This window comes from Crocodylus siamensis, chromosome 10, assembly GCF_052110815.1.
Source record: "Crocodylus siamensis isolate JL-2025a chromosome 10, ASM5211081v1, whole genome shotgun sequence".
In the NCBI taxonomy this organism is placed as follows: Eukaryota; Metazoa; Chordata; order Crocodylia; family Crocodylidae; genus Crocodylus; species Crocodylus siamensis.
This window is the reverse complement of record NC_143404.1, coordinates 13,732,630-14,020,987: the sequence shown is the minus strand read 5'-3', so window position 1 is coordinate 14,020,987 and position 288,358 is coordinate 13,732,630. Positions and strand designations below refer to the sequence as shown.

The following is a 288,358-nucleotide window of genomic DNA, read 5'->3' as shown; positions in this document are numbered from 1 at the left end:
TTTGTTAAATAAACATTTAGGCTGCTTACAGATGTAGGGGAAAAACAAAACCCACTGCTTTAAGCTTGGCACACTCCTGTACCAAGCACGGCACATGCTTAGAAGGGGCATTGCATTAGTTTGACCCAGCTTGCCCAACATCTGTATAGATCATGCACTTCATCAGGGCTTTTTGGTGCTTTTGTCTAATAGCTGATTGAATCAGATTTAGATAAAAGTGCCAAAAGCCCCATTGAAGCATTCACTCTATACAGCCGTTGGGGAGCTGGGATGAATTAAGACAATGCCTTTTCCACCAAACCACTGTTTTGTTTCGGAGGGGTTCATTTCTGTCAGCAGCCTTAAATGATCCAAACTCCCCCTCAACCACAGTCTCGCCTCATAGCTCTCCGTTCCACAGTGCCACCCTGTTCACATCCTGCAAGCAAGCAGCAACCAAACAGCTAACAATAGACTCCATGCCATTGCATGGAGAAGCAGCTATACAGTTCAGCATTGTTTCTTTAGTATCATGGCAATTTAGCCCTTGTTTATCCAGGAGTAAGACGTACCAGATTACCTTCCACTTACTGGATGGGGTAAAAGCAGAAAGACGGAGCCTCAAGTGCTCTGAGACAGCTACTCTTGAAGTAAACCTTTTTCCCCTTCCATTCACCTGACTGACTTTGTCCATACCTTTGGCTGCTTGCAGATGTTAAAAAAACCAAACAAACACAAACAAAAACCGTGCTTTACCAGAAGAAGCAGCACATTACTTTGACCCAGCTCTGCAGCATCTGTAAAGATTGGGCACTTCAGCAGGGTTTTGCGGTGCTTTAATCTAAAGCTGAGTCAATCAGCTATTTGATAAAAGTGCCAAAGAAGCCCCACTAAAGTGCCTGATCTATACCAACACTGGATGAGCTGGGTCCAACTAAGGCTCTGCCTCCTCTGGGTGCACACAGGGCTCGGCACAGGAACGCGTGGAGTTTAAAGTGCCATTTTTCTTTAATCATCTACAGCAGCCTTTATGTATTACTGTCTCTTGTAAAACAATTTAGTGTTTAAACAATCTGTCTTTGTAGAAGAGAAAACAACAGGGAAAAGTAGCAGGATTAAGTTAGGAATTTCAGACCCCCTCTACATGTGCGGGTAAAGACAATGGGATCTAATGTGCCTTTCATACAATCATGCCTCCTGCCATGCCACATGTGCATGGCAGGAGGTACAGTTGTGGGATCATGCATTAGATCCCACCATGCATTACTGCTAGCCAGGGGGCCCTTGCAATAAGCAAGCTCCTGTGGCTGGGAGCCCCGCTCAGTTGAGGGGTTCCCAGTTATGGGAGTGCTCCATGTACCCCCAGGGCCACAAGATTGCCACTGCCGCTATCTCCCCACTCCTGGGGGTGCAGGGAAACCCTGGTGGCCGGGGGATGATCCCAGTGGCAATCCTCCAGCCCTGGGGGTTTCCCATACACTGGAGCCCTAGAGATTGCAGCAGCCGTGATTCCCTGGATCCAGGGATTTCACACACCCTGGGTATCATGGCTGCTGTGATCCGGGGGCTCAGGAGTATGCAATACCCCTGGCCCCTGGCGATCATAGCTGCCACCATCCCTAGGGTCAGATGTTTTTTACTGGACATGGTGTACCCCTGTGGCTGGGAGCCTCATCAGCTGATGGGTGTCCCAGCCGCAGGGCAGGCCTTGCTACATATGCAAATTAAAACCTGATAGCAACCAGCTATAAAGTTAGTACAATTCTTACTTTGTAGCTAGTTGGAGTTTTTTGTTGTGTGATAGTTACTTTGCAAATGTAGGTGGTTTCCAGCTCTCTCTCTCTCTCTTTCTAGGTACCATATCCAAACAAGATGTTGGTGACCATGGTCTTCCACAGATCTCTTCTCTTCGAGGCATACATAATTTTCAGTGTCAATACCTTCTTCCATTTAGAGAAACTCTTCACATAAGTCAACCTCTGTCTTCCACAATCTCTCCTTGCTTCAGTCTTTCCAGTTACAACCAGACTTTCAATTTCCTTTCTTTGTAACATCTGAGAAACTCCAACTGTTTCTTTCTAATGTTAATTAGCACCTTCCTCCTGCAGCCTACTCTGAACAAAATGTCTTCATCTGAAGTGTGACGTATCCAACATACCTTCAAGATGTGCCTCAAGAATTATATCTCAGTTGCTTCAATTCTCTTTTCCATACTTGGCAATATTGTCCAGCAGTCTGATGCATACATGAGGACTGATATAACATTGCAATCCACAGCTCTTAACTTCATCCCCATAGAAATGTTACTATTTGTCAATATTTTTTCCGTTTTCAGAAATATGTCTTTTATCATCCTTATTCTCCATTTTATTCCATGATCACATTCACCACCTGATGTTGTCCAACTTCCCAAATTGTTAAGTTTATTGACCTGCCTTATCTGTTCCTCTTGCACTTTGATGTTGCATACAGGAATGGTCTTCTTTGTAATAGCCACGCATTCTGCTTTCCTACAGTTAATACTTAGACCTTTCTTCTCGCTTTCACTAACAATTTTATCTAAAATTCCTTGCAGCTTCTCTTCTAAATCTGCTATTAAGACTGTGTCATCGGCGTAATACAAGTTGTTCAAATTCTGTCCACCAGTGATCAGCCCTGGTAAATCCTCGATCTCCCTCAGGATTTTTTCACTGTACGAATTGAACAAGTCAGGTGAAAAAATACAGTCTTGCCTCACACCTTTCTTAATTTGGATGCAATCACTTAGTTCATTTTCTATCTTCACTGCTGCAGTTTGGTGCCAACAGAGGTTTCTTAAATTCTCATCTTTACCATCAATATCCAGTTCTTCCAGAATTTTCATTAACTCCTCATGCTTGACTCTATCAAAAGCTTTGGTATAAGCAATGAAACACAAGAAAAGGTCTTTCCTCATATCTATTGCCCTCTTCAAAAGCATTCATAGCATGAAGATAGCATTTCTTGTACCCCAATCTTCAACAAAACCACATTGAACTTTTGCAATCTCCGGTCTTATTCTACTTCTAGCTCTTATCATCAGAACCTTTAATAGGATCTTTGTCACATGGCTGATTAAACTGATGGTTCAATGGAGTTCGCACTCAGTGGCTCCAGGACTTTTGGGGAGTGCAATACAGATCAATTTACTGAGATCCTCAGGTATTTCTCCACTTCCACAAATCTCATTGATAACAGTTGTTAACTTTTCTATACCAAGCTCTTCCAAACCTTTTATTTGTTCTACTGAAATCTCCTCTGGTCCTGTAGCTTTCTTGGTTTTCATTCAGTTGATAAATTTGCAGTTTTGACTTGCATAATTAACCAGTTAATTACACAATACCTGTCACATGTAGAGGGGTCCTACGATTCCTAACACTCATTTGCTTACCTGTGTCAAGACCATTTCTTGAATGGGTTTTTTTGAATTAGTCTGAATATTTTTGTTTTCATCTAAATGTATTAAATTATTCAGCTTTGCCCATTGATAAGTTTTTTAGACTATCAGTGATCTACCAAAATAAAATTTAGCTCCCCTTGAAGGAAGTGCCCTTGTTATCTGTAAATTGTTTAGAGATCCCTAAAACATATGAAAACTGAATTTACTGCTAATTTGAAGGAATAATATATTTTGGCTTTGTAGCCCCCCAAAAAAAGATAATAAGAAGCAAGAAGCAAAAATTTAATCTGTTTTTAAAACATCCATAGAAAGGCAAACAACAGAGAATGGTTACTTTGGTTGCCATTTTTTGTGTACGTGCCCCTCCTGACTCTCCCCACCTCCCCCACCCTTTTATAATTAGTCATAGTTAATAACTAGACACAAGCAAAATAATCGTAGTCATGGTGTCCCTTAAATCGTGGGAAAGTACCCTACAGAACTAAAATAGTAGGAATCTCATGAATGGTATTAGGTGAAACAGTTATTAAGACCCGATTCCTACTGTTCATTTTTCTATTGATGATAAATGTTTAGTTGTATTTAGGATAACATTATATTTTGTTTCACACAGGGGGATGGTTTTACTGTCCCAGTATAACATACATCTTTGCTGGTATATTTTTCTAGCAGTGTTCTGCTACTTTCCTTTGCCAGCTTTCCTGTCTTGGTAACACATTTCCAGTGTTGACAGCCTCAGTGTCAAAAGTTGACTTCTGAATGAGTACTGTAGTATGTGCAAAGATTTGCATTCTGTACAAAAGGGATAATGTTTCCCCTAGCACTCTGTGAAAACACTTCATAAATTATACAGTTACAATATAATTATGAGACATTCTGCCTTTATTTACTTGCCTGATTGAATGTGGGCTTTTGCTCCATTTCTATTTACAATGAGAGCCCACAAAATTTCGTGTGTTGTGCTGGCTTGTGAAATTTCTTTTGAGGGGATGGGTGGGAGGGAATATGTTATGCATACTATTGATGAAAATGTTAACTTAGTTATGTGTGTGATACTTCTGCAGCCTTTGGAAAGCAAAAGGATGCCAGGTCCAACAATCTGCTTTTTCTGGTAAAAGTAGCTGCTGTTAGAAAGTCTTGTTAATCCCCTGACTGTTAAATTTGGTGCCCTAAATTAGTTCCTGCAAGTAATCAATTCTTAAATTCAAATTAGCACAGAGTGTAAGAGATGGTTAAGAGGTTCTAGAAGAGCATACAGATGGGAAACCAAAATATCTGGCACACCAAATTCAGAATGGTTTGTTCTTAAAAACAAAACCCAGAGGGTGGTGGTTGATAGAAGTCAATCATCATGGTGCCCTGTGACCAGGGGGTCCCTCAAAGCTCTGTCCTTGGGCCAACACTATTCAACATCTTCATTAATGATGTGGACATTGATATCAGAAGCAAACTGGCCAAGCTCACCGATGACATCAAACTCTGGGGTGCAGCATCCACGCCTGAGGACAGGCGGGCAATCCAGGCTGACCTCGGCAGACTCAGGAAATGGGCTGATGAGAACCTGATGGTGTTTAATACCGAAAAATGCAAGGTTCTCATCCTTATAGGCTCGGCAGTGCTACGCTGGCTAGCACTACAGATGAAAAGGACTTGGGGGTCATGATTGACCACAAGATGAACATGAGCCTGCAATGTGATGCTGCAGTCAGTAAAGCAAGCAAAATGCTGGCTTGCATCCATAGATGCTTCTCCAGCAAATCCCAGGATGTCCTTCTCCCCTTGTACTCGGCCTTGGTGAGGCCGCAGCTGGAGTACTGCATCCAGTTTTGGGCTACACAGTTCAAAAAGGATGTGGAGAAGCTTGAGAGAGTCCAGAGAAGAGCCACGTGCATGATTAGAGGTCAGAAAAGCAGACCTTATGACAGGCTGAGAGCCATGGAGCTCTTTAGCCTGGAAAAGCCAGGCTCAGGGGTGATCTGGTGGCCACCTACAAGTTTATTGGGGTGACCACCAGGATCTGGGGGAAGACCTGTTCGCCAGAGCGCCCCAAGGGATGACAAGGTCGAACGGTTATAAATTCCTTCAGGACCGTTTCAGGCTGGACACAAGAAAGAATTTCTTTACTGTCCGAGCCCCCGAGGTCTGGAATAACCTGCCGCCGGAGGTGGTTCAAGCACCTACACTGAACGCCTCCAAGAGAAACCTGGATGTTTATCTTGCTGGGATCCTATGACCCCAGCTGACCTCCTGCCCCTGGGGCAGGGGGCTGGACTCGATGATCTTCTGAGGTCCCTTCCAGCCCTAATGTCTATGAAATCTATGAAAAAAGAAAGTAGTGCAGTTTCCTCACCTTTCCTGCAATTTTATAAAGGGGTCAACCTAGAGTGTCTCAAAAAAAAAAAAAAAAGGAATGAAAGTGCTGCTAGTATAAATGGTTTAAATAGGAAGAATCTTATCACGATTCCATAGGCTTGTACTTCTTTCTCCTTTTTCCCCAATGTTTGGTTTGATTAACTTATTTTAGATCTTCAACCAAAGCACACAAAACATGGATAAGGTTGAGGGTTGATTGAATGTTTTTGTAAGTGTTCATGATACTACTTTGTACTTGGAGTAGATAAGCATCCAGCTTTGCCTGGTGCTTTTATGAATTGACTTTAATCCTTTAAGAGGTTACCAATAACTCTTCACTTCTGTTCTCAGAGACAAGCAGTCACTTTTAGTTGAATCTGGTAGGGACAAGTTAAAGAGCACTGATTCAGCACTGGCCCAGAGGGTGCGGCTAAGGTATGTCTACCTGGCTCTACAGGGTCAGGTAAAGAGATGATGCTAACTGTGAGCAAGGTACTCACATAGAAAAAGTATGGCTATGTTAGTGTGGCACTCCCCTTGGGCTAATTATCCTGCTGAGGACCAGAGCTTAGTACGCACTACATCAACATAGCTAAGTGATTTTTAACATCCATGCTAACTCATTCAGAGCTAGTTCAGGAGTCTCTACAAGATACGCTGCTGTACCCTGTATCTGGGATTTGTATGCAAAACTCTGATCTTTAGTTTCCATCTTTCCATGTCACCTGCTTCATTCCCCTTTTCTTTGATAGTTTACATTTTTCCATTGGCATCTCCACCTCCGGGGACTGTACGTTCAGGTTCCTTTTTGTTGTCTTTAGCTGCCTGTATACTTCCAAATCTTCCCCACCACCCTGCCCCAACCTTAACTGCATTTGTTATAGTCCATTCCCTCTATTTTTACAATTTTGGAGGCCAGTGACAACCTGTTTTTTAAGCAAGGGGTTGCAGGATTGGGAAGGACATTGGCTCCCCTGCATGAGAGGCAGGGGAGGGGGTAGGCATGGGGTGAGGAGAGAGTAGGAAGAGGTTTTCTGTAATTACAAGTGAATGTGGGTTGTGAAGCACAGGATGGGCTGGAGGGTTGATTTTTCTGTGTGATAGGCAGGGAAGCAAGAACTGGGGGGAGGCTGGGGAGCTAAAGTTCTGGGGAATCATTTGGGGCATCCTTTGCTTCATATCTTCCAGGTTATTGTAAGGGTAGGGAAACATATAAATCTAATAAATTAGTAAATAAAGATGCTGCGATTGCAGCAGTGACTGTTGTGTGGGGACACCTTGCCAGTAGCAGTCTAATTACGGAGGATCACGGAGCCTGACACAGGCTAATCTGCACCGCTTCTACTCTTCCATGCTTCAGGACTCGAAGAAGAGATTTCACTTTCAGTAAATAAAACCCCAGGCTTTGTAACACATTTGCCAGTCTTCACACTGGTTTGTTTTTGTTTTGCTTGTATTAACCTTACTACAAAGTCCCCAAAACAAACAAAAAAAAAGATGCACATTGTCTTAACACTTAGTTGTCATTAAAAATATGCTGCATGCGCTGAATGTTTTGTCACCATAGATATGTAAATAGATATGGCACCAATATGGTGCACAAGAACACGTAGTTTTTGCCTCTGGATGAAGTTCAGTAAAACCTTTTGCAAATTACTTCCTTTGTCCAGCTTTTCCCATCAGCTCTTAAGGATGTGCTTGTAGTCAGTTTTTGAAAACCTTAGTCAAAGAATGTTAAAAGTACAAAACGTGGTATAATTGAATAGGAACTTGCTACTTAGCATCTCTGAAAATCTCTGCCACTTTATATTACAAGATGTAAGAGCAGGAAGCGGGGCAGTTACCCTATAGTTACCTTACAGAATAATTAATTCAGAGGGGCTTAAGCTTTCATAAGCAACAGCCACATGTAAGAGGATAGGGTGAGGCTAGCTGTCTAACTTTAGCCTTATTTATATAGATGCACATGTATATTTATCTGGGTAGGTTGCTTAAACCTTTTTCCCTGGTTTAGCAACCCTCCCAGCAGCTGAAACTATCAGACAAAAGTGATTCCCATGTTATATGCAGACTGAGACAACAGGGGAGACTGCTTACTGCTTCCTGCTTCCCTGGCTGCCTTCCTTCCTCTCACCCTCATCTATTTTTAACAAGCTTTATAGGAATGAAATTCCAATTGCACTTCAAAGATCCTATATGTCATGAGTCGAAACACATTACCACCAGAAGCAGAAGCAAAAGCAAAGTGCTCTCTGAACTAACATTTGCTGCTACTGCTTTGCCAATTCAGATGTCATAGAAAGGAAAGAGTGACGTTTTCATCCTGTTCCCTTGTTATTGCTCATCTCAATGGGAAAAAGTAAACCACGTTGCTATTTAACGTCAATGGCTAGAAATGTAGTGTAACAATTTGCAATAATTTGCAACTCATCACCCTTCAGATTCTACTAAGTGAACTTGTTTCATTTATCAGCTAAACCTGTTTCTGTGTATTTTTATTGGCCAATTTTAATTTTAGCTCTGTGGGTCCTTTGAGATGGACGAATAAGCTTCAGAAATGGGTTTGTGGCACTTTCAGTTCTCTGCTAGAGAGTTAAGGACTTGCTGCTAGCAAAGAGGGAGAGTGGTCCAGAGCTGTCTGAATTCTAGCCCGTTGGAGTAGGAGCTCTCTGCTATCATGTGTTGGTCAGCAAGGAGTAACAGCTAAATGGGCCAGGCATTTGTGCATCTGATGGACTGGAGAATTTTGGTCAAAATTAAATCAAGATTTAAGCTGGGAGAGTGTGTCATATAGCAGTATCATTCCAGCTTGGTAATGAAAGATCAAGGAACTGTACCAACATGTGTGCTGTGGCCATAATCTACCTTGAAGCTTTGGAGTAACAGTTCCTGGATTTAAAAAAACCCCAAGAAACAAAAGAAAACAAAAAAACCCCCATGACTTTCTTGTCTATCTCACATTGGGTATGATTCCTGGGAAAAAAAGATGCTGTTTCTCTCTGAAGAATTAGTGTAGAACTGAGACGGTGCTTGAGGCAGCTTTGAGATAAGGATGCAACTGAGATGGCTTGGGCTGGAGCCACAAAAAACAGCTGCCTACCTGAGGAGATTATAACAGCCCTCTTAGGCTGCATCCAGACAAGTGTGGCGATGTGGTATGTGGTGCCGCAAACACATCTGCGGCACCATGTACCTCACATTCAGCTGTTCTCCATGCTGCAAGGTAGCACTGCAGTGGGCAGGAGGGGGGCTTGACTCTGGGAGATACCAGGGTCAAAAAAAACCATGTAGTGTTGCAAGCAGGACAGCACACGCCACCTAAAATCAGAGCCTGGCCAACTGAAGCCAGGCTCTGGCTGCTTGTAGGCTCCAAATGGCAGGAGCACCACTGCTGCAGCTCCAGGAGGCCTCCAGGACCTCAGGTAAGCCTGCTGGGGCCAGCCCAGCCTGCCCCCACAATTCCCAGCTGACTCCGTGTGGTGCCGGCCCGGCTGGCTTCTGCTGTGTTCTGCAGTCCCGGCTGTGCAGCTGGATTGGCGGGCGGGAAAGGATTGGCAGCGAGCAGGAACGCAGGGAAGCAGCAGGAGAAGGGCAGTGGTGGCAGATGAGGGGGAGAGGAGAAAGTGGCAGTGACCAAGGGAGCGGGAGTGCAGGTGCCCTGGGCCAGGGGCGGCAGGAAGAGCTGGTAGGGATGGCCTGCTGCTGCCACTGCTGGCAGGGGCTGTGGGCACCCACACCCTCCATGAACACCTCACACGCTCACACACCCCAGGCACCCTCCCCCTCCACACATGCCACAACCCTCCCCAGCCACCCCCCACACACTCATAGCCCCCCACAAAGCCCACACCCACCTACACCTCACACACAAGCACATTCTTTCCCACCACACATACACACACACCCATACCCCCACACCTACCTACTCCCCACAATCCCCCCACACACATACCCACAATCCCCCACAAACCTGTAACCCCTACCCATACCCTCACCCCTCCTCCCCACAATATACAAGATTAAGACTTCATTTTAAGCTATTATACAATCACCTCTATGCACACTGTGCACACACAAGTAAATCAAGACAAAAATCTTTTTCAAAATCAAATTAATGAATGTTGTAGTAGTTTGATTTTTAGAATATAATTTGGTATTTTTCTGATTCTGAGATGGCAAAGTGCCCTGCCAAAGGGAGTGCTTCTGGGGGCAAGGGGAGGGGAGGGATTTCTGGTAAAAATGGTCAGGGGTAGGGGCGGAACTTCTGGGTCCAAGATGGCGACCGGGGGTGGGGCGCCTGTCAAGGGACTGGGCTACCCATGTGGCCCTTGACAGCTTGCCAAAACTCGGTAAGCAGCCCTCCAGACAAAATAATTGCCCACACATGCCTTAGAGGCTGATGGTGGACATGTTTGAATGGTGGGCTCAGAAACCCAGACCAGGTATTGTATAACTCATCTGTTTTTCTCAGCCTCTCTTAGCTCCATTGAAGACTTGTGCAAAATGAAATTGTCAAAAAGGTATTGGTTTGAGATTGTTCAGAATCTCCATTTTGCTTTAGGCTCATCTAGTTGCTAATTTGACCTTTAGGCCTGGAAGAAATAAAAGCCATTTATCATAGCTCCTTCCATGCAGCCTCTAGGTGAGATGAAAGGTGTTTGGAAAAAGCAGTTAAGGTGCTTGGTGCATGGTGCATGGTGCATTGTGCTCAGGGCATTTCCTGATGTAGTGCCCACTCAACTACAGTCAGCTAGAATAGCTTAGCAGTCTTCTAACTTGCACAGAGTCTAGAGGCTGAGGTAGAGGATCAATAAGGCACAGCTACTTCCCTGATAGGTTTCTGCTCAGCTATGCCTAGCAGAAAATCTGCCCTATTATCAAATTCCTTTTGTAGCCCAGGTATACATGGGTATATACTCCCCTTCTCCAGCTGAAGGGAATTGTTAGCTGGCAGGTGTGCTGTGGGGGAACTGCAGACCACTCAGTGTCCCTCCATCCCTATAGAACAAGGCCAGGTCAGTCAGGGGACTTAACTATATACAAATTTATTTACATTAACTTTTCACAAGGAAAAGAAACATGGATATAAACAATATTTTATATACGATATCTAAACAAATAGCATAAACAATACCCTCTGAGTAAATGCTATAAAACCTTATACCAGTGCTCCAGATACAGGTAAGTCACAAGAGAGTATCTGATCTGAAACAGATAAAACCCAAAATAAACATAGATAGCCAACAGATAAACTATAGATGAGTATAGGTGAACAATAAATAAGCCATAAATAAATACAAATAAACAACAGGTGAAATAACAGCAAAAGGGGGTCCCAGCAGAGCCCTAGGACTCGACTCATCTACTAATTTACAAACGTGAGAGTTCACAAAATATAAGGCATGACATCATACCACTTATAGTGCAAGAACCTCAAAGATAAAATTAATCCCAAGAGGAAACCCCAATGCCCTTGGACTTTTTCCCAAGTCCTTCAAGGAAGCAGTAACTTCAGGGGGGCCCTCCCAGTGGGACCTCCACTTTCAGGAGCCCTTAACTAACTAGGGTGAACTCCCCCTCCCCTCTGGGAATCCTTTTTTCCCTGCAACTCATGGCTCCCAGGCCTGGAGGATGGCCCTCATCCTCTGTGCTAAGCTGCTGTCTTGCCTGCAGTGGGCTTTGGGGGAAGGGGTCGCTGTCCCCTGGAACAGGGCTCCACTATGCAGGGCTTCTGGGGCCTCTGGCTCAGCCCTTTCTGCTTGCTCAGTAGCCCGATCACCGTCTGGCTCCCTGGACTCAACCTTTTGCTATGGGTTGGAGGCCTGGGCCGCCTCATGGAGCACCAGACTCGGTCCATTCCCGGACCCTCCTGCACCGAGTTCCCAGCCTCATGCTGGAGGTAGGGACGGGGCCCCCCCAGGTGCTCCACGCACTGGCCTGTGCATCGTGTCTCTGGCCACATGCCAGAGGTTGCAGACCCAAGCTGCCTCACACAGCTCCCAAGGTCTGGACACCATGCGCTGTGCTGCACACTGAGAGCCTGACCACTGGAGCCGACCGCCATTTCCTGAGGATAGAAGTCTTCAAGGGTGCTTCCAGGCTACTGCTGAGCAGCTCTCCTCAACTCTTCTAAGCCCTGCTCTTCTCTGTCCCAGATGTGTCTCCCTCGTGCTGGGCATGCAGCTCCTTTTATACTCTTCGGGGCTCTGCCCCTGAAGTCTTCCAGACCTGAGAGTGTTGCAGCCTACAATCAGGTCCAGGGGAGCTCCTTTCCTCCTCCCCTCAGGAAAGGGGTGTGACTTAACTCCTCTTGCTGCCTCCAGATTGATGGATGGGCTCCACCAATCAAAACAGCAAAATCTCAAGCCTAGGACTCAGCCCAAGCTCTGAAAGGCAAGCCTACTACACTTCCATGACCTATCAAAGACCTTATATTAAAGTGGTGTATGCTAAATGGGTTAGTGTGTCTTCATGCAGCTATCACCTCTCAGCAATAATTTTAGTTCATTTAAGTTGACAGACACTCATAAGACTTGTGATGCAGATGACAGGACACTTACATCAAGTAGCCAACAACTAGACTTTGGAGTAACCGCAAGTCTTCTCAGATTCAAGAGAAAATGGAAATGAAATGAACTTTGCAATGTTTTCCAGAGAGGACAAAAAGGCGTTACATGGCAAAGAGAGAACGATTGATCTTTCAAATGAGATTTTTGGAATTTGGCATAATCCTCGGACATCACCATGGTAACAAAAATGCAAAGGAGAAAATAAACACATTTACTCTGTGTTCACAACCTCTTGCACATGGGGCTCTGATCTTGGGTTGAGCTTCTAGAGCTAGCTTAGTAATAGTTGAAGCCAAAAGGCATCAAAAAGGGTGTTGTCAAATCGTCAGACAGACACTGATAATATTAATGACACCCTCAGGCCCCGACGGTTCTGTAATAACCAGAAGAACTAGATGAACAGCTATGGACTTGGCTGGCTTCAGTGTTTGCTGAAAAGCAAACTTCAGTGCAGAACACTGAAACATCTTGCAAACTTCCCTGTGCGGGCACTCGCGCACACACAAAACCAAACCACCCACAAATTTTGCTGCAGAAGTCAAGGACTCCAGCCCAAAGCATTGATGCATCACTGTAACAGAGAGGCTATGTGCTCTGCCGGTCAGTAGTATTGAGGGGGAAGCACAATTGCAATAGGTGGGAAGAGGGAGCCTATATTCTGTCTACACGTTTTTACATCTCTCCTCACTATCTTGTCTGACCCCATGGAGCATCAAACCACAAAATATAAAAGAAAAGCTTGTCTTAATTGTGAATTGTATAATCCTACTTTGTCTGGAGCAGAAATAAAGAGAAAAATAACAGGCATACTCAGTGCACAGATTTCTGAGTAATGCGGCCATACAAAACATTGCTGGGCTCAGCTGTGGCTAATCGTTCTCTAGCGAGAGGAACCATAAAACAGGAGTCCCAGAGACCATACTTGCCATAGGATGGGGAGTGAGTTTCGTCTAAGTGTTTTTGCATTTAATTATTACTCTCTGCAATGCTTTGTGGTGGTAGTTTGACTACAACAAACCCATTTCCCTTTTTCATTTCAAGCAAATGTCTGAACCCAGAACTTTTTGATTGGTTCTCTGCCTCTAGGCTCCAATTTACTTGAAGTGGGATGCAAGTAATGGGCTTTAAAAAAATTAAAAACACAGCATTTCATTAAAACATGTAAGTTGAAAGAGCATTTCATTGGACTCCAGCTAGTACTCACTAGCAAAAAAATTCTCTTTTAGGTAACTTAAAACACCATAACATTTGGGTTATGAAGAGATTTGAGATCCCACTTGTTCCTCATCACCATATCATCTCTAATGTGTATATATTGGATTAACTGCTAACCCTCCCCATTTTTTCTGTCCAATTTTACCTGAATTTTCAAAAATGCATGCAAAAGTCAAAATAACAAACCACTAGGAACCTACTTTCTTACCCAAAGGGTTTAACTGAGAGCAGAGGTCTGTTCCCCCCACCAAAAAAGTATAACTGGGATTTAAATGTCCAGGTTTTTTAAAAGGAATATCATATTTTGTTTTCTGTGTTTTCTTTAGCGCTTCCTCTGGCACAAATCCGTGTCTGCAACAGTGCTTGCCAACTCATTTTAATTTTGGATAATTGCATTTTTGCAAATTCTAGTTTCCTAATCTTTATTAGTTCTCTTGTGATTTTAGAAAGAGCGGGGTGCTGATTTGTGATCATGGGTCTCCTGTTATCCCAGCCATAATAAACTACAGATGGAAACCCCTAGATTGAGGCTTATACAGCTTGCCAAGTAGCATCTCTTGAGTTGGAACACAAAACATTTTATAGATTGCTGGCTGCTCTGAAATGATTGATTTGTAAGGCACTATCAGCTTGTTGCTAAGCAGTTAGAATGACGGCACCAGGAAAGTGCTCAAGGACAATACAGAAGAGCCAGCATGTTTTTCTCACTACCAAATCTGTTCCCTCACCAGCTCCCCTGAAGTCATTACACCAATTGCTCCCTTAATCAAAGTGTAAAAAATGTTGCCAAGGCAATGCTATATTTAACAGAGAAATTTGTTCTGGGAACTACAAATTTTGGAAGAACTTCCAGGGTATGCAGCAGATGTGTGGTGGGTTTTTTGTTGTTGTTTGCTTTTTTAAAATAATCTGCGTGTTTTGCAATCTTTCCATGTTTTTGTCTCACACCCACTTGAGTGAAGTTAGTTGAACAACCAGGACGAGCTTTGTTCTTGCCTAAACCCACAGCCGTCATTATCTTACTTTGCTAGCTATCACAAGCAATATTAAAAGAACCTTTCAAGCAATAGTCTGAGACCAGACAACAAATACGGTCTACAGAGAGATGCAGCATGCCAAAACACTGTAGAAGTAGGATGGGTGTAAGCTATGCTATGCTTGCACATCTGCAGCTGCCTTTCCAGTTGTATTTGTACCAAACAGCGGTTGCATTGACCACAAACTTGTGCTCCATACAATGCACATGCACCCCTGTGCAGATAGCTATAAACCTGAAGAAATATAGCTGAGGGTATTATGACCAAAGATCCCAACTGACCTTAGGGCCCCATTGCATTAGGGGCTGTGTAATCAGTGAAAAAAAAATCTGTTTGAAATTACTTGGAATCTCATTTTTTTTAAAGTGATTGCAACTAGATGACTAAGATGGAATTTGGGAGTGAGGCAAAGGAGAATGAAAATAAAAGCAAGTCATTACATATTCTGTACCCACACTCCGTTCCAAAGCATATGAAGGTGTGTTATGTTTCATTAATTTTTTTAATTAATCAAAAGAGCCAAGGTATTCCTGAGTGCCAGGCAACATAATCATCATTGGTTGGCTGACTTCTTCTAGGTACTACAGCAGAAGACAGTCCTGAATGAGTTTTAATTTAAATTCAAACTCTGTGGATAATCTAATGTCCCAGATTTGTGGGCACAATTTCCATATTATTTTTATGTGAGGTGGTAGCACTGGCCTGTCAAGGATGCCTGGCACTCTCTCAATAGAAGGCACTGCATTTAGATGTCAATAATGTTGCCACTGTTTGTATTTAAGTTAAATTTCTCCATGGGCTTGACCCAAGCTGATATTGTTTTGGCAAAATGCTTCAGCCCATGTTTTTAAAAAAATCTGCCAAACTGTTTTTTAAGAAGCTTCAACAGCTTCAGACATGAAATTCAGCAGAAGGGTGGTTTTGTATCAGTAGTGTGGACCCTGTGAAAACTCAGATTTAGCCTTTGAAACATCTCTATTCATGTGTTCTCAGTGGAGGTTTGCTAGAGCTGTACGCCAAGTTCGCCGAAGATTTTATCTACACTTGAGTCTGCTCCAGCTAGGATATGAACAGACTTTTCCCTGCGGCTAAAGCAGTGGGGTGCTGCAGGCTGAGTTGGTACCAGGTTCAAGAACTGAGAGCAGGGATCTTGTCTTCTCCTGAGCTCTTGTGAAGCCCACTGCTAGGCCCAGGGACCATGGAGGAGACCAGTGTCTGATTCAAATGCCAAAGGGGCAAGAGCTGGATGAAGGAGAACAGGACCTTTGGACCGCAGAATCAGCATGACACCTGGATTTAAACAAAATCGTGTGCATGAATGGGATTGAAAAAATTCTATTGCTGTGCTGTTCTCTTTTGCTGATTGATAGCTACAGGGAGCTGTATGGATGATCATATGAATCATCGGCTTGTAAATTTAGGGAGTCTGATAACTTAAAGTGATAAAGGTCCAGCATCCAAACAAATGTAGCTGCCATCACTGAAGTTGGTACAGCAATGTGAATCTCTACCGGGAAGAAATTTGGTCTAAAATACCCAGAAGGACTTCCTTTTTTGTAATAACAACTTGTACGTAGGCAGCATTGTTCATCCAGAAATGGATCCCAAACCCATTTTTTTTTAGAATCTTCAAGGCTTAATTCCCACTGAAAAAGCATTCACCCTTGCAGCAAAATGATATGGCTATGGAAAATAACATCAGAAAATAACAAAATTGCGTAGGAATTCGATGGAGAAAATATTGTATCCAGTTGAAACCTCCTAGGGGATTTCAGATGGTGGAATTTAATTATTCAAATTGCTCTGGCATCCGGATCCTGTGGCAATTGGAATAATAGAGATTTATCTTGACTGATAGAAGACACAATGGCTGTGCCTATTCATGACTTTCTGCATTTTAATGAGTCATTAATTCTCAGTCTAAGACAGACATTGAGCCTTTCTTTCCATCTTGCATATGAGGTCATCCTCACAAGAAGTCTTTGGATTTGCCTCTCATGCAAAATTATATGCCCTATTTTCAATAATAAAAGGAAAAAAGCTCTTTTTTTTTACAGCCAAGACACTTGGAAAAATAATTTTACAACAGAAATTTTAAATTTAGCCAAGAAACCTTCTAAAACACTGATCTGTTTTAAAACAGTCGTTTAAAAGAGCACTATTTCTTTTAGCACTACAAGGGCTAAGAGGCACACTTGTGGCAAAAAAAATCAATGGAGCCATTAATCTAGGTCCATTTCATTTCTGTAATGACACAAATTGAAAACCAATCATTAGAAAGACTGTATAAGCAGTTGGGTCTGAAAGGGTAGTGAATATAACCCTAGTCCTACTTCCAGGGATTGCTGTACTGTTTTGCAATGATATTTTCATAGAAAGGCACAGAAAAAAGTATCAACTGAACTCATGTATGTGACATTTTGATAACCTCGTAAATAATAGTTACTTCATTGCCTTTAAGCAGGTGTAGAATGTTCTCTATAATTTTGCTGCCTGATGGCTCTATTTCTGTCTTGTTGTATCCCTGTACAATGATGCTGATAAGTAATGGCGAAAAATTGATAGAAAGGCATGTTGCTTCTTACGTGACCATGGACCTATTTCTTCAACTATCACAAGACTTCAAGCTCTTATTTGATTGTAATTGGATGTAGGAAAGATAATCTTTCATTTTTCTGCCTTCAGTTTAGGGGTTTGCTCATAAATTTCCACTTGATTTAATTTGGGGGTGAGGGCGTGAGATCCTAAATTCTAATAAAAAATCCTTAATCTCAATTGATTTTTAAATGAGGGACTAAGTACATTGCTTTAGTCCCTGTGGCAAATGGCCACTATGGGTGCCTGTATACATGCAGGGAGCCTGTTCCAATGCACTGTAATTACAGCGCATCGGAGCACAGTCAATTAATTGAGTCTGCTGGATTCTGCTAATTAGCATGTCTCCAGCAGCCTCCGCATTTCATGTATCAGCAGGCCCACCCTTCAAAATAGTAGTGGGGGCACTAACTAAAGTTCATTCAATGCCCGTTTTGACATGGTGCTGCAGGAACTGGCTGCCCAGGCCTGGGTTGACATGGTGCTGCAGAAGCTGCTGACCCAGGCCCAGGTTGACCTGGTGCCCAGCCGGCCTGCCGGTGCAAGATGGGGTGGGAGGAGTGTTCTTTAATTGGAGCAGCTCCAAGAGCCACTCTAATTAAAAGTGCCCTTAGTGTCTTATATCAGCATCCCCATGCTTCAAAATGGCAGAGCATAAATAAAAATGTCCTAGATCAACTTCCTCATTCACCTTTGTATACCCTTGTCAACTGTGGTGGGCTTGCTGGTGGCAGCCTGGTGCACCAGCTTTGGAAAAGTTTGAAATGATTGGTGGCGTATTTCCCCTTCCCCCACCAATCAGGTAAAGGCAGGGGAGAGGCTTGCCGCACCCCTACTTCGGGGCAAGGCAAAGAGCCAGACCTGAGATGGGACTAATACCCCCCTCTCTCTGATTGGTCAGTTTCCAATCTGGGGGTGGAGCCCCTGGAAGGAATAAAAAGGCAGTGTGCCTGGCACCCAGGCAGGTGCGCTGAAGGATGGAGAAGGGGGCAAAGAAGAGCTGGCAGAGCTAGTGCCCCAGAAGAACCTGAAGCCTCTTCATTGGGTAGGGAGAGGCAAAGTGGCCGCGCCCACCCCAGCCCCACCACGTGGGAGCATGGTGAGTGGTGCACGGGCTGGTGCACGGAGGGTCTGAGGGATCGGTTCTCTTCATGGGCTATTCAAGCTGGGCTGTATCTTTGGGGTCCCACTAGTGTTCCCGGGTAACCCAGGTTATTTTTCTGGTTTTCTTGAGAATCTAAGTTTGTGCACCCACTGCCCTGCGTCTTATATTTTGTGAATCCTGTGCCTTATATTTTGTGAACTAGGGCCTCACGCTTCGTAGATTCATATTTCATTAGAGTATAAGATTGCATGACATTCACTAAAACCTTTGCTTGCCAGATCCCTCACCTGCATCCAGAGTATTTGTATAGAGTTGTGTATATATTGCATATAGCTCCCGTGTCTTTTATATATATGTTCCATTTTTAACTCTTCTTATATATTAATAAATTTGTATATAGTTAAGCGTTAAGACATGTCCCAGCTTTACTCTATAGGGGAAGGAGGGAACTGCGTGCAGTAGGCAGCTTCACCCCACAGCACACCTGCCTTGCTAATATTCCCTTCGACTGGAGAGGGGAGCACATAATTGAGTCCTACCCCAGCTACACAACCTAGATGTGAAGGGGGAAAGAGAGACAGTAGAGAAAGGGAGAGCCTGAGAGTTTAACCCACCCCTGTTACTTTCCTCAGCCAATGCAGAGAACGCCGCCAGAGTGCCAGGTCTGGGACACCATTTCAGGAACATTGGCCACGGCCGTCGTGCTGGTGCAGCGTGGCTCAGCAGGGCACTGCGCACTGTCCCAGAGCTGGGGCAGCTCCACCTGTCAGCCAGAGCTCCCAGTTCAATTCCCCAGCTCTCTGACCATTCCCCCAGCTCTTTCCAGGGGGCACAGCCCCTGGATCTGCATGTGGGGTTTCAGCAGGCGGCTGCTGGCTGGGGAAATAGCCTAGAGCCACCACCATCCCTAGCTGGCAGTGGCAGCCTGCTGTCATCCCACATCACTGGGGGCCTGTGCCCCCAGGAAGAGCTGGTGGAAGCAATCAGAGAGCTAAGGGAAAGATCAGGGAGCTAGGGAATCGAACCGGGAACTGGGGGAATTTTCAGAGACCTGATCCTTCCCCCAGCCCCTGGTTCAGTTCCCCAGCTCTTCCTGGGGCACACAGGCCCCCATTTCTGCATGCCGGATTTCAGCAGGCTGCTGCTGCAGGCTGGGGCCATGGCAGCACTGCAGTTATCCCGGCGCTTGGCGCAGGCTGTGCCAAGCAACTGCTGCTGGCCCCAGCCTGCAGCGGCAGTCTGCTGAAACCCTGCATGCAGATCAGGGGCCTGTGCCCACCGTGAAGAGCTGGGCGATTGGCCACGTGACCCTGCTCAGTGATTGGCCCTGCAATGAGGGGTGGCAAATGTAAGCATTGGCCCCCGGGCACCAGAGACCCACAGTACGCCACTTTGGGAGACAGTGATTTGACTTGAACAAGGAAGGGGTCCGGGTCTGGGTCTGGGTCTGGGTCTAGGACAGAAGTTTCATAAATCATTTGGACCCAAATCACTCTTTGAAACTGTTTTATGTGCACCGAGCTTTTAAAAGTGCCCAGCACTGTGGTGAATGAATTTGTATAAATAGTGAAATGCATGTGGAACACATCAAAGGTGTTTTAGTGCAAAAGTGCGCTGCTGCCATTTTCTGTATGCTGATCATATGCACTATTCTGTAGGCCCTTAGTTTGATTTGCAGAAGCGCTTACTAGCCACAGATTCACGGCAGTCAGAGAGGGCTGTGTTTTTAAATATATAAATTGCTGTAAAGCTAAGTACTCTAGAAAGGCAGGTCATCAGTGTCTCAAAGGAATCATTGAATATCTTTCTGTGCTTCAGTTCCCCACTTGTAAAACAGGGGTAATACGCACCTTCATTTCTCAAGGGTGTTGCAAAGGTAAATTCATTAGTATCTGTGAAGCGCTCATGTTAATTAACACTAGGGACATGCCATGAGGGAACTAATAATGCTATCCTCATAGCAAAGGGCCACACATGGAAGGAGGAGGAAAAACAAAATATTAAATAGCTGCTCATTAAGTGAGCTCTATTCATTCAAAGGCTGAATGAGGCAGGGTGCCTCTGGGGATGAATAGGATGTGCTCACATAATTAAAAACGGCAGGTCAATTTTCATGCACACACTTTTAGTCATGGCTTCTTAAATGTAATCGTTGTGTTTTCTGTTCACTTTATCAAAAACTGAAATTCTACGGGGAGGCAATATAGCCAACCCCACGTTGCTCATCAGTTGGGCTGAAGCCATTAGACCTACTGCATGAACATCTCATCCTTAACAGAAGCTGAACTATTTAGGGTGAAATTTAATAAATAAATAAACCATCGGGCAGAGACCCATGGAAAAAAATTGGCAACTGAAACCATAGCCTTATAATAGGAAGCATCAGGAAACCTTAATAATGGGAAGTTTGCCTAACATCGCCTATATTCTGAGCACATTTGAGAATGGTCGGTCAGTGATTAGAATTGGAGAAATACCATTAGCCACTGACTGCCCTGAATGTTGTCCATCAAAAAGGAATAACCCAATAACTTTCTATAAGGAATGATGGAGAAAACAATTCATGAGCAAAGGTTTCTGGCATTGAGACCTTCAGTAAGATTTCAGCTGCAAGGAGGTAAACAAATAAAACAACTGAATAGGATTGCTTCAGGTATAATGGATTCAAGTGTGAAAGAGGTTAGTGAAATGAGAGGGACATTCAGAGCCTAGAAGTGTTGTTGAGTTTAAAATAATGCTTCCATGTCACTCCACAAACACTAGGAGTAATTAAAAGCTGCAGTGGCATAAAAACAAAGATAATTAACCCTTCCACCATTAAAATGTGAATAGTCAGGTACAGCATAAAAATAAAACAGTTACCTCTAAGGAATTCTTAATGTGATAAAGTAACTTATGATTAAAATGTCTGAGGAAGAATAGTGTTAAAGGATAAAGCAGGAGACTGAACATCCTCTTTAATATCACCCGTTAAGGGTCAGAATCGCTGCCACTCTTTCACTACGCAGCACCTTTCTCCATTAATTTAATTGAGAGTATTCACTGAGTTACTAATCAAGAGTAGCAGAATCTGGCCTTAAATGCATTGCACAGGAACAAATAATAGGCAATTCATTATGCTGTTCCAAGATCAGGACTCAGATTTTCCATTTCTAGGGTACTTGTGAGACTTTTCAGTTCCAAATGGAATGGAAGCAAAAACGCATCAAAATTATTTGCAAAACATTTTTTTCCTCTATTTGAGTTATTTTGTACCCAAAAACTTATCCCTTATTTAATATGCCTCCCATCTATAAAGTAAGTCCAATTAAAGGGAGCATCAAACAAATCAAGCTTCTTCCATTTTTCCTAGACGGTCAACAACAACAACATATTTTGGGGGGGTCAAGCATTTTATTTTAGTAATATAAAATACCCACTACATACAACTTTGTCTCAAAATGACTGAAGTTTGACAAAGTTTTAAGCAACTGAAAAATAATTCTAACTTTTTTTGTACCTGCACGTAATTCAAAACCTGACCAAAAATTACTTCTAAATTCCTGTTTTAGTCTTACTGAATTTTTGGGGGAAGAAGTTTCACTGCAGTTACCACTTTTTGCAAAACGTCTTGCTTTGGACTAGTTGCCATGGTCAAACCAACCAGTAACAGCCTTGCAGGCCTGAAGAAAGCCTGATGCAAGATACTTGTTAAGATTCCCGACCTTACATTTTTTCCCACTGGGTTAAAGTATGGTATGGGTGCTAAACAATGGGCCTGAATTGTCTCTGACCTTTCAGTGACATCAACTGAGAGCACACATTACCTGCATAGCTCTGATGTAGGCGGCAAAATCTGGAACCTGTTTTGTGCACCATATTTTCCTTTCTATTATATGAAATAATGTAGATTTAAAAAAAATATTTGAAAAAACTTAAGAGCTCAAAACCCCCCCAGGAATTATAATAATGCAAGAGCTAGGAAGGAAAGGACTTTTCAATTGCATATTCCATGTCACTAATTAAGCAATCAGAGTATGTGATAAACAGTGGCACTGGAGTGTGACCCCCCAAAGAGAACATCTTGCAACTAGGTAATTATGTTTTCCTTTTCTACCATGTCTTATATAGTCACAAAATATCCCTTAATGACTCTCATAGAAATGTTAGGCTTTTCACTACCTTTATCTTTGATTCTCGAGCATGCCAGACTGCCTCTCACATAGTCTGGCTCATGTGGAGTCATAACAAACTGTTTTGAAGTCATTCCATAGGTAGGCGTTTGCATAGGAAAATAATGTACTAATTGTTTATTGTTGTAATGGGGATTTGAGGAAAGGACTATTAAGATGTGCTGTGGCTTTTAAGGAGGGTTTATTTATAACCAGCTGAGTCAGAAGCCTAATAGCACAGAATGTATAACATGCATTTTGCTGGTTTTCAGACATATACCACTGATTTTTTCTCCTCTGGATGCAGTGATTCTTACCTTTCACATGGCTTTGGTATAGTCAGCTTGTGGCTTATTTTGTTTAGCTGCATAGAAGCGGTGTTACTTTTGATGCACTGTAGCAAGGTTATAGGCCCAGATGCTTGGTTTTGGAGCTGTACATGTTGTTGTTTTTGAGAAAGACTGAACTCTAAGCCAAAAAGAGATCATGAAAATGATTTTATCTACCAACAAGAGAACTGGCAATTGTATGTTCTCTGGACCGCCTCTGAAACCATGAGCTAGTTTACAGTGCCCACATACAGCATTACAGAGGTGGCTGATGAGCCAGAATTGCTTTATAGACTTTTGCATCAGTGTCTGTCCACACACTTTCTATAGTGAGTTCAGCTTTCTCAGAAGGCAGGAAGCACTGAGACATGTTTAATGTCTGTCTGGAGATGAACTTGAACAGGTTTTTCAATTAAAAAGCATGCAAGATTCTTCTCACCAATGGAGAGTGGCAGGTACTTTGTTAACATAACGTGACAGGCCTTGTTAAACCAGTCAGCTGTCCACTATTAATGGCTATTTCTGTCAATTTTTTAAAAGAGAAGAGATGATATAAAAGGCAAACCATCAACTTTTATGGAAACTAAAACATCATATTAAGAAGAGGCTCCAGTTATACTGAAAGCAGGTAAATACATTCTAGTTCAACATATCTGCTTACCTCCCAAACAGGATTATTATACCCTTGTTAACAGGGTTGAAGCTTGTAAAGCCATGGATGAGACAACTGGTCTCCATTCCACCTAACACATCATCAACAAAATATATCTGCTAAATTCAAACACCATGCTATCTTTTTCCAGGAGATGCTAGTTGATTTTTCAGGGCGTACCTGGAATTCATGGTATTAGTGGTGAGGCAAACCATCAGAAGCCTTCAGCGAGTGCAATTATTTAGATAAAATTGTATTTGTGGGGAGAAAGAAGAAACTGTTCCTTCCTGGGTTGATTTAAAAATGTAAAGGCAGCTGAACAGGAGTGTCAAATGTTTGAATTGGATTATTGGGGCTTGTCAGGGTAATAAATTTACCTGCCTGTGCAACTTTTTGCATGCCTTCCCAATTCATTACGTGAATAGCATCTCAACACGTGTGGGAGGTGATAAATATAAGTGCCCCATCCTTGTCTCCAGCTGGGTGAGGAGCACACAACATAGCTTAGGATGCAGATGTAAATGGGATTTCAATCTTGCACGTTGTCTAATTGCACCTGAAGGCTGCTTAAAATCATACTGCAGAAGGAAAACTTGACAGCTCCAAGATAGATCCAAGAAATGAGTTAGGTCCCACAATACCAAACGTAGAGGCATCTGGCCCTCAGGATGCAATCCAGAACCTTGTGTTAGTAACTTTATCTTAGCAAACAGACCATTAAAAATTGACTTCATTGCTGTGTACAATGGAACCTGGATCATTTGCATCCCAGTAGTTTGCAATTTGCTTAGTTCACAACAGTCGCTGGATAAAAGACAAGCATCTCAGCTGTTTGCTGTAGCTTTTACTTCAAAGTGCCATGCTTCTCAAATCAGGGCCGAATTATGACAGGTTGAGGCCCTAAGCTAGGGGTTCCCAACCTTTCTTTGTCATCTTTTTAGATGCACAATCCTAAACATGCACTAATAAAAATTCAGTCTCCCACTGAGCAGGGGAGCATTTTCATCAACAGGAAAACAAGACATGCTGTGCTATCCCTGACTAAGGCTGATAGTATGACGATTACATCTATAATCATATATCTACTTTGTCTAAAACATATTTTGTATAGTTTTGTAGAACTGAGGACCAGAAGGGAGTTTTAGATCCTGCAGTCTGCCGTTGTCTCTATGCAGACTCTTACATTTCACCTAGGTATCCTGGTACTGAGTGCAGTCACTTGGGTTTGACTAAATATGGCTTCTAGAATGGCATCTAGACTTGATTTAAAAACATTAAGAAATAGGGAAGCCAGCATTGTACTTTAGTAATTTTGTCTGGGATTAATCATCATATTTTTAACCAGCAAATAGCTAACCTTAAAAAAAAAAAAAGATTATCAAAGGATGAGGCTTTCTAATGCGCCAATAGAAAGCTAACTGATGCTTAGGAAAAGAGAAATCGATTGCCAAAACCAGGCCTCAGACTTGCAGCATAAATAGATCTCTAGATATTTTATAGTTCGTGGATGCAATTAGAGACTGCATAGAACTTGAATAAAAGCCATGGTTTCAAATATTGTTTAAATTAAATCTTCCAACAGTTATAACAGAGGATTGTATCTGCATGGATAGAAATGATTGGTGGCTGGGAAGACATTTGGCTGATCAGGTTTCGTGCACACATGGGCTTTTTTTTCCTTTAATAACTGCCTTAATGAGCATTACTAAAATATGCATGAGGGGAAACTCTGGGAAATTAACTTCTCCAAGATTCTCAGTGATCTAACACTTGAATGGTGCACATTTAACATTTTGGAAGCAGTTTTCCTCATTTAACATTTTTTTACAAGGACTCTGAAGTCTGATTCGAGAAAAGATTGTAAAAGCTAAGAAATGTCTGCCCAGAGGAGCTTTCCATCTATTGACTCCTCTGTGAAATCCTATGAAATATGAACTTTCATTTCTACTCAGGAGAACTTTTACAATCTTTTCTCCAATGCCCGGTGAGGGCTGTTTGTGCCTGAAAGCTGGCAATTAAAGATTTTTTTTTGCAAAAATCTTGTTAGTTGAATAAAAGATATCACCTGTACCACGAGCCCTGATTGCTTCTTCCTCTAGACCAGTGGTCTCCAAAGTGGGGTGCGTGCAAAACGATCCATTGGGGTGTGGGAAGAAAATATTACAACTTCTATTTATATTTATTTTTATCTAAAAAAATATATGAAAGAAATTAAGCTTTACTAATATTTAATATACGGATTGACATTGGCGCCCTCACTTAGTCCGTATGTCAGACAGTCATGTGTCACATATGGTACATGACGTATCCTGAGGGAAGAGTGGGAGTTCCACAACGCGGAGGTACAGTAATACAGTGTGCAGTGGGCTCCAAACTTTGTACAGTGTTACACTGAGTAGTACATGTATATCATTTATAAATAAATAAATAATTAAACATATATTAGAGGTGCGTGCTCAAAAAATTTTTACTGATAGGGGTGCGCAATCAAAAATTTGTTACTGATAGGGGTATGCGATCAAAAAAGTTTGGAGACCACTGATCTAGACCAATACGGCTACAACCTGGATATCTGACACAGTTCAAACCTTGTCATTAATCTTCCAGCAAACAAAGAATATCTCTGAAAAGCACCTTTCAGCAGCATTTAAAATATGTCATTTACTACTGAATTAGTCAAATGTTGCATTCTTGATACTCTTCCTCCCCCCCCATATTATGGATGCTCAGTTGCTTGTGCAAAATGCATATACATGATTTATGTAACACTAGTAATTATATACATAGCTAACAAAGTAGACAAGGGCATTCTCTTCCACTTTATATATAAAGTAAATATGTGCATTTTAGGCATGGAAGATTTCAAAACCCAGAACTAAGGAGAAATCTTGCCTCGGACATCTGCGTGATCTGACTTGTTGGTCTACGCTCTCTGTAAAGAACATAATTTTCAATGAAAAAAAGTGTGCTACCTGCCACAGAGAATGAGGAATCTCTCTAAATGCTCCGGCATGCATAGTCTTTGAAGTGTTCCCATTGCTGTGGTACGATTATTTCAGCGTTGTCAAAGGTTCAGGAACTTGCAGCAGAGAAGTTTGGAAGAGGACCCCGAAAGTGCATCATTTTGGCCCAGTGGACAAAATTTCTTCCATCCATTTTAAAGGCTAGATTTGCCATCTGAACTCTTGTTCTGTAAAATGTACATGCATGCTGGGTGAAGACAATCGTCATTGGTAAGTAAGCTGTCTGAAACATTTTTCCAGGCTCTTGAATGGACCCATCTCAAGTGATGAAACTATAACTCCACATCTTCTTGCAATGGGATACTGCAATCCAATCACTTTCCAATCACAACTCTGGGTTATGCTCGTCTAGTTACCAGGCAGTCCAATGGGTTTGGTACTTGCAAGGGTTTCCTTCAGGAGCCTGTAGACCAAGGGTGGGTAAAATATGGCCTGCGGGCCAGATCCAGCCCACCAGACACTTTCATCTGGCCTGCAGCGCACCACCAGGCCTTCCACCTACAAGGGTAGGGGTGTATGTTGAGGGCAGATGTAGAGGCCTCTCTCACACTCATGGACAGAAGGACCCAGCCCTGCCCTGCTAGCACAGGGTGGGGCTGCTGCTGCAGGCTTCCCATGCATCCAGCTCCCTCCGGAGGGCAGGTAAGGAAGGGGAGGGTGGGGGCGGGGGCATGGTGGCACCTGGGCAGGAGCACAGAACGTAGGGCTGGGGCTGGCAGCAGCATGGAGCCCCCACCCAGGGGCCAGGGGCAGTGTGGGGCTTGGCTGGGCAGGGTGTGGGTGTAGGGGAAGGACCCCTCCCACACTCCCCCCATAGCATGCTGTCCTGGCAGGCAGTGGGGGCAGCATCACTGGTCCATGGCACTGATGCCTGGCTCTGGGCAGTCCTCCCCGGGCCAGTGCTCCCCACACTCATGCGGCATAGGAGGGAAGCTATCAAGGGACGGGGCTACCTATGTGGCCCTTGATAGTTCACCAAACTTGGTTAAGTGGCCCTCTGCCCAAAATAATTGTCCGCCTCTGCTGTAGACAATAAACATATGCAGCAATACTTGCAAGGAGGTACATGACAGCATTGGTGACACATAGAGAGTGTACGCGGGTGCACATGCACCCCCTGAGATTGACAGTGCACCCCCTGATACTGGCCACTGCTGATGGTGCCAATGGTGCCTGCAGGCGGTTGGCACTCGCCACCTTCTCCCCTCCCTCCACCACCATCGCCACCACCTCCGGGCCATCACTGTGCCCTCAGCCTCAGGAGGCATGAGGCATTGATGTGTGACAGTCACAAAAATCAGTTTAAAACAGTGGGGACCTGTGCCCCTATTTGCTTACCTACTCTTCTTCTTCCTTCCAATTCATGTCCAGGTGGACATATTTTAGATTTGACCCTATTCTCTTGGGAACCAAGTTAACATATGCTTGCTACATACTTCCTTGACTCTGCATGGAATCAGACTACAGGAGCTGATATTATTCCAAGGCAGGTTATGATCTCCAGGCTCTTAGCCCTGGTAAAACAGCTGTTACAGGAGCTGAGATTGAAGAGTGGTATTTCACATTTAGGAAGTGGGCTCTTTTGCTTGAGTGTTGGGATACTCCTTGTAGCAGTCAATGGGCAGATATTTCCCATCTTTCTACGAAGCCCGCATGCTTTTCTTCGTGTGTATTGCTAAACCTGGTAGCATACTATTTCTTGGATAATTTGTTGAAATTTACAATCTTTTCACATATAATATTTATATGATACACATGTTTTCTTGTTCATGCAGCTGTGTCTGTCATAGTGACTGCAGTAAGATGGCACAACCAGGCTCAAAGTCGCATTTATTTAGTGATTTGTGTCATCTTCAGCTTGAATTTTAGTAATTCAGATTCATTAACCTGATCCTTCTGAGATCCTTTCTCAGAAGACACTATTGTGGCAGGAGCCGCCTGAGCTAACAAGCTCCAAGCAGAAAGGCAGTGGAAATGGAAAGAATCGATCAAAGAAATAGATATGACCCACACTAGCAGAAAAGTATGGTTAACCACTTGCAAGCTGAGTAATGACCCGCAGAAAGTACAGCAACACCACAACTTCACAGCCAACCAGATGACTCACCAGCTCCTGCTCAATGATAAAGCTTTGAAAAAAACTGCCTAAAATATTGATTAGACAGAAAATTGATCTGATAGAAAATCATTTTAGCACACCATATACAATAGATTAACTTGATGCCAGAATAAGTCACTTAAAGAACAGCAAAACAGTGGACTCCATGATATATGCAAGTATATGCAAGGAGCAGATCAAACTAGCCCCACAACCAAGTTATTGGTATTACACCATTTTAATAATTACTCATCAGCCCTTAGAATACAGGCATACCTCATTTTATTGCGCTTTACTTTATTGTGCTTTGCAGATATTGCATTTTTTACAAATTGAAGATTTGTGGCAACCCTGCGTTGAGCAAGTCTATCGGCGCCATTTTTCCATCGGCGCCATTTTTCCAGCAGCATTTGCTCACTTTGTGTCTCTGTGTCACATTTTGGTAATTCTCGCAATATTTCAAACTTTTTCATTATTATTATATTTGTTATGGTGATCTGTGATCTTTGATGTTACTATTGTAATTGTTTTGGGGCGCCACAAACCGCGCCCATATAAGACGGCGAACTTAATCGATAAATGTTGTGTGTGTTCTGACTGCTCCACCGACCGGCTGTTCCCCCATCTCTCTCCCTCTCCTCGGGCCTCCCTATTCCCTGAGACACAACAATATTGAAATTAGGCCAATTAATAACCCTACAATGACCTCTAAGTGTTCAGGTGAAAGGAAGAGTCACACATCTCTCACTTTAAATCAAAAGCTAGAAATGATTAAGCTTAGTGAGGAAGGCATGTCGAAAGCCGAGATAGGCCGAAAGCAAGGCCTCTTGCGCCAAACAGTTAGCCAAGTTGTGAATGCAAAGGAAAAGTTCTTGAAGGAAATTAAAAGTGCTACTCCAGTGAACACACAAATGATAAGAAAGTGAAACAGCCTTATTGCTGATATGGAGAAAGTTTTAGTGGTCTGAATAGAAGATCAAACCAGCCACAACATTCCCTTAAGCCAAAGCCTAATCCAGAGCAAGACCCTAACTCTCTTCAATTCTATGAAGGCTGAGAGAGGTGAGAAAGCTTCAGAAGAAAAGTTTGAAGCTAGCAGAGGTTGGTTCATGAGGTTTAAGGAAAGAAGCCGTCTCCATAACATAAAAGTGCAAGGTGAAGCAGCAAGTGCTGATGTAGAAGCTGCAGCAAGTTATCCAGAAGATCTAGCTAAGATAATTGATGAAGGTGGCTACACTAAACAACAGATTTTCAAAGTAGACGAAAGATATATTGGAAGAAGATGCCATCTAGGACTTTCAAAGCTAGAGAGGAGAAGTCAATGCCTGGCTTCAAAGCTTCAAAGGACAGGCTGACTCTCTTGTTAGGGGCTAATGCAGCTGGTGACTTTAAGTTGAAGCCAATGCTCATTTACCTTTCTGAAAATCCTAGGGCCCTTAAGAATTATGCTAAATCTACTCTGCCTGTGATCTATAAATGGAACAACAAAGCCTGGATGACAGCACATCTGTTTACAACATGGTTTACTGAATATTTTAAGCCCAATGTTGAGACCTACTGCTCAGAAAAAAAGATTCCTTTCAAAATATTACTGCTCATTGACAATGCACCTGGTCACCCAAGAGCTCTGATGGAGCTGTACAATGAGATTAATGCTGTTTTCATGCCTGCTAACACAACATCCATTCTGCAGCCCATGGATCAAGGAGTAATTTCAACTTTCAAGTCTTATTATTTAAGAAATACATTTCTTAAGGCTATAGCTGCCATAGATAGTGATTCCTTTGATGGATCTGGGCAAAGTAAATTGAGAACCTTCTGGAAAGGATTCACCATTCTAGATGCCATTAAGAACATTAGTGATTCATGGGAGGAGGTCAAAATATCAACATTAACAGGAGTTTGGAAGAAGTTGATTCCAACTCTCATGGATGACTCTGAGGGGTTCAAGACTTCAGTGGAGGAAGTAACTGCAGATGTGGTGGAAATAGCAAGAGAACTAGAATTAGAAGTGGAGCCTGAAGATCTGACTGAATTGCTGCAATCTCATGATAAAACTTTAACAGATGAGGAGTTGCTTCTTATGGATGAGCAAAGAAAGTGGTTTCTTGAGATGGAATCTACTCCTGGTGAAGATGCTGTGAACATTGTTGAAATGACAACAAAGGATATAGAATATTACATAAACTTAGTTGATGAAGCAGCGGCAGGGTTTGAGAGGATTGACTCCAATTTTGAAAGAAGTTCTACTGTGGATAAAATGCTATCAAACAGCATTGCATGCTACAGAGAAATCTTTCGTGAAAGGAAGAGGCAATCGATGCGGCAAACTTCATTGTTGTCTTATTTTAAGAAATTGCCACAGCCGCGCCAACCTTCAGCAGCCACCACCCTGATCAGTCAGCAGCCATCAACATCAAGGCAAGACCCTCCACCAGCAAAAAGATTACGACTCGCTGAAGGCTCAGATGATGGTTAGCATTTTTTGGCAATAAAGTATTTTTTAATTAAGGTATGTACATTGTTTTTTTAGACATAATGCTATTGCACACTTAATAGACTACAGTATAGTGTAAACATAACTTTTATATGCACTGGGAAACCAAAAAATTTGTGTGACTCGCTTTATTACGATATTTGCTTTATTGCGGTGGTCTGGAACCGAACCCGCAATATGTCTGAGGTATGCCTGTACTTAAATTATGGTGTAATAGCTCTATTAAAGCCAGAGAAAGATGCCTCTGGCCCACAGAACTTTAAGCTAATGAGATTTCTGTGCCATCTTTTGAAGCTTTATGAACGCCTTATCATCAATCACATTTCACTTCATATTGAGCAACATCTAATACCAGAACAGGCCAGATATAGACCAAGCAAGTCTTGCACTAGCCAAATACTAAATATCACCCCACAAATAGAAGATGGATTTCAGAAACGGATGAGAACAAGTGCTATGTTTGTAGCAGCATACGACGCAGTCAAACACCAAACCTGCTTGCCAAAGTTTACAGTATGATGCATGAGTACCACCTAGTGCAGCTCATCTAATCTTTTTTGAAGAATAGACATTTTTAGGTAGAACTGTGCAAGAAACAGAGCCACCAGAGATGACAATGAAATGGCCTCCCACAGGGTAGCATGCTAGCACCAATCTTTTTTAACGTATGTACCAATGACCAACCCACACAGAGTAATACGAGGAGCTTCATATATTCTGATGATTTATGCATCACGTCACAAGAGAAGGACTTCACCACTGTCAAGAACAGACTGACGTGTGCACTGAGCACCCTCTAGGATTACCACAGTAAGAACTGACTTTGCACCAACCCAACCAAAATGCAGGGAAGCAAAGTGGAAATTAAACATCAACCTGAACTCTGTGTACTTCGGGGTTACACTGAAAGGAATACTTACCTTCCAAGCTCATATAAAGAAGATGAAGGGGAAAGTCAGCACTGGCAACACCATATTTCAAAAGCTGGTCACCACAAAGAGGAGAGCAAACCCAACTACATTACAAACCACTCCTGTTGCCTTGTTTTACTCCACTGCAAGGGTATGCATGTCCAGTATGAGAATTATCAATTCATGCCAAGAAATGGCAGCTGTCATGAAATAATGGGGATGTCTAAAGGCAATACCAAAGGTTAGCCTATACTTACTGGCTGTCATTTTACTACCTGATATCAGAAGTAAGGTAGCAAGCCAAAAAGAAAGATCATGGCAGATGGAAGACCTCAGGCATCACTTTGTGGTCACACAGACATAACTAAATGGCTTAAAACATGAAAGACTTTTGTGACCAGTGTTGCTCTGTTGGACATGATGGCTGACATGGCACAACTGAGGTTACGGAAGAAAAGATTATGTGCAATCAGGTGAAATGGACCTAAAACCCCAGGAGGACCTTCCAAAAGGAGAAGATGTACATTAGCCAGCGCGGTGATGCCTCAGTCACCTGTACATGCAAACTATAAAACCAAAAACAAACATGATCAAATGGGGCTACTCTAGAGACACAAATATATATGAGTATGGTGAGGTGCAGACTATGGAGCACCTGCTCATTTACTGACTCTTTGGTGAGCCCAATACAAAGGATAACCTTGCTGCAGCTATGGAAAGAGCCATCGCTTGCGCATGATTCTGGGAAAACATTTAGTTTATGACAAGGATACAAGAAGAAAAAGATTAACCTGAACATTGTTCTTGCTTTTTTCATTTCTCAGACCAATATTTAAGGTGTGCAAGCTGTTCCTATTTATTCATGGCTAACTGAAAGCAGCTGTCTTGTGAAAGGCATGGAACTAGAATAGAGAGAAGCTTTAAATAGTGCCTGTGTGGATATCAGCCTTCTTATTGTTAGAAGAAAGCATTTAAAATCTGAAACAAAGAAACTTCCTATGAGCTTTGGGCTGTTTAGCCTTTCTCATCTAATTGACCTTACCCTTGCATTAGTGTATTTCTGTTTGTCAAGGAAATTCTTAGTTTTTACACTGAGATGTGAATCTCTACCATCTGCAAACTCTAGTTATGTGTGTAAACTATCCACCACAGTACCATGGACTCAACAAAGGCAGTGGCTTTCCCACAGGGCAATGTTTCTTTGACTGGAAGAATTCAAGTTAAGTTCAGAGATTTCCAGTTAAGTTTTCTTTAAACCTTACTTGTCTCATTTTTGTTTCTTTACCCATAAGTTATCTTCATTATACACACCGCATTCATTGGTGTTCCTGCTACCACACACATCTGTTCTCTTTCTAAAATTAGATGCAGTGCAGACAGGTTTATTTTTTGGTTTTGTTTCCAACTTGCTGGAGTTAAGGCCCCGGTACTGCAGTGTGTTACTGGCAGCTTGGGTCAGTTGGGAACCCTAAACAGGATTTGCCTAACAGGCTGGCAGGATTTGTGAAATTAATTTTTCCCGTTGAGAGTTCTTTCTGGATGTGCTTTGATAACAAAAATTTGCCCCATGTTGGTGGTTTTAGCAAAGAGGCCAAGAATACACGCACTGTCCTTCCTTCGCTTCAAAAGGAGATTTCTCTTAGAAAAATGTTGTCAGAGCAGGACACTTTACCACAGCTGTTGTATTTGAAGTTCAGTTTCTAGCACTGTGTCTGGGGACTTTATTTGAGGAAATGTAAGTGCCTGTGTTATTGAGCAGTAGGTCTATGCAAAGCAGCTAGTATGCACTTCAGATTCAGAGTCGGCCAATTCAGGGGACAATGATTCGATTCGGTGATTTGAATCACTGTCCCAAAGTGATTTGGCAGAATCTGATTTGAAGATTCAGCCACTGCATAATCAGCTGAATCTCCAAATCAACAGACCTCAACCCCTGCCCGCTCTCCCAGCCCCGTCAATGGCTGCCCCGCCTAGCCCCAGCACCTCGGCTTTTTAAAAAAATTGGGCTTTTTTAATTAAAAAAAAAAAGTCCTGCACACAGACTGGCTCCTGCCAGGTGGGAGAGAGGGGGTGATCCCCCCTGCTCCCCACTGCCCTGCACTGCAGCATTGGGTGAGTGAAGGGCTTTTTTTTTTTTTTTTTAAAGAACCAAGAGCTGGGGCCGGGCAGGGCAGCCATGGGGGCGGGGTCTGGGAGAGCAGGTGGGGGATGGGGGCTCATGGCAGAGTCCCCAACACAGTGCAGGGCAGTGGGGAGGCAGCGTGGATCACCCCCTTGCCCAGCAGGAGCTGGTGAGTGTGGAGCTTTTTGTTTTTTAAAAAAAAGAGCTGGGAGCTGGGCCATGCAGGGCAGCCATCAACAGGGCTGGGAGAGTGGGCAGGGGTTGGGGGGTGCTCAGGGGGGCTGGGGGAGCAGGCAGGGGATGGGGCCTGGTGGGGTCCCCCCATAGTTCCCTCTCCCTTCCTCCAGCCCCCCCCCATCCCCCTACTCCCTACTTACCAGCACAGAGTCCAGGTCCAGCTTCCTGCAGCAGTGATTGGAGACTGCCTGAATCTCTGAAGCTCTCCAAATCAATTTGGAACTTTTTCTTGGTCTCCCGATTCGATTCAGATTCAGAGATTCAGCCACTGAATCAGGTCAAATCTCCCCCAAATCGAATCAGCACCCAAAGCTTCAAGCAGCCCTATTGAGTAGCACTTAAGTGAGTATTTGGATGTTGTCTAAATCTTTTTTGTCCATCTAGCTCAAGGAGCCTTTGCTTCTCATACTGCCAAATGGTTTTTGGAATGTCTTTAACAATACCACCGAGTACTCAGTGGTGAAAGAAGCATGATTCCAGCCACGCTAAAGATTAAGGCTAAATTGGCACCCTGGGTTTGTGCCAAGTCTTTGTTCATGCAAGCACGAATAAGAAGAAAATGAGGTTTAAGCAAGTACCGTTTAACCAAGATTAGAATAAGAGTCGAGCGTTCTGAAGATGACTCATTGTACAGGCTAACAGTGGGCAGTGCTTTGAGACGCTGTCTTGAAATCTGGCTTACTGGATACATGAATGAATCAACAAACAGCAGAACTGATGCAGGAATTAATGTTAATTTTGACCTTTAAAAATGCTAGCATCTTATAAACTTAACCTTTGTAGTTCGAAGGTTTTTTCTTTTAATTTAGAAATGGAAAAGTGTTAGTCATTGCTCTACATTTTATTCCCCAGACACATTGGAAGACAGATGAAGTTGTAACTTCTAATGATTGTAATGAACATTGTCATGACAAAAGCAAACCAGATACTGGAAGCTTTCAACTTCTTATCTTGTGCAGGACAAGTGCGCTTCACAATCTGTCATTCAAATCCTGTTTCTTTTCCTTCCAGTGACAAACAACATGATGCAGCCTAACAGACTGGAAGCAGCCTTAGGGTATGAACAAATGAGCAAATAATACCAAGTTAAAAGTGTTGGGGGAGAGAACTTGCCATGCATCAGGTGATCCATAGCAACTGTTTCATGTGTCTGTTCCATCCCGCACAAAGCGAAAGCCAAACCTGGTCGTTTACCTCAAAATGAAACAACTGCCAAATTACTGCAGTTTAGCTTCCACTTACCATGAGATACAGCAGAAATACAAAACAGTTGCTGTGATGCAGCTGATGCACAACAATCCCCCCCCCCCTTCCATTTTAACTTGGTACTATTTATCAGTCCATCCCCTTTGCATAACTTCATGCAACATCTAAAATTCAAACACAAGCACATTTGTTGTTTGCTTTATTTTATTTTCACCTTCTTAAAATATAGCTGTAAGTCCATTTGGAAAATTTTCCATCTGGTCCCCATCAATTATCATAGATAAAATTTGAAACACAAAAAATCCTGAAGTACATTCAGGACAAGTTTTCTTAACAAGTGTGTTTTTCTTCTCCTTATTACACTCATTTCTAATCTGGGACATGTACAAACTCCTTTAGTATGAAATTTTATTGTTCAAAAGAAAAATATGTTCACCCTGACAGTAAAGATAGCCAAAACAAATCTCCACTGCATACTTTGTTAGCCACCTGCCATTTTCTGAATGTTAGCCAATTACAAAAACAGGGCATTCTCATTTGTCCAACATAGAGCAGCTCTACTGGAAAGCTGCCCATTTGGCACATAATTGCTCATTAGCAATTTCCCTTTTTTGAAGAATAAAGCAGGTAGTCATGGAAGGGTTCCAGGTTGGAGGGACTGAAACCACAACTTGTCAAAGGCCAGACCCAGTGTATGTGTGAAGCCAGGATGTATCTTGCATGATTCCTTTAAAGACAACTCCAATGTTGTGGAAAAGGCTTGTGTGTTTAGTGAATATTTGGCATCTGGATTATGTGGAGGTGGTGATTTCAGTATCATGAACCATACATTCTTTCTGCCTTTTTCAAAAAAAAATCAGAGACAACTTCATACAGCAACATCATTCCAGATGTGTAAAACTAATAACAGGTACAAAGGGGCTAATGTTCCCTGATAGAGAGACACAAGTGTGAGAACTTTTTGAACCCCTGTGACATTGCCAATTTGGATTAAGTGTACCTCTTATGCAAAGCACACACACAGGCTTCACAATGTAAAAACCTGACTGATGTACCAAGTAAAACTCCCCAGTTTCATTTTGGAGCTATTCCAGGAAGAGGAACCTTTTTAGAAAATGAAATGCATTGACCTAAGACAGAGAACAAGGAAGAGCATTCAAAGGTTATGCCTATGTGATGGCTCAGAGAGCTATATTTATCCCCATGTAACCTCAGTCAATCCTATTAGGATGTCACAATTCTTTCTCTGACATGGTGATCATCTACCAAGGGTCATTGTAGAATAACTCAAAGCTCATTCCCCATTCAAAAGCTAATCTCACAATCCCCTTGAGAATTTGTAAACCGTTCCACTCCCTTAGTAGTAATTCAACATCTCTATCTGCAAAGCAGTTTGCCAGTACTAGTGAAGTAAATCGTGACAATCTTGTGAGGCATGTAAGTGACATCTGCTTTTGCCATAGAGGTAACGAGAACCGCTTTTCAAATGTGCTCCGTATCCCTGGGGTCAGATTTTCAAATATTCTCAGCATCAAGCAGCACGTTGTTTTCCCATACAGGAAATCAGGGGTCAGATTCCTACTATCTGCTCGTGCTCCATAAAATGGCTATCTCTGGAGAGTGTATATACAGAATGGCATGATTGACAAATTGGGAACATGACTGGAAAGCAGACAGACACACTTGGTCTTCTAATTGCACAAATGGCATGTACCTTATGAGCTAAAGGAGGCACTTATGGCCAGATTTGCAAAAAGGCTAAGGAGCAAAGCACCCAGCAGCTGCCAGTTGTTCTTAAATCATAGGAGTTTGTGTTCATGTGCACGTGTACACACCTCAGTAGCCAGCTCTATGTTCCTTACCATCCTGTGGAGGAGGAGCAGAAGGTGAGAATATGAACTCAGGTCTCCCACAGGGAATATCCTGCTCTGTCACCAAGCCAGTGAGTTTGCCCACCATGTCCATGAGAGAAAAACCAGTAACTTGTCCTGCATTATGTTAATTGTGTTTTTCTACCTTTATACTATTACAGGTGAAAGACTACTGAGAGTCATTTTGAAGAATTCATTTAGTGTACACAACTGTGCTGCCAAATTAGACTACTTGCAAAACTCACCCAGTTTTAGCTACTCTTTAATATTTTAGTCGGCCATTTTAAACAGCAAAATTTAAGCTTTTAGGGGTTTTTTTTATCCTTTTCCCTCTTCCCAGATGCCAAAATTAAACTTTCTATTCCCCTCCCCCAGCTTCATTACTTCCTCCTATGCTTAGTGTAGTCGCTGTTAATTATAAATACCTAGACCACAAGGCCTGCCCCAAGAAGGCAGTGCTTTAGCTTGGTAGCGATGTTTTGTTAGTGTTGTGCTGCTTGTGAGGTGGATATCCTGGTACTCTGGTACTACAGAAGAGCAAAACCCAGGAAGATATAATTAAAGAAATGGTACAACCAGATGAAAAGTTGATTAAAGGCATTTCTGCTGATTCCTATTTGTAAACATTTCTCCACCCTGGTATTTTATTGTTATATATTCCCATTTGGAACTCATTATTTTCTGTGTGTGATATCTCAGTTAGTAGCTGTGGAAATTAGTATGTGTCACTGAGGATTGTGACGTCAGGTGGGAAATAACCAGAATAAACAAAGGAAACATTAAGCCACAAGGATCCTGTTTTCATGCAGATTTTATTAGTACTGAGGAAAGGGTTGAGACCCTATGAAACAAAAGCTTTCTAAATAATTCCTTATCCATAACGACCTATAGTTGCTAGATGTTGTAGGCCTCACTGGACTATGGATAACTACAAGCATTGCTCAGTGCATATACAAATTCCACAAAGGCCCTGCTAACAGCAGCCATGTCTACACATGTATTTACACCTGCCTAAACTTAATGCGCCTTATGTGGGCGATTCAGGTGTACATCTACACGTGGACATGCTAATTCGCATTAAGGAATATTAAATTTAGGCACGAATGGCTAAGTCTCATTAGCACACATGCAGATGCACTAATGATCATTAATGTGGTGTCTGTCCATTGATGCACACTGTATTAATGCGCATTAGCGTGTCTACACATGCACTAATGCAATTTATCTATTCTCATCTAAATTTGATACCTGCTTTATTCAGGTATCAAATTCAGGCTCATGTAGCCTTAAACCACCATTTTTAAGGTGCATTAAAAGCATCCACATGTAAATTCATGTCCTTAATGTGCCTTTAAAATCATGAACTTAAGCAAAGCCTGCTTAAAAGAGGTATGTGTAGACTGGCCCAGTGTGAACTGAAGTAGGCCCCAATAAATACAAAACTGGGCATATCCATATATACTTTGAATGGAAGTGCTGGTATAGTAGCTCATTAGTTTTAGAGGTGCCTCTGAGATCAACAGATAGGGTGAATTGATAAGACCAGTACAGAACACCAAAACAAAGATCAGAGTGACCTGGCAATTGGAGATGGCTTTCTGATGTGAAGGGTACACTAATTGGCAAGAACCTGGGTGTGGATGATGTCAGTTAAAGACATTTTAGTAGCTGGAAAGAACTAGGATGTGTATGGTGTAAACATGAAGTTGTTTTGATCTTTGTATAAGAAAGGGCCTGGGAACTTTTAATACTTCATACTGGTATTACAGGTTCTGTTCATGCCCGAACCATGCTTGCAAATAACCTGGCTAGCACCATGGACTTGCTGGTTATGAATGCTAGTATAACTCTGCTTATATATATATATATATATGTATATGTTGGATCATGTAATCTAATAATAGAACTCTGTTCTCCTGTACATGTTCTAACATTCACATACCTTTTTTGGTACATGGTTCAGAAGGTTAGGAGTCTGTTTGTGCATATTTCCTGATCCGTATCCTAAAAAATTAAATGTAAGAGGTTTGAGAGGGAGTAGGGTAAATCTTTGTGTCAATGACTAGATCTTTGTGTCACCAGGCCTCCCCCCCCAGATATTTTGCAGCTGGAAGGAACACAGGGGCAGCAGGAAACATTTGTGCAGGGGCCCAGGAAGGCAGCACTCACTGCGACCTGAGCTAGGGCCAGCAGTGGAGTGGCATACAACTTTTTTCTGTTTGTTTTGAGTAGGGATTGCTCAGACAGATTCCAAGCCACAGTCTCCCTTTGGAGATATCTTTGCTGAGGCTTGTAAAAACTTCTTTTACAAGCTGAAGCTGTCTTCCTAATGAGAATAAGATCTGAAATCCCAGAAAAGGTGATCCTCAGCAGGTGGTGTGCCTCAGTGCTGACCCTCATGGCAGAGTGCTGGTGGCCACCCAGAGCTGCAGTCTGGTGGCAGCAATTCCAGATGGCAGTGAGCAGTTCATTTCAGTGCCAACTCCAAGTGGCAGTGACCACAAAGAGCAATCCCAAGAGGCCACAGAGACCTTGACTGGTAATAGGCAGCTTACCTAAGCACTGACCCCAGAATGGCAGAGACCTGAATAGTGCTCCCAGAGCAACACTGGTATCCCCAAAATGGCAATCATTGATGTGATCTCCACCAGTAATCTGGAGAGACTCCCTGCCCTCCCCTGGACTGGGTAAAGCAGCAGCTCCCCATGGTGGAGATTTTTCAGATGAAGACTGCAACTAAGAGACCCAGAGCGTTTGAAGTATTCGATAGTCAGAGGTATTTGATATTTTGGGGTGTTTAATAGTTGGGGTGTGGTATTTGATAAGATGTAGTTATTTTCATTCCCCTGTAATACACTTGTACTCTCTGTTTGATAACCAAATTGGGGGGAAGTGGGGAAGTTATTTTTTCAGAACCCCCAGTAAAGTTTATTTTTCCCAGGTTTCTGGGTGGGGGCTCATGCCCCAAATTCTCCCAATTTAAACCCAGCCCTTCCTTGAACTGCTATCCTGGGCCTGGCAGAAGAGTTACATTAGTATCTAGGCTTGATTGTACACAATAAACCTTGCCAAATTCTTTGTCACTAAGAACTAAAACCTGCAGTCTCTTTCTTGTAACAGTGAGGTTGTTAAAGGGACAGTATCACAGGTGGTATCCTGACAACACACACACATACACCGTGGAAACTGAGGGAGCCCAATGTGACCAGTAATACCCAGCCCTCAAACAACACCAATGCAGTTAGATAACAACACTGATGAAGTCCACCCTGACAACACTGGTGACTCTCTGGTGACCTACAGATGTAGCTTAGATATGGGAGAAACCATTGATGACACATAGAGTGTGCACGTGGGTGTGTATGCACCCCCTGAGATCGGCCGTGCACCGCGTGGAAGTGCCAGCCACGAAACTAAAAGTGCACTTCCAGTTTCACTGCTGGCTCAGAGATCAGCTGCTGGGGGACCACCCCCATCAGGGATCTGGTGCCCCTGCAGACTCAGGAGGCACCAGTCGCCCATGGGAGAAACATCCAGTGAACTAGCAAATGTGCTTGGATTAATGACTAAATCTAAAACTACAGGTGACAGCAATCTGGGGGGAAGTAGAGAAGTCACATAGTAGGTTCTCTTAGTATGTTTAGGCCTTTGTCAATACATACCTCTTCTTCAGGCCCTGCAGCAAAATAACTGCTCCTCCTATCCTTCCCATCACAGAGTAGAACTGACATGCCTTTCCCTTTGCTAATGCTAAGTTTGTTAATGGTGTCCCAAGATGGGTGAAAAGGAAGTATCTGGAAAGTGCTGAGTGATTTCTTTCTCTCCCCTCCCTTGCTCTCCCCTCCCTGCTGACCAGAAATTGAACTGTACAATTATGCAATAACTAGTTCACATGTACTCATAATTTGGATCAGTTTTGCAGAAAGCTTTTTGTCACTAGGCTGAGTCTTGGGTTAGGATGAGATCCAGAATCTGGTAAGTTTTGCCAGGTTTTTTTGTTTTGAAAATTGTGCATTGCTCCATTGACTGACTATGCTGCATTTCTGGCTGACACCTTCAAATTTGGAAGTTGCCTTCATTTTCCAGAGCAAACGATGTATATTAGCTGACATTTAGATGATGTGTATTTAACCTCCTTCAAGAAATGAAGCCATCTACTGCATGCCCTATTTTCAATGCCATTTTATTTCTCTTGGTGACAGCCACAAGGTGCAAGAATTCTTAACTTGTGTTTGTTTGGGTGATCTAAAGACATCTGACTGAAATGACACAATTATCCTAGCAGGAGGGCAATAACAAACCTCACCATCTATAGAAAGTGGCTTCCTTTTCATCTTGCATGAAGTGAACATTAGAACACAGTTCTCAAATAGTTTTCTAGTTCATTTGGAAGCTAAGATGAAGTGTCATTGTCTACTTGTTTTATGTTATGTTTAATTGCTGATGAAATACGAACTTTGTACCACACAAAGTGTATTTAGACTCTTGGCTCAAGTGAAAAATGAGTCCTTGTCTATGCTAGTATTACATGTGGCAGAAGGCCACCTCTGTTCTCCCTGAAAACTCTGCTCTGTGACAGTTTGGTTAAGATGGGCCCTGCAGAGGATGCACACCTTACCTTTAGGTAAGCAGAGCTGAATACATTCCTAAGAGAGGGGGGAAACCTGCTCCGTCTGCCTATGTGACTGGTATCACATACCTGGGTGAGGGGCTTGGGCACCCTGGTGAGCTAGAGACTGCCAGTCTGCCCAGCAACCAGTGATGCATTTCAAATTGGTTGGCTGACAGCCAACAGGTGCTGGCCTCCATTGAACCAGGTAAATGAGGTCATAAGGGCTATATAAATTAAGGACTGCCCAGGAGGAAGGGGCAGCAGCCATGAGGAAAATTCAGAGAGAGAGAAGAGCCGGACCATCTGAAACTTGCTCTCTCTCTCAAAACTCATGATCAAGGAACTGCCTGCCTCCAGAGGGAATCTCCCACTGCCTCTGGATGATACTTGTGAGTAAGCTATCTGAGATCTAACTAGATATATAGCTTGCAGTAACTCAGATGCATAATCAAAGGCTACTCCAGCCACCCTGTTTGCTCTATGGGATTTCTCTGATACTACTCAACTCTGTACCCTATTCCAGCCCTACTCCTTGTAACCAATAAAGCTCTCCTTTGTACCTAGCATGGGAGACTTATTGGGATTGGGTCTAGATTATGCTTTGGGGTCCCCTTGGTTCGGCTGACTAAGGGAGACCACTACTTGTGCTTTCAACTGAGGGAAGCACCCCAAGTTCTTGAAGTGAGTCAAGTACCCTCGAGGACTACTAGGCCTGTGTTTCTCAGGGGATGCAGAGCCAGAATCAAGCCCACCCCTGGGTGGTGGCTGCTCTATCCCCAGGCCAGCAGGTTGTGCTCCAGGAAGGGGGTCGGCCAGACATGAGGTGCCCTCTGTGAGGCACTCAGAGCCTAGAAGATGGTCGGGCGCAGTGAGTTGGGTGGCTCAATGCAGGATCACCTCCTGCTGGCCTGCCACATGTACAAATTTGGGACAATTGTTTAGGCTGGCAATGGAAATAACATGGAAGATTTTACTGCTTTTTTTTTTTAGTTGAAACTACATAAATGGCAAAAGTGAGGTAAAGAATATAGTGACCAGAGAAAAAGGTGAAACAGGTAGCCATGGGAACTGTTTAGCCTGTCTACAAACTGTCTGTTTATGTGTACCGCTGTAGATAGACAGTATCCAAGTTGTCTTGAAGCTTACAGAGATTGCTTGAAGCTTATAAAGATGATGTACATCGGTAACAACTACTGACATTATTCCTTTACATCAAGAAGCTATCCTTCCTCTTTGTGTCAGGGCACTACAAGAAGTTGAAGTGATGTAATGTCTAAGCACAACTCTGAATTTTTACGTGTCCCCAGATTTGTTAGACCCTGAATTGGACTGTACATGGAATAGATGTTGATGCTTTGATGCAGCAAGTGCAAGTAAGCAACACATGTAGAGGAATTACTTAGGCTAGGGACAGAAGTTACACATAAACTGGTTTAAGTGAACAGAAATTGGTTCAAACCTGTAACAGAACATAAGTTTACTGCACATAAACCAGTTTCAAAATGGCTAAAATTGGTCTAAGATAAACCTGGTTAAATATAGTATCAGACTTAACTGATTTGGGTCAAACCAGTTTCTGGAACTTCTGTCCCAGCCCCTTCCTGGTTTAAGTTAAATCAGAGTCCCCCAGCAACCCTTTTCAGCATGCTTTTCAGCCCTGGGTTGGGCTGGGCTGCCTTGTTCAGAGAACAGGGCTGGCCCCACCCATCTCCTGCCTAGCTGGAGCTCCAGCTGGCTGAGAAGGAGGTGGAGACTGCAGCCGGGAGACAGCAGCATCTGCCTGGTTTCCCCCTGCCCCACCCCCTTTTTGCCACTCACTGTTCAAGCAGGGTTCCCCCCTCCATCCCCACCCCCCCAGCACAGACCTCAGCAGCATGAACCTTAGCCAGCATCTGGTCACGGTCATGGCACCCCCATGACACCCAGTGCTGAGAGGTGTCTATGTTTGTGTGTCTGTAATTTCACTGAAACAAAGGCAGATAGAACAGTGTCCAAACAGGGCTTTTTGGAGCTAATCAACAGGCCAGCTGGTAATGTCCTTCTGTTCTTCCTTAAAAATGCTTTGTAAAAAGATGTTTAAGAAGAGCTTGAACTAATGAGAGAGAGACTTTTTTTTTTCTTGATGGGCTGATAAGCTTTGTGTTCTGATAAGCTCCCTGCTGACTTCTGGCTTACTTCAAAGCCCACAATCTGTCAGTGTTCAATAAGGGAGAGAGAAAGGTGTGAAAAATGGTTTGCAATTAATGCAGTGCCAGTGAGTTTGCTGCAGATAGTATGAAGAAGCAGGGAGAGGGAGATTGAAAAGATCAGTATCATTAATAGATGCATGCAGTCTGCACAAGCAGTTCTCCCCTCCCCCTCCCCCCTGCCCTTTGCCTCAGAGTGGTAGCCAGGAGATGGGGTCTGGCAACACCCCCCTCCCCTTGAGCAACAAGTGGAGGGAAAAGCTTGGTAAGGGCTGCTACCCCCTCCCCCTCCCCTTCCCCCTCCAGGCACACTGCAGCTGGGAACTGTATAAGACAGGGTGGCATTGTGAAACCCTCCCTAATCATAGCATCCTGCCCTGGCCTGGCCATGTCCCCCTCCCCCTTAGCTCACCATTGTGGAAGGGAAGGAAAGGCTGCTGTAGAGCCCCCTGGCTTCTCGCCTATGCCACTGTAAGCATGTGCCTGCATTTCCTAAATCAAAAGTGAACGTCTGTCTACTTGCAAATCAGTTCAATTTTTGCAGGTTAGTCTAACCTGCAAAAATTGAATCTATTCAGGCTCAGGCTTTTTGAACGTCTGCCCCTAGCTTTACTGTGCAGAATGCCACCCACTGTGGTATTCCAGGAGGGTATCTTTGATGACAATAGTGTTCACTGTTCTTGATACATGGCAGTGGGCTAAGATACTAAGTGAAGAGAACACCAGATCGGAAAAGCATTAGCTAAGTCAAAGTAAAACAATGAAGAGCTGAACTTATTTTAAATTTGAGTCTAAACTACAAGGTGATGAAAAATTAACTTGGGTCACGACACCAAGGAAAAAAATACTGGCTTTGTTATATTATAGAAACTGATGAACTGTTATTATTAATGAGGAGATTACTGGCTCATCAATGGATTAATGATGTTGGATCCAATACAATCTGGATCACTTACTCAAATACATGGCTAGCTCAAAGGTGGTTATTTCAGACCAAAAGCACAGAATACTGATAAAGATAGAAAGTGAAAGGTAGAGTTGTTTGGAAAAGGCAGAGATAATGTTGAGAGATATTTTTACATATTTTGTCAACATCTTGAGTTTTCAAGAAATGCCAAAAGCAGCAAAAAAGCCATCTCTCATATTTGTACCATCTCCATTTTCAGGCACACAACTGTTTGGCTACATATGCTTAATTTTCAGTACTTTCTATGCTGAAAATTCTCTTCCCCCTATATTGCATTTCGGTACCAAATTTAGTACCAAATACTCATTCATGGAAAGTTCACTGAGCAATATGATGATTACCTATTGCTTTTTTGTATAGCAACAAAACCCCCTTGAAACCTCTTTTTTGTATAGTCTTTTTTTTTTTAATGGTGTGGTTCCCCAGTCTAGAAAAAGACAACTGGGAAACTTGTTATGCTTCCTTTAAAACAGTTTCTTATTGAGACCTTTTAGTTTGTCTGAGAAGTCCAAGAGAAGACTATGACAGCAAAGCACTTTGCTTAATTAAGTGGTATAACACATAATTATTAAATGTGTAAACTTAGCTTCATTTGTAAAATGAATGCAAAGATTGGACTTGGAAGTGACACATCACCCTACTCCCCTTTTCCTCCAAACTAGAAACTTATTTCAAAGTAGAAACAATCGACTGCTTAGGAGATCTGGGATGTTGAAACCAGTTTAGAGTAAGTGGATAGGGAGCCCAGATCTGTACCATTCTCAATATAAGGAGAGGAGAGAGATTTTTTCCCTGAACTCGTTCATTATGCAAATATGCACACACACAGAAAAATATTTCCTATTGTTTAAAAATCCCCACGCCTGTTTAAAGAGAAGTCCCCAAATAAAAGAACACAGACATTTTACAGTCTGGTAGCTAACTACCTTTCTATGTGATGTATCTAAGTTTGTCCTGTGCAATAATGATAGCAGTTCTGTTATTAGAAACAGTTACCGGTGGGAAATTGTGCACTGTATATTCACTATGGTTACCCACAATATAAAAGCGGTAATGTGAGACACTTCAAGCTACAGGGAATATACTGTACATGAATAACACAGGAAATAGAAACCGTAAAAAATTAGCTATATCAAACTCCGTTCACCTGCCCTTGCCCTTTATATTGTATCTATCCATCTTCCCCTCGCTACTGTCTGTATGAATAATTTGCATCTCTTACATTTCAGTGTCTCTCTCATTCTACCCCATTCTTCATAAGTCATTTTCTCTTTCTGACTGAACAAGTCGGCTCTCTTAGGCAACTTCTCTCTTCCACTACACATTTCAGAGCTAGCTTGCCTTTCTGGGAAGGATAACAATGATGGACTATCAGAGCTCTTAGACATCTGAAGCTTCACATAAAATGAAGCAAATGACTTTCCTATTATATATTTGACCCTCATAATGTCAGAGCAGCTTCTTATTTTACTCATTTTAGCAAAATCTCATACTGTATAACGCTAATGAAATCAGTAGGATAACTTGGCTAGTAATTTATATGGTTGATGAGACCACACTTCTGTTATAACTTTTTTAAAAAACCTGCATTTTTCATAATAGGCTAACATCTTATTATTGTGATATGCATGTCACACCAGGATGATGAGAGGTGACTAATCCATTTTAAAAGGTGCTACAAAGGATAATTCCATCTAATCTCCCTTAGCAACTGAACATTTGATCTTGCTAATCTTTGAATTACAGAGCCTCATTTCCCATTTCTAAATGACTGATATGAATTGAATCCTTATTAATTAGTATAATTTATCAAGGACTGTAAGGCTGCAAGGCTGAATGGCTTGACCAAAAATTAATATTTTAACGGGATTTCTGAAGTGGATTGTTCATGTTCAATGCTCTGAAATGTTTTGAGCTTAACTTTGGGTCAGGAAGCATTTCTCTTCCCTGAGATCATACAGATGTATGTTGATACACTGACCCTTTGTTTACCAGGTTTCGATACCATTCATCAGGCTTTGCAGTAACAAAGAGAGAGAAGCAAGACAGAAAAGTGCTGTCTTGCCAAAGAATCATCCAAAAACTTCAGTGGAGTGAGATATTAAATGAGCTGAGGTTTTTTAACTCCCTTCCCTCCAAGAAATAAAGTACATGTTAATTTATGTGTGTGTTCTTGGAGCAAGCAAAGCAAGCCACGCCTTATACAGTATTATAAAATTGTATATGCAAGCTAGAGGACTATAAGACCTAGAGGAATGCTGCAGTCTGCTCCACTTAAGGGGAAAGGCCAGCTCTGTTTACATGAATTATAATGCTGTTTACCTATAATGCCGCTCAAGTGGCGGAGTTTAGATTGGAACTGGTTTGTTTAGATAAGTAAATGTGATAACAGATTATTATCACTGTTGTACTCATGAAAGAGCACTGAAAGTCTCCCAGGTGTGCTCCATGGTACACTAAGTGATTGACAGATTGTGTTTAGGTCAAATGCTTGACTTCTGCAAGTACATAGTAAAGGGCTTTACCATAGATGGAGAATACTATCCAAGAAGCAGGGACCCAGGAAGGGTTTTACATTGTCCCGGTTTCCTTTTTTGGAGGTATTTAGCCCTCTGCTACCCTGGAGTTTATTGCACCCTTGACCACGTAGGCTAATAGAAGCAAAGTTGAAATTGCCAAACTAGACAAAACAGGTGGACATTGGAACAGGACCCAAGAGAGCAGGTTTTCTAGACTGGAGCAAGCCAATGGATTAGAACCACCCAAAGGTGCCTTTGAGTATCACTGAAGGTAACTCAGTCTACAGATGGGGTTTTCAGTGAGTGGGGTTTGCAGTGAGACAATCTTCATAAACTGGACATTTATTATTTGGGACCAATGGGTTTGACCAAACTCCTGATGTATTGATTTCATATGCTACATGAGTATATGTGCTGTAGGTTTTCATATTTCAAGTTTCTTTTGCCTTTCTCCTTTTCCCCAAATAGAAAGGTATTTTCGTTTCATTTTCCCTAAAATCATAGAAAAGTATGGCTGGAAGGGTCATCTAGTACAGCCCCTTGCTCAACAGAGAATCATCCCTGACTAAACCATCCTAGCGAAGTGTCTGTCCAATCTGCTCTTGAAAATTTCCAGGGATAGAGATTCCACAACTTGTTTAGGTAACCTGTTCCAATGCTTGACTACTGCCAGAGTCAGAAAGGTGCTGCTAATCACCAATCTAAATTTCCTCTGCTTCAGTTTAAGCCTGTTATGTGCCTAGTCTCATCCCCTGCAGCCACAGACAATAGTCTATCCCCATCCTCTCTCTAATCAGCCTTGTGATATATGCAAATCCTCCCTCTCTTCTCTCTTCCACACTAAATAACCCTAGTTCTTTCAGCCTATCCTTGTGAGACCTGCTTCCCCAGCCTCTAATTGGGGTTTTTTGGGGGTTTTTTTGGTTTTGTTTTTTTTTGCAGCTCTTTGGTCTCTATTCAATCTGTCCAATCCTGCTTGAAGTATGCAGTACTCCAGGTGAGGCCTCACCAGTGCTGAATAGAGTAGAAGAATGACTTTCCTTGATTTGCAAGTGACACTCTGGTTAATACAGCTCAGTATGCTACTGGCATTTTTTTTTTTTTGGACCAGACTCCTCATAATAATCATTGAAAATATCTAGCATTGAACCAGACAGTCAAATGGAACAATGAGGTAGTAAGAACAATGAGGTAGTACTCTCCTATGGACAAGTACATATAGCCCTTTGTGTGTAAAACTGCATTTGTTGCACTGAAAGTGCCATAAAAAAATTTGGGTCTGTCTACACATGCACTTTAATGTGCATTAGCCTATTTTAATACACATTAAAGCATCACAAAAAAATGATGAACACTTTTACATGAGCTCTGGCGATCAGGGGGCAGCGCTTTAATTAGAGCTGCTCTCGGAGCTGCTCTAGTTAAAGTGCCACAGTGTCTCATGTATCAGTGTCCCCACTACATCTAGTATCTCACCTACAGTCCATGCCCCACCACCAACCCCATTGTTATAGAAAAAATAAAATAACATGAAGATAGACTTTAATTTCAGTGGTGCTAGCAAAAAACTCCTGAATTATATAGTCTGGTTCCTACACATTATTTTAAGGTGATAGTAAAGGTCTTATGATCTTATTCCCATTAATTAACCATGAATAAAAATCATCCAGAAGGCTTATACCAAACAAAACAAAAAACTGCCCAATATCTCTTCGAGTCATTCTGTTCTTTAGGGAGCTGCTGGAATTTACACAGAAAGGTCAAATAAATAGCATAAATATTTCCCAGTCTCTGGTTTCCCTTAATTAAAATGGGCCAGATACTAATTATATTAATTAGGCATATCAATCTCAAATGAGTCGACTGGAAACCATTAAAGTCAACTAGACTAAGAGGTCATGGATTTTTATTTCTTTCTAAAAAAACAGTGTGTTTCTCTGTATTTGCATATGCTGTTAGATGTCTGGGTGTCACATACCAGGAGAGCGAAAGACGCTTGTTCCCTCATAAGAATATTGCTATTTCTTTGGATTGTTCTCTTTTGGGGTCTGGCCCATATCCTTTTTAGGACTGTTCCCAGTGTGAGAGTCTCCTTCAGTCTGCTTATCCTTGCTTCTTCTGGAGATACTAGAAGCTACAGATCCTAACTAGCTATCTGAATATCATCAGTATATCACCCATTCAAGAATGGTCATTAACATATGTCTCATTCAGAAATCATGCTTGGCACCAAAATGTCTTAATGATTTACTGATTAATGGTTTTCTCTTTGTTATGTCTGGTTTGGACCTGTCAGATTTGCTTGTATTTGTTTATTGCAAATGTGGTTCAAAATTTTAGAAAATAAGGCCTTTTTTAAATCCTTTCCTCTCTTCTGGTTTACTGTGTTAGATATAGTCCCATTATTGCTGCTGTTCCACCCAGAAGTTATTCTAGAGGATTGGACTAAAGTATTCAGTGGCCTCAATATTTGCTAATATCTGCTTCAGAGAAAAAGAAAGAATCTCTGTACAGGGACAGGAAAGCGCTGTCCTAAATAGAAAGAGAGTTAAGCACACATTAAAGATATTTCTTTGACCTGATGCTCCTTTAGTTATTAACCCTTTAGTTATTAACCCTTGATGGTTACAAATATCCTTCTGAATAATCACCATAGACCACATGCCCCCCTCTCCATAAATTCTTTGTTCAAAATTAATATCCATTTGCTGATCCTATTTTGAAACAACTGGAAAATGGGTAACATATTCCCTTAGGAGACAAGGTTTGTTTCAAAACTTTTAGTGACACTTTTTAAATCTAACTTATACAATGCAAAGGACTGCAATAGTAGGTGCAGTAGGAATGTTATCCTTTCCTGCTACTTTGTCTTGCTCGGTAATTTTTTGGCACAATCAAATGGTATCAATGGGTATAGTTCTGCTGAAGTCAGCGGAGCTAAACTGATTTACACCACTGAGACTCCAGCCATCACTTTCAACGTAATTTCAGTGAAAGAAGTTCATCAGATAGTTTGGCTGAGGCAGTGTTATGAACAGCAGCCATAAAGAATAGGTTTCTAATTTAGTATTCATCAAAATGGCTTTGTATGCGCTAGGGAAATTTCCCACGAATTTCCCACTGTTGTTAGCAGCAGACAGCTATAGTGACGGCATTATACTCATGACTTAAAGCACAATTTGGCTCTGGGAAACAGTTCTCACATTGGCATTTATGATGTCTCAGCCTCCTATGTTTGAGCCCTTGTTTTCCTTTATTGTGTTTTTTGTCACAATTCCTCAAATTTCTCAGATGTTGCTAATAATGACTCCTTCCCCCTGGTTCTTTTGTCATGTTTGGTTGTGCATCTCTACAACTCTTTGAGTTTTTAAGGCAAGGCATTTCCGGGTATCACCTGCATGCTTCATAATCATGAGTCAGCCCTCCTCCTGTCCCTAAAATCAGGAGCTCCGTTTAAGGACATGGTAATTTTTTTAAACTGGGACACTGATTTATTCAGGTCCTGTGGCTTTTGAGTCTGCCATTTACAGTTTTAAGCTCATCTCTGTAACCAGCAGAGCTAAAGACTTTTTTTTTGTAAAAACTGAAAACTGAGATTCACTGAAGCAGAATTGAATTGTTTCTAGTGCCGGTGCTTTAAAGAATACTAAATAAATATCATGAAATAATCATTAAAAACATGTGAACTACCAACACTGGGTCCTTAATTTTTACCTCACCTTTCTTATTAAGCCTACCTATATTTTCCTGTCTGTTATCAAAGGATAAATTGAGACTGGGATTTAGACTGGGATTTACTGCCAGGGATTTTGTACTTCAGAGAATTAGTTTTAAGATTTCTTTCATTTGTTCCATTTTAGGTTTAGGTTTTGTTTCGTTTTATGAATCCACCTGCTTAGACTCATTTGCAGACAGGAAGGTGGGATCTACTTATTCCTGTCAATTGTACTATATGACTGTCAGTTGGACATGGTATCCAGCCAGTCACTGAAACACCAAGTGCTACTTCTAAAATATACTTTGCCATGGGGATAAAGAGACATAGAAGCATAGACCGCATAGGCCATAGCAGTTTTTAAAATTTCTTAGCCAACCTGGCTTTTTGGTGCCCCATTTAGTTTGTTATCAGCTCACTATTTCTACTAGCACTTGTTTTGGCAGCAGTTGTAATCAGCCTTGTCAATCAAGGCATCCTCACTGAAGCAAATCTCCCGACTCGGTGGCCAAACAGTGCAAGATTTAGCCTGTAGCTTATCTGCAGGCAGCCAGTATGCCAATGTGCACAGACATTTTAAAATGCAAGAAGCTATTAGCTACCTGCGCAGCACTTACATTCAGAATCCGATTAGATTGCTTCTCCCTCGAGCAGCACATTTACGTCACTTCCATCTACGGAGGCTCGCAGGAGTCTTAAATTTTTTCAAACGTTGCCTTTTTAACTGCACTGTCCATGCAGTTAGTGGCACCAAAAAAACCAAGGGCCAGATTCTGTCACTGTTACTCACATGGGATGGATCTTTATGCTATTCCTGTGAGACTGCCCAGGCGACTAAGGAATTACTTCATATGAAAAGGACAGAATCAGGGCATTAAAGGGAAATTCATTATTTTAAAAAAGCAGGCCTTCAGGGTGAACATTTAAGACACACCCCTGCTCTCTCCCAAGCATCACAGCTGCAGTTGTTAACAGTTGTTACCTTGGTGTGCAAAAGGGTGTGGTGCTTACTCCCACATAGAGCCCCGCACACTCATGTGATGGTACAGTATAACCCACTGTCCTAAGTCTTTGGAATTCCCCTGCAAAAAGAAAATCTCTATCCTGCGGAGTAGACTCCAGGATCGGAAAGATCATTAATGAAATGGAAGGCTATACTGCTGCTTCAGTAAGGATATTAAACTCTTAAAAGATTACGTAAGGAACCTAAATAATAAGACTATCGGATCTAATCTTGAGGATATTGGATTTCCAGCATGGTTGTATGCCACGTGTGCTTGTGAAAAATGAGCTATTGCCTCAACCAAGCATTCTGGGGTAGAGTGCACACAGAACAAGTGCATCATCTATCAGTGGGCTGCTGGTCCAGAGATACAGACATAACTTAAATAACCTGCAGACCATTAACTTCTAAAAAGCAAGGGAAATGATGACACTAGGGGCATCCCTGGCCTTATCCTTTAACTGTACAATTTAAATGTAGAACAGCTTTGAATTAAAAGAACAAGCAGACCTCAGTTGAGGCCCAAGTTAGATTAAACCAGTGGTGCTCAACTTCGTAGCACCATGAGCCAGAGGAGTTAAACAAGGTCGGTCCATGAGCTGGATCCAGCACAGGGTCAGTCTGTGAGCTGGATCCAACACAGGGTCAGTCCATGGGTAATTGTACCCCATAGGTGGTACAATCACCTACCCTGGAGATCTTCAAAAGACAACTGGACACACACCTTGCTGGGGTCATCTTATCCCAGCAGTTTTTTCTTTCCTGCCTAAGAGCAGGGGGGCTGGACCTGATGATCTGATGAGGTCCCTTCCAGCCCCTGACTTCTATGAATGCCAACCTAACCACATGTGCTTGGATCCATTCATGGAGCAAACCTGTTCACCAGCTGCACTGCACACTGGCATGACCTGGCATGCAGAACCACATTATCTGGCCTACAGGGCTCCCCATGGGTCCAGAACTTTAGCAGCAAAGGAGTGGCAATTAATGCTGCAACTGCTTCCCTGCTGCCGAATTTCCAGACTGGGGGAAGACCCACAGGCTGAATGACCTAACTCCTCCGGCCAGAGCTGGCCCGTGGGCTAGAGGTCAAGCACCATTGAATTAAACTGATTTTAAAAAGAGGTTGTTCATATATCTATTGTGCTACCAATAGAGGACAGGGTGAAAGCCTAATCTATACATTTTTTTTTTTGCCTTTTAGGGTTACTTCTGGTTTCAAGCTTAATCTTTTCTTTGAATTTCAAGTTGAAAATTGGGTTTCTAGTGCTTGTTTGGGAGATAATGACAAAATTCTTTCAACACCTCTTAGTTAAATTATTGATATGTTTTAAGATTCCTAGCTCCACCGTAACATAAGAGTTACCTTCCAACTTAGAATATATATTTGTATGTGTAAACATTTAGGCCAGGTGTACACCACAGCCTTATTCCAGCATAACTATTCTGGTCAGAGATGAGACCACTTGAGGACTGACATAGCTATGTCAGCAAAATAGTTTTGCTAATATGTAGCAAAGACATCTGAACATGGTTTTACTGGCAAAACTGCCCTTTTAGTAGAATAATTTACTGCGCTTGGTGGGACAGCTGGCTTAAAATGCACCAGCAACATGCAGTGTTGCCAAAGTACTGTAACAATTAGTAGCATTAGTACTACTAATAATTAAGAAAAAACCTGGTTCAGAAGCTGAACAAGCACTTCAATGGTAGCAAAGATTCTCCTTGTAGACCTGGCCACAGTGTGAAATTTTTCAAAATCACCAAAGGAGGAATTTGGAAATCTAGTCCAAATTGATTTTATTCCAAATCCCAATTGTGACTGACAATCATTGTCATCAATACATGACCAAATTATTCTATTTCAAATGGAAATAGAGTTTCAAGTGGGTATAGAAAAATCAATTCAAAGTTATCAGAAGTGGAGGGACATACATTAAATCTGAAGTCTTGTTAAATACTTAAGAATGGCACCATTCCACTAACATATGATAATATTCCTCTCCAAATAGTCTACTAGAGAAGCTTTCCCAGGCCAAATCTTCATCCACGTAGCTGCCATATAATATGCAGTGGAGCTTTATGTAGTTATTAGAAATCATTCTACTTTTGGAGATCAGTTTACTGTACAATATGTGATTATAGCAAAAGAAAACGGTAAATAAATATTTTGGCTAAAGGCAAAAACCCTTTTAGTGTTTTCTCTAGCATTCCCCATGTGGCATCCTGCCACAGTGTTTTTCTAGTTTCATGCTTGAATTTTCAGTTCAGATTTACAACTGAATGTTTTTAATGGATGATTGTTTCAAATTCTTGATCTCTCCACTCCCCCAAACTCTCAAGAGTCAGTTTCTTGCAAACTACAATTAAGTTTAAAACCAGATTCTGTTCCCAATTCATGTCCTTGTTTGTGTGAGGAGTAAGGCCATTGAAAATGTGGCGTTTACACTGGTGAAAAATGAGGGGAGAGGAGAATCCACTCCTTCAGTTTCCAGTTAAAGCACTAGAAATATAATCGTATATCCAGCGCACGGTGTTGTTGTTTCTATGTTTTGTAACAAATCCAGCAGGGAAGAAAGACATCATGCTGTCAGAATCTTTACATTGATTAAAAACATTCCAGATCTAGACACCAAGATCCACTTTCCATCATTGCTTTTAGACCTAGTCCTTATGAAAGCTGACCTTCCTATTCCCGATTGCCATTGCTCAGCAGTTCTGAGAGTGGACCCTGGAAAATAAAATCCAACAGATGCCACGGCCCACCTCTTTTCTCCATAGTGCCCCGTCCATAGCGTCCATGTCTCTTGGGCTTCTTGCTGCCTCTCTGCCATGTGCCACCACCTCTGCTATAGATAGGGGACAAAGAGAGAGAGCAGCAAGGAGGGCTGAAGAAAAAGGCACTGTGGAGAGGATCAGCAGCATAGCACAGAATGGAGAAGGAGGATGCACTGGGCTAAGCCATATGCCCCTAATCTCCTGTGTTTCCCCAATCCAGTCCATGGGCCACGTGTTGTCCCTAGTCTAGACAGCTTAAAATGGGATCCAGAGTGCTCGTGCCAAGGACCTGAACCCGATTCAACCACTCTTATTTAATCGGACAACCCAAGGACTAGTAAAGCATTCGTCCTGAGCTTAGAATTCTGCATTGCCTCTTCTCCTTGTTTCATAATCATATGTATGACCAAGTAAAACTGAAAAGTAAATCTTGCCAAATGATAGGATTTCTGCAAATGTTGACATGTTTTCACTGAATAATTAAATGTAAATATACCTTTTCATTATGTCATTATTATAGGTCAATGAATAGCCCTGCAAATATGCTAGGTCAATGTTTATGCTTTTTTCAGTACAACCCAGAATCATTTATCCATCATTCATTCTACTCAGTTCACTTTAAATTCTTTAAATACTTCATAGTGACTTTCTAACTATTAATATCCAATTCACAGTAAAAGGTAAATGACTGGTGGAAATATAACGTAAAGGAAATAACAGGAAACAAAAACTCTTAAGAATGTCCTTATTTGGACCCATGTATGCCTCTCATTTTTTAATTCTTTTTCTTCCGGTTTTAGTGAACATATCTATACATGCATTAAGGTGCTTTTTCTAATGAGCATTAAATTTGGTACCTCCAATGTGAGGTACTAATAAAATGCGCATTAGGACTACCTTAATGCACAATAACCAACGTGCACAATTTTTAAGTGACACTTACTGAGCAGTAGCTTATTTTACTGTGCATTAGCATAATCATATGTTTTTTACATGACACTTTAACACTCAGTAAAATAAGCTACTGAACATTAAAGTGCACATGTAGACATTTCCATATTTATATTCTGAATACTCAATTTTGGCACCAAACTTAAGAAAATGCAATTTTGCTGAATACACTAAGATTGTATAGTATATATTTTCTTTCTCGCTCACTTTTGAGCCACCATAGTTTGAGGGACAGGAATCCAAAATCGCAATTAGAACAGGTGTCCATAATACAGTCACATGAAGGGGCTGTGGAAAAACATGGAACACCTTGGAAAGGCCTACGGAAAATAATACTGCAACTATTTTTATTTGTGGGAAAATTAAGGTATTTGTATTTAATGCAAATGCACTGAACATTTTTCCAATCTCTATAATTGACTAAAGGATATGACCAAGGGCTTATATTAATGCACTTTAGTTTGATTCCTGATTTTATGGCTTAAACAAAACCAAAAAGTTTTGTTTTTAATCATTTTTCTTTATCAATAGTTGGCATCTGATTTTCGTGAATGAAAGAAGACTGGCTGTTCTCCCTTAGTTGATTTATCTAGGCCAAGTTGAGACATCTGGTCATTATTATGAGTCCTTATAGATATATTGGTTAGAGGCTGCCCAAGTAGTTGGAAGAGAGAATTTTAACATCCTCTTCATCAGGCACTTTCGGAGGAAAAAAATTACTTGTTTAGAAACTGAATCTAGGTCTTTCCATATTTTTACACGCAGACCATACGATTGTCTTGCTTGGCCCTGACTTTAATCCTAAACTGTTCCAGGCAATCATAAATTGACCACATATCTGTTTCAGTGATCACAACTATGTTGCATTTTGCATCAGCTGAATGCTCATACAATATGGGATTAGAACTGAAAAAAACAATTAGGCTTCCCATTACAACTGAGCTATGTTTGCTCTCTCTTGGATGCAAGCATTTGTTTCTCTTGTTCACTGTATAATAGTCCCCTCCATCCCCCCTCCATCCTGTGTTCTTGCCTCTTTTTCTTATTAAATTGTCCTTACGTATTGTAACTCATTGCAAATCAACTGGAAACATTTTGAAAGCTCTCCAGCCTTGTTTTATGAATGCTAAAAGCACAAAATGAAAAGAAGTGCCTATGAAAGGGATCAAAAAATAACCATGATTGCATATGTTATTGTTTCCTGACTTCTAAATATAAACTACTAGAAACTGGATTTGCCTATTTACCGCCTCTGCTCTGCCTTCTTTTGAGATTGTACAACCCTTTTACCATGGCTAGACTTATAATTCAAGTGGTTGTCAACTTTCGTGATCAGCTGTTTGATTTTCAAGGTGGTTACATCGAAACATTTTTAGCAAAATACATATTTAATCTACTCAGTTCATTTATACAAACATTCAGTGTGGACTCTGGATCTCCTTAAGCCCATAAAATATTTTTATTTAATCCCTTTATTGCATATATTTCTTGGTTAACCAAAGCAGGCTGACTGACTATATTTATTTGTATTTGTGTATTACAAAGTTGTAAGAAGTCTGTCTCTATTTCATGGCAACTATTGAATGTAAAAATAGACATTATTAAAAATATTCCATGCTATCAAAGCCTTTTTATCCTCCACCCTACTTTGTGTCTCAGCTATTGCCTCGACTGTAGTTTCATCCACCACAGTCTTTGCTTAGGATTGAGCATTTGGGGGCAAATTCTTAACCTGTTAAAGTCAACGGAACCAGGATTTAGTCCTTGATGGAAAAGTGCTAACTGAACTGCATATGGGCCTATTCTAGGGAGGTGCTCAGACAAGGACATACTGTGGAATTTGATAGGAGCTGAGGGTACTCAGCATTCCCTGGCATCAGACCCTGGGTTTCCATAATACATTTAAAAAATCTTATTCATTTGGGGATGAAGAGAACTTGGTTTCTTCAGTTACGGGGTTAGTATATTCTCCTTTATTTGTGTCATCTTCGAAAAGACTTTGTTGCCATCTCTGTGTAACACAGGAGATCACAGCCATAGCAATACCTTGTTTTAGTAACTGAAATTCTCTGCCCTCCTACTTTCCAACCACTTAGAGTTTTCCAATTTAGACCTTCAATGACAATTCTGGGTGTCACTTTAGGTGACGATTCTTGCGTCACAGTATGTGTCCCTCAACAGTGGAAAAAACCTAAAAGACTGTTAATGCCAAATTAAAAAGAATTTTGACTTAAAGTTGGGCTTGAACCATTAGTTTTGGATCCAAACCCTACCAAACTTCAAGTGAGTGCCTAGCAAGGATCAAAATCTGAACACAGAAAGCGGTAATACAGCCTTAGGTTTTTCTAATTACATAAGAATATGTAAGAACAGCCATTTACTGGATCAGACCCTAGGTCGATCTTACCCAGTCTCCTGTGTCACACAACTGCAAAAAGCAGATGCCGAAGGAGAGTGAACAGAGTATGGCCAGGTGTTTGTCCACTGTTCCTCTCTTGCTTGCAGCCTCCACCATTTTGGATCTAGTAAGTTGTGATTCAGAGGCTGCACCCTAACTCCCATGATCCCTTAGGGCAAGGGGCTGGACCCAATGATCTTCCAAGGTCCCTTCCAGCCCTACAATCTATGAATAGCTATGGATGCACCTTTCCCCCAATTGTTTTCCAATCCCTTTTTGAAGCTGGCTAAAATGTCAGCTTCTACAGCATCTGGTAGCAGAGTTGCTAATAAAATAAGTTGATAAAGCGGGGGTTTTCAATCTTCCAGAAGGCATAGCACCCTTTCATATCACTTCTTCAGCCACAGAGTCCCTACCCCTGGCCCATGGGCCACGTAACCCAGTGGTGCACTGTCTCCTGGTCTTCTCCACCATTACCCCCAGTTTCTGGGGTGGGTCATCAGGAGTTCCACAAAGAACCCCAGAGCTCCATGGAACACAGATTGAAAACTGCTGGAAGCCTTAATATCCTCACCATTCCTGATCCCCTTCCTTGCTATTCCTTTGTTAGAAAGAGCCCTCCAGGATCTGAAGAAGAGGGTGCAGAGGCACCCTCTAAGAAGAGGGAAACACTCGCCAAAGGGAACTCGTACAGCCAAACGACAATGCAACAAGTGAGCCCATGAGTCAGAAGTCACTGTCCATTCTCAAGCTGGGTCAAGAGAACCAGCCCTCAAGTGGCCAAGAGAAATCCAGTGTAAAAGTGAATTCATTCCGACCACTGCCCATCTCAGGGTAGACAGGTAGCAACCAGTCTGAATCTAATTCTTTGTCCAAATCCAAATCCTGAGTGAGGAAACAGATTTATTATCCACTAAAAATTAAGTAGCCTTGCTTTCCATTTTCAGTGAATGGCATTAAATACAGACGTTGAGTCTGAGCTGCATCATTCCCAGAATGGCTTCTCAGATTTAGCAACCCAGTTTACATTTAACTTCCAGCTTCTGGTTTGCCTCTCTCCCATCTCTCCACCACTGACAATAAACCCCACTGCCCAAAATCACTCTCCCTGCCCTGGAAAGAGATTTCCAGCCCCATGCTTGTATGGCCCGGGAAGCCATTTCCCATAGTAACATTAATAGGAAAAAGTCAAATTAAAGGCACTCCCTTGTGAAGTGCATTTTGAAGCGTGAGTGTGATCAGACTGAGTGATCACAGATTAGTTGCTGAGTGGTGGAAATGAGACTTGTTAACAATTCTGCTGTTCCTCACAGGAAGAAAAAAATGGCCCTAGGAAGATTCAGCCCAGCTGATCTTTCCTAAAGACAATTATAGGATGCAAATAATTATAAATCACTCATTTATTTTGCACTGTTCGGTGTTTTAAAAACAAATTCTGAGTTTCTAATAAAGTTCAAACAAATTTGCTCGTTAACTCCCTTACCCCAGCTGCTGCTGAGTAGGGAATCGAGCAGAAGCAGAGAAATGCTGTTTGTATTGAACTCCAATATGTTTCCTGAAATACCCGAGTTTTACATGTTGCTTCTAAAGTGAGAGCGCTTGGGGTAGGCAGTTCCCTACCACAAACCTGCCACCTGTCCAATTTAGCAGTGGTAATGTTCACCACCGCCTGCATCTTTCTCTTCTGCCACATGTAGGCAGGAAGTCTGCTCTTAGGATGCAGGAAGAAAAAAAGATCTTTTTATACTGAGTAAACCGAGCGCTTTGTTGCAAGAACAGTAATTATAATTGGCACTGAACAATCCCCCCAGGTCCATAAAGGATTATCAGGTGCCTCCAAACCAATGAGAAACAAACATAAAACCACTGGCCAACTTCCAGTCTGATTAATAGCGCTCTGCTTACCTCAAAGCCTCCCCCCAACAGTCCCTCGTGGAGTTTTTCTTTGCTTCCTGGCCTAAACCTATGTGTGGTGGTGCTGGGTGCTGGTGGAGAGCTGCTGCTTCGCTGCTTCTGCACGGCAGAAGGAAATCAAATTGGCTTGGTTATGAATAGAATCTGGAAAGTGATTTGTGAACCTGTGTGTGTTATGTAAGTGGAGGATTCATTAATCCCATTCCCTAAGACTCATGAACGCATTTCAGCTGGAAAAAAATGCACAGCCGGGTTTCAAAACAATGGTGCATTATTACAGACAACCAGTTCGGCTGCTTCACTGGAAATGTCAATTTATTTCCAGTCAGCCAGGAATGTCCTGAAGAGATCACCCATTTTCAGTATTACGGAACTGCACAAGGACAGCTTTCTTTGACTGACTGGTTTTATGTATTTGACTGACTGATCCTCTGCCTGAGCCTGCTGCTGCATTTTTAGGGGCCCCAAATTCACAGTGGTTTCTCTTTGTGGTGAGAAGTGCTGGATCAGACAAAGGAACAATGGAATAGTACAATTCAGACAGCTACACGAGTTGAATAATCTGCCCAGAACAAATGGCAGTGGTTAGCCAAGGTGACCTAGGAGCAAAAGTACTGTGGCTATGGCAGAATCTCCTTCCTTCTGGGGGTAGTTGGCTATAGCACAGTATCATAACGAATGAGAGCCATATTTCTCTCTTCCCTGCCCAAGTCCTGCAAGGTTTCTATTCCAAAAGTTTTATATAAAAATGTACCTAGTTCTTCCAAGGGGAGACAGTCCAGCACCCCACTGTCCAAAGGTTGTTCTAATTATGTCCTTGGTTTACAGCCAATAGTAAAAAGCTTCCAGAACGAGAGCAGCTGGGGTAATACAGAAACGAACATAAAACTGTCAAACCAGTGAGCTATGGGAGATTTGTCTAATGTCTAAGCAGCATTTAGATGCTACTGTAACCAGCAGGTAATACCTGGAGCAGATGACTTCACCCCTCAGCCCTTACTACCTTCCAGCTAGTTAACTGCAAAGGCAACATCTTCATGAGTAATAGGGAACCAGTGTCAAACTCACCTCGCTCCCTGGGCCAGATCCTGAATGCAGGGTTCCTTGTAAGCTGGATCCAGATGCCACAGCAGCAGGGCAAGGGTCAGTGGTCAGGGGCTAACACAGCCATCACTGCCCCCCTGCCACTGACATGCATTGCTAACAGGTCTCCATGTCCTGTCTAAGCGCTTGTCTGTAATGCTGAGCTCTCTCTTTTACTGCTACTGGCATGGCAACCTTTTGTTTATTGTTCATGTCATTAATTCAGGCATGGTTTAATAAATCCCATTGACCACGTTAACAGCCACTGAGTTTGGCAATCTGCTGGCATTATTACTGCATTAGCGTGGTTGGTATGCTAATGAAACCACCAGCAAAATTGTGACATTTTGATGGTTATAATTATTTCTAGCCACTGTCCACCACGTGCATCTCTTGTCATCTTGTCTCCTCAGAGGAGCGCTCATCTTCAGATCCCACTCCCAGGCACAGCTTCCTAGTACTCACCGTTATCATCAAAATATCAGCATTAGTTAATGTTTATCACACAGATAGCTAAGATTGCAAAGATTTTCAATGTACTTAGCCCAGGGATGAACTGACAGCTGCTGACAAATAGTGAAATTTTAATGGCCCATGAAGTAGAGGGCCAGGGACTACTTAAGAACAATTTCTCTTCTGCACGTATTTGGGGTCTGAGTTTGATACCAGTTTTTCCACTGGTATTTCATAGATTTCACAGACATTAGGGCTGGAAAGGACCTCAGAAGATCATCGAGTCCAGCCCCCCGACCAAAGGGCAGGAAGTCAGCTGGGGTCATAGGATCCCAGCAAGATAAGCATCCAATTTGCTCTTGAAGGTGTTCAATGTGGGTGCTTGAACCACCTCCGCTGGCAGGCTGTTCCAGACCTCGGGGGCTCGGACAGTAAAGAAATTCTTCCTTATGTCCAGCCTGAAACGGTCTTGCAGGAGTTTGTGACCGTTCGACCTCGTCATCCCATGGGGCGCTCTCGTGAACAGACGTTCCCCCAGATCCTGGTGGTCACCCCTGATAAACTTAGAGGTGGCCATCAGATCACCCCTGAGCTTGCACTTTTCCAGGCTAAAGAGTCCCATGGCTCTCAGCCTGTCATCGTAAGATCTGTTTTCCTGACCTCTGATCATGCGCGTGGCTCTCCTCTGGACTCTCTCAAGCTTCTCCACATCCTTTTTGAATTGTGGAGCCCAAAACTGGACGCAGTACTCCAGCTGCGGCCTCACCAAGGCCGAGTACAAGGGGAGAATGACGTCCCGGGATTTGCTCAAGAAGCATCTATGGATGCACGCCAGCATTTTGGTCGCTTTACTAGCCGCAGTATCACATTGGAGGCTCATGTTCATCTTGTGGTCAATGATGACCCCCAAGTCTCTTTCTTCTGTAGTGGTAGCCAGCGTAGCACTGCCGAGCTTATAAGCATGCTGCAGGTTTTTCTTCCCAAGGTGGAGAACCTTGCATTTTTCGGTGTTAAACACCATGAGGTTCTCGTCTGCCCATTTGCTGAGCATGTCCAGGTCAGCTTGGATCACCCTCCTGCCTTCTGGCGTGGATACTTTGCTCCAAAGTTTGGTGTCATCGGCGAACTCGGCCAGTCCGCTTCTGACTCCAATGTCCACATCATTAATGAAGATGTTGAACAATATGGGTCCAAGGTATAATTCATTCTGGTCATGATTTTCAGCGGCTTGGGTGTTATCAGAATCTAGTCCATCCTGCATTATAAAGAGTGACATTATGGGCCAGATCCCTGGGTTTGACTGAGTTGTGTTTGGTGCTGGATTCAGGCATAGAAAGTACCTTTCTGCCAGGAATACTTGAGCCACCTGATGGCCACAACGCTGTTCTAATTTACCCCAGCATGAAGAGCTTTCTATCAGTTGGGAAATCATTTGAGGACAATACATCCTAGCTAGCAAGAGGTGACATGCAGTGTGTTATATTAGCTTCAGGCCAGTTGCGCTTTCTCCGACAGCTTTCCATAGACCCGGTACTACTGAATAGGGGACTGCAGGTCTGACTTTCTAACTGGGCTATAAATCCAAGTCAAAACTATGCTAATGATATCCAAGGAGAGAGCGTTGTTTTGTTCCTTTTAAACCCTAGTCAATTATCATTGATTTTCTTTTTAGTTCAGAATTTGATTGACCCTTTAGTCTTTTAAATAAAAATCCTGGGTTGTTTTTTTTATTATTTCAAGGTGCTTCATAAATCACTGCTGTACTTTCAGACCATGGACATTTGATAAACACAGCTCTATTTTGTTTATCCATCCATCTTTTCTGTATTTTTATTACAGATGTGCCAGAGTACAAATGCACCCTGTTTGTAGGCACTGCCAAAATATCTACAGACTGAATCATTCAGTCTGCCCTGAACCTGAAAAGTATTTGGGTTTTTGAAAAGATTGCTGCTGGAATTAATAACCTAATTCCTCTGAGACTCACCATAAAATATTGAGGCTGCCAGACCATTTACTGTATGTACAGTACCTCCCACATGACACTGTTTGACCGGTCCAAAGACAATAGCAAACTGGGGCCTCATCTGGAACAAGAAGCAGAATTAGCATAGCAATCAATGGGTTGTGTCAGATTCATTTCTTGACTTCTTACTCCCTGGAGTTGAAAGATGTTACCATATACTTACCATGTTTGTTCTACTTGGTCAGTAAAAGGCTGGAGCGAATAACTCATTTCTGCTTATGTTGGAATTACCTTCCTGAGTTGTTATGGTTGAAAAGGGAAGTTGCTTCATATTTTTGTGGGAACCCCAATGATTCTTTTTTCCCTTTCTCTTTTATAGCTGCACCTGCTAGGCACATGGCAGTCACTGTCCTTCCCAATGAAGATATTCAGAAGGATGGCCATTGGAGTCTCTCAAGAGTTGCCTACTTAGTAGCCAGGGCACTGCTGAACAAAATAAAATGCCCCCTTCCAAGAAGTGCTGGGGATATCAGCAGCTGAGCATGATGCCTTCACATTATTCCTGCCAGCCAGGAAACAGATGACTATGCCCAGGGACAGAAATGCTGCTGCCTTTTCCTTTGATCTTTTGATGTTTTATTGAGTGTTGCTTAAGGTTTGAGGAGGATTGCTTAGATAAGGTCTGTGTTTATTCTGTGGACTTGTGTTGCAGAGGGTCTGCTCATGATCATTCTGTGCTGGAAATCTTTGGGTGAACCTCTATTGAATTAAATCCCTGCAACCACTGCAAATATTTTGGAACTGTTTTGTTGGATTGAGGCACTTCAGTGTATTTGCGACTTGGTTTATCATAAGTGCTTGTACATGTGTGCAAATGATCTCTTAAAGCTGACCGTGTTTATAATATATTTGTCTCACACTGTATCTAAGTGGATAATTAGCTGTCTCAGAGGCAGCCTTTGGATGTGCAGATCATAATGCTTTGTTTCACCGGACACAAAATGCACACGAAACATTGAGAAATGGGGTTATGGAGTCTTAAGAAAAATGAAAGGGTCATTCATCAGTGAGGCCCGCAGTGCCTGTGAGTGTGTCACGGAGAGGGAAAAAGGAATCTGAAGTCCAAAAATCAAAGAGCGGAGCTGAATAACCATAAACAAAGGAGTAAAGAGGCACTTTGAGCAGACTAGGAGGATGACAAAGCCTACAGTGAGCAGAGAGAGGTAGGTAGCTGTGTCAGGCACAAAGCAGGATAGATTTGCACCATATAGACTAATTAATCAGAGATGTAAAACCTACAATGACCAGACTTAAGAGCTTGCCCCATGGGAATCTTTACCACAGTAGGGACAACTCTGCATCCAACATGTATGTATCTGGGGTGAGAGAAGGAGGAAATGGGGCACCAGCATCATCTACCAGGGAACCTAGCCGTGAGGCTGTAGCTTACATTTGGACGGTAAGTCTTCCCTTCTCCTCACCTCCATCCCCGCACCTGGGGTTACAGTGCTTGGCGTGGCCCCCCACTCCTCCCTGCCCCAGGAGCCACACATCTGTCTAACCGGGGTTTTGTAATGAACTGAAACAACCCAAGTGATGGATTGCCAGCTGGGACACATCACATCAAAAATAGTCAGGCTGTTAATGAAAGAAGAGGCAGATGCCCAAGTAGTCAAAGACCAACACAGTCAGAATTAGTACTACAAACCCAGGGAAGTGAATACAAATCACTGGGGCTGGTCCGGGAGAGCAGTTTTGGAAACACCACTATCTTCCTATTTATTCTTTACTGGAAGGCATAAACTATTGTGACATCTACTTGGTTGCACAGGGGGTGTTTATGATGCCCCAGACAAAATATCTACAATGACTTTAGGTGGGTAAGAAATAACAAGAGATCTTGAACTCTCAAATCAGAAAAGTCTTATTTTTTTGCCAATATCCTCCTCAACAGAAAAGGAAAAGGAAAACTGTTCCAGAAAAACTCTGTTGTATAAGCCACAATTGTTTCTTAAATAAAGAGAACTGTCTTTAAAAAAAATCTATGATGTATCATCTGTTCCTTAGCAGCTCCTTGGAGAGAAGAAGGGTTATCAAGGGACTCAGGGGGAGCAAATATCTGACCCCAATCTTTAATAAAGAAACTGGAAGGGAGTCAGGAAATTATACACAAGTAGGGTTGATCTCAGTGGTAAGCAAAAGCCTACAAAGATTAATAAAGGATGAAGTCATACAACAGCTGGAGAAGTTTGAGCTCCAGACTAGTCTGGATGTTTTTTTTAAAAAGTGGGAAATATTACCTGACGGATTTGCGCAAACTTTTCCTTGAAGATCACTGAGCTGAAGCGTCAATCAATACAATAGCCTATTGTCCTCAAAGTGAATGAGTGAAAGGCAAAGTCCATAATCCTAGAATGGATAAAGAACCAGTACGATGACTAGCCTCAGATGTCATGCAGACTTCAGCACTGCCATTAAAATTAATCCACCCAGAAACAGAAGTTATTCACCTGCCCTGTTCGTGATTAAGAAGAAACTGGCAATGTTGTAAAAACATTAAAAATACTTGTCCAGATGACATGGATTAATATCATTTCAATGAATGGCAAAACTTTAGGGGGTAGAGTACGGCAATGACGACTCTGAATGGATCGTGCTTCTCGGTCTGTGCACAAACTGATGTAGAGCAGTGTCTCCAGCTGTGAGGCTGACCCTTCTAGAGAGGCCTGCGAGGTTCAGGTAAGGCCAGGGAAAATAGGATATATATTGAGGAGGAACTCCTGGCTTCTTTTCAGGAAGCACAATAGCAGAATTTCCTCTTGTGTTCTGAATATTTTATAAACTGTTATGCAAAGTTAAGCCCTTACAGAAACTGAGTTTGCATTAAGGACTGGGGCCAGCTGGTGTCTGTGGGGCTTCAGTAATAATGAAGTTTGGCTCCCAACTACATACATGGTTTAATCCGACAGATAAGCCTGGAGAAGGACTATCATTAGTACCAAGAGGTCCAAAGAGTTAACATTAGGGTAACCCCAGGTCAAATTTCTGAGTTGGTGCTGGGATTTGGGTTGGGGTCACAACAGATGTTTTTACACATGCTTTGGGAGTGAGGGTGCTTTAATTAGAGCAGCTCTTGTATTCAGTGTGCTGCAGTGTCTCATGTATTCAGTGTGCTGTGCTTCAAAATGGCAGCGGAGGTGCTTTAACTAAAGCTCATTCAACGAGCTTTAGTTAAAGTGGCCTCACCATCATTTTGCAACATGGGGAGACTGAATACATGAGACACCAAGGCTGCTGGAGCTTACTAGTTAGACTCAATTAATTAGCATGCTCTAGAAGGCTCATTTAATTTCTGCTTTGACATGCTGTGATTACATATGAAAACATGGCCCACTCCAAGATTAGGCTTCAGCTGAGGCATGTGCAGATGCACTTGGTAGGATTTTAGAGGGAATTGAATTGGACTTTTAAAGTCAAAATCTGGTCTATGAGGCACTGGTACAGTGAAGAAAAGAAGAGTTCAAGGAGCCCCTCTGTACCTGTATGGGATCAGAGCAGGACAAGGCAAGAAGTCAGCTTTTTGAAGTGTTAAACTGTAGCACCGCTAACAACATCTTATTGCCTTCAGTATCGGTGCTGCCAAGTCTACAATTTTATTACAAATCATGGAACACATTTCTAAAAGTGCCAGCTCCAAAAGTCAGATGGTAACAAAATAATCTGCTCCCTTCCCCTTTTTTCTTTTTTTTTAATGAACTGCACTGTTTTACCAGTGTGACTCTAGTTTAGTCCTTAACTTCCAATAAAATGTGTATGATACAATTGTGAAATTCTTCAAAAAGGGAAGTCTCAGAAAGCTCTCGGATAGAGCTGGGTTAACTATTTGTAGCACAAAATTTGTAGCCCATTTTAACTCGCTAATCCATGAAGAAACTGATTTGATAAATCCTTTCCACTGATTATAAAACGAAAGGTGCTTGGGCAGAGCGCTTTGTGAGCCCCAGTGAAGACAATGAGGTTCCACACAGACCATGGATACCTCTGATGCAGAATAAGGTTCAGGATTCAAGACTTTACTAATGTTGAAAGGTTAAAGGGTTTAAATGCGTGCACTGGGGGGTGTCCTTAAGCTATGTTGGTTAGCTATGATTGGACACCAGATCATATGGTATTACTTCTGTGCCATGAGTGGTAGAGAACAATTCTTAAAATCAAGTCTCTTCTACAGTATTTCCAGTGGTGAGTTGACTTTTTTTTGTCTGCCAGTCTCCTTTGCCACTTACCTACCATTTGCACTTGCTGCAGATATTCATGCCGGTGCACTCATTCACCAAGATGTTCGCAAAACACTGCCACCATGTACAGATACAGGTGAAGCAAAATCAGTTTTTCATTTAAGTGAATATTCATAACCCCATATTTCCAGCCTTGCTCATTTGTCACCTACACGAACAACATGCTTTGACAGGAGAGTAAATCAATCTTTTGACTTGTTCTATAATTATTGATATTATTGCAATTCACTGGTGAGTTTCAAATACTGAAATGCATTTAGTGGGCTTTGAAATTCAGTAGTGAACTGGTTCACTGGCACTATTCTTTTCCCTTAGCTAAAGGCAAACACAAGAACTGGTTTGCAAAAGTCTTCTCCACATGACATCTTCCTTATTGCCAAGCCAGTAGCAGTGAACACTATCTCAAATACTGTTCTGTTTTCTGCCTCTGGTTGTTACGTGTTTTAGTTGTTTTACTTTATGAAGCCCGTGGAATGAAACTAATTTAATTTGGGGGGTAATTTTTTTCAGACAGTTCAAATAGAGATTCCTGAGACACACTGTATTTCTTCCCTGAATCATTTTCTGTTTCCTGCTCCCTTTTCTCACTGCTTTGAAGTATGCTCATTGTCACTCTATTTTCCATCATCCTCACTGTAAATTATTTTTACATTTTTGCTCCCTCTCTTTTCTTCATTGAGCTACGACAGATGTAAAAGGCTTTCTAACCCATTACTAATTTCTTAAACCATGTTGGTGATTTCTTAAAGACGTGTGTGCACGCATGTGTATGTGTATATACATATACATGCGCACACGTGCATGCGCACACACATACACACTGCTACAAATCTAACTGAGAGAAGCAATGATCCCATTTAGTAAAATATAAAGGGTGGGTTTTCTAGTCTTGAGTGATTAGATTCATTTACTAGTCTTTGAAGTCCTGGAGCTGACTAGTTTATCAATGCTGGTCTTTCTTCCCTGTTGAAATGAACAACCACAAAGAGTGGCACAAAAAAGCCATTCTTCTCTCCCTAGGAAATTTTCTGTATTGCCAAATCAGTACGGTAAATATTGGCTCAGAAAAAGCTTTACTTCTCCTTCCAGTCATTGTGTGTTTTAGTTGTGAAATGGAATAGCTTTCAAGTGTGATTTCAATAAAGCTGGTTAAAAATAGAGAGAAAGGAGGAAAAGAGGATCAGCCAAGAGAAATGGTTACTACTATTTTCTTGTGGCTATAAGCGTGTGTTTCTCCATGCATCTCCAGAATATTCAGTAGCATGGGAAATATATTATAATAATGGCATGGTCACTGTGGGTAATATATCAATAAAATTACTTACTCTGGGGTCCCACCCCTGCACCCACCTGGCTCAGCAGTCGGCCGCAGGGGGGCCCCAGGTACTCCCCCAGACCCAGGAGGCATCAGTCTCTGAGCTGGGGGGTGCCCCTCGCGTGCTCCTTGGCAGACCCACAAGCGGACCAGACATGCTTCGGGTCCACATCTGGGTCTGCTGTCGAGCTTGCTGGGCCCCCTCCCTGCCCACACTCCCATGGGACACTGCATCTGCCCCACCATCGCAGCATTCATGAGCCTGGTACCTAGAGGTATGTAGAAAAAACATTTAAAGCTGTGTCTATGTTTGAATCGCTGCATCTGTCTGAATCTCTCTGAAATATTCGGAGGGTTCCAGTTCGATTCAGAGAGATTAAAGGGCCCTTTGATTTGATTTGATTTGATTTGATTTGATTTGGCTTTGGAGGTTCGGCCAGTGAACCAAGCCAAATCTCTGCCGAATCGAATCAGGGACTGAAGCTTTGCACAGCCCTAGTGTATAGTATGTGAGAAAATATGACGTATAAGACCAGAAGTTAGGACAAGAGCCAACTGAAACTCAGATTTCCTATTCCTTGGAGAATTCCAGCATTTCAAAGAACTTTTTGTACTAACTCAGAAGGAAATCTTGAGTTTGCTAAACTTCCTGTGGAAAATGACTTCCATTCATTTTTTTTCTGAAACAAAATGGGATACCAGCTGCTCCAAACTCCCAGGGACATCCCAGAGTCCAAAGCACAGCAAGGAAAACTCTCCCTCAGAACTGGGACAAGCCCAGAGAGTCCCTCTGAAATGAGGGGGAAGTCCCTTGCTTTGAATCGGCCAGCCCAGCGGCCCTGTAAACCTGCTCTGGGGGCTGTCAGAGCTGCTAGACTGGTGACAGCCAGCTAGGACAGCTGGGAGCCTGGCAGCTCCCAAAGCACTGATTTGAGCTAGTTCTCAGGGTTTCCGAAGGCCTAACGAGAGCTGGACATCTCAGGACTTCCAGGCTCCCGGTTTCAGGTTGGCCTGAAAACTCTGGCATCACTGATCCTGGAGCAGCCCACACAAGAGTAACTTGAAACGCCACGGCAGACCATGTAATAGGGGCGCCCTGGATCTGAACCCTGGAAGCTCAGGCTCCCAAGCAACCCAGCAAGTGAACTGGAAAGAGATTAGGCAGATTTCCAACAAACCCCACTGCAAGTCCGTCAGAAACCAAAATTTCTGCCAAACGTTTTGATTTGAGTGCATTAGCCTTGTCGGAAAATGTTTAATCAGAAAATTGCTGAGCAGCTGGAGTCATGGATCCTGAGGTCTAAGCCGAGGTCTAACCATGCCTCTAGGTTCTGGTTCACAGCCCCTTACTGTGGTAGCTGAGTACTTTCATTTCACCTCTAAAAATGCATCGCTCCGTCCCTAAAGTCCAGTTTATTCTTGTTTATCTCACCAAGCCGGCACAAGATTACCGTTTCCTTAGTATTTTAAATGACTAGATGCTGTCCATTATTAATGAGAAGCCTACTTACTAATAGTAAAATATATTCTGAACTGAACACATATAAATGGTAGGATCCACTGGCTTTATGCAGCATTTTCCTCTGCCATCCTTTTCTTTTTCTGAAGTGTGGCAAGATGCTATTGAAAATATATAATTCAGTTTGCTGGAGAGAATCTTGACTGTCGCAGTGGATAAAAACAAAACATGGAGCCTAAAGGACATGTGCTCTTTAATATTTATCCAGATATTAAAAAGCCAATGTGGTGGCTGAGATGAATGCTAAAAAGTTTAATTAAAAACAAAACAGCAATGCTGTCTTTCAGTTACCGTAGCAGCGGAGAAAATGGAGGTAAACAGCCTCATTTCTGAAAAATGATCTTGTGCCGAGCAAATCCTACACCCTCCCTTCCCCAGATAAATGTATCTTTTGGTTGAAGTTTGTTTTTTAAAGCCATGTTTCCTGTTGATGAGTCACTTAAGCAGTTGGCTGAAAAATAAATTATTGACATCTAGAGTGCTGCAAAATTAGGGATTGCAGATGTACCACTGACGTAAGCAAACTAATAATGATGGCTGAGAATTTAATAGGAACACAGGAATTTAATAGGTATGACTGTGTAACACTACAAACTGAGTTTCTGACAGATGCTTTGTTGCTCTGCTTCGTTATGGACAAACACCTGCTCTTCCAGCGTTCTTCAGTTGCCTGGCTAAAGAGAAGATGCTCTGCCACTACTTTATTAAACCTTCATACACATTTGATTGTGGTGAACTATAAAATGGCTTGATTCAAAATATATCAACATCACTGGAAGTCTTGCCATTGATTTTAATGGATTTTGGTTCAGGCTGTTATTGTAGGGAGGCAACATCATTTTATTTAATGAATTAGCAAGTGCACTGATGCATAAGCTTTTTATACTGGCTGCTCCTTTCTTGGCAAATATGTTTGAGTGTGATGGAGAGGCATGTACACCTTCATACAGGCATGGACACACACTCAAAATTGTAAAACTAGCAAACTTCTTGCAGTGACCTCTAGCTTTTGAGATTGTTGCCGTCATCAGGAAGGGGTCAATTTGTCATCCACTAGAAGCAACAATGAAAAAAATGGCAAAAACTAGCATGAAAATATCTGTGCAATACTTGTTTAAAAATCTCACTGTCCTATAACTAGCCAAAGGAAACATAACACAGTTAATTCTTCCTGTTTTACAATAACCACATTTCATCACATGAAAATACTATTTAATATTGATAATATATTATGATATAAAAGAACCACCAGGCACCATTTCTTTCTTTATGGATTCAGATTTCTGGATGCCCTACACACACACACACACACACACACACACACAGAGGTGTATAATATGCATGTGCTTTCTTACATGTTCTGAATGAAAGCCTGGCTCCACAGAAGTCAATGGCAAAAATCCCATTGGTTTCAGTACAGTCAAGATTTCACCATGTCACTCTAGAAAGTGATCAAGAGACATGAACACGGGCCAGAGAATTCTGAGCTTCCAACCATTAACACTGATTTTGATGCTAGGTCTGTGCGATATGTTCAGCCAGACTCACCTGGAGTAAAATGTTGGCTAAATCTTTTTGAACAGTCTGCTTGCTTACTGCTTTCTCCAACCTGAGCAGATGTCATCTGCATAATCCAAAATTCTTAGGCCCTCCTACACAGCTGCTGCCCATTTGTATGACAACAGCAGAGATGGTCATAATGAGGTTGGCTTTGTGCCTCACATGGGTGCCATTAGATATCAGGGAATGCTTCTGCCTCCCCTATCTCTGCCTATGTTGACTATGGACAAGCTCCCTCCTTTATGTCATCAACTACTGAACCCCACTTCAAATTCATGTCAGACCAACCTGATTGCCTTTTATGATCAGGTCACAAAAGCATTGGATGCAGGTGTCGCTGTTGACATAGTCTTTCTGGACTTCAGCAAGGCCTTTGACACCGTCTCCCACCCCATCCTCATTAAAAAACTAGGCGACTGTGGCATTGATGCCTACACAGTCAGATGGATTGCAGATTGGCTCAAGGGTCGTACTCAGAGGGTGGTGGTGGATGGGTCATATTCGACCTGGGGAGAAGTGGGCAGTGGAGTCCCCCAGGGCTCGGTCCTTGGGCCTGCACTGTTCAATTTCTTTATCAGAGATTTGGACGATGGGGTGAAAAGCAACCTGTTTAAATTTGCTGATGATACCAAAATTTGAGGTGAGGAGAGCACGCTAGTAGGAAGGGAAAGACTGCAGCAAGACCTGGATAGGTTACAGGGGTGGGCTAACAAAAACAGGATGTGTTTCAACACTGACAAGTGCAGGGTGCTGCACTTGGGCAGTAGTAACCAGCAGCACACTTATAAGATGGGAAACTCCCTTCTTGAAAGCACGGAGGCAGAAAGGGATCTTGGAGTCATTATTAACTCCAAGATGAACATGGGCTGACAACGCGAGGTCAGGGTTGGCAGGGCTAACTGGACCTTGTCGTGCATCTACAGGTGCATCTCAAGTAGGGCCAAGGAGGTGATCCTCCCCCTCTACATGACACTGGTCAGGCCACAGCTGAAGTACTGCATCCCATTCTGTGCACCCCACTTCAGAAGGGATGTGGACAACATTGAGAGGGTCCAGAGGAGGGCCACCCGCGCGATCTGGGGACAACAGGGCAGACCCTACAATGAAAGGCTGTGGGACCTGAACCTGTTCAGCCTTCACAAGAGAAGGCTGAGGGGGACCTGGTGACCCCTGGTAAACTCACTAGGGGGGACCAGAAGGATTTGGGAGAGATCTTGTTTCCCCTAGCACCCCCTGGCACAACAAGGAATAATGGTCACAAGTTGTTGGAGAGGAGGTTTAGATTAGACATCCCTAAGAACTACCTCACAGTCAGGGCGGCTAGGAGCTGGAACCAACTTTTCATCACATTAAAATACTATTAATATTGATAATATTGGTGGTGTCTCCTCATCTTCCTGCAGCCCCCTCCCCTGGCGAGGCTAGTTTAAAGCTCGCCATACAAGACCAGCCAACCTGGAAGAGAAGACACGCTTGCCTTTAGGAGAGAGGTGAAGCCCATCCCACCCCAGCAAGTCCCCCACCCAAAAACATCGGTCATTATCTAGGAACCCAAGGCCTGCCTGGTGGCACCAACTGCATAAGCACCGGTTGACCTTGCCAATGCCAATGCAGGCCTCATGTTGCTGTCCCTGCCTACTCACCGGAAGAACAGAGGAGAATACCACCTGCACCCCCGTCTCCTTAAGCTTGTCCCCCAGAGCCTTGAAATCTTTCATAATGCAGTCAGGGTTGCCCCTAGCCATCTCATTCATTCCTATGTGGATGACAGCCATGGGGTACTGGTCTGCAGGTCGGATGTAGGCCGGGATCCTCTCCATGATGTCCCTAACCCAAGCCCCAGGAATGAAGCAGACCTCTCACGTCATGGGGTCAGGCTGGCAGATGGGACCTTCCAGTCCTCATAGGACGGAGTCTCTGATGACAAGGACCCAGCATTTCTTCCTGCTGGTCTTCACACTCTGCCCATTCTTTGTCATGTGGGGAGTGGCAACGTCCCCGCCAGAGGCAATTTCTCTGTCTTTCTCCATCACAGCTGCCAGGGCATTGACCCTGTTCCCCAGTTGAACCTGGGGAGCTTCCACCACTCGAGGCCTAGCAGCTCTGGATTTGGACACCTTCTGCCACTCTTGTGTTGGATGCGTCTCCTGTGGGGGCTGTACAGTGGGCAACCAGGCCTGCAGAGAACATATGCTGTGATATAGTTTCATAGTTTCATAGTTTCTAGGGTCGGAAGGGACCTGAGCAAATCATCTAGTCCGACCCCCTGCCATGGCAGGAGAGAGTACTGGGGTCAAACGACCCCAGCAAGATGTGCATCTAACCTCCTCTTAAACACCCCCAGGGTAAGAGCCAGCACCACTTCTCTTGGAAGCAGGTTCCAGACCCTAGCCGCCCTGACCGTGAAGTAGCTCCTCCTGATATCTAACCTAAACCTACCCTCTGCCAGCTTGTGACCGTTATTCCTCGTCACTCCTGGCAGTGCTCGGGGGAACAGTGACTCCCCCAATGCCTGCTGATCCCCCCTGACTAGTTTATAACAGGCCACTAGATCCCCCTTCAGCCTTCTCTTTTGGAGGCTGAACAGGTTCAGGTCCTGTAGTCTCTCCTCATAGGGCCTTCCCTGTTGTCCCCTGATCATACGAGTGGCCCTCCTCTGGACCCTCTCCATGCTGTCGACATCCCTCTTGAAGTGTGGCACCCAGAACTGGACGCAATACTCCAGCTGCGGCCTGACCAGCGCCACATAGAGGGGGAGGATCACCTCCTTGGACCTGCTTGAGATGCATCTGTGGATGCATGCCAAGGTGCGGTTGGCCTTCCTTACTGCCTCTCCACACTGCTGGCCCATGTTCATCTTGGAGGCAATGATGACCCTCAGATCCCTTTCCGCCTCCGTGCTGACAAGAGGGGAGTTCCCTAACCTGTAGGTATGGTGCCGGTTGTTCCTCCCCAGGTGCATCACCTTGCACTTGTCTGTGTTGAAACCCATCCTATTCTCATCCGCCCACCCTTGTAACCTGTCTAGGTCTGATTGTAGCCTGTTGCATCCTTCCAGTGTGCCCACGTCCCCCCCCACATCTTAGTGTCATCAGCAAATTTGAACAGGGTGCTTTTTACCCCCTCATCCAAATCACTGATGAAGATGTTGAACAGCACGGGCCCAAGGACTGAGCCCTGTGGAACCCCACTGCCCACGTCCTTCCAGGTTGAGAAGGACCCATCCACCACCACCCTCTGGGTGCGGCCCTCCAGCCAGTTGGCGACCCATTTGACTGTGTGGGTGTCGACACCACAGCCCCCCAGTTTCTTAATGAGAATGGGGTGAGAGACAGTGTCGAAAGCCTTCCGGAAGTCCAGGAAGACTATAACCACTGCTACCCCTGCATCTAATGATCTGGTGATCTGATCATAAAAGGCCACCAGGTTGGTCTGACAGGACCTGCCACTGATGAACCCGTGTTGGTTGCCCCTAAGCATGCAGTCCCCTGCTGGTCCCTCCTGGATGTGTGCCAGCATAATTTTCTTGAACAGCTTGCCTGGGATCAAGGTAAGACTAACCGGTCTATAGTTTCCCGGGTCCTCCTTCCTGCCTTTTTTGAAGATGGGGACCACGTTGGCCCTCTTCCAGTCCTCCGGTACCTCACCAGAGCACCACGAGTGCTCGTAAAGCCGTGCCAGGGGACTTGCAATGACCTTGGCCAGTTCCTTTAGAACTCTAGGGTGGAGATCATCCGGGCCGGCTGACTTGAATACGTCCAACACCTCCAGAAGCTCCCTAACTAAATCCTCGCTAACCCGTGGCCCAGGTGTGCCTCCCCCGGGGTCCGAGGGGGGCCCAGCAGGGAGGTGGCTGTTCTGGTCCCTACTTAGGAAGATGGAGGCAAAGAAATCGTTAAACATGTTAGCTTTGCCGTCTGGTGTGACGACCAAGTTTCCCATGTCATCCTGCAAGGGCCCCACATTACCCAGGACCTTCTTTTTACCCCCTACATATTTAAAAAAGGACTTCTTATTGTCCTTAATCTGGGAAGCTTGTCCCAGTTCCATCTCTGCCTTGGCCTTCCTAACTACCCCCCTACATCCCCGAGCAACTGCAGAATAGTCCTCTCTGGTGATGACCACTTCTTTCCATTGGGTGTAAGCCTCCTTTTTAGCAAGGAGACATTCCCGGATGCTTTTGGTGCGCCACGGAGGCTTGTGTGCTCTCCTGCTCCCTTTGATCCTCGTTGGGATTACCTTCCTTTGGGCTTGGAGAATCGTCTCCTTAAGGAGCGACCACTCTCCTTGGACACCTGGCTCCCCTGCCCTCCGGGACCTCAGCGCTTCTCCAACTATCCTCCTTAGCTCGTTGAAGTCTGCCCTCCTAAAATCTAGGGCCGCTGCCTTACTGCTGGCCTTTGCCACCTTGCGCTGGATGGTGAATTCCAGCAGGCGATGATCGCTGTCGCCCAGGTGGTCGAGCACCCGCAGCCCCCTCACCAGGTCATCACCCATGGCCAGCACTAGGTCCAACAAGACATGCCCCCTGGTGGGGCTGTGCACCTCCTGGGTTAGATGGAGGTCCTGCACTCTGGCCAAGAACCTACGTGAGCAGTCAGACCTGGCTGACTGTTCTTCCCAGCAGATGTCCGGGAAATTCAGGTCCCCCATGACAACCACATCCTTAGCCTTCACTACCTCTGTGAGCTGACCCAGGAATTCCTGGTCAAGCTCTTCTCCCTGGTTGGGAGGTCTGTAGTAGACTCCCACCGTTAAGTCCCTTTCCCCTCAACTGCCTTGTACTCTAACCCAAAGCACTTCAGAGTGCCCCTCCCCTGACTCCTTGCTAATTAACGAGGATGTGTATTCCTCCTTAATATAGAGTGCCACGCCCCCACCTCTCTTTCCTATCCTGTCCCTCCTGTACAGCCTATAGCCCTTGACATTGACCGCCCAATCATGCGTTTCGTCCCACCACGTTTCCGTAATCCCCACTATGTCCGGGCTGGTGTCAGCCAGCAGGAGGGTGAGTTCCTCCTGCTTGTTGCCCATATTACGAGTGTTTGTGTAGAGGCATTTGAGGCCTCCTGTGGGTGTTAAACAGCACCTGGTAAAATGCTTCTCAACTTACTTTAGCCCCAAATAAGAAAGACTTATCTACATCTTCCAAATATTCCCACTTAATCATCCACAGGCAAGCTTCTTTGGGTAGATGTGATATCTTTTATTAGACCAAGTGGGTACTTGAAAAAAAGTTCTTTGCAAGCTTTTGGCACAAGCACCCTTGCAAGAAGGGCACAAGCACCCTTCTTCAGACATAGGGAGTCTTTGCTGTTCTGAGATCTCCAAGGAATGAAAGAAGCTAAAAATGTGACAGGATGTCAGCACTTAATCATCAGCACCATTTATTTCCTAATGCTCATTTCCTAAGTAATATATGCAATTTTCAACTCCATTTTATCACTCTGGATGTAATAATGCTATGGGACAAATTGAGCAGGTCCATGTTGAAAGTTATCCAGATTATTGCATTTACCATTGTATGATTTGATTAAGGATGAGTTTGCACTGACTTTGCCCATGTAGTAGAAACCTACCACATAGAGCAGGTGAATGGCCCATTAGCACTTAAGAACATAATCTATTCAACATGAAATGAGAAGCTTGGAGAGGTAGTGTGGTAATGATGTTTACAGGGAAACATCTTCCACAGTATTGAGCAAGCAGTGACCTTAGAGCAGGGGCGGGCAATTATTTTGGGTGGAGGGCTGCTTACTGAGTTTTGGCAAACCGTCAAGGGCCACATGACAGGCAGCCTAGGGCAGATAAATATTAATTTTCTATATTTTTTAGGGGCCCCATGGGCTGAATAGAATGGCCTGGCAGGCCGCATCTGTCCCCCCGGCCACATTTTCCCACCCCTGCCTTAGAGTCATCTGAATTGTTCTGGGTGATCCATGTAGAGAATAAGTATAGGATCTCGAGAGAATAAGCTTAGGATCATGGCCACAATGCTACAGTCCATGATTTTTATGGATAGCCATTTGGGATGGGAATTAGTGTTAGGCTTGCTTATCATGCTATTAATTCATTAACTCACCCAGTTTGAAGCCAGAAAAATCTAATTTGCAAATCTCTCCTGTGACAGGCATTGGAGAGTCGTGGAGGCCATTATTGTAAATATCTCTATGAGGGGCAGCAAAGAAATAGCTTCTCCCTCTTGATGCAAATCTCAACCCATTTCAAAGTCTTTCATTAGTAATATCATAACAAGTGTTTTCTTCTTCACCTTTTCCTTTGATTACTCCCTGCCCCTTCTCATACCTGCTTGGCCAGCTGAGGATCCTGTCTTTATAAACGATAGGTAAGTTGTAACACATCTCACCTCCGAGGGATAGGCTTAAGAGCAATTGTTTGGGACTAGTAGCATGACATGCTTTTAGCAGCATGCACTAAACCATCACGGAGAAATGTTGGGCAAAGCTATGGGAATGACAATCAGGAGCAATGGCAAAGAAGCTTTAATTCTCTCATTTCTTGGAAGCTTGACAAGGATGTAGATAGATGTCCACATTCAAAACAAAGGAGAGAATAATGTATGAGGTATATTTTCCCCTTGGCCTTGTCTGTTCAGATTCTGAAATGGTGTTAAAAAAGCTTTCATATCAAGTAGTTTCACTAAACTATTACGAAACACTTCATTTCAGTGTCTTTGGAACTGTTTGTACACAGCTTTCCACGGGGAGATGAAAACATTCAGAGCACATTCAAAAGGCAGCCCTTTGCTAAAGGACAATTATAAAGAAATTATTTGTGGCAGCAAGTGCCTACTGTTGACAGTCACTTACAGTCTTGTGGACAATGCTTTTTGATCTTATATTAATGGCGTTCATGCTTTTAAATGACCATAAGTATATGAGAAGTCTAGGATGCTGAATATCAGATTAAAACTAGCTAAAAAAACAGCCCCCTGAAATTATGCAAACAAATGATTGAGAAGTATGATAAAAGATGGAGTTTTTTCACTTGAATATACTGAATAAGTTATATTTGCAGAATTATAGGATCTCTTGGGGCTTTTCTAACATTGTGGTTTGTATGTACTACATATGCATAACTAGTTGTCTCTGTGTCGGGAACATTTTTTTTTCTTGATAAATGACAAGATTTTGATTTCACACCATGGTTGTGTTAATACTCCAGTCCTTGGAGAGCATTTTAATATGATAACAGCAGTTGTGGTACTAGCTTAGTCTGTTAATCCCATGGCTCCTACATTTTCTCTTCTCCTGTTCAATCTCATTAGAATTATATTTACAGTTGTGTTTATCTTAGTATTTATATCTAAATACCATTGATGAGCCTTTAGGAATGAAATTCAGGAAACCATCAACCTAAACTGGTCCTACCTTTTTGTTTGGTTTATCCTTGGGTGAGGAGTTGCAAAATTAGTGTGGTGTCACCGCTTTTATTCTTTTTCTGTGCTCATTTAATGGCTAACCATATTGGCGTTATCACAGGCATGAAGCCAATCTGTGTCCATTTCAGTGAAGGCTTTTCCAAATAAATGAAACCCTGTGTACTACCCCTTGGGGATTTTACTTCTATTAATGTTTGGATCTATTATTCTTATTTGTCTAAATTAAAAGTACATTCTGGCTGAAAGTGTCTCTTTTTTTTGGTTTTGGAAGAAAACTGATGAGGTTCTTGGCCTAGCAAGGGAACTGTTAACACTTCAGCCTATGAAGGGTCAGAGCGCCCTACAAAAAATGGTAGTGGAAATCAAATGGTCACATGACTGGTTAGGTCAGCTGATAAGAGGCCAAACAGCGTTCTCAGAAGGAAACAGACTACTGGAGAGGACTATGTCTTTCCTACCAGACAACCAGGTGGGTTACAGGAAGCATAGAAAAACTCTTTGCAGGGAGCTAGGCTGAGGGCCATAACAAAGAAGGACTGGGGAGAATAGACTAGGAAAGCCTGGAAGAGGCTAGGCTCTAGGAAGACCTGGGAGGAGAGAGGTTACACATTAGAAACATTGGACATACAGCTTGGAAGGAAAGGACCCTAGGAAGCTAGAGTCAGCCGTTTAAGGCCCAGGACATGAAGTTTGCAGTTTATTTATTTAATTAGATGTCAGATAACTTTAAGGTGCCTGTCCCAGGCTCTGGGCACTGTAACAAATCATTAGCCATACACGGGCAGTGAAACCCCATGCAGCATTAAAGCCATCATTTCAGCAGGATCCCAGACGGACATCTAGAGAAATCCTTCCTTACGTGGGAGAGTACCCTTTCCAAAAGGCTGTCAGATGTCTTGTGTCTGGTGTTTAGAGATTTGGTCTAATTCAGATTAAATCTGGGGGTGAAAGGAGACAGTGTCAGAGAGTGCCCTGCCCACCTAACCTATTGTTTGATGAGGGGAATGCAACACAGGAGTCCACAGCTAGAAGGTTCCCTATCTTTTGTTGCCACCAAAGAAAGCGATCTGAAAAGGCTCTGCCCTTACAGGTGGAAGGATCCCTGACAATGAAGTTGGACTGAAGAGCCAGCATAAAGCTATTCAAAGCCTGTGTTTTGCTGAACTTTTTGTTTCTCCTGGAAGAAGTGCAAACTTTCATTCAGCTAGAGGAGCAAATCATTTGTTAGCACTGGATTCTGCCTATCCCAAACCAGAAAACTGATGTACCTGGAGCTGAAAGAGGCACAGAACACCAGGTACCAAGAATTATTGGTTTATGTTCTGTTTTAAATTTCTTGGGGCTGTGATTTTTAGTATATCTTTTTTCATGATGCTTGTGTTTATTACAAAGGAAATCGGCATTGATGTCTAGCTGCATCCCACTTTTTCTTCTACCTGTCTCATCTAGCTGATTGACTTTTTTCACTAGTATTCCCAAAGCAGAGGATTCTTGCCTCTGGCAACTCTAGCATAGCTATTCTAGAAGCTAGGAAATTCTGCATGTTGAAACAGGCACAAAACTCTGTATCATTACAGACCAGCCTAAATCAGACTGACCTTTTTGTGCGTGAATGTATATATTTAAAGCAGCCAAAGGTATTGCCTTAAGAAAACAGAATGCCTTTTCTACTTGTATATATATTTCCTGAATGTCAGTCTTATAAACTGGCAAGATATGAATGTACTGGTGTCTTGTGTTAGCACTGTCAGTGTCATCTGCTCTACAGAGTATCTTTTCAAATGAGAAATTGAAGGTCAGGAAGCTTGTTCTTATTTCTTTACTGAAATGTGAGCAGTAGCATTGCAGATGAGAAGGAGGCAACTGCTTAGGATGGGGAAGGAAGACTTTCCCAAGCAAGAGACAATTGTCTTCAGATAATTTTGTCAGGTAATACAATTAAACCGTTCCTGGCTCATTATTATTATTTATCGAGGGACTCGCGTGCACATTGCATGTTAGAAAATACATTAAGAGCTTGGGTTCCTATTCTGAACAGCTTTCAGTCTAACTCAAATATAATTCATGGAACAGCTGTCCAAATACAAGAACAGCATTCAGATTGCATGGGTATACTGAGCCGTGACATACTCACATATTGTGGTTATTAACGCTGGCTTATATTAGCAAGTGAGAGGGAAAGCTGATGAGAGGGGATTTACCAATACTTTCTTTTCCTGTCTGTGGACTGTTGTGGAGGCAGCCTCAATGGAGAAGTTAATTTAGGAAATGGGTTTCAAAGAAGAGAGGTAGGCTCATTACCAAAGGCTGTTAAATGCTCTGTAAAGTGTTTAGGCCAAGTATACAAATTGCTCCTTGAAACTGTCAAATATGTCATTTAAATACTAAATCCCATCTGGTCTTTCCTCTAATGTTGATGTTTTGACTTTCAAACTCTTATGCCTTTTATCCAGGTATCTCAAATGGTATTACAAACAAAAAATAAATGTAAATCAAGATTCTCCCCTTTGTGATGAAGTAATTTCATTTCAGAACAACGTAACAGAGGCAAAGAAGTTATGTGATGCGTTCAAAGCAGGATCTTGTCTTTCAGCCCCTGATCTAACTACTAGATACATTTCCTCTGAGTTCCAAACTCTAATGGAAATTAAACCCAATTTGAACTTCACTTTAGAAAGGGTTAAGCAGTGTGTGGTGGGGTGTGGGTAGGGCATTAAGTAAACTCGAACCAATAATACAAACATCCAATAGGCTGAAAATTTTATGTCTCAAAAAAAAGACCTGAAGAATAGTCAACTGTGAGTTTCTATACTGGGCCAGTCTCCTTAAATGTCAACAGCTGAGCATTGCTATGATGTTACCTGGTAGAATAGCATGTGTGGAAGCTTCTTGAGCTCACCTTAAGAGAAGTGTCATGACCTTATGGTTTATGAAGTGTTTAAGATGCAGTGAGGAGCTGCATACTTATAGAAGGAGGCAGCAACAGGGCTAGGAAAGGAACCTAATAATCTGGATTCATAAGGCTTCAACTAATTCAGGGCACTTGCTGCACCCTGGGATGATTTGAGGTAGCTTGAACCCAGTTTGACATAACTAAAATCCTGTTTGCAGTATGTTGGGGGGTGAGACCTAATCAATTAAGTATGTTTTGTCCCACCGTAATTTACAAATGACTGGTCATCTCTACACTGGTCATGTCTCGATTTAATCCACAGCAGAATAGTGTGGGGTTCGCCTGTTGTCTTGCCCTATGCTGAAGCTCCCTTGTGCTCCAGCGAGACCTTCCTCAGCACATTGAGCCAGAAGGAGCAGGCCCAGGTTGGCAGGCTAACCCCTGGAGAACCCTACCATCCAGGACTCCTCCACCCTAGTTCCACATGCTGTGCATGAATAAACTGTGGACCGTATTGCTCCAGAGTTCATTGCTCCTGAGCACACGTTCAAATGGCACATCCAGGAGCAATGAACTGTGGAGCATATAAGCTCCACAGGTTATTCATGCACCATCATAGCATGTGTAAATGCACCCACCATCTCCTATTTCTGGCTGAGTGGGATGCTCTGGACTAGCACCTGGACTAGCACATGGATTTATATGTACAATTTCTACATCCTTTACATTTCTGCATTGATAAACAAAAGATGGGATTTGATTCTTTCTCTCAGAGGCAAGATTTATTTGAATAGCTTTAGACTCTTTTAGTTAATGATGCAACTTCTTCACCCTCTCACTTTTAGACCAAAAATATTATAGTTTCATTCAATAGAGGAAAGTTTTGCAAGTGAGCCCAGCTCCCAAGTTCTCTTTCACTTGGAGAATTTGTCTATTGCTATACCATCGTGAGTGCACAGTAAAAGCCTATGGGGTGTAGAAAAGCTGAAGAAATATTTGCAAAGCTCTTCAAACCCTCTCTTTTGTCAAAGAATTTAAACATTCAATCTCTGACCTGTAAATATTTCTGAAAATCTTTCCTGGGTAAATAAAATGCCTCCCAAAATGACCTCACCCTTTGGCAACTACACACGTGTATATGCTCTCCCTACTGTACGTCCTCCAGAGGATTCAGTTAGGGCTCAGTGCTAAGTGGTGCTATATCCCCCTTTGTTTTCTCAGCCCCTCTGTTGAGCCAATTGGAACACAGCACAATTACATCCTTGACAAAGGGCCTGGAAAATGTCAGCATTCTTAGAGTGAGTTAAAAATCTTGCTGTAAAAATTCTTCTCATATCTTAATCCCTTCCTTCTTCCAGGAATGCTTCTCTGCCCAACACCCAGTCCCAATCATGTTTAGTTAAGCATGAAGCCTCAAGAAATCAGGGCCAGGTTGAGACTAGTAAACTAGATGCCTAGAACAACTTAAATACCAAAGCTGCAAAAAGTTGAAGACAGGAAGGCCAAATCACAATTGGATTTGCAGCTAGCAAGGGACATGAAGGATAGCAAGAAGGGTTTCTACAAGTATGCTAGCAACAATTGGAAGGTCTACTAAATGGGGGAGGCAATCTAATGACGGACGATAAGGAAAAGGCTGAAGTATGCAATGCCTTTTAACCTCGGTCTTCACGAGCAAAGTCAGCTCCCAGACTGCTGCACCAGGCAGCACAGTGTGGTGAGGAGCCCTCAACAGCCCTCAGTGGTGAAAGAACAGGTTAGGAACTATTTAGAAAAGCTAGAAGTGGACATGGGGCCAGATGCAATGCATCCAAGGGTGCTGAGGGAGTTGGCTGATGTGATTGCAGAGCTCCTGGCCATTATCTTTGAAAACTCATGGTAATCAGGGGGACGTCCTGGATGATTGGAAAAGGGCAAATATAGTGCTCATCTTTAAGAAAGGGAAGAAGGAGATTCCAGGGAATGACAGTTCAGCCTCACTGCAGTCCCTCAAAGAATCCATCTCTAAGCACTTGGAGGAAAAGAAGGTGATAAGGAACAGTCAGCATGGATTCACCAGGGGCAAGTCATGCCTGACCAACCTGATTGCCTTTTATGATGAGATGACTGACTCTGTGGTTGCAGGGAAATCAGTGGAAGTGATATACCTTGACTTTAGCAAGGCTTTTGATTCCGTGTCCCATGGCATTCTTTCAGGCAAGGTGAGGAAGTATGGGTTGGATGAATGGACTGTAAGGTGGATAGAAAGCTGGCTGGATTTTCTGGTTCAGTGAGTAGTAATCAATGGCTCAGTGTCTAGCTGGCACCCAGTATCAAGTAGAGTGCCCCAGGGGTTGGTCCTGGGGCCAGTTTTGTTCAATATTTTCATTAATGATCTGGAAGACGGGATAGATTGTATCCTCAGCAAGTCTGCAGATGATGCCATGCTGTGGGGAGTAGAAGATACACTGTAGGGGAGGGCTAGGATTCAGAGCGACCTTGAAAAATTGGAGGATTGGGCCAAAAGAAATCTCATGAGGTTCAGCAAGGACAAGTGCTAAGTCCTGCACTTAGGACAGAAAGATCCCATGAACTGCTACAGCCTAGGGACTGACTGGCTAAGCAGCATCTCTGCAGAAAAGGACCTGTGGGTTACAGTGGACAATTAGATGGATACGAGTCAGCAGTGTGCCCTAGTTGCCAAGAAGGCTAACAGCATACCGGGCTGTATTAGTAGAAGCATTGCCAGCGGATCAAGGGAAGTAATTATTCTATTCTGATCTGCACTGGCGAGGTCACATCTGGAGTAATGTGTTCAGTTTTGGGTCCCCAACTCTAGAAATGATGTGGACAAGTTGGAGAGAGTCCAGCAGAGGGTGACAAAATGGTTTTCGGGGCTGGAGCACATGACTTGTGAAGAAAGGCTGAGGGAACTGGGCTTACTTAGTTTGGAGAAGAGAAGATTGAGGGGGGATTTAATAGCAGCCTTTAGCTATCTGAAAGGGGCTTCCAACGAGAATGAAGCTGGACTGTTCTCAGTGGGGGGCAGATGACAGAACAAGGAGCAAGAGACTCAAATTGCAGCAAGGGAGATTTAGGTTGGATATTAGGAAAAACTGTCTCACTAGGAAGGTGGTGAAGCTCTGGAACAAGTTACCTACAGAGAAGGTAGAATCCCCATCCTTGGAGGTTTTTAAGGCCCAGCTTGACAAAGCCTTGTCTGGGATGGTCTAGTTGGGGATGATCCTGCTTTGAGCAAGGGGGTTGGACTAGATGTCCTCCTGAGATCCCTTCCAACCCTCATTTTTCTGATTCTATACTGGAGCACAGCAATTGCCACGCTCCAGCAGGCTCAGTTAATCGAGTCTGCTCTGACACACTGCAATTCCAGCACATTGGAGCCGCCTCGGTGCTCATGTACCCAAAGTGTTTTGAAAGCAGTGGGCATCTAATGCCAGCCCCCCATCTGCTGTAATAATCCAGATACAAAGAAGTAGAGCAGACATCATATCAAGGGAGTTTGCCTCCAAGTGGTTCCAAAAATGTGGGTTCCCTCAACAACCCTTCGCTCTAGAAATTGTTTCCTAGGTCAGTGACCCCTCCCTACTCAGCACACTTTAAGCACTGCTGGGCACAAACTCTTGCTTCTAGCTGTGGTCCATTTTTCCAGGCACAGAGGCAACAGAAAACAGTAGCATAAAAGCTATTTTCCAGCTCTGTGCTGCTACAGATGGTTTTTTCCACTTGGCTATTTAAGCCAGCTTTAGGCCCAAACTGTGCTAGCTGTGAAAAATGAGGAAAACTGGTCCTTTAATTTCCCACTGATAATCTGCAGAAAGACTTTTGTAACAGGGACTTTTTTCTGGTATTAGCCTTTGTACCCTGAGACACGTGTACGTGTGTTAGCTGATGAAAAGCACTTCCACCTTCTCTAATATTTTTTTCATGAGAACATTAATGAATATTTCCTAATAAGCATCATGAAGTTCAGCTAAAAACTGTCTTCAATGTTTCCACAAAAGAGCTAGTTCTTTCTGTTAACCTAGTTATTAGTCTATTCCCGTTTGTTCAAGTTTGAGAACAACATTAATGATTTCAGAAAAGTGATACTATTTTAGCAGCTTCCTGAAATGTGTTATTTTAAAACCGATTTTATTTCCCAGCTAGTTTATCCATTGTTGAACTCCCCCCCCCCCCCCCCCCCCCCCCCCCCCGGACCTCACTGTGCTATCTAAGCAGCACAGGAACTGGCACAGTTGAGAACGGGGGAAAAGAAGATTTCTATTTTGTGAAAAAATGTTGAGGTTTGGAAATAGAATTACAAGTTTTCAATATTTTTTTATAAAAGCCTTGAGACAAAACATCCCACCTGAGAGCAGTCGGGGGATGTCCTGGATTCTGTGGAAGCCACAGCTGTCTTTCATTTTGAACCAGGACTTGAACATGGGTATCCCATATCCCATCCCCTGAGCTACAGTCTGTCTTTCTCTCCAAATATTCTGCTGGCTGTGTCCTACTTAGATTAAATTAATATTAATAAATTCAGTATAAATTAGATTTAAAAAAAAACCTGGTGCATATAGCTGTTACTGCAGATGTAGGAGGCTGAAGTTCAAGTCCCTTTGCTGGATCAGAGAGCAGGAATTTGAATGCCAATCAACAGGCTTTTGCTGGGGGTGGGAACAGCATCTCTTTTGTATAGCTCTATATTGGATTTAAAAAAACCTCCTGTATGAAATGTCCATCAAAACCAACACAGTCCTATGAAAATTTGGATTTAGCTAATTGGCATTTCCTGACAGAAAAAAAATCCCATCCAGTCATAGCACAGAGCGGTCCACAAGAGTTATTCTAGGAGTCTCCCTCCACTTCTGTTGTATGCGACTGGGTTAATGAGAGACTTCCTGTTTAAAAATAAGAACTTAGATTGTCAAGTTTACTTTTGCTACTAGTTACTTTCCCTTTCAGGGCCTTCGCACTGCACTGTCAGCCACTGCAGCCAGATACAGACTTTACACTTTCACTGCTATAAGTGATCAGAAATCAGACTATGCCCATAATAGAATATAAGGTTGGTGCATATCGGCTGGTTTAAAAGTGGTGGAACATGGTCTATGATTTGCCCCCCTCACCAAAGGGCAAATGTGTATCCTGTTCACTACCGATCTAAACTGCACTGCTTCCCGAAAACTGCGTAACTGAGATCAGTTCTGCCTCGGGCTTTTTCAATGTCTGTGCCTAGCCTGCATGGAAATGAGTTATTATAAATACGCGTAGTTACTGCTTGTTAATGTTCCTTTGTTAAAGGAACATTTTTTTTTCTGGTATTAAGAGAAACTTTTGTGAGAGAAGAGAAAATTTAAATTTGTCTAATTAAGACGTCATTGTCTATTAAATTCATTTCCATGCTGTTTATTCATGGCACCCTACCATACAAGGTTATCCAAAGGATTCTCTGGATCCTTCCCCTCCCCTGTGCCTTCCCACTAACTTCAGTAGACTGGTTCCTCTTTTGACTTCCACTTTAGTCAGCTGCATTATTTGAAAAACATTCCTGTGCTCCATAAGCCACTAATATTTGCACAATTAAAAAAATAAAAATAACAGCAAGCAGCTTATTGGCGAAAGATGCGTCCTTAACTCACCCAGTGTTGTCTACAGACTTAAGGTGGAATACTTAACATCACATGTTTGCATGTGAGTTGTGTAATATGGAGGTGTAAGTGGGCAATTTGCAGACAAGGTGACAGGCAGTTCGGAGTGAACACTCACCTTTTCTCAGTGAGTGCACTTCCTTTGGTTAGTGCCACGAACACAGCGTTTTCCTTGATAACTGTAGCTCTTTGTCTGTGAACAGGAATATTCAGGGGGTTGTAACTGTGTGCTATATTCTATTTTAATTGTTTGTGAGAACAATTTGTGCTCTGTAAACAAGAAGCATTACATAATAACCAGCAGGAAAGAAACAGCATGTAAATAGTCTCCTTCCCACTATGTGTCTGAAGCAATAGAGTGAACCATCTTGAATTGCTGCTCCGTTTTCCTTTCTGGCAACCTCACTAAGAATGGCTATTGTACTAGATGTAAAACCCTGGGACAACTCTTTGCCAGCTGTAAAAGGGACATAGATCTTAGTGGAGCCAACATGATCAATTCATCCGAAGGGAGCCACGGCTGAATATCAGTACATATAAAATCTGGCTGTAGTGTGATACCTCTAGAAAAAAGAAACACATCTTGAGGCAAGAAGGTGAAGACAGGGTGCTTATAGAGACAGAGGCTTCATTGTTTTATATGGCTTCATTCTGCCAACCAAAGCTGCTTTTTATCCTCTCTGGGGTTGAAGGAAAAGGGTAAAGATCATAATTTTTTTAATCAATTAGTGAATGTCCATGGTAGAATCCAACCGTAAGCAAACAAGACATAAACTATTGCAGCTAGAACATGAATCACCTGAATCAGTCTGTACATGAATTTGGCAAACTTGCCAGACATAAGTTTTTAAAAATCTGATCTCCAAAACCATGGAGAAGGGGTCCATATTGAGGTCTATTAAAGAAGAACTTACTTTCCATAAGCTCTGTTGCACTGCTCATCCTGCCTTTTGCCATCCTCTCTCAGGACCCTAGTCTGCTTCCCTTAACCCTTCTTTCTCAGTCCTAGTGTTGAGAATATTATCAAAAATTAAATGAATGCATGAATGAGTGAATGAATATGGTATCAAGCATACCCAGTCTACTGAGAAAGCAGCCTTGAGAAGAACAAACACACCATCTACAAGAAGATAAGGAGCAAGCAGACACCTTGTCTCCCCTGTCTCAGGAGGTTATAAATCAAAGTAACTCCTTACCATTTGTTGTAACATCTGCATGTCTAAGCCATGAGGTATGTGACTAAAGCCAGCTCAACAGCAACAAGGGGCACTGCAGCAAAGTCTGGCCAATCTACAGTGAAGACCAGGCCAATCTACAGTGAAGACCAGGCCCCGACGACATCGTATGCCATCCACATCAACTCAGGAGAAAATTACCAGAATCCCTCCCATAAGATCATCATGTCCAGAGGCACCACGACTGGCCATCGTGACTGAACCTGAGCAGTGTATGTGTGTGAGCATGAACGGGTTTAAATAAAGCATTGCTTTTCCCCACTTGATCTATGTGCGTCACTCAATACAGATCTTGGTTGCTGAACCCCTACGTTGGTCTTTCATCCAGCACTAGAGCAACATTCACACACACAAACATCCAATATTACACCTGTTAATCATTGGGGGGTTTTGACCAAGGTCATAGAGATATTAGGGCTGGAAGGGCCCTCTGTAGGTCATCCAGTCCAACCCCGTGTTTGAAGTAAGAAAACAGAAATGAGAGAGAAGTCAATACCTACCTACCTACCTACCTAGGTATAGCCAGTAGGAATTGTCTGTGCCGTTGCTCTAAAAAAGACATAGCACAAAGAAACTGTAAAGGGAAGAACAAACAATCGTGTTACAAGCTGATGCTACTGGGTGTCCCTGCCCTTCTGGTAGGTTTTATTGCAAGCAATGATTGGGCAGCATTGGCTTTGCCTAAGAAGACAGGGGCTTGAAAGTAGTCTTTCACTAAATTCTTTATAATTGGAAGAAGCCAAAATGTATGAATTATAAACCAAAAATGGAACAGCAAAAAGATGGACATAGGAACTTACGGTACAATTTGGACTGAGATTTCAGAGCCAGCAAAAGGCTTTCGATTTATTTGCATCTAATCTGATATCTGAGATAATGTGGAAGTTACTTCTCCATGTAGCTGCTTTCCTTCCACTTAATTCCTCTTTCCTCTCTTGTAGCAATGCTTATGAAGCTTTCTGACCAAGATGGCTTGCAAAGCTACCATTCAGAGTATTGGGAAAATTAGTTACTAGCGAACATGGAAGAGTATTTTTACACACATTCCCCGTGGAACTGAACATGAGGTTCAACTGGTATATCACTGCATCATGAGTGAAAGTCCCATTGCTGTCATGGGAACAAAGGCCAGATCTTAATTCCTAAGTAACAGTCTGATTTCTGCATTCTTAGATGCAAAAAAATCCTAGAATATCTCAAAATTCCACCTATGTTTTGTCACAGTCATTTTATTTAGAAATATGAAAGCCTTACTGTATACAAGATCATAATATTAGCTAAATTAATATTGTCAAATATAAATGGTTTCACGTTATTGGAAAAAAGACTGGAAATGCCTCTGTTTGCATAATTTTTACTAGCAGGGTGACGCTACTAATTCATCAGTAGTGCATTTCTTAAAGTACTTGTTCTGCTATTTGAATAAAACGGCATCTGAGAAAAATAGGAACGCAGTTCAGGACAATTATAAAGATTAAAAGTGGGTCTGGCCAGACTTTTCCTTCAGCTTATTTTTCTAATGTGAAGACAAATGTATACATGTTTCATCTGGAGACATTTTTCTCAATTTTTTTATTCATTAGAAAAGAAACCCACAAAAATGAGAATTTGGTTTGTCTAAAACCAACAAAACGTTTATTATTTGACAACATCCAAATTATTGATGGCAGAGTCATTTTCCACAACCTGTCTATAAATTTTGAATCCAGACCTAGTTATACACTTGAGCTTCCCTAAAGCCTACTTGTGTTTAGATCCAGGCTGCATACACACATTCAAATGATCTGGGAGAATTCACCCAGGTTTGTTCCCCTGGTAGCAAACCTTACCCAGAGGCTGCGTGTGCATAACCAAGTACTAAATGACTGTGCAGTAACACCAGTGTTACTGCGCAGTAGCATCCCTGCACGGTTTTCTTCTGACTGTACTGTGGAGTAGCAACGAGCTAATGCACAGTATTGTCTCATGTAGACATGGCCAGAGACACCTGAGCAAACATTTGATTGCTGAGCTCTTGAAGAGCAGAGATCTCGCAGTGCTGACACAGCATAGCCGGGGTGGGGGCTGTGCACATGTCTCAGCGTGCTCTGCGAGCCCCACCCTGGAAACCAAAAGATAGCAGTGCATATGGGGGTGGCGGATGGTTTACAGTACATGAACAAGGGTTAATGCAAGGGAGTTTTTTCATTTTTCAAATATTTTCTTACATAATCATGAGTACTATTTCCATGTTAGTAATATTTTAACTTTTACAAAATTAATCAATAAAATATATTTACAGGGAAATTTTATCTGCAATTAAAAAAACAAATCTACATAAAAATAGAATTTATTTGTCTTCACGAAATCCATGGATATTCTTAGCTGTATGCAACTTCATGTACAGAGCCCATATTTTCTTTAATATTTCTGTATGTTCTTTCAAATAATACGTAATACATTCCAGTGGAATAAACCATTCATTTCTTCAGAATTTCTTAGAACTTTCCAACAGTCATGGGATGGAGTTCTTTATCCAACTATTGTTCTTCTGTATTTTTTTTTTCTTCCCCTGCTTATTATTGCAATACTCTTAGCTCTGAAAAAAACAAAATGCATTTAATATTGATTTATATTACAATAATCTCTTATGCATGTCCCAGTTGGAAAGATTTTTCTGTGCTGACTTATATACTCTATGGAATCCTGTTGGAGGCAAATGGCATTTAAAAAAAAAAGTCAGTGAAATTACACTGTAAGTCATTTGAGCTTTAAGAAAGTTATTTTTTTTAATGCATCACTACTCCAAGCAACCCCACACAATTTTGGGATGAAGCAAAGAATTCTACGTCCTGATTCAGGGAAACAGGCCGGTTAAGGAATGCACTTCGCCTTTTTTTAAACACATGCTTGGATTAAGTATAGGCTTAGTGCCTTCTTGAATAGGGATGGAATTAGCATGTACTGAAGTGCTTTCCTGAATTTGGGCCTTTGTCTGACCCTGCTCTCTTAGTAACACAACTTCCATTTCCTGCAATGGGAATAGGAGCAAGGCCAAAGCCTAAAATAACTTTGGTCAATTAATTACAAGTCCAAAGGGAGGTAATCCCAACACGGATCAAAGGGAGCAGGTGGGCACAAAAGCCCCCATGGCTCACCAAAAGCATCTGGGAATGTCTTCTAGCTAAAAGGGAGGCGCACACCCAATGGGAGGAAGGGACCATCACCAGGGAGGACTATACTGCGGTTAGTCGCACTCGGGGATGCAGGGGGGCAGTCAGGAAGGCCAAGGTGGAGATCGAACTGGGATTAGCTTCCCGGATCAAGGACAACAAGAAGTCCTTTTTTAAATACATAGGGGGCAAAGAGAAGGTACCAGGTAACATGGAGCCCCTGCAAGACACGCTAGGAAATTTGGTCATCACACCAGACAACAAAGCTAACCTATTTAACAACTTCTTTGCCTCCATTTTCCTGAGCAGGTACCAGTTCAGCCCCTCCACCGGGCCCCCTCAGGCCCTAGGGGAGTCACACCTAGGCCAAGGGTCAGGGAAAATCTAGTCAGGGAACTTCTGGAGGGACTGGATGTATTTAAATCAGCTGGTCTGGACGATCTCCACCCCAGAGTGCTGAGGGAATTAGCTGAGGTCATTGCGGGACCCCGGCACGGCTTTACGAGCATTCGTGGTGCTCTGGTGTGGTGCCAGGGGACTGGAAGAGGGCCAATGTGGTTCCCATCTTCAAAAAAGGGAGGAAAGAGGACCTGGGGAACAATAGGCCAGTTAGTCTTACCTCGATCCTAGGTAAGATTTTTGAAAGAATTATTCTGGTGCATGTCCACAAGGGGCCAGCAGGGGAGATTATGCTTAGGGGCAAACAACACGGGTTCATTAGAGACAGGTCCTATCAGACCAACCTGGTGGCCTTCTATGACCAGGTCACCAAATCATTAGATGCAGGGGTAACAGTGGACATAGTCTTCCTGGACCTTCGGAAGGCCTTCAACACTGTCTCTCACCCCGTTCTCATTAAGAAACTGGGGGACTATGGTGTCAACACCCACACAGTCAAATGGGTCACCAACTGGCTGGAGGGCCGCACCCATAGTGGTGGTGGATGGGTCATTTTCAACCTGGAGGAATGTGGGCAGGGGGGGTCCCTGAGGGCTCGGTCCTTGGGCCCGTGCTGTTCAATATCTTCATCAGTGACTTGGACAAGGGGGTAAAAAGTACCCTGTTCAAATTTGCTGATAACACTAAGATGTGGGGGGATGTGGGCACGCTAGAAGGAAGGAATAGGCTACAATCGGACCTAGGCAGGTTACAGGGGTGGACAGACGAGAATAGGATGGGATTCAACACCGACAAGTGCAAGGTGCTGCACCTGGGAAGGAAGAACCAGCAGCATACCTACAGGCTGGGGAACTCCTTCTCATAAGTGCAGAGGGAGAAAAGGATCTTGGAGTCATCACTGATGCCAAGATGAACATGGGCCGGCAGTGTGGGGGGGCGGTCAGGAAGGCCAACCGCACCTTGTCATGCATCCACAGATGCATCTCGAGCAGGTCCGAGAAGGTGATCCTCCCCCTCTATGCGGCACTGGTCAGGCCGCAGCTGGAGTACTGTGTCCAGTTCTGGGCACCACACTTCAAGAGGGAAGTGGACAGCATGGAGAGGGTCCAGAGGAGGCCACTTGCATGATCGGGGGCAGCAGGGCAGGTCCTATGAGGAGAGGCTATGGGACCTGAACCCATTCAGCCTCCACAAGAGAAGGCTGAGGGGGGATCTAGTGGCCATTTACAAAGTAGTCAGAGGGGATCAGCAGGCATTGGGGGAGTCCCTGTTCCCCTGAGCACGACCAGGAGAGTCGTCACAATAATGGTCACAAGCTGGCAGAGGGTAAATTCAGATTAGACATCAGGAGGCGCTACTTCACAGTCAGGGCGGCTAGGATCTGGAACCAACTTCCAAGCGAAGTGGTGCTAGCTCCTATCCTCGGGGCCTTTAAGACAAGGCTTGACAGTCACCTTGCTGGGGTCGTTTGACCCCAGTTCTCTTTCCTGCCATGGCAGGGGGTCAGACTAGATGATCTGCTCAGGTCCCTTCTGACCCTACTAACTATGAAATGTTATGTGTCAGTTGAGTTAAACATGTTTTCTTGCCAATAGTAAAACTGGATAAGACTTGTAAGCTTTCTATGGCTCTAGAGTAATAATTTATAGCAGTTATCTGTGTTTGAGAAACATAATATCCAGTAACAAATGTGTGTCTTTAGAGGTGTTCTAATGCCACCCACAAGCATCAAGATTATGGCAACAGAATGGCCACACACATATTGTTTCCCAATGGAATAGCCGGAATCCGGAAACTACGTGAAAATTTGCAAGTCGTCAAAATGTACAACAATATTGTCTCAAGTGGATATAAATTAAGGGACCTATTGTTTAGTTTGAAGTTGTCTCTAAATCTGGAGATTTGGTGGAATGCAAAATGTAATACTTCTGTTTATATGGTAAAATATTTTTCAAAACAGAGAGGGTGACAAGTCTTAAACACTGACCACTTATAATCACTAATGCAGAACTAAAACAGCTTCTGGCTCTCTCAAGCTAGGTAAAAGTTTCCTGCTGTTAATGGTGCTAGGGTATTTTAAGTGAAATCTTTCTAAATGGGGGTCCTATCTATTTGGCATAGAAGTTAAAGATCCCAAGGCATGTTTCAGTATGACAAAAATTTCCCCCGTTGTCCTATATTTTCTTTAATGCCCCTCCTTCCTCCCTCCACTCCTGTTGTTGGGGTGGTCCCATGTCATTTTCTGATTGTGTGGTTTCTTTATGTTTCAATCCAAATGTTGCAGAATATGTTGGTCCAGTACAGTCATCCGCCCTGGCCATGTTCAAAAAGCCTCTTGACACCCATCTTGCTAGGGTCATCTGATCCCAGCAGTCTTCCCTTCCCAAGTGCAGTGGAGCTGGACCCAATGATTTGTAAGGTCCAAATCCAACCCCTAACAACTGTGAAACTATGAAAATATAGGCTGTATCATTGGGGCCTGTATCCATTTTATGACTTGCACAATAGTCTGCAAATGAACTAGTGGGACTCATTAAACAGTCAGACTCTTCTCTGAATCTGTAATCCCTGCCTACTAAGGCTGTGTGAAATTTCAGCAGCCATTTCATTTTGGAGATGTTCTGGCCCATTTCAGTGCCCAAAACAGTGAATCTGAAATTAAATGGAAGGCTCTGAAACATCTCCGAAACGAAACAAAACTATCCAAAGTGTTTCGGAAATGTTTCGGGGGCACCCCCCAGGAATAGTCTGGCACAGCCCTGCACCCCTCCTTTTAAAGTGCCGGGGGGATGAGGCCAGGCAGAAGGCCATGGGGGCTTCTCCTACAGCTCCCCTCACCTGGGCAGAGGCAGGCACAGCTGGATGAGCTGCAAGACATACCCCCTGCCCACCCCATCCCCCTGGCACTTAAAAAAAATGCCCCGTGCTCACTGGCTGCAGCAGCAATGGTCAAAGATTCTGGGGGCTCGTGGCAGAGCCCCCTGGCACAGAGCAGGGCAGTGGGGGGCAGAAGGTATCACCCCCCACTTGGCACCTGCATGGCAGCTGTCACATCACACAGGTGCAGCATGGCTCAGCAGGGTGCTGCACACTGTCTGGGAGAGGGGGTGGCTCCACGTGTCAGCCACAGCCCGGCACCGCTCAGCCCCAGTGGCCCCAGCTCCCAGACAGCGTGCGGTGCCCTGCTGAGGCATGCTGCACCTCCACCAAGGGACAGCTGCTGCGCAGGTGCTAGGTGGGAGGGGGATCCCTGCTGGCCCCGTCAGCCCCCACTGCCCCGTGCTGTACCGGGGGGGCTCTACCACCAGCCCTCAGAGGCCCTGAATCCTGCTGCTGCATCTGGTCAGTGCAGGGCTTTTTTTTCTTTTTTAAGCACTGGAAGGCTGGGGCCAGGCCAAGCAGGACAGCCATGGGGCTTCTCCCATGGCTCCCCCCACTGGGGCAGAGGCAGGCACAGCCAGAGGAGCCACAGGAGAACCTGTACCTACCCGGCTGTGCCTACCTCTTCCCGGACAATCTGAATCTCCAAAATGGATTCAGCCAAATCAAAACGGAGCAGTGATCTGAAACACCAAAACAAATCACTGTCCTCTGAAATGGCCGAATCCAAACCAAAACGAAGCATAGCCATTTCACACAGCCCTACTGCCTACCATTCAACAGTGTGCTAGCAACAAGGGCTGCTTGCCCCCCTGATAGAACTCCTCCCAAGAGCCGACAATTAGCTGTCGCACATGCTGGTTTGCACTGAATGCTGTAGTTATGAACAATAGGGACCAAATTTCTTTCTACCTGTTGGGTACATGGCTGATCCTGTTCCACTTGCATTAGTCATAGATTTCATAGACATTAGGGCTGGAAGGGACCTCGGGAGATCAATCGAGTCCAGCCCCCTGCCCAAAGGGCAGGAAGTTAGCTGGGGTCATAGGATCCCAGCAAGATAAGCATCCAATTTACTCTTGAAGGTGTTCTCCGCTGGCAGACTGTTCCAGACCTCGGGGGCTCAGACAGTAAAGAAATTCTTCCTTATGTCCAGCCTGAAACGGTCTTGCAGGAGTTTGTGACCGTTCGACCTCGTCATCCCTCGGGGCGCTCTGGTGAACAAACGTTCCCCCAGATCCTGGTGGTCACCCTTGATAAACTTATAGGTGGCCATCAGATCACCCCTGAGCCTACGCTTTTCCAGGCTAAAGAGTCCCATGTCTCTCAGCCTGTCATCGTAAGATCTGTTTTCCTGACCTCTGATCATGTGCGTGGCTCTCCTCTGGACTCTCTCAAGCTTCTCCACATCCTTTTTGAATTGTGGAGCCCAAAACTGGACGCGGTACTCCAGCTGCGGCCTCACCAAGGCCGAGTACAAGGGGAGAATGACATCCCGGGATTTGCTCGAGAAGCATCTATGGATGCAAGCCAGCATGTTGGTCACTTTATTAGCCGCAGCATCGCATTGCAGGCTCATGTTCATCTTGTGGTCAATGATGACCCCCAAGTCTCTTTCTTCTGTAGTGCTAACCAACATAGCACTGCCGAGCCTATAAGGGTGCTGCAGGTTTTTCCTCCCAAGGTGGAGAACCTTGCATTTCTCGGTGTTAAACACCATGAGGTTCTCATCTGCCCATTTGCTGAGCTTGTCTAGGTCAGCCTGGATCACCCGCCTATCTTCTGGCATGGATGCTTTGCCCCAAAGTTTGGTGTCATCGGCGAACTTGGCCAGTCCACTCCTGACTTCAATGTCCACATCGTTAATGAAGATGTTGAACAGTATGGGTCCCAGGACAGAGCCTTGAGGGACCCCACTGGTCACAGGGCACCACGATGAGTGACTGCCATCAATCACAACCCTCTGGGTCTGACCACGGAGCCAATTTCCCAGCCAGTGGATCGTGGTTTGGCCAAGAGGTGATCATGGGATACCAGATCAAAACCTTTTTGAAGTCAAGATATATGACATCAATCTCTTCTCCCTTGTCCAGGTGATAGGTCACCTGGTCATAGAAGGAAATGAGATTGGTCAAACAAGACCTACCCGCAACAAACCCATGCTGGCTATCCCTTAGAATGTTAGCCTGGGCCAGTCCCTCAAGGATGGCCTCCTTAATAAACTTTTCTAAGATCTTCCCCAGGATAGAAGTCAGGCTAATGGGCCTGTAGTTAGCCGGATCCACTCTCCTCCCTTTCTTGAAGATCGGCACCACATTGGCCTTCTTCCAGTCTTCGGGCACTACACCAGAGCACCAGGAGTTTTCAAAGATCCATGCCAGGGGCTGGGCTATGACGCTCGCCAGCTCCTTGAGTACCCTGGGGTGCAGATTGTCAGGGCCAGCTGACTTGAAGGTATCCAGCTTCTCAAGGTGTTCCTTCACGAGGTCAGCATTTATGGAGGGTAGGGTATCCCCCTCACCCAGATTTCCCTGTCCCATAGCAGGCATGGGCATCCCATGGGACTGATGAAAGACTGACACAAAATACCTATTTAATAGGTTGGCTTTTTCCTGGGTGTCAGTTGCCAGTTGCCCCATCTGGTTTAGCAGGGGTCCAACATTGCCCTTGCTTTTCCTCTGGCTCCCCACATATCTGAAAAAGGACTTTTTGTTGTCCTTGATGCCTGAAGCTAGTTGGAGCTCAGTTGCAGCCTTGGCTTTCCTGGTTTGCTCCCTGCAGAACCGGACCAGCGCGGAGTAATCCTCCTTGGAGGTGAATTCCATCCTCCATCCTTTGTAGGCTTTCCTTTTTAGCTGCAGGAGGTCCGCTAGGTCCCTAGAGAGCCAGGGGGGCTGCTGTGCCTTCTTGCTGCCTTTCCTCCATGTTGGAATAGATTTAGCTTGTGCATTGAGGATCGCTTCCTTGAGGAGCAACCACTCTTCTTGAACTCCCATCACCCTGTGGTCATGGTCCCTGAGGGCCTGACCGACAGGCCTCTTGAGCTTGTCAAAGTCGGCTTTTCTGAAGTCAAGGTCTTCTGTGTTGCTGACTGACTTGCCAGCTTTACGGCAGATGGTGAAGGTGATCAGCTCGTGGTCACTGTCACCCAGCTTCCCATCGATCACTAGGTCGCCGATTAGGTCGTCCCCCGTAGCCAGTACCAGGTCGAGCAGCGCTTTGCCTCTCGTTGGCCCATAGACTTCTTGAGTCAGGTAGAGGTCATCCACACACGAGAGAAAGCTCTGCGACCGCTCGGATTTTGCTGAGTGATCTTCCCACGAGATGTCCGGGTAATTGAAGTCACCCATGACAACCAAGGTCCTGGAGCAAGCGGCCTCAGTCAGTTCCTGGGTGAACTCCTGGTCAAGCTCAGGACTTAGAGTGGGAGATCTGTAGTAGACTCCCACCATTGTGTCCCCTGTGCCGTATTCCCCACGAATTTTTACCCAGAGGGTCTCTAGCTGTCCATGACATTGACATATCTATTTCTGTAACATGCTTTCATGTGAAACCTTAATATTAACACAAACAAGTGTTGCATTTGACCTGGTAGAAGCCATTTTATCCCAGGATAAATTGCGATGGTTCTGATATCCATGTCCGTTGTCCTGGAACAAACCCTAAAAAGACTCATGGCACAAGAAGTTCTGGGCACATCTGCACGTGCACTAATGCACTTCTCCAAATGCTCATTAAATTTAGTACTACCAGTGTGAAGTACTAAATAAATGCACATTGGGCTGCCCTAAAGTGCAGTGCCTAAAGTGCCTGGTTTTTAACTCAGGCTTTAATGTGCAGTAAAACAGGCTACTGCGCATTAAAGTACATGCATAGATATGCTTGCTAACAGCTTGTCTTGGGACATCACAAAGTGCATCTGAACAGTTGTCCTGAGATTTGCATTATTGAATCAGTGGCAGAAAAGTGGCAATACACTTGGCTGCTCACTAAACCCTGACTGGAAGGACAATTCGTGTATACACCAGTCCTGGGAGTTTTCTGTTCCAGAAAAAATACAGGCACAACTTGACCCAGGACAAATGCAATGTCTATCCCTAGCCTAAGTCATAAAAGAAGTCGGTGAGGAAAGAGGAAAACCTACCCATCATGTTAGTGGCTTTTCAAAGACTGGCAAAAGGTGGGATTATACTTTGGCATTAAGACTCGCTCTCCTGGTGGAACAGGTATCCGACAACACTTATATGTCATGGCACTGGCTGGCATGAGATTTGTTTCATTTCTATCTGGGAAAATTGTAAAGAGTGGGAGGTATTACAGTAGCAACCTAGAGACAGACCTGTGCTTATTCCACTTCAAACTCCCAAAAGTTTGGGGAGAGTTTATAAAAGAGATTTTTAGTTTAGACCCCCTACCAGTAATAATCTGTTACAATATTTATTTGATCAAACAATTTGACCCTTCATCAATTGATACTGAGCCAGGGAAGAATCGCATTGATTTTTATAAAGGAATTAAGTTCGGATAAAACCTTAGGAAGGATTTTAAGACTTAGCTCCATACTACTGGAGGTGATCTCTATACAGTTATATTAAAAACATGTTTAGTCTTATAGCTAACTTGAAAATTATTTTGACTAACATTTTCGGTTATGACTTTTAAACTGTGAAAAAGTAATTAAATTCCCTAATTTCTGTGGTGCATTGTTACCTCAGTTTCAGTTGGTTTCCTCACTGGAAAGTATACTGAAGGAACCAAAATTTACTCAGTCATATAAAGCATATGAACATTTCATAGGTTCTGTCATTAGAATTATACACATAACTGTAGAACAATTAATACATTTTGGACGTCTTCCAAAAGACGCTAGCATTGGGTAAATGCACTAAGGTTTGAATGCACGTAATACAGGAAGATCTAGTTACCCACCACTAGTACAATACATCTGAAAGCACATGTTCATCTTGAATAAATTACTTCTGAATGCAAAAGGCATATGGGTAGGCTTAATAGAGTTCAATTTTTTAATCTGTAAACATCGATAAACTGGTTTTACCACACATTCACAGACCGATGAAAAAATATTTCCATCTTTAATAATCAAAATTTATAGAAAGGGGGCATAAGAAATATGATGGCTGATGGAGTGTGTGATGACAGGGGGAGCAGTCCTATAGAACTGTGCTAACTGTAGTCTGGACTGCAACTCCCAGAAACCTCAGGGGACTGGGAACAAAGGAAGAGAAAGTGACAAAGCAGACAAGGGAGGTATGGGCAAGCAGAGCTGGGACTGGTGCTCAGCTGGCAGTCATCCTACAGTGGTTATGTTTGTCGCAGCAGGCAGTTAAGCTGCACTATAATAATAGCATACTGTCATTGATAAATTGTCTGCCCCTCACACCCCTAATTTCATGCAATCCTGAAAAAGTAAATTGATAAAAATTGAAATAAATGTTTATAAATAAACATTTAGCATTGTTGGTTGTACCTGTGTTGGTCTAAGGCACAGGGGTGGGCAATTAGTCCAGGAGGAGGGCCACTCACCAAGTTTTGCCAAACTGTTGAGGGCCGCATGGGTAGTCCCACCCCTTGACAGGTGCTCTGCCCCCTAGTGGCCATTTTGTGGCCAGAAGTCCCACCCCCTTACCCCCAGTTTTTGCCACCAGAAGTCCCTCCCCTTGCCCCCCAGAAATATTCTTTTCAGAAAGGGATTTTGCCATCTCAGAACCAGAAAAATACCAAATTATATTCTAAAAATCAAACATCTACAACATTCATGAATTTGATTTCAAAAAAAAAATTTTGTTTTGATTTACATGAATTTGTGTAATGTACAGAGATGATCACAGAATACCTTAAAATGAGGTCTTACTGTGGGGGGCATGGGTGGTGGGTATAGGTTTGTGGGGGGCTGTGGGTATGTGGGGTATGGGGAGAGTGTGGGTTGTGGGGGGGATTTTGTGGGGGTGTGGATAGGTCCAGGGTGTGGGTGTGGGGTGAGGAAGCATGTGAATATGTGGGTGGGTATGGGATTTGTGGGGAACTATGTGGGGGGAACAGTGGCTGGGGTGCATGAGGGAGTGTGGGGATGGGGGCCTGCATATATGGCAGTGCAAGGGGGGGTACATCTGTATGGTGGGGTGTGATGTGGGACTTGCCCTATGAACACCCACATGCACACACATTGTGCCTTCCTCCCTACACACACACACACACTCCCTCACTACACTCTCTCTCCCTCACTCTCTGTCTCCTTCCCTCATTGCAGGGACACAGACACAACACAAACACAGATACACACTGTCTCTCCCACCCTCATTGCATGGACACACACACACACACACACACCCTCCCACTCCTGGCCCCATGGTACCAGTGTGGTTCCATGTTACCATGGTCTGGGGATGCAGCCCAGGACCACATGGTGCTGGAGCAGGTGTGCAAGGAAGCAGTGAAAGCTGGGGCAGGTAGAAGCTTCCATGGGAGGGGGCTGGGGAGGTGCCGTTGTCTAAACTTTAGTCCCAAGTTAGTCCATACACACCATTCATGTACTTTAATGCCTGCATGTGTAGATGCCAACCTATTCCTGCTTGCTGCACAGTAATTTACTATGCAGTAAATTTAAGTCAGCGTAAATGCATGTGTAAACACACCCGCTAATGATTACTCTGCTGTCATGGTATTGCCTGATGGATAAGGCTGATTTTGTTCTGTATGAAAGATCTCCATGGGCTATAACCCCAGGTCAGTAAAGCAGGCTCAGGCACGAAGGATAGCATTTGTCTCCTGCTGAGCCAGTGCACAAAACTTTTCTCAGAATTATTTCTACCTAAGGTAGTGATCACTTGGCAGACAGGGGGATTCTTCCTGAAACAGTAATACACTTGACAGTCACCAGCGCATCATTCTTTTGGCATTTCCTGTTCAAGTCAAATGCATTAAACACTCTGCATTGCACTGATGGTACATGGCACGTAATTAATTGGTTTGTAACTCTAGCAGCATTTTAAAGAAAATCCACATCACATACCTGATCTGTTCAATTCACCTTTCCAGAAGTGTTTTGGTAAAGTCTCTTCTTTTCAATCACACGTAGAAACCGAGTTATTGTACAGGTTCAGAAAGAAAAAAAATCCATCTGTTGGTTTATATATATAGCAGCTTACTTCTAGTGAGAAATGTCCCTGAATTGGCTTTGTGTTATGCTGAGCAAATGGATACCATTTTTCCTTATAAGCACAATGTAAAATGCCTTTCAGAGAACAGCATTTAATATCATTCCCAAGGATGGTGACTGTGTCATTATTTAAAAGGACAATAAATTAATTGCCAGGGCCAAAAATTAACCTTGGGTGTTTTTATCCATAAACCTATGATTAAAAAAACACCTAAATAAATATATATCCTGTTATTGAGGTCCCATCAGAGCAAGGTACATGCAAGAAACTCCACAATTACAAACCAGCATGTGTGCACAGAAGGGAAGACTGATTTCTAGGAAAATACATGAGATGTCAGTAGCTGAGGGGGAAATATGCTGAAAAAAACATATTTAAAAAAAATGCATTGAGTCCTCTTAAACAAATATACTTTGTAATCCACCCATTTACTCCAAATAGAAAGCAGCAATTTTTGTTGGTTGTATTGCGTATCCATTTCCTTTTTAGACTTGATTTCTTTTCCCCCTACCTTTTCCCCTATACTATCTCCATTACATACATGCTTTCTGGTAGATTCACATAGAAAATGACTGTTCTTGCTGCAGTCTAGGACTTGCCTGCTTATATCAGCTGCTTGACTAGTGACAGTCTTAAACAAGAAACTACCAGGAGACTTCAGCTCCTATCTAGATGCTCAGTATCAGTTTGAAGTGACACTGCAAACAAACCAATCTGACACCCGTGAAAAATTCTTTCAGTGCAACAGCTTGTTGGATTGCTGCCCTATCAGCACTTCTGTTTGTTTTCAAAAATACAAATACAGTATTTATGAGCTATTTTTTACAATTCTCCTTTCAACTAAGTAGTTCCTTGTCCTGCCAGCTGTTCGTCTGAAATCAGTGGCTCAGTACTCAATTAACTAATGTTTGAATAGATTGGCAGTGGGCAGCCATACCTTGCGTTATGCGGTCGCTCCTGTGGAATAGCTCATGCAATAAGATCCTGCTCAGCTTCAGCAAAAGTGGCACAATGTGGCCCTACCTTTTTTAAGGCAAGTTCCACCTTTCATTAGTTTTCTTTTCCTCCTTTGTACATACACTTTATCTTTCACAAGTGCAAAGCATCTCACTTCACCTAGGTAGTTGCACTTCACCTGAAACAATCTAAAGCTATCAGTTAATGCCCAGTCTACATTTAGGCAAGATCCCTATTGAAGTCTGTGAAACAAAAGCTGGGACAGTGGAAGTCCTGTAGTTTTAGACTGTACCATGGACATCTCAGGAAGCTTCCTTCTATATCAGTGACAGCTGGCGATGTGGGAGATTCACTGGTGACAATTTTACTTCTGTGATATTTTCAAGCGTTTGAATACAGACTGATTTACAAATAGAAGAAATATCTCCATATACCCAATGATTTTTCTTAAGTTTCCCTTTAAACATCAGAGGCTATCATTATACCAGTCTTTCAACTGACATAATTATTTACTGTTTGCAATCCCCAGCAATATTATTTTCAGATCTAAAGAATCTTTTTGGCACGTACCTGTCTTGTCCCATCCTATGAATTCTGCTGGAAGACATGATACAGTGGTTGCTTTTTCCATTATCGTTAATATTTGTCTATCTCTGTTTAGCATCAAAATATGATCACCCTGACACAGAAGTGTTTGTTTTACAGAGATGAAAAGCACAGAGTTTCCTTGGAAGCTTCTTATTAAATCTCTGACATTATTTAACAAGTCTAGTCTTTTGTCATGAATTTGGTTACCTTTGATTTCAGTAGCATTTTCAGAGTTTTGTTTTAAACACTTGGTAAGTAGAAAAAGAGACCTCTATATCCCACAGATTCTTTTCCTCGTGCTAATTGCCTTTGGAAAGTTAGAATTTGATTTTAAAAATTCCAGTAACTTTGTTGTTCAGATATTCATCAAGAAGGATTTTGTGGAGCTTTCTGCTTAAAAAGTAAGATTTAACATGTTGTCATTATAACAAGGTCTTTGCACAGTAAAGTCTTTGCATATAACTTGCTTATATCACAGGTCTGAGAAAGGAGTGGAGGAAGAGAGAATCCAGAGGTACTGGAGGGTAGTAGTCAGAGGGCTTGATAATTTTAGGGATGGTCTCTGTGATGTGAATCCTCGCTCCGGGCATGCAGCAGACCTGCCGTGACCAGGGCTCTGAGCAATAGATTGGACCGTCTCTGGATGCCCTTGGCTCAGCAAGGGCATTCAGAAATGCCTGAGGACTAAAAGCGGGGTGTGCAACCAGTGGAAGGAAGGAGCTATTACCAAGGAAGAGTACTCTTCCTCATCCCGTGAGTGTACGAGGGCTATTAGGAAGGCCAAGGCAGAGGTGGAACTCAGGCTAGCGTCCAGGATTAAAGACAACAAGAAGTCCTTTTTCAAGTACATTGGGAGCAAGAAGAGGGCACCGGGCAATGTAGGGCCCCTGCAAGACACAAATGGTAATCTTGTGGCTATGCCAGACAAGAAAGCTGCTATTTTTAACAGTTTCTTTACCTCTGTCTTCTTGAACAGGGACCAGGACATCCCACCTACCAAAGGTAGGGACAATCTTGGGGATAGCTCTGTCAGGGTGTTGAGGGAGCTGGCAGGGGTCATTGCGGAGCCCTTCGCCCAGCTGTATGAGCATTCATAGTCATCTGGCCAGGTGCCGGGGGATTGGAAACTGGCTAATGTGGTCCCAATTTTAAAGAAAGGGAGGAGAGAGGACCCAGGTAACTATAGGCCTGTAAGCCTCATCTCGGTGCTTGGGAAGATCTTGGAGAGAACCATCAAGGAGCACACCTGGGGGGAGCCAGCAGGGGAGATCATGCTCAGGGGCAATCAGCATGGTTTCATCAAAGGCAGGTCCTGCCTGACCACCATGATTGCCTTTTATGACCAGATGACTAAATCCTTGGATGATGGTGTTGCCGTGGATGTAGTCTTTCTAGACTTTAAGAAGGCCTTTGACACTGTCTGTCACCCCATCCTCATCAATAAATTAAGCGACTGTGGCAGTGATGCCTGCACAGTTGGATGGATAAAAATTTGGCTGACGGGGCGCACCCAGAGAGTAGTGGTGGACGGGTTGTACTCAACCTGGTGAGATGTGAGGAGTGGGGCACCCCAGGGCTCAGTCCTTGGCCCCGCACTATTTAACATCTTCATCAGAAACTTGGACAAGAGGGTGGAAAGCACACTGTCCAAGTTTGCTGATAACACTAAGATGTGGGGCAAGGTGAACACACTTGAAGGGAGAGAGAGGCTGCAAATTGATTTAGACAGACTACAAAAGTGGGCAGACGAGAATAGGATGGGGTTCAACATAGACAAATGCAGGGTGCTGCACCATGGGAGAAGGAATCCACAGCATACATACAGGCTGGGGAGTTCCCCTCTTGAAAGCACAGAGGCGAAAGGGATCTTGGAGTCATGACTCCAAGATGAACATGAACCGCCAATGCCAGACCGCAGCCAGCCAGGCCAGCCATACCTTGTCATGCATCCAAAGATGCATCTCAAGCCGGTCCAGAGAGGTGATCCTCCCCCTCTATGCAACTTTGGTCAGGCTGCAGTTGGAGTGCTGCATCCAGTATTGGGTGCCGCACTTCAAAAGGCCAGCCTGGAGAGGGTTCAGAGGAGGGCCACCCACTTGGTGAGAGGGCAGCAGGACAGGCCCTATGAGGAGAGACTGAGGGACCTGAACCTGTTCAGCCTCAGCAAGAGGAGGCTGAGTGGGGGCCTGGTGGCTGCCTACAAATTCATCAAGGGAGATCAAGAGCAAATAGGTAGAGCCCTTTTCTCCCCAGCACCACCTGGGGTGACAAGGAACAATGGTAATAAGCTGATGGAGAATAAGTTTAGGTTAGAGATCAGAAGCAATTGTTTACAGTTAGGGTGGCCAAAATCTGAAACCAACTTCCCAGGGAAGTGGTCCTCGCCCCTACCTTGGGCAAATTCAAGAGGAGGTTGGATGATCACCTGTCTGGGGTCTTGTGAGCCCAGCATTCATTCCTGCCTGTGGCAGGGGTCAGGCTAGATTATCTGTTCAGGTCCCTCCTGACCCTAGCTACTATGAGTATATGCATTCCTCTAATCTCTTATTCAAACAAGGGTTGCATACAGACATTTGGGGAGGTTAGATCGATCTAAGCCCACCTGATGTAAGGTAAGTTGGGGTGGGGGAACTACCAGGGGAGGTTGGGAGGAGTGGCGGGGGGTAAGCAGGCTCTGGGAGGGAATGAGGAGGCAGGTGCAGTCTGAGGGAGCTTTGGGGGAGGCAGGAGGAGTCTGCAGGGCTGCTGGTAGGATCTGGGAGGCTTGTGGGGTCTGCAGAGAGATGGGGCATTCTCTCTGCCACACCCCCCCCACAAGACCAGGGGCTGTTTTAGCCCCCCAACATCCCACTCCACCTTTAGACAAACTCCACCAGGGCGAACCATTCTCCCAGAGAGAAACTCAGGACTCTAGGGGCACCCTATGGATGGGTTTGTGACACCTGGGAACAGCAGGGGTTTACTTAATTCTGATTTTCTTTGTACTAGAACATAAGTGCCATAGTGGATTAGCCCAATGGCCTATTTCACTCTGTATCCTGTCTCCAACAGTGGCAGGAAGCAGGAGCAGATGTCTCAAAGCTCACCAACATGTCAGTGCAGCTCCTTCTGGAAACTCCACATGTGTTGTGATCTCAGAGAGCTCATGGCATCCAGGATCATAGCAAGGGGTTGAGGCCACAGCCCCTTCAGCTGTGTAGCATGTGCAGTGAGCCCTCTTCACTGCTTAAGACCCACACAGCTGAAGGGGGTGTAGCCACATCCCCATCACCAAAATCCTGGATCCACACAAGACAGGAGCAGATACCTTTGAGGGAGAATATATAAACGAGGTACATCTAGAGTGATTTATGCCTGTTATACCTACCATAATATCCACCATCACTGGTTTAGAGTAGCCAGAAGAAACATCTCTGGCTGTTCTGTTTAATATTATTAACGGATCCATTGTCCATGAAGTTGTCGAGTCCCTTTCTGAACCCGCCTATTCTATCTGCTGTTACAACAGGAGTGGGAAAAATGCGGCCCAGGGGCTGGATGCGTCCTGCCAGGCCATTCTATCTGGCCTGCAAGGCCCTAAAATATTTAGGAAATTAATATTTATTGGCCCCTAGCTCCCTGTCATGCGGCCCTCGATGGCTTGCCAAAACTCAGTAAGTGGCCCTGCGCCCAAAATAATTGCTTGCCCCTGCTCTACAGCCTCCTGTGTTTCATAGTTTCATAGTCTCCAGGGTTGGAAGGGACCTGAGCAGATCATCTAGTCCGATCCCCTGCCATGGCAGGAAAGAGTACTGGGGTCAAACAACCCCAGCAAGGTGTGCATCTAACCTCCTCTTAAACACCCCCAGGGTAGGAGCCTGCACCACTTCTCTTGGAAGCTGGTTCCAGACCCTAGCCGCCCTGACCGTGAAGTAGCGCCTCCTGATATCTAACCTAAACCTACCCTCTGCCAGCTTGTGACTGTTATTCCTGGTCACTCCTGGCGGTGCTCGGGGGAACAGTGACTTCCCCAATGCCTGCTGATCCCCCCGACTAGTTTATAACAGGCCACAAGATCCCCCCTCAGCCTTCTCTTTTGGAGGCTGAACAGATTCAGGTCCCATAGCCTCTCCTCATAGGGCCTGCCCTGCTGTGCCCTGATCATACAAGTGGCTCTCCTCTGGACCCTCTCCATGCTGTCCACATCCCTCTTGAAGTGTGGCGCCCAGAACTGGACGCAATACTCCAGCTGCGGCCTGACCAGCGCCGCATAGAGGGGGAGGATCACCTCTTTGGACCTGCTTGAGATGCTTCTGTGGGTGCATGCCAAGGTGCGGTTGGCCTTCCTGACTGCCTCCCCACACTGCCGGCCCATGTTCATCTTGGAGTCAATGATGACCCCAAGATCCTTTTCCGCCTCCGTGTTGACAAGAGGGGAGTTCCCTAACCTGTAGGTATGGTGCCGGTTGTTCCTCCCCAGGTGCATCACCTTGCACTTGTCTGTGTTGAAACTCATCCTATTCTCATCCGTCCACCCTTGTAACCTGTCTAGGTCTGATTGTAGCCTGTTGCATCCTTCCAGTGTGCCCACGTCCCCCCACATCTTAGTGTCATCAGCAAATTTGAACAGGGTGCTTTTTACCCCCTCATCCAAATCACTGATGAAGATGTTGAACAGTGCGGGCCCGAGGACCGAGCCCTGTGGAACCCCACTGCCCACGTCCTTCCAGGTTGAGAAGGACCCATCCACCACCACCCTCTGGGTGCGGCCCTCCAGCCAGTTGGCGACCCATTTGACTGTGTGAGTGTCGACACCACAGCCCCCCAGTTTCTAAATGAGAACGGGGTGAGAGACAGTGTCAAAAGCCTTCCGGAAGTCCAGGAAGACTATAACCACTGCTACCCCTGCATCTAATGACCTGGTGATCTGATCGTAAAAGGCCACCAGGTTGGTCTGACAGGACCTGCCACTGATGAACCCGTGTTGGTTGCCCCTAAGCATGCAGTCCCCTGCTGGTCCCTCCTGGATGTGTGCCAGCATAATTTTCTTGAACAGCTTGCCTAGGATCAAGGTAAGACTAACCAGCCTATAGTTTCCCGGGTCCTCCTTCCTGCCTTTTTTGAAGATGGGGACCACGTTGGCCCTCTTCCAGTCCTCCGGTACCTCACCAGAGCACCACGAGAGCTCGTAAAGCCGTGCCAGGGGACTTGCAATGACCTCGGCCAGTTCCTTTAGAACTCTAGGGTGGAGATCATCTGGGCCGGCTGACTTGAATACGTCCAACCCCTCCAGAAGCTCCCTAACTAAATCCTCGCTAACCCGTGGCCCAGGTGTGCCTCCCCCGGGGCCTGAGGGGGGCCCAGCAGGGAGGTGGCTGTTCTGGTCCCTACTTAGGAAGATGGAGGCAAAGAAATCGTTAAACATGTTAGCTTTGTCATCTGGTGTGACGACCAAATTTCCCAACGCGTCCTACAAGGGCCCCACATTACCCGGGACCTTCTTTTTACCCCCTATGTATTTAAAAAAGGACTTCTTATTGTCCTTAATCTGGGAAGCTTGTCCCTGTTCCATCTCTGTCTTGGCCTTCCTAACTACCCCCCTACATCCCCGAACAACTACAGAATAGTCCTCCCTGGTGATGACCCCTTCTTTCCATTGGGTGTTAATAAGTTCTACAAGTTAATTATGCAGCATATAAAAAAGTACTTTCTCCTGATAGTTTTAAACCTGCATCCTGCCAACTTCAGTGAGGGCTTCCCTGTTCTTTGTATCCTGAGACTTGGTCCACACCCTTTATGGTTTTATACAGACCTCTGTCATACCCACCCTTCTCCTTTCCAAACTAAAGAGCACCAGCCTATTTAGTCTCTCCTGCAGGATTTTGTCCAGACTCTTCTTATTATAAACTCCACATATTACCCACATGCACTTTTTAGTAGTAGTAATCCTTTAATTGCTCAAATCCTAAAATTGTGATTTCTTGTCTATAAAAGAATTATTTAAAAGTCATTATATTAAACTAAACACATGACTGTATTTAGGTTTTATAAATGACATCCATTGCAATTCATAATGATCACTCAAAGGGAACAGCAATGGGGAGGAAGGAGAATTATGCTGAAGTGTCCATTGTTTGGGCAGTAACCCAACTAATCTCTCTCATTCATTTATGTGCCTAGCAAATGATTCTATTGCTGTAGCAGCTAAGCACCCAATAGCAAAATTAAGAACAGCTCTTTTTCTTATTGAATCAAAAATCTTCTTCCTCACTTTAATCTACTCCCCAAGTAGGACTTTCCATGATAGATCAGGGGTAGTCAAGGTTTTTGGCCAGAGGGCTGAAAAAACCATGATGTCTTGTAGGGTGCTAAAGTGCCAGCTTTCCAGAAAAATAAAACCAGGGAGGGGGTAGATGGCAGAACACACTGCATATTAGTATAGTTAATAATCATAAATGTGCCTCTTTTTACCAGTAAATATCAGGTTTTCTAAAAATTCTAAACCTGGTGATGATAAATAAAACTTCATATACAACCTTTATTGTTGTGGGTTTTCTTTTTTTTGTTAAGCATGTTGTGATGGGAGAGAAAAAAGAGAAAGAGGGAAAGAGGAAGGAAGAAGAAAAAAGGAAAAAAGAGAAGAGAGAGAAAAAAGGAGAGAAAAAGAGAATAGAAGAAAAGGAGACAGAAAAAAGAGAGAAGAGAGAAGCACTAACCACCAGGGCAGGAGTGGGGCAGGGTCAGCTGTACGCGGTGAGCCACGCAGCCTGAGTGTTGTTGGAGGGGTGGCTACAGGCGGGGGCTAAGCCGATTTTTGGAGTAGCTATATCCCCCCCAAGTCTCCCCTAGTGCTGCCCCTGTGCACCAGGCTCTAAAGCCCCAGCCAGGTTTTGTGCCAGCAGTGGCTGCATGCACCCATCTGGGGGGTGGTGGTGGAGGGGCTTGAGGCAGCGCAACCCCAGTCCCTCCACCACCATCCACCCAGAGACATGCATGCATGCATGCACTGTCTCAGGCCCCACAGCACGCATGCAGTTGCCACCAGAGTGGAGCTGATGTCGGGACTCCAGAGCCATGGCACCAGCTCTGTGCTGGTGGTGACTACACATGCACCTCAGAGTGGATGGTGGAGGAGGGGCCTGGGGTTGCATTTCTCACGCCCCTCCCCCGTCATCTTCGTAGTGGGGTGTGTGCAGCTGCCCCTGGTAAAAAGCCCAGCTGCAGCTCTGGAGCCTGGTGCACAGGGCCAGCACTGGGGAGCTTGGAGGGGGCTATAGCCACCCTAAAATTTGCCTTAGCACCCTTGTAGCCATCCCTCCAGCACCACCCAGGCTGCCACCACCCACCTTGCGTTGCTGAGCCCGCCCCTCCCAGTGCCACTTGGACCACCACCACCCACCCTGTGCAGCTGAGCTCACCCCACTCCTGCCTGCAGTGCAGGCCTCCTTCAGCTCCCCCACCAGGAAGAGGCTAGCACCACCCCTGCAGCCAACCATGGAGCTCGAGCTGCTTGTAGCAGAGCTTGCAGCCTCCCAGTGGCCTGGGCCCCACAGAGCATGGGCAGGTGGTACTGTCCCAAGCAAAATGGCCTCATGTGCCATGCTCTGGTGTGCATGCTGGGGTTTGCCAATCCCTGTGTCAGATTGTCTTCCAAGCTGTTACTGAAACCTCTAGCTTTGCTGCTAGGAGAGGGGCTCAACATATATGAGTTTTGCATCATGCTCTGAAGCTTTGCAGATATAAGTTCCACAACTGACAACCCTTCCTGAAGGCCTTGTTTCCACTACGCTACTTCTGCCACCAGACAACAGCCTTCACAAGGAGGCTACCAGACCATGTGCAAACCTGCTCAACTTCTGGAAAGTCCATGTGATTCCACTTCATCATGCACTGGTAGAGGGCATAGCTATTAAAGGGGCTGCAGCAGCTAGCAGAAGGTACAGGCACATTTTCTTTCAGTGAGAACAGATGTTTTACCAGCAGAAGCCACTGTAGGATAGCTATGAGTATGGAAACACTCACAGGCCTGCTGGCAGTATTTGAAAGCTCTGCCCAGGGCAGATATGAATTTCACATGGGTGTTTTCAGTTTTACTGTCCCTGCTGATTGTAGAGGAAGAGGAGTGTAGCAGGGTGACCTGATGGGTGCCGTGACCTCCCCTAGCACCCTTACCTACCGTGCCAAATCTGGCTTAAACGCACCCTCTTTATCTCGCCCGGCACGTCTTTGATGGTAAATATCATTAATGGAGGCTGCCTTCCTGCCGTCCTTGGCACGGGGCGTTACTGTACCGGGGCTCTGTCCAATTGCCTGCCTGTATCCTCACGGGTACCCCCTCGCTTCCCTCGCTGCACTGGGGCCTGTCTCCTGTGCCCTTGCCCACACTGGGGCCTGTCTCCCGCAGCTCTCGTAGCCAACACGGGGGCCTTGCCCTTACACCATCGCCCACTCTGCGCCTTGCCTCTACACCGTCGCCCACTCTGGCCCCTGCCTCGCACTCTCGCCCCCCAACCGGGGTCCCTGCCTCACGCTCTCGCCCCCCAACCGGGGCCCCTGCCTTGCGCTTCCTGCAAATTGGTGCTCAGGCGGCCTTGGCCTTACCTGGCCCCCAGATCCCCTTCTTGGGTCTTACACCCACTGGGCTCCTCTCAATTGGGGCTCAGGCGGCCTCAGCCTTACCTGGCCCCTAGACCCGCCTTCCTGGGTCTTACACCCACTGGGGCTTTTTGCGTGTGCCCACACTGAGCTTCTCCCAATGCTGCCCACACTGGTGCCAGGGTCAGGACACCCCAAAACACAGCACCACTCTCCAATGCTAGGAACCCCCCCACACACACACTACTAGGGAGCTCCTATGAGGCCTCCTCCACCCCTACAGACTCGCCTGGTCCTCCGGTCTTATACAACAACAAAACTGAAAACTCCCACTCTGGGTTCCAACATAAATTTCAAGCCAACCTGGCTATCCTTCATGTATATCCTTATCAGGATTTCCTCCACCCAGTATTGTCAAGCAGACGCTCTCCGGCCATCAGACTTCTCTGTTATGTTCTGCTCTGCTTGCTCCAACAGAGCTCCCTCTTCCTCTACTGCCAGAGGGGAACGGACCTGTGGCCTGAATCTGGCTTGTTTATAAAGGCCAGGCCCTGCCCCCTTCCAGCCATCTGACCAGACTGGTTGTCTTGGCAACCCGCACCTGTGCTGCCCTGGTGACTGGCAGCTGAGCCCATTTTACTGCTGTCAGTAGCAGGCACCTTAGTGGCCTGCTACAAGGAAACACTGTGATCATCTGTAAAATGACGGGGTTCCAGCCCAGGCTATCTGAATGTCAGGTTGTAAAGAGTATATATTGTATTGAAAACTCTTTATATATTGTTTGTTTTCTGACACTTGATATATTTTATATGCCAAAAGAAGTTATGCAAGTGGAGCCATACTTTAGCCATAGAAGAGCCCATAACTATTAGGCCTGTGCAAAGCAGCAAGTATTCAATTCAGATTCGGTTGATTCGAAGGACAGTGATTCGACGATTCAAAGCACTGTCCACATTCAATTCAGATTCAAAGATTCAGCTACCAAATCAGCTACCGAAGCTTCGGGCAGCCCTGACAGATAGGGATACATTCCCTGGCAGGGAGGGAGTGAGGCTGGGACTAGGGAAGAGGTAGGGTGAGGAGTGCCATTCCCAGGGCTGCACCCAGCTCCACCTGTCCCCCCGCACCTGGGCTCTGCCTGTCCCCACTCAACCCAGCTCCTGGGCTGCACCATCCCATGGTGCAGGCAGCTGGTGTTGGCTGCTCCCAGGGCTGCTGCAGCAGGGGCTGGGGGGAGTAACAGCAAGTGGAGCCCCAGGCAGCACAGGACATGGCACAGCTTGTCCACACTCACCCTAGGCCTCACTGCCGCAGCCCCAGGAGCAACCAGCGCCAGGTGCAATGAGAACTGTCAGTGGGTACGGGGGGGACGGGCATGCCTCTTGCTCCTCCACAGCCCCTGGGAAGGCTGTGGGCTGGGGGTTGTGTCGGGCTCTTCCTGGGAGGGGGGCTGGATCTGCACACAGGATGACAGCAGGCTGCTGCTGCAGGCTGGGGCTGGCGGCAGCACCAGGCTGACTCTTCTCAGTGCTCAGTGTGGGCGCACTGAGTGCCAAGAACAGCCCAGTGCTGACATCAGCTGCCTGCACCATGGCACAGCCCAGGAGCTGGGGTAAGTGGGGACAGATGGAGTCTAGGCACAGGGGGACAGGCAGAGCATGGTGTAGCTTCAGGGACAGCACCCCTCCCCCCACCCCTTCCCTAGTTCCAGCCTCACTCACTCCCTCCCTCACCACCTTGGCAATCTCTTTGTAATTTGTTACATTATAAAGTAGGTTCACTTTATGCAAGGGAAACCTGTATAGCCTATGGCCGAATCTCTGAACCGGCCCCAAATCTCTCCAAATTGATTTGGAGGCTTCCGATTCAATTCAGACCTCTTAATGGGTCTCCTGATGCTATTCAGATTCGGAGTCAGCCGCCGAATCAGGCCAAATCTCCTCTAAATCAAATAGGCTACTGAAGCTTTTCACAGCCCTAATAACTACCCACCACAGGTATTAATAAAAGTCTGAAAAAATCTTATAAAAATGTTTATAATAAGCATACCTTGAACCTTTAAAATGAAACAAATATTTTTTTACCATCACATACCATCACTAAAGATTTAGAAGCCCTAATGACCTTCAGGACTGTCTCTCCAGCAAAAGAGTTTTTTATCTCAGGAATGGAAGACTGGCATGTAATAAGAGGGTTGCCATGGCAAATATGCATTTTTTATGAAATCACAAAGAAAATAAGTGAATAAAGCCATGCAAGTCACTGGTGCATAAATTATTGCTGCTCAAGGCTGCAGTAACTTTTCCTCTTTCCTGAAATATGTTCAAAGTTCTTTTTGGTCAAAAAAAGCATATTAGATTATGCGTTAAATATAGACAAGGTCCTTTTGAAGCTGACTTCATTCCCTTTTTTCATAGATTTGGAAATGAGAGGTGTCAGCCTACCCATGTTAGAAAAGAAAGATAATACTTTATCTATATAAATTTACGAACTCTATAAAAGTATTTACAGTAATAGCACTTTTATATTTTACTACTTTCTCCCCATAAAGAACCATGCTATAGCACATGTACAGTGGGAGTCCAAGAGTCTACATGAATCTGCTTATATAATTCTTCTTTAACAACAGCAAATTGTTTTCCCAGTTTAAACTCTCATAACTCAGCCCTCACAGCCTACTTTAAAAATCTACTCGCCCTTCATACACTCAATTACAGCTTGTCAGACTTTTTCAGATGAAAATAGTTTTAATGAAATATGGCTTTTTAATCGAATCTTGCTCAAACGTCTTCTTTCAAAATATTTCAGTCTGAGAAATTGTCTAATTTACAATGTAATAGTTAAACAAAAATTAGTGTCATGACTCAAAAAATGGGGGGTTTTTTTGTTTTCTCATTGTAATTTTGCTGGGGTGTAATTTGTAATAGTCACTTGATATTGAGTTATTTTACAACTTAAATTTTTCATTTGGAAACTCTGCTCAGTGTCTCTACCCAGGTGTTGTGGTTTATTCAAACCAAGCTTCAGAGGGGCCCAGGACAGTATCTCTCTGCACAGTAGAAATGGCTTAGATAACGAATTACTAGAACAATGTGAAGTGAGGTTAATAGTTAGAGCTAGTTAAGTAAGCATCTTAGATTTTTTTGCTGTAGAAATTTCTGAGTCTGTATCAAAAACCAAAAATTTTCAGGCAGAAAGCAGAGTTTCCATGAATCTTTGTTTAATCAACACCAAATCTTAATTGGGAAATAGTTCGACTAGACAGAACATATTCAACCAGAACTATTGATTATGGAAAAAGTTAGTATCAAAAGTAGCAGTGGGGCATCCATGCTCATCAAAGCTGTATGAAGAACTGTGAGCACACAAAAATCTATCATAATTATAGGTTTAGGATCCAATTTAGGAGTTTAACGGGACAGTTGCATGTCCACCTGATTCACTAATTTCATAAGCAAAGTACATATTTGTGTGTATGCATATAGCAAGCTCTGATAATCTGTGAGCTTGTCCACACGTGTCACTGTGGCAATGTTGCTATTGCGCCATGATTTAGTACTTTCTTTTGGAAGTACTAACTCACAGTGCAGTAACAGCCCGTACTGCACCATACGCACAGTGCAGTTATTTTTAGCAGCTACTTTCCCGTACCAAGGGAGTGCATCACTAGGGTGAAGTAGCTGCTGGTCACATATAGACGACCACGGATGCTAGATCACCGTAGTGCATTGCTACAGTGACACAGCATCACGTGTAGACACACCCTGTGTGTAGTAACCTGATTTGTATATGAAATCATTATATACACAAATTAAGTGCTTAATTGTCCATGTTATGCTTCCTTGCATGTCTCAGTTGTGAAATATGGTCTGTACTATTTTCAAACACAGTACTAATATTCTCTAACAGACTCACATATAAGTTACCTTTTAAATCAGTGGTTCAGCCTGAGATACTTCAGTACATTTTGGAAAATAGAAAGTGTGCATCTGCATTAATTGCACAAGGAAAACCTAAATTCCACTTCCAGAAAACCTGAAGTTTTGGATTGCATGCCAGCCCTTTTTTTTAAATGTTATTATTCTGAATAATCTTCTGAATTTGTTCAAGGTCACTGGATCTAAAAATTAACTTCTGATTTTGCATACCTGAGATTTAGAGATGAAGCCTCAAGTTTTATAACTCTACATGAATAGCATTTGAAGACTTTCCTGTCTTCATTGAAGAAAACTGTTTTTTCTATTCAGTAACCATGTGTTTTGTTATTGTCCTTTGATAGCTTTAGCAGTGTCTGCTGGTTGCAGTATTGCTAATTCAAACCTGTCTATTTTTAGCTCATTCTTGAGAATTGTGCACAGAGTCTCCTTAACTAGGCTTCAAATTTTCTTTTCTGCTTCATCATCAAGTCTAAATCATTAACTCCTTTTGGTGAACATACCTTTTGATGATTACATCTTTTCTATATCTGGCTCTAACAATATAGGTGTGTATTGCTTATCCTGCTCTTTTATTTGCTCTCTCCCTGCATTGTTTACAAAGTCTCTGAAAGGTCAGTTAGACAATTAGCTTACTACTTACTAACAGACACTGTAAACTGTTTCATCGCTCATAAATAAATTGATTGTAATTAAATTTCTTCTTTGTGACCTAGAACCCATTCTCCCCTTTAACAGTTTATGGCAGGAAATACAATAAAGCCAGCAAAAGTAACTACTCTTTTCACCTTGGTTTCCAGTACTGTGCAGTCACAATATTTTGCACTTCTATGGCATCTTCTGTCCAAGGATCTCTTAAGCACTGTATACATAAGATACATACTTAACAGGTTTTTAAATTATCATTACATAATTGGTGATCCTGCAGCACAGACACAAGACATGCCTGTAGTACAGTGTTGGGGACCACTGCAATAAAGCATGCCCTGACAGCTCTCTGCATGCTAACTCCCAAAATGGAGTTAATATAGTTGTCTTAGTATGATGATGGGCACACTCCAATAAGTACTTTTTTGAGAGAGCTTATTGTTAGTGCTCTGCTAATTCTCTTTTGAGAATAGCCCACACCTTGCTGTGGTACTGCCTAGCGTGGTACTAAGGCAGTAAGGACCTGATACTAATCCAGCTAATACATACCAAATTGAATTTAGACATCTAAGTGCAATCCTATTCACCCTTTCTCAAGGGCCTGGAAAAGTGTTACCATGCCTACTTTTTCAACCTATTGTCATTATAGCCTTCAGACAGTCGCGTAGAGCCACAAGCAAGAGGAGAACCCAAGTTCACAGTTTGAACCAAAATGTATTACTTGTACAAATTCTCCAAATTGTCATAATGTTGTATAGTACAATAATGGAATTACGATCTGACCAATTCCAGCAATACTGCTTTGGATACTAGAAAAAATAATTGAATATTCATATAACTGTGCAAATCTGCTTCCCCAAGACACACAATGCTACCTGAAGCTCATTTTGTAGCAGTCCAGCTCTGCACAGACCATTCCCGAGTGCTTTGCATTAATAGCATAGAGTCCAGCTCAAAATTAGGTAATTAGGGAGAATACACAAAGAGTCTGAAAGTATAAAGCGTCTCAGTGCTTTTCGCAAGGCAAGATGAACAGAGCTGTTAGAATCATCATCCAACACTCTGCAGCCCCAAATGTAACACCATACTTACTGCAAGAAGCTTTTCTTATAAGAAAGTAAGTTACTCTGAAAAGATCGGAGGCTGGCCTCTCTAGACCTTGGCCCTTTTGAAGCTATTGCCTAAAATCCTGCTAACTTAAACAGGCCCGGGATCTTGGCTCAGAGGTGAAAATTTACCCCGTTAATATATAATTTATTGGAGCAGCGAGATTGGAGGGGGAGACAAACCTGTTGTAGTTTCAAATTTTTGGCTGGTGAGAGAGAACTATTTGCATGAACCTTGGAGCATCCTCAAGAGGAGTAACTAAATAAATAGTATTTACAGGTTCAGCACTCCAGATACTTACAACTGAGGAGTCCTTTAATGAACCTTAAATATAATTCAAAGAGCAATATCTTCGTGTTCATAAATATGAACAATGGAAGCTCCTAGTTACCTACTTACAATAGGACATAGCAGCTAATAGAAATGTATTGAAAAATTACAGACCATGGAAAAAGGACCTTGTTCAAGCATCTTTAGCTCACTCTAACACACATGAAACTGGTAAAGTATAGAGATGGCCCCCAACTAAAGCCCCAGGTCTTCATACTAGGTGGGAGAAATGTCAAAATCTGAATGCCAAGTGAATTTAACTATACTGTCTGCATTGTGAGACCAGAATCAGGCCCAAGATATCAGTGCGATCACAATTTTGTTCACTCCTTACACAGGAGAGTGACTCTTGCAGTAGCCCAAAGACTTCTATGTTGGTTGTGTGGGGTAAAATATATTTGGTTTTAAAACACCACCCTACTATTTTGCTCCCTCTCTGAATAACTTTGGGGGCTTGCCTGCAGTTGCTGCTGCTTTGCCTGCAAAAGGGTTTATCTTGCTGGAAGTTGGATGGGATTTCCTACAGTAATAGAAGTGCAGTACATCAATAGAAATGTCTTACCAGGAAAACTGCCTCTCTGGGGAAAAAAGAGGAGGAGGAGGAAACCAAACAGGAGATAAAGACAGATTTTTTTTTAGTTTTATTTCTTTTTGGAGCAGAGATGAAGAAAAATGTCCAAGGAAAGAAATGAGTTAAGAAACAGCTTGTGATTTAGATGGACTTATTGGAGGGACGGGGCCTTAAAGGAGACATTTAACCTTATTAAGTAACTTCATTGTAATGAGGTGGAATAATGTTTCAGCTCTGTTACGCACAATAACCGGTTAGGAGACAAAAGTGACAACCCCAGCAGAGCTATTAGGAAAGCTCTTATCTTGTTAGCAGCAGATTGTTTCTGGAAACGAGGATATTATTGTGCAATGGGACCAGCGATTCTTCCCAGAATCCTGCGTGCTGTACAAAAACACTTTTCTGGTTTAGATGCAAACACGTGAGCAAAATAGAAGTGGATCTTTTGACTGGGGAACAGACAAGTCCATTGGAAAGCTGCAGCAGTGTAATCATATGCACAATATTTTAGTAGCTTTTTGGTAGGGAATTTTTAAAATGCTCTCAGAGATATGCTGTGTCTTTGTAAATCAGAGGTGAAGGTGCACCATGTATGAAGTTGCTCAGGATTCTTGGCTGCAATGCCGTGGCACCCTGGGGTGACATGAAATCCTTTTATGTGTGCTGTGGCACCTGGCCCCGTGCAAGGAGAGAAGTGTTCCTGACCCCCACCCCCTTTTGATGGGGTGTCACTAACCTCAAAAAAGTTATGGAGGATGCCTTGAGTCTAAAAAAATTTGAAAACCAGTTGGCTAATCATTCAAACTTTCAAGGGAAAAAAATAGATGTGTGATTTACCTCTCAGCCACATAGATGACTACTTCATTTTAGCTGTAGGACAGAGACAGCGATGGCATAGAGAGTTAGTTGAGGGGAGTAGAGGAAAACCCCGGATGTACATAAATGCTTGAAATTAGGAGTGTATGCATGCATTTAACTAAGTACTTATGCTCCAAGGCAGAAGAATCATGCATCTCAACCATTCTCATATGTGACAAGTAATCCTGTTAAACACAATCAAGCAACAATTCATGGAGGTGAAGCTTATAAGAAGTTGAAATGAAAGTGAGGCAGACTTCATATGATTGTTATGGGTCAGGTTCAATATCACTGAAAAATGTGAAGTTGAGTAAGAAATAGTTATTCTGCTGTATGGAACAGGCATTCCTTTCCCAAAAACACAAGCACCTGTCACCACCCAAAAGAAAGACATATGCTGGACTCATAGGTGAAAGCTACACGTCTGTGCATAAAGTGGTCTACGAAGCCTGTCTGCATTACCTTAAGGGAAACAGAAGGCATGCTAGAGATTTTTTAAAAATGGCAAGGACTAAAGTTTATTATTATCGGGTTTATTAAGCATTCACTTTTAGAAAACTTCCCTAGAACATTGGAGTCGGACCTTTCTGTAAAGGTTTTATAGGATTAAGATTTATGGCAGCATTTAGAATGAATCCTCTAATTTATTGGTAGTAACCAGAAGGGAAGTAACACTTTCATCTCTGTTTTGTATGGCTGTATAAAATAAAGAAGTTGCTTGGTTTATCAAAATTGGTATCAAACCCGGCAAAATATCTTTAAAATTATTGCTTTCCCCCTATCTGCTTTGTAAATATTTGAGATATGAACTTAACAAATGATTTTCCAACATGTAGCCACAAAATAAGATGCATTACATTCCTGCACCCAATGTTTGCAGTGCTTTTTCTTTGTCTCATATAAGGCATTATCTTTCTTAGATAATATATGTACAAGCCTGCTATATTAGGGCATGAAAACATATAACTTGGAGTTGGTTTATGTAATTTTCACAGAACAGAACAGTCTTGATATTTAATATGTCAACAATCACTTTACATAGATCAAAGGCATTCTGAATGGTTCCTTCTAACTTATTTGATTAATAGATCTATGTCATGTAGAATGAAATGTACAGCCTTTCAAATGGTAAACTGATTTACCGGAATAATCTGAGCTCTGATGATAGAGGCGCTTTCGTCTACCAGACAAAAGAGTAAGAAGATCCAATGGCTGGAAGCTGAGGGTAAACTATTTAAAATTAGAGATGTACAAATTGGTAAGAGCAGTTTGCCAAGGGTCACTGTGGATTCCCCATCAGTGGAGATTTTTAAATAAAGATAAGGTCCTTTTACATAAAAATGCTTTAATTCAAATAACAAACTGGGGAGATTATATGGCCTGTGCTCCATAGCAAATCAGAGTAAATGATGACACTGGCCCTTTATGGCCTTATACCTTATATAGCACATAGTTATCATTTTAACTCTTTGCTGTAAATTACCTGCTGAACACACACATTATACAACATGCTATTTTTAGCAGCCTTATAAATATTCATGTCCATTGACAGGCAGCCATTAAAATAAAGTGTGATTCCTTTCTAAGCAACACTCTTACAATGTGTCAATATGTTGATCCTATGTATCATTCCTGAGGCATTAGACCTAGTTCTGCAGTGTTTTACTTTCTTTATAGTCATTTCTGGCATTTTTATATACTTGAAAAAAAACAATGTTTATGCTTGTTGAATCTTGCAAAATGAGATTGTATCTTGTCCCTAAAAGGAGATCCACAATGGAAGAAAAGTGGGATTGTATCATTTATCTGTTTTCATTATATCTAAAGAAGCCCTGGAAGGACATTTTCCCCCTCTCCAAAAATAATGTTTTTCCCCTTCCTTTTCTTGTTTTTTTCATTGGAAATTTAGTCTGAAAATCTTGATGATGAAATAGCACTTTAATCAAGAGCAATCACAGTTAAAATTGGGGGGGGAAAGAAATCAGCCAGACTGTTGGATGCTCTTTAGGGGGTTTTTTGGTTGCCTCTGCTGAGTTCCTGTTGTCCTGTCAGTGCACATCCAGGGTTCAACTCTCCGCACCTAGAATTGCCCCAGGATGAAACATTTTGGAGATGTTCAAATAAGTGATTCCAGAATCTCGTTCTAATTTTCTTTTCATCCGGAACAATTCCGTTAGCTTGACTCAAATTTGCAAGCAGTTTTGACCAACTGAACCCAGCAAAATTAGTTTCTGAAAAAAAATTGCCTGGATCCATTTACGTTCTTTCAATTGCAGTTTGTTGTTGTGGCTTTCTGCTACAGTCATAAATCTGCTGCTGGTTGTCCAGCAATATGATATCTGCCCACTCATTCTCCTGTTGCATATACAGCAGATATTAATTCTACATTGGATTCTGTTACCTTCTTGAGTAAGTTAATGCAAAACATGGCCCTGGACCCTGCCATATAGGTTGCATCATAGCCTGATTTCTCCTGGTTGTAGCAGTGTGTCCTCAGACATGATAAAGCCAGTTAATACTCAGCTGCCGACTATCGAGAGCTACTCCGAAGCACAGTGTTGTGCTGATTATTTTTCTCTAGCCCATTGCTCTATTTTAATGCCTCCGCCTGCCTTCAAGAACAGCTGCTGTCTTAAGAGGCTAGAGAAAGTTAGAGAGGGTTGTCATGTCTTATGGTAGCTATATATTTTTTGCTCAGTTTGTTTTTCTTTAAAATGCAATCTCATCAACTTTTCTGTTGCTCTTTGTTGTGATAATACATTCATTAACATGTGAAAGATGCTTATAGCCTTTCCTATGGTGCTTATTACTGCAGCAGCAAAATTTAAAATATATATACTTAACCTTATCTACAAACTAAGGCTGGAATTTTCCAAGTGAAAAATGGAAATGAAATGCCCAACTCCCACTGTCTCTCAAAAGGCCCCTTTGAAAACCCAGCCAAAAGGAACTAAATCTAGATTGAGGAGCATGTTTACTCTATGAATAGGAAAATACAAAAACCTCCATATAGTCCCCTTTCCTTTCAAGGTGTCTGTTTTAAGTTGGTTTTGCTTCTTTCCCTGTTGTCCAGTTGTGGATAGCATTCAGTTCGGGAGGAAAAGAAAGTGTGCTCTTCTAGAGCTAATGTGAGATGTGTGTACTGTGTAGCTCCGTACTCTGTTCCATTTGTGCTTGTCAAACAGCACTGGGTAAGGTAAGTGGCAGATTGAAATGATTGCAGTATTTTCCACTTGGAAAGCAGAGTTGCTTTAGCCAGATACATAACAGAATTTATTTTCTTTACTATTAAACACATTCTAGTTTCATTTCAATCCAAGGAGAAGTCCCAGAGACAGCTCAATCAGCTTCAGTACAGCTGTCACAGCAAAGAACATGGCAGCCTTTCTTTTCAAAACTAGAAAAGGAAGAAAAGAAAGCTCTTGTTAGCCTTCAGTTGATGTTGAGGGCTGATTTGAAGCAATTCTACACAAGTCAGAGGTGATTATGAGAGGGCTTTAGGGGGAAGTGCATGGAAGGAAGAGAAGGACAGAGAACGCAGCACTGTGAAAAAGAAGTCATAGGGTTCCACAAAAAAACATACTGCTTCAAAGTTACTACTGGGTTTTTTTACCCCATCAATGCCTGATAACACCAACAAATGGACAAACCATTCCTAACATCTGGGCATTCACCCCATGCAGATAGTATACAAGTGCGACTGTTTTGGCTTGCATTAATGTAGCCTCTTATCATAGGATAAAGTCTATAGTTTGCATTTCTTGATTCTGTATTTATAGAAACAAGTTAGGGATGAGGGTTCCCTACAGTCTTCTGTAAGATGTATTAATGGACCTAGAAGCTGCATCCAGACAAGCACAGATGTGTAGTATGTGACACCACAGACCCATCTGCAGCACCACACACCACATATGCAGGCATTCCCCATGCTGGTACCTTGCAGTGAAGGGGTTTTTTTGACCCTGGGAGACCCCAGAATCAAGAAAATCCATGCCATAAAAAACTGGGGCAGTGCACGTGGCAGCAGTGCGCACTGCCCCAAACCAGAGCCTGGCCAGCTGGAGCCACATTTTGGTTGACAGCCAGGCTCCCTGCCATGGCTGCAGCCCTTGGGCACCCCCAGAACCCCAGGTAAGGCTGCTGGGGCCAGCACAGTTGCTGGATCCGGCCTCCCCAACCCCACCTGGAGTAACCTGCCACACACCAGAACACATGTGGCACAGGCACCCCCAGAGAAACAAACATCCATGCTTATCTGGATGCGCCCAGAGTGTTCAAATATAAAGGTTGTTTTAGAATCATGCCAAGTCCTCCAAACAGACGGAAGTGGGAGGATAAAGGTTTCCACCCTTATAGACAGATTTTCATCTACTTAACAAAAGCATATGTACATTATTTATTTAAAATATCTTTCATTAAATGTATGCCCTAACAGCTTTACAAAATTGTGTGTCATGCTGTCTCTCATGATCACACATCATTTTACACCTCCTCCAAAAAGAGCAGTTCAGAATCTCCTCTCAAGCTGGTGCACTGGGTCACTATTGGACTTGAAGGGATTAATCCCCTTTTGAACCAGCATCAACGTCCCCTTCAAAATCTAGGTGTTCCCTAGAGCTCTGCCGCCCAGCCCTTGTCACCTTGTTGCAAGACACAGGACTCTAGAATAATACAAGAATGATATTAAAAAAAAAAGTAATTTTATTTGTGGATAGAGACATGCAACATAATAGCTATTGTCAACCATATCAAAATCTAACATTACTAAAAAATGAGCCTGATTAACTCTTCTTAAAATAAAAATGTTCGGGCAGGGTGAATCAATTTCATACACCTTAAATGGCACCAAGTTAGTGGTAAAGTTCTTTATGAACTCCAACACTCAAGAATTCTGTTACTGAAACAGTACATTTTTCAGGAACATATTACCTGGCAAAGCTTTGTTCTGATACTTGTATTCACAGACATCACAATTCAGTTTATTTGTTTTTTAAAGACAAATTAAGGCTATGCTGCTGCAGAAAAAATATGCATGGAAGCAGCTGAAGGTTACCTACATGCAAAATATTACCCAAGTGTTATTTTTTTAAGGATGGGATTCGGACTTCACTTCTCTGGAAATACTTTGTTTAGCGTATCAAATAACATGTATTGCAGCCATGCTTATCAATAGGGCCGTGCAAAGCTTCGGTCCCTGATTCGATTTGGCAGAGATTCGGCTCAATTCAGTGGCTGAATCTCCAAATCTGAACCAAATCAGAGAACCCTTCATTCTCTCCTAATCAAATCAGAACCCTCTGAATTGATATGGAGAGATTTGGAAAGATTCAGAGATTCAGGCATAGATACAGCTTTAAATGTTTTCCTACATACCTCTAGGTAGCAGGGACTCATGAGTGCTGCAATGCTGGGCAGCAGACCCAGAAGTGGACCAGAAGCACTTCCAGTCCATTTCTGGGTCTGCTGGGGAGCATGCACACCCCTGCCTCCCATGCCTCCCCAGCTCAGTGGCTGGTGCCTCCTGGGTCTGGCTGTGCTCCTTGCCACTATGTGCAGTGCTAGCTGGAGTCACGTGCTGCCAAGCAGCAGCTCCTGAGGGAGCCACAAGCACCTGCTGCCTGCTGTTGGCAGCAGGGGTTTCATAGTTTCATAGTTGGCAGGGTCGGAAGGGACCTGAGCAGATCATCACATCTGACCCCCTGCCATGGCAGGAACAAGTACTGGGGTCAAATGACCCCGGCAAGGTGATCATCTAGCCTTCTTTTAAAGACCCCCAGGGTAGGAGCCAGCACCACTTCGCTTGGAAGTTGGTTCCAGATCCTAGCCGCCCTGACTGTGAAGTAGCGCCTCCTGATGTCTAATCTGAACCTACTCTCAGTCAACATGTGGCCATTATTCCTAGTTACTCCAGGTAGTGCTCGGGGGAACAGGGACTCTCCCATTCCCTGCTGGTCCCCCCGGTAAACTTATAGACGGCCACCAGATCCCTCTCAGCCTTCTCTTGTGGAGGCTGAACAGGTTCAGATCCCATAGCCTCTCCTCATCAGGCCTGCCCTGCTGCCCCCAGCTACAGCAGTGGCCCTCCTTTGGACCCCGTCAATGCTGTCCACATCCCTCTCGAAGTACAGCACCCAGAACTGGATGCAGTACTCCAGCTGCAGCCTGACCAATGTCACATAGAGGGGGAGGATCACCTCGTTGGACCTGCTTGAGATGCATCTGTGGATGCATGACAAGGTGCAGTTGGCGTTTCTGACCACGTCCTCACATTGGCTGCCCATGTTCATCTTGGAATCAATAATGACTCCAAGATCCTTTTCTGCCTCTGTGCTGATGAGAAGAGAGTTCCCCAGCCTGTAGGTATGGTGCTGGTTCTTTCTCCCTAGGTGCGGTACCCTACATTTGTCAGTGTTGAAACCCATCCTATTCTTATCCACCCACCCCTGTAACTTGTTCAGATCTAGTTGTAGCCTGTCCCTCCCTTCTAGCGTGCCCACCTATCCCCACATCTTAGTGTCACCCGCGAATTTGAACAAGATGCTTTTCACCCCCTCGTCCAAGTCATTGATGAAGATGTTAAACAGTGCGGGCCCAAGGACCGAGACCTGCGGGACCCCACTGCCCACGTCCCTCCAGGTCAAAAATGACCCATCCACCATCACTCTGGATGTGGCCCTCCAGCCAATTTGTGACCCATCTGCTTGTGTAGGCCTCAACGCCACAGTTGCCTAATTTTTTAATGAGAATGGGGTGAGAGACGGTGTTGAAGGCCTTCCTAAAGTCCAGAAAGACTACATCCACAGCAACCCCTGCGTCTAATGATTTGGTGACCTGATCGTAAAAGGCCACCAGGTTGGTCTGGCAGGACCTGCCTCTAATGAACCCATGTTGGTTGCCCCTAAGCATAATTTCCCCTGCTGGTCCCTCGCAGACAAGCGCCAGGATAATTTTCTCAAAGAGCTTCCCCAGGACTGAGGTAAGACTAATGAGTCTATAGTTTCCTGGGTCCTCCTCTTTTGAAAATGGGGACCACATTGGCCCTTTTCTGGCACCTAGTCAGAGCACCACAAGTGCTCATAAAGCCGTGCCAGGGGTCCCCCAATGACCTCTGCCAATTTCCTCAGCACCCTGGGGTGGAGATCATCTGGACCTCTTGATTTGAACACATCCAGCCCCACCAGAAGTTCCCTAAATAGGTCGTCTCTGACCCTAGGCCTGGTGGTGCCTCTTCTGAGTCCGTCCGGAATCCCTGCTCAGAAAAATGGAGGCAAAGAATTTGTTAAAAAGGTCAGCTTTGTCATCTGGTGCAGCCACCAGATTGCTAAGCATGTCCTGCAGGGTCCCCATGTTACCCAGTGCTTTCTTTTTACTCCCCATGTATTTAAAAAAGGACTTCTTGTTATCTTTGATCCTGGTTGCTAGTCCTAGTTCTGTCTCTGCCTTAGCCTTCCTAACAGCCCCCCTACAGTCTTGAGAACTGGAGGTATAATCCTCCTTGGTGATGGCCCCTCCCTTCCATTGGGTGTATGCCTCCTTTTTAGCTTCCAGATGTTCCTTTGGTGAGGCATGGGGGCTTTTGAGCTCGCGTTGGAACTGTCACCCTTTGGGCTCAGAGGAACATCTCCTTAAGGAGTCCAAGACGAGTGGTTGTTCATTAAGGATTAAGGAAATTCAGGCACATGTCTACAGTGGCTCAGGCTAGAAGCCAGGGGGGTACTAGAGCAGCCCTCCGTTCTCTTGCTGAGAACGCTGAGAGGAGGATGTGGTGAGGCCCCAACAGGACTTTCTTATTAGAGAGGTCTGCCTGCATGGTCCCAGGCTTTTCCCTTATGGCTGCTCAAGGGGCAGGAGAGTTGTCAGCCCCCAGATGCTTGCTAGCTCTCAGAGGCAAGGGGGGGTGTGCAGTGCATGCATCTGTTGATGATATGGAGCTTTTCAATCTCCCTCCCTGCTTCGTCAGACTGTCTGCAGCAAACCGAAAGGAGAGCAAGCCCACAGGAGAGCTGATAAGAGTCTTTATCACCCTGATAAGAGTGTTTATCACCTGATTAGCAAAACAATAGCCTCTCTCCCATTACTGCAAACTTCTTAAACAGATAACAGGGCTTTTAATTAGTTCCAAAAGCCCTGTTTTGTCTGCCTGCCTGTCCCAGTGAAATTGGAGAGAGAGACACACACAGACACTAGCTAGCATACCATATGCCTAGGGTCCATGGGGCTAGCTAGCATACCATATGCCTAGGGTCTGTGCTGTAGGAGATGGGAGAAAGGGACAGGGGATTTCCTGCTTGAGCAGCGACAGGGGGAAGCCAGGAAGACCCTGCTGTGTCTGCTCTCTCTGCCGGAGTCTTACACAGCATTAGCTAGCATACCACATGCTGGCTATGGTCCGTGTTGTGGAAGAGAGGAGGAAGGGACCCCTGCTTAAGCAGCAAGGGGTGACAGGGGAGGAGAAGGGAGGCACGGGGAAGCCAGCAGACCCTGCTATGTCTGAAAGTCTGTGCCAGAGGAGATCTGCCCAGGGAGCAGAGGGAGGGATAAGCCCTGTTGTGAAGCAGAGAGCCCCACCCAGTCCAGAGAGCATTCTGGGATGCTGGGGGAATCTGGTTTATCTTAAACCAGCAAGGGGTCTGGGACAGACATTGCATAAACTGGTTTGACCTAAATCAGTTAAGTCTGATACTACATTCAACCAGGCCTATCACAAACCAGTTTCAGCAATTTTCAAACTGGTTTATGTGCACTGAACATCTCTTCTGTTACAGGTTTAAACCAATTTATGATCACTTAAACCAGTTTATGTGTAATGTCTGTCCCTAGCCATTATGTCTCCAATCCTCATTATTTGTCCTCATAATGGATAAGGCTTCAGTCGTTCGCTGATGGTGTCCTAAAGTTACTTTATGTGCATCTATTTCTCCAATATTTATTAATAAGCAGAGCTCCAAGAAAGCTAACTGAACTAGTGCTTTGATTAGGATTCAGAATAAATTGGAAGCATCATAACCTTGTTAGCTTTCTCTTGGCCTTCTAGTATGCTTAAGCCAGGTTAAGAACAAGAACATTGGAAAAAACAACAGCAACAAAAACAGCCTTTACCGGAAGAAGCAATGTGTTACTTCAACCCAGCTCTGCAGTGTCTGTATAGATTGGAAGTTTCAGCAGGGCTTTTTGGTCCTTTATTCTAAAGCTGAGTCAATCAGCTATCAGATAAAAGCACCCAAAAAGCCCCATGGAAGTGCCAATTTATACAGATATCAGGCGAGCCAGGTCCAACTAACACGCTGCCTCTGCTGGGTATGTGCGAGGCTTGGTGCGGGAGCACACGCGGTTTAAAGCACCAGGGTTTTTTTTTTAATGTCTGCAAGCAGACAGGATGGCCGAGGAGAATATCAATATAGCAAGCATGTACTGATATAGTCCTTCCCATGATTTTTATTTCAATATAACTTTGTTCCTATTTTGGAACCATAGCAAGCTATACAATATAAAAAAGTGAAAGTATTATTGAAATAACATTCAGTACCAATGACACAAGAAATGGAAGACTTTGCTAGCTATGGGGGTTTTACTCTTACTAGTCTATTATCAGTGTTCTTGTCCAGTTATCCCCATAGCAAAATGGAGTTAGAAAAAAGTGTGTGGATATAGACTTCTTTTTTCATTTGAACTTCTGCTCACTGGTATAGTGAAATGTAACAGCTTATTTTCCTGGGCATTCAGGAAACAGTGAATGCATGGTTAATGATTACATTAAGAGTGACATCTTGAAAATAGTTTTGTCTTGTGCAAACAATACAGTGTGCATATAACATCAATTTTAAAATGTTACTAACATCAACAAATTCTTCTATGAAGCTTTAAAAGCTCTGGCAAGGTTTCTTGAAGCAAATAAGCAAATACTTGCAGAAACTTTTCAAGGCAGGCTGTTAAAAGGATCTCTGAAAATTGATTACATCCATCTGGCACTAAATAAGCCAACAACATTCCCCTTTCACTCCACACTCCCCTTTCACCCTACATTTAAGGATCCTAAAAAATACAGAAATAGATTAAATAAAACTAAATGTGAAATAATAGGGATCACTCTCCTCTTAGTTTTTTAGCACAATCATATTTACAAGATAAAAACCAACATCAGTTCCTTTTTACAACTGACTACAAACAATACAATTTCTTAAACAAAATTCAGGAGTATTATATTAGCAAATCTCTCTATATCTTACTGCATAGAATGCATCTAATTTCTGCAATAGGTATGAATATTCAAAAAAAATTAAACTACAACTAAAAAGGTGCAAGATGTAAAATACCGTATTTACTCAAATATAATATGACATGGCAAAGCTTCACGGTCAAGAATAATCACTCCCATTGGTCAAGTAAAGGATTGTAAATGAATCTGTTGATGCCTAAAGACACCAATTCTAGACCTGCAGACTCTCTAGCAAATGGCACAGGTGGTGATTAAAGGAAGGGTTGAACTACAGATTTCTCAGTCTTCTTTCCTGTCTTTCCATTTCTGTCATGTTTCTGCCTCAAGGACAAGATAGTTTTCTTCTAAGTAAGATGTGTGTACTCTCGCAAGGCATTTCCATATAGCCCTGTCCCAGGCTAGTTTTTCCCAGCTGGTGGTGTCAATGTCACACTTTTTAAGGTTCACCATGAGGGTGTTCTTGAAGCATTTCCTCTGCCCCCCCCCATGTGTCCTCTGCCCTTGGCTGAGTTGAGAGTGTAGCCAGTTGCTCTGGTAAACATGCATCAGGCTTGCACACGCAGCGCCCTGCCCACTGCAGCAAAAGTATAATTTTCCAGGTATAGAATCTAAGTATTGGAGGCTTGTCTTGAATTCCTCCTCCCCTGGTGCTACAGCAGGGACAGGAGTGGCTGGGGGGAGGGGATCAGGTGCCTTCCTTGCCCTCTGCCCCATCCCTTCTTCCCTGCTGCATTCCTGCACCCCTGCTACCTGTACCACCTCCCCTCACAGCACGTGGAAGTTCAGCCTTTCACTGCCTGAGTTTATAGCAGTGTTGTCACTGCTGATTGGCCAGGCAGGGGAAGGACTTTTCATGTACTCAGTGGCCGCGAGAGGCCCCAGCCCAAGCCAGAGCCAAGCTGCGCCTGAGAGGAAGGGAGAGGGAAGGGGGTGGGTAGAAGTTGCAGAGGGAAAGTGGAGCAGGAGGCTCCTGTGGGTCTGACTCTGGCCCCAGCCCAAGCTCAGGGCCAGTCAAAGCCATAGCAGCCAGCTGTTCCCCCTCCCTGCTTATTATAAGGTGAGGGGCTTTTCTCCCCATGCTGATGGGGGGAGGGACTTTGTCTTATATTCAAGTAAATATGATATTAGCATACGTTCACAAAGATAGGACTTAGTCTTCACCAATGACCCACAAGATCTGAATTGCTACCAGATATTATAGGCTTATTTTCTGATATATGCAGGATTAGTTTCTCCCAGAGACTCTAACAATAGCATGATATCTCACTTTAATCAGTGGTGTCCTGCATGAAATGGGTTATTCTGAATGTATCTAACTATGCAGCCAGGTGTATGGTAAAACTGGGCGCATCTACACATACGCCTGACTGTGCAGTTATTACTGCTCAGTCATTTAGTACTTGCTTTAGCAAGTACTAAATGGCTGTGCAATAACTACTGGTACTGCACAGTCCTCGCGCTACACGGGTCGTTTCTGACCCTACTGCTCAGTAGCAACAAGCTACTGCACAGTAGTAATGAACTACTACTGTACTACTGCACAGTAGTTCATTACTACTGTGCAGTAGCAGTGGTGTCACAGTTTGTGCCTGACGACGCTATGTCACCGTAGCTCATTGTTACGGCAATGTAGCTTCTCATGTAGACACACCCACTAGGAAGAAAAGATGATGGCACTGGCACTCCCCCTCCCTCTCTCTACCTGCATAAGGCAAAGAAATGAGATCTGGGTCACAGTACATTGTGTAGATGTTTGCGTTTCACTGAGCTCCTTCTTCTGGACTTCCCTTCAGTGCGGCTTGAAAATGGCTTATGAGCTTTGCCTTTTTTCTTCCACTTCATTTAGTAGGACCTGAAGTCAGGGATGGAATCCTTCAAATGCCACCCGTTCGTGGCCCAATGACCCCATCAAGACCAGTAAATGGTATGAACAATCCTATGGTATGAACAACTCTGACAATCCTTTTTTCTTATAAGAGGAATGCAATAGTTAAACATTCAGACTATGAAAACTATCACTGGGTTATCCCTCTTAATGCCTCACTGTGGTAAACAAGGCAGTTCGCTCTTCTTGGACATAGTATTTGAAGCTCTCTACAGATTCCTGTCAATATTTCTATTTTATTGAGTCTTCGTTCTTTTTGTTTGTTTGAGGGTTTTTTGCAAACATAACTAATGCAGACTTAATTTTTGTAATGAAATTTGAGTCCGCGGAACTAGAGAGCTTGTTAAGAGAGGCAGTGATACAGCATACTGCACATACTGGCTGAATCAAAGCACTGAGTAATGTAGAATCTACTGCAGCCAGAAGTATGTTCATTGGTATGTAGCCTCAAGGCCAAATTCAGCTTTTGGCTTCTAAGCTGTACTTAGTAGCCATGTAACTGTAGAGTGAGAACAAAGCTGATCGTTTGAAAGCTCTTATTCTTAGCAAACAAGTCATTTCTGTTTAATGCTCTGATCAAAGAAGACAAAAGCAAGAATTTATGGCTATTTGCTTGTATTTGTTTTCTTTTTTAAAAAATTCTGATTCAAAGGCCAATTAAATGTAGGCCCTAGGCTTCTGGAAAGTTGCCAGAAATGGCCTCTGGAATTGCAGAAGCTTCTGCGTACTGCTGCACCGTACACCAAGACTGAGCCATGCCACGTAAACAAGTACTGATAATAATCATTTGTCTAGTTATTATTGAGCTTCACTGGAACATATCAACAAAACAAGCCTGAATTACGAAGCTTGATTCCAGCTCTGAAGTTTCACCATGCTTTGGACCACTTGTATTTGAGATTTTTACAGGCATATCATACATATGTCCAAGCCACAGAGCTCACATCCATCTCCCTCTTTGGAAGAGTATTTCTGGAAGTGCTTTTATGCTTCTTTTATTCTCTGAAAGGCCCCACTTATCAACAACCAGCTGAGAGGTTGGGGAGGGCAGGAGGGCAGCAAAAGCCACCAGTGATGTGCGTATTTGTTGGATGGAAGGACCAAAAGACCCTCCTTCTGACAAGGGCCAAGTAAACAAGTGTGGAATTCAGTTGTATCTGTATATAGAGCAACCAATTCCACGTTAATGGGGAATGAATGCAGTGGACAGTGGGTGCTGACAGATGTGCATGCAGTTCCCTGCTGTAACGGAGACCGCTTTGCAGGAAACATTCTGAGTTCTCTCGACCCCTCCAGACCAAACAGACGTTCATTATTGGCTCTGTGGGGGGGATCTAGCTGCTGGCAGGGAGCCTGTAGCCAGTTTTCCTTAGCACAGGCGCCTCCTCCCTGTGAGCCTTGCTGTTTGCAGAATGGGAGGGGGAAAGGGAGCAGAGGGACCTTGTTCTAGGAGTTGCCCAGCCAGTGCTGGAGGGCAGGTTGGGCAAGCTGGAGCCCCCCATCTCGGCGGGGGGGAGGTGGGGAGGACAACTCCAACACACCTGCCCTACCATCCAGCAGGGGCTACAAAAACCCAGGCTTAACTCCCTCTCCTCCCTTTCCCCCCTCCCATTTTGAAAACAGCAACAGGCTGGCAGGCAGCACAGACAGAAGTTACAGAGGATGCTCTGTTTTGAAACATCTTCATCTGACCCCTCATGCAATGGGGGTTCAGCTTTTCACCCAATCAGACATTTTTGAAGCAGTCCACAGCCATGCATTTGTGTTTGGTGAGAGCAACAGAACACTTTCTGTGGCCAGATTGGGTGAAAACTGTCACTTCCGTCTGTACCCAATGTGATTTCACATTTCAAGCTACCATTTGCAAAGGCAATAGGCTCACACAAAGGATTGTGTGAACTGCACCTACCTATTCTTTTTCAGTCCTATCTCCCTGCTCTTCTACGCTTTGCATCTGCCTCCCCGCACTCCCTTGACACTGTCTGTGGTTGATCCAAGGATCTTCACCCCCCCACCGTACTTCCTTTAATCTAAAATATTCTTCCATAATCTCCTTCTTTGACTTTCCATTTCTTTTTGAATCTCAGCTAGAATCACTGGGTCAGATTATCAGACAGTGTAAATCAACATAACCACATTTGCCTCAGTAAAGTTATGTTGATTCATCCCACCTGAGGATTTGGCTTATTTTATCTCCTTTGCTTTTGCCTCTGTATGTATATATGCCTCCAATATTATTTACTATTTAGATATGCAGTCTTACTGTTTGAAGTTGTGAAACTATTTTGTCTCACTGGTTGTACAAAGTGACTTTGGCTGCAATGCAAAAAGAAAGTAAAACAGATCTCATAAGTCATGCCTGTATCCTTTGAATCTGAACTGAAAGGATAAAAATAGTTGTTTAGCAATGGTGGGAGATACAATTTAGGTGTCCAGTTAATTAATTTACCAAATTACTTAGCCTAATGTTTCTGAGTTTCTGAAGTACAAGTCAATAATTCAAGAGGTCAAAAGCTTTGGGCAAATCTATAAAGATAGCTCAACTACGCTGGCCCTGTTCCATTGCATTTCTCATGTCCATGTCGTCTTCTTTTCTTTTTGATGGACACGAGGAATAGAATTTTCTTCCCATATCAACACATCATGTCACTTCAGAGATCCACAATGCTGAGAGTATTGTCCTGAAAGCTGTTGAGTGCCACCTGGCAGATGCTCATGGACTTCAATAGGGGGTGTGGCCACTCAGGACCCCGGGTGATTTGGGAATTGTGAGTAAGTTTGCCTCGCTGTTCAGTAAGTAACATAGTTGGAATAGGTCTTTGCATGCGGGTTAGTGGAGCAGAATCAACTCCTGTTCAAAAATTACCCTAGCACAGTAGGTATTTTACCATTTGACAAAAGCAAATTACAGAACTCCAGGCCTGGTTAAAATGTGTAAAAAGCAGCTAGGTAAAGTAGCATGGGGTTGAGATTGATGAGATTTTTGTTCAGCTTGATTGGCAGTAGTTCTTGTCTTAGTCTCACTGAATAAGTTAATTTTTTTTAAAAACGAAATCTTCATCTCCATCAGACAAGCTATAAACACGCTGGATAAATTATTTTCATTCAGCTCTCCTCTCCCATATCTAAATTTCATCACATAATCACAAATGAAAATCATTATCTATTTCATTCACATCTGTTATTAATTTTGTGGAGCCAGCTTAAATGTAATTGTAGCTTCTCATCTAAATCAAGCAAATTCTGAATTCAAGGTCAGAATCTATTGGCTAGCTCACTAATTCAGATAATATTGTTATTTTGCCTCTGTAATTGAATTCGTACATTGATTTGTGTTTCTGTACTACTGTCCAGTGATTATTATTAAGTGTTTATGTAATGCCAACAGCATAGCATCTGCTTTGTAGACACTTGCAATAAAGTGCTTTTCAAGTGAATATAATCCATATTTTCTGATTCTAGCACAAGTAGTTTACCTTGGGTATGTTGTACATCCTATTTGCAATTCAACGGCCCTTTTTTTTTTTAGAAATAATCAGAAATGCTATTACAGCTCTTAACAACTGAATATCATGTCACATGGAGTGACACGAGAAAGGTGTCTTTTCCTAATTTTGATAGCATGGCCTGTTTTGACCAAAAACAGCAAAGTCATAAAAAATGCAATAATTGTAATATATCATACCTTTGCTTAATCCAAGTAACTTCATTTGTTTGGGTTGCCTGAAAACTCCTGAAACAATATGCACATCCAGGCTAATACACAACTGTGATTCCCATTTTCTTTCTCAGTTATTTGGAAAGTTTGTTATAAAAGTGCTCAGCATAAAAGGTGTTTCTCTCCTAATTGGGAATGTCCCTTTTCATCAAACCCAGCACCCCAAATACAAGCCTACTGAGCGGTTTTCATACTCCCTTCTCTGAAGATTCAGTTGTCTTTTGGGCCTCAACACCTTTCATTCTCTTCCTGGATAGTTTTCACTGCATTCTTTGTAAGCTAAGGATGAGTTGACAAAGAGTAAATTAGCCACCTCTCAGTGTTGCTAAGGGTGAAGAGGAGACTCTCAAATACTATGACAGCTGGTTGGGTACCCAAAATCAGCCTGGATAAATGTCATATTAAAACAAACCTTATTGAAAAAATGTCTACCAGCTGATTTCTGTGGAGCAGCACCATATTGACCATTTTAAGCATTATTATATATAAAAGGTTAAAGGGATGCCTAGCTCATAATAGCTGCCATCATTAATAGGCAATCAAAAGTCCTTGGGATCTATAGTTAGTTACTAGTCAGAAAAATATGAGATACAGGCTTTTGCCATCTTCAAGCCTTTAATTTTCCTGTTTCTCGATTCCTGCTCTTTAGGAGCAGCTATGGTTTTCTCATCAAGATATTTTTAACTATTTCCCTTTATTTGTAAGCCTTGTCCCTCTTTAGAAAGTCAGCTGGGGGTTAGGTGGTTATCTTACATTCAACTATAAAGGCCATGTCCAGATGAGCACAGCTGTGCGGTATGTGGCACTGCAGACCCACCTGCAGTGCCACACACTGCACATTCAGGCATTCCCCATGCTGCTACTGGAGATCCAGGGGTAAAAAAAACCCACGCAGAAAAAAGGTAGGGAAGCACAGCTGGGGACAGTTTGCACCACGAAAAACTGTGTGGCTTGGGCTAGCCAGGCTCCAAGCTACAGGAGCCGCGTGGCTGCAGTTTCCCTGGCCCCCAGGACCGCAGGTAAGGCTCCTGGGGCCAGCACAGTTGCTGGCCCCAGCCTCCCCTCCCCAACCTGCGGTAACCTGCCATGTGCCAGAGGGTGCACGGCGCAGATGTTCCCCAGGGACAACTAGCAGCATTACAAAGTGTCCTGCTGCTTGTTGTCCCCGAGGAACCAAATGTCCATGCTCATCTGGACACCACCAAAAAGGCCATTTTGTGGCAATATGGTCAAATCTAAAAATTCCTATGATTTATGTGCATAGTTCAGCTGTAGAAAAAAACTGCAGCTTAGACATTGTTCTTCTAGAACGCTTTCTTCTTCACAAGAGCAAAACTGCTTCTGGAAGCTATTTATCATCATCATTCATAATACTCTGCTAGTCTTAGAGATCTCAGAGCCTTACAGACATTAATGATTCAGGGGTAAGTTTAGGGACTCCAAATTTTCAATGAAGAACTAACTGAGATACCTGAAGTTCTGCTTCTGCACATGCCCAGAAGTATTCCCATCTTGGCTGAGCCAAGCATTTAGGCATCTGTCTAACACATACATCTGTTTGGGTTTCACAAACCAGCTCTCCCCATGTCAGATCTTTGAAGGGGCCTGATTAGTTGTGCTCTGATACTTGGAGCACAATACCAAATTGACAACATTGGGGGTAGGCACCCACCTTGTAATATAGTAGTCCAATATTTAGAACACTTGCCTGGGAAGTGAAGGTCCTACTTGTAGGGCCCCTCACCTTGATGGAAACCCACATCTCCCTACAACATGCTGTAGCCACTGGGCTATGGAATAGTGGCTGGGCCACTCTCTGACCCCCCTTTTGAAGCAAGGCTACTGGGCTACCAGGAGCGCAAGATTGTTGGGGTCAGAAAGAGAACAAGCAAGAAGGAGCCTGACTTTGTAGTCCAGAACTGCGAGAGGGGAGACTTGTGTGTCCCTGTCCCTGCTCTCAACACTGCTTATGCATTGTATCCAATTCCTCTTTAATGCGCAATGTAAAAAGTAGCTATAGGGGTATAGGTTGTAGCTGTGTTGGTCTAAGGTCATGGGCAGACAGGGTCCTTTGGGTAAATTCAATATTATTATTAGAAAAATCCTTTATTAGACAAACTGAAATAGTTGGAAAAATTCTTCTTTGCAAGATTTTGGGTACAAACACCCTTCCTCAGCCTGATGAAAGGTGTTTGTATTTAAAAACTTGCAAAGAAGAATATACATATTTTTAAGCTTGAGAAAATATCTTGATAGTTATTCTAAATGTTCCTGGGCAGACAGAGAATTGTCCTCCACATTCATAACTTTACAGTATTCCCAATTCTGTTCATTTTTATGTATTCTTCTCTTCTAACAAAGCTGGATTCACTTCCCCTTTGTTTGGTTTTATATTGCAGTCTACAAACTGATCAAATCTCTAATGGTCTGGATCAATAATATAAGGCAGTTAGCATTTCAGTCTGCATCTCTAGTGAAACCCAATGCAAACTGAGAGTACTTGCTGAACAGTTTGACGTGACTGTCTCCATAGATCCAATGACAGAGGACAGATACTAACTAACATAACCATAAAGAGCAATGCTATGAAACCAAGTGATTTTTAACTATTTTGTTTGGTTTGCAATGAATAATTTCCCATTTCATTCTGTTTTTATATGTTATTTTGTCTTTCATTGTAAGCCACCCTAAGCTTTTTAAGGGAAGGTGTCATATAAATCTAATAAGGAAAAAAATAAGTAAAGAGTGATAGTATAGTTTTAGATATTTTTTGTTCAGAGTATTAAACTTGTTCTACATGATCTGGTGGTCTCTGCAAGTTAAGAGATATGTGCTTCCATAGCCTCTTCTGAAATAATGGATACAGTAAACCTGTGGGTTTTATTAGTTGTTTTTCTTACCCCCATGTTAGATAATGTAGCATTTGTATCCTAGAGAACTTTGTACAAGAAATGTTTGCAATAATTCACTGCAAGTAATATCTCTGGACCTTTCTCTTGCTACTGTAAGCTTCATAAATCATTCCCATGCACTGTACTTACATTACACAACCTTTCCCAGTGTGGCAGAATGGATGCAACCTTCTCCTACGTTTATATCATCCAGTAGTTTCACATAATGCATGGAAAAAAATGAAACAATGTTTTTTTCATAGTAGAAACAACATTTTTAGGGAAGTTTGTCTCTGACATCAAGAATGGAAGCCTACAAAATCTACATGTGTAAAGTCATCCAAATGACTTCAATAGCACCACTACACCAAATCCTGTTGCCAGTGACAAAGGAGTTCAGAATATGACATCTTCATGTGTTATGAAATTCTGCTTTCATTTGTACCAGCGTAAACCAAAGGAAACCACTGAAGTCTGTCAAGTTACTCTGGATTCACCTGTGTGTAACACAGAGCAGAATTTGGCCTCTGTGCACTTTAAATATACCCTTTATTTTTTAAAGTCAGATTTGTTCTCCTTTGTTGCAGCCTTTAACTCTTGAATACTTTTGGTTTAGTGATGATAAGATATTTATTTGGGACCAGATTCTCCATTGGTATAAATGTGTGTTGCTTTGGCTTCAATGATACTATGCAGATTTACAACATATGAACATCTGGTCCCTGATAATTTGCAATAATATATTTATAGAGAGGAGTGAACACACACACCCCAAACAAATTAAAAGCATACATTCATATGCTCTTGGCTTTCTTGGTATAGCTTAAAAGTACAAGATAACCAGTACCTAAACATAACTGACTCACAGCATTACAAGTCAGTATAAACTAGGGTTGAATATATTAGACCGATAAATGTTGGTCAAAAATTGTAAAAAAAGAAAAAAAAAAGGGCCAATAGGTCCAAATAATACACAGAAAAAGCACAATTTTCCATTAAAGCAACAAAAATATTTCTGTCAAGAAAACTACAAAAATGTAGGGTCTTTTACTAATCAGAAAATAGGTAGTCAATTGATTGGTCAATTGACAATATTTGACCAGTCAATTGACCAACTTGCTAACTCCCATAAAAATGCTACCACAAGTCAAAAAACTCAGTGTACAACTGCAACCTCCCCCAAGGTAGGGCAGAAGTGCCGAAGCTTACCGGCTAGTCTGTGTTCAACCAAACAAAGAAGGGGTTTGGAGGCAGGAGTCTAAAACCATGGCTCTTTCGCAGAATGCCTGCTACCAGAAGCCCCTTCCCATTGTTTGTAGCATGAGGGCCTGTGCTGTTGTCCCCTGGGAAGGTACAGAGTGGGGAGGAAGTGTTCAGGTTTTTTTCTGGTCAAAAAAGATTTCAGAATCACCAAGAAATCTTCAGAAGGAGCAATTCATTATCATGATATCAATTAAAACAAATTTAACAAAGAAGCAAAAGAATACTCTACTCCAATTGGGCATACAGCCCAGAATGCCAAATCAAGTTTTTTTAAGTTTCTTTCCATACACGTTCCAGGAGCACTTTCTGAGCAAGTAGGGGTGGGGAGAAACGTTCCTTCAGGTGGCATTATACTGCCATGCACATGCTAGTCTTAATGTTAATGTTAACACAGTAATTTTGATGTTCACTTTGGTCAGGTTACTTCCACTACACAGCATGCAATAAAGCACCTTTCCCTTCCTTCCTTCTCAGCATTGTGCTGCATTGTTGGCTAACATTTGGCACAGACTAAAGATCACAGTGGGCAGTACTATCTCGTGCACTTAAGTAAATAATCTTCTTGAGATAGTCACCCAAGGATGTGCTATGTTCACCATAATAGTTTTGCACGTAGAAAAAGCTTCTGGTATTTCAGTTCAGTTTAGCTCAGGCGCTCTACCTCTCTTCTTCCATAACTTTGCCTCATAATGCTTTCCAAGTTGCAAGCTTCAGTTAATTTTTGCATGCTTCTGTTTTCCTGGTATAAATGTTAGCCAAGGGAAACCACAGATATGAAAACCTTGGATTTCACAGACCTCATTCTTTGCTCTGTGATTTGCAGTCACAATTTGAAATCTGTTATTTTATTTTTTTCCCCTGCTACAGCCACTCACTAACACTTGTACAATATTCATTTTTGTCAGTAGTTTTTTAGACTACTAGTTTTTGCTGCTGAAAATAGCTAGGCTGAAGGCCTGGCAGTTAAATTACCTATTTTTTAATTGGTTTTTCAAAAACTTACTCAGAACCAGAAACTATTCTGTCTCACTGGGAAAAAAAAGTCTCTGACGTGTCATAGTGTAACAGTGATAGAAAGTTCAAATTCTTCAGCAACAGAGAGAAAATGAAATATGCAATATTTTGAGCTGGATGCTTTAATGTTTTGTCCATGGAAATTTTCTGCTCTTTCCATTTTTTAAATTACTTTACTAATAAAGTCCACTTTGTTTTTACTTTGTATTGATCTGATTGAAGATCTGACTAGGTTGGTTGCTTCATGAAAAATATTTAAAAATTTTAGTTTTCTTCAAACATCTGAACAAAAGTTTTAAGAATTGACTTTGGTCTGTGGGAAAGAATCTTTTTTTTTAATTCCTCTCTCCCCAGCACTTTTCAGTGCCAAAGGGGGGGAGGGAGGAGAGGGAAAATGAAGAAAGTCAAGCAATCCCTCTAAATAAAAACAGAACGTTTTCCCTATTTCTGGGGTGTTGATTTTTTTCATTTAAAAGAAGCTTTTTGGAGGGGGAGGGATTGCTTCTGAATATTAATATTTCATTAATACTTTTGTTATCGAGGATAAATGCCATTTTCCACCTTTTTAATGTCTGGAAACGGAACTATTTGAAATTTTTCAATCTGGAACAATTTTTGTCTTGACAAGACAAGTTTTTACTTAAGCAATACTTTATTGGCCTGATGAAGCTATGAATAAGCATAGTCAAAGTACAAGAAACAAAACTCCCATATATCTCTGCTTATCAAATATGTATTGCTGTAGTATCCATTTATCACACCATTGTTTAATGAATCCATCCCTAAAACATTCCAGTGAGGAGGGGAAATAGTATTTCACTTGTACACATGGGACTGGAAGCAAAGAAGCTAGTGAACTGGTGTAAAAAGGAAATATTTTGGTGTGGATACAGGTAATACTGACAAAGCTGTGCAGTACAGTTTATTCCACCGCCCTTCAACATAACAAACTATCAGTAAAATGAAGTTTTCCCAGTATGATGACTAATATTACTACCAGCCCAGTTGTGTCAGTCAGGGATCATGCTTTTTCACACTCCTCCTGACTGATGCAGCTATGTCAACAGACCCTAAGCATCTTGAACAATTCTCACTTCATTTTATTCCCCTTCCAGTATCTCTTGATGTGAATACAATCCACATAATAGTAGTTTCATTGTATATTTAGGGGTTCATGCCCCGATGTAAGTTCAGCCTTATTGTCCCTTTCTGATTTGGTGGAATTTGCTAGGTGGTGAGTGATGCCAATTCTGCAGTATCTTAGTCTTCTCTTAGAGCAGAGGTGAGCAAAACATGGCCCCTGGGCTGGATCTGGCCGATAGTGGGTTTTTGTCTGACCCATGGCAAGTCCCTTGGTCCCCTTCCCCAGGCACAGTCCTGCTGTGGCACATCCTGCCACCCCATGGGCGTGTGGTGGGGCTGGGGCAGCTGCATGGATACACTGCCTTTCTAGGCACCCCAGGTGGCATTTGTCTCCTTCTAGCTGCTGCCACTGCTGGCCCCAGCCTCATGGTACCAGGAGGGACCCATGCATACAGCCCCAACTCCTCACACCCCATGCCTGCTCCAGTCTCATCCGCCCAGGCTCAGCAGTGGTGGCACAGGACAGAAGCTGTTGCTCAGTGCAGGGGGAAAGCAGCCGCCCGCCCCCCGCCCCACCACTGCTGGCAGTTTCCTGGTGCAGCCACGCAGAGTCCACACTGGACTCTGCATCTATACCACCATCACCGCTGCCTCTGGGCTGCCCCATACAGCAGCAGTGGCAGTGCAGAGCAGATGCAGGGCAACCCAGTGGGGGCTCTGGGCAGTGGCAGCAAGGAACTGCCAGCAGCAGCGGGGGAGGCAATGCTTTCCCCTTGCGCTGAGCAAAAGCTTCTATCCTGCACCACTGCTGCTGAACCTGGCGGGTGAGCCTGGAGTAGGTGCAGGGCACATAGGGTCAGGGCTGCACCCATGGGTCCCCACCAGTACTGCTGGGCTGGAGCCAGTGGTAGCAGCAGCCAGAAGAAGCTGCCACCTGGGTTGCCTAAAAAATGCAGTAAGCTACAGAGCTGCCCCAGCCCCAGTGTATGTCCAGGGGGCTGCAGGATGTGCCATGGGTGGGTGGCATGGGGTGGGCTGCGTTGGAGCTGTGCCCAGGTACTGGCTGATCTGATCCAGTAGGACTGGTCCAGAGCAGGTGCCAGGTGCTCTGGGACAGCGCATGGCTGGAGGTGGTGGGGAGGCACCACAGGGTGCATGGGCTCTGGGCTGTTGCAGACTGAATGCCTCAAGGGGGCATGTGCAGGACCTACCATGCACACCACACCATACCCACAACCCTTCCCCCACAAACCCCACAACCACACCCTTCCCCACACACAATCACATACCCCACAAACATTGCACCTACCCACCCACACCCTCCTCCCCACAAACCCCACATGCACCCCCCCACGCACAAGAGTGAACCTCTGGAGGGAGCCCCACTCACTGCTATGTAAACAAACCCTGTCACACATGCACCCAAACCCCCCCAACCCCCCACACCCCTAGCCACCCTCCACACACCCCACAAACCCCCATACCCTCCCACCCACATCCTCACACCCCCCCACACCTCACATACACATACATAGCCCCCCCCACCCCTCCACACTCCCCTACAATATACAAGAGTAAGACTTCATTTTGAACTATTATGGAATCACTGCTATATACACCACACAAACGCATACAAATCAGGACACATTTTTTTTAAATAAAATTAAAATATGTTATTGTTAATATTTAATTTTTAGTATACAATGGAGGGGGGGGGGTTGGGATACAAGATGGCAAAACCCCTTCCCAAAAGGACTACTTCTGGGGGCAAGGGGAGGGACTTCCAGTGGCAAAGGTCAGGGGTTAGGGGATGGGACTTCCGTTCCTAAGACAGTGACCAGAGGCAGCCTTTGACAGCCCGCCAAAACTTGTTAAGTGGCCCTCTACCCAAAATAATTGCCCTGTCCTACAGCAAAGGCCTTCATTCAGTATGACAGTTAAACTTATACCTAATTTTAAACAAAAAGTCAATGACAATACTCACGCATTTGAAGTTAGGCACATATTTAAGTACCTTGTTGATCAAGGCCTAAGTCAGGACAGAATTTGGCCTTCCTACTCTCTGCTGTTTCTGCGCTGTTCTTGTATTGAACATTGAAGAATTTGCGTACTTGTCTGGACAGTTATATAAGGATATTGCATCTCCCATTGAACAGAGGAGTATGCGTTTGTGTTTCATGCACACAGCATTCCCCCTGCCCAAAGAGTTCACACTGGTATCTAGAACTCACCCCAGAATAAACATACTACATAAAACACTTACATTAATGAAGAATTTCTCCTCCCTTGGCAAAGAAGAGGAGGTTAAATTACTTAGTTCTCAGAGGGAACAGACACGCCAAGTTTCAGGTTTTTAAATGAAGAAATATTTGAGCCATCTGAGCCTAAGAAAGCATCAAAGCATCTTAAATTCAAAATTTGGTCAAAGAAATCACAGTAAGACTCACTGAGACCAAGATTGGAAATTTTCTTCCTGAAAGAATTATTTTGACAAGTTTATGATCACTTTAAAAAAAATACATTTTGCTGAGAAATCCTTTCTCAACCTTGCTGTAATATTGCTGGTAGAGCACTGTGATAAATGTATAGAGCTAAATTCACCCTTGAGGTAACTGCTTTGACTCCAGTGAAGCCACAGAAAAACTGGTAATTGTATAAAGGTGGTATTATCCATATGACCTAAAGAGGGCAAATGTTAAGAACTAGAGTCACCCCCCTCTATTGAGTTATGATTTAGCCCTGAAAGGGAAAAATTAAATTAGTGAAGTTTTATGTCAAGTGAATTACATGCCTTGCAACTGCTGGGTTTACAACTAGAGGAGGAATATGGGTATTTTCTTGCAGTCATCATTGCTATCTCATGGAATCATGGCCTGTATTTATTAATGCACCATTACAAGAATCTACATCTGCGGTATGTTCTTTCAAGGTTACATGTCTCTCATAGAGAACAATATCACTAGTCTATACTTAGCTTTGATGGAAGCCTTTAGGTTAAGGGATGAGCCTGTTACAAGGCTTGCTGCTGTTGTCTGTAAAAGCCGGGCTTTCCAAGAACAGTCTAGCCCTTTAGATTCTGCTGCAGAATATCTGTAGTAGATAGTGTATAACTAGTCTATCAAGGACTTCTTGCCAGAATAGGAGGGGTATTTTCAGGCAGTGCCAGTGTTTGTGAATTAATGAACTTCTGGACTAAACATGCTGCCAAGATGCATTGGAAGCAGTTCGATTTTTATAAAAAATTTCAGGATGAATGGCTGTGGCCAGGCATGGTCTTTGTGCATCTTAATTGATATTCTGCCACTCTCATTGCATAAAAGGCTCTAAAGCATCTTGCTTTACATTTTCAAGGCCTCATCTACCATAATTCCTTATCTTGAGGCAATTGTTGTGCACCTTGAGTATCTGAGAAGGGAACTGGAACATCTGTCCCTTTAGGCTAAATGCAGACATTCAGGGAGATTAGGGGGAGGTTAGAGTATGTTAAAAATGGCCACCTGATCCAATGTAGTTCACCCAGGTGTGGACATTACACTTCGACCCAGTCTCAGTGATTGGAAATCAATCGAAACCCCATAACAGAACAGAAGTTCCAAGCACATAGATCAATCTAAAAATGATGGGACCCAGTCTAAGATAAACCAGAATCAATGTACACTCAAACTTGATGAGCCTAGGTTAAACCTGTGAATTGAACTTCAGTACAGTTATCTATGCAGCCCCAGGGCTGGGAAAGCCTCACCACTGGTCCTCATCCCAGGGCTGTGCTTTTCCTATGCACCCCGCTGGCATCAGGACATTTTTAGCCCCTCCAGGCATTCAGCACCCCCTTTGCAGACCAGCCAGCGCCCCCCACCCCAACCACCCATCTGCTGCTCCAGGTGCCAGTTTTATCAGCATTCGCTGATGCCAGGAACCTAGGAAGTAAGCATCAGTGGGGAAAGGGAGGGAGGGATGGCAGGGGTAGGTTTACCAAGGGGTGGATGGAGGGGCCAAAAATATTCCCTGCCCCCCCCCCCGGCCCTCCTGCAGACCCTGCCTGCCCCCACATTGCTCCTGTGGATCCCGCCTGCATCATGGATCCCTCTAATCACTCCCGCAGATGTGGCCTGCCCCCCTGATCCCCCTGCTAATGCAGCCTGCTGCCCCATCTCCCAATTACTTCCACAGATCCCACCTGTCTCACCAATTCCTCCATGGATCCCACTTTCCCCCTTTCAATCTCCCTGCGGACCCAATTCCCCCTTGAGCTTGCCCCACCATCCCTCAACCTCCCCCACTAGCCCCTCCCATACTGACTTACCTTAGATCAGGTGGCTATTTTTAACATGATCCAACTTCCCCAAATGCCTCCGAATATCTCCACTTAGTTTTAGTGAGAAAGTTCTTTACTTAGGCAGGCTTTACTTTTTTCCTAAAAAGCTTTCTATTTACATATACATGGTTATAGGTAGTTATTTCAGTTTTCGTTCTGGGAATAATTCAGTGCCACAGATGTGGTATAAAACACAAAGGAGTAAATCAAGTCACTGGAATAAAAGAATCAATTAAAAATGTAGGCAGTATCAGACATGCTTGGACCCCAGTATTGCAAGACATTGAGTTCTAGGCACATCGGTTGTAATTCTGGGTGCTCAGCATCAGACACGGCCATGGCCGTTACCTTCTCTTATACTTTAAATTCCAGTTGTGCTAAGGAGGAGAGTTGGAAGGTCCTAAAGGATACAGAATAGGGACTCTATATTCCATTATGAGTCTGCACAGGGAAAAATGCTGTTGACTGTGCTATAAAAAAAAACCCCCAACTCCATAACTGTATTGCAGTTAAGTCCTAGGAACTGGGACCTCAGTGGACTAAGCCCTGTATGAAATCAGGTCTTTGCTACAGGAGAACAACAATGTCAACTTGTCTGAAGTTTCTTTTCATTTCTTTTATTGCTTTGATTTTTAAATATTGAGATCGCACTTTCCTCCTGTTTGCTGGAGTTAATCCTTTTGATATCACAGAGGTTTCTGTTATCGAGCAATAGTGATGTCAGTTTATGACACCAGATGGCATAATGGAAAGAGATGTAATCTTAAAGCCAAGAACTCTTCAAGCCACTAACCTTTTAGTACAGCTTCTCGCTTATATTACCAAAAGCACCTGTTTTTAAAACTGACAGCCTATCAAAGCTTTTTTCTTGGAAGCATCCTAGTAATAATACACAGAAGAGGATTAACACCAAAAAGGGGCATAAAGTTCCCTCTTTATACTCAGAGCCCATTGGATATAATAGAAATGTTTCCCCTGATTCTGGCAGTGGTTAAATCAGGTCCTATGTCACTAGTTTACTGCAGTAAGTGTGTTACAATTTGGATTGTTTTCTAATATAAAGAGATTTTACAGTTCTTCCCAATCCGCGGTAGAGAAGGATGCTTTTGAAAGGTATGTGACATTTCAGAAAATGCACACTAATGATTACATTTTGTCTGCACCTTTTTCCTCACCTACGTATTTTACCCCGAGCCTGAATTTAAAAGTTGCATGATGTTACTTTCTGGAATTCCTTTCAGTAGCAAGCAAACAACTCAGGTACTTATAACTCGAATGCTGACAGGCCCCAAACCGATTAAACTTCTCTTGAACTTACTAACGTAGGACAGTAGAACTTGCTTTAAAACAAAGCAAGTAAATACCTACTGGATTCTATATTTCTGAATTGTATCATTCACATGATGATTATACTGCAATGCACAAATGTATATTTAATTCAGATTTCTATTGTGTTTACATCATAGCTGCTTTTGAATCTCATTTTATTTTCCCTTTACAATACTGTTCTTACTAAGCCATTCCAGGTCCTTCCATGGTAGCAAATAAAACAAAACTCGATTGCTATTTTTATCACTTGCACTGTATTAATTTCTAACACATGGCTTCACTTGTAACTCACAAAATCCAAATAAACAGGCTAAGGCGTTGATCCCCCAATGAGATCACACTTTTAAAGTCTTGCACCCCATAGAAGGCAAGGACGCTCCGTCTGGGTTTCCCATGTTGCTCTGATTGCATTATCAGAGTATATGTGCAACATGCCTGCTCTGAGCTTCAAATACAGGTAAAGCAGTTGTGCAGATGCTATCTCATGACCCACAAAGCTGCTCTAGGCCCCTGGCATCTCCTCCACCAATTTTTTCTACACCAGCATGTTCAGAACCAGCACAGTGTGCAAGGAGTGTGAAAATCTCCATGCATAGCCAGTCTATTCCTTGCCCCACTGCACCAGATATTGGCAGGTTTTTTGCAGCACAAAGAGTCTTGTATAGTCCCCTGCCAATAGCTCAGCTGCATCAGTAATGCCCTGCAATCCTGAGGGATACTTTCCCCATGTTCTCCACTGGCTGTTTTCCATAAGATGCCCTATCACAGAAAACATTAAATGTGGACATAAAAGCGGCTACTCTTTTCCAGTCATCCTGTAATTAGTCAGAGTTTTCATCTCTTTGCAGCAAACTTTTATGCATAAAGCAGAAAAGTTTCCTCTTCGCTGCAATGTTGTTGCCAGATGTTTCCACAAAACTTAAAAACAACAAAGTTATTTGTGTGCGCTTGTCTATGACTTCACCCACAGTGTCTGCTTCAAAATGCTGCTGCTTCTCCTCCTCCTCAAGTAAACCAATTAGTTTTCATCCAATTTCTTTATGAAGGATATCTATTGTTGCATTCGTCATAGTGTCTCAGGATTTCACTGATGTGTTATTGTACCAGACCACAGTACTCAGAAATACTCGATAGAATTGAAACCTTTTCAGACTAGTCTTCAGCAGTTCCGATATCTTGTATTTTTCACAAAACAAGAGTAGAGTCTGCCTCAGTCATTAATGTTTTGACAATGCAGACCCAGTGACAGCAGGATGCGGCATACAGAATTTTTCTTGCTGCTTCAATAAACTCGATGGGCCAAATTGTCTGCTGGTGTAATTGGACATAGCTAGAACCGATTGCATCAGCAAAACATTTAACTCTATGTGATATTTTGTTAGCCACATATGAACTTAATTTTCTTCAGGGCTATTATGATGAATTTGGGACACAGGTAAGTTTGGATTCAGGTTCTTGCCAGCACTTGCACTTTGTATCTGGTTATATCATTACATTTTAAGTTTCAGCGTGTTCATTTTCATGTCTCATGACCAGTTCTCTTTTCCTATGGTTTTACTCCTTTAAGCCTAATGTCAGGAGGGGCCAACACTTTCATCTTCTATTTTTCAGTGTTCCACACTTAAGTCTCTTAGGGATGTATGCATACACACTCACATGTCCACACACACTCACACATTCTTCACCAACATATATGAAAGAGAGCTAGCAGAAAGGTAGAACAATTGAACTGATGCATGTGGGTGTAAGGAGTTGGAGGGGGAAAAAGAGTGATACACAGAAGAGAAGGATGGGTGAAAGCGAATGGGGACAGGGAAGACATGGAGAAAGTAGGGACTCACCAAGTGTTATTAGCCTAAAGAAGGCAAGAGCCAGGGGTTGCCAGTCCTTCCTCTATGTCTGGATAGTGTGATCCTGCTCTTCTGGACCCCTGAACCTCCCCAGAGCGCCCATGGAAGTTAATGGGACTCGGCATGGGCTGAGGGGCCTGCTCATCACATATTCCTAAGGAAACTTGCTTTCTGCCTGCAACAACAGCAGCTGGAGAACATTCTTTTTTCCATTCTAGCTTAGCTGGAAAACTACTGCTGGACTCCAGTGACCGACTGAATGACTTTTTTGATGTTTATTCAAGAGCTGAACGAAGTCACTTACACGCTGAAAGGAAGTAACACTGACCTCTTGGTAAGGCATCTGGGACCCTGAAGATTATTGCTTGTGTAGAGCGTTAGAAATTGTGCAGTTCAGATCCTTTTCTCGAGAGACAGAAAATTTGCATGACATTTATTTACATACTTTTTATTTTTACATTGTTTTCCATGCACTGCCCCTTCCCCCCAACCCCATTGCAAAACCATAGTTCCATTCCTTGTCCTTGGCACTCCACTAAATTTAAAGGGCTTTTTTTTTTTTTTAAGTCATCTGCTAGGCGGGGCATCTTAACAGTGGCAGTATTTCCTTCTGTTTGGATGTCTTATTAAGAGCCTAAGGAAAATGTGATTGATATATTATTTTTGCATATTACCGAGTAGAATGAATTAACAAGACTACAAGTTCAACTTTGTTTCTCTTTGTGTATTCATACCTCATTCCTGGCACTCTCAGAAGGGGACACTCCCAGACAAACCCAGTCACCAGCTCCCACTCACTCACGCCAAACCCAGAAATGAGGTGGTGAAGCTAAACTTGGGGCCACTTCTGGATCTGGCTCCAACATGCAGGGGGAGCAGCCATGCAACAGCTACACCACCATCATTCCAGGTGTGGCAAACGTCAGTGGGAACAGGTGGGCAGGACAGGCAAGTATTTATTTCATCAATAGGGCATTCTTACTGCTGTTGTTTCTATTAGTCAAAATGACCAGTATTGGGTGTTCAACTATCTTCTTTTCATTCCCTTTTTTTTTTAGATAGGTCTTGTTCTGCAGCATCTGGTTTTGCATTCACCATATCTTTACTAATTGCTGAGGAAATCAAAGATGTCATCAGTAGCCTAAGTGTCTTTACTGAAATACCTTAAAACAGTCTCATATCTAACAAATTCTTCCATCCTATCTGACTAAATTGCACCTCATCAACCTAAATTTAACCTCAATTAATTGCTAACTAGCTTCTGATTTCTTATAAGGCATATAAGAAGGCAGTTGCTATTCCATTTCATAAGCATCTCAGTAAATGATTTACATGAAAAGCTTCAATCAGGTTTTTCTACCTTGCTGTTGGCAAATGTTTTAGTTCAAATCTTCAGTGGCATATATATGTTTGCCAATAGGGACTCATGTGTCAATTTTATACTTATTGGACCCGTCATCAGCCTGTAACCAAAGAATTTTCCTTCAGTATTTAAGCATATTTATATATGATCACTTTACTACTATTGGTTTCCACGCTTCTGGTGTGGGTTACATTTTTCCAAACTGACTCAGGGCCTTCTTTTATACCTACACATTTCCTGTGGATGACATTATGCATTTTTAAACCTAAAAATCATGTGTATTGTGAATTATTTATCTTAGGGTTTTCTGTAGTGCCCATGATACTGATAAAACACACAGGCAGATCGAATGAAAAAGCCCTTTTGTAATCTCCAGTGTCCACAAGGGTCTCTTTCGGTGCTTCAGAATATATATATTGTTATAATATTTGGGCTGAAACTTTATAAACATACACACACACATCTAATCTGGATTTTTACTTTCAGTTCATCTCCCAAGTTCTTCCTCTGTATCCTTAATGATCAAAAGGGATCTAGACTATAGGGTACCAACATACCATACACTTCACAGTCAGATTTTTGTTTAATGCCCATCAGGTGTGAAGTTCATCAATTATTCTCCTTGGAATATTGCTATATTGTGACTAATGTTGTCTCAAGGAATATCTAGTCAAGCTATTAGGCTTAAAAACTAAAGTATTAATCAGTGACAAATGCAAATCAGCCTTCTCAAATCTGCAAATTATCACTAGAACTTATAGAAAACGGTTTCACTCTAAATATTAACCAGACTTGAGATCCCTGCGTGCATCAGGTCAGTTGTGACAGATTTTTAAGGCTCTCTCTAAGCTAGAGATTGATTTGCACACTATAGGCCACATTTTTCAAAGATGTCAATGTAGTTACAAGATTGTAATTAGAAGTCAAATCTTACTCTGTTTTTCATTGGTTTATTAGTTTCACGCTATTTATTAGGCCTGTGCAAAGCAGCTAATATTCGCTTTGGATTCAGATTCGGCTTATTTGGGGGACAGTGATTTGATTCAGTGATTTGAATCACTGTCCCAATTCAATTCAGCTGAATCAGCCCAGCCAGGCCCATCCCCCGCCCCCCTCCTAGCCTGGCAATGGCTGCCCCAGTTCCCGGCACTTGGGAAAAAAAAGCCCTGGCTCAGCGGGTGCTGCTGGGCAGGGGAAAGCAATCCCCACTGCCCCATGCTGCTCTCTCAACTCCCCCAGAGATGCCTGGCCAAGCCAGCTCTGGCCCTTTAAGAAAAAAAAAAAATGATGAAAACCTTGGACTCACCGCTCCTGCTGGCAGGGGATGATCCCCACTGCCCCCCACTACCCTGCGCCCCCCGAAGTCCCCACGGCTTTTCGCAGCTTTTTTTTTTCTTTAAAGGGCTGGAGCTGGCCCGGGTGGGGCACCTGGGTAGGGGCTGGGGGAGTCAGCAGGGGTCGAGGGGGTTGTGGAGCCCCCCCATGCTGCTGAGTACTGGGGCTTTTCTTTAAAGTACCAGGAGCTGGGGTGGGCAGGGCAGCCATGGGGGGAGTGGGCGAGGGTCGGGGGGGCTAGTGGAGCGGGGGGCTGGCAGGGAACCCCATGGTTCCCTCCCCCCCCCCCGCCCCCAGTACTTACCAGCTCGGAGTCAGCTGCAGCTCCCTGCTGCAGCCACTGGGGACTGTCTGAATCATCAAAGCTCTCCGAATTTTTTCCAAAGATTCAGAGAGATTTGATTTGATTCGGACCTTTAAATTGGTCCTGATTCAATTCAGATTTGGAAATTCGGCCACCACATTGGGGCAGATCTCTTCCAGATCGAATCACCAACTGAAGCTTCGCACAGTGATTACCTTCCTCTCTGATTATCACTTTGAAGCTTGAGAACAGAGCTTTTCCCTCCCATGTTCTCCACATGTATTTTACTACAGGTTTTGCTCTACATATATTTTATATGCATTTGTTGTTCTGCTTCTTTGAAAAAGTGTTATGATAAAAAATTCACTGTTGCAGTTTAAACTCTTTAATTCCTTTCACTTGTCATTTATTTATAAAATAAACCAAGGTATTTGTATTTAGAGTGTTAGATTGTGCACATTTTATATAATGAGCAAATGGGTTTAGAATGGGGGTTTTTTTTCCATATAAATGCCACAATTCACATTAAATATACAAATACCAATAGTATGTATCCATGTTGCTGAGGTTGAGTAGGTAAATGGAGGAGGATGATAGTAAATGGAGAGTTTAAGAGAGGATGGTTGTTCTGTGGTTTTTGAATTTGTTGTTATATGACAATTACTAACAGAAAGGCGTCCCTGTTGGAGAAGCTAGTATCACAAATGGAATTTACCAGCACTTACGTAGGCAATCTCAGCAGGACGAAGAAACTATATTGAATTGATTCAGTATTGAACTCAAAGCTGCCTATTCACTCTTTTCTTAAAAACTCCCAACATGGGAATTCCATGATTACAGCTCTGGGTTGGTATCAATGGCAGTAATATTAGTGTACTCAGTTCCCTTGACACAGTGTTGAGGTGCTTTGATAGAGTAATGTTGGGAAGTGGATCAACAGATGATTTAACTGACAGCCTATGTAAGAGCACTACATTCAATTTTAAAATATAAGGATAATTTTACTATAATCAGAAAGTCGTGATTTTTACCATGAACACTAATAGTTGGCTAAACCAAATTTAGACTTAAAAATTAATCCAGCCTAACTGAATCGGTCTGTCTTTATAATCAAGTAAAGACAAGGTTTAACCATGACCTGCTAACTTCTCTCTGCACAGTTTTAAACATTTTACACTAGCATTTAAAATGTTAATCAAAATATACTGGCTAACAAGTTTTCAAAACTAGAATATATTTTTTTAATCGGAAGCACTTTGAAAGAAAAAAGCTAAATCATACTGCATTTGCTCAGCTACGTTGCTCAACTGTATATGATTCCTCACCTGTATATGAAGGATTTGTTGAAAACCAGGTTAGCAAAAAGGGGAGGTAGGACTAAAAAGAGGATTTCCCACCCAGACGGCCTTTTATTCTGGGATCCTACAGACTACAAGTCCAATGTCCTTGTCCCCCCCAAACACATGTGAAATATCTGAATTAACACTTTGCCACAGGACAATCCAAACTAATTTGAGTTAATTACAGTTCAGTCTGATTGTGTTTTCATGAAAATCAAAACCAATCAGTCCGGATTAAACTGGTAGTCTGTTTTTACCTCAGGACAGTGTTATATCTCCTCCACTGAAGAGGATTTCGTGTGCATGAAACAGTGGGCTCTGCACCAGTCCAATTGCAGTAACACTTGTAGCTAACAATATAGCAAATCAGTGACAATCTTTTCCCTGGAAGCAAGAGCAGACATATCTGAACCGAGATGCAATAATTTTTTCATCTGCTTTACTGAATACCAAACTATTAAGAATTAACTATTTGAAAAGCTAAATGCATGTGTACAGCAAGACAATAAACAAATAGGAACTTCATATTTTACTGAGGACAACATGGATTTTTGCTTTGCTCTTGATATGCAGCTTTCTGGTAAATTGTGAGCTTTATGAACCATGACCTTGTAACAAATGTTCTAATGTTTAAACAGTAAAAATCCAAGTAATGCATGATCTTCAGGAAACTAGGAATGTTAGTTTTACTATTCCGATCAGATTACATTCTGGTCTACCTAAATGTCGTCTTCATTTTAAAACGGGTAAGATTTTTTTTGCTTTCCATCCTACACAGTTGTATAATGTTGCTGAGTGATGCTAGTATGTACTCTGTAAAGGAATTTAAAGTCTGGTTCTACTGGATAAAAGGGGATTCCAGCAGATGAAATTATTATTCATATCAGAAGGAAAGCTCTACATCTTAAAGTGCAAAAATAGCTGCAACAGAACATTTTAATGTATTTTATAAAATATATGCTTTGTTGGACAACCTGGAGAGACTAACCACTAGAATGAAAGTAACGGAGCCAATGTGCTATGCTCTCTCTCTTTCCTCAAGTCAACATATATCTCTCCATACATGCTCTGTATATAAATAGCTGAGTACCCATTTCCCCTAATAGTCTTTCAATATTCATGCATATATCTTTTTTTTCCATTTCTACAACTTTTTGCATGATGAAAGAATGGAGCACCTGTATCCCTCTGTATTACAAATCCATTACGTCATTCTAAAAAAGTTCAAGGGCCCATATTGTAATGTCATTTCACATATGCCTGCTCAAAATTCCTCTGAATTAAGAAAGATTATACAGTAATGTTGCTAGGTTTAGACTGCCTTTGTCTAATAAATGTGATGTCGAATTTGAAAATAAGACTTTCTGTTGCCTTTATTCTGAATCTTTAGATCTAATTAACATCCTCTTTGAAAATAATGTAACATTTCAAAAACATCTGAGAAAAAAATGGCTGTCAAGAAAAGAAGCCTTTATCAAATTGTCAATTTTTTTAGCTAGGGAAAAATACCCAAGTCAACAACTAAACACGTGGGAGAGAAAAAATGAGTCTTTGTGTGGCTGTGTGTGCGTTAAATTCAACTGCTACTAGAACTAGCACTTCCAATGCCTGACACTTATGTATGTTAACAGCATGATTCAAATCCAAACATTATTTCAGAAAATCCTTTCAGTTTTTCTCTGTAAAAGAAAAATCATTAGTCAGAGATCCCTGCAGACTCAGCCTTCACTTTTCTGGACAGATCGGGCTAGATTAAGTTGGGTTTGTGACTTACTATGCATGCACAAATATTGTTACATCTTAGTTGATAGCCTATGGATGTGTACAAGCAAAATGTCCTGATTTTAGCTGAATGAAAGTCAGCCTCTGAAAGCAAATGTTAATGGCTTGTGCACTTCTTTACTTAAATAAAATAATTCTTAAAATAGATGAAAATGGTGGGCAGTTTTGTCACAAGCCATATGAGCCTACATATCTTTAGCTATGTTTTTAAAGAAACCTTTCTCAATGTTTTACAATAAACACTCCTTTTTATTTAAAATTTAACTAGGAAGCGGTTCTGACATTAATGGAGTGTGAATTACAAGAGGTCAAGATACCATCCATAGTAGGTGGAGTCATTTAAGCACCTAGACAGAATTACCAGCAAGATTTTCAAAGGTGACAAGTGATTGCCTGCCTAATCTAAAACACTTTAGAGGAACCTCATTATCAAAGGAAGCAGAGCACTCATTAGTCATTACCCACTTTCGAGGACTGTGGCCATTATCTACATATTAGCTTGATTGCCCCAAATTAGATTGATTATAGCGTCTTCATAGTTGGACAGCTACTGCTTTTCATATAGTCACATTTCAATCATCCTCTGGAGCTATAAAAATTCTACAAGGAAAAGAATGACAGGCTCACATTATCACATTTCAAAAGGGCAACCTGTTTCCTAACAATTCTTACATACCTCCCAGGGGACATTAGACTCTGAGGATACTGCTGAACTTCAGCTGGGTTTTTTTCTTTAGTTTTTCCTTCACTTTTGCTCTCTTTATCAGCCCGTTTCCTGCCTTACTAGAATGGCTGATCTTGACAGGCTAGTTGAGCCCTTAATTTCTGTGATTCACATAACATGATTCATATATTTAACAGCAAGTTTGAAGGACATCCAAGTATGAGGTGCATGTGTTTTATCTAAGCAGTGTTGCTACCTTTCCCTCTTCTAGTTCCTCTCTTCAGAGTCTGTTGTTATTGCTTCAGCCAAAATTCCATACTAAGGAACAAGCTATCCTTTCACATGGGAGGAGGACCCAGTTAAGTCAGAATTTCCCTTCTCGGAGATTTCAATTGACCCAACAGAGCCAAGACCTAAACATGCAGGTTCAGATGATCTGAAGTGGATAAAAATGATATGTGTATGCACAGTTGTTCCTTTCCTGTTGCCATTGACTAAAACCTGCTACAAGTGCTTGATAGCAGCCACAAAACTCTCAGATGGCACAATTAGATCAGAACCATCAACTCCCAGATGGGCTTCTAGGCAGAAATTTGTCCAGCCAACAAATTATCCAGGGGTACGTACAATAATGAAAGAGGACGGTGTCCCACTTCATTCCAGCGCTACCTCAAAATTCTCTAGAACCCCAACTCGACACATAACAGCTGTTTAGTTCCCAAAATGATCATTCAAAAGGTTTAGGAATTCCTAGCGGGGAGAGAGCATAAAAAAAATGTGTCTGTGAAAAGGATGTTCTAGCCCCGAAATTTTGCATAGTCACTGTATTTCATAGGAAGACTCTAAATGAAATGTGAAACTTACCCCAGCAGCAGAACTGTTAGAAAAGATAGAAGTGAAAGAAATACTGGTGTAGATGAACTGTTTTACATGAAAAACAATGCATCAGAAGTAGTGCTTTGAAGGAAAAAACAGTGGTTTCCTCAAAGCTAATCTTCAAAGTTGCTACCAAATCACAGAAGTGATAGCAGACTATATGGAAAACAGCTCTCCTTACAGCAGACTTTTGGGTAAGACTTTCCTTTTCAGTTTTATTTATTCTGTATTCTCTTCCCATCCTCAAGGCCTTCACAATGTTCATTTTAGTTTTCACCGTCTTGCTTCTTGATATGTAAAAGCAACTCAGAAGTTTTGTTTTGGTTATATATCACCTGTCTTCTGTACTAGAAATTCAGGTACTCTCTAGCTGAGAAAGCTTTGATAAAGTAAGGACCAGTACACTGGAGGCGTCTCAAGAAAGTACAAAGCAGAGTAACTGTGGTGGAGAAGATTCTCTGTCAGACAGTTTGAAATGCTAAGAGATTGTAATGCTTTTTGCATATTGTAAAATAAGGCTTTGCTAAAGAATCAACACATTCACTCTTTTTTTTGTGCTCCAAAACCAGGGAAAATCAGACCTTACATGTCTGTGGCTTAAGGTCTACACAGGTTTGGTGCCAATTTAACATATGTGTATGTGTGCGCGCACGTGCGCATCAAAATATTTACGTCTATATAACTTTGTAATGGGATGCTGTTACGCCTTATAGGAATATGCTACCTGGCTGAAGGCAGTTTGTATATTGTTCTGAGTCTACACTAGGAAATTATTTGAAATCAGTAAAACAGACAAATGTTGTGGTGGAAAACAAGTTATAGAGAATTTTAGTAAGAAAAAAAACCAAACCTCTCAGGCCATCTTGATGTACCAGGGAAATGCCACTAATCTGTTTAAAATAATTCTTCCCACTCACTCTTCTATTTCTTTAACTGTTTTCCCTCTTTCTTTCATACTTGGCAAATATCTCATGAAGCGAGCTTGAGTTCACAAAAACATATTCTCTCTATATATGATCTTATTTAGTCTATAAGTTGCATAGCTACTGTGCCTTCAAGCTCTCTCTCATCAACTCAACCCTGCTTGAAAGAAATGGATAGCTCTGCCCACTGCTTGTGATGGGTTGAGGGGGGTTTTATTTTCCCCTCTCTCCACATCCTATCCACACCCTTGGTCTCTTTTTGCTCCTAATTATCTTCCTTCTTCCAAGATTTAGACGCTTGGAGTTTGTGCACCTTAAATTTGCCCAGGATTGTCTCTTAAGCCTGCTGCCTGACTGCAATGACTATTAAAGGCCGGCTTTTTCTAACCAAGTGCATTGTCTTTCTTTACAGGGGTGTAGGTTGTAGCAGTGTTGGTCTAAAGACACAGGCCAACAAGTGGGTGAATCTGGTATCTTTTATTAAACGAACTTAAATGGTTGGAAAAAAATTTTAAGCAAGTTTTTGGGTTTAAAAACCGTTAGTCAGGTGGAGGAAGTCTCTGCAGTTGGTGTGTGCTCTTCCTGGGTGGAAGGAATAGTAAAGAGGCCAGAAGCTAGTCTGCAGCAGGACAGGCAGTCAGTGAAGATGTAAATGGAGGAGTCAGTCGGGGAGAGATAGGCGGTGGTGGGGGAAGGAGGATGAATGTAGCAGTTAAATAGTGGGGAGGTACCTGGGGAGTCAGGTGTCAGGAAGGTTATAATGTATCATAAATCCTATGTCTATATTTAGTCCATGATTTTTTGTATCCAGGAGGTTGATGAAGTGGAGTTCATAGGCTCATCTCTGAGAAGTGTTTTGTAAGTTCCCTTGGACGATTAGAACTGAGATTGGAGAGAGAGTGGTTTTCTTGCAAGAGATGTGCCCCCACCGGTAATTGGGTATTTTTGTTTTTAATAGATTTCCAGTGTACGTTCATTCTGGTGCACAGTTGTTGTTTGGTCTCTCCTACATATTTTCCACCAGGGCAGTTGGTGCACTAGATGAGATGTATTACATTTCTGGAGGTGCAGGTGTAAGATGCAGGGATGCTGACGGCTCTGTTGCGGGGTGTAGTAATTGTTGGGCAGGGGGTGGAGATGTGTTGGCAGGTTTGCATTTCATGTCGTGGCATGGTTTGGATCCATCTGGTGTGTTCTGGGAAGCTTGCTTATGGTGATCAACCTCCTGGATACAAAAAATCATGGACTAAATATAGATATTGGATTTATGACACATTATAGCCTGCCTCGCATCTGATTCCCTGGGTACCTCTCCACTATTTAACTGCTACCTTCATCCCCCTTTTCTCCCCCCACCCCCCAGCCTGTCTCACCCACTGACTCCTCAATCTACATCTTCGCTGACCACCAGTCTTGCTGCAGACCAGCCTCTGGCCTCTTTGCTCTTCCTTCCCTCCAGAAAGCGAGCACATGCCAACTGCAGAGACTTCCTCCGCCCGACCAAGGGTTTTTTAAACCCGAACGCTTGCTAAAAAAGTTTTTCCCCCCTCCAATTATTTAAGTTGGTATAATAAAAGATATCAGATTCACCCAAAGAACTTCGTCCGCCTTTTCTTTACGCCTTCACTAGACCACTGACTGAGGCAGGTGGTCGGTGTTGCTCGCTTCAAGCTCCCCTTTGTGCTACCCCCCACTTAATGCTTGCACAGCATCAAGCAGACCTGGGCCACAGGAGGGTCGACCACGAAGTACCCACAGACCTGGCCAAGCAGAAACCCCTGCCAGCAGAGGGGCCGGGACTCGGGACAGCGGGATGGTGGACCGGAGGGCAGAAACCTCCCGCTCAGTGTGGATGTGGCAGCAGAGGGCGGGGGGGGGGGGGGGCAGAAACCTGCGGGACAGGGACTGGAGAGCAGGTGGCAGGGGCGGGACAAGAGCCCAGGGCGTGAGGGGGCGAGAAGGGGTTGAGCCGGGCCTCAGCGAAGGCTGAGCGGGGGAAGCGAAGGGAAGAGACGGGAAGGGGCCTGCAGTTGCCCTCCTCAGCCAACAGGTTGCACCGTGCCCCCGCCCCGGCCGCTGCCCGAGCCCAGCTCGGCGTTGCCGCTGCCTCCTCCTTCTCCGGCCGCCGCCGCCGCTCCCTCTCCACAGCGGGGGGAGGAGGAGGGAGGAGGCTGCCGCCGCCGCCGTCCTCCATTTTGTGGCAGGCAGGGGCGGAGGCGCGGCTGGAGCCGCGGGCAAGACGCGTTGGGCGGGGGCCGAGCCCGAGCCGAGCCCACGGGGGCGTCCGCTCAGCTGCGCACGGGAGGCCGCCGCCCCGCTCCGTCCTTCCCGCGGCCGCGCCATGGAGGGCGGCGGGTAGCGGAGCCCAGTGCCCCCCGCACGCGGTAAGGCGCGCGAAGTTTGGCGGGTGCGGGGCTGAGGGAGGGGGCGTGCCGGGGGCAGCGCAACAGGTCCGGGAGCCGGGGCTTTCTTATGGGGGGGAAATCGGCTTTAAAAAGAAAAAGAAAAAAAGGGTGATTCTTAAAAATTTTTAATTGTTTTTAATGTTGTGTTTTCCTTTCGTTTCCGTCGCGGCCCCCGCTGGAAATGGCCGCGCGGTGTTTCGGGGCCCCCCTTGCGCGGGGCGGGGAGGAGCCGGCCCGCCGCGCGTCCCGCGGGGAAGTTGGGGCGGCCCGAGCGCCAGGCCGGGGGCTCCGCCGGTTCTACCCCGCGCCCGCCGCTGCCCGGCAGCGGTTTGAGCCCTTCCGTAGAGAAAATGAGATGACTGCTGCTACTCCAGTACTCGTATTGCTCCTAGCTTACCAGTGATAGCCTTCCTCTGCCCATCACCACGATTATTTTGCTTACTAAATTGTTTCGTTGGCAAACCCGCACTTTGTTTGAGCACTTTTTGCTGTCATTTTTGTTTGAGCATGTTTCTGCCATCACTTTTGTTTCGGCACGTTTCTGCCATCACTTTTGTTTCGGCGTTTTTTATGCTGTCACATTTCTTTCCGTGGTTTTCATGCTGTCATTTTTGTTGTTTTATGCTGTTATTTTTCCTTTTTTATGCTGTCATTTTTCTTTTGGTGGTTTTTATGCTGCCGTCCTTCGGGCACGCTGTCCCGGGGCTGTCCGTCATGCGTGGCTCCTGGATTGCAGTTGTTGCAACCAGAAGGAAAGAGTTGAGAGAAGTCCTCGGTTCACATGTGTGGCTGCTCCTGCTGAATGCGGATCGGCAGTACGTGGACACAGCCGGCATTTGGGAAGCAGTCGGAGCTGAGCAGACTTAGATCTTGTTTTTGATTTGGGTGTCCGCCTGGGGGGATCTGGACTTTGTTTGAGTTTGGGTGCGGGGGGCACTGGTTCTGCTTGGAAAATGTGGGGGTTGGCAGTCCATGTTGTAGGAAGTTAATGGACTTCGATCCCGTCTTGTTTGTGTTTTCTTGGGAAAGAATTACAATAGATCAATGGGCAATAGCTAAACATTTGGGTAGTGTGCCTGTCTAGTCGGTGGGTGGAAATTAGGCTTGTGCTGCTCTTGTGCTCTTACCACACCAGCTGATGCATCTGAACTGTCGAGAGAGACATTTGGAAAATTGTATTACAGCACTTTCAAAAAGGGAGTGTGTTTCAAGCTTTAATTAAGCTTACTTTTAGGAATTTGTAGCACGGGTACTTGCAGCCTTTTTCATATTCCTTTGTTTGGCAAGAAAATTGTACAGCCTGATGGTTCATTAAGGAAACTGGCTTGTTGAATTGCAAATAGTTCTGTGGTGACAGGGGGTGATATGACTTACGATTTAACCCAAGTCTAGAAAAGCTTTTAAAAATAGTTCTCATTAGTTACAAGCAACAACATATATATTCAGAGACAGTGAGAAATGTCAGGCTTGTGTCTGGTTTTTAAATCCATCTGCTCTGCTGTCTCCCTTGGAGAAGCTGAACCAGGTTTGCCTTGTTGCTTATTAGGTTTTTTGTGCTGTTGTCATGCTATTGCTAACTTCAAATATTTTTCTTTTATAGCCAATGTTGAAGGAATGGATCCCAAAGAATCGCTAAACTCCTCAGAGAGAGAGGAAGCAGGGAAAATTGTGCACTTCAGTGACAAAGGAGGGATTGTGATGGATTTTCATCCAACCTTTAGGGGTGGAGCTACCGTCAAGGCTTCTGCGTCTACATCTCCCCTGCCTGCGTCTACATCTCCCCTGCCTGCGTCTTCTCAGTCAGACTCCAAACAGCAACCTGTTTTGGGTGACTTTTCAAAAGGATTAGTAAGTAATGTGCCTCAGCCAGATCTTTCCAAGGCAGTGTCGCTCTCAATGGGACTGTACATGGGTGAGACAGATTCAAAAGTGATGGGAAATGACATTGGATTTCCGCAGCAGGGCCAAATCGGCATCTCTTCTGGAGAAACAGACTTCAGGCTCCTGGAAGAAAGCATTGCAAGCTTGAACAAGTCCTCTGGTCTGGCAGAGGGTGCTAAGGGGACAGTGTCTTCTGGGTTGTCACTCAAGCAGGACTTCCCAGTCATGACTAACTGCAATGTCCCTTTAGAGCCAGGAACATTAACGCAGGGCCAGATTGGCTCTAGTGGTGGCAACATGAAGTTGTTCTCTGAGGACCAAAGCACCCTGGATATTCTGCAAGATTTAGAATTGCCACCGATCTCACCGGGTAAAGAGCCAAATGGAAGCCCATGGAGACTTGACCCATTACTAGATGAAGGTGGCTTGCTTTCCCCTCTAGGTGCAGACGAGGCATTTCTCCATGAAGGAAATTCAGGTGAAGACTGCAAGCCCCTCGTCTTACCAGACACTAAGCCTAAAATTAATGAGCGTGGAGATCTTTTGTCCAGTCCCCCAGTGCAGATGCCTCAAGTGAAGACAGAGAAGGAAGACTTCATTGAACTCTGTACTCCAGGCATAAAGCAAGAGAAAACAGGCCCAGTTTATTGTCAGGCAAATTTTCCTGGGTCTAGTGTACTGGGTACTAAAGTGTCTGCCATTTCTGTCCATGGTGTCAGTACCTCTGGAGGACAGATATATCACTATGACCTGAATACTGCATCTCACTCTCAGCAGCAGGATCAGAAACCAGTTTTTAATGTCATTCCGTCTCTTACTGCCGGTACAGAAAATTGGAATAGGTGCCAGGGATCTGGGGATGACCCTTTATCTCCTATGGGAAATTTGAACTTTTCTGGCAGATCTTTCTCTAACGGCTATTCAAGGTAATTGGATTTGCATTTTCTTATAATAAAACACTAGAAATATATTCAGCCTAGCAATGTACATGGCGATTATTTTTTTTTTTTACATTGGTTATGTATTTGTATGGTGTTGTCACCTCACATCCTTTAACGTACCACTTTTACGTGGTGTAGTAGAAAAGTGACCAACCAAGTGTTTAGCCAGGGGGGTTTGGAAAATCTGAATCATGTTTTAAAGGTATGACTTAAGGGAAAAGTATGACGACTTGACAGAAAGATCAATGCCTAAAATATTTCAGACTGATTTACGCATATGCAAAAGTTATTATACTCTGAGGAGTTTAGGGGTTAATTCTTTTTCCCCCCAATATTACTACAGATGTTCTGTATAAAAATAATTTGGTGGTTGTGTACATTTTTAGTTAGATTTTTAAGCTGAATTACAGCATCAAGTTTATCATGGAGCTTTAGTGACTGTACATGGATAACAAGACTTCAAGCATGAAATCCCTAACTGCTTGTCCAACAACATTTACAGATATAAGAGCATTTACAAAAAGATTTAACTGTACCTGAAAGTCCGTACTTACTGGCAAAATTTAACTCTTGAAATGAATCTGAGTGCCTATTTTATAATAGATCTATTTTCTTAAAATGGATACCAGCTACCCAATATGATTGGGATAGCACTTTAAAAAAATAATTAAATTAAGTGAATATTGAGATTAGGCTAAGGGTTAGGAAATATAACTCCTTTTACTCCCGGAGGAGAAAAATATTGTAGCACTAACTTTCTCAGTGAGCAGCCATCTATTTTTTCTTGTTTGTCACTCAGATCACAGATCCTTGACCTGATCTTAGTAGTGATACCTTTTGTTTAACTTTAATAGGTCTCTAGCTGATTTCCAGTCCGTCCCGTGCTCCATCTTTTAGTCAGTGTTATGGTTAGATGAGCATTTCTTTTAATATTGACTGTTTCACTTAATCAAGGGCTTTCACTGAGCTTCTTTGTATGTTTCAGGAGATACAACTGTTGGCTTTATGCACAAAACACTTAACCAAACTGTTGGTTTATATTGGGATCTTTGCTTTTAATTTTTTTTTAGTATCTGACAAGCTACAAGTTAGTGGCAGGAGACTGGATTGATGGATAGGAAGAGTGTTAGAGGCTACACCTTTTCTGTTTGAAGTGGGAGATGTACTCTAATTTGTTTATAATGTTGAGTTTTTGCATTGTTTCAGTAAGTGAAGTTTTTGCTAGTTTGTTTCTAGATTTCCTAAGCAGTGTTGGATTTGTAGTGTAAGAAAACCTGAACGTTTTGGAGTAAACTACTAAAATGGTACCAAAATGGACTTACTGCCTTATGAATATTTAGTGTACTCTATAGTATTCCTTATGTTGAATCGGAACTCAATTTTGTCATGCCTGTTGTGAGTACTGTAATAGTAATGCCTTTAGTGGCAACTGGTAGAAAATCTATAACCTTGTATGAAAAAGAGTTTTCAGATTTAGGATACTAGTGTCAGTGTGCACACAGATTATTTTGTATGGAGCCTGATGGTGAATGTGTGTAAATAGTTATGCATATAGAATTGGTTTAAGGCCAACTGCTAGTTTTTTCTGAACCTGTAGTGGATTTTATCTTCTTTTTTTTTCATTTTGAAAGGGTGATGGTACTTGGTTTTGACTCTGATATGAGTTGTTTACATTAAAATGTTTATAAGCTGTACATGAACTAGATGAATTTCAGGCATGCTCCTATATTTTTGCGTGTTAATTATGTCACAACATGAGTCGCTTTCGTAATGTGTATAGAATGTTTTTAATCCAAAAGGGACAACATTTGACAGATTTTGTTGTTGCTTTTGTGAAATCAAGCTGAGCAATTTGTTTAAAATATTTGATTTGGAAACAACTTTATGGTACTAATTAAACTCTTTACCAAGTGTGTAAGGCAGCAATCTGCAGGATTAGGCCTATACCAGACGGGTATGCTGGTCAAGGCCAAAATTTGGCTACAATACCCACAGAGCAGTGCTAGTTGGTAATACTGTTCAGAAGATGACAAGCTTTCTTTAAAGTGCTGACGTCCTGGTCTTCCACAGGACTCCTATGTGTTGTTAACTATTTTCCGTGCATTGTTTCAGAGGATGGATTTTTTCCTACGCAATTTTGTTTGAGATACAGAAAGGAAAATATTTTTTTAACACCCATAGCTGAATGTCAGTCAATAACATTCAGTTTCCAAATGGTCTATTTTCAAGGGGCAGAGAAAGTGTCAGAGATAAAGTAAGTAGTTCTTGCTTTCCAACTTTGACTTTAAATTGACCACAAAAAATGACCGTTCACAGCCAGAAATACTGTTCTATGTCTAATTTTCTTCTCTTGAAATTGAGGCATTATAAGAAACTCATTTTTTTTTTTTATATACTTTTAGAAATCCTGTCCTTTGGGAAGTGGTCTGTCATAGGTTTGCAGTCCCTGTCTAACTGGTTTAAACTGGTAAACAAATGTAATTTGGCATGGCTGGTCGTCTGTCTTAGAAATAAAGGACTAGTTGGCAAGAAGCCCATATCTCTATTTCTAGAGAAACTGGTTTGCTTAGGTCAAGGTTGGGCTCTTGACTGTACTTAATCTCTTCAGGGGAGGAGAAGAAGAATTGCTACGTCTGCATCTTTGACAAAATGCTTTGCCAGTGTCTGGCTCCTTGTTTGAGCATTGATAAAATGTTAATTATTTTTAAGCATATGGGAAGAAAAGCTAAGCTTTTGTTCTGCTGTTCAAATAGTATTTAATCCTGGTTAATGAAAATGCCTAAAGTTGACTTGGTTCTTAGGTATTGCGGTTGTAAATTAGTCATGCAGTTTTAAAAGTTTTTGTTTTTAACCTCTTTAAATGAGATCAGGGATAATTGAGGCTTAGAAAATAATGATTTGTCTATGGAGAGTAGAAGCTTTAATAGCATACACTTCATAAATTCTACAGATTCTAGCTTTAATTTGACACGCGCACACACACATACACTGGCTCTTACAGCTGGAAATAACCTTCCAGTTCTGAAGTGGGCATAACTAATGTGGCGCTGTCTCCCCAAGTCTGCAAATGGACCACTACAGTACTTGTGCTGTTGCCCAGAGATTTAAGGTGCAGCCTGACATTTTACTACTGATGGGCAAAACCATTATTGGTAGCAGTGAAACTTACAAAAATCATGTCAGTTTCACCCTGCTGCTATTTATGAAAGCTCTTAGCAGGAGAAATCCACTTGAGCTAGTCACTAAAGAGGACGTGCCAAAAATGAAACAGACAGGGAAGTAGAGGGAAAAACTGAGAAGATGCATTGTGATTGATCTCTAAGCAAGGGTGTGGCAAAATCAGAGAGAAGAGTACAGCTAGTTGAAAATATTTGGTGGATGTTTTTCAGTTTCACTGAGTAGTTTGACGTTTTGTGATTTGTCTATCTTGGGTTTTCAGCCTGGGGTATGCATACCCCCAGGAGTACTTGAGAAAGCACTATCCCACACTGCTGTGCAGGTGGTGCCCACGGGGGTAGGGGAAGTTCACACATGGTAGTTGCCACTGCTCTGTGTCCGGCCGCATGCCACCCTCCCCTCTCCCCCCCCCCGCCAGCAGCTAGGGATACACTGTTCTGCATCTATCTGGCTGACGGGGGTACAATGTTCCAAAAAGTTTGAAAACCCCTGGTCTAGCTCTATAGCGAGTCAGATAGTATATGTCACTGTATTCTACAAATATCAGTGAAATTTTTTTTAAACTGCTTGTTTTTAGGGGTTTTTCAGGGTTTTTTTAAATGAGGCTAGTCTAATGCTAGACTTGCTTGTGAGAGAAGTAGAGACGGCACAGGTATTTTTCATCTTGGTCTGGAGCTACCAGTTGTGTGCATTGTTAGGCTTTCTGGTGATATTGATGCAACAGTCAGCACTGGTAGTGCTTCTAGCATTATAATCTGGAGTTGCTAGTAAATCCAAAGCTAGAAGATGGTAGTGGGGAGAGTAGGAGATAATACCAACAGCAAAAAAGACACCACAGAAACAGAAAAAATATAAATATATTGCTTGTTAGAGAGTGCTCCTCTGGTCTACTGCCATCAAAAATGTTGCTTCCAGAATAAAAATGACTTGTTCCTTTTATCTTATTAATACCCAAGTGAAAGAGGTGGGTCATTTTGTTAGGGGAGAAAAGAAGCTGGAGTCCCAACTTTGTTTTTTTGATTTGTGGCCAGTTTTCTTGAATGAATTTTCTCTGCTTTCCCCACCTACTCCCATCAACTGTTCCTCCTCCTCGTTGGTTCCCAGGTTCTGGCAGTCGCTGCCCTGGTTCCATAACTCTGATTGTTTCCAGAATTCAGTCTCCCAGGGGCACAGGGATTTTTAGAGTAATTAGTACTAAAGAGAGAACTGAGTACTTGGCGAATTGCTGGTTTGCATGTTATTTTTGTAGCCTCCTAGACTGTTGGATATAAAGCAGTCTGCTTGATAATGGAAACTGACCCACCATACAATCTAAGTAATATCTTACAGGTTTCTTGTAGACTACATGAGTGGCTATGCTGTTCCATTATTTGTATTATGGGAGCTTTTAACCAGAAGTGAATGCAGGCTGTTAGACAGAAACTTCAGCTTCTACTTGGGGGTCAGTGTTTGCAATTCCATGGGGAACTGCAGTGAGTTTGTCTTAGTTGCCCTATCCTGGAGTTTGTTCAAAACCCCAGTTTTCCATTCAGTGTCTGTCATCTTTCTCTCTCAGGGTAGCACCTGTTAGTCTTATGTTCAATTTTTAGTAACCCTTCCACTAGGAGTTGGTAGGGGAATCCAGGAAACCCATATAAAGCAAGTTGTGTCAGCTTCTCTATAGTCTGTAATTTGTTTTCTGCATCACATCCTGTAGGTGTCTTCCTTTAATCACTTCCCAAGTCCTTTGTCAGGTGCACATGCAACTCTTCCAAAGCCAAGCCACTGCAAGAGCCCCTTTAAGTGGTTCTTCCACTTCTCTGAGCCCAGCCTTACACCCCCTTCTTTTTAGATGGACTCCAGTAGCAACATTTTCTCCAGCTGCCTGGACTCCAAGTACTGGGCACTAGTCAATACAACTCAGAAAAGATATTCTAGAACAGTGGTGCCCAACCTGACTGGACCTGCAGGGCCAGGTAAGTGGCATGAGATCAGCCTGCGGTGTGATCAAGTGTGCCGGCCCATCCCCACACACCAGGATTTGACTGCAGGTTGAGATAAATTTGTTGAAAGAACAGATTATGGGAGCATATGCTTAGGAAACCTGTTATGCAGATTTGGAATACAGTAGGATTTTTGGTCAAAAGGAATTAGATGTGGAGTGTTTTATGGCACATAATCTAAAAACCATTATGTACATGAGGGCTTTTCCATTAGTGATCAGATGCATAGTTTTAATCCATTTTTGTTTTCCAGTGTCCAGTTAGAGCAGGATGGGAGCTAAACAGATTTTTATGAAGTGCTGCATAGGCCTGATTAGAGTTGTATATTCTGTTAATGTTGCTTACATTACAGTGATCTATGTTTAATTCTATCTTTTAATTACAGAGAACAAGTTGATTTTGTTCCATGCTGTGAGTTTACACTTTATCCATTTTTAAATAGTAATTGAACTTGATGTAGTGCTCAGTTATCCTCTTCCATTGGGGGGTTGTCATAAAGGTACATTGTAAACAAATCCTATTTACTTGTAATGTTTTACGTAAGAGTAAAATGTGTGATGCAGCAGTTAAAAATGTGCATATAAAATTACTCTCAAATATTATTGGGTTTACAGTGTTTGACTTAATTGCATGATGAAGGCAGGCAAGTTTCCACTTAGGCTTTTCCTGTCTTTCTAATTTGTATTCTTTAGATGACACGTGGGTTTCTAAAAACATAAGCATGACTAATTTTCCTTTACTTAAGAGTAACTTAAACCAAGTTGTTAATTATTTAGAGGTATTTGCAAAGGATTGTAACTCATGCAAAATAAGGATTTTAGATGCGATCTCTTTCAGCATCCACACTTTCTTTATGGGTTTCTGGATGTTTGTCTTCATGTAGGTTTTAAATATCCATTAGGTGGAATCGTGTCCCTTACTTTCAAAGTAAATAAAATGGTAATAATCAGTATATTGCCACACCCAGCTTCACTTACACTAGGAAAATGAGTGGAATTGCACTTTTAAAAAATTTTTGGGGTTCATCTTTTGTTTTGTTTTACAAATGTTGTAAAATCCAAATAAAAACAGGTTTGAAATCAGTTTTGCTAGAGGTGAATATTTTGCAGCCTGAAAAAAATGCTCTTCAACTTGGGTGGAATTTAAAGTATTACCTTGAGAGAGAATATTTTGGCTAGGGACAGAAATTGTACATAAACCTGTATAAGTAATTGGAAACCAGTTCAGATCTGTAACATAACAGAAGTTCAGTGCATATAAACCACTTTCACAATGGCTGAAACCGGTTTAAGATAAACCTGGATAGATGTAGTATCAGACCTAACTGATTTATGTTAAATTGGTTTATTGAGCTTCTGTGTCAGATCCCCTCCAGATTCAAGTTAACTTGCAGTCCCCCAGCACCCCAGGAAGCTTTATACCTCCCCGACAAACCCTACCTCACAGAGTAGGCAGGCTAGCTGTGGCCCAAGCTGTATGATCCAGCATAGCAGGGAGGTGTGCTCTGGCGCCACTTGGCTTCTGGCCTGGGCCACGACAGGCATGTGACTGCCTGTGTGGAATCACAAGTGAATGTCTGTTCACTCGCTTATTGGTTTGACCTACGCAGTTTAAGCTAACCTGCAAAGACTGAATCAATTCAGCCTCAGGCTTTTCGACTGTATTTATCCTTTATGTGCTGTTTAGTGTTGTTGCAGAAAACATGATTTTGAATTTATTTGGCCAATAATTTGTTGTGTTTTTTGCCTGAGTAACTTGGGGCTAAATTCTGTTATTTTTTTTCACATGGACTATTCCCATATTCTGAGAGTAGTGTCATAAAAAAATGGCAAATACCAAAGATACGTAGGGGTGGTGGAATCTGGCTTTGATTAATTCAGGAACAAACTCACCTATATGTTAGTAGGAAAGTAGGTAGATTCATATTCTCAAATCAATTTAACTAATTTTGGAAGCCATTGGTGAGATTCTGACCCCAGAAATAGCCCTATCTGACAGTCTTGAGCGAAGAGGGGCACAATTGTGCAAAAATGGCACAATTTATTTCCAGGGTATTCACTTGGGGTAAGGCAATCCTAGGTGGGATAAAGCTGCAGTTGCCATTTCTGGGTATTTCTGAAGTAGGTTATATGTAATAGTATGGTTGTGTCGGCTTTGTGGCTAGAGTTAACTGTAATCTGGCAATGTCTAGCTGTCATAATGATCATATCTGGATGTACATTAGGACAACTTTAAGATTGCTATATCTTATATGATGGGGTACAAATTATAAAGCCAACATCCTCAAAAATTGGAAGGGAAATCAGCTACACTGGAAAATATCACCTTATAAGATATCTGTGATTTCTTCCATGACAGGAAGAGTGACTGTGCCTTTGATGCATTTTTATTAATTTTTTAGCTCCAACAGCATTTTTATCACTGAATAACAGATAGAGTGCCTGATTCACAGAACTTATGAAAATAACTTCTAAGTTTTTAAGGAAAAGTGATGTCATGACCATGCATCAGGTCACGGGTGGGCAAAATGCGACCCGGGGGCTGGATGTGGCCTGAATTCTATCCACGGGCCCCTAAAAAATTTAGAAAATTAATATTTATTTGCCCTGGGCTGCCTGTCATACGGCCCTCAATGGCTTCAAAACTCAGTAAGCAGCCCTCTGCCCAAAATAATTGCCCGCCCCTGCATTAGGTGCTTATCCCCCAGCATGATAAAAAAATTAAAAAATATGGAGAAGCATCCCTAATTTCTAATTTTGGTTACTGTATTAGGTTAAATTTGGTATGGGATATCCCTATCAAGTTAAGGGAGCATGTGCATATGTAAAAAGAAATCATAGCAGGTGCTTTTAAAGAATCCAGAATTAAAGTTAATGGATATTATATGCACATATTTAAAGGAACACAATCTAATAAGTGTCTTTTACAGACTGAAAAATAAAGCTGTGGTTTTATGACAATAAGTAGCCGTTTGCTGCTGAGTGTAGAGCATTAGTGTTTTTCTCATTGTAAGCATTCTGACAATGTTATCTCTGCCTAGATTCTTTTTCAGAGCATTGGCACAAAGTGACTATTCATGATCAAAATTAAAATAAAATTATGTATTTTTTGCATTGTTGTTGACCTTTTTTCTTTCAATGTCATATTACTTGAATTACGTTTATTATGTCAGGAAAAATACTGTAAGGTAGGGGTTTTCAACTGGGGGTATGCTTACCCCTGGAGGTACTTGGAAAGGGGCTAGGGGATATGCGTGGGTGGGCAGAGATGCAGCAGTGTCACCTACCATGCCGTGTTGCTGCCTCCCAGGGGCAGGGCTCGAGGGGGGTGGGGGGAACCGGCTCCCCTCTGAGGGCTGCACAGGTGCTGGCCGGCTGTGGCTGGGGGGAGCTCGCACATGACAGCCGCTGCTGCGATCCACCACTCCACGGCACTGCATGCAAACCCACTCCGCTGCCACCCTCCACTGTGCATCCAGCTGCTCTCTCTCCCCCTGTCCCCTCTTTCCCCCTCCCCCCCACCCTGCTCCTCCAGAAGTGTACCCAGAAGTGGTACACGCCTTAAAAAAGGTTGAAAACCCCTGCTATAAGGAATGATAACAATTGGTTCAATATCATTTTGCAGTGAACACATTTTAGTCCTAATGTCTTTTGCATATGTAAAGTTTGAGGCAGTACTGAAGATAACTAAAACTGGGGACTTTCAAAATTAGTTTATCATCTCTATTACCTTTACCATTAAAAGTAGAAATCAATTACACTGGAAAGGAAAGATGCCTGTTCCATTTCAGAATGAGCCTGTTGGTTTAAATATAACTCTTAAGCCTGACCCAACTCTTGTATTCCAGGCATGTTATGAAGATTTTTCTTTATTACTACTTGAAACATTGTTTAAAGAAACAGCTTTTTAAAAATAAAGGGTTTTAGTTCTTTTATGTGCTGGCTACGGTTTTAAAATTATGAGCTAGATAGGCTACCTGTTTATTGATCAAACTCTTATAACTCTTAAAAATGTTTTTTAATGTGCTAGTGTTCTATTTGTACATTGAACATATGAAAAAGAGGAAATTTATTTTCAAATATTTTGGCTATTTTGTCTTTTCACTATTTTTATATTAGTCTTAAATATGTGTTTTTGTAACCTTAAAATACTTTAAAAGGTTTATCTTTCATTCTGTTTCATGATCTCTAGTATCACTTAAGAATAGAAAAGTTCATTTGATGACCAAGATTCAAAAGCTGATATGGAAGTTGCTACTTGTCCACAATTTGACTAATCACATTTTGGTTGGAAAGAAAACGGCTGATCATATTTTGAAACTAATACTATATTGGCTTGTGCTATAGGTCACAGGCTTTGAAACTTGGAACATCAAAAATTGACCCTGGCAAGTTTTTCATTTACATCACATATTTGCCTACTATACCATTAAATGTATGCATTGCTTTTATTATGCTTTTGGAGGCCAGGTGTTCCCATTAATGATTTTCTCCCCATCCTGATACAGTATTTAACACCCATAAACACTGTCCATGAAAGAGAGATAATTACCATAATCTAATTTTCAAGGTACCTTATGTTGCTACTGTATCATTTACTAATTAACATGCCGCATTTAGTCTGAGATGTAAAGAAGGAGAGATGTGTTTTTTGCATCAATGATTTTGTATATTTAGCTAGTGACACCTTTCATTATTTAATTTACTTTGAAGAACTGTCCAATTCCCAAGATTTGGCCTAGAGAAGTGGAAATAGTTTACTTACTGATTTGAATTTTTTCCCCCTCCTCAAATATGTCAGTCGGTTGACAAAATATTAACTGTGGACTCCTTTCAATTCTGTCTCCCTCAGTGATACAGACTATTATTTACCTCTCTCTTTAAAAATCCGTTTCTTACATTTACTTGTAATCTAACTAGATTTACTCGTATTAGGAAGCTAAAATAAACTTTAAAAATAACCTGTAACAAATGGCCTTTTTTAGGATGTCTCTCATCAGAAAACATGGAAATCAGGTGTTATCCCATGCAGTGGCTTTATTGGCAATGGGCAATGGAGGCACATCCACGTTTGCACTCTTGAAACTGGAAACCGGACTGTGTATACCTTTCTATCACTAGAGAAAGGTCATTCCTAAGCTTTCTGTTGTGCCTCCAGATGAGGTGAAGGACACCTGCATCTTCCATACATGTTGCTGGTTTGAAGAATCTTGTCTTGGGGTTATGTGCAGTTGCCGAGTTATGATTGCATCGTTTCTAAGAACTCCAGTTACTGTAGGAAAAGTACACTGTACATTGAAAAAACAGGCTTTTTGTGTTGGCCACACTCTCTCTCCTTCTGTTAAGTCTTCTAGAAAAAAAATCCCTACTTTGTGTTCTTTGTGAAGTTCCAGTATTGCAATATTCCTTTGGAGATTGGGAAAGATTATTTCAGAGGTCATCAGTTTTGTGCTAACCTTTACTGCAAAGATTTTCTTCTGTAGACAAGCCAGACACTGCTTAGTTTTGTATATTGAGCTAACAGCCATGTCTTATTTGTTAGCATGTTGAATATATCAGAGGACTGCTCATTATTTCTTCAATGGAATCAGATTTCACTGCTGGAGAGTAGGCTGAATAAGGCATCTTCAGAAATTTGAAAGTAGCAGAGGCATGAACTAGTCCTTCACGGTCATTCTGTAGGAGTGGAAATGATTTAATCTTCCTTGGTTTTCAACAAACTGTTTCAACTAAGGTTTTAAATCACTTTTTGTAGGGATTATTTATTTTATTTCAGAACACATCTTTCCTGTCTGTTTGGCAGAAGTGCGTGCAGCCCAATTAAAATGAGGTGGAGTGTAGATTTTTTTTTTTTAAGCTTTCTAATATAATCCATCAGATCCCAAGTAGAGTTAACCCTTGAAACTACTCAGAGTGGGCATACTGGGGTTGCCAAGACTCTTTGTAACTGAAGGAAGTCTGGTCAAAGGCCTTCTAATTCTGACAGTCCTAGATCACCTCTGAATATTGTTGTATCAGGTATTGATGGTGAATGCTTGGAAACCTGTTCTTCCCCTTCCTTTTCTGTATTATCAAGCTTTTGGCACTAGTAACTTGTGGCGTCCTGACTTTAAAGCCTGGTTTGTAAGATAGCAGTTGATTATTTGAATTAAACTTGTTAAAAACTTAGTTCCTGTGGTTTCCTTGTTTTCTCTTGTTGGTCTTATTCTATTTCTGAAATACTGGGATTCTTTCACTAAGACTTTGAGAGAAATGCAGTATTTAATATGTTTACAGGGTAAGGCTTTATAACAGGGGCCAGTCAGTACCACTCCATATTACTCTTATCACCAGAGGCTTTCCATTATGAGACTATGTTTCTGTTTGACTTAAATGTTGGTAAGCTTTAATCACATGTATGTCTGCCTCAAGCTGAATTTCATTTTTGGAAAAATGTGGTCAAAATGGTTCAGCTATTTCTGAGAACAAGGTTAGACAAAATAACACTTTTCAATATGAACAAAATTCTGGTGACCATTTATATGCAAAGCTTAAGTGGACCTTTACTATGAAATAAGACTTCAAATACACACCTCTGTCAAATTTCTTCTTGGGGATTCTGTATGTTTGTTATCTGTAAAAATCCTCATTTCTAGATCAGTAGAACTACCTGTTAACGATCAAGGGCGAGGTGCCACCATATTTGATATTTAATGGAGTTCTACAAAGAAGCTCTTCAGAACCAACATCTTGTCTCAGTTGAACCACAGAGTTAGAGCTGGCTTGAGTTAAATATTGTTTCCTTCTAGCCTCTGTCTTCCAAATCCTGAAACTGTGGATATTAGAATTAAAGTTCTTTAGCACACTGAAATATCAGTGTAATATCTCATTTAATGCATGGGTTATTCCAGCTGTTTTCATTCAGAGGTGTCTTAATGTAATGCAGAATCTACTGATGCTACAGCATGGATTTAAACAGCTAAAATATTCATGTCTTAGTCTAAGAGTTGACATCCTGGATTCTGGGAATAATAATGAATTTGTAAATGGATAACCACACCCCCGTTAGATAGAAGTGAACTGGTACAGCTAGAATATCTGGCATATCAACCCTTTAAAACACCTCCTGAAACCCTTAAGTGTTTGTCTTCTGGATCACATTCCTTTGCCCTGACACATCTGTACAGAAGCCTTAAAATGGCAGACTGAGAACCTCGTCTGTCTTGCAGTGGGCAGATTACTGCAATGGGGTAATCAGCCCATGGGAATGGGTGTTGTGGGTACCTGTTCTACCTGGAGCATTCGCACATCCCAAGCAGATGCTTGATCAGTAGACCTAAGCCCTAAGGACTTATTCCAGTCAAGTCTGCACTGCCTAATCTGTTGACTAGGCAGCTGATACTGAGACCGTCCACAGAGAAAGTGGCACAAACCAAAGATCCCGTACTAAATTTGGTGGTGTTCCCAGAACTGGTGGGATCCTTTTGAAGGCCTTGCCCTAGTCCCTGAAACAAATGGGAAAGGGGATGCACCTTGGTTTGGGGCAGGAACTCAAGCAAGAGCTCAGGTCACCTTTGATCAAGAGACACCAGAAAACATTGATGGATAAAACCTCCAAGTCTTATTGAGTACTGAAGACAAGCAGAAAAGGGTAGACAGGAAAGTAACAGCCTCCATCCTCCAGGCTTAGTCTAAGCTCTGCTGACACTGAACCTAGCGCTGGAGGACTGAGCAAAGATCCATTGCAAATGTATCTTTTATTGTGATGACCTCTGATACTGACGCAGGTTGCTGCAGTGCTGGCTTCCTTACTATGCAAGAGATCCTTGCCCAGAGGAGGAAAAACTTCTTCCTAAGATTTATTCAGCATAATGGAAAAGATTTTCTATATGAGCAGCACAAACAAAGCATGAAACTGGCAGATGTTCTCATTACAAAAATCCTGTCCAGGCTAGGTAAGCTTTTAGCTCCTTTATGGTCCACCTGGCAGCAGTATCAGACCAGAAGATTTTTCAGTCCAATTGCATCTGGTTTTTTTATACCCTTCTATACATGAGAGTCCATTTATTTGTACATTGAGAAAGTTGGCCAAGTGCACTGCCTTGACAAGGATCATGACATTTGTTGAGCACTTTGCTCTTAACATAGCAAGTTTGGAAGGGCAGTATTACCGTCTTTGTTTGACTGGCCAACTACGATGCCCTAACGTCCAATTCAGGAAAGTTATTGCTTGGTAGTCACAGTGTCAACTATTCTGTCATTTACTTGAAGAAAGGTTACTTGCCTGCAGTTCTTCAAGATACTGTCACTGGTAATCCCACAAATTCTCCATCTGTGAAATTGGAGTCCTGGGCTCTTGTGGGCTTTGAGTTGTGTGGAAGCTGTTGAGTATTTTCGGCTGCTCCACACTTTGTGCGCTTGTATGGAAGCATAAGGAGGCGAGGGACACCTGCATCTTCCATACATGTTGCTGGTTTGAAGAATCTTGTCTTGGGGTTATGTGCAGTTGCTGAGTTATGATTGCATCATTTCTAAGAACTCCAGTTACTGTAGGAAAAGTACACTGTACATTGAAAAAACAGGCTTTTTGTGTTGGCCACACTCTCTCTCCTTCTGTTAAGTCTTCTAGAAAAAAAAATCCCTGCTTTATGTTCTTTGTGAAGTTCCAGTATTGCAATATTCCTTTGGAGATTGGGAAAGATTATTTCAGAGGTCATCAGTTTTGTGCTAACCTTTACTGCAAAGATTTTCTTCTGTAGACAAGCCAGACACTGCTTAGTTTTGTATATTGAGCTAACAGCCATGTCTTATTTGTTAGCATGTTGAATATATCAGAGGACTGCTCATTATTTCTTCAATGGAATCAGATTTCACTGCTGGAGAGTAGGCTGAATAAGGCATCTTCAGAAATTTGAAAGTAGCAGAGGCATGAACTAGTCCTTCACGGTCATTCTGTAGGAGTGGAAATGATTTAATCTTCCTTGGTTTTCAACAAACTGTTTCAACTAAGGTTTTAAATCACTTTTTGTAGGGATTATTTATTTTATTTCAGAACACATCTTTCCTGTCTGTTTGGCAGAAGTGCGCGCAGCCCAATTAAAATGTGGTGGAGTGTAGATTTTTTTTTAAGCTTTCTAATGTAATCCATCAGATCCCAAGTAGAGTTAGCCTCTGAAACTACTCGGAGTGGGCATGCAGGGGTTGCCAAGACTCCCAAAAGATGATCCAACAGTAATTTTATAACAAACTGTCTATGCCAAAACATCTGTTTATGCCAAACCAGCTGTCTCTTTCTCCCCCCCCCCCATCTTTTAAACTTTTTCCTAGCCTCTTTTTTTTCCCCCTAACTTCTCATTCTTTCTCCCCCTCCCACCAACTTTTTTAAAATCCTTGTCTTTGGAGTTGGGAATAGATAAGACTTTCAAAGAACTTAAAACAAGAACTCTTCATAAATGATAAATTAGACCTGGGTATGTGTGATACACTAGATCATCGAGTCGGTACAAGTGCTTTTAAAAAGGATATCTTGAATTTGTCTTTCCTACCATGTATCTTCATAAACGTTTAGGTAGGTCGGATTGTGTACTTTAAACTATATGAGTGTTCATTTCCTCTTTTTAGTTGGCTTTCCCAAATAAAGACTCTGGCTGTGCTTTAAGCAGTATGCCCTTCATGAATTCAGTTCTTTGCTACCATAATTTATTTAGGAAACTCAGTTCCAGAATTAGATTTTATAACAGTACATTCTTCATGCTATGTGATAGATTTTTACAGTTACTTTGTGTCAGACAACAGCTGGGGATCATGATCATATTTATGTATTATGGTCACAGAAGATTTAATCTGAACCTATTTAGCAGTATACAGGGAATAATTTACTATCCAGTTATTCTAGGTACTTTGATGTTGTGCTGCATTCCTTTTAATAACATTATAGATTTTGGGAAATAGAAACAGTTGGCTTGCACTGTCTAACAGAATTCAGTCAAAAGTTGATTTTCTTTTTTAAATGTGGTATAAACTTGGATCACAAATGAAAGGTGCCTACATCACAAAACAAGTGCACATCATTGATACTGTTCAATACACAGTCGATTCCCATTGCTCATCTGAAGAGACTGTATAGTTACAAGTTGATTATTCAGTTATTCATTCATCAGATATTATTTTACTTTTTTCAGAGGTTCTGGATATCCACAGTTGTCACTGCTGACTATTTCTGAAAACTGGGCCAGCAACCTAATCCTTCACAAATTAACATTTTTCAAATTGTATTTTGTTAAATAGCTTATGCATAATTACATTATGGGGTTTTGTTTTTGAGTTATTTCACTAAACTTTCTTGTTTTCTGCCATCCTGTGTCTATTTTTGAGTATTTGAGTAGATGCCTCTAATGAAACTTTCACTGAGAGCCAGACTTTTAAATCTCAATACCCTCCTTGTTCACAAGAATGGAGTAGTCAGGCAGAGAGGAGGGAGAGTGCAGAATGCACATGCACATTTGTGATCACAAACACACTCAGTTCCCTTGGTTTGTAGTTGGCAGTTAGCCCAGCTGGGAAGCTGAGATTTTCTTCTGTGCTGTTTGCTCCTTTCAGAGTTCCTGTGGATTCCCCCTCTACCCCCACCATGGATAGGAGAGAAAATAAATACTTCTGAGCTGGTAAATGTTGAAAATCCTTTTACCAAAAATTTTTATGATCTAAGCATGCTTGCAAATACTCTAATCACAGTGTTTATTTCTCAGCCCTATAAAGAAAACACATACCGAGCAAACTTGAGTGCTCAATTTGGGTGTGCACTTCAGCTGCTTACTAGGACAGAATCTAGATCCCCAAAAAGAGTGGGAGTCATTGCTTACAGATCCTTTGGCAAGATTAGGGCTGCTACAGGTTTAATTTCTCAATGTATATACTGAATGTATACACTTGCATAATAAAGGGACAAGCGCTTCAGGCCCAAAATGTCAGATGTTGGGAGAACAGGGGTATAATTACACTAAAGATTTGATGTTTTCATCTAGAAAAAAATTTCTAAAAATGCATGACACCTTTTGAATCTCTTCACCCATTGGGTCCGTTGGTTAAGCTTTGGCAAGTGACTTCATTTGTCTGTGCCCCAGTTTTCCCATTCACATACAGAGAAAGGTACTTGCTGTTTTTCCTAAAATTATTGAATCTACAAATGAAAATAGTTATGTAAGTGGGAGGCTGTGACTTTGTAAATGGTGAAGAGTAAATTGATGTTTTAAAAATTATTTTTACTACAAGAAATTTAGCTGGAGTTCAGTTATTCCACATGGTCTGTCCCAACAAGAGTTGACGCACTGAATGCAATTGCTGAATTCCTTGTCCGTGATTCACGTAGGCTGATCTTGGATGTCTGTCCACTATAAATAGCTACTAGTACTGTATGTCACTGTTTACTGCATGTTGAAGGTTCAAAATAAGCAAAGGGGGGGGGAGAAGAAAGTAAGATGCATCTATTTTTAAATGCGTTATCATTTAAGTCTTTTCAGTGTAAAAGGTGACACCAACCCCCTGACCCCCCCTCCCTCCCGCCCCCCAGTTCCCCAAGTACTGCATTGGTATTGGAGATTTTTTTTTTACTGAGAAGAACTGACTGCCCTGTATTATTTGAATATGCATGAAGCCAACAGTTTGTTGAAAACTCCTTTCTAATTTAAAAAAAAAGCTTTTTAGATTGTTTTCTGTACTAATTTCTATAATTATCTTACTGATTTAATGAGACGAGTGTGCCATGCTTAGGAACTATAGATAATTACAGGTTCTGCTGTGTAGCTACATGATTTTGTTTTGTTTTGCTTGCTTGTCCTGCCTTCCAGATCCAGTGCTTGAGAGCATTTAAATGCACTGGACATCAGAAAAACTAAAAGCATCAAAACTATTCATAGGGTGCTGACAGTATTTTTAAGGCAGAAAGATCTAAAATGATTACTGGAATATAAGTACAGACTTGAGTTTCAAGAAGATGTGTTTGATATCCCAAGTTAAGGTGCCAGCCTGCCCTGCCTTCTGCTAGCTGTTAATTGTCACTTCTATAAAGCTTTTCATTTTATAATCTTGGTTTGCCAGGCACGGTGAGTTAAGCTTTTGAACTTTGGGAGAGAACTGTTTTTACCAATCTGTAAAAGAAGACTGAGAGATTGTGATTTACCCATCTCACAAGAATCCTGTGGCAGAGTTGGGAAAATAACTTCTTTTGAAAGAGCTTTCCTGATTTAAAAAAAAACATATATTGCAAAACTAAAAGTTATTTTCAGAAAACACCTTTGAAAACCTCAAAATGCAATTTAAGTTTCCCGCTTTTTCATTTTATTTTTTCTTTTGTAATATTCAACACAGTATTAGTAGTGTTCATTTCTAGTACTGTTATATCACGTTATGACAGTAGTTGAAATGTTTTTTTTAAAAATCATTAAGGTCAGTTATGTATCAGACTTTCATTATAGTATAAACAGGAGACATTTAAGAATAGAAAATTACGGTGTTTCAATCATCAATAAGTAGCAGCGGCCTTAAATGGTATTAAAATATTCTCCTTTTTTTAATAATGTGCCAGAGAGATTTGGCAGTAGTGGTATAAATTGTATCTAACTGCTATTTTTGCCATATCATGAAAGGGGGAAAGGAATTAAAATTAAATGTTACCAAAACTCAATGCTGTTTGGAAGTTTCATTCCATGGGAAATTTCAAAAATATTTCTGTAACACTTGGTTTCCTCTGAAACTGAACTTCAGAGCTGTTACCAGCTCTACCCCTATTTGAGGACTTTCATTTTCATGCTTTAACCACAAAGTTATGTTGCTTCACATGTTGGCTTTGAAAATATGAAAATAATTTCCTTTTCAACTCGTCATTCTCTGACTGCATCAGTGGATTGCATCACTGACAAAGTTGTGCAGTGAATGTAGCTCCTCCGTGTGTGCTGTTTTAAAAGTCAGTCAAGTCGGGCACTTCAGGAGTATGATGGCTGAAGTATGAAACTAAAAGCATGGTGTGAGGAAACATCACAAGTCCGTAAATCCTGATAACAAATGGTGCATTCAGCCTATGCTGCAGCATTCAGTAGTGCAGAATGTTCAGAATTTAAAATGAACTGAAATTCATAGGTTGTGCGTAGATCCCCCAAACAGTTATCACAGGCAAACCGTAATCAAGAATATGTCTGCATAAGACATTTGGTGCAGCCTTGGTGTGAACTCCAGTGACTGTTGCTTCTCTAATGTAATGTAATGTATAAACCAGTGTCTCTGTATATACTTCTAAACTTTGAACTTGGTATACTTTGAACATTAGGTTAGAAGTGATGGACTTTTAACTGTGTAATGATCTGTAACAAATGTAAGGTAAGATGGGCATGTAACAATGTAGGAAATGAAAGGTGGTTTTGCCAGCATCTCAGCCTAAGTTGATCTGTGTTTGCAGAAGCTAAATAAAGCCATGCAAAGGAGAGAGGATTTTCCTGTAATTTAACTATTTTGGTGTCTTGGGTGTCAGATGTCAGTGGAGGTTAACACATTAGGATTCTTTCTGCTTTCTCATGTGTGACTTGCAGGATGAGATACTGTAGTGGATAAACACCCTCAAACTAAGGCACTTTGATACCAGCTGCAGGTGCCTAAGCCTGCTAGACAGGAACTCCTGAAACTGATTCACACTATACTAATAGGCATGCACTTAGAAAGGCCTAGAAAAAGCTACTGGCCAGACATTTATAAAGAGGTAGCAGATGCCTCCTCCTTTTTCCTGGTCAACAAAGGATGCCCCAAACAGCATAGATCAAGCCTTATTTTCATTCCAGTTCCTTCTCAGAAAGTAGGAATGGCTGCAGTGTACCACTGAGAAAGGAGTGCCTGAGGACACAGATAGACCTTGGTGCTCAGGAACTATTCTATCTAAAGTATCCTAAAGGTTTGAACATTTACGCAAGCCACTTTGCTAGAGAGAACCTAATGTAGGCCGAGAGGCCCAGGCACAGTAGTGCGATAAAGGAACTGAGGCTGTGGTGTTTCAACAAGCAGAGCAACCACTGCTTCCTGGTAAAGAGAGCAAGCTCTTAGCTAAATGGCAGGGCTATACAAATTCCGTGTAAATTTGCTGAAACTCTGAATAGTACAGTAGGGCCTGTTCATTCAGTGTGAGGAAGAGGAAGGGTATATGGGGCTTTGAATGAGAGTAAGAGGTATCATGGTAGAAACTGAAATGAAAACAAACTGAGAAACCTCCTGACAGTCTACAAGAACCCATTTTAACTTCTAGGCCACTAGAAGTCCTATTGAATTGGCACCTTTTTAGGTTACTTCGTAAGTGGTCTCATTATTTGAATGTTCTTGTCTTTAGCAGTTTCCTGAATTTCACTGTTTTGAAAGATATCGTCCTAAAAGTTCCCAGTCATTTGGGTCCCCACAGAGTCTGTGGGTCTATGATTGGATTCTGTACTTTTAAACTATATTTTAAACTTGGAGAGAGCACTGGAAAATGCTGTAGAGGGCAAGTTCTGTTGTGATGGGAGGATAAATTCAGTTTCCTAAACTCTTTTCCATCTCTGATTTCTGTAAAACGAGTTTATTTCTCTGCTCTTCAGCTTGCCCTGCATTTCTCAGTGTTTATTCTTAAACTTAGTGATTGCTCTGAGTTCTAAAACTGTTCCATCGAAGTAAGTGAAATTTCAGTTTCATTGTTATATGTTTTTAAATTTTTTTTAATTGTCTATCATAAGGTCAAGGTTTATCACCAATATATGTTAAAGTAACACATTACATCTCATGAGTGAAGATAGTAAAACTACACCCATAAAACCGAGTAGATGTTTAATTAATTAGAGAGAACTTTTTTTCTGATCTAATTATTTTTCTTGATTGTTCTCTGCTAGGGGAGGGAAGAGGAGAAATGAAAAAGGAGAATAAGAGAAAGATAATTTAATTTTCTCCAAGACAGTAGAGCTAAACTAATTTGTTTTCAGATGTATAATGAATACCAGTATGATGAAGTAGCACATGTTTGTATATATGCTTGCACAAATGTGTTGGAATGAGTAATCTTATTCTCTGTTAAATTTCAAAAAGCCAGCAAAACTATATATAGTTCTTTCACCAGATGACATAGTCTGATTTTAATCCAAAATGTTCAGAAGATGCAGTTTCCAGTTTTTACCATGATTATGTTGGCCCAGTTGATATGACCAGTAGACTGATTGTCATTGAAATACACGTTTTTTTAATGATGAAGTTAGAAAAGTTTGTCTCCGTTTCTTAAAAAGTATCAAATGTAGTCTGTAAAAGTAGATGGTACCAGGAGAATCAATTACCTTTTCATTGCATTCCTCTCTGCAGGAGAGGAATGATTACCAGTATTACTTTGGGACCACATGGTAGTCATTACATATTAATTGTCCAGATTGCTTGATAAAAGAGGGCTGTAAACCAGTTATTACTTCTTTTGTTTGGTTGTCTGCCAAGGTAAAATGAAATCAATAAGAGTTATTATACCATGGTGTTCCATGTAAGGATTTGGTCCTGTATTGTCTTGAATCAGCTGTTAGCTAACTTAAATTCATTTGTAGATAAGAGCAGAGGATACGTAGTATGCTTTTATTGGAAAAAATCAGTAATTGAAGAATTTGGCTATCATATTAATGAGTCTGCATAAAAGGGTGATGCAATATTATATCATCTCTGAGATATCATTTAAGAAGCAACTATGTATTTGTAATGCCTTTGCTATCATAAATATTAAATGAGGTGCTTTGTGCATTGCATTTCTGCTTGCTAACTTTTTAGTGAGCCAGAAGATCAGCCACCTGCATCTTCACACAGCTAAGCTGTGATCTTACTCGCTTCTTCTACAGGGGATTCTTTTTTCTCTAGAGACAATTAGTCTGACTGACAAAAAAAAAATGCAAAAATAGTTCTTCCTTAAACAGAGAATTTAATACTGGAGAAACATGAGCTTTCCTAAACTGGGTGTCCAGCCTGCCAGTTTTGAACATTGGGGATTAGGGAAGGCTAAAGGAGTTTAGCAAGAGAGAATTATGTTGAGGAGTTAATTTCCAACTTACACTAAAATATTACCAGGGTGTATAGTGAAACTATATGGCTAAGTACAGACATTCAAAAAGCCTGAGTGTGAATGTATTCAGTCTTTGCAGGTTAGTCTAACCTGCGTAGATTGACTTGAGAAGCAAGTGAATAGACATTCACTTTTAATTCTGGAAATGCAGCCACATGCCTGCAGTGGCTGAAGCTAGAAGCTGGGGCTGTGGGGAGGCCTAGAGCAAATCCTCCCTTCCCTTCAGCAGTGGTCACAAGGCTGGAGGGGATCTGAGTTGAGGTGGGGAGGGTGTGGCCACCCCCCAGTAGGCCAATGAGTATGATTGGGGAGGGGCTTAAACCCCCACCTTGGTCTAAACGGTCCCCAGGCAGGGTGGCCCTGGAGTGGGAGGGGAAGCAGTTCCTACCAGGCTTTCCTCCTGCTTGCCACTCAAGTGGTGGGGAGTGTGGCCAGACCCTGGTTCCTTACTAGCATGCTGAGGTGAGGGGGGTGGGAGGGAGAGGGATTTAATCCCCCCTCCCTCTCCTCTGCCACTGGCACAGTATCCCAGCCGAGCTCTGCCTGGCGGGGTGCAGCAGTCCCTGCCAAGCTTCCCACTCCCACTTACTGCTCAAGTGGCAGGAACAGAGGGCGTGGCCAGATGCCGGTAGCCTAAGGCCAAGGCGAGGGGTTGTTTAATCCCCATCCCTCCCCTCTCCCACCGGCACAGGGCCCTAGCCAGGACCCCAGCTGGGGTCCTGAGCCAGTGGGAGATGGGATGGAGGGGGCATTAACCCCCCCCCACACACACTTCACCTCAGATTACTGATGTCTGGCCATGTCCCCCACTCCTGCCGCTTTAAGCAGTGAGCAGGGGTGGGGAAGCCTGGCAGGCTCTGCCTTGCAGTCATAGTGCTCGGGCTAGGGAAGAGAGGGGTGGGGCCAATCTTGCTCTGCTGGAGCAGACAGCATGGTCCAGCCTAGGGCTGGCAAGCATCCTGGATGCTGGGGTTCTGTGACTTGATTTTAACCAGGAAGGGCGTCTGGGGCAGAAGTTCGTAAACCAGTTTGACCTAAATCAGTTAAGTCTGAAACTACATTCAACCAGGTTCATCTTAAACCAGTTTCTGCCATTTTGAAAACCGTTTATGTGAACTGAACTTCTGTTCTAGTACAGGTATAAACTAGTTTTTGATCTCTTAAATCAGTTTATATATAACTTGTGTCCCTAGCCTATACGATTTTTTTCTTTTTTCTTGTGAATTTTGAATTTGTAAAATGAAAAGCCGATTGATTCATGTATTTGATCAAGTTGTAAGTAATACTCAGTGTTGCCTTATAACACATTGCCCAAATGTTATCATTTACATTACAATTTGTTTATCTCTGAGCAGATTTATTGAACCCAAGAATGTTGTAAGATTTTTATTTTGAACAAGCAGATTTAGGTTAAAAGGGGATCTGATGTCTGTGAAGTACGCTGCAGCAGTGAGAGATGCATACTGCACTCTAAAACTAGTTGAATTAACAGGCAGTCTATTTCCCACTGTCCATGAATACTGTTTTTGGAACCTCAGAAAAATTATTGGCTTGTGGTAAGGAAAGGGCTCTAATCTTGAAGTGAAAGAAGCTGTGTCAGCCTCAAGGAGGAAAGTAACATAAATGATAGGGTTGGAAAGGACCTCCTGGGTCATCTAGTCCACCCCTCTGTGCCGGCTGTCTTCCTAATAAACACAAGTTCCACAATCATTTAAAGAGAAGTTATTTTGTAGGAGCAAGAAACTGTACAGTACTCTTTCTCTGTTTTCTAAAGTGGAGGGTAGAAATGGAATAATTATGTAACTTCCATCTTTAAATCTTCCTTTTCCTTGTTCACAGCGCCTGCTGAGTTAGATTTAAACCCCTGTCCTTTCCCTCAAAGCCCTGCAAAAAACATCTTGGATCTCTTCTCTCGCGTTCCTTCACACCTCTTCTTAGCTTTGCCACTGAATGCCAGTCTTGACATCCTGTGTGCTTTGGGGGGTTGTTTTGTTTTTTAAATCCTTCTCTGCCCTTTGCATTGTCTTCTGTACTAACCTGTGTGCATTAATTAGCCTCCTCTCTGAAGTCATCTTTTCTCTTACTTTCACCAACTGTCCTCTCAGTGGTATTCCTACTTCACTTCTGGGAGGCCCGTAGCATTAGTGTGTATCAGCTAATAATAAAAATTGTACTGGGATAACTTTCTTTTGCTGTTTCCAGAGCTTTTACTATGTCTGTTCTTTAGACTGCACGGTCTACTGGATGGTGTTTGCTGGTATCTCTTGTTGGAGCATGTTGGCATATAATAAATGTTATTAATAACAACTGACAAACTGGAAAGTTTGTATTTTAATATATTGTTTTGATCTGACATACCAGTTTATTAATTCTGTTGTGGTTGGTATTTGGATTTACTACAATTTCTAGTTGGTCAAGAATTGGGTATCACAGAATTACTTTTTTTTTCTTTCAGTTTTGATTGATTTTAATTTTGCGTAGAAAATTTGGCATAACTAGCTTTCCAAAAGCTTCTCATAACAAGATTATCCCAATCTAATCTGTTTTGATTTTCTTTTTGAATGAACCATTTGGCTAAGATATTCATAGGAAAATATGTTTCTCTACAGTTTTTACAGTAGCACAGGAGTTGATGCTACAGGATCGGATAGACAGCCATGCTGTTAAACTACCTGCCAGAACTACTTTCCGTTTATTTTTCTTCTTTTAGGTGAGCCAAAATTACTTAAGGTTGAAATTTCTTGTTGGGAAGGACAGACAAGATAGGTTGGATTTTGATCAGTAGGGTCCAAAGGCACAGTAGAGGGTTTTTCTGAGCTAAAGTTGAAAGCTATATCCCTCCTACTTCTGCCTTTTCCCAGTCCCCCCCCAAAAAGGAGCCTAACTTTTAGTAGACTTACTAAACAGGGTCTACTATAAAGTTATGCACCGTTTGTTTAAAACTGGTAATTGATTGATAGGTTATCCATTCGAGGCACCCATAGAGTTATAGGGGCAGAGTGTATGAAGAGTTGTAAATATGGGAACTGCATCTTGAAAGGGAGGTCTGAGTAGATTGATTTAATAATGGACATTCCATTGACTTCAAAAAGATTTGGAATAGACCGTATAAGAATGTTAGTCATACTTGCCATGAAGGCGATAATTGTTTTAAACTAAGAACAAAATAAAAGAAGAAAACTTGATATTGTATTAAGCGGTAAGGCTTATTGAAAGACAGAGTAAGACTTCTCCCCAGCTTGCTGAGCAAGCAGAGATCAAATTCAGGTTTATGGGAAAACAATAATATGTTTCCTTTATGATGGCCATTATTCTATCATTTTTCATATTATTGTATATTATTTGAAAAATAGTTTTAACTTGTGCCTTGTACCTGACCTTATTTACTGTGAATCAGGAATAAAGGAACCTGGTTTTCTCTGTTTAAGAATTTAAAATTCTCTGATTAAAAATGCCAAAATCCACATTTTCCGGTGATTAAAGTGAAACACCGGTATGTATATGTAGGTATCAGTTGAACACAACACTTTATTGATATATTCACAATTTTAAAGCAGTTCAGAAGCCTACCAGTGCCTCAGTCATTACCTAAAATTGCTTAATTAACCTGTATAAAAGATGGAAGAGACTCCTCTTTTTCCATGAGCAGCACTGAAGGGAGAGTGTTTTAATAAGCAATGTGCTGCCTCTCTTCATCCCCCAAAAGCATAATAGTGCATAATAATAAGCATAATAATGACAGTTTAGGCCCAAATTTCTAAAAGGGTAGCTAGGCACTTCAGCTGATTAAAAATCTGGATTATTGCATCAGTTCTTCAAACTGCCATTTTCTCATCTAGGTTACTAACACTGAGAGGTTACCTGTTTCCAGTCGCATGTATGCCGGGGCAGATCCAGAGTGGGTGTAGTGGCATGGTTGCACCTCACTTCTGGACCACACCATGAGAGCAGCAGCCAGGGACTCTTTTTTTTTTTTTTTTTTTTTAAATCTCCAAAGCAGATGATAATTCCCCACCTGCTCCCTCCCTTCACATCCTCATACCTCCCACCTACTGCTGCTGCCACTGCGCCCTCTGTCTCTGGTTGACCTGCATGTGTGGGGAGCTCCAAAACTGCTCCTGCCCTGCTCCATACCAACACTGTCTTTATCTCCCCAAAAGAATAAGCAATCATCTAATTCTAGTGTTGCAACCTATAGCCAGTGTCCAGTTTCAAAGTATCATCTACCCAAAAATTAGGAGGCTAGAATATTTCTTATGTGTTAACTCTCTACCTTTCAAAGCAGGGAAGAATGTTCAGATAGCTCCTAACTAAACATTCGGTGCACGACTACTTATAAATTAACTTCACTGCCAACTCTTGCAATGAAATGTGAAGGTTACAAAAATGCTTATGCTTGTCATCGATATAAAAATCTTGATATTTCCAAAGTGTTAAATTTTGTCTTTTGTTTGTGCAAATCTATTTTTTAAATGGGCAGTTATGCTGAGGATGCCTGTGAGGTTACATGCTTATTTGCAGTAGACTTTTTGGCAGCTGCTGTCAGCCAAGTAAGAGTTCAGATGCATGTGGAACCAGTGAACTGTCTTAAAGGTTTCTCAAAGGTTTGTAATGCTTTTTGAATTATTTGAATGACATTTTATTAAGTTTCCAAAGAAAAGTCAAAAAACAGTAATATCAGTGGAATTGTTGAAATGAGTGCATACCTGCATTTTGCAACGCAGCAGACCGGCCTGTAGTGCCACGAACTGCACATGCAGGCATTTGCTGCATTGCTGATTTGCAGCACAGTTGGGTTTTTTTGACACCAGGAGATCCCACTGTCCAAAAAAACCTGCACCAGGAAAAAAAACAGGGCAGCGCATGTTGTGACAGCGGGCACCACCCAAAACCAGAGCCATGCTCAACTTGCCAGCCAGGCTCTGTGCACCTGCATCAGTGTTGCTAGAGCCTCGGGAGGCCCTTAGGACTCCAGGTAGGGATCCTGCCTTCCCTGCCCTGGTGTAACTTGCTGCTTGCCAGAGTGTGTATGCAGGGACAGGTAGCAGCAGCACAAATATGTGCCACTGCTATTTTTCCCGAGGGAAGTGCACATACCAACTCAGGACATGCCCAATAGTCACAAAAGCGAGTTCATTTAGTCTGTCAGTCTGTAGACCAGACTGTATGCTTAACATGCAGAAAGGCATGAAAGAAGGAAGAAGTGCGATGAGTCCAGCTATCTGTCAGCCAGTGAAGAATGGTAAAAGACTAGTCAAATTAGAACACTCTTACAGTTTAAAGAGAGGATTGAATATTGCTATCGGCCTCATTACACTAGCCAAGAATTAGGTCTCCATCACCTCAAAATTCTCTTTCCATCTGAAGGGACCAAAAAGGAATCCCACCCCCCCCTCCTCTCCATTAGTTTTTTAGTGGCTTCCTTGAAGCATTACATATGGTCCACAGCTAAAAGTGGAAGTTTTCCCTGGGGTGTAACCTGTCGGGTTGAAAGACTTGTTTCAGGGTGAAACCAATCACCAGAGTTGGGGTCAGAAAAGAATTTTCTGCCTAAGTCATAATAGCAGGGAGCACAGGTGGAGGTGGATGAGTTTGGTTGCCTTCCTCTGTAGCTTGAGACATAGTTCTTGATCCTCTGAGCGTATGTTAACCAAATTACCTCTCTCATCCCTTACAGTGACAGGACATTAGTGGTGTCCTTGTTTCCCTTGCTTTTTGTATGTGGCAGACTTGCCAGGGTATTTTTGGTTCAGTATTTGTATTGTGCTTTATGACTGTGTGTGAGAAGTAGGAGTGGACAATTTTTAGGACGCTCGACAAATGGCTGCTTGCAAATGCAGGAGACTGGCCATAGGCCTTTTCCTGTTTTATGTTCCTAAGTAAAAATCCTGCATTCTTTCCCCATAAGAGAACACCTGAAATTTATTGGAAATGGACAGCAGAGTTTGCATTTTTTAAGTTGTGTAACTGATTTACGTACTGCGCTTTAAGAATCATGTTGACATCTTTATTTCACAAGCCATTACTTTGTGCATACTGATGATGTTCAGCATTTTCTGGCTTGAGATGCACTATACTTGTTCTTAGTTTGGGCACAAATCTTGTTTCTTTTTGGATAAGAGAAGTCCCTTTCACCAGTTTCTAATTAGGCTTGGTAGAATGTAGTTTCTCTCTTCTTTCTCCAGTTCACTCCAGCGTCACAAAGAACTGTTTGCACAGATTCTGCTTTTAGAAATGAAAAGGACATAAATTCCTGCCTGCGCTTTAGAAGGTAAAATATGGATGGGAGGGTCCTGAAAACATCATGTTAAGCTAGTCGGAAGCAGCTATAGTTCAATTTGCTTTCAGCAAAAATAATACTTGTTGCTAGACTTAATGTTGGGACTTTTGAAATTTTTAGGTGGGGGCAGGGGGGAGTTCATGCAAATATGCACTTAAAGACACAGGCTGCATTCAGATGTGCAGAGGCGTGCGCTTCCAGCAGTCAAAAATAGTAGTGGCACAAATTTTTGCTGCTACTTTTTGCTGCCACGCATGCCCCTCTACACATGCTTGAGGAAAAAATTGTCCCGCTTCAGGCAAACTGTGTTTGCCCAGCTTCTCCTGGCATGCTGGAGGAGCTCAGCCACAACTAAAGGCGTTAGATGCTTTGGCCCTGGAGGACCAAGCCTCCATATCCACCACCGCACATTTCTCTTACGTGTACCACCCTGTGTTTTTCCCCAGCGCTTTTTTGCTACCAGGATGTCTTAGTAATAAATTTTGGCCCCACACTGCGAATCTGGGTTTTAACTTTTCCTGCATGCAGTTTGAGGCACCACAAACTGTACGCCCCTGCTGATCTGGACATGGCCTCAAGGGTAATTAGGCACTCCCCTTATGTTTGTCTTGGAAATCTCCTATCTATACTCCTGAAGTTTATGTATTGAAGAGTGATTGGCTGTTGCAGCTAAATGAAAGATTATTTTTTCTCGAGCTTTGACTGACTGTTTAGATCTTAGTAACAATTCATCACTAACAACTTCCCATGTTATGATATCAGATGTCCTTGGTTTATAATTTAGTTAAGTAGAATTTCATAACGAAAGTCCAGGCTGTTTGGGAGATGGGGCATGTTTAGTAATCAACATGTTCATGGAACCAAGAAATTCTGTCATACTCTAGTCTAAGAAGGTTTATTTCTGCAGAATGGAAACAAATACATTTCTGGCTGTCTCTGTCAGTTTTTTATCCTATACAGACATCCCAATTCAGAAATTTGCAATATCAGGATCTTAGTTTGAATACTAGATGCATGGGTAGGAAAGCTTCTAGAGTAATTTCCATAGTCATTCACAGTAATCATTGAAGGAAAAACAATATTTGCACATGGGTTTTAATGTCTGACTCAGTAAATCAGTATTTTTCTATTGAGTATTTCCTGTACTTCAGAAGCCATCTCTCTCAGAAGGCGGACATAGCTGAAGAAATCCAGTATCACCTTAAAAGTGCAAGTGTAGCCTTTGGACACCTGAAGAAACTGGTATTCAAAGATTGCAACATCAGGTCCAAAATCAAGCTCCTGATTTATCAAGCAGCCATGATCCCCACCTTACTGTATGGAGCTGAGACATACAGGAGACACCTTAAGTTGCTAGAGAAATACCATCAATGTTGCCTGCAGAAGATCCTTCAAAGCCAATGAGAAGACAGACACACCAACATTAGCATCCTCTTGCAAGCAAACACCACAAGCATTGAGGTGATGATCATCTGACATAAACTTCGTTGGGCATGCCATGTCTGACTCCAAACTTCAAAAGCAAGTTTTATTATCCCACCTCAGTCAAGGCGTATTTTCAGAAGGAGTGAAGAGACGGTGTTTCAAGGCCATCCTCAAGGCTACCTTGAAAAAATGCAGCGTTGACATCAACTTATGGGAGACTATCATTCAGGACCTCCACAAATAAAGGAGAAGTCTGCTGCAAGGATCTCAGTACTTTGGAACCTTACGACAACAACAGGAGACAGAAAAGTGGGAGAAACAGCATGTCACGGACTGAATCAAGAATCTGGAGCCACCCACCCTGCACAGAAACACGTGCCTGAATTGCAACAGAATCTGTTGATCCTGGATCAGCCTCAGACCCACAGATAAAACATTCATGAAAGACAACTTCAGTTGTGATGATGAGTTGCATGTGGGTTTAATGTCTGACTCAGTAAAAATGCTGATCCTTTTTGTTCCATGCAAGACTCTGAAGGCTGGCATGAAAAGTATTTGGAAAAAAATGGTAAATAAAATAATTTTCTGTACCCACTCCTGCGTTGCAGTTATGAGGAAAAATAGTATGAAAACTCAGTAGTCTGTCTGCAAGCTTCTTTGTTACTTTGCACTGGAACTCAAGTGTGAACCTTTACAGTTTCCTTTAAAAAATATGAGCCTGACTTCAACAGTCTTATTTCCAGTATGTTGAGTATCTGTCGCACCCTTTGACTTCAGTGGAAGGTGTAATATGGATGTAGAACCATTGAAAGTTAAGACCTTAGAAAATGTGTTATTCTTGGTTTTTGAAAATGTTGGCCTCTTATTTGGGGATGTGAAGTAATTTCCTTTTAATTTGTAGTGAAGTTTTTAATCAGGATGTACATGTCTTTAGGGAAGCAAATAAAAATATATCTATAAAAATGGTAACATAAAAATCCATCCTAAAGTTTATAGCATGATTTCAAAGTTAAAAGCTGGGAACTGTTTTGTAGGGAGCAAAATAAGTTGGGACAGATAAAGAACCACATTGGAGCTTTCAGGACTTTCAAAAAACCCTGTATTTAGCTGTTTATTAAAGTGTTGTGGTTTCATGGTAGGTGTACTGTTTAATTTGCTGTGTTAAGTTCTTGCCACAAAGGAGGAGTGGGGGTAGAACTTAATAAAACAGCTAGTGGAAAATTTAAATAAAATCAAGATGCTGCTTTAGGTTTAAAAGTTTGAGACAAAGCTGCAAAAATAAAGCTAGTGGGAAACAAGTTAATTGTTTGGGGTCAACTACATTTAAGAAGGTTGTGTTAGGTGTTGAAGCCATTAATTCATATGTCTTGATTCTGCCTCGCTGCCCCTCCCATCTGTAGCAATGATCTCAGACGTCTCAGCGGCAGGTAGATGTCAAACAAAGAGTACTCCTCACATAGATGGGCCATCACAGGACCCTTAAAAATAGACTTACAGGCTAAGTACAGATGGTCAAAAAGCCTGAGATGGAATCAGTTCAGTCTTTGCATGTTAATCTGAGATGCATAGATTGAACCAATAAGCTAGTGAGCAGAAATTCACTTTTGATTCAGGAAATGCAACCACGCCCCTGCATTGGCCCAGGCCAGAAGCTGGGGGGCATGAGAGCATATCTCCCTGCTTGGCTGGAGCAGACAGCTTGGACAAAGCTAGCCCACCCACCCTGTGGGGGAGGGGGGATTGCAGGGGAGATGCAAAGCATCCTGGGATGCTTGGGGACTGAGAGTTAACTTGGCTCTGGAAGGGATCTGGGACAGAAGTTCAATAAACCGATTTAACCTAAATCAGTTAAGTCTGATACTATATCCAGGTTTATCTTAAACCAGTTTCAGGCAGTTTTAAAGCAGTTTATGTGCATTGAACTTCTGTTGTGTTACAGATTTGATCACTTATACAGTTTCTGATCACTTAGACTGGTTTATGTGTAATTTCTGTCCCTAGCCAGAAGGTTAGAGAAACCGAAGTTGTTATCTATGCAGGAAAATCAAGTCAGGATAGTTATCACAGAAGAGATTATTCTGGAATAGGTCCCCATGTGGACATTTTGTTTTAAGAAAGTTTTATTCTAAAATGATTAGTTTACTGATAAAATGTTCACAATTTGCTTTTCATTCTGCAGTTGGCTGTGGCATATTGCATTTTAGTTGTAACTTTTAAAGCAGTGTTTTACTAATCTTTTTCTTGGAACCGCTTTGTTTTTCACTAAACCAATATGGAAGCCTTAGTGCATATGCATATAGAAGTAAGTAAAATCAGCTCATTTATTATGTGTTGCACCACAACAGCTGTTACTCAAGTTCATATCAACTGTTCATAAAACATGTTAAAGGATTGTGGGTTTTTTGGATAACTGAATTATTGTTTCTTATTACATAACACTCATTTATGCCAGTTAGGTCTTGAGGCCCTATTGAGTTTAGATGCTTACATAAACACTTATTAATAAATGATCCTTGCCCCAGAGCTTTTATAGTCTAGCTAGACTAGCAGTTGACATCCTTCTCAGAGCAGCCGGCTGAAGTAACACAATTCAGTTTGAGGCACTTCTGACGACGCAGCTTCTACTGCTGCTTCTCCCCTGTGCTAAATTGCCCCTTTGCCAAAATGTTGCTAATATTCAGGCTTTGTGACCTGGATGGAATTGCTTGATGGGCCAGATCTAGCTCACTGCCTATAGGTTGCTGACCCCTTAACTACACAAACTGGGGGGAAAGGGGACAAAAGGGATACAAGCAAAGTGATCAGAGTATTTACAAGAGAAATGTGTTCTTTGCAGTTAACTCATTAGCGTAAACAGTAAGTTATTAATGAAGGACTTTTTCGTACATGGTATATTTCTTAGATTTTTTTTTTTACGTAGCCTTTTCCATCAATCATGATATAACTTGCTGTTTCTTATTTTAATATAGCTCACCAAATACTTATTGCTTAAAAAGCTTTCTGCCATTTGCCTATGCATCAATTTTTTAAATCTTTCCTCAGCTTTGCTGGTCTGTTCCTTCTTTGGTATTTATACTAGAAAGAATTTTAGTAGAAGTTTTTAAAGGGTTTCCCCTCCTTTAAATTACCACTGCAGTAGCTTCGGTAAAAAATAGGATTCAAGTCAGAATTCTTAGGAAAGCTTTGCATTTATCCATAATACAGTTTTATAATTCACATGACCATTGTGAGGGTTTCAATACAATAAAATAATGATTACTAGATTCACTAAAGTCCACAACTTTTTAATCTTTTTTTATACATAGTGAATTGCATTTAAGTTTAGGTGATCTGTTGATTATAGAGGGTTCGAAACTCTGCATAAACAATACTTTTAGTTCTGAAGGGTATGCTGTATCACTACTTTTTGATGTAATAGCCATGGTTCCAAACAAATCTAAATAATTAGTTTTCCCTGATCATAGTCCTGGCCATGTCTATCCTGATTTTTTTCTTCAGTTTCTGCCTTAGATGGCTGAACCAGTATTAAGGAATCTTATTGTCCTTAACTTCTGTCTGCCTGGGCAGCGTCAGCCAAAAAAGTCATATCGCACTTCTCCAGATTTTAATACCTTCCTTTGCTGATGTTGCTGCCCCTCTTCAGCTCTTGTGTGCCATTTCCTTTTCAACATATACTGTGTCCTGGCCCTTTTATTCAAGAAAAGTAATTTATGGTTTTAAACAATGTTGAGGTAATCCTAACAATCTCATTAACTTCATTTTTTCCCTCCCAAAGTAAATAAAAGGAAAGAGATTCAATTTGATATTAAAAACTACTCTGTCTTTTGTGAAGCTGATTGCAAGTCCGATTTTTTGAAACGGAGAGGATGACAAGATGGTTGTTAGGATTTGTTTTTAATGTAGTCAAACGGGTCCCTGGTATCCAAATAGTTAGTTAATAGACATGTTACACTGTGATCCAGACAGTTCCGGTGTAAATCCTCTTCTCTCATCACTAATCTAAAAAAACTGGCCAAATAATTTTCCATAAGTGCAGCCAATATACAGTAGTTTACATTACATATCTAGCTTCTCTGCATTCATACACCTAAATCAGATTTCCCACAATTGGAATTCATACACTAGAGCTTCCTGATACATGCATGTGGGACATAGGCTTGGATTTCCCTGCTTCACTTTCACTGGGGCTTTGTTTGTTTGTTTCTAGATGAGGGTGTTTTCCTAATTCTTATTGAGGTGAAAAGGGAAACTGACTAGTAAACATGCTACATTTTTATAAGCAAATTAGCAAGCACTTGCTTCCTATTTGCTGCCACTTTCAAGGAGGCTTGGCAGGACTTGATTTTTATTGCTAAACATTTACAAACACCATTTTCACCTCACATTCATAGACGGGTGAAAACATACTTCCCTTGGTAATAATCAAAATTTATAGAAAAGGCACATAGGAAAAAAATCAGGGATGGGACTAAGGAAATCTGGGACACAGGGACATAGGCATGTGCACGCACATGTGCGTGCAGGCACAGACGCAGGCGCACACAAGATGGGGAGAGCTCCTCTGGCAGCAGCTTAGGCAGCCACTGCAGGAGCTGGGAGCTGTGCTGGGAGGTGGGAGGGGTTGGTTGGATGTACACTGCTTTGGGGTCCCGCTTCTGGGGGGAAAGGGCTGTTGGTAACCAATGCTCAGTGCCGCTGCCCATTCATTTTGTCCCAGTCCCAGTTGGGGATCAGGAGCCAAACTGCTGCTGAGCCTGGCCTGATCCCTGTGTGTTTGAGGCAGAATGAACAGGAGTGCCACTGCAGCTCCGTGCTGGAGGGGCGAGAATCTGTGGCCGTCAAGGAGCTGGGCCACCCCCTCCACTGGGACCTGCCAGGCAGGGTTTGCTCCTTAAAGGTCTGTGGGGAGCTACTTCCCTCCAGGAGTCCCCTAACAAGCCTCCTCCTGCAGCGAGCACCAGCCTGCAGCCCTTTGCCCCCATGCTCTGCTCCGTTAAAGCAAAGGCTCCAGCCTGGTATGAATGTACTACTGAATGAACAAAATGATTTAAAGCAGGAATACTTTATTGATTTATGGATATTTACTTTTTATCTTTTTGTCATGTGGTTTTTCTAAAGCTTTTAACAGTATACTGTCATTACTAAATTGTCTGCTGCCCACAGCCATAATTCCGTGCAATGCTGAAAATTTAAATCAATAAAAATCTAAATCCATGCTTAAAAATAACACTGGTTTTAGCTGTTGAATTTTTTAAAAAAATAAAAATTGAATTCTGCAAAGCCCACTCTCAAGTAACAGCTACATCTCTGCATACTCTCCAGCAGTTTTTAAAAAACTTACCAACTGTCAAACAGTAGCTGAAGTTTACCAATTAAATCAGTTAAAAAGAAAAAAAAAAGATGCTTGCACATGGAGAACTTAGGTTGTTAGCCCAACCACCTCCCTTTGTTCATTCAAACCTTCCTGAAACTCCTCTTCTTTGCTGGAGGTTAACAAAAAAAAATTCATATCATGAACAATATTTGTGCATGTGTGCATGCATGTATTGTGTGTATGTTTATGAAAAATAATGTGGCATAATCTATAAAAAAAATAAAAAAATAAATCCTTGATTCTCACATATCCTTTGTATTTTGGTGTGAGTGAATTAAATAACATGCACAAGCGTAGCAACCTTCAAAATATGGGATTTACCCATTTGCAGGGTCATCTTTGGAATGGGATGTCGGCACTTTTGAAAATGTTACCTTTTATCTCCTCTTTGGGTTTTGTGGGCAACCTAAAATTAGAGAGGATAAATGGTCTGTCCAGGAGCTAGGGTAGTAGTCTGAGACCCAGATTGAATTCCTTGCTCTACCACAGGCTTCCTGTTTGATCTGGACAACTCAAGGTCAGGGAAGTAGTCCTTTCTGATCATAAAGAAAAGTTCATTACAGATATATTAGGCACATGTATACCATAGTAAAATGAGCCATACATGCAACAAAGATAATGCTCGGGGAATATTTATAACAAGGAGAACAAATACAGGAAACTTAAGAACGTGGCTTTGAAGTGTACCTTAAAGAGGTCTCATAATCAGGCTTAATCATGTTGTTGATTTATGAGAAGGAAATACATAGGTAATGTCCTGCATGAATTTCATTGCCATTGCTTACAGAACTATGTAAAAATAACTCAGTACAAAATGAATGCAGTGATATTTGACGTGCTTTTAGTATCATACATACAGTGCAAGTGAGGCGCTTCAGAGTTTTCCTAAGGAAAGTTGCTGTATAAACATCCTTTCTTGAATATGTAGGTTTATTCTGTAAAGACAGCCAATTATTTACCTGCACACTTGGGAAATACTAGAGTTAATTCATTTCCTAAAATAGAATTAATCATTTTAAAATCCAGGACTAGGGCCATAGTCTTAACTTTGTTAGATGACAGCAGAGAGGTTTTGGGGCTAGATTAAAAAAAAAGGCTCAAGTGAGAAATAAATGAACCATACATAGGCCCATAGGTTCAGAGTTACAAAACTGCTAAGGTTCTATTATGCATGAGATACCTACATATCACAGACACCTTATTTTTAAACTGTTAAGTCTCTCAAGTTCCTGGCTATGTGCCTAGATGTGAACAGCTCAGTGCCTACTTGACACCAAAGCTCAAACAGAATCACCTAATTAATTGTTTCCCCACCTAATTCCCTGTGGGGCTTGGTACAGTTGGTATTCTCAGAGCACATCTCATTCACCTGGACAGGACTGAGCTCTACACAAAATATAGTTAAGTCCTGAGCTGTGGGCTCTTCTGGAGCAGTGCTGCTCTCTACCCCACTTCTGAAGCTATGCCGGTGCGAAGAAAGGAAGTCAGAGCGTGCATTTGTGTAAATGGCAAAATGTGCATCAGGGCAGAGAAAATGGCAACAGCGCACTTTTGAACTAAAACACCTCAAACACATCAAAGGTGTTTTAGTTAAAAAAAGTACCGTTTTCTCAGCACTGATGTGCATATTGCCATTTATACAAATGCATGAAACGCAGTGCCGGCATCAGCTCACATGTGGAACAGACTCGATTAATTGAGTGCTGCAATGCGATAGACCTCCAGCGCGTCCAAGCAGACGAATGTATGTGTATAAATGCCTGAGGTGTTTAACATTGATTTTCCTGGAGGCACCAAGCACCTGACTTTAAGGTATCTGGACTCTTTATTTCATTTTAGCCCTTAGTCTTTAGTTAGAGACTTCTGAACAGTGATGATATTTCTTAAAAATATACTTTTTCACTTTGGACAAAATAGTGAATGGTGTGGATTTCTCTAGATATTCTCAGATAAATGTGAATACATGGATACATGACATTTAATATTTATCTATGAAGTAGGTGAATTCAGCATTTTTACTTTATGGATTTTACGACCTATATAGAAACAATCGTTGTTATAAATGTTTGTTCGCAAAAGCATGTCAAGTGCATTAGATATTTTTGCTTTTTAAGTTACTGTGGTGTTTGATTTATCGGTCTCATCATATTTTCAAGAAATGGCTGTAATTACAAATGAGACTGGGCCCATCAATCATTAGTGCCAGTGTTATCCTGATGTTATGCTTAACTGTGGCACAAAATATCACCTGATGTGGTATTTGAGTGAATAATGCAAAAAACCTTTTTCCAGAGTATTTTAATGAACTCTTACTTTAGACACTGTCAGTTTAAGTGTTCATGTTTGTGCAGCTGGTATCTTGCAAAATGTATTGCATGTTATGTGTGTTTATATTTATATGCATATACATTTAAAAATATCAGAAAAATGCATTATTATTCTTGTAATTCTGTTTATAAATGCTTGAGTTCTGAACTTTGGGAAGAGGGTTATAATTCTTTATTTGTTCATAACTTCGGTTATGGTCTGTTAAGGTTTTTCTTTGTTCTGTTTGTATACATAATTCTTTTCTGTTTCTTTCAATTTTTGTAGCTATGCTTTCATTATTTAAAGCCTGATTTTTTTTTAAAACTAGTTTATATCCGTTTCATTCAGTCTTTCTCATTTAAAATTATTTTGTTTTAATTTCTTTCACTATCCTTCCTACCTTCCATACTGCTTTACAGAAATCTTCCAGGTAGTGATGTAGTTGTCTGTATATTATTTCCTGTGATTGTATGCATCATGTATATGTAAAATATGGATCTGATCTCTTAGGTTTGCAAGTGGATGATTTGTAGCAGTTTTAAATTGACTATACTGTATTAACCTGACGGTGGTTTCTGACTTGTTTAGTGTTTGTGTGGGATCTCTTTCCTTTGCTGTTGTTAATATTGCAGCTGTAGAGAAAGTAGGGTCACTTCTTAGCTGTAAGTGGAGTTATCTCCCTAGGCTCTCTGCTGTATTTATTAGTACTTCCCTTATCCAGAATTTTATTTTTAGTGCTTTAGATACATTTTTTGAGACAATCTTGGAGTAAAAGTAGTTCTACATAATGCAACTGGGGAGAGAACAGAAAAACTCTGGATCTGTAGACAGCCTAACTCTGCCTCATCCCGCTCCCAGGGTGTGTCGTTATGCACTGATATTCCTGAGCCATGCTAACACCACAGGAACTGCTCTACACTTCTTACATAACCCAGCGACATCATCCCTCACGTGCACAAACAAATAAACTACTTAGCCATTACATAAGAGTTATCCATCCGGTCTCACACCTTTCTCTGGTTCATCTTCCCTTTTGTATTCCATAGAGAGGTCATCTCTCTTATCTCCTTTCTCTATTTTAGCTGAAACTGAAAGTTTTCCACATCTTAGCTGTTTGCACGCAATTTGATAGCCTAAACATATACCTTTCCACCATAAGCTAAAAACCCTGTTATAGTGACAGTTCTCTATGTAAGAGAGTAGTGGTTGTCTTGGTCACCAATCTGACTTCTGTCTAGCCTATTTAGAAACGCCATGTATCACAATATCCTGCTGAGCATCCTGTGTTGCTGACTGATCAGATAGTTGTCATAGTTGTTACAATCCCACTACCAAATACCAGAATGCTATAAGCGTGTGGGGTCTAATCAGAATATGGGCATGACTCTGTGATCTTGGTTTCTAAGCATGTTCAGTTAATATCTATCACCTTCTCTCTGAGATCTCCTGTATCTGTCCCCAAGATCTAGATCTGACTCTTTTAGGCTCCCATTGTAAAAATAACCCTTTCCTGGAATCCATCTGTAGGACACATAGGTGTAAGTAAACTCAAATGCAGCTACAAATAAGTTTTTCAAAGTTATTATGTATACCAAAACTCTATTTACAGTGTATAAGATTACAGACTGTTACAAAACTTTAATGCAAGTGCCCCTTAATCTAGTTCATCTTTCCATTAGTAAACATCGGCTATCCATTGATTTTTTGGCAACCATGAACTGTCTGCCTGCCTTGTTTTGATCAGTAGCTCATTTACACCCACCTCCATCCTTCTTCACTTGCACTTTAAAAAAAAAAAAAAAAGGCTCAGCCACTTCCCCTTCTGCCCAAAACTTCCTGTGTACATCTTCCCCTGAGAGCTTTTAACCTACTCTTTTATCACTGCCGTCTCTTTGTCTTGCGCCTGTTAACTTTTCGCTGCTCCAAACTTCAGCTGTCTGAAGACAAACCTAGCATATGTGGTTCACTTGGGCCTTGGGGAGCATATTGCCCCAAGCTGTTTCCACCTCATTAAGATTTAACAACTAACTATAGTCTTACAGATACAGAAGGCCTTGCATACTAGGTAAACACATTGAGGGGTACAGCTATTTTCATGTAAAAAACCAAAACTATTCTCTCCATAATATATTTACCAGAATAGATGCATTGTGCTGGTTCCCCAAATTATTATAACATCTGCAGATTGGAATTTCTTGCACTTGAGTGATAAACTCTGTGTCCTTATGGAACTGCAGATGTCAACAGGGAAATTAGCAAGAGGCTTAAGCATAGGAAAGGGTTGTACTATTTTCAAGAATTCATAGAATTCTAAGAAGGTCTTTAAAAACTATTCTAGCCTTGGTCTTTGATTTGAGGAGCAAAAATATGTTTCTCCCATCAGCATTTGTTTACAATAAAACTTTTGTTGTGAAAGTATTATCAATTTACTGGAATTAGCATAAGTTTGGGTGACTAATGCCAGCCTACAGTTCTGTGTAGTCTGTGGCCTATGTCCAAATTTGTCTTCAGCATTCATGTAAAATACTACATTTGAAACTTAATCGGCATTATTTTGAATGTATTAAAGACAGTAATTCTTACCACTGCATTGACTTTTCTGTGGTGCTTTCAATTACAATTGTGATTTATGCTGCAAAATGACATTCTTAATATAGTCTTAAAATAGAGTTTAATTGTAGCCATTGTGGGAGCAGCTTTGTATTTTTCAAACTTACAACGGTTGCTATAACTTGATCTCACACAATATGGTTATAAACATAGATTATGAACAATTACATGCCTTATTAGTTGAGTAAATGGGTCAAATCCAATTTACTAATGTAGTTTTTGTGTGTTCTCTAGGGTATTGGTTTCTTTCCAAAATGTGGCATCATTTCAGAATTAACGGGTTTTTCTTGTCTACGCTCCTCTGTAATTAAACGCAATTCAGCAGCAACTGAAGGACACACAACACGAGGAAGTAAATGACATTCGTATTTTCAGATTTTACACAGAATTTTCTTATGCTCAGTTTTATCCTAGCGATAGAGTTAACCTCTCCCTAACACTGAAGTAAAATGGTTGCTTCCATATTTAAATTAGTTTCCTGTTAGGAGTATTGTCTCAAAGACCCATTTTTAAATCCTCTTTTCAGAATGCAGGTATCTTGCAGTTGTTAGCTTCTGTGGGGCATCCCAGACAAACTGAAACCATGGAAATTTCCCTTAATTCTCACAAATGTAAAAATTAGGTTTGAAATCATTTTAAATCTTGTTGGAGATGGCTTTGACAGCCTCTGTGTTACCATAGAGGCAGAGGTTCTGTTTTATAGTACTTTTATTAATACTTTATTTTGAAAAAAATCAACTAGAAATCCCAGGACCCCTCCTTCCACAACGTGGAATGTAACTTGACTAGTATTGGAATGTTTCAAGATGGTTTTATGAAGATGGCTCTGATATAGGTAGAATAAGGTTTCTGGCATTGTCACTTTTAATTTTTTTTTTTTTCTCCCCATTGAGTTGCTCTGTGGTTTTTGGACACCTCACAAGAAATCTAGAACTCAACAGTTTCGAAACAAGACATGGGCACATAAATTACTAAGAGGTAAAAGAGAGCAGGAGTTTTTACAGTTTTCTTCTACAATAACTGCCTATGTGCATACTTATGCCCCTGTGGTAGGTAAAAAGGTAGATAAAAAGAAAGGACATTTAAAAGTCTGGGTACAGAGGAGTGAGGCACTGGAAATCCCTTTACAGTAACTTGTTTGGTGTCCATGCCTCTTTGCTCTCAGCAGTGTGATAATTACACTTATTAGGGTTTAACAGATAGGGCATCTCTACACATGATGGACCTCTGTTAAATTAGCACATTGGAGCAGACTCTATTAATTGAGTCTGCTGCTAGTCTGCCAGAGTGTTAATTGCTGTGGTCCAGCAGCCTCTGCATGACGTGTATTCAGCATACCCACGTTTGAAAATGGCATTGAACAAACTTTAGTTAAAGCATCTGTGCCACCATTTTGAAGCGTGGGATGCTGAATACACGTGACACTGTGGGCACTTTAATTAGAGCGGTTCTCAGAGCTATTCTAATTAAAGTGCCCCCTTCTTGACTCCAGAGCACATGTATAGATGCCCATAGTGTTAGTCACTTTTTCTTCAAAATGAAAAGAAATGCACCAAGAGAAATTCACCGAAGAATGCTTGTACCTTTTAAATCTTTCTAGTTGTAAAAAATTTATTGTGAATATTACTGTATGAGTATCTGTAATCTTCATGTCATACCTTATGCCCTAAAAAGGTTGTGGTCTATAAAGTAGGTGGCATGCCTAATGTTTAATAGTAGCAGACAATTACTATGCCATCGTTTTCCTGGTACACGGAAACACTAGCTAAAATCTGGAAACTTGCATATGAAATGATGGTGCTCTCCCCTACCTTGGGGGTCTTCAAGAGGAGGTTGGATAGATATCTGTCTGGGATATTGTGATCCCAGCACTCATTCCTGCCCAGGGCAGAGGGTTGGACTTGATCTCTGTTCAGGTCCCTTCTGACCCTAGAAACTATGAAACTGTGAGCCCATGGTAGAATGTTGTTCTTCCATCCACTGACCAGCTCATGGTTGAGAGTCATGGACAGACCTGGCACACTGGGTCCAACCTGACAGTCCACGGAGCCAATGCCCAAGGTTGAAACCAGCACGTGGGCCAAGTGCTGGTGCTCCGGATTGAACTCTGCCATGAGGCCCTGGTGTGATGGGTTGGATTTGGCCCCAGCCCCAGGGACCCCAAATCTGTGGCATTTACCTGTACTTCAGGGTAAGATTTTTTTTTTTTTCCTTCCTTGGGACCTTCCAAAAATAGGGCATGTGTTACATGCGTGAGAAAATCTGGTATTTATTATGTACAAATAGAGCAGCTATGAGTGAACTGAAGGACTTCAGTACATGTCCAGACTTAAGGTTAGGGTATGGCATGTTTCTTGCAGCAGTCAATGGCCAAAGCTAGGCAATAGTGTTACCAACTGCAGGCCCTCAAAATATACAGGATATACTATGTTTGTAAAAAGCATGGCTCTTTTGATTTGCCATCTAGCATTTGGAATGCTTATGACTTGACATTTTCAATCTTTTTTTTCCTGCAGCCATACGGTCTAAATTAATTTTTAATGAAACTTGAGGATCTTGGATAACCATATTCTACTTGCTGGGCCTCTAGGAAAACACCAAATGTTGTGAGACTTGTGTTAAAAAAAAAAAAAAAAAATCTGTGATAAATTATCAGCACTGAGGTATATACTGAATACTAGCAGTTTACCCACTCTTCTCAGGGAACTTCCCTGTATTCAGGGATTGGAGGAGTACGCCTTCTAATTCACTAACCTGCAGAAAATGCAAATGAAAATCTTTTAATACTGGGAGAACAAATATACCCTTAACATTACAAGTATATGTTAAAGATTTACTGTTACTCTTTAAGGAAAACCCCATACACAGCAGAGTGTCTCTGATTAACAAACATTTTCTACTTGAACCAAAATATTTATACTTTTTTTAGAACCAGATTCCCTATTCTTGCTTGGTTGACATAGCAGCTTGCTATACATCATTAAAATGTGCCTAACCACATTGGCTAAGTACAGACATTCAAAAAGCCTCTGGTGGAAGTACTATAACTATTACACTTTAGGTAAAGTGCTATACGTTAGAGCAGGAATGAAACGAACAGACATTTGCCAAGGCCAGCAGGTGGGGGGCATTCCTGCATGCTTTCCAGGAGGCTGCCAGATCCAGTCCCACCCCCCTCCTACCGCCCCTCCTACTGCCCCCTCTACCAGCTGGTGACTGTCACCAGCAGCTGAGATGCGAGAAAGGTAGAAATGGAGTCCTCCCACATTGCAAAGGCCCCTCCCACAGCTTGGCCTCCAAGACCCCAGCCAGCAAGCTGTGGGGGTAACCTTGCAGCACGGGGGTCTTTCGCACCCCCTCCCACTCCAGCCTCTTGACAGCTGCAGCCAGAATCTGCGGCATGGGGCTGTCCAGCCAGCTTTTTGCAGCACCGAGAACTGGGACAGGGCGGGGAGAGTGGGAACAGAGCCTTTCTGCTGCATGGACCTGGCTTGGCCCCCACCAAGACTTGAGCCTGCAAGCCTGGGAGGAGATCTGTGTAGCAGAGAGGCTCTGTTCCTCTACTCACCTGCCCCACTGTGCGGGGAGGAGATCTGTCTGACTTTTCTTTCTCTTCTGTATGGCAGCCTGTTGGCAGGGCTAGGCCAGTACTTGCCCAGAGCAAACAAGCACTAGCCAAGCAAGCCGTCCAGTGAGGGATCCTTGGGATGGCAGCAGAATGCAACTTACATTGCAGAGTGGTAAAAGTGATACAGATATTCAAAAAAGGGCTCTAACCTCAAGTGCTTTAGTCTAATACCACATCCATCAAAGGTTAACTTAGAGCAGGATCAACCATTCTTAAAGCATTTTAAGTGTCATGAACATCTGTTATGTTACAATTTTAAAGCACTTTCTGTGTGCTCAACGTGTATTAAGTGTAACATTTGTACCTAGCCATTAATACAGAATGAGTTGTGGCAAAGTCTGTGGTGCTACAGCCCCCAAATGCTAATTAGTTGTGAAAGTTTAAATCATTGTCTGCTTTGTTCCTTTCCTTTTTTATCCAAAACTGTGATTCTTCTTGGACTTGAGCATTCATTCTCTGTAGCTATTATTGCTGGATTGCAAGTAAACAACTTACTGTAAATAGGCATCTTGCCAGCTGGCATCCAACTATTCTGAAGCTTGTGCCTTGCACTCAGGGTTAGGAAAATGCCTTTAACTTGTTCATTTCCTTTCCTTTCCTTTCAAATGCAAAAGAATAAGACCGACTCTTTGTCTTGGTCAAACTTACTGGATGGCTTCTCTGGCATAAACCCAAGAGAGAAAGCTGGTTAGCCATGTTAGTCTGAATTCAGGCAGAAAGTCAGGGTAGATTTGCACCTTCATAGATTAACTAAATCAGAGCTATAGCATAGGTTTTTATAAGCTGGGGTCCTAGTTGCTGTGAGCACCTAATGAAGTAAGCCCTCTGCATGTGAAAGCTTATGATAAGCACAAAAATCATGGGAGAAACACATTACTATTCCATTTACTCTGTTTGGAACTTGAATACTTATAATATTCAGAAGAATTTGGTGGACAGTATAAAGTTATTAGGTCTAGGACATATCTCGTTTTAAAATTGAGTTCATGAGTTCATGGTTCATGGTTTTTATTTTTGTATGATTCCAAGGACATAATTCCCTCTATCTCTTTCTCTTTTTGATATTAACCATCTTGCTCTCGGCAAAAGTTGTTTAAAAAGTCTTGATTTACTGAATGATTACACTAGTAACTAATGCACGTGGACTATAGTGCATACATGATGTATGTGTTTCTTGGAGCTTGGCTGCAGAGGAAAGTGTGCAATGCAGTAAGCTGGAATGTGAGTTTCTGTTGCATTAGCCACTGTTCAAAGGCCCTTTGTTTGAATGCGCTATATAGCTTATTCCACCCTGAGAGTGACCTTTCCCAAAGCACTTTTAATGCAACCTGCAAATTATAATGTGCAGTAGGGGACACCTGAGCTACCTTTCAGCAAGCTAGCTAAGGGACTAGAAGCAGTCTATCGAGAAATGAGATAAATTAGTTTACATCAAGCTCTGGATTGCTTTGGCTAGACTCCAAGTCCCTGTGCTTATCTCATTTTAGAGGTAGCTGTTTTAGTGTAAAGCCCCCAGCATACTGTGAATTCATGCCATCACTTAAGCTAAATACAGACGGTCAAAAGGCCCAAGGCTGAATCAATTCAATCTTTGCAGGTCAGTCTAAACTGTGTAGATTGTACCAGTAAGCAAGTGAACAAGACGTTCGCTTTTGATTCCAGAAATGCAGCCACATGTCTGCAGTAGTCCAGGCTAGAAACAGACTTCCCTAGAGCACGCTTCCCTGCAGACAGCTTTGACCAAGGCTAGCCTAACCACCCTGTGAGGGTGGGGGTTGCGAGCAAGGTGCAAAGTATCTTGAGATGCTGGGGGACTGTTAGTTGACTAGAATCTGGAGGGGATCTGGGACAGAAGTTCAGTAAACCCATTTAACGTAAATCAGTAAAGAATCTGATGCTATATCCATTCAGGTATATCTAAAACTGGTGTCAGCCATTTTGAAGACAGCTTATGTACAAATGAACTTCTGTTATGTTGCAGATTTGAACTGGTTTCCAACTGGTTTATGTGTAATTTCTGTCCCTAGCCTTACTGTTCTCTAACTTTCCCATATAGACAAGACCCTGCCAGACACTGTCTTCTTGAGAGAATGTTTGCTAGAATAGCTAAATTGAAACAGTTGTACTGACAGACTCTTGATGGTTATACCAGCAAAAGAAATCTTTTGTCAATATAGTATAGTTTTACACCAGTTAAATAAAATGTATTGGCCATCATATCTACCTATTTGGTGTTATGCTTTGGTGGACTTTGTCAGCATAGCTGTGTCTGCTAGGAGTATGATTTGTTGCTTTTTTTTCCCATTCCTTTCCTTGCCAGTGTATCCACTCTGGGAAAACTTTTACATCACAGCTGTGCTCTCTTGCCTTTTCTCAGTGCAGCAGTGATTTTTGTGTATGCATGTGTCGATATATTCCAAATCATGACTTCTTTAGGTTAAGACAACCAAGAAGGATAGGCCAAATTATTTTACGAGTACTGGCCTTAAACCTTTTATTGCATACCTGGGAGTTAAATCTGTTAGGCTGCTGAAAAAACCCTGCTTCCAAACTAAGCTAAATATGTAAGTGTTGCTTGAACAGAAATCTTAATGTAATCTGTCTCTTAGCCCGTTTGCTTCCAGTAAACATTATGTGAAAACTAGGGTCAGCAGGAAATACATAAATGCCTTGGCAATAAAATTAAAACAAAAAATGCAATATATTTCTTGGTTTACTTCTTCCTCCTATAAAAGTTATGTTTTCAATTTAACTTAATTCCTGTTTATAAACTGAAAAAAATCTACATTTGTTTAAATAGCGTTATTATCTAAGCAATGCTAGTTTTACAACAGTATGTATTGCCTACCAGTATTATGCCTATTTTGCATTTTTACTGTAATGGAACCAAATAGTATAAAAGAGAGAGATTGATAGAAATTACATTTTCTTGGTATTAACTATCAGCAAAATTAAGCATTTTACATTCTGGAAAAGCAGAAGTTTTAATAAATAGGTGAGCATTTTTTATGAGTAAAAGGAGAACAGAAGAAGCTTTTTTATTACTGATCCTCTCAAACAGTACAGAATAAAATGCATTTTTCATGTGGCAGGAATAAAGTGCTTTTTCTCTAAACTCACTTGAGAAAGATTTTTTCATGCTTTAATTCAGGCTTGAATTAAAAGTCTACCACTGAGAGGAATAATAGAGTAATTTACTAGGCATTTTTATCTGGGAGAGAGAAATTTCTACACACTTTGAATGTTTTGTTTCCCTTTCATGTTAAATACTTACGTTTCTGTAAAAACAAGACTGTTTCAGTTTTAACTAACAACTGCTTAATGTAAAATGCATAAACAGCTTCATAGGATAATAGAAAAGTAAGGCTGGAAGGGACCTACAAGGGACATCTGGTCCAGCCCCTGCCAGAGGGAGGATCATTTCTATCCAAACTGTTCGAGACGGGTCCTTGTCTAACTTGCTAGTAAAACTACATGGTCAACCCTGGCATACACCCTAACTTGCCACAGTTAAAGCAGAGGCACAGTTACAGCCAATGTCATGTAGCTGTGAGGATTGTTAAAATACACTCGAGATCCAGTGGGGCCATACCTTTTTCCCTGCTTCCCCCACCTCTGCTACGGAGAGAGGAGCAGGGATTGCAACCCAGATTTACCCCTCCCAGGGAGGCTTGCAGACTCCACTGCCTCTTAATTGTCTCTTTCAGAGAGCACTGTAAGAATCATATGCCAGAACAGTGGCAACAGTGTCAAATAGCCAAGTCCGTAGGCTGGTAGTTATGACCGTCTGCTGAGAGGGAGTAGATCTGGGTTTGAATCCTTTCATGCTGAAGACTTGGAATCCAGATTGACACTTGTTGAGCACTGTAGCCACCAGGCTATCCCTCTCCTTCAAAAGAGTTTCTGATATGATCACAGAAATCCCTAAGCAGGACATTTAAGAAAAATGGGAAATCCTGCAAGATTTGAGATTAAGACACTTACTAGATATTAGGCAAAAACTGGATTACTTATCTTTAGGATTTGGCTCCACTCACATAACCCATCTTCAACTAATATAAAATACAAAACTTTGACTCTGGCATGCTATTCTGTCTCACCACAAAAGAAAAATGGTTGGAAATCAGTTGCAAGTTTCCATTTCAGATTTCTCATTCAGGGGTTAGATGCTCCAGTTTACCTTTCACTTCTACAAGTAAAAGAAGACAGACAGACAGGTACTGATGAGCGATTATTTTTAAGTAAAATTCCTTCCCCCTCCCCCCCCCCTCCCCCAGTGCTTTAATTTACTGTACTCTGTTTATCTATAACCTTAGTACATATCACATCTGTAGCTGATGTTAGTAGCTGAAATAGTGCCATTATGGACTTTCTCATTTTAGTTAAGTTAAGAGGACAGTTAAGAGGAATAGTTAAGAGGGCAAGGTGGGGAGGTTGGTTGTTTTTCTGATTTATGTGATGTCTTCTAAAACTCAGGTGGATAGTGTGCAGTTGCATTGCTAATTCTCTTAACTGTGCCACAAGTGTGATTTTGCATCTTGTGTGAACCCATAGCATTTTAAGTCTGTTTAATTTAATAAACTTGAACATGCACCTTGTAGGACCAGCCCTTTTATGATTGGTTCCTAAATATAAAACATGAAATAAATGCAAGTGAAGTATATGAAAAACCATCTGGTTACTAGGCATGTAGAATACACATGAAAGTGCACTAAAATACTTCCAGGGTACTTAAATGTTCACATCTGAAGTTCATTACTGTTTGTTAGACAAGGCTGTTTGAGTGGATGTGATATCTTTTTTTTTTTTAGAACAACTGAATAGTTGGGAAAATTGTTCTTTGTAAGCTTTTGGGCACAAACACCCTAGAATGGCTTCTATTCTACCCAAGAGAGTGCACAACTTACCAGCAGACTCTCTATATGCCTGAAAAAGGGTGTTTGTGCCCAAAAGCTTGCAAGAACAATTTTTCCAACTATTTAGTTGGTCTAATAAAAGGTATCACATCTACCCAAAGAACCTTGTCTGCCTATGTCCTTAGACCAACATGGCACTGACCCTAAGTCATGGAAGATATCAAAGTTTACTGTTTGTTAACGGCTAAACATAGCCTTGCTTGATGCTGATAAATTATTTAATGCTCAGTTAGAATTTTTTTTATATCAGACCAGTATTCATAAAAAAATTGTGCTATTTAAAATGATTGTATGTGGAGCGTTTTTGTAGAATCTACTTTTAGAGAATTGAAATGTTTGTGGTCAAAGTAATTTTTCTGTTTTCATCTTAAAGCATGTAACTTCTGGTCTGTTTCTTTGCATTTTCAGTACAGTTGATTTGCTGATTGCATCTCTAACTATATTTAGAGATGTAAAAGATAGATAGAGAGATATAAAGGTTGCACTTTTTTTGTAATTTTACTATTGAAAACCAGGGTGCAATCTTTACCCATATCCTGGAAGAATACTAGAGAAGATTGAGTGCTAAAAAGAACATGTAATACTAAGTTCAGGTATCTGTCCATGCTTCCCTAGGGACATGACTGGATGAAGAGTTAAACTTTTATACCATGTGACGTAGGTTTTCTACATGGGCATGTTCTATTCTTCAGCAATTTGTGGTATTTCAGATAAATTTCTTTCAAGGTTGCTTATTGTTTTGGAAATTAGACAATTTTTCCCCCAGAATTTTGTGGCAGTATTCTGGGTATGACTATTCCAAGTGTATGGCTGTTAAGCGAGTAACTACAGTTCTTCATTTGTAACCTTGGAAAGTGAGTCACACAAGACTTTGAGTCCTAAATCCCAAATTGAATTTTACATAGTTCTGACATCACTTTAAAGTTTTAAGTGTATTTTTTTCCTTTCTCAGCTAGACTCTCTAGTTTAGTAATACATAACTAATAGGTTAAATGTATGAAATGCTGCTTTTAACAAGTTGCGTATCAAAACATGGTTCTATAAAGATGAAAGGCCGTATGTGGCTTGTGAATGCAAGCAGGGTGAGGATACTACTGCTAAGTAATGCCTAATGGCATAACTACTATTCCACTGCATGTAGAACCATAAATTTGTTTTAAGTTGATCCCTCTTAAAACATGCACTTAACCACAGGTTTTAAGAAGAGCTTACTCAGACAAGAAGTCAAGTCTGGGACCACTGCTCTCTTTGTTCCTTGCCTGCAAAATTTGTTTATCAATTTAACCTTTTTTATTGTTTCTCTGATGGAACGTACAGTTGGTGGTGTAACTGAAGTATCAGACCCATGCCTTAAAGTCATTACTTCAAAAGCTCTGCATTGTAACAGAGTTGAACACACATAATCACGTACTTAATATGTGATGCTTTGTCGTCTTGGAGCTGTTCAAAAAATAGAACTATGGAGACTACCTGTCTGAAGCTAACAGTCTTCAGAAAGAATAAGAGGCATGCCCTATTGTTGCGAGGGCCATCTCTTTTGGTAGACTTGACACAAAGTAGCCACACACATTTCCAAGTGCCACTCTGAGGCCCATCCCCTACCTGATTTCCTGCTCTGCCTTCTACTCACTGCCATGTGTTCCCTGCCTGATCTGCTTCCTGCCCTGTACTCCCTGCACTACCTACTGCTTTTTTGTGCTTCCTGTCCTAGCTGCCACTGTGCTACTTACCTGAAATAACCTCACCAGTCTGCCATGTATCACACACTGAGGCTGCCCATGCCACTGGACTGCAGGTTGGCCACCCCTGAAGTCAGGAAATCAGTATGAAATTGGATTTCTTAATAGCCTTGGGCATATCACTTAACTTTTTATCAGTATCCACGAGATAAAAATGTATAATTTACTTGCATTCCAAAATCATGGGAATGTTTTCAGTAGTAATACAAATATAATCTTCTTTTGACGTATCCAGAAGTATTTTTGTTAAAATAGTCTACTGGCTTTCAGGACAACGTTAGACACAGAACTGTTCTGCTAAGAAATTTTCTGACTGATGATGCTTAAATCTCTAGATACATTCAGTTTACCTAGAACAGTCTAGGGAATATTTTCTGTTCTCCACATCATTGCATCTCCGTGGTGGAGGAATACACTGAAGCCACAAAACACACTTAATCCCTGTATATTTGTTTTGCTCTGCACAACTTGCTGGATGGTTCTGCAGTGTTCCCAAAATAGACTTGATTTTAATATCCTATTCATATATGTGGAAGCAGTTCATATTTTACTTGAACTATTCAGGTTCTCTGCAGGTTCTCTCCTGACAATAATCACTTCACATTTGGAAGAATTTCTTTGCCACCATAATGGCCTCAACTTATCTATCAGATGAAAGTTTAAATGGGATAAGCCTCTGAAAGAAGCAGAAGGCTAAGTTCAAGTATATTAGAGGCATTTATAGTTTGTTTAATGAGCTAAGGTGCTTCCAGGAAATACCCAATATGAAGTCAATAAGGAAGACCTGACTTAAGAACAGCTTAGTTCTGAATAAGTGTGTCCACACAGGATTTAATGCTACTTTAATGACTCTGCTTTAAATTCACAGTTTTAGTTAATTCAGGTAAATTTTCCTGAGAGACAGCATGTACCAAAAGGGTCAAAATCATAGTCACATTTTTAGGACATTCACTTTGGGGGTGGGCAAGAGGGGCAGAAAAAAGTGAACCTGGGTTCTGATCCATTTTAACAGGACTTCCTTTTAGCTCTGTGTTGATCGCGAAGCCTTCAGGGCAGGCGCTTTCCTTCCAAGCCTGGGTATTTTTATTGGGTTGTTATGCCTGTTTTAACTTGAATGTCCATATCATCTATAGAGAAAAACCTTTGACACTGGTTTGAAGATGTTTTAAGCCTCCAGGGTAGCTGTGGTATGGCTTAGAAGTTTGGCTTTACCTGAACTTATTCTGGAATCTGACTGTTTGGTGGGGATTGCTTGAATATCGATAATCTTCCAATGATGCCCTTCCTGTGCTTTGTGTAAAGGACAGGTAAGCTTCTCACCATCTGGCTGGTAAAGAATCCTAGAATATCTCAGCACACAGACCACTCGATGCATCTGTGGACACATGTAGGCAAGCCTCAGTTAGAAGCCTAAGAAAAAGTCACATAGCAGCCGGGCAGGGATTTTTAGCAGCACAATAGTTTAGAGTTTTAGATGTCTAAATCCTTCTTCGTTTCACTTCAAGCTCCTAAACTGGCCCAAAATGGCTCTGGAAACACCACATTATGTGTCTTCATTATTTATATTAGACTGAGTAAGCACTTACTTTAAAATATCCAAGTTTGAAAATAAAATTTTATTTTCCAGGTCAGTAGAAGAATATAAATATCATAACACTCTTTTCCACCTTAAAATCATCAAAAAAATCAGATATCAAAATCTTGTTGCTATTTGAATCAATGAACCATATGTTAGATATTTTTATTATTGCAGTAGTGAACCTCCCCCCCATTGCATTAATGTAAATGTTGAAGAGCAGCAGGCCCTTAATTTGGTTGGTTGTATTTCAATAATTGCTGTTACTGTTTAAAAGACAAAGATTATGTATATCTTTTGAAGTAGGTTACTTCAGTTTTTACTACCCTTTCTTTTAAATGACGCCCATATCTGTCAAGTATTATTTGGGGAAAGCTTGTGTGGATGCATCTGCTCATTTTCCTGATGATATCCAAAAATATGTAAAGCAATTTGCTAATGAAAAAAGCAAGAGGGGCAAGAATTAACAACTGTAATTTATTACCTAATTTAAACTTAAAGAGAAGTCCTGGATCATTTGCCCATTGTGGGTCCTGGGTCAGCTGACCATTGTGGTTTACCACATATCATCAAGAAGCCTATTAAATGGGTTTGGCTGCCTGTAGTTCCCCCTGTAGTTTGTCACCTTCCTCTTCCCCAATACCTGGCATTGGTCTGGAGCAAGGGTTGGCCCATTGTGCTGCTCTTAGGGCATCTGGGAAGGAGATTGCAATGAAGAATCAGAGCCTTTGATTTCCCGTGTTCTGAATGGATCCAAGCTGTGTTTTACTTTGTAAAAAGGAGAGAGACACAGAAGCCGCCTGGACTCCTTCCTGTTCAGGTGTCTACCTGTGATCCAAGTAGCTGTGATGATAAGGAAGGCCTTATATCCTTTCGGTCTTATACTACCACACAAATTACCTTTTAACCCTTAACCTAATTTCCTGTTTTCTATATTTTCCTGTGCCAAATTGTCTTGTTTTAGTATTTTTTTTTTTCCTGAATGTGGATTCTGCAACATTTCAAGCTCATTTTTAAAGGCTATTCACATGTGCATGCTGGCTTGTCTGTAGTGTGGGGCTGATGGGGAATATGTACTGCCTTATTCCCGGTGTGTGTACATCTGTTAAAATAATTACATGCTTTCTTAACTTCCAAGCACATAAAAACCCATTATAATCGTGTTTTGGCTCTTTGAGGAAATATGTTCCATATTAAACACTTGCTTCTTAACAAGGAAAGGAATTTGACCTTTGCTAAAGGAAGAAAGGTAAAAGCACCTACCATAAATCTCTTTAGTGTGCTATGGACAAAAGTCTGTCTGCATCTTTGCTCAGAGGACCTGAACAAAAGCTACCCATGGAGATTTCTGTGGAAAAACTGTCATGAACTAAGTCTGTAGATCAGTGTATTAGATCCTCATTAGCACCCATGGGAATATCTTAGCCTTTTTTTTCCCTTAAAATGCTAAATTTCAGGAAATAGCATGATCTGGTAGAATCGTGTAAGAGAATAGTATGCATCATGTACATTAAAGATTTTGTAATGTGGGCGTAATAGTATGAAAAGAAAGAGGGAAAAATCAGTTCATAGACCAGCAGTATCAAATCTTTCTGAACATGAGATGTATTAGATGGGGAATAATTTCCCAAAGGAATTTTGGAAGCTCCACAATTTAAAACCTTTAAACTTTTGAAAGTACTTACATATTCCAGAAAAATTTTAATTGGCATGGGACGATGGGTCTTTTACCTGTCTGTCTTCTATGACTGTGTAGAGACAAACGTACAGATGCAACGAGTACTAGGTTTGGGGGTTTTTTTACACACCTTTATTAAAACTCGTAGAGAGGGGGTAAACAACCTGGTAATGAAATTCACAGATGGAGCTAAATTGGGTGGGGTTATGAACACCTTTTGGGAAGAGAGTAAATGCAGAAGAACATAAATTAACATCATGATTAGGAAATTATAAGGTTAAACACTGGGAAAGTAAGTGCCCTGTATTTTAAGGGAGCAAAAAGTAATCCAAAGCATCCAGCATAAATCTGAAAAACAATACCCAGGAGATAATGGTAGATAGGAGAATAGACGAGATCACAGTACAAAAAGGACCAATGCAGTTTTAGGCTGCATATTTTGCCCCAGAGCAGGGAGACAGTAGTTTATGGTTTATGTCACAGTATATTAAGTTGTGAAATAATTGCCTAAGGGAAGAAGTATAGGCCCCATTATTTGGGATTCTTAAAAATAGACCAGAAATCACACTAGAAAATATATCACATTGCCCATATACAAAACTGGCGTGCTCCGTAACAGAGCTAATGCATGATCCTGGAGGTCACAAATATATTTTGTAGAGGTTGGAACATAAAGATTGATGCGGCAGCGGATTGGATGGTACATTTCCAGAAGTTGGGAGCATTGCAAAAGGCACTGTGTGGTTTTTCAAACTGTATCAAACTTGCAGCAGGGCAGGGCTGGAATTCTGGCCCTCCTGAAGATGAGTTTTGTAACTCCTAGAATTCTTCATGTAAGGGAAGGGCATGAAGTTCCTTCACTTAAAAACAACAACAACAACTCAACCTTTAGAAATCTGCATTGGAAATAGGAGAGAATTATTCTGGGTAGGAATCTATATATCTGTTTTATTTTTTTCCTGATCCCCCACAACTATTGTACTGTACTTCATAGTGTGCTCAAAACATTTTATTTGCAGTCTATTAAAAAAGAAAAGCAGAATTCTAAACTTTAGAGTTTTGGAGGCTGCCATTCCAACAGATCTTGACTTTTAACTTTGCAGGGCATTTGAACTTGTCAGTTCTTTTCAGTCGATTCAAATTCCCAATTTATTCTGACAAGTGTTAAAGATCATATCACAAGCAAGTCCCAGCCTGTACGGCTATGAAAATCTAACTCTTTAGAGTTTTTCCATAACTGTATGCTTACATGAGATACTGTCTCAGATTAACTCTCTCCCTTCTTGCCATTAGTTGATAGAGTTGTGCTGTGTGCACCGTGGAAGTATCAACATCTGTCTCGGTTACGAGCTCAGAACATTTTCCGGATTGCTGTGGCAGCATTTCATATATATACTGTAAGGTCTTTCAAGCAAAGGCTGCTTTCTCGTTCAGGCTTTGTAAAGTGGTGTATTTATTTATGTATTGTGTAAAGAAGTCTCTGTGCTACGGTGAAAATGAAATAATCAGCCTCCTCATCGTGTGCAGCTCCTACCCCATTCTCGGAGGAAAAGGTCGCAATACAGATAATTTAGAGGATTCATTAAAATGTGAGAGGAAAGAAACCCCCGCTTTAATACCAAATTGATCTTCACCTGTCCTTTTTTGAAAACATTAATATTGATTTTATGTACAAAAAAAGTTAAAATGGCAGTAATATAATTTTTTTGTGCTGTTTTGCACAAAGAAATAGAAATGTCTGAACAAGTTATCTTTCAAAGCAGCTTACAAATAGACACTCAAATCACAGCTTATATTTTCTGAGAGAGGCAAAGAAGGATTTAAGTTTCCTCGGACACTATAAACATCACTACCTAGATACATACATGCCATTAGAGCACCTCACAAGTACTCAATATAGAAATAGCGTTATCTTTCTCCATTTCTGGTGTGTAGAAAAGACAGCTTGTTGTGTGTTAGGTCTTGGAATTTGTTTGTATATTAGAGGTTGTGTGTATGGAGGCTGAGCCATAAAGGTAAGTTTTAGGTTTTGTTTTAATAGATTTTATAGACATTAGGGCTGGAAGGAACCTTGCAAGATCGTTGGGTCCAGCCTCCTGTCCAAGGGACAGGAAATCTGCTGCAGTCAAATGATCAGTTGCACCAATATATCAGTTGGCTATTGGCTTTTTTTTCATTGTTGTAGCTGATAATTACAGATCCATGCCTGGAACACCCTGGTGAGCATAGTCCAGTCCCTGCACCCTGCTGCTGGCCTGAGCCTGTGGCAGACTACAGGTCCTAGTGAGCAGCAGGAGGGGGAACATGGGTGGGGTAAGGTGCTACACAGGGGCTATTGCATTCCACCAGGCACTGGGCACTTTTGCAAAAGCAGCTTCTTCCTTGGGGGCTTGGCTGTACGGGACCCACCAGTGCTGAGGTAGCAGCGTGCTTTGGGTCTCCAAACACATATGGCACCGCTGTCTGCACGAGGGTCCACCCCCCCACCCGAGATGGTAGCATGAGCTGCATGGGGAGCAGGGCTGTGGGTTGGAGCCATGGGCAAGGAGGCAATGTGTGTGGGAATAAGGTGGTCACTGTCTTCCTCATCGAGGGCCACAGCAGGCAGAAAGCATATGTGTGTGTGTGTGTGTGTGTGTGTGTAAGTGCAAAACAAACAAACCAAAAGGTTTATTTTTGTTAGTAGTTTAAAATGCTTTGCACTGTTACTAAATATCAGTTATCGGATCGCTATTGGCTGATGTGGTTGGTTAATTATCGGCTCTCAGTATCGGCCAAGAAAATCTTTACCTGTGTTCAAATCAGTATGTTTAAAGTAGCCTTTTGTTTAATCATGTGAAACTGTTTTCTGCCTAAGTACTTTTACACCGGGGTGGGCAATTATTTCAGGTGGAGGGCCGCTTGCTGAGTTTTGGCAAGCCATCAAGGGCTGCGTGACAGGCAGCCAGGGTCAGATAAATATTAATTTTCTAAATTTTTTAGGGGCCCCATGGATAGAATGGCCTGGCAGGCTACAGCTGTCCCGTGGGCTGCATTTTGCCCACCCCTGCTTTACGCTGTAGCTGTCTGTTGGGTTTGATAGCCTGTTTTAATGTCATAAGGCATAGAACCCTCACGGGTTCTCTGAAGCTTTGTTATGATGGATTTATTAATTTTGAGACATTATTAGTTATTTGAGTTCCTAAACGACCAGAATTTACTAACTGTATAGAGTTTTTTTTTTTTTTTTGTTCATATTTTTGGACATGTAGTAGCTATTCCCTAATAACAGCAATACCATAATGATTAAAATGTACAGAAGTAGTATTTTAAAAGGAGGACAGCTATATAAAGTGAGCGTTTTGCATGGTAGGTCACAGATCCAAAATTAATGTTAAGCTTGACAGCTTCCCATACTATAGGCAAGTGGATTCTGGAAAAACCATTTGTCTGCAGTCCAAGAGTAGATAACAACAGATATGTGGTGAATTGTGATTGCAGTCTGACCTTTTCACTGTATGCCAAATGGAAATAAAAGCACATGAATAATCTACTAAGCATAGACGTTGTAATAGAAATGATACTTTTTACTGTAGCCATTTTAACAAGCGCAATCAGAACACTCCTCCGCACGTAACACTGAATTTGACCTATAAGTATGTACATTAGACACAAAAATAACAGATGTGCTTTACAAGTAATTTGTGGTAGTATAGTTTTTCTTTTTCAGGCTACGACACTGGATTGTATAGATGATTTTGTTGCATTCTACTTCAGGTTTCCATGCTGTTAACTAAAAATATATATAGCTCATTGACTTCCTCAGAAATGAAGGTGAAAAAATTTTTTTTTTCTTTATACTTCAATTTGGAGAATAATTTTTGGGGTATCGTAAAAGAAAAAAAAGATTGAAGCTGACTTTCAGTGTATAACAGGTTTGAGATAGTATTGAAGAAATATCTTTCAAAGATGTGATGATTTTTATCTGTACCTGTTCAAAAGTAAATACTATTTAAACAAGTGTGTCTACATGTGAATCATCTTTAAACTGTCCTCTCATCTTTTGTTTTTTGGAAGTATTTTAGCTCTGAGACTTTTTGGGGATTTCTGAGCTTCTGGACTCCATTTCTAAATTTGGAAAACAAACTAGTCAAATATAACATAGTGGGTGCATCCACATGAGACATTTTACTGCACATTAAACTAATCTAATGCTCATTAAAACATCAGCGCCTACGTGTATACAGCAATTACTGTGCAGTAGATTAGTCTAATGCACTGTTTTCTAGGACTTGTCGGTACAGGTACTAGAAATCAGTGCATTATACTAATTCACCGAAGTGCACACGTAGATGGAGACTGGGAGCGGGAAGAGCTGTCCTGGCTGCTGGGCAGCTGCCTCCCTGCCCGATGGAGATCGGGACCTGTCTCCCAGCTGGGCCGTTTCTGTCCGGCACAATTTGTTACCATTGTGGGCGCATGTGTAGAGAAAATTAATTGCATGCGTAGATATCACACAGAGTACTCCTTAAATATTATAACCTAAATTAAGGGGAAAGAATCCTTAAAAACACAAATAAAGGTTTTTCTGTTCTCTCATTTGCATATATTAGTCTTTTCAATAAAGTAACTATATACACAATGCTGGCAAAGACACAGTAAACAGACTGAAAAAATAGTGGTTGTAGACATATTTAAAAAAAATTAAGTGTAATGTTAGGGTGAACGTAATAACCTGCTATTTTTAAATAGCAGACAGGAGTGAGTTTTCAAGTTGATCCCTTTTAAAATGTCTCCTTATACAACAGCAGTCAAACAATTTATAAAGCATATTTGGTTTGCCCTTATAATTTCATGTCTAATATGACCTTCCTTTATAGGCTTTTATTTTAATTGGACAGGTACCTAATGCCACTTACGGGATTTTTTTTCTGTTCTTTTTTTAACAAGTCACTACTCTCAGAATATCAATAGTTGCATTTTAACTTTTTATACATCGTATTATAGACATGAGAATTGAACTTTGCATCTATGTATGTAAAAATGTCCTTTAACAAAAGTAGGTGGGTACTTTTATGGGCAGTTATTCCTTAACCCATGGTTATCATTGGAGCAGGATTCTAGGCTGGTTCTTTGAAAGGGCACACAGGGAGGGAGGAGCAGGTTTTAAAATCTTCCTTTCAAAAGCCTCTCTCTCCATTCGTCCAGTGTGTATAATGGCTTAGTTCTGCTATTGCTGTCAGCTGGGTTCCTCACAAGTTCAGGGATGGCCTTGCCAGATCCCATGTTGCTAATTCTAGAAATTTTATCATGAGTCTCATGATACTGTATTTGGTGTGTGCTTTAAATAAGTTGCTAGTTTCTAGTTCTCCTGGTGGCAGTGGGAGGCTTAGCATTGTGACCCAAGTGCACTCTACAGGCGAAAGACCGAGGTATCAAATAAAAAGAATCTCTCTCTCTCTTTTTTTAATTCTGGGGGAAGAAAGGGGAGACTGACAATACTAGAAATATATTTGTTTTGTTATATCGTCCTACTAAACCAGCTTGCTTTTGGTTATAATAACCCGTGAACCTAGTGAACATGAGGATACATAAACCTCTGTTAGATCATAGTGAATGTGGACATGGTAAAATATTCTCCCACGACAAACAGAAATGAGATCTGATGCGTCAGGCTGCCATACTTATTTTTACTTATTATCAAAACTAAATTTTAAGTCCAGTCAGTAACAATAGAAAGTTATTTTACATGTGACACTTTTAATTAATTTGTTGTATTCCTCATCCTGTATAGTAGGGCTTAGCAACATTGTAGGACAGACTTTCATAAACGACATATCTAACAAATGTCAGGAAGGAAGGGTACTGTAAGGTAAAAATAAAATGTCCTTTTATCTGATTGCAAGGATATTTGGCAAATAGAAAAACATTTATCTCTGGTAGTGTTAAAGAACATAGGCATTCAATCAATCTGAATGATCTTTTTCAAAAAGGAATTCTACTTATGAATATGTGTTATAATTCAGCTCGAGACTCCACACATAAATCACCTATGGGAATTTTCTAACAAGTAGAGAAATATATATCTGTAACCCATAGCTAAAAAAAAAGTCTTCATAGATTAAAATAATGACACAATAAACCTAATAATTGTAAATCTCATTTTATTTTTGATGTAGCATGTTCTCAGTTGCAAGGCTCATTATATAATCCTGTCAAACAGTGGGTAGGTTGGCAGGTACGTTAGATTAAAACATGCTATTGAATTGATTAAACCTAGATTTTTTGGTTTTAGGGGGGAAAATATGTTGCTAAAAAAAGGGGCAGTTTAAGTTCCTATCTCTACGACTGTATATAAAAACCCAAGAGCTACAGTCATGCCAAATTATATTGGAGAGAATCAGTTTAAGAAATTTTATTTTTTTAATTGCAGATCCTCAAAATTGAATCGAAAGAATCTAAAATAAGTTAGTTGATTTGTGTGTGTGTGTGGAGGGGGTAAGATTTCAGCTAAATAAGATGACAAAATAAAAGAAGACAAAGTTCCCATTTTTTAATCTGTAAATCTGTACGCTTTTGATTATGTGTCAGTTTCCAGAACGCATGCTTGCAATTTTTTTGCTCAACTCCGAAAGTAGTGACATAGTTTGTGCAGGACTGATATACAGCTAAACTACTGGAAGGCCTAGAGACAGTTGCATGTAAGCACGTACAGTTAGAAAACGATGCTCTTCAAATGAATCAGGGAGTAGTTTTCTTTTTGTATATATTTACTTTTTATTGTTCTACACGTGACTTTTTTGGCATTTTTCTTAGCTTGCTAATAGATTGCTACTTTGTTTGGCTTAATCTATCATTTTAAATGGGTATAAAACATATCTTTCTATATGCAGGGCTACCCTGTGGACTCGTTCATGTAAATCAGCCCCTTGGAGAGAAGGGGATTATTTGTGTAAAGAAAGTAGAAGTTGGCAGTTGTGTTATTTCTACCAGTTTGAGTTCTCTGCATTTATAATAAATACAAATAAAAGTTAATTCATGGATCAAGCGAAATGTTTTAAAAACAGTAGAAAGATGAACTACATGTTCTTTGTCCACTTCTCTTCTGGTCCTTTGATCCTTTGATTATAGACCTGGTTCCTGCAAGAGTTTTTCTAGGTGTTTGAATAGCAGTTAGAAAATGAGCCCTTTTCATAACTCTATGCTAACTCCATACACATAATTGGTGGTGAAAATGCAAAACAATCAACCAGATAGTCTGAACTCTCAGCCTTGTAGTAGGATTTATTCTGCCCTTTTAAGATGTTATGGAGTTTTGACTTTTTTGTTTTGAATTCTTAAGATTTTATGTAAACGTTCATGAATGCAGGGGGCCATCTTTTTCTGCCTTGGATATTTCCTTGCAACGAGGGTATAAATTTGATTTTGTGGTAACAGCCTGGATGGTTCCAGTTCTGATAGATGGTTCCTGCTGGCATAGCAACCAGTTAGGATCAGTGTACCCTTGCGCTGTTCTCCTTTCTTGAGAACCTTTCTCCCAGATCTGATCTTGTGCATTCAGACCTCTCGAGGGTTAGACTCAAAGTTGCTTGTCAGAGTGCTCCTTCGGATGATTCTTATGTTGATGTCTTTTTTTCTTGTATAAATGTGGTCTGCAGAGTCTAAGAGAGACTTGGATGAGGGTGTAAAAAGCACCCTGTTCAAATTCGAAGACGACACTAAGATGTGGGGAGAAGTGGGCACACTAGAAGGGAGGAATAGGCTGCAATCAGACCTGGACAGTTTACAGGGGTGGGTGGATGAGAACAGGATGGGTTTCAACACTGACAAGTGCCAGGTACTACACCTGGGGAGGAAGAACCAGCAGCATACCTACAGGCTGGGGAACTCCCTTCTCATCAGTGCAGAGGCAGAGAAGGATCTTGGAGACATTGATCCGACACATGGGCCAACAGTGTGGGGATGCAGTCAGGAAGGCCAGCCATAGCTTGCTATGCATCCACAGATGCATCTCGAGCAGGTCCAAGGAGGTGATCCTCCCCCTCTGTGTAACACTGGTCAGGCTGCAGCTGGAGTACTGCGTCCAGTTCTGGGCACCGGCCTTCAAGAGGGATGTGGACAGCATGGAGAGGGTCCAGAGGAGGGCCACCTGCGTGATCAGGGGGCAGCAGGGCAGGCCCTACGAGGACAGGCTATGGGACCTGAACCTGTTCAGCCTCCACAAAAGAACGCTGAGGGGGGATCTAGTGGCCATTTACTAACTTGTCAGGGGGGACCAGCAGGCAGTGGGAGAGTCCCTGTTCCCCCGAACACTACCAGGAGTCACGAGAAATAACGGTCAAAAGCTGGCAGAGGGTAGATTCAGGCTAGACATCAGGAGGTGCTACTTCACGGTCAGGGCGGCTAGGATCTGGAACCAACTTCCAAGAGAAGTGGTGCTGGCTCCTGCCCTGGGGGTCTTTAACAGGAGGCTGGATGAACACCTCGCCAGGGTTCTTTGACCCCAGTACTCTTTCCTGCCTATGGCAGGGGCTCAGACTTGATGATCTGCTCAGGTCCCTTCCGACCCTACCAACTATGAAACTATAAGTGGGAAGGTATAGTTGAGATAATGTGTGTATGTCACAGTGTAAGCTGTGTAAGATAAGGATCAAAACATTTTCAAAAGTTGTTTCCATTGTCTTTATCATACATTTAGCTTTACCATTATGCTTGGGGAAATGGTGGCTGGATGGGACATGAGGATAACAATAAGTATCCACAAGCCTCTTCATAGTAGTGAAATAAAATTGATTACCATTTCCTGACACTTAACTCTAGATTCCCAGAATGGAAAGACTGGGGCTTTTCCCTTCCTTTAACTGCTTTTGATGTAGTGTGGAGCATGTATCTTTAGTGAAGCTATAGTAACAGTCATCAAAATATAGCTTGTATTATTCAGATTCCAGAGATCTGTGTTTACTTTCTGTCATGGCCTATCTAGTAGACTATCTGGCAGTTGCTGTGTATTTATTTGCGGGTAGACACAAACAACTCATTTCTGACCACTCTGTTGTAGTTGTTTACTAGGCCACTAAACAGACGGTGTTTTTTGCCATTTTATAACATCTTGGTGTTAGTTAATGAAGTTTGTTAAAAATGTGTTGTTGCATTGACGTAAGAATTAGCAGTCTACAACCTTTCAAAAACTGATTTTGATGTATGGTAGGACATTGCTGACTGTCCTTTTCATGAAACCAGCTGTTTTTACAGGGAATTATGACTTGACTTGTTTCATCCTGCCTGTTGCATTTCCTTTAGTTCTTATACCTGTTTTTCCTGTGTTAGGTAGGTAAGGTAGAAGAAAGTAGTATGCTCTAAGTTAGAACTGTGCAACTGGGGGCCCATAGGGGTAAATTGTGGCCCCTGGACTCCTCCCCCTCCCCCACTGCTCTGACATCAAAAGCAGCCGAGGGCTCCAGACTCCCCCGCCCTCCATCCAGCTTCCCCTTCCTGCCCCTCCCCTTGCTTCAGGAGGTGGGGTGGTATAGCCTGTGGTCTGCAGCCTAGGGTGCCTGAGTGACATGGTGCAGCAGGTGAGCTAACGGCTGAAGATGAGTCAGGGCACCTGGTGAGTGGTGCAGCAGGGGGGCCTAGAGTGTGTGCGTTGCAGGGGGTACTCAGGAGAAAAGTGCAGCAGGGCGTTGTCCTCCACATGGTGAAACAATGGGAATACCTGGGTGTGCGGTGTAGTAGAGAGGCACCCATTACACTGCGGGGAAGGCACATAGTTCCTGTTGGTGTAACCGAGGGGCATGCAGCCCTGCCCACAGAAATTGGACAGCGCTGTTCTAAGTTATGGTCATTGTATTCAGTTAAAATATAGGAAATATAGAGAGATGCTAATTTTATTTTTGTTGTATGGTAGATGCACCATTTACCACGATTGAAAATTCAGTTATGTCTGGCTTTTCAATATTTAGTTGGTGTAGCATTTAGAAAATACTTATATTTAGGAATACTTCTGTTCTGGAATCCAGTGTTGTGAGATATTTATGGAACAAAATTAGCAGCATGTCCTTAAAGTATTAACATTTTGGCAGGTGGCTAACTTTGTATATGTTTATGAAGTATAACATGTAAACCAGATAACTAAAGAACTGATTCCCAAAATGCTACACACCCCCACCCACACGCACCCTATCTAATGCAAAAGTTGTTGTTATCAATTCCAAATATTCTGTGTTCATTATCAATGTTTTATATTGATATCAGATAATTCAGAATGATCAGTCTGTAACCTTTTAACAACTGATCTTGATGTGTGGTAGGAGGTCTTACTAATTACATTTTCTGAGCCTGCAGAGAATGTCTTATATGATTAATTTTATGCATATAGGATCTGATACCAGTTTTCAGAGAAACTACATGTGTATATAACTTTGGAAGCCCCTGTAAGATTGAGAATCAGATATTTGGTCCTTTAGCGCACATCTACACTGCCATATAGCAACATTCCTACAGTGCCATGCTTTAGTATTTCCTTTCGGAAGTAATAAAGCACAGCACAGTACAGGTGGTTACTGCACCGTACACACGGCACACAGTTAGATTTTGCCACTACATCACCGGAGCAGCATGCTGTACTAGGGGAGTGTGCTGCCACGGTGACATAGCTGCTGATCATATGTAGACCCACGTGATCACTATGTTGCCATAGCATGCCATACGGTGATGTAGTGCATCACTATGTCACCATAGGGTGACGTGTAGACGTTAGTGTATCAAACCATGATCTCTAACCGTTTGATTCCCTACTTTAATTTAAAAAAGTTAGATGTAGGAAGCTCATTTCCACTGTGTTTATTCCTATGCTAACCATTATGTTAAGGAAGGACACTGGAAAAAATTAAAAAGATTTTTGGAATAGTATGAGAAGACTGACTTAATTATATAGAAACTTAGTCGAAATATAATTTTTTTGCTACTGTACTGCAATAGAGATTAATAAAAGTAGATGATTAAATATATAATTGAATTATTATATTCTGATCATAAGTACTATAAGGCTGTAGTATGTTTGAAATCTCTGGAGCTCTAAAGTTGCAGCTGCAACAGCAATTACCATTTATCCATTCCAAGAACGCTCTGCCTGTGCCCTTGAAACCTTTACATTCTGGAGAGTATCCAAAAAAAAAATCACGTCACTCACTTGCTTTAGATGTTTCTTTTCCACTCCTGTGTGAGCTCTAAAATGGTAGCAGACGCCATTTTAAAGAAATGCAAACTAATTTTTCTAGTGCATATGGTTCACAGAAGTGAACGGTGGTAATGTACAGTTTGGGGAGTGTAAACAAACTATAACCTTTTTCAATTCCTGGGCTTGGCAAACTAATTAAAGGCAGAACTTGAGATACTTATGTTGTTAGGTGATTATTCTCATCCTCGTTAGCAAAGACGCATAATGCCAATGAAAAGCTATTCATTTAACACCAAATAAAGTGGATGTATGAACATAAATTGGTTCTTAAGAAAAAAATTGTTTTTCAGAAACAAGTGCACATTTTAAAGCAAGTTTCTCACCGTCCTGTGATGGGGGAAAGGGGAGAGGGAACAAAACAGCCTTAAATTCACGGGGAAGTTGCAGCTCTTGTAATATATATTTTGCTTCTATTATAGTAGGACCTTCTGCATAGAAAAATAATTGTCTTCAGTGTTACTTGTATGATCAGGACACTGTAGAAGAAAGGAATCCTTGAAGACCTTCTGCCTTGTCATAATACAAACCATTTGTGAAACTTTCCTTAGTAACATTTAATTTGATGTCCAACTCTACTAACTATATATGATTAGTACCTGTAGTTCTAGAAGGTTGGAAATCTTGTAACTTGGTAAACTATTTTATGTTAGTATGCCATCTCTACACTGTGGTGTTTACATATCACTCCCCTCTTCATCCTGTTCTATCTAGATGCCATGTTAATGCCATCATAATATCCCTAATTGCTTTAAGCAGGACCGTTTTCTCTTCTATCCCTGGAGGAAAAAAGTAGATCTGTGCTAATTTTTCATAGCTTTTTTAGATGTCTGATCTTCATATGTATTGTAAAGGTTAGTGAGGCAAGAATCAATTATTAAAAAAAGGTTATTGTTACAGTAACACTTACTGGTTTCAGCATATTTTGAGAATCCTTATGGAGGACTTATTCCCTTCAGATTTCAAGAGAGCTCTGAATTATAGAGAATTCAAGATTGCATCAGTATCAAGAAACTAATAGGTTTGTTATGCAACAAAAAACATTACAGAAAGCATACTTGTTTAATCAGAAGTTTTTGTCTTTGTGTACAGAAGCATTTTGACCACTCTGAAATCTGAGGATCTAAAATGCTTAAGCTTTACATAAGGGAAAATAATTTAAAACCCCCCCCACCTAACCACAGCGTTATCTGTTTGAACTTTAGGTTTGTTTATTTGACCCAAAGTGTGCCTTTCCCCGTATCTCCATATTGTTCAGTTACTTATGATATAACATACTGATGTGGGAGAAGTAAATATTTAGTTTACATATGACCGATAAAAGTGTAGTATATGATATGGATTACACTGGAGTGCTTTTTATAAACCCTTACAGCAAGAAAACAAATGTATTTGTGTTTATATATTCAAACTTAACTGTAGAGTTTAGTTTGAAATTCCCTGTGTCACAGTTTAAGGAGCGTTTCTGTGTGCAGCTTATGAATTCTGGTTGAAGTTATGAAATCACTGTAGCATTTAATACCTCCGTATATCTGGAATCGCCATACGCTATCAATACTATTTCACTCATCTCCCGTACCAGTGTGCCTTAGTGTGTGGTGGGGGTGGGCTCTGCAGCATGCAGAGACAATATTAGTCCATCTCCATTAGTCCATCTCTGCATTAGTCCTGGCACACAGCACTTTGGCGTGATTTCTGCCATGCTTTTTTCTTTCAGGGCTTTTTTTGCTACCAGGAAATCTTGGCAGCAGATTGGCCATGCATGGTTTAATATGCAACACATGGTTTGTGGCAGTGCAAAGAGGTTTGTGACACTGCAGACTGCACGTGACTGCACATCTGGGTCCAGCCCCAGAGTGCTTATGAGACTGAAATTTGTAAAAGTGTGTTTTAACCTATTGGAGCCCTGGGGTGGCATCACAGATTCCTGGAGGCCTGTGACAAGTGAGCCAGGGAGTAATGATTTCGTGAAGTGGTAGCAGAGAGCATGTTTCCAGGAATGGGCCAGAGTCCAAAGAAAGGCCATTGTTACAGCTTCATTGCTAAGCATCTCTTGTGCAGGATAGCCAAGAGTACAGAGTAGGTCTAGTGTTTTGAGACCCAAATGCAGTGGCTGGGTGAACATATACATGGCATATAACCCTTCCAGGTATGTTAAATGAATAGGTTGGAGGAGAAGTGGTATGATTAAAACTCAGATTTAAAAAAATGACAAAACTTCAGCAACTTCTTTGCACTGAAGGAGATTAAGGATTTTTCAAGCTCAGCCACCAGTTCTGGTATTCTAGCAACACCTAACCTGACTGTTGTCACTTGGCTTTTTTATTGTGGAAGGAGATCATAGCCATTGCATAATTTAACCACTTGTTCAATACAAGCCATTTTGTTAGTATGGTATATCAGAGCTGTTGGAAACATAAGGTGCTTAAGAGATTTCAGACGATCTAATATCAATAATGATTCATAATGCAAAGGTATTATAAGCAGATTAAAAGAGAATGCGAAAAGGAGATGTGGACTGTTACAGAGACAAACTAATTAGGTTATGTGACAGTGAGGTATAAATTCCACCTCAACCATCATACCAGTAAAATAGTTCATGCTATTAAAAATGTGATTTTAAATTAGTTGCAGGCCACATTCTATTTGGTTTCCATAAGAAAGTATGTGTTGATCTAGAATGTGGTTCTGTATTCAGTGATGTTTCAAAGTGCAAATCTGGAAATGGCATTTCCTTTTTTACTTACTCTGGGTATCAGTATCAATAACACGTTTAATAAATTAGCTATTTGCTTATGGGTGTGTGCACAAAATAAAAATCTTAATAAAAAAATTGCTAGGTTATTGTTGATGAAGACTTACTGACAATTCCTGTAGGAAACTGATGATACTGTTCCTCTAAACTTAGGTCTCTAAAAAGGTAATACACTGTCCTTGTTCAGGGATGTTGGTTAAGTAAAATGATGTGTTTAAAAAATGTTGTAGTCTTATTGGAAGTGCCTTTGAAATGTAAAATACGTATTTTACCAAAGTAATTTATCCTGCTTTTAAAAATACTAAAAACCCCTGAGATTTTACATGTGGGCTTTCTTTTACTTTTGTAGAGGCAGGTGATCAAAAGAGGGAACCAAATGAAGTATACCCCTCTCCCAGGAAACCATTGAAGAAAATAGCTATGTATTTTGCCTCAACTAAAAATATTGAAATATTGCAGACACGTGGCATTTACCAAATGGAAAGCAGCAGATGGCTTATTCCACAGCTAGTCTTACTGATTCGTATGGAGCTGGCATTCACAAAGCGTCTGTTATCAAAACATAGGTGAGTCTTACTGGCCCCAGCCGTCCTCGCCTGTCAGCTATAGTGGCCGTGTTATAAGAAACCACTGAAACACAGAGCTCCCTAGAGCATTTGGTGGGCAAGTAACACCTAATGTTTGCCATTTGCAGTCATCACTGATACATGAGTGATGTCTGAGTAAATTTGGTAAGGAGCCCTATATTCATTATAGTATAATTAGGCAGGGAGTTCCTAGCCAGTTCTAGGAATTTGTTTAACCCAGAACTCGAACACTAACTGGTTTAAAATGTTCAGTCAATTTTCACCTCTGTTTTTGCTATTATGACAACCCTTTTTTTAGGTAAAAAATAAAGAAAATTGTGCCTATTCAGACTGTATCACTTAGGTACACAAAATATCTAAATAACTGTAAAGCTCCCCTTCAACTCACAGGCTCTATTTTTCTTAATTTCCCTGACATCCCCTGCTCCTTCCATTTCTTTTTCTGGATGTCTGCACTCCCATCACCGCAGTAGTGTGTCACCTCACATTATTCCTTGTTCAGCAGCCAGCATGCTTGCATAGAGATTCAGTTGTCACCACAAACCTGGGCAGATTCCAAAATCTTAATTTCCTGTGAAGTACCTAATCTGAGGGATTGCAAAATCCTTGCCAAAACCCATGTCCCTATGTGCTAGTTCAGTGCAGTGACACTTGGAGAACTTTTGAGCCACTAAAAGAAAAAAATGACATCCAGAAAAACATGTTACCCAGTTGGAGAATAAGCAACAACGACCCACAGCTTGTTAGAGTTTTAAGTGGCGGTGACCTGTGAAATCCAGTATCTAATCTGTCTATAAATATGTGTTCCCAATGATGAAATACAATTCTTTAATGTATGTAGCAGTTTGTCAGCAAGCTAATGAGCAACTGATGAGAGAGCTCTTAATAATGAAGCAAGATGATGTTTTAGTTTAAAATGTTTATTGGTCAGATGCAGAGAATTGAAGATGGAGGATATGTATTATCCACCATGGTCACAACTTTCCAAATGGGATTTCCAAAGTTAGTTTCCTTGTTCAAACAAACAAAAAGTTGCATTAGTAGGTAGAAATGATCTTCAGCTTCTAATGAAGTCCCAGGCAGTTGTGTATTTACAGCATTTCTGAAAATCTGCCACTTGTTATATAATTGCTTAGAAAGGCACACACAAGTTGGAACTGTGTCTTTCTGTGTATGTAGGCATGTCTTATGTACACGCAAAAATAACTTCTATTTAGAACTATTTTAAGTTGTTTGGTTAAGCACACAAAAGCTAGCCAATATAAGAATTAAAAGTTGCCTGTACGATTTCATAGATTTCATAGAAATTAGGGCTGGAAGGGACCTCGGAAGAACATCGAGTCCAACCCCCTGCCCCAGGGGCAGGAGGTCAGCTGGGGTCATAGGATCCGAGCAGGAAAAACATCCAGGTTTCTCTTGAAGGCGTTCAAAGTAGGTGCTTGAACCACCTCTGACGGCAGGCTATTCCAGACCTTGGGGGCTCAGACAGTAAAGTAGTTCTTCCTTATGTCCAGCCTGAAACGGTCTTGCAGGAGTTTATAACCATTTGACCTCTTGTCATCCCTTGGGGCACTCTGGTGAACAAACGTTCCCCCAGTTCCTGGTGAACAGCCCTTATAAACTTACAGGCGGCCACCAGATTGCCCCTGAGCCTGCGCTTTTCCAGGACAAAGAGTCCCAAAGCTCTCAGCCTCTCCTCATAAGGTCTGTTTTCCTGACCTCTGATCATGCACATGGCTCTCCTCTGGACTCTCTCAAGCTTCTCCACATCTCCACCTAATATTTATTTTGGCCCACTTGTGTCAACACATTATAATATAGTCTTAAATTACATGATTTCTGTGGGACCCCAGCTTCATCTAGTGCACAGGATGGAGCCACTTTGAAGATATGAATCACTGTCCCCATTCTATTCGGCCGAATCAGAATCAGAGATTTGGTGCCGAGTTGGAGACTTTGATCGGCCGAGGAGAGGCAAGCACAGCTGGGCAGCTGCAGGTTCTCCTGCAGCTCCTCTGGCTGTGCTTGCCTCTCTCCGGATGTGGGGAGCTGCGGGAGAAGCCCCCCACCCATGGCTGCCCTGCTTGGCCCCAGCCTCCCAGCAGTTTAAAAAAAAAAAAAAAAAGACCTACGCTCAGCAGCTTCAGTAGCAGGGATCAGGGCCTCTAGCGTGGCAGAAGCCACCCTCCCTGCACAGAACAGGACAGTGGGGGGGCAGCAGGGATCTCTGCCTACCCACCTGGCACCATCCCGGTCTGGGAGCTGGGGCCACGAGATGAGCAGTGCCAGGCTCCAGGCGATTGCTGTAGCCACCCCACCTTCCAGACAGCAGTGCGCAGTGCCGTGCTGCACCCCACCTGCGCAGTGCAGGGAAGGGCAATCCCCTCTGCACCATGCTGCACAGGGGGGCTCTACAATGAGCCCTCAAAGCCCCAGTCGCCACTGCCAGAGTTTGGGTTTTCTGTTTTTGTTTTTTTAAGTGCTCAAAGGCTGCGCCAGGTGGGGGATGGCAGGCTAGCCATGGGGGCTTCTCGCATGGCTCCTCCGGGTGTGCCTGCCTCTGTCCCAATGCGGGGAGCTGTAGGGGCTATGCCCTGCTGCCTCTTGCCCAGCTGATGCGGGGAGCATGTGATGCAGGCACGGCTCACTCCGGGTGGCAGCAGGCCATAGCTCTGCATCAGCGCTGGGAGAAGGGGCTTTGCCCTGTTGCTGCTTGCCAGCCAGCTGGAGGCTGCTGTGTCAGCTGCTTGTTTAGTCCATGATGAAATCTCTGAAGCGGCTAAATCTTTTCCAAATTGATTCGGATGCTTTAAATTGGTCTCTCGATTTGAGTTGGAGATTCGGTCCCCAAGTCAGACCAAATGGAATCAGCTACCAACGCTTCACACAGCCCTACTAGTCGAGTCACATAAACCTAAGTTTGTCATTTGAGATAACTGAATAAATGATAGCAATCAAAGGTGGTTGTCCTTTATGTGGACCAGCACTTTGGGATACTTTGTCAGTAGTTTTTGCAGGTGTTTTGAGGAATAATGAGACTTTAGAATAACCTGACACTGTATACCACCATTCATAAAAGTTCTAAGCATAATTTTTAATTAAAAACACTTGGTGTGCTTATATTTAAATTGGTAAAGAAAAACAGGTTTGTTTTTGAAAGAAATATAATATTTTTAGTAAGTATAACCTGTTCCAGAGACTTTTTTTCTATTTGATTTGAAAACTGTTTTACTACTTAGCGGGTATCAAGTAAATAATCAGCAATTATTTTGTTAATGTATGAAAAAGCAGGCAATCCAAAAAATTTAATAAACTGATATGTGCAATTGAATATTGACATTTTTTTCATTTTCTGAAAGATAAGATGGTGGTAGTGATGATCAAAATTGTTCTCCAGGGTTAGGTCTAAAGGTATAGCTTATGGGGGATCTGTAACTTAGTTTAGGTTAACATAATTTTGAAATCAAACTGGCTTATGCTGGAGGAACAGTCCTTTTGTAAAGTTAATGTTTTGTGTTTTGGATTTCAAGTGGAAACAGTGAAACTCTTGTGTGTAAAGTATTAGCTGAGTAGGAACTTGATGGCTGATCTTCCTTGCAATGCCCTAAACTCAAGAAATCTTAGCAAATATCTCAACTATTTTCTTTTTGCACTTTGACCCATCAGAACTGCTAAGAAAATTTCCCTTGACTTTCCATCTGCCAGTTATAAGCATTTTGCCTTCACATTATAGTAGTAGCAATAAGGGTTTGCCATTTTTTTGACACAATTGCAGTAATTTAAGGAAATATGTGTGTTATATATTTCCAATAACTTTTTTCTTTCTTCCAGAAAACTGGAAAGTTGAAATCTTGTACCATATCTAGATCCCTTAGATGAATTGCTCTGTTGGTGAAAGCTGTTTGTCTTAACTCTATTGCTAGTCTTAAATCTGTTAAGGCCATTGTCTCTACTTATTATCCTTAATGGCTTGATTTTTCATGTGGATTTTGAGACGGCAATATACTTTAAAATTGAACGCTGTCATCTGTATTTCATGGATTACAACGTCTTTGGAATTCAGACTAGTTTGACAAGGTGGTTAAAATGATTGCTTGGGAGAAATGCAGACTTACAGTAAAATGGGTTTTACTCCAAGATATTCTTTCTATTCAAGATATTGCTTCATATATACGGCTGTGTTTTCCCGTATACAAATTTAAAGTGATCTGGCCAGAAGCTTGGACTTTGGACACTCTAAATTTGGTTGATGTTTTCAATTCTCTCTCTTTCTCTCTCTCTCTCTCTCTGTATATGTATATGTAATTATTTTATAGAATCATTATAAATAATTCTTAAGGGTAGGAATTGAAGACGTGTCTTCATTCAACCTCAGTAATGATTTGTATATTTTTAAAAAATTAGAAGTCACAGAAGTACAGTATTTTAATTTTTTTTAAGCAACTATAATGTAATTGAATGTTCTTTAATACTCCTGGTTCTGTAACTGTACTATCAAGAGGTTTTATAATTAAGACTTGAAAGAACAAGTGTTGAACTATACTTAAAAAACCACTATTTTTTGTCATTTATCTTGAATTGAAGAAGGGTTTCTTCAGGAGATTGGATAACCTTGTGTCACACATTTCTGCTAGTTTTCATGGTTCTTTATAGGGCTTTCATTTTTATGACAATCCATAGCTGATATCCCTATTTTAATAATCTAGCCAGAAGATGTTCTTGTTTGTAACACTGACTCACCCTAATGTTTTTTCCCCATGAGTATTCCTCCAAGCCTGCTGGGAGCTCTGGACCAGACTAACTACACTTAGAACCATATGGATGATTTTCTAGTTGGAAAACTAGGATTATTCAATCCTTTTTTGCAGGAGACGCATTAGTAGCAGTTAACATTATGCAGTTAAAGTCTAGTTCACAGCACCAAGAGCATTACCACACTTCCCTTGTTAAGGTTTGGACCTTGAGCTTGCTTTGAAAGGTGCTGGTTAATCATTAACAAAGAAATTGCTACTAATTAAACAACTTGATTTCTAAAGAGCTAATTACTTTACACATACCTCTTTTGAGCTTTTTAGCTAGCCTTTACTTTTTGCCTTCAGGCTTTTCCTTGGCTTTGTGTTTGAAGAGAAGCAAATAAAATCTGCACGTCATGTTTCTAACCACGTGTGTAAACTATGAAGCTATGGTCATGTCACCCAAATAGTCCAGTAGGAAGGCATTTACTATTTAGTTTATATGATATATAAATAGAGAAGACTTGTGAAAAGAGTTCACAATAGATCCTTGAAATATTAAAAAAAATAATAATTACAGGGTTTGCAAATTAGACACCCATACAGCCTAGAGCACTTTTTGCTTGTACATTGCTGTCTCCATAGTGCCTCCTTTTCTTCTTCATTTAAGGGCGAAAAGGACATAGTTAATTGTTTTTTCTGAATTAGATGGTAAATGAATAAGATTCTTCAAAGAAGTAAAGGGTAATTTTTGATTATGAATATATTTGGAATCCTGTTTTTGCCTGTAGGAAGGCAAAACCTTTTGTGCTGCTTTAAATTAAGAGATTACAGTATAAGTAAAGGCTTTTTATTGATTATTCTCTTTGCTAGATTTTAGATATTTAAAAGTCTGTTTTGTTAAACATGCACTTGGATATGTAGAATTCTTGATTCTGTCTCAATCACTGTGATCCATCCTAGTTTCCATATCTGTGTGGCAAACAATATTTAATTTCACACAGCCAGGGACAGACAGCCCCTGGCAGCTTTCCATACAGTCGGTAAATATTGTCCTTATCAGATTTAGCCTAGCCTGTGAGAGATGCCAGAAGTCCAGATTAGACTCTAGACTGTCGGCTACCAGTTAATAATTTATTTTTAGTTTTGTAAGGCTTATAATCTGTTTTCTGTCTCGTGTTTGCATTTGACATGGTATTCATGTAGCAAATGGCCTTATTAAAATTTAAAGCTAACATAGGGAATCAGCTTGGCATAGCCTTACTTTCTGTTATAATAGGAAAATGTTTCTTTGAAAATACATTTTGCTGTAACTGATATGGTGTAACTAATTTAATCTTTGCAACTGAAATAATTGTTTAACAAAACTGTTGTAACCATAGTAGATGTTGTCACCCTTACTCAAGTTTTAAATTACTGACCTATTTCTCAGAAATGCTCAGCATACATAATTGCCATTGAAAAGTGAAAATCTGAAAATCTGCCCTTATATTTATTTTTAAATATTAAGTATAGATACATGTTTCTCTCTTCCTGGATTGCTGCATTTCATAGTATAAATCAATGTGTATGAATGTATATTATAAATCCAGAGTTGACAGGTTTTTGGGGAAAATTATTGAATATAAATGAATAGATGAGAATGGAAGCCTTTTAACAAGGCCAACTTTGTAGTTTAATTTTGTTTTCTAGGTAGCAGCGATGACTGTTACTTACAACAAAAAATATATATTGGTGGAAGCACAGAATAGAAAGAGCAGGTTTTGAGCTGGCTGGCACCACATAGGACTCCATGACAAAGGCTGGAATAGAATCCAGTTCTCTGGAACAGCATTCAACTGACATAATTTTGAGGTGCTCCTTTCTCTTCATAGAGTCCCTTTCTCTTTCACCATGCACCTCCAGTTTTTTCAGCAAATGGGTCCAACATATGACAGTCTCCTTTACTTATATGACCTGGTTCATCCTGAGAACAGTTCCTCTTTACTTAATAAAGCAGAAATGCTTTCAGAAATACTGTATGATTTTGTAACTGAAATTAGCAAACTGCATGCACATGAATGCAACAGTTGATTGTTCAGTCAACCTTATTTCTAGCATTACTTAAATTTTGAGTGCTTGTCTTTGTAGCCCATAAAAATCTCTTAACATAGCTTCCACTGTGGACTTCCTAGGTTTTTAAAACAACAAATTGGAAAAAAACAAAACAAAACCCCCAAACCCCAAATTCCATCAGATGGCATGAAATTCACACACAGGGTCAGCAGGATTGGAAATTTTAGATCTGCTGCACAGACAACGACCACTTGAGCTAATGGCAGTCATGCATCATAGGACAGCAATCACAGGTTGTCATCTGCTGTAATGTGCTACTTGGGGATGCAACTTTGTCGATAGATTTGACAGCATGGTGCGAACATACACTGTTTCTTACCTAGACAGGGGAGAAGGGTAGATGTGAGGGTTTGGAAGCTGTTGCCTGCTTGTGGGATAAGTATCATCTCCTTACCTAATCAGTCCCAGCCTCTCCTTTGTCCTTCATCCCATCTGATTCCTTCCTGTGGCCAGTACAAGCATCTCTCTTCTACCTACTTCAGTTATCTCCTAGTATCAGTTGGGGTAGAGCAGTCTCACTCTACTCCTTTTTCCTTGTCTCGCTTTTAACCTGTTTCAGTTGAATCAGACAGCTTCCTCTTCTTTGTTGTTTGGTGTCAGCAGTCACATCACAGGCTCATGCTCTCAGTTTCGTTGTCCAACTCCAACCTAGTTCTGAGCAACCATTGCAGGGAGAGAGAGACCTGCTCTACAGAATTGGGCCGGAGCATTCGTGATTTGCCTCATGAGGATGACTTGTGTATAATCTGTTTAGCACAGGGAGCGGTAAGAGCAAATTTCAACTGTCCACTTCAAAACATAGTCGAGGGACTAGGACATGTCAAAAAGAAGTTCTCCAGCTTCCTAAAAAGAACTATAGAACTTGTTTTTTGCTATTCTAATCTTAAAAATAGATGAACCTTTTATATTTATATTATCTATACAGATAAGAACTTCAGAGAGAAAATTTAGATCCAAGTTAGACCCAGTGCCTGCATATGTTGATGATATGGAGCTTTCTTATCTCCCTCCCTGCTTCTTTATACTGTCTGCAGCAAACTGACAGGCAAGCAAGCTAGCAGGAGGCTGATAACAGTGTTTATCACCCCATCATCAGCAAAACAATGGCCTCTCTCCATTAGTTCAAACTCTTTTTAAACAGCTTACCAGCTGACCTGTTGATTACCTCCAAAAAGCCCTAAGCAGTCACTGTTCTGTCTGCCTGCCGCAGTGAAAATGGAGACACACACAGAGACACCTCTTGGCATTGGCTAGCATACCACATGCCTAGGGTCCATGTGGCTGGGGTCTGTACTGTGGCAGATAGGAGGGAGGGAGGGATTCCTGCTTGAGCAGAGAGGGGGGATAGAGCAGGGGGAAGCCAGGCAGACCCTGCTGTGCCTGCAGTCTCTGCTGGAGCTCCAGCCTGGGAGCAGAGGAGAGGGGCCAGCCCTGCTGTGGAGCAGAGAGCCCTGCCAAGCCCAGAATGCATGCCAGGATGCTGGGGGTGTCTAGTTTATCTTAACCCAGCAAGGGGTTGGAGACAGACATTGCATAGACCGGTTTGAGCCAAATCAGTTCAGTCTGATACTCCATTTAACCAGGTTTATCTCAAACCAGTTTCAGCCATTTTTAAACTGGTTTATGCGCACTGAATATCTGTTCTGTTACAGGTTTAAACCAGTTTCCGATCACTTCAACCAGTTTATGTGTAATGTCTGTCCCTAGCCTGACTGATAACAGCTTCAGGGGTGTTTGCGATCTCTCTTCCTCCTGCTATAGTAAGCTCTTCTAAAGAACCACCCAATCATTTGTTTGTAGTGAAGGACAGGAGTATAAAATGATGTGTATGTGTTCTCTAAAATCAGTGCTGGGAATAGAGATTTTATGTCTTAAAACTTCAGGTTACGGCTTCATGAATAAATAGAGCTCTTTAGGAAAAATTCAGTAGGAGGATGTTGTCAGGAAAGTTCTTGAAGGATTGTTGTCCTAGCAGCAGAGAATAACAATGGCAACAATGCAGAATGAAGAGTGCATTTTTAGTGGATTAGTGCATATTCTCCTAATCATGTGGGAATTCCAGCTTCCAAAACCAGTAAGAGAAGTAATCGTGACTCACAAAGTTGAAAGTATTATGGAGCTTCCATGCAGTTTTAGTCATTACAAAGCTTGTTGGTTAATGATTACAAAATTTAATGAACTTAAGTTTTCTGGAAATAAAGGCAGGTCATCTGACATATAATCTTACACCTATTCAGGGTGTACGTGCAACAGTATATTCTGGCATTATTCTCACTGCATGGTGGGCCTTGTTAGAATTATGGCAAGAAAAGGCAATTTTTTAATGTAATAAGAGATTATTAACATGAGCAAACAAGGCCTGGGTTCTTTGATCTTGCTTGAGTTCAGAGACAGTGGCTCCTTTGAACTGGGATGGAACTGAGTAATTCACCTTAGAAAGATCTAAATATAAAAGCAGATTGAATGTACAGTCAACCAAAACATGAAAATAGCTGTACTTGCACTTTTACCAGCACATGCCCCTAAAATACTGGGATGCCCCTAAAATGCTTAAGAAAGCATTCTCTTCTCTGGACAGCACTGAACATAAAATAAATGCCATTAATTTCTATACACGTTTCCTTTCTTCCAACTCTTCTCTTCCCTCCTCTCTGGCCCCCTCCAATTCCCCTTCCCCAGAGGACGAATGGTTGTGTAGTTAAGGCAGTGATAATCTCTTATTCACTTTCCACCTCTGGCACAGGCTTCCTATATGATTTTGAAAAAGAAACTTGATCTCCCTATGCCTGTAATAATACCTCACTGTCTTATGCTGTTGCATTAGCTGTTATCTGTAATAATGTAAAATGGAATAAACTGTAAAGTAATTAAGACCCTTCATATCTCTTGATCCCACTGGTAGTTTCTTTGGCTCTCACTGGCACTCTGGACTAGATGCAACTTGCTCTTGATTGTTACTTATCACCTTGTTATTTATATTCCATTTGCCTATAAATTGACTGATTGACGTGTTCCAGTATCTTTCAAAGTTGGACAGACCAGTCTGTAATTCTCTGGGTTCCCATTTTTAAAGATGGGAGCTATGATTACACATTTCCAGTCTTCTGGAATGTCACCAGACCTCCCTAAGTTCTACGCAGTAGGAATCAGTGCCTCTGCTATTACTTCAGCCAATTGTGTACTCTAGGCTGAATTTCAGCAGGCCATGCTAACTTGAAGATAGATACCTGTCTTACTTAAGTAATCTCTAACTCATTCTAGACTGTCTCCCCTTTTGATATGAATTGTGCGAGTCATCTGACAGTTGATCTTTCTTTTGTGCAGACTGAAGTAAAAAAGACAATTTAGCCTTCCCTCTGTAGGAAGGAAGCTTTGCTTTCTTTGGTTGTCCTTTTACTTCTGACACACAGGTAAAATGCTTTTTGTTACCCTTTATAGCTGAAGCTATCTGTACCACAGCTTCTGCCTTGGACTTTTTAATTGTGTCCCTCCATGCTCTTAATATACCCTTATATTCATCTTAGTAATGGGGACAGATTTCTACTCTTTGTTAAGAATCCTTTTAAGTTTTAAGTTGAAGAGTTCAGATTTATCCAAGCAGCCCTCTTAATACACTTCCTTCCTTCGTGGCAGGATAGAATGGTCTTGCACCCTTTATTTTGCCTTTTAGCAGCTCTTTTTCTATTCTTTTTTTCTTCCCCTTAGACTTGGCTTCCAAAAAGAGAATCTGCCTGCCAGTCTCTGAGTTTAACGTCTTTTCTGAAGTTCACTGTTTTTATCCTGCTGTTATGCTTTCTTCCTTGCCTTAGGATTGTGAACTCTTATTTTAAGATCACTGTCACCTAGTGGGAAGCCTCTCGCTTTCAGCTTCTCAACTAACTCCTCCGTATTTAGTGAGAAGCAAATTGAGAAGATCATTCCTCAGTCAGGTTTTTTTTTCCTACAAAAAAAGATAAAACCCACATAAAAAAGTAAGCATGCCTAGCTGAATATGGTGGGAAAGGTTAATAAGGGCAGAGTTTGAGATGCTTGATAATCTCATGTGACACAAGGTTCTCAATGCAGTTTCAAAGTTTTCTTTGTCCATATTCCCTATTCAGCTCTCAGAGGTGGTTCAGTATAACAAGATTTGAAGTTTTTATACAGTTGGTATGTCCATTTAAGCTCAAGTGTTAAACTTCCATTAGCACTGGAGACAACATTTCCATGATATTCTGTTATTTAGCAGCCATCTCAGTTGTTCTCATTGGGTCAAATATTAGGTAATGCTGTCTCCTGGGTGTTTGGGGAAGTAGGTGAGGATGAGTTAAACCCTAAGTACAGCATGCATACTTCAGTATTTAAATGTGTTTATCTTCCATTATCCACAAACCTGAATTTTGGAGCTGTCTAGACTTGTTTCTTAAGCAACTGATTTCCTAAAATCACCTATTCTTATTAACACAACTATATATCACATATTATGTGCTGTTACAAAACACATAATATTTGGAATTCGAATGGTATACTTTGTTTCCTTTTAAAACTTGGGAGAAATGTTTGTGTATCGTACATAAAAAGGTTACTTTTACTGTTAGTCATATTGTAAATCTCAGAGGTGAATTCTCTAGAAGGTTATTCTCTGAAATAACTCCTTAAGTAAGTTTTTCTTTATTGTCTTCTTATTTTGTTTGTCACCATTGGTATGTCTTAATCCCAACTGTATAAAGGCAGAGTCATGGCAGACACTGGATATTAAACCTTGAGAACTTGTAGGTATTTGAAATACTAAGATATTTGAAAAATCTGTTCCTCTATTTCCTTCCTAGATACAGAGGCAGGCAAACTTAAAGTTTCTGACTTTGAGGTGGCTAAGATCCTCTCTCATGGGCTTACTTGTATCTTAAAGACTTCAACCACAATGAGGATTCAAAGTACGCTTCAGAAAGCCATTGTAGAACCAAGCAAAGAAAAACCTCTAGCCCCATTACTGAAGAAGTAGAAAGCAGAGAAAGGTAGTTAGCCAAGTTAGTCTGACATCAGGTAGAAACCAGGTAGAGATGTAGTTGCCTTTGGGCAAGTAAATTATTCAGGCTAGAAAGTACCAAATAGGTATCTGGTAATCTGTCCAGTTTCAGTCCGTAAGAGAGTTTGGTTGTTTCTGTAGATGACAGCTATATTAGCTTGCTGTTATCAGCTACGCTTTGTATATTCAGGCACCTTCCTGTGTATTAAATTGTCTGCTTTTATGTGTTTATCTTACTGTTAGGAAAAATAGTTACCCATGGTTACATTTGTCAGAAAAGATCAAATATTAAAGGAGTTTTCAAAAATAGCTCCTCTGTGTGTTCCTTCATGCTCCTGGATTTATGAATGGATAGTTTTACAGTCAACCGTGGAGAGTTCATGTGGATAGGTTCCCCAGCCCTCAAAAAGATGAGGGTTTGTGAACAAGCTGAGGGGTGTAACAGCTCCACACGACCACTATGACATTCCAGCTGATTGCTGTCGGTTTGATTGCAGATGACCCCAGTTTTCCACCTTTTCAGTCATAGGTTACCAGTGATGAGGTCCAGCTGAGTGGAGAAATGGTGCTCATTGAAGTAAAAGCTGCAGCAATCAGCTGTCTGGCCCATCCTTTATTCAGCAACCTACTGTGAATTGAGTGGATTGTGAACCATTTGGATATGAATGATCCAGGTTCTTACCATGCTAATGCTACCTTGGCTTATTGTTAACGATGTTGAAGATGATTTCCTCCATGTTGAGAGAGGGCATGAAATATTTGATCATGAAGATCTTTGGTTCCAGATACAATGGCTGGACACGCATTGAGTAGCTTGCATAGAAACATCTTTCCATTTCAGAATTAAAATAAATGCTTTAGACTAAATTTAGAAAATGCCTCCCGTATTTGATTTTCATGTGTTCGTGAGCCATGGTTTGTAGGTAAGAAACAGAAATAAATTAGTTTTAAACAACCATTTAAAACTGAGAAAAAAGTAAATTTATGAGAACTCGTTGTTTGAGATGGTGTAAAACTAGACACAATATGTTGTATATCTTTTTTTTTCATGCTGACAGAGTGACTCCAACAAAAAAAAAAAATTCATCCTCTTGATGTTCAGTAAATGAAATTGTGGTTTTCTTCCACATTCAAAGGGATATCCTGGTTTATCCTACTCCCACTGAAATCAGTGACATAGCTCCCATTGACTTCAAAGATTTTAGTCCAGCCCTGGGATAAATTTCTTCTATGCATAAAGGTTGCCAAAACAGTCATATTAAGTTTTCTGTGTTATTGAGAGAGAAGTCATGATATGAAGCTAAAAATTAAGGAACGAGATAAGAAGAAAAAAGAAAAAAAAATTGATTAAGAAGTCTCTCTTTTTTGGGGGGGGGCGCTTCCTACTGGTTATTTATCTCTAAGGTTATATTAGTTTTTTAATGCTAATTTGTTTCTGATTATTAAATCACACTGCTAATGATATTGCTTGCGTTCATGTCTTTTGAGTTCAGTTATATGGTGACATCATGATAATAATTGTGCTTTATTTTTTAAAGCCTTTTAAATCTTTTTTAAAAATAATCATGGCAAAACAGACTTGACTGTTTGATAATTCTGTCCTATTTTCTCTACCGGGGGATTCAGTTTGTCTTTATTACTCATTGGTGGAGCAAACACAAAGGTTTACCTCTACTTGTTTTGGGTTTTTGGAAGTGGGAGGTGGGATTGTTTTCTATGTTTGCAGAGGTACAATTAGTTATTTCGATGTCCTGGGCCAAGTGGTGGAGTTGGAGTGAGAGGGATGCCAAATGTTGGGGAGCAGGCGAGTAGAGAATGGTCAAAGTCTTTTCTGACATGTCATCAACTCATTGCACACCGCTGCAGTGATGTGGGCTCTGGCTTTTGCAGGTGCCAGATGGGCACCAGCTGCAGCAGCCCATGCACAGGGGCTGCCATTCCAGTGCTCCCCTCTGTCTGTGTGTGGGGGCAATTCCCTGCTTCTCCACTGCTTCTCCACCCCTACTTGCACTGCTGTGATTTGGTTTTTATTACTTAATATTTAGGCAAACTAAGTTATTCCATGAAAGATGGTTCCTTTTTTCTCAGTCCACATCGCAGTAGTCTGCTTCAAATTTTAAAGTAAATCTACCCTTTGATGCATTGTATTTTTTCCTCTAGAAATCATTTCACTTCATACTTTGTCTGTTCATGGACTTGAATCTTCTCAGTTAAATTTCCAGATGTTCATCCCACAAAAGTAAAATTTTGTCAAATGCTTTCTAAGCCTGTTGTCATTCTTCCTCTTTTTTTTTTCTTTTTATAGTACATTGCGTAGATTAGAGATCTTGCAAATAACTCTAGGGCAAACCATCTTTGTTTTTGGTTAAACATATTAAGTCTGTCAGCAAAATTCATCAGATTGAATTTTACAAGAAAATTCCTGTTAACTACATGTTCTTTTCCCAAAAAAAACTCCAGGAAAAAACCCACCTCGCATCAGGCACATCTAAAGCAGTGCTCCCAAAATGTTCTGAGTAGTGGCAGGGTTATTTTTCACTTTGCCTAGAAGTCTAGTAAGCTGTAGGAATTCCCTCCTACTGATTTCTTTGTTTTATGGAGCCCTAGTGCATAATGAATTCAAGATGTAAACTCCCATCCTGAATTTCTATGATAATTAGGGAGCCAGAGACGGAATGTTGTTTTAATAATGAATCTCTGAAATAAGCAGGTATAATATTTCAGTGTTGTGCATACACATAATTAACATTTCAGTGTTGCACATACATAATCTAACAACAATAGATTTTACTGGTCTAACAATTGATGTGTTACAGATTTTTTTTCTGGGGAAGATTGTAATTATTGAACACAAATGAGATCTTGTATAATTGTACATGATATGCATGTTTGACAAGTTTTTACCAGAGTTGTAAATGAAATTTATTCCTTTTTAGCCCTGGTATGAGATCTGATGTAAGCTCTTCTCCGTCCACCACCTCAGCAACTACAGGACCGCCTCCCAAGCTGTGTCTTGTTTGCTCTGATGAGGCTTCTGGGTGTCATTATGGTGTTCTAACTTGTGGCAGCTGCAAAGTGTTCTTCAAAAGAGCTGTAGAAGGTAGGATATGTTTTGAAGAATGTATCATTTATTAGGGATTACAAATTTTGTATATATGGGTGATCTAGTTAAGAACAATTTGATACATCTCCCGGGACTTCTGTTGCTCTGTAGAATTCAGTAGGAAACCCCCAAGAACTGTATCTCTAGACTTTCTTTTTTGTAGTAAATAAAATTGATAGTGGTGTGATTACCTAAGGCATGGATTACATTTACATTTACATAATGCACCCATTCACTTGCAGTGTGAAAGGATTTATTGTTATCTTGGCTTGGTTTCATTTGTTTTTCTTTGCTTTTCTTTCTTTGGGTTGTGTTGTTTATTCGTGTCATTTATATGCAGATGGGGGGGTGCTGTGTGTTGTATGGGGGGGGAGAGATGGCTAAAACTCTTTAAGGTTCTAAGTTAAAGTAATGTGTGGTCAATAATTTTCTATCCATTATATCCTAAGTAAATAATCATGTAACAATGTAAAAGCAAATTTCCAGTATTTGTTGTAAATAATAATAGTAATTCTGTTTCTGTACTGTATAAATGTATATTTTATGTATATAATTATGTACATGTAGAGGTAATTGGATAACAGCTTTGTGATAAATGACTTTGGATTGTCATTAGACTAGTCTAATATCAGGAAGGCGTAGCAATGCCCCCAAAGAAAGACTGAATCAGTAGGAGGTAGCAAAAATGATCACTGAGCCCACAAAAATAAGATACGATGTTGGGGTTGCCAGAACAAGTATTGCACAGCATACCCAGTTCTAGGCTCCTCTGGCTGATTCTTTGAAGAATTGCAAATGCCAGAGAAGTTTGGGGCTTTTTTAAGCATTGTGATTGTCACACCCTAAATCAGATTTGTCAGTCTTACTCTTGAAGTATTAGGTTCACTTCTGAGGTGAATCAAATTTATTGGCTACCGTCTGTCTTTTACAAGCAGTGCTAACATGGGAGAACAGCATTGCAAGTAAAAAAAAAATATATATATCCTAACACCTTTACCCCTAAAAAAACAAAGGGATACAAATTATCTTCACAGAAGCTTGTGGGGCAGTCAGGTAAATCAGTTCCCAGGTTTCTTATAGTTGAAAGCTGCGGTAAGTCGTAGCAGAAAATTTAATGGGTAGTCCTTGTTTCTGACCAACAGCACAGAAAACAGTGCAGAATATGTGGCAAGTTGAACCAGCCTTTGAAGTATAACAGGAAAAAATACAAGGACAATCGAAAAGTGCAGTGCTGATTTTAGTGGCAGCTCTCAGTTGCCTCAACAGACTTTGAACCCCAGCTGCAGAGCCACCCATAAAAGCTGACCTTACCTTAATGAGAGGGTTTTTTTGCTTTTGATCAAGTAGTTTTGACAGCTCAAATACAAAAGTCGAAAACATATTTCCACGCTAGAAATTTTTCAGACTCCCTTCGATAAGTGAATCATCTTTCTCTTAGAAACTTGGGTATAGAATCAGCAGACATGTAATAGCAACCAGTTAAACAAGTATGTGCATTTTTGTTAACTTTCTGATTTGTTCTTGAAGAAAGCTGCAAAGAGTGTTTGTGAACCAATATTTATGTTAATAAACACATTGGAATATCATTTGCCTATTTTATGGCTGATTATATGACATGATACAGTAAGAAATGTTACATTTTCAGGCGTTATAGGTAAGTCTCTAGAATTTAAAATTATTTTCCCCCTGTAACAGGGTAGTCTGTTCCTTTAAGAGGGAAAAGACAGCCCTGCTGCAGAAGCCCAAGTATGCAGTTAGCAGTTACTAACCCAGAGCACAGGGTCAGGAGCTGGGTGATGGAGCCGTTTGTGGGCAGGGGGTGAACTGGAACTGGAACCAGAACCCAGATAACATTGCTTGCTACAAAGGAGGGTTGTGCTTCTGTACTGGGCTAGAGCTAAAGGGCACCTTACAGGCTCTTACTTCTGTTACCTACTTCTGCCATCAACCTGTGTCACAAAAGTATCGCCTGGCTTCCGTTTGGTTTTCTTACTGAGCACAAGCTGTCCTTTCCTAATAATACTTAGTTCTCAGCAGAAAAAACATCTCTTTACAAACTAGTTCAGACAGTTAAGATTCATTATTCACTATTATGGGAGGGGCAGGAATAGAGTGAAAAAAGTGAACTAAAAACTAACTACTGAGAAATGACCTGGAGAAAAACAGCTCTTTAATTTATGTAGTTCAATTTGCTATGCTTCCAAGGTCATCTTAGCTTTGGATCCATAGATCCATAAAAATACCAAAGGATTTAGTCTGTCCACTTTACAGATTCCAAAAACCAAGATGTTTTCCTCCCTGTTTTTAAAGTGACAAAATCAGTATATCCCCAAGAAGACTTTCAGAAACAACTCTCTCAAACTGGGCTTTCTAGCAGATGGCTCTGCTGTTTTCTGGTTTCTTTTAACCTCAGAAATGCAGCGCTTACATGCTTTTGCTTCACACGATATGGACTATGTAGTAAATTTTAGCTGTTTCAAAATGGAAGGCGGGACCTGCTTCTCAGTAGTGTGCATCAGCTTTTATGATCTAACTGTTCCATCTCCATGGTCCTAAAGCAATACAAATGAGCTAAATCAGCCCAGTGTTGACCGTGAATGAAGTAGGGTTCAAGTAGTAGCAGTTTTGCTACATTTGTATTACTACAGAATCATGCAGACATTGTAACAGCTTACACTGGTACACTTGGATACAGATGCAATTGTTATATCTGTCCAGACCAAAAACGTTGTTTACTAGAATTTTAAAGGCCTATATTTTTTTTTTACTTTAATTTATCAGTTTTTTCCATGAAAGGAAGGACATTCAGACTGTTTGCTATTTTGCTTTTGCCCCTAACATTTCTTACTATCCTCTGACAGTTCTGATTTTTACAAATTACCATATCTATTTCATAAGCACTTTTAGCATGGTGAAAAATTTAGTAGTGACACAAAAAATATGTGGGGTGTAGATGAGCAGTAATTATATGGATGCAATATTAGTGTAACAAAAAATGAAGAATGGTAATTCAGGACATTGCATGTCTCTTAATCCCTTACCCTAAAACCAGAATGAATTAAAGTTATCTACTACGTTAACTGTATCCTTTTTTGGTTTTTGCCTCTTTTGTAAATGCAGGACAACACAATTACCTGTGTGCTGGAAGAAATGATTGTATCATTGACAAAATCCGGAGAAAAAACTGTCCTGCATGCCGCTACCGGAAATGTCTGCAAGCTGGCATGAATTTAGAAGGTAACTTTAAAAGAACTATATGATCCCAGACACTGTGAAATCAGCCATGTAAGAAGTGCCTTAACATGTTAGAAATAGTTATTCATGCCATGTTTTAAGATGTACACCCACAGTTTTATTGGCAAAAGCTAGACTTTTTTTTTTTGCCTCTCCTAATCTTTGTTTTGCTCCTATAACAGCTGCATGTTTTACCATGTTCTTTAGCCTTTTATTCTAACAATCCACTATTATGCTTCTGAACTAGTGCATATGTGCAAAATGAGGACATTTTGTTTTCTGTGCCAGCACACATACATAGTCCTCTCTCTCACTCCCTCACTAAACTTAAGACAGTGGCAGCAGCAGCTTAGCCATGGCTGGTAATCATCATGTATGCCTAGGATCACTTAAGAAAATGTGATACTCAAAAAGACAAACAAAGAAAAGCCCAGGGCACAGAACTGTGAGGGAAAAGAGCTCATATTTTTCATCTGGAGAAAAGAAGGAGCAGGATTTGTATAAACTGTTGAAACTAAACACGAATTGTGGTCTATAATAACCTTGTATCACATTATATGGGAAAATTATGGAAAACACATTGTTATACCTTCACTAGTATGCATTCCTTTAAGTCATAGATGGCTAAAGAGAAATTGAAGACCACATCAGCTATAGATATAGTGGCATTTTGAGGGGTGGGATGTTTTAACACATTTTCACTAAATTCAGTGTGAAACAATTATTTTTAACTATTTATTCTAGTTATTTGGTACAGGTGTCTGTTTCTTAGATGTTCCTTTGAATCATTAAGGTTAATGTATTTTCTTGCCAAGTGTGCCCTGTTACTATTTCCAGTGCAGTCAACTGGCAGATACTTGTAAAACAAAACAGAACACATGCTTAACGTATGTTTTGTAAGTGGTAACATTGAGCAGTTTCAAAAATCACTCAATGATATGTAAGTACGAAGATAGATATTTAAACTCCAGAATTGTGGCTTGTGGCTGCTTTGACACAAAAAGGTAATTAACAAAAAAATTAATTGAAGTGTTGTTTGTTACAGTATGATTTTTGCTAAATTACGAGCCTGCTTAAGTGAGCTTAGGAACCATTCGGGTAATCAGTAGAATGACATGAATCAATACTCTTCAGTGACATTATCTTCATTTTGTGTTTTTCATAAAAAACAATAACCCATATCAAGAAGAGACTTGGGAGAGAGACTTTCTTGAGTTAGCTGATGTCATGTAGCCTTTTACTTTCATGCTTCTATTGTGAAGTTGATAGCTCAGTTTTTCAGTGAATGTGGCTTTGGGCAATAAATGACTCAGCCTTGCGATAAAGTTTTCAATCCATAGTGATCCTAAAACTTGTCTATTTAGCTTTTATGTAAATTTGGTCCCTTGATATTTATTTACATTTAAGGACCTCAGTATACCAATTCTTAAATCCATATGAAGTCCCAATGTAATTTTTGTGAGATATCAGCATCCAAAATACAGAAATTAAGTGTGCCCATAAGCTGTGTTGTTTTTAAATTGCCAATTTAGGTTCATATCCAGGTTTGTGTCTCAGTATTTAAATCATTATTATTAAATGTGTTTCTAGCATGTTAAGCTAAAGTAAACTCCTGGTGCAATGTGTGAACTGGGTATTTATCTTTCCTTAAAGGATACATTTGGTTTACATCTTGTTGAAAAGTAGAAATTAAAAGATGCATTTACTAGATGAAAAGATTTCAAATGCAGATGGGAAGATACAAACTATGTCCTGGTAGAATAATGTAAAATGTGTATTTTAAAACTTTTAAAAATACTTGCAAATAATCCTGTGGAAGTGTGTGTGCAAACCAAAATAACTCGTATGTGTTCTGAGAAACCAGGCATGATAAGTTTGTAGTGAAACAGCTTTGACAACAAGTATGAAAAGCTTGTGCGGCCAAATTCACATTTGAACCCTTTTCTTCAAAGTTTTTATAGCGATTGTAACTGACAGAGCCAGTGGTTTAGGAGGATACGTCACAGTTTTCTATCGCTGTTAAATTAACTTGCACATGTACTTAAATGAATAGCTATTAAAAGAATGTGTATTTCTCTTCTTGCAATATGGGGCATGCCATGCCCATAAGATAGAAAGTTAAACATTGGTACTACCTCGATTTGGGTATAAAGTTAATGCATCTCCCAGAGAAGCAGAAAAGAAAGAAAACTGTGGAATTCAGATCTAGTTTGCAGAAGCCAAGCCAGCAAATTCTGATATATTTAGCTTCATCTTTTTTTAGGAGACTAATGATGGAAATTAGAACATGTATTTTTTTTAGTGTCATTGAGTTAAACTTTGCTTTCCGAATGTAATGCACTTTTTATGCATTGGGACCTACTGAAATTACTGTTTTGCAGAAATCATGAAATTTGGCGTTGCCCACAAAAGCAGGTAATGTCCATGAATGCACAAAAAAAAGAAAACTTACTGAAAATAAAATGCTGACTGCTCAGAGGGAGCCAGGAGTCCTCACAGCACTGCAGCACAAAGAAGAGCTCAAGATGGCTGCAACCCCCACCCTTGCCACTGATTGGTTGAGAGGGCTGCCTGTCATGTGGCCCCACCCACCAATTGGTGGAGAGGAGTAGGGCTACATGATGGACAGCTCTCGCAACCAGTCAGCACCAAGGGGTAGAGTTGTAGGATGCTAATCCCTCAACCAATCAGCAGCCAGGGGCACGGCCTTGAACAATCAGGGGCATGGGGGGGCACATATCCCTCCTACCAGTCGCCTATGAACTGGAGTTATACACTGACCACTCTTGGGTTTTTCCCCTAACGTTGTAGTATCTCAGACTTTGTTGAAAAAAAATCAGTAGCTACAAAATTTGAATCTAGCTTACCTAGCCCTTGTATACAGTCATTCATGTGTTATTTCTTTACTACGGTTTCTAGGGACCCAGCAGCAGATAAAGTAAAGCTCATCTTAAAGATGATATAGGACTATCAGAAGCACTATATTTACTTTGGAATGGAAGATAAAATTACATTTTGTTTTTCATATTTTTTCATGTCTGCCAGTATAGGAAAACTTTTGGTTTTATAAAAAGTAATTTGAGCGTTTTTCCACAAGGCAAAACATTACCAGTGGAAAATTAGAGTTATTTACTCTCCAAACAATTCAGCCAAGAAGAGAGACTAATCCAGATGAAGGAGCTATTTTATTTTACATTTTTCGTATGTACCTGTAGGAATAAGACTTTTCAAGTGCACATTACAATCATAGGGCAAGTTCCGTTCTTGTATTATTCTAATATGTACTGTGTTAAAAGTAGAGTTACATAAAATTGTAGGCTACAGAGGTTTCAAGGAATTTTGCACCAGTTGTCTTCCTGTCCCAGCAAAAAGGATTTCTTTAAATCAGTGGTTTTCAACTTTTTTTTTCATTTTCAGGCCTCTAAAAAATTGTAAATGGAGGTACAGACCCCTTTGAATTGTAAATGTGGGGACTCGCATACTTTGGGTTTATCATAGTCATCTTTCACGGACCCCTTAAACATAGTCTGTGGAACTCCAGGGGTCTGTGGACCACAGATTAAAAACCACTGCTCTAAATAATGTCCTAGAGAGGTGCTGCTCAGTCAAGTATAGCATGGGTTCCCTGAACTATAGTTTCTCTGAATTTTGAGCATTGGCTACATTGTTATTTGAAAAGAAGCTCTGTGGTTGTTGGTAAAGAGAATGATGGGGAGCACTGGTTATCTGTAGGCTCATTGGGAAACACTCAGACTAGTTGCATCACTGCATGGCCTGGAAGGCAAAATAAATTTATCTAAAATGGACTTTGCAGACAGTGAAAAACAAGGAAGGTGAGAGGAGGTATGAAAGAAAGTGCAGGGAAGAATGAAACAAGGCAGAATATGAACAGTAGTAGCCATAAGATACTTTAAATGAAGTGGAAAGGGAGAGAAACTAACAGAAAGGGGAAAGAAAATCTGTACTTGTGGAAAGGAACCTGGAAGTTTCTTTTAATCTGGGTCGTTTTCCTAGAATTACCTTTGCTAATCTGTCTAAGCAAACAGGCTTTTTACACAGTAACTTATTTTTGAAAAGTTACAGGACCTGTTTTAGATGTATAAAAGCACATCATGATGATTGTTTAGTCACTGTTTACAATCAGCCTGGCACCAAGTGTTAAAACACTATGTTACACTGACTGCTGTACTGGAATCCTGACCTAGTACTCTGAATACGTTTGAAGGATAACAGTCTAGTCTGGCGCTTTGCTTATGTGCCACGTCTGAGGTATACTACCAACAGGAGCTTTGGGTGTGCTACCATGGTTTTTGGAGCTAATAGATTGTTTTTACAGCCTTTCCATAAAGAATCCAAGGAAATAACTTTTGGGCTCCAGGTGTGATTCTCATGGGCCTTTTTCCTGTAATAAATAGACACTGCCCATGGTTGGAAGAAACTCAAGTAAAACGGAATATCCTGATGTGATCACTGATGCACCAGTTTTCTCATACTCCACCTTTGCAGGCTATAAAATACAAATTATAAAACACACAGCCTCAGTAGAAAGTTTTCTGAATTCCATTGAAATTGCATCTGAACTAAGTGTCTTATAAAATTGCAGTATCAGGGTTACATTATCAGAGTGAAATGATAGATTTTGATGAGTTCTATTGAATATAGTATTTTGTTTTACTTTTTTTTACAAGTATACAGCGTATTATAACAACATTAAGATTCATAGATTGTAAGGCCAGAAGGGACCTTGGAAGATCACTGGGTCCAGCCCCCTGCACCAGGCAGGAAAGATAACTGGGTGGTATTAAGGCTAGAAAATTTACAAGGTTTTATGGATTTAAGTTAGTTTAGGGCAGGAGTGTCAAACTCATCCTGCCTCCCCCAAGCCAGGTTCAGGCTGGGGCTCCTCTGGCTGGATCCATATGTAGCTATGGGGGAAGGTGAAGCAGTTACAGGGAGTTAATGTAGCCGTTGCTTGCCCCCCACTGTTGACCTACCTCATCAGTGTGGCTGTGCACTGTGGATTTCAGTATGTATTTTTGATACTCCTGGTTTAAGGGATTCTCATTTCCTCCTTTAAATACTTTAATCCTAACTACTGTTTGCTTCTCAGTATAACATTGAGGTGGCCCCACTCAAGCCAGTGGAAGGTCTGCCATTAACTTCAGTAGAACAGGCATTTCATTGGAGCAGTATACATTTATGGCTTGAACACATGTCTTGAAAATAGATACATTTCTAGTTCTGTTGTTGGCTTTCTTTCTAGCCCTGAGTAAACTTTTAAAAAATTCCTTATGCCTGGATTTCCTTGCATGTATTATTAGGATCAAAGGTGAGAGTTTTTTTCTCACAAGAGTGTAGTGGAGCTCAATCACAGCATGTCTGTAACATGCTTTGAATCTGAGACATGCTACATGAATGCAAAATACAATTAAATATATTGTGTATTAACGTGTTACTATGTATAAGTTATAGCATAACAAGAAACTTTTATTACTGTTTTCTTGTGATTAGGATAAAACTTGCAGGGGGTTTTTCAAACTCTTTCTTTCAAGTTAGATCTAAATTACCATATTTACTCGACCCTGAGAGGAGGGGTTTTCCTCTTATGAGAAAGCATCTTATATTTGAATACAGAGTGGAGTGGGGTGCAGGTGGCTACTGTGGCTCTGACTGGTGGGGTTAGGGCCAGGATCAGATCCAGAGCAGCTGCCTCCCCTTCCCTCCACTTGCTCTCTGCAGCTTCTCCCCCCACCCCACCCCTTTCCCTCCACCTACTGTTAAGTGCAGCTTGGCTCTGACTTGGGCTGGGTTCCTTCCCGGGCATAGAGCACATGGTAACTCTGTTCCTGCCCCTGCTGATCAGCAGTGCTGAGACATTGCCTGCCTGGCCAGTCCACAGCACCAACACTGCTGTATGGCCTGGCAGGGGCTGAGCTTCCACAGGAAGGAACTAGAGTCCGACAGCATCTGACAGTGAGTGGTAGGAGGCAGAGAATGGGGAGTTGGAGGGAGGAAAGGGGAAAAGACTGGGGAGTGCATGGGGGAGATAGAGGCTATGTGAAGCTGGGGTGGGGGTGCAAGTGGCATGGGCAGGAAGGCTGCAGGGAAGAAGTGGGGGATTCAGAGGGCAAGATTCCCCCCCAGCCACCTTACCTCCCAGTGACTATATTTCCCTGCTGAAGCAGTGGGAAAGATGAATTTAATTAGATTTTATACCTGAAAAAGTATAACGAATTTATAAATTTTCCATATATAGAATCTAATTATTGTGGGGAGTAAGTTTAAATTGAGGGTCATCTTAGATTTGAGTAAATATGGTATCAGAGTAGTTAAAAATGGGTAACACTAATATTTTGTGCTCGAGCTAAGTGGCTGCCTTGAATGTTAGAGAGAAATATTGTGAAGCATATGTTTTATATTTCTTATTATTTTAACCTTATTTTTCCCCTTAGAGTTAAGCAGTGGTATTATAAGGTAACAGACTCAAAATTAGAGAGCAAAATGCGCAAAATATTTACAAGGCCCATAAACATGTTGTTGCTTCTTTAGTATTACTGTAGTGAAAAGTACAGGTTTTTTTCAGTCCATTCTTGAATTTGAAAAATGTACTTTTATCCAATAGGCAATTAATAGCAATGCTTCCTTTTTACTGCTCAAAGAGAGAAAAAGAAGAGGGAAAAGTAGGTTAATGGAAGCTAACTGTCCCATAAACTAAAAGTTTTTCTTGAACACTTCCTTGAGATACTGGTTCATGCCCCGCTCTTTTTCCTCCCATCATTTTTCATTTATTTTTACAACTTACTTTACTAGTACTTTGTAAAAACCTATTTTCTGAGATCTTTATATCATGGTTGTGACATGCAGAAAAGTAAAGTCTTGAGTTCCAGCTGTTAGTATACAAATGTAGCCACAAAAGTTTGCCATTACCGTTATATATTATATAGAAGCAGAATTATATTAGAAGCAGAAAAAACAATTAAAATGTATCCACCTATAAATGCAAGATATAGTATTCTATTAGATACTATATTTGTGGCTTTTTATTACGTTTACTATTTAAAAAACTATTGTAATTATTTTTTTTCCTCTAGAAGTTTGAGCAGGGATTCTCTTGGGGGAATCAAGATTTGCAGTTTACTTTTAAGTCTACTATGTTATGTTTCTCAGAAGAAATTCTTCATGCTAACATCTGTGTTAACCTGGAAAAACCGTCCATGCTAACAAAGTATTTACATTTTGATTAGTGTGCCACAGCTAGTTGATCAGTTCACACTAAAGTCCATAGCCATCTAGCTAAAATTTCAATGTAGTGACAACATTCATTCTAAAACAGGCAAAAGATGTAAGAGAGGGCATGGGCAGATCTGAAATTTTGAAAAGGGGGATACAGATAGTGGGCTCATCTACATGTACTATTAATGTACAGTAATACATTCTGGAGCATAGCATGCTGGAGTTTATTGCTCCCAGAGACTGTTTGAACATGTGCCAGGGACCACAGCACCCTGAGTCAGGTCAGAGCAACCCTGCCTGGCAGGAGGTCCAGGGGATCAGTCTGCCTGCCAGGGGCTGCTCCGACTGAGCTCACCATGCTGCGAAGGGGCTGTCTGGGGCACAAGGGTGTTCCATTGTGGGGCTAGCCAGCAGGCAGCCCTCACACTGAAGCATCCTCGTGCCCCAGCCAGCCCCATCAGTGTCTACACATGCATTGTTGTGGAGTAAAAAACTGTACCACATGTATTTACAAATACTAACCTGTGGCGGGGTTAATTAGTTTCCTGCAGCTTAATAGCACTGCATGGGTAGATGCTGAGATGTCTATTGCGGAGCTAATTAGGCAACTCAGCAGTAAGCATCTCATGCACACATGCCCAGTGCAGCGTATCATCACATATAACAACCCTTTTTTTCTAGTTAAACAAACTAGAAACTTTACCAATATGCCATGGGTCTTGCTCAGTATTATTAAGTTTAAGATCAAAGCAAAAAGGAATATAAATGTATTAAATTGTGTGCTAAATTTGTAGATTATATCTAAAATTTAAAAAAGACTGGGTCCATGAGTAAATGCACATTGTGGTTTGAAGAAGTAAACGGGCCCCAAAGGTGTCCCAGTTCCTTCCACTCTTATAACTCCTCCAGCTTTATTTCTATTCCACAGTTCTTGGTTTGTATTTTTTTTTAGCTTTTGCTATTGTCACAACTGTTTCTCAGCTTTAATGGTCAATTAAGGCAGGAAAAATTACAGGATATGAAAGGGAACAATAGTGGTAGTGGTAGTATTGTTTCGACTAGTAGAATTAGACTTAGACTAATAACATACATTATAGTTTTGGTGATTTGTTAAAGAATTCAGACTTTAAACTAAAAATTAAGTTCAGACCATCATCACCTATTTAATGGTTGTATGTGCAATATAAGCTACAGGAAAAACTGCCCATTCAGGAGGGTTGAATTTAGTAGTTTTGTTATTCCCAGGTGGGAAAACCGTATAACATATCACAGGTTACAGGATATTACTATAGGTCTGATCCTGAGAAATGTTAAACACCCAAAATGTGCATTGATGAGCATTGTGGGAGCTCAGTACTTCATGAAATGAAATGCAAAGAAATCTGTGGTAAGGTACTGCAAGATAACTTTTTAACCCAATTTTGCATTTCAACTGAAAATTTTCCATGTTGCTGTCTGCATGCAGACTACTTTTTTTTAAATGTATCTTTAAATTTAAGCCAAGACAATTAATTTGTTTCCAGCATCAAGTGTTAGAAAAGGTATGTTAATAGAGCCACCCTCTACCTGGCTCTGTCAATCAGCTGATTAGCAGAACTAGGCAGGGGGAAGCTCACTGCTGGGTGGGCTATCATGGAGCCAGCCGCCGCTTCTCCCTCCTTTCCCCTTGGATAGTTGTGGACAAGAATACCTGTGCACATATTAAATTTGTTCCTGGAAAGCCTCCCCATGACAAACAGGCTGTTGTTTTTGTCATAGATCTGTGATTTTGAGGCCAGATCAGTCATTGTTTGACACACAAAAAGCCTGAATGTGTGTCCCAGGCTTTTTGTTACAGTAAAACAGCAGATAAAGCACAACAAAAGAAATGTCTGTCTGAGCTCTGTTTTGCTGTCAGTGACACTCTGGTAGCACTCAGATGATATGGAGGAGGAAGCCATCTGAATTTAATGCAGAAGGAACAATAGCTAGGCCAGTATGAAGAAAATGAGTACATTGGAAAAAATCAAACATGGGTGGAGCTAAGATTTTGAAAGGGGATTGTGTGGTACATCATCAAATATAACACAACACACATTTTTCTCCTGGTAAAAAGAAACTAGAAACTACTAATATGCTAGGGCAGTATTAATCAATTTAAAATCAAAACAAATACAACAAATATAGTATTGGAATGTGCATTAATTTGCTCTATCATATTTTTTTTATATATATAAAACACAAGAAACTAAGCAAAAATAATTAAAAGATGTTGTTTCTTTACTTCTGTTATCATTAGAATTAAATCTCCCTCTTAGATTTATAAAACAAAATCTAGCCTTGAGCATATTGTAATGCAATGCTTTGCTGAAAGTTATTTCCACACCCAAGTTAATGGGTTTAGCTGGTGTTTAAAAAAAAAATTCTGCAGGGGTGTGAAATCTCATTGGCAATCCCTCACAGTTGAAGATGATTGTTTTCCATGAATGTTTTGTCTGTGGGTCTGAAGGTGGCTGAAAAGGCCGATCTGGGATCAACAGACTCTGTTGCAACTAAGGCACATGTTTTTATGTGGGGTGGGTGGCTCCAGATTCTTCATTTGATCTGCGACATGCGGTTTCTGCTGCTTCTGCTTTTCCGTCTCCCACTGTCATTATAAGGTTTCAAAGTACTGAGATCCTTGCAGCAGACTCTTCTTCCATTTGAGGCAGTCCTGGGCAATAGCCCCCCACAAGTTGACGTTGATATTGCATTTTTTCAAGTTGGCTTTGAGGGCATCTTTGAAGTGCTTCTCTGCCGTTTTCTGTAGCGTACACCTTGACTGAGGTGGGAGAATAAAACTTGCTTTGGGAATCTGGATTTGGACATCCAGATGACATGACGTGGCCAGTGAAGTTGATGATGATCATTACCTTGATGCTTGTGTTCTTTGCTTGCAAGAGGACGCTAATGTTGGTATATCTGTCAGACCACTAGACTCAAAGGATCTTCCACATGCAGCGTTGATGGTACATTGTCCATGTCTTAGCTCTGTACAATAAGGTATAGATCACAACTTCTTGATAAGCAGTGAGCTTGGTTTGGGTTCTAATTTTGCAATCTTTGAACACCCATTTTCCAGGCTTCTGAAGGCTGCACTTGCACTTTTAAAGCAATGTTGGCAGTGTCAACCTTCTGCAAGAGATGGCAAGGTTATTTGAGTAGATATGATATCTTTTATCAGTAGGGGGTGTATGTAGGGGGTATATGTGCACCCCCTGATAGCCAGTGTTCCCAGGCGGGGGGGCAGGCAAGAGCACTGGTGCCCTCCCTGAGAGTACCAGCCAGAAAGCGGGGTGCCAGGAGAAGTGATCCCCGCAGTCCCGTTTCTCCCCCCCATCCCATCCCCCCAGACCGCATCTGATCATGAAGTGCCAGCAGTGTGCCCGGAAGTGCCAGCGGCATGTGCCACTTGTGGGTCGGTGGGATTGGCCATGGGGGAGCCCCCTGCCCCGGTCAGCGAGATTGGCTGCGGGTGGGGCGGGGGGCACCAGTTGCCCATGAAGGGAGTGATTATCCTGTGAGAAATTTGGCTCCACAGGTAGTTGGGCATTCTTGTCTCTGATAGATTTTAAAGTCTGGGAGAGGCAGGAATCAGAAGGGGGTGCAGCTGCACCCCACTGGAACTGCCACTGAAGTGAAATGACAATGGGACCATCTTTAATCCTGGAATTTCCTATTGTTGGTGTGCTTGGTTTTGCTACCTAAATAATGCCCTTTTAACATGGAGGGGGGATGCGTGCACACGGACACGTGTGAAATGCTTTCAGATTAGACTAGGATAAATGACTTGAAAATTGTTAGTGGAGGCCATTTCTGAAATTTTTTAACTTTAAAAGGAATTAGTATTTTTGATAGTATCAAGTACTAATTTTGCAAAATAATTTAAGTTCATTCCTGCCTAGTTTTATATTAAAAGATGCATATATATATTATGTGTATATATAAATACTAGTTCTTTTTCATCCTGTCACTGTTAAAAAAAATATCTTTCTGAGGTGGAAGTCTTAGTTACTGGAGCTCAGCTGAAAATTTGCTTTTTTAAATTTTGGGAAAGGTTGAAGAAAATATGCTAAATCATTCGTGAAAGATTAAAGAGTTTGAAAAATGTATTTTTTTGTCACTGATAAAATGTTATTGTGACATTTTTCTCCCAAAACTGTTAAGTGGCTTTAAAAACTTGGCATATGAATACTGTTTATTGAGGAGCATGTCAGTGACAGGTTTGGAAAAAATGTAGTTGGATCAACAGGTAAGTGAGGGAGAACAAATCAGTGCTCAAGAATGCTATCTATTCCTGAATGAAGTACCTGTGTTCTTGTTGTTGTATCATTACACAGTTTAATTGGTTAGCCTGATTAATTATAGAAAGTTGCTGCTGGAACATTTTGAATGAGGGAGCTTGTAAATATAGTCTTGAAATGGAAATGGATAAGCAATGCCTCTGCAGCTGGAGCAATAAGAAATCATGATATGAAAAACAGTTGTTGAATTTGTTATGGGAAAATGCATCTAACACTAATTCTAAATTTTTATCTAACTGGACTAAATTTTTTATCTAACTGGAAACAATTAACTCAGAAATCCCTGGTCAGAAAATGTTATTACTCTCCCATGCTAATAAGAAACATGTAGGAGTATAGGCAACCTCTACTTAGAGGCCTTAGTTGGTTCCGGAAAAAACAAGCGTTAAGCAGTACTGCACTAAGTGAAAACTACTTTTCCGTAGAAATTAATGTAAATAAATATAATTCGTCCTGCACCGCCCTGGGCTGGCACTCCACACCTGCCCACCCACTCACTGCCACTTACCGCTTCCCCTCACCCCCCATTCCACCCACCGAAACTTGCTCATTCCACTGAGTGCTATAATGGAACTGGCTGGGTGCTTAGTGGAATCAGGTATGAGTTTTAAATGAACGCTATAATGAAATAGTGCTAAACGAAACCACGTTAAGTGGGTGTTGCCTGTATTGGAAATGAAAGACAGTAGAAAAAGATATAGTCCTCTTGTTGTTACTTTACTTCGTACAATTTGTATTTTCCATATAGTCAGTGTCATTAACTGATGAGCTTTCTATTTCCTTGAAGATTTTCATCCTCATACCAAAGGACTGCCAGCAGTGATAGTCAATTTAACTTTATTAATCAGATTATCAATATGGGCCTAATCTGTAAACATTTGCACTTAAGGAGTTTAAATTCCTTGCTCATACTTGATGAGCATACCAAAGTAATACTGCTGGGGGATGTATTCAGACAAGCAATCCTTCACTAGTGCTAATACCCTCAATTTCTCCTCTTTTTTGGAGGAACTTTTAGATAACAGGAAAAATGTCTTTTTTTTAAACCACGAGAATTTAGCAAGGAGATTCTGAGCCATGTGTAGTAGTTTCATAACCTACTTGTAATCTGTTTTAAAAATACTTTTTTTCCATTGCCAAGATGCAACCATCACATTGTAAATCTAAGCATTCACATTTTTTTTTCTTATTTTTATGACATTATAACTGCCAGCTTTGGGTGCAACTGATATTTTTAATGTCCTAAAAGGTACTTTTTCCTCCAGAAGATCAAAACTGTCAAATCACCTGGTTAGGTGATACCCTTTCTGATCATGTATTAGTTGCAGTCCAGGCCCCTAGTTATGCTGTAAGCATGGTAACATAATTGAATTGTACACCAATATAATTCCTTAAATCGGATTTTGTTCCTTATGGGAGTGATATGTTTTTAAATGTAATATTAGTTTACTTCTGATAGACACTCTGAGAAACTTAACTGTGTTCTTGAGAAACTCAAATTACTAAAAGTTGAAAGAGAAGCAACCTAATTAAAAAATTACTGAAGTTAAAACTTCGAGACTCTTATAGCAAGGTAGATAATCTAATGCATTAATTTGTCACTCGTACTTCATCAGATCTCAGCATGTTTAATCTTTCTATTATTGCAGTTTCAAAATAACAATTGAGATTATCACGAGCAAACCATTAATTCAGAATTATCTAGATCATGGAGCCAGCACAATTAAATAAGAAGTCTCATGTTTCATCTAGGTTGTATTTCTATTTTAATTTGCATTGGTTGTGAATCTCTGATAATTAGAGCCTCTAATTACCAGTAATTAGAGCAGTAAAAAATGTCCTATTCTCTCCACTAAATTGCATTAAGTAGCTATGGTGCCTCCATGGGATGCCAACATCAATGACAACATGTAAGGAAAAGGAATCTATGTATCAGTTCAGTCCAGCATTGTAAAAATAATAGTAAAGAATTTACCCACTTAGCAGGCTGCATTAAGGAGTATCAAAAGGCAAAAAACAGATTTAGTTCCTGCTGGTATTATAGTAAAACAGTCTCTCAAAATTATAATTTGCATCTCTGGCAAGTATGATGCTTGTGCTTTGTCTATCTGGCATATGAAATTTATAGTTTAATTATTACAACAGTGATTTCTTTGAAAAGTTGTTGCCAGGCAAAATTCTCTTTCCTGCCCAGCACTTTCCAAAAAATGGTTTACCTGTCTCTGAACTGTCAATATTTTCCCTCTCTCCCTCCTGATTTCTATACTCCACTTGTCTAGCATATCCTAACATACCCCACCCTGCAGACAGTTTCTAGTAGGTGTCATGCTCATTGAACACTCATTGAAATCCATTGGTTCACATTCAGTAGTGTTTACAAGATGAGGCCTCATATTACCCAATTCTGTATTTTTGAAATGTTAGTGTGGCTTCTCCTGTCATAGAAATCTCTAAAATCATTTTAGCTTTCTCTGAAAAGCTGTGAAAAAATGTTTACAAAGTTGCAGTTGACTTGCATAAAAATAGAAGATATTCCAATGGTAAACAGCATTTACTAGGCTATACTCATGTTATTCTCTGAGTTCCTTGCTTTACTAAATTTACCTGTATTTTCTTAATACTTTCTTAGCTCGAAAAACAAAGAAGAAGATAAAAGGAATTCAGCAGTCCAACGTGACAGCAGTGAGAGAGACTACTGAAAGTCCTGGAAACAAGTCTATAGTTCCTGCATCACTGCCACAGCTAACCCCTACCCTGGTTTCCCTGCTGGAAGTCATTGAACCAGAAGTTTTGTATTCGGGCTACGACAGTACGCTACCTGACTCAAGTTGGCGTATATTGTCAACTCTCAACATGTTAGGAGGACGACAAGTGGTAGCTGCAGTAAAGTGGGCAAAGGCAATACCAGGTAATATACAAGTGTGTTCAATAAAAATGCCTTTATTTTTTCACAGGTTTAATGCAAAATAATTAGCCTGCCCTTTTTTAATTTGGTGGTTTCTTTCAGTTTCTTAAAGAACAAATTCCTACTAATTTCCATGTTAAATGGTGTTTTAAATGCTTTTCTTTGAGAAGGGCGAAACAGACAAAATACAGACCCAAAATCTGTTTCTGATTTATTATGATTACAAAATGAGGTCATTCTAAGTGAACTCTTCAGTCCGTGTGTGCAGAAAACAATATTTTGAAAACAGAGAAAGAAAAATAGTCTTGGTTCTGTTTCCACATTACTTTATGATGCAGTACTTTATTATTATTTTTAGAAATAGGGTTCTCGTGACTTGTGGACTAACTTCTGCTTATGTAATTCCTTTCTTTTTTTACTGATTTGTCTTGCATCTGTCCTTCTCCATACCCATTTTCTCTTTTTTCCCTCCACTGTATCCATCCTTCTTACCTGAGGTATCTCCAGCTTTGGACTAGAAACTGCTAAGTTGGTTATTTCTTTCTCTTTTTTTTCAGGAACAGTAGCCGTTAATTCAAAGTTGGGTATGTTATATGGGGAATCTTGAAGGAGTCTTGTAGTAAGCCTCCCATTTATACATTCAGAAAGAATGCCATACTTATATTTTCTTTTAGTTTCCAATTACTTTTAAGAGTGGGTTAAAATAAAACCTCGGGTTCTAATATTATGTGCAGCGTATTGTTGTATGGAATTAGGAAAGACCTGTGATATTTAAAGATGGAGTATCAATGTGCATTGATAGAGCTATGAAAAGGAAGTTTTTCAAACCTGTAGAGGCTTTTTTCAGTATCATTAGTCACCTGTTTTCATAAGCAAGTGGCCAACTAGAGTTACATAAGTTGCCCAAGAATGTTCTAGGCACAATATACAGGTCTACCACCCAAATGGCATACAGTCTTCAGATGGCTGTCGTTTCCTATATTACATAGGAAAGGGGTAGAGACAATGTGAATTATCCTTTCATTAAAAATGGTAGATTTATCTTTTGGGTGGGAAGCAGAGAGGGAAATAAACATATTTGGAGTTACAAAGAAAGACTCAAATGTATATGTACAGCATACATAAAAACAGGGCATATGGAAATCCCTCTTTCCTAATGGCAATCTGGTGATAGTGGTGTTCTGTAAGACCCTGTGTACCTTTATAATGTTTTCAGTTAAAAGTTATATGATAAGGGTGTGGGGGACCATAATAAACTCCATGAATTGATAGTGGTTTGTTGGTCCGGAAATGTTAGGAACAACTGCTAGGTTAGTTTGCCTAGGGAATTTAATTTGATTATCTAATGGCATTAGGTCAACCAGATTCACCACTCAGGTTTTCTTCCAAATGAGCAATATGGATGTTTTTTTAATCTATAAAGATGGCTGCTTTATTTTGAAGTAGATTAGGTTGAGAGGATTTGATTTTGCAGATATTAATTCACCAGACATCAATTTAAACATGCTTGGGAAAATTGAGGGAAAGTGAGCTCTTTGTATGTCAAGGGTCTGAAGAAGAAGAATAAATTTAGCTTGAAATTCAAATGTAATAAGAACATGACATGGAAGAAAATCATCTTAAATATACCCAAGACTTCACATAGGTTACTCCTGCAACTTAAGGGCTGCCTACATTTTGATTGTGCTCAATGAAGCAGTTTTAGGACATGCATCATTTTTTCATTATCTTCATTGTTTCTGATCATTCTGTATATTGCTATAAGGTTACAGGCAGTTGATGTTGATGAGTAATGTGGTCTGTGTTCTGTGATTGGTAAGTACTGTGTAAAACTGCTGTTGAATAAGAATGAAGTTTGAAGTCAAGACATTTATTGGCCAGTGGATTTCACCTAGAAGTAAAAATTGTATCATCTTATTTACACAGGACAGTTGAACCAGTTATAGTCTAACGTCTAATTAGGGCAGCAGTTCCCATACTGTGGGTTGTGAGCCCAAATGGGGTCACAATCAGTGAATGTTGTTATGGTGCGGCACTCTTCCCCACTTCAGAGACCTGAGGGAAGAGCAGCAGGGCAGGGAGCCCCAAGCCCACATCCCCCCCAGGTGGTCCACTCTGGCTGTCACCCATGGAGGAGGGGACAGGCACAGGAGAGAGGGGGACAGGGATCCAGGCTCTGCACTCCAGCCTCAGCAGCTGCTGCTTCCTGTGGGCATCAGCTGGGGCTCAGGTGCTGCTGGGTTGGGGGCCAGGGGGCTGCGGGTCCTGGCCCTGGGGCACCTAGGGAGAATGGGAGGTTGCAGATTGGAAGTGAGGGGCACCAGCAGGGCCAGGGGGCTGGCGTGGGTAGTGAGGAGCACTTAGGGTTTGTGGGTGCCTGCGAGTTCAAAGTGAGGGCTCATGCTGAGGAAATGGGGTCATAAATGTGGGCATGCTAAGGAAAAGCTTGGGAAATACTGTATTAGGGGATACATTAACTGCAGTATTGTCTTTTGCAGGCTATCTTTAATTGACTGACTCTCAGTGACACAAAAATGTCTTCTGAATGTTTAATATTAAACTATCATCTGTAGCTCTCTACAGTTTCCATGCCAGACTGACATGCACCTTGATTTTAGTGAGTGGGAGATGAGCACATTATGTATTTCTAAAGGTGCAAGTATAACCCCTTCTGCTACTTCCTTTGAATGAGTTTCTGCATTACGTATACCTTAAAATGTGGAAGTCTACCAGTTTAAACCAGCTCAAGAATTTAATGATGTTCAAAACTTCCATGGCAGTCTGAGGACTTACTTGTATTACAAAGTTGGTAATCCTGGCAAAGGAGTTACTAGCTTGGATCCTGTGGCTTTACTATTGCATTTCTTCATGTAGAAACATTTGTGTAGCTTCTTTAAAGTATGCTAAATAGCTGAATATCATCTTGGTATACATTTACAAATTTGCTGGTTTTGCAGTTCTTTAAAAAATGCATTTTGTTTTGATCAACAGCAAGAATTTGCAGATAGCGCATGCAGCATCCTTTCCAGTCTCTTCTCTTTTTCCTCCCTATCACCAAAAATACATTTTGTACTTTCCATCATACAAATGTACTTTTAGTTTGATCAGATTATTTAATATGTAACAGAAATGCAATGCAGAATTTAATTGTATCTGATCATTGCAGTTTGACACCATTTTGATGTTCCTTCAGATTTTTATTTAATCTTTGTACAGTAATCTTAGTTTTATATTTTAAGGTAATACTGCACATTAGTAACATTCTGTTCATTTTGGTGATTATCTGGCTGATAAGAAGTGTTCTTTTTCGACTCAGAGCGGTGGTTTTTCACCTGTCTTCATTTTTTCAGGTTTCCGAAATTTACATCTGGATGACCAAATGACCCTTTTGCAGTACTCCTGGATGTTCCTGATGTCTTTTGCTTTAGGATGGAGATCATACAAGCAGTCAAATGGAAATCTGCTGTGTTTTGCACCAGATCTGATTATTAATGAGTGAGTAGTATAAGAGCTATTTTTCCTATCTTGAGTGCTTCTCTATTTGAGCTCTCAGTAACATTTTCCTAAAGTAAGAGTATGTTGTTTTAAAATCCTAGCTAATGGAAATCACCAGGTAGCAAAATTGTGCACTCTTACTTTTACACTGATAAGTCATCTGCAAAGCCAGTTTCCTTTAAGCAGATGATGTGTAGTTTGTAGGTAAGCAAATGAAAAGTGTGTATTTGGGGGGAATAAAGTATTCTGTATTTAATATTACGGATTCTGCATCACTTGTTTAAAATCACTGATCTTATTAGTTCAAACAAAACTGATTCTAAAAAGATGTTTGACTGTTCCTGGAGGATAAAAAAGAGTTGGGCAAATGATGTAAAATTCTGATTGTTCCAATGCCTTCACATTATAAAAACACTAATAGACTAAGTCTTGATCTATTAAATTAGTTTCTGGCATTTTTGATACTGTTGATCTGGGTCCTGATGTTTTGAAGTGCTGAGCACCTACAATTGAAGTCAGCCTCGGCAAACCAGCTCCTTAAACACATGATTTTAAAGTTGATATCACTGCCTGGGATGCCCAGGATGACTGTGAGGTCAGCATGAGCCTATTGCATTACTAAAAGAAAATGATCTTAGTCAGATCTAACAAAATGACCCTGAGGCTAAAAGATGTAGGGTGCTGATTCATTCACTAGCTTTTTTTTCATGTTGTGTACTCTGGTAGTTTGTTAGCTTGATTTTTTTTTTTTTGGTTGGTTGCTTTTTAACAGATAAATATTTGTCTCTTAAGTCCAGAAAATAACTTACAATAGGTCTCCTTTTATTATCAATCACTTCTGCTGACAAATTATTTGTGCTGCTCTACTGGCTTTTTCTTATTCTTATGGATTTCTACTTGTGTTACAGTGTATTTTATGGCATTTTGACTAAAAATCTCTTGACTGACTTGATAGCACAAAGCACTGTATAAAATCTAACACTCTGAGGTTGCTGACCGAAGTCATTTGAGAGAGACAACGTAACCACCTCTAGACTTAAAATAAGTGCGAGGCTTTAACTGTGAAAAATGTGGAATTGCCTTCCCTCATATTCATGAACTAGAATATGAACCGTGTGGTGTTGTATAAACTGTGAAATAGTGTTATTTAAAGCGAGTCCAAAATATATAGCCATTAAATTATTTTATCTTGATAATTTTAATGGCAGTATCTTGCAAAGTTCTAGAAATGCCAGAAAATGTCTGGAAGTTGGTATCCTTGCTCATTGGCATTTGCTGTTGTTTTTGAAGTTATAGGTACAGAAATAAGTTACTGTGAGGTAACCTAAGGGGCGCATGTCAGATACTCTGTGGTAACTGCTGATATTCACACTTACCTGCAGCAAATGCAAGGTAGTTTACAGCATTTTCATTGAAGGGTGAGAATGTGCATATGAGCAGTCACCATCTATACAATGCAGAAATTGCGTCTGATCATTGCAGTTTAACACCATTTTGATGTTCCTTCAAATTTTTGCACTTGAATTTCACATTTGCTTGCCTAACTAACATTTTCATGTGCCCATACCCTGAGATCTGATTTCTAATCTTGATCTTATGGTTTGAAATTGTTTGCAGTACATAAAGGGATGCTGCTACTACTTTACAGGAAATCTGAATCTTACATGTGGCTATGGCACATGTTTGGTATATAAGCTTAAACCAGTGGTCCCAACATTTTTTGAACCAGAACGCAGCTACTAACACTCAACATTTTGCAGAGACTTCTTCATATAACTTTGCCATCGAAGTTCTAATTCAAACCACTGTGGAGGCATGCCAGGCCTAGTGCTATCCAGGGCCAAGTTATGGACCACCTGCCATGGGAATCAGTGCCTTAGGCAACATAATTAGGACCAGTTCTTGCAACATGGCTTTTGATTTTTTGTGAAAGCAGAACTTTGTATCAATTTTTCCATCATCAAATTAGGGATGTCCCTGTGTGGTTTGAGACTTTAGTGTTTGGCAAGTAGTATAGAATTGAAAACTAACATGCCAAAGAAATCTTTTCCATTCCATTCCATTGTTTGTCTAAATATTTGTCTTGCCCACTGTGAACTTGATTAGGTTCTTTAGAGCAGCATTTCCCAACCTTTTTCACCCCATGGCACACTTGCCTAATAAAAAAGCACCGCGGGACACTGGACGTGCGGGAGGGGTGTCAGCTAGACGCCGACGGGGAGGGATGGTGCGCGGCTAGCTGGACAGCATTTTGGGCTGAAGCCACGCTCTTTGCCTGGCTAGAGCCATGCTTCCCGTCTGTCTGTGTCCGCAGCAACAGCAGGTGGGGGCTGTGGCTCCAGCCAGGCAGGGGGCGTCGCTCCAGCCCAAAATGCAGTGGCACACCTGGACGTGCCTGACAACACACCAGTTGGGAAACCCTACTTTAGAGTAATAACATAGCAAAAGCATTGGATTTTTACTCTTCTCAGGTCTTTCATGCATTAAACGTTTAGAATATGTCTTTGTGGAATAGCTAATGCCTTCATGTGGCAGAAATAGTAAAAATTAATTATTCTGGCTGTGCTAATAGGATTTATGCTTCCTAATGTACTAAATTGGGGCATAGAATGTTTTACCTGAGAAGTCTGCTATTACTTATTACAGTGCTTTAAATATACATAAAGCTTTATGAGTAAGACCATGTCACTGCTCCAAGGAGCTAACAGTTTAAGAGCAACACTTTTGCAACCTAATTCTTAAACATTATTAATCTAGGTGCATGTTCTATTTTAATTATGGTATTTTTTTTGTCCAAGTTAGATGTCATTAACTCTAAGTAAAGCCTTTATATTGAGAAATTAATATCGGGTTAGTGGCATTGTGCTTAAGGTTTATTTAGCACTTACATTCTAACTTACTGTTTTTCAGTGTGGTTTACGTTCCTTTAAATTACCTTTCTAGCTGTAATTTCCCATGTTTCACTCACCAGTTAAATGCAGCTAATTCTGAGTAAAATATAGCAACTCATAGCTCATAAAAGCAACAAGGAATTATAAAACAAAAAATTGAGAATATTGTATTGAAACTAGAAGGGCAGTTTTGTGCCCTGTAGACCCAATATAATAACTATACCAGCATAATTGCAGTGATAGGATTTTGGCGACAATGCTGTAAGTAATACCTCAATACCTGCAAAAAGTGCTTTTGGATTTTTAATAGTTACAGTTGGTTAGAGACACTTCTTTACAAGTCATACACAAATGGTACCTCCAGGAACACAGCATCCCCAAATGCTACTGTAGGCCGTTAGTTCAATACTAACCCACTAGAATTCTGCAGCAGATCTGTGACTTCCCCTGTAATAATTTCAGAACTCTAACAAGGGAAGACAAAGATACAGCAATACAAGTTGTGTAGTCTTTTTATCTGGTGAAATGTGCATAAAGTATGCAAACATTTTCATACCCCCCTACTTCCCCATTCCTTACTCACACATTTCCCAGTGACAGCAACAGAGTTAATCTTTCTTTGGTCTCGTCTTTTTTAATTTAACTTACATGGACAAATTTTTTCCTACTTCACTTTTTTGCCCAATTACAATAGAATTGTCCATTCTTCCCCATATCCATATTACTTCAAGTGAAAGTCTTTCCTTTTCTTTAACCGGGTGACTTGCATTACATAAACGAAGATAAAAATCACTAGAATTGGCAAGACCTTGCTGAATTACACATGCTACCCCATGTACGGTTATAGCAATTCAGTTGTACAAAGCTGGAAAAAAAGGTTCATCCCATGGATTCAAAGATTTATTATATAATATATGTAGTATTTATGTCACATGCAGATCATCTTGGAATACCTGTGAAAGTAATAAATACTTTTCTTAGTATATGTATGCCTCTCACCTAAATAATACTTTACAGATGGTTAATTTTACCCTCCCCTTTGAATAAAAGTAGTATTCCAGTTTTCTTAATGGGAAGTAATAGAGAAGTTACTTGACTTAACTGAGGGCACAAAGGGAAACTGTGGCAAAACAAGGTATTTCTATTGACTCTCAATTCACAGTCCTCCTAACAACTAAATTCCCTTCATTCAATTATTCCTTCGACTTTACAGTCGCTGGAGCAACAGTAAACAGAGCTGGAATAGAGGAGGGATCCAATTGATTGTCTGGCTCTCAAGGGAGAAAGCCTGCTTTTATGCAAAACAACACCATAAAATAATTTATGATATTGTAAAAGGTATCTGCATAGCTGCAGTTTCTAGACATGTCTGGCTTGAGAGTCATTTTTTACATATATTTTGCTAAAATTAATTCTATTGTATGAAAACCTGAGAAATCTGAAGTACATGTTAACATATTTTCTCCTTCTGTTTGAAGTCAGCCAGCATATTAAAATAGTTTATTAGCAGTGAACATTGCTAACAGTCACACTATTGCAGTTAAGTAATTTTGAGATACTTGACTGGGTGAGGGAGGAGTCTGCAGAGAGCATTTTTGGTCAGAAATGACATGCTGCTTTAGACTATTTATAAAAGGCTTTATTACTGGCCACTTCAATCAGGGAACCAGACAGACACATATCTTCTGATCATATTTCTTTATTGTCACTTCCTTTCCTTTGTGCCTTCCTTACAGTAAGATGATGGTGCTAGCAGCAAACCACTTCCTGGGTTTGTCAGTGTCATAGCTTGCTGCAAAACACAGCATGAGAGAGGTTATTAAGAATGTTATTTCAAAACTATAAGGTTATTAAAAACCAAAGATTATTTTAAAATGGCAGAAAAGAATTTAGCAACATTTGATTTTTTTTTTTTTTTTTTTTTGTATTTTGCACTGCAAATCAGCTGTAGGATCAATTGCAATGTATTATCAACTGTGTGACTTGTGGACAGAACCAAAAATAATATGAGATATAAAGTGAGAACACAACACTTGTCTCCATTAAATAGTCACAGACTGCTTCATCATAAGTGAAATATTTTTATGTATGATTAAGGACCATGTATAAGTAAACGTTTTAGTTCCAAAGATTGATCAGTTACAGTAACTGGAGCTCTGAGAATAAAAACTGCTGTTCCAAAAACTAAGGGTTTTTTTACAAAACCTTAATAAAAGTAGAAAATAGTACACTCAAATAGTCCATGTGTGCGTACATGTAATTTATTTCTATCTGTAAAATATGCTTTTTAAAATTTTTGATTTGTTGTTTTCTGGTGGAAGGGTTCTATCTTTATCTTCTTAAAAAAGAAAAAAAAAACCCAAAACCTTCCCCTGTATCCAGCCTTCATCGGCTAAACAGTTATATCTAGATTCTGTAGCCAGACTAACATACTGTTCGTTTGGTAAGGCAGAACAAGGAAGTCAGTAGCTTCTCATTTAGGCAGTGCTCCATTTGTGCAGGAATGCAATAGGGCCAAAGACCTGAGCTCCTGATTTTTAGAGATCCCATTCAAGCTGATGATGGTAAATTTTAAGCAAAAGAGAAAGGAAGCTCTAAATGACAAGCTGGTTACATTGTAACCTGACCCAGTTTTCTGTGAAGTCAACAGAGGTCATATAGAGACATCAGTTCCTCCTGGCAGAGTCATTGTTCACCCAGGGGAAGCCATGAGTTTACAGATGTTCAGAATTTTTCTCCCGGAGTAAAATTGTCTGTTCCAGAAGTAACACATTTTGGAAACAACCAGGATTAAGTCAGTCCCAGGCGAGTTTCTCCTGGGAGAAAGAACATCTATGAACTTCTGAGCAGAGACACAGCATAGTTCTCCAGCATCCCAGAGTGCATTGCTCTCAAGCCCCTCTCCACCCCTCCCCTCCTTCCAGAGAGACAGTCCCCTGGCTGTGCAGCATCTCTACTCTTTAAGAGCTCAGCATTCAAACGTCTGTTTAGGCATCTCTGGATAAGTTTTTCTACCAGAAGAACAAAACTGGGAGAATACTTCCAGATTATTTGAACTCATGTACACAGCAAGAGAAATTCCCATTGAATTGACTAAACATGGGTTAGTCTCCCAGTCTGCATAAAGTAGCCATTTCTTCCCACTCGCACTTATTCCCATTTGGGAGCTGTACTCTTTGCCAGATTAATATTTTAATTTTCAGTTTCCATCATTTTACATCCTAAAACCTGGAAAAAACAAAAGGTGGAAGGAAGCTTGGAATCCCAATGCATCTAAAACCCTAGGCCTTATTTTAGTATTTGGGGGTCTGTAAGAGCCTTTATTGAATAATACTGCATCATAATTACCATAATTTTTATAGACATTTTATATTAGAGCCAGCATTAATGGATTTCAGCTCTTATGTCTGAGAAAAGGCATTCCAGTTGTACATAAATAGTTTCAAATCATGTTGTTCCCAGAAACTGGTGTATAGCACAACTGCTGCAAGTCTTCTCTTACCCAGCTCACCACCTCAGAAGTTCTCTGTGCATAGGTCTGAGGTTACACCGCTTTTTCATTTGTCCCTACAGTGTTGTTATATGCACTAAGAAGCATTGGTACTGCCTTTAATTAAGTGAAAAAAGAATAAACCTGTATTATGTTTGAGAGGAAATGCTTTTAACTCTTTTCTTTTTCCTAAAACTGTTTCTCTTCAAAATGTATATATTCAACTCCAACTGTGGGATCAGCAGACTCTGTTGTTCAGAGTGACTGGTATTTTGTTTACTGATTTTAATCTTCTGTAGATTTAATAGAACCAAGTGACTCATACCAGAGTCTGAAAAGCATATGCTTTTATCACCTTATTGCATCCCATGAAAACCTTATGTGCCTTTGAAGTATAAATTTTTGTAGCCTTTAACTCAATTTGTATTTTCTGTGTAACGGTGATTTCCAGAATGCTAAATAATTTTTAAAAGAGAACATTATAGTCTGACTAACTAAGTTATCTTATTATTAGGAGCACATATGTTTTTACTAGACATAGTAAATATGACATCCAGATGCTGTAACCTCATACAGGAAAGTAGATGTATAATTTAGTACTCACTGGATAGCTGTATATACAGTGAGAGCTGGGGTTTCCTATTGGTATTGTATTTTGTGTTAATGATCATATTGGGCAGTCAGTAGCTGTAGTCATCCACTGGTTAAAATTCCATTTTTGCTTTTGGATACTGGCCCATCATTTTGTTGATTAAAGCATACAGCGTACTATGTTTCTGGGCTAATGGGTGAACAGCATGAGATTGGCAGCTGACTATAAACACTGTAACGCTTGATTGTTAAGGAACATCCCATTGTGTTCCTTTATACTGTAGCTGATCAAAAGGTTAAGGAATATTTGATTCATAAGAAACAGGAAAGTGACCCAACCCAGGCTAGCTTTAAAATCTCCACCAAAGCAAGAATATTGTCCAAGGAATAAGTGAATCAGCTGTCTAGTTAACCCTCCACTTATAGAATGGTGCTAATTGCACACTGCAAAGTAAAACTGCAGTTTAATTACACTGTAATCGCAGAGCAACCAAGCTGTAGTTATCCTGCCATAAGCTGTGGACTTCTCTACTACTAGTCTGACTGGGATGATATACTTTCTCAGACCTGTGCTTTTCTGTGTGTCCATTATAATATAATTCATCCTTTTCTCTTCTGACTGATGCTGCTTTTCAAGAATTTTCAAAAATTAAGACATAAGACACTGTTGTTAAGAAGAAAATCCAGGTTAATTGCAGATAAATTAACTCACAACTCTGTTAAATGGCTTACATAGAGCCACACAGCAAATAAAGGTAGAGCTAATGAAGAACTCAAGAGTCCTGACTTCACATTGGTTCCTTTCTGTATCACTTGAAGGCAGCCCTTTTTTTTACCACCTTCCCTCCCCCATGCATCAGTGTGGCAGCTGAGCTCATCTGATGCACTCTCGCCAGGAGCTCTCCGAGTGGAATGTCTGGGACCCGTTCCCAGACTGTTTTCTAGTTTTGTGGACTATCCACTGAATTAGCTTCGCTGTTATTCTGACACAGCCTGAGTTGTTGCCCTTCAGGACACAGTGCAAAGCTCATCTGTTTACTCAGCCCTGTGTGAAAGAAGATGGGGTGTGTTTTTGGGGGACTGCATTTTGCTTCATTTTGGCAATATTAGATTTTGTGTATGGCTTTGTACACTCATTCAGCCATGTATTGATGGGTGCATTTATAACAGATGGAAATAAATAACATGCCCATTTCATAATATTTATTTTAACCTTCTGCCCAGAAATGGTAATATTTTACACGAGGAAAACTGCTGAGCCTTGTCATGGAATGAGTTTAAATTACTGTTTAAAATGCCTTTTGATACAACCTGAAGAGGACAGCAGAAAATTAGCCAAATAGAGTATGCTTAGTTTTATGCCAAGTGTCTGCAGAACAGCTGAACGTCCTAATGTTTATTTCCTGTCCTAATGTGGCCTGTTGCATTTTAAGTGTACTGTGTATTCTTTCAGCTCCTGCTGGGTCATTACATTCTGGCGTTATGCTAGAGCAGGGCTATCCAACAGATTGGCCTGCATACCACATGTGGCCCACAGTGGGTGGGTAACATGTCGCTCCCAGGCTCCTGCCTGGCTGCCACTGCCCCTCTTACTCTGGCTTCAGCAACAAACGGGCTCAGGACTCCCTGGTCCTCCCCCAGCTTCTGCTGCATGCCCTTGCCCCAGGGGCCAGCCCTGCACAGCACAATACAGGCCACGGTGCTGGGGTAGCTGGCAGCCCAGAGCACCCTGCAGTACACCGCCACAGGGGATATGACAGGGAGAAAAGGGTGAGGTGGAGATGCAGGGGAGCACCTACCTGTGTACTCAGTGAAGCAAGGTGGAAGTCGCCCACATGCATGGGTGGTGCAGTAGAGGAGGGGAGCGCCCACACATGCACCCATAGTACAATGCTGTGGAAGGAGCCTGCCTGCATGTGCATGGGACATGCAGCCTAGGAGGGCTGTGGCTGCTGCTGGTGCTATACATGTGGTGTGTGGCCCCTGCTGGTGCTGCCTGGACCCTTAGAAGTTGGGCAGCCCTGTGCTAGAGTTGCCAGGGCTATATAGGCTTCCAGCGATATAATAGTCTTATTCTTTGAAAGAAATTGTATAGCAATGTGCATTTGAAACCAAAGATTTTTCTAGGCTTTTATACAGATTTGTTCGTACTAAGTTTAAAACAGATTGTGTTTCTTTCTATCAGCTGCATCATCTTATTGCTTACCTCAGTTCCTGTTCTTCCTGCATTGTTGGTTGCCGGCTCAAGTCGGGGCTTGTCCAGCTGCTCCCACCAGCACTGCCTGGCTGTATAATCTATGGCTGAATATCTTCAGATTCGGCCAAATTGAGTTGGGACAGTGATACAAATCACTGAATCCGAATCCGAAGCGAATACTTTACGCTTCACACAGGCCTACGGGATATCAGTCCCACATGAATTCAGCAATCGAAAGCGAAGTCTTTTGCTGGATGTTTAGTACGGACAGTAGTATTTTAGCCCTTCTCTCAGTGCCCATCTTCCTCATGAAAATATGGGAAGCTAGACACCTTTCTTACTTGATTTTTTTTTATGTTTTAATTTCTAAGACAGAGAATGAGCCTGCCATGTATGTATGAACAGTGCAAAAATATGCTTATGGTTGCTGGGGAGCTATCACGGCTTCAAGTTTCATATGAAGAATATCTCTGCATGAAAACCCTGCTTCTTCTTTCTACAAGTAAGTAGACAATTACAATATAAATGTGAAGGATGCCACTTTCTAACTTGAGAGTGGGGCTGTGGGGGGGAGCATATTACTTTAATATTATTACCCAGAGCTAAAGCCAAAGAATGAGTATACCTTGCTGAATTAAAGTACCGTACTTGTAGCATTGTTAGTTTGGCACCACTGAGGGAGACTGCTTCTGACCTATATAACTGAATACATCATCAGATTGAATCTGCCTCATGCTAAATTGCAAACTGTATATTCAGAAGGTTGCATGCAGGCAGTTTTGTTTCAAAATTAAAAATTGTAACTCTTTGAAAAGCACGCTGATCTGCAAGCCTGGAATTCCATAAACTACTGGGTGCAGCTAGGTATGTGTTAACAAAATCCTTCGAAAAAATTGTGCAAGCAAGTGCCAATACAGTAGGGCAACTCTAGATGAATGAAAGCTAAATGGGAAAAGTGATTCACTGTAAGTACAGCTGAAATGCTTTGGTTCCTTCAGATTGCCTCCAGAGGGCTGGATTAGGTAGAAGATGTTTTTCATAAATAAGGAGGGTCAAAATGGTGGGTGTGGGGGGAGGAGCAGGAGTGGGAACAGGTGGGAATGTATTTGCAAGTCCTACCTGGGTGCTAGAAAGGTGCAGATTTTTAACACCAAAAAGGATTTAACCACTGGGGCAACTTACTTAGAAAATGTAGGCGATTTATCTTCACTTGAAATCATTAAATCCTACTTTTGGATCTTTCTAAAGGGGGCGCTAAGAAATTATAGGCTGGGTTAAATTTATGGTCTGCATTATGCAGGAGATTAAATTAAGGAACAAAATTATATTAATGTAAAGCAGCACACATGCATTCTTAACCATGGTCACTTTCTGTGTTGTATCCCTATCGATCACCGTGCTTCTATCATCCATTTTCACAGGCTGATCATGGTGGCACCCCCATGCCTCTGGTCAAAGGGCCCTGGTGGCCCTGCCCCTCACCGCTGATTGGCCGTGAGGGCTGTCTATCATGCAGCCCCACCTCTTGTCACTGATTGGTGGAGAGGGGCAGGGCCACACAACAGGCAGCCCTTTCAGTCATCAGATACAAGCTATTTTATGTTATAGCTTGTAACCAGTCATCTTGCTGGCAGCCCTCCCATGCTGGCAACCCCCCCCCCCCCCCCGTTACGTTTAGTTATGCGTCTCTTGTATGCTGTAGTCAGGTAGAAAGATTTTTCGTATAATTCCCAGGCCCATGCATGTGACCCATTTCCAGATGAGCTGAATATTCATGATAAATTGAGACATGATGGGAGTAGCTTTTCTGGAGTCTTTGTTCTCCTGCAGCAAAATAAGGCATTTTTTAATCTAATGCCCAAAAACATCATTGCAGATAGCTTAGAAGCAATGATAAGATAAAAATAGAGATTTGTTCAACAACCAATTTATATGAGTGCATCTACACATGATATTATGTCACTGTAGCAAAGCACTATGGTACCATAGCGTCCGATAGTCCGATATAGCACGCCACTACAGCAAAGTAGCTGCTAAAAATAACCGTGCACCGCATGTATAGTGCAGTACAGGTTGTTACTGCACCATGATTTCATACTTCCAAAAGGAAGTACTAAATCACTGTGCAGAAACAACGTCACCATAGTGACACGTTTAGACGTGCCCTGGATGACTAAATTTAACTTCCTGCTCAGCAAGGGTTAAATGCCAGTATTACAGGAGCAGCTGAACTATTCATTGTGTTTTTTTTGTTTTGCTTAGTCGATGATAAATCTTGTAAGCAAATAGTAAGGCGGCTGTAGTCTTAGGCTTTTTGCCCTGTAAATACAGGAGGATTTTACAAGAGAGCGCTGTGTCTACTGTGATGTAGTGAGGTAATAAATTTACTTAGCAGAAGTATCAAGCAGAGGTAAGCTGCCATTATTAGCACCTCGCTATTCCGTTGGAGAGCACACAGATATTCCATGAGTAGTTTACCTCGGCATATTGGCACCAGCCCCAGCGCAGTCTTTGCTTTCAAATCCAAAAACTGGGACAAAGGTTCTTATGAAAGGAAGCATTCACAGTCTCTCGGCTCCACACTTCTGTGTGTTTTTTTGAGGCCTGAATTCATGAGACAGTCGCCAGCAAACCCTTTAAGTGTTATAACAACCATTTCCAGGATCATCATATACCGTCCTATAAATGATATACGTACTGCTGCTGGAATTCATGTGCCCAAGTGTGTAAGGAGGGTAGGCCAAACTGTAATATAAGCTCGTACTGTACTACATAGAATGGGACTTAACCGGGACCTGTACTGTGCTTAATGATATTATGTGTAAGCCTGTAGAGCCTCAGTCTAGTACACTGGATGAGACAGAGCTGTGGAAAAAATAAAAAGCAACGATGGAATTAATGCCAGTATCATAATGAAGGAGGGCCAATGTAGGCTGCACAGGAAATACTGGCATTTCCTGGCTTTTGAGTGCTTCACTTTACAACCTGAAAAGAGAGAAGGGAGTGTGCATGTGTGTGACATATTTTTTGAAGTATCAACTGACTCCCCTTTGGATTATCAGAAGAATTCAAACTTCTAGATCCCCTGCACAGGCCTTTTCACTTGTGTTAGGTGCCATCCTTTATATGGACCGATGATACACAGGCCAGAGGAGTTCATAGTTGTTTGCTGACGCCATAGGAAGAGCCATGCAAGGAATCATGAGTTCCAGTCAGGGCTCTGGATGAGATTTTGCTTTTAGGCTGAGTACAGGTATTTGGGGAAGTTAAATCAGGTTCAGACTGGCCGCCCAACTTAAACTTAGCTCATGTTAGTGCCGACCATACACTTACAGCCCCAGTCTCAGTGACCAGCAATCAGTCTAAACCTGTAATTGTTTACAAGTTCCATGGACACAAACTGGTCTAAAAATTGGAGAGCCCAATTTAGGAAAAACCTGGGTCTACGTAGTATCAGATTCATTTGATTTAGGTCAGACTGGTGCATGGAAACTCTCTCTGTTTTCCCTGCCCTGCGCGGGGGCTGTGAAAACCCAACCACTACTGGCCCCAGCTCCAGGGCTGCTCTTTTCACTCTTCCCTCCCCCCAGCACTGGTCTGTGTCTGGCCCCCTCCCCTTCTGACCAGCCATTCCCCTCAATGCCCATCCCACAAACCGCTCGGGGTGCAGCTGATTTTATCCGCACTCTCTGGTGCCGGACCCAAGCGAGTCTGCTCTGTTGGCGGAGGAGCAGGAGGGATGGGGTGTAGGTTTGCTGGGGGGACAACCCCACCCCACCCACAGATCGTGCCTGCCCCCCCTTTGAAGGTTGCACCTCCCCTCCCCCATACCCCTCGCGGGTCATGCCTGCCCCCGTTAACCCACCTACAAGTCGTGCCATGCCCCTACCTCACCTTCAGGTCACACCTCCTCCCCTACCCCTCACGGGTTGTGCCTGCCCCCAGTCTCCTCCAGTCTCCTGGAGTCTCGACCACCTGGCTTTCCCTCCCCACCCTGATTTACCTGATATTGGGCGGCCATTTTGAATCAATTTAACCTTCCCCTAACACCCCTGAATGTCAGTACTTGGCTTTAGCCTCCAAGATTTGATGCCTTTTCCTTCAGTCTGTCTCTTGAGTCTTATCACTTCTGCGCCTGCAGCTCCTTGTCCCGTTCCCATTTCTGTAATCTGATCAGACTGAGTCTGCATGCTGCTCAGTCCCCTTGCTCAGCTAGTCCCAGTCTCTCCTCTCAGTCTCTCAGCTAGCTCGTTTCCTTGCCTCATCAGTCCCAAGTCTTCATTAAATTTGTCTTTCTCATCCCCTTCTCAGGCTGCTTGTCCAATCTCAGTCTGTTCTAGTTTCTCCTCCCCTCCCCTCCCCTCCCCTCCCTCCTTATCAGAGCTTTCTCCTCTACCATGCCCACCACCTCTCCCTGGCTCCTCTGGTTCCTGGTCCATGTAGTTCCCATTCCCTGCTCCTCATCTAGTCTCAGTCTCCTACTCCAGAAGCTCAGGTTCTTGTGCCAGCTTTCTTGCCCAACTATTTATTGCAAGTCTCCTCTGCCTCTCCACAGGTCCCAGTCTGGGTGTCCTTGTCCAGCTAGTCATAGTCTCTCTCCCCTACTTCAGCTTCCAGTCTCAGTCTGACCTTCCATCTGAGACTTTATCCCTGTCTTCTCCCACCTCCTGTCCAGGTCCAGATCCTCCTCCTCTACATTTAATTCAGGCATCTTCTTCCTCTGCTCTGTCTGGTCCCACCCATGGAAGGAGAGGGAAAGTGGATATTGGGAGCAATAAGAGAGTTACATTTGTTATTTGCTTTCAATTTAGAAATGCAATAACAAGGAAAGTTCTGCTTAGCTGAAATTTGCCCAGTTCCAAATAAGCCTTTGGGGACCTAAGCTGCAAATCTATCAGGCCTCCGTTGCACACGTGAATTGTAAATTTTTCTTCAAAGGCTTATAACTCAACCAAGTCTGGGCAGATTTTTACAGAAATGGTGAAATGCCCACTCCTGATAAAAAAGCCACCCCCAGCCAGCTGTGCTTCAAGGCATGGGAGTACTCGAGCTTTTAAAAATTCAGATGGCAGCAGGCATTCATCACAAATAGTTTTATAGAAATGAAAAATGTCAGGCAACCTTAATAACTGGTGGGGCTGCCAATCGTGGAGTCTATGCAACATGCTTGTCACAATGACCACACTTTAATATGTAAATATGGTATTTTAGTCTGCCAGGCTCTGTTCCCCTTCAGGGTTTTTTGTGTAACTAATACAAAGGGGGCTTTTCTATGACCACGCATAACACAAGAATCAGCCCAGGATTGCTAAATGGGTAAGTTACAGGTAAATTTCAATGTTTCAGTTCCTAAGGAGGGCCTGAAAAGTCAAGCTTTGTTTGAAGAAATTCGTATGACATACATTAAAGAGCTGGGGAAAGCCATAGTGAAGAGAGAAGGGAACTCGAGCCAGAACTGGCAGCGGTTTTATCAACTGACTAAGCTTTTGGATTCCATGCACGAAGTAAGTTTAAAAACGTTCACTTTTACACGTTCTGCATAGAAAAGCTTGTGCAGAGACACTCTGCTGTTGAAACCTGATCAGAGCTGTTGAAGTAAAACGTTTGCATTTGCTGAAGCAGTTATAAAACGAACCTTTTCAAGGAAGCCATCCATCGAGAAGACACGTTTTTGTCTCCTCCTGTAGCGCCCAAGGCTGACAGAAGAGTTAGGGAACGTTGCTGTTTTTCAGCTGGCATCAGACTTTCAGGGTGGTAGAAATTACTTTTAACCTTCTGCTCTGAAGTTCAGTAGATCAAAAGCTGTTTGTTCCCCTTTAAAAGGGAATCATGCAACAATCAGACTTTTAGTTTTCGGAGTCTAAGTAGTAGTAGTGGGAGGTGTGAAATGACCTTATGGGTAGAAAGCAAATGTCAGATGTATGGAAAACATACTTTTAATTATGTTAAAAACTTCACATACTACCTACGTTCAAGTCATTTTGATGTTAGTATTTTTCATAGCATAAGGCAAAAGAAACCTGTTACAGTTTTACAAACCCTGTAACAGTCTAGTCACAGCAGCATGGAGTGGTTTACCCGTCAGTGGGGTGCTTAGTGGTGCTGTGGCTAAATTGAGTTTGTGGGAGAGACCCGAGCAGGCTTCAGACAGGTTAGTTCTGGCACCAGTAGCAGTCTTTTCTTGACTGCAGCTTAGGCTGAAGGAATACTGCACCAAGTCAATGTTGTTTCACTGTGCTTTAGTGTGAGACTAACTTCTCTTTTATCACTTCTAGGTGGTTGAAAATCTTCTAAACTTTTGCTTCCAAACGTTTTTGGATAAATCCATGAGTATTGAATTCCCAGAGATGTTGGCCGAAATCATCAGCAATCAGATACCAAAATATTCAAATGGAAATATCAAGAAGCTCTTATTTCATCAAAAGTGACTGCCTTAACAAAAAAAGGGTTGCCTTAAGAAAAAGTCAAATTATAGCTTTTTTTTGTACAAACTATCAGATTTGTTAATTTTGTCCTTGCAACGGTGTTTCTTTTGTAATTATGCACTACATGTGGTTTACAGAGGGCCAAGATTTAGGCTATAGAAGCAGCAGATTTCTCACATTGAATGCTTAGAAGAGTTGGGGGAGGGAGGGGAGAGGAAATGAACTGCTATTGTCAGGCATTGTGTTTCTCCTCCAGTGCAACATTTGTGGATGCATCCAAGCCACCGGTGCCAAGTTCAGAGCCTGTGTTTTGAACATTTTGCTAGGACTTTCTGCAGTTGGTGGGATAACATTTTCTAGATTTTTTTTTTTCCGTAAAGTGTTTTGGGGTTTCTTTTCCCTGTATTCCCCCTTCCCTCCCCCTCTCTTCTTTTTCTTTTTTTTTTTTTTTTTTAAATTAAGGTAGCATTTTGGTTTATGCATGTAACCTGAAGAAAGTTTACAAGTGTATATCAGAAAAGGGAAGTTGTGCCTTTTATAGCTATTACTGTCTGGTTTTAGCAATTTCCTTTAACTTTATATACCGTGAACTAGGCTTGCTCATTTTTTCTTACATAATTTTTTTGTAATACTTCAAGATGCCTAATGTACAGCTGTTTTTTTAAGGTGGGGCAGCTCTTAGCTTTCCTAAATGACCTCTAGACATTAATCCTTGAGTATATTCACACAAAAATGGGTTGGCTTTTTTCTAACTTGATTGCTTTCAACTGTCGAGATGACCATAAAAATTTGGCATTTTTTTAGGGTGGGAGGATTGGGGGGGGGGGATAAGAACTGTCAAATCTAACCGAGATAGATCTGAATGAAACATACTTTTGGTATTTGCGACAATGTGTTGGATATGCCGATTCATAGAAAATTAGCTGAGGCCTAACTGGATGTAAATGAGCAGGTTATTTTGTACAAAAGCAAACCTGATTTTTGCATATAATGCAACAGCCATAACTATAAGAGTCTGGGCTGCATTGACGCCAAGTTCAGTCCTGACTGCCCATCAGGAAACTTTCAGGAAAATATGCATAGCTTAAAAAACAAGTTTACTTCTGTGTGGAGAAACTCACATTTTCTATACACTTAAATTTCTCATTATACAAATCTATATAGAAAAAAATGATTGACTTGAGAGACAGATTTGCAATTATGCCCTATATTTTTTTTTTACTGTATTGGTTCTAAAAGCATTTTCTTCAATTAGATGTTTATCTTCATGCAGGCAGTAAAACTGACCAACCGCACTAACAAATTGTAACTCTCTGGATATGCAGACCCCATACTTGTGCAGTTAGCCACCTATTGTCACATGTTCATCTGTCACTGATCGGTTCATCTTCTTTCCTGGAGAGCAGGAAGGTTCTGCTACTGATTTTGTGGTTTAGAGTTGTATGTCAAACTTGTCTTTGTAAGGCTACATCCCTTCATATCAAATACTAGTGTGCCATAAAATTACTATAGGTCTTGTGAATTTCTCCTTGTTGCCATTGATAATTATATTTTAAACAATTTAGAAGCTGTAGTAGCCTTTTCTACGCGCACCTTACAACTTTCTGTAAACAGAAAAATAAAATATTTCCTAAGCCACTCTAAAATTTGATTTTTATTCAAAGTGGCCAGATTATTTGTGTAATAGAAATGAAATAAATCCTCTAAATGATAAACTATGAAACGTCTAATATATTTTTATATTTAGTTATAGTTTCAAATATGTATAATTGGTATATTCACTAATCTGAGAGGGGAAGGGCTACTGCAGCTTTAAAAGCAATTTATGAAATGATTGTAAAATAGCTTGTATAGTGTATAATAAGAATGATTTTTAGATGACAGATTGCTTTATCATGACACATGTAATTATATTTTTTGTAGGGGTCACAGATATGCTGAATGGTAACCCATACCAGTTGTGGTTTGTCTGGAAGTATTAGTCCTGGCAGTAGTGATGTTAGGTATCCAAAGAGGTACTCGGTTTAAAAGGAAGAAGCTGATACTTAGTGGGTTTTCCTAGGGCTGGATTTTCTATTCATCAAATCACCGTAGAAAAGCGCGGGCTGGAACATGGGTGTTATACTTCCACCTGCTATTTTTGGTTACCCTTCACATTCCAGTAGTAAATTTGCAAACTTTGTGGATTTACTTGACCTCTGCTGCAAAAAATGTAAAGTAAAAAGGGGTGTTTATGCCCGCATGCATGCACCACCGAACATCTGGGGTTAATTTCATATACAGCCTCACACATCATAGCAAAAACAGCTTAAAAATTGGCAATAATACGCATACAGGTACCAGCAATATGTAAATATAGAGCATAGGTTGTTCACAATACACTAATACGTTTCTATAGCGCAACAAAAGTTTGTTTCCAAGTGAAATAGGAAACTAAATTTTCATCCTTTCTTAAATCTCTTTTTGAATATTATACCTATTAAAAAAGATATTGTATTCAGTACTTTTGGAGTAAAATATCACGTTTAATAAAAAAGTAATTCTTTCTCTTTCAATGATCTATAAAAAGTATGTACATTTTGTAACAGTTAAGCTAGACTTCAGCAAGTATTTTAACTGCAGTTTTCAACCCAATTGGATGAAAATATTTATGCTACCTGTTTGGAATACAGTTAGGAAAATCCTAGTGTTTGGTTTTAAAAAGGCTCTGTAAAAAAAAGAAAAAGAGCTCTAAAAATGTTCTTATTTCAGAGAATGTTTTAAAAGTTAAACTGAGAAGCTCCATGTATTAATCTTTCATTTTTATCCCCGATACCTCAATTTGAGCTCTCGAGAAATCTGTGTGTGTGTGTGGACAAAGGTATGTGCTGTTGTTTGCCAACCGAAATGTGCATGAGCAAAATAGTCTGACCTTGGAAGAATTGAGAACTTAGCAGGAAAGAGGCTTTCACTCTTTTGGTTGCTATGTCTGTATGTTCATTCTTTGGTTATGAGTCTAAGGCAAAAAGAAAACTGGGATGTTGGGAGAGAGATTCATTCTGTTTGTGCTGTTATAAAGTTTTTGACTTGCTCCATTTTAAATGTAGAAGTGTAGCAAGCAGCGGGCAGTACATGTTTAATATAGAGTTAGTCCTTTCAGCGCTGGGAAAAATCTGCACTTTGGATAAAGCAGGAAGAATCCTGACTTCTGTCTCTTCAGTGCCTTATCGCATAGTGCGGGGGACTCGTGGATGTTTCTAGAGATGCATGTGAATGGTCCTGGAGACATACTATATTTTGTTATTGCACATGAAAACTGATAGGAATGGCCTTACATAAGCCAGGGCTTGAAGAAAATGTAGAGGGGAGATACCATCACCTTATACAATATAGTTGTCACCCAGAGTACAACACAAATCCACTTGGAATCTATTAAGAGTTTTGCAACTGATAAGAGAGGGAGCACGTCTGAGAGTAAGTGCCAACCTGGAAGTAGCCTCTTTAGTCTCTCAAAGGTTTTGAGAACAGGTGAGGAGGAGATGCCTGGGCAAGTCCATAAAATCCTGCTTCCCTTCATCACACTTCAGTGAAATCACGTGCGTGCGTGAGGGCTGCAGGACCAGGCCCTAGGAGAGAAACTGTAAGAGGATCGTATGTATAATATATTACTTGAGCTTCATCATTTGTCCAGTCTGCAGCCAGGCGTTGGCAAGCCAACATAGGAACCAAATTTTCAGGAAGGAATGAAGCCTCCTTAAAAAAAAAAAAAAAAATCTTTAAAAAAATGCATAGAGGCTTCTATTTTCTGATGAAAGGCTGTGTGTATGAAAATATCCCCCACCTTCAAACTAACTTGCTAACAGCATAGATTCAAGTGTGTCATTATTCTATTTTGTATATTAAACAAAAGATATATAATGGGGACAAATCCTATATCATACTGGTGTATGGCATTATTAAAAAAAGCTTTTTTCATTATTTTTTATCACAGTAATTTTAAACAGTGTAAAATTAAAACCAGTGACGACTCCTGTTTAAAAAATAAAAGTTGTAGTTTTTTATTCATGCCGAATAATTCTGTAGTAACAATTCTGTAGTTTTCACCTACTCAGTGAAATGTTGGACTGTAAAATCTTGTGTGGAACTGTTGAACATTTATTTTTTCATTTAAATTTGCTGTGTTGGTGATACAAAGCCACACATCTGTACAGAAGTTGCAGTAAATGTGAGCCATTTACAGCAATGCCGAATAATGGACAGAAATCACATAATAAAATTCTGCTTTTTTCATTAAATGATTCCTGTTTTTGTAAACTTCGTTGTGTCCCTGACCAGGATGATGGGAGACAGTTGAATTAGTGCCTTTATACTTTGCTGTTCATCATGAATGTGAAAGTTAACATCTTACTGGGCATGTCTATATGTGTAAATGCTACAGGGTGAGTTTACTCTACAGCAGTGGTCACCAACCAGTCGATCTTGATTGTGGAGTGACAGTCGATAGTCTGTCAGGCTCCATGATCAGGAGCAGCAGGACGCACATGGGCTGAGCCACGCCCCCTGCCACCCAGGCTGGGCTGGGTGAGTGGGGTCAGAGCCCAGGCGATTTGTCTGGGAGGGGAGGTGGGGATGTAGATCCTGGGGTGCATTTTACTTACAAAAAATGATCTTCACCATAAAAAGGTTGGAGACCACTGTTCTAGAGTAAGTTACTTTAGTAAACCCATGCCTGGCAGGCATCTACATGTGCAGGTTGCGGGAGCAGATTTGCTGCTCCTGCCCCCTCTGAGCCTATAGCATCCAGAGGGAGCTGGAGGAGCTGGCTGCATGTGTCTGCAGCCAGTGGCCATCTTTAAAAGGCAGCCCTGCATGCTGCTCCCTGGTCACCTACTTCCCTGGCCCAGAGTAGCTATGGCTGCTCCATCCCCAGGCCCCAGGAGTGACACCCAGCACCCCAGGCTCCTACTCACCATGCTGCCCATGATGCTGGCCTGCCACCTG

The 288,358-nt window shown here is 41.6% G+C and overlaps 1 protein-coding gene across 4 annotated transcripts; it reads left to right on the top strand.

Moving 5' to 3' along the window:
- The first annotated feature begins 161,322 nt into the window (after window positions 1-161,322).
- Window positions 161,323-287,652, top strand: NR3C1 (nuclear receptor subfamily 3 group C member 1). Of its 4 annotated transcripts, none has more exons than XM_090020973.1 (9): window positions 161,323-161,476; window positions 163,098-164,304; window positions 246,429-246,592; window positions 249,716-249,832; window positions 264,014-264,292; window positions 267,640-267,784; window positions 277,325-277,455; window positions 282,300-282,457; window positions 283,229-287,652. In XM_090020973.1, the coding sequence occupies exons 2-9, from the start codon at window positions 163,112-163,114 to the stop codon at window positions 283,379-283,381; spliced, it is 2,340 nt and encodes a 779-aa protein (XP_089877099.1). In that variant the 5' UTR covers window positions 161,323-161,476; window positions 163,098-163,111; the 3' UTR covers window positions 283,382-287,652. The 4 variants fall into 4 exon arrangements, with proteins under 4 accessions (XP_089877099.1, XP_089877097.1, XP_089877096.1 ...); XM_090020971.1 differs by lacking the exon at window positions 161,323-161,476 and adding an exon at window positions 161,779-162,312; XM_090020970.1 differs by lacking the exon at window positions 161,323-161,476 and adding an exon at window positions 162,347-163,022.
- Window positions 287,653-288,358: the final 706 nt, after the last annotated feature.

Coding starts and splice junctions, on each gene's coding strand:
- NR3C1 (XM_090020969.1), top strand. CDS start 162,956: ATGTCAGGCTTGTGTCTGGTTTTTAAATCCATCTGCTCTGCTGTCTCC. Junction 164,305..246,428: donor TTCTCTAACGGCTATTCAAG/GTAATTGGATTT, acceptor ATTCCTTTTTAG/CCCTGGTATGAGATCTGATG. Junction 277,456..282,299: donor CCTGCTTCTTCTTTCTACAA/GTAAGTAGACAA, acceptor TCAATGTTTCAG/TTCCTAAGGAGGGCCTGAAA.